This window comes from Coturnix japonica, chromosome 4, assembly GCF_054131305.1.
Source record: "Coturnix japonica strain WE chromosome 4, WE-NBRP24, whole genome shotgun sequence".
NCBI classification, from domain to species: Eukaryota; Metazoa; Chordata; class Aves; order Galliformes; family Phasianidae; genus Coturnix; species Coturnix japonica.
Window position 1 is genome coordinate 76998095 of NC_140666.1, and position 243793 is coordinate 77241887.

The 243793-nt window shown below is 38.0% G+C and overlaps 7 protein-coding genes and 3 long non-coding RNA genes across 21 annotated transcripts; 4 read left to right on the forward strand and 6 right to left on the reverse strand.

Annotated features, from left to right (window-relative positions):
* Nucleotides 1–54942: 54942 nt before the first annotated feature.
* On the reverse strand, nt 54943–59625 carry LOC146761136 (uncharacterized). Its single transcript, XR_014946134.1, has 3 exons — nt 59430–59625; nt 56176–56260; nt 54943–55860 (listed from the first exon to the last, which is right to left on the reverse strand). It is a non-coding gene; the product is annotated as an uncharacterized LOC146761136 (long non-coding RNA).
* Nucleotides 59626–82132: 22507 nt separating this feature from the next.
* On the forward strand, nt 82133–149601 carry LCORL (ligand dependent nuclear receptor corepressor like). Of its 4 annotated transcripts, XM_015862622.3 has the most exons (8): nt 82133–82288; nt 105090–105155; nt 111543–111622; nt 111860–111989; nt 115281–115535; nt 122466–122556; nt 131638–136505; nt 148462–149601. In XM_015862622.3, the coding sequence occupies exons 1-8, from the start codon at nt 82141–82143 to the stop codon at nt 148473–148475; spliced, it is 5652 nt and encodes a 1883-aa protein (XP_015718108.2). In that variant the 5' UTR covers nt 82133–82140; the 3' UTR covers nt 148476–149601. The 4 variants fall into 4 exon arrangements, with proteins under 4 accessions (XP_015718108.2, XP_015718111.2, XP_015718107.2 ...); XM_015862625.3 differs by lacking the exon at nt 131638–136505; XM_015862621.3 differs by lacking the exon at nt 148462–149601 and having other exon boundaries at nt 131638–139066.
* Nucleotides 149602–152612: 3011 nt separating this feature from the next.
* NCAPG (non-SMC condensin I complex subunit G) lies at nt 152613–174942 on the reverse strand. Its single transcript, XM_015862626.3, has 21 exons — nt 174696–174942; nt 174384–174593; nt 173020–173248; nt 172053–172198; nt 171358–171442; nt 169014–169206; nt 167186–167335; nt 165771–165911; nt 164782–164905; nt 163324–163413; nt 162978–163157; nt 162551–162661; nt 160799–160918; nt 159753–159989; nt 159336–159517; nt 157399–157573; nt 156842–157003; nt 156182–156353; nt 154297–154389; nt 153769–153847; nt 152613–152925 (listed from the first exon to the last, which is right to left on the reverse strand). The coding sequence occupies exons 1-21, from the start codon at nt 174804–174806 to the stop codon at nt 152799–152801; spliced, it is 3117 nt and encodes a 1038-aa protein (XP_015718112.2). The 5' UTR covers nt 174807–174942; the 3' UTR covers nt 152613–152798.
* Nucleotides 174943–174990: 48 nt separating this feature from the next.
* FAM184B (family with sequence similarity 184 member B) lies at nt 174991–217191 on the forward strand. Of its 6 annotated transcripts, none has more exons than XM_085545670.1 (16): nt 174991–175403; nt 175723–175802; nt 180627–180766; nt 181322–181460; nt 181810–182659; nt 193130–193891; nt 197960–198070; nt 204688–204900; nt 206138–206291; nt 207381–207493; nt 207908–208092; nt 212152–212269; nt 212418–212519; nt 213113–213318; nt 214306–214414; nt 216453–216615. In XM_085545670.1, exons 5-16 carry the CDS (start codon nt 182525–182527, stop codon nt 216465–216467), a joined length of 2223 nt encoding a protein of 740 aa, XP_085401796.1. In that variant the 5' UTR covers nt 174991–175403; nt 175723–175802; nt 180627–180766; nt 181322–181460; nt 181810–182524; the 3' UTR covers nt 216468–216615. The 6 variants fall into 6 exon arrangements, with proteins under 6 accessions (XP_085401796.1, XP_015718286.2, XP_015718287.2 ...); XM_015862800.3 differs by having other exon boundaries at nt 213116–213318; XM_015862801.3 differs by lacking the exon at nt 214306–214414 and having other exon boundaries at nt 216453–217191.
* Nucleotides 185178–188453, reverse strand: LOC146761137 (uncharacterized). The gene is made up of 2 exons (XR_014945488.1): nt 188278–188453; nt 185178–185598 (listed from the first exon to the last, which is right to left on the reverse strand). It is a non-coding gene; the product is annotated as an uncharacterized LOC146761137 (long non-coding RNA).
* Nucleotides 217192–217745: 554 nt separating the features above from the next.
* On the reverse strand, nt 217746–219132 carry MED28 (mediator complex subunit 28). Of its 2 annotated transcripts, none has more exons than XM_085545684.1 (4): nt 218954–219132; nt 218795–218861; nt 218332–218379; nt 217746–218074 (listed from the first exon to the last, which is right to left on the reverse strand). In XM_085545684.1, the coding sequence occupies exons 1-3, from the start codon at nt 219110–219112 to the stop codon at nt 218336–218338; spliced, it is 270 nt and encodes an 89-aa protein (XP_085401810.1). In that variant the 5' UTR covers nt 219113–219132; the 3' UTR covers nt 217746–218074; nt 218332–218335. The 2 variants fall into 2 exon arrangements, with proteins under 2 accessions (XP_085401810.1, XP_015718290.1); XM_015862804.3 differs by having other exon boundaries at nt 218332–218444.
* A 323-nt stretch (nt 219133–219455) lies between these two features.
* On the reverse strand, nt 219456–227962 carry LAP3 (leucine aminopeptidase 3). 3 transcript variants are annotated; one of them, XM_085545674.1, is made up of 14 exons: nt 227886–227962; nt 227753–227845; nt 227496–227611; nt 227122–227176; nt 226493–226598; nt 225675–225834; nt 224466–224630; nt 223667–223825; nt 223333–223457; nt 222403–222491; nt 222018–222120; nt 220449–220528; nt 219896–220008; nt 219456–219803 (listed from the first exon to the last, which is right to left on the reverse strand). In XM_085545674.1, the coding sequence occupies exons 2-14, from the start codon at nt 227843–227845 to the stop codon at nt 219605–219607; spliced, it is 1563 nt and encodes a 520-aa protein (XP_085401800.1). In that variant the 5' UTR covers nt 227886–227962; the 3' UTR covers nt 219456–219604. The 3 variants fall into 3 exon arrangements, with proteins under 3 accessions (XP_085401800.1, XP_085401799.1, XP_015718289.2); XM_085545673.1 differs by having other exon boundaries at nt 227881–227962; XM_015862803.2 differs by having other exon boundaries at nt 227753–227962.
* Nucleotides 227963–228003: 41 nt separating this feature from the next.
* On the forward strand, nt 228004–229002 carry LOC146761138 (uncharacterized). The gene is made up of 2 exons (XR_014945489.1): nt 228004–228181; nt 228860–229002. It is a non-coding gene; the product is annotated as an uncharacterized LOC146761138 (long non-coding RNA).
* A 1965-nt stretch (nt 229003–230967) lies between these two features.
* On the reverse strand, nt 230968–235000 carry CLRN2 (clarin 2). Its single transcript, XM_015862919.3, has 3 exons — nt 234213–235000; nt 232171–232350; nt 230968–231266 (listed from the first exon to the last, which is right to left on the reverse strand). Exons 1-3 carry the CDS (start codon nt 234463–234465, stop codon nt 231001–231003), a joined length of 699 nt encoding a protein of 232 aa, XP_015718405.2. The 5' UTR covers nt 234466–235000; the 3' UTR covers nt 230968–231000.
* A 628-nt stretch (nt 235001–235628) lies between these two features.
* Nucleotides 235629–243305, forward strand: QDPR (quinoid dihydropteridine reductase). Its single transcript, XM_015862918.3, has 7 exons — nt 235629–235809; nt 235923–236015; nt 236370–236466; nt 237569–237709; nt 240385–240493; nt 241806–241889; nt 242484–243305. The coding sequence occupies exons 1-7, from the start codon at nt 235723–235725 to the stop codon at nt 242587–242589; spliced, it is 717 nt and encodes a 238-aa protein (XP_015718404.1). The 5' UTR covers nt 235629–235722; the 3' UTR covers nt 242590–243305.
* The last annotated feature ends 488 nt before the right edge of the window (nt 243306–243793 follow it).

The following is a 243793-nucleotide window of genomic DNA, read 5'->3' on the forward strand; positions in this document are numbered from 1 at the left end:
ATCAGTGAAATTGAGACTGACTGCAGTAGATTTAGTTCTGAGGTTAAAACTGTTCATTCACCTAAATTCACTTAGAGGAGGAATTAGATTAGACTGAAAGATATGAGAGTTTTAAGTATATTTAACGTTTTAATGCTTTATTTATAAAACATGCAAGCAGGAATACAGTGCATAGTTTCAGGTTTCCATTAAAATACTCCACATGTATCCATTTGTGCTTATTAAAAAACAGATACAATTTAATCTGACCATCTCAAATAGACATAGGTGGAATGTCTTTAGTTTCCAGGTCACATCTAATTATTTTAATGAATTGATACCAGAAAGCTACAACAACATCCCAAAACAACACCAACCTTCACAAGCAATTAAAATTTGAGCTTGACTCACTCTGCTTATCACTGCTGATCTTAGCAGTCATTGTATGTATTATTCCTTAATCCCTCTTTCTAGTAACGCCTTTAGGTTTGACTGCAGAATGTGGACAAAGTCATTTAAAAACATGAGACACTAAATGAATATCTACAGGTAAAATGTCTTATAGCAATGAAATGTCCATTTATTTTAAAAGCAGCGAGGTTTAATGGAACATTACTGAAGCTTTTAATCTTTTCTCAAGATATTTCATGCAGGCCTTTTCTCCTGGGAGCTCTGTCTGCAGGGATCCTAGAGCTAAACTGCAGTCAAGCTGCTATTTGACCAAGGGTTGAAGTAGTTCACTCTTAAATTGCAGAAACCTCACAGCAGAAAAATACAGTCACACACACACACACACACACAAAAAAACCCTTCACATAAAAGCCTTTGTTTTTAATCTCCTCCTTTAGAAGATTAGAGGCTTAATTACAATGACTTGCAGCAGGGCCAAACCCTACTTCCACTGGAGTTAAAATGGCTTCACAGGGACCAAAATTTTGCCATCAGCATCAGCCCATTCATTGCAATAATGCTCTTAACCTCAGTCTCTACAATGTAAAGGCTTTTTTCCTCATAAGCAGAATGTCTTAGTTCTCATCCACAGACGCAGTAAGTATAGTCTCATTGCTTTGGAATCAGAAGTGAATCACATTCACAGAAAGCAACCCCATGAAAGACACTGTTTGCAAGAGCTTAATTAAACATACCCAAGATCTACTGTATATTTGAGATACAGGTACACAAAATGAGCAAAGTTACTTCCTTTGCGTACTTACCATCTTTTAGGAACACAGCACTTTTGCTTTGAAACTAAGTTGTGCCTATGTTAGTGGGGTCAACTAAGCATCATATTCTCTCCTTTGAAACATTTCTGTCACCCTGACCCTCTTCCTTCTATTGCAAAAGAGCTTCTAATTCCAGAGTTTCCAGTTAACTCAGTATGTCTGTGAGACAGTAAACTCACCAAACAATTAAAACCAAACAACAGTTGGTTTTCCATAAAGAAGACCATACTTTGAAAGGGAGTTGTAGGGCAATTTACCACATTCAGAGTATTCTATATTTAAATAACTATTCTCCTTACTAGTTTGATAATATTTTTCAAAATACTATTTAAAAAAATACTGCAGTGGATGCCTCTTCAGAAAGTGTATTGTGGCAAAGAGTTTGTATGCAAAAAGCTCAGTATTCTATCAGTGGTTTCAAGTAAGGGTTATTTCTCCTGTGATACAAGTGACTAATCACCTGAAGTCAACACATCTAGAATATTTACTTAGCTCAATGAAAAGTATTTTTATTTTTATTTTTATTTTTAGGAACTACATTTTAATCACTAGTTCAATCCAAATACAATTTGCTACAAAGCCAGCAAATACAATTACACAAGTAATTCCGATGTGAATTAATACACTATACTATTCACAAATGTAATTTAGATTTGAAAACTACAATATAACTCAGACACAATGGGAAGTTACCTACACTAAGAAAATTGCTGTATTTTTGAAGCCTCATTTTTGCTTCAGTCTCTATTCCCACACAAAAACTTTACAATTTCAAAATGCACATTATGATTAGAACACAGCATATCACAGCTATTTCTGGTCAAAACAACATTTCCAACTACCCTTGTAATTATTTAATTTAAATAAGATGCTTAGCAACCTCATGTTTTGTTCTGTGTAAGATAAGTACAAAATTGTTCAAAATCCCAAAGCATTTAAGAAACCAATGAAAAGCTTCTTCTGCTCGTGAGGGTGTAAATGTATGTATATGTGTAATATTCAGTACATATTCATCCAAGACATTCTTTTTAGTTTGCAAAATACGTGAGCTTTCATGTAAAAGTGAGCAAGCAGAAATTATGATCATAAGGTCTCAGGGTGTTGAAGATAGTGCTTGCTCAGCTCCAGGGGTGTCAGGATGCCTCACTCAGATGTAACCCACCACATTCTTCAAGGTGCCTGCTCTCAACAGATCCGAAGGACATCAGCAGCCCTGGAGCTACACCAGTGCCCTTTTAGACCTCCTACCTCTCCCAAGGTTACCAACTTCAGTATACTCGAGTGATACAAGTTATGCATTTTCCAAAGACGAAGAGGTCTCAGTGGTGGCAGAGCTGAAGCACAGGACAAGTACACACATTAGAGTAATATAGATTAACCTAAACTAAGGAGTTCACTCTAGTCTCTGCATGAGTACATGCACTTAAAGCCACACCTCAGGAGCTATCTAGACAGCATAGATAAACTTCTTTTTAAAGGTTGAATTCATCCAGAGACCTATTTAATTTACCCTTATTTATTTACCCTTTATGTATTCATCCCACGAGCATTCATTCTTTGAATTTGTTACTCTTTTTTTTCAACTTTGCTTACCCAGTAAATAAGAGTCACTAAAAATAATTAAAGGAATAGAGCATTCTTCACCCAAAAGAATTTTTACTTTCATACAGAGAATTTAATTAAATCAGATTGTAATCCATTTAATTAGTGTTCAGACTGTACTCAGACAGCCCTAAAATGTATTTGTTCCATCATCCACCTATCCATTTAAAAGCATATAATAAATCTTTTCATTCTCGTATCTTCTAGCAGTAATAATTATAAAACCAGAGTGCATTTTTCTAACAACCATTCATATTTCTCAGGAAAAGTGAGATTATCCTCATTTTAAAGGTGGGAAACCTATTTTCCATTTCATTAATGATACCTCTTTCTTTGCACTTCATTAAGTCATTCACAACAGCACAAAGGGATTATAGAATAGTGCCATGATAGTATTTGTTGCGCACACATTTCTTCATCATTTTGCTCTAGAATAACTTGCTTCAGTGCAGTCTTGAACAAGCTTTGGGAAAAAATACAGAGGTTTATTAATGATATTTAAATCTACATGTGACTAAATACAACTCAAGTAGAAACCCTTTATCACATATAGCCAAACTGCAAAATCCTTAATAAATGAAATTTCATGAATGTCAAGGAGTGACAGATAAGCTTTTTAATTCACAAGATTTCAGAAAGTGAACGAAAGACAAAACCAACTCATTTTATTCTTATAATAATCTACATTTTAAAATTTACCTCTTGAAAAAATTTCCACCTCTTAATTTGGTGTAAACAATAGCTGATCAGACAAAAGTGTAATGCTTAGCTGTTTGCCCTCTTACAAAAAACACAATTTTTCTCTTGTATTCAGCCCAAATATAGGTATGCATCAATTCCAGGAAAAGTTACCTTCAGAAGATGCCTGAGTCACAAGATAAATAGGCTGTTGACCAATTGAATTCTGTTTATTTGCACTCTTTTGAACAACTGAAATTGTTACTGTGGCCACCATATCCACAGCATTTCTGCATTATTTCTTTGAGTGGCAGCTGTAAAAATGCTATAGTGACCTTGAAAACAGAACTGGTATGGAAGCAGTACAGTAGAGAAAAGACAGTGAAGCAAGACAATAGTTTTGAGTAGCTCTGTGGAAATTCAGCTTTCAGAAAAAACCTCATGAGTACTGACAGTTTAAATTTATCTGTTATAGAGAATATTTACTTTGTAGAGCACTTCTCTGAATGCATTTATAATCTATTATAATCTTAATTATAACATTAATATTTGTTCTCTCATTCCATCTCCTAAAGCTGTTATTTCATCATCTCTTAGAAGCTGGTATGATTAATGTTTTCCAGAAGTGAAATAATGCATGTACTTGACAGCATTTTACTACTCTTCTGCATCGCTGGTGAAGATTTTATTGCTTCTCCAAGTAACATGAGAAAAGACTCCCTATATTTCCACTCAGGAATTCATAAATGGAATTGAGAAATCTCACATACATCTGCCATCTGCTCTGCAAGTAGAAATATTCTCAGAAGACTTGAAATACTGCTGTTTCCTTAATCCATAAGTATCTCTCTGTATCAAGTTAGCCTGCCTGGAAACCTCAGTCTCTAAGGTTCAGTCGATCTTACTAGGCATTACTACTACCATGCCAGGTAAGAAAAACTAGGTGTCAAAGAGAAATATTTTGGTAAGAATTTGGGAGGAAAAAAGAAGTTTATAAGGGGAGTAAGATGAGCATGGGTTATGTGTGTGTGTGTGTAATATATATATGTATCTGGGAGAATAAAAATGGATCAATATCGCAACAGGCAAAATAAGAGGAGGCAATACACTGAAAAGGAGGAGAAAGAGTATGTAGGGGGGAAGAAAAAGATTTACATTAGGAAAAGACTATTTACAATAAGATTGGAAAACTGCATGAAAAGTGAAATAAACAAGAGGAGAAGATGTATTTTATGACATGATCCATCTGTTCATATTCTCATCTGCTATTAGTCAAGCATAATAGCCAAAATTCAAGTTGCTGGAAAAAAACAAACAAACAAGCATTGCCTTCCAGTTTGTTGATTGAGATTTTTATTTTTTAATACTTGTTTAAATTTTCATCTTTAAATTGGAAGTCAGATTTTTTAAAAAAACAACAACAACAATAAGAGGCATATATTCTGCTTTGGAAGAATTTCCTCAAGATCATAATCATTTTTATTCAATAGACTTGGAAAATATTCAGCAAAAATATTTAAATTAGTAAAGAAAGGAGCGCAGTTCTTAATCTGAGCATTCAGTGCTTCTGTATTTTCAAAGGAATTAAAATCTCAGAGGATGGGTGACATGGGCCATAAATAAAAAAGTATTGCTAGCCTCTTTCTGTATTTGTTTTTGGGGATCACCCTCTTCTCACTTCATTCTTCAGCTCTCACCCCCATTTGTATTTGAAAATCAAACTAAATTAAGTATTTTCTTATCTTCCACAACTTTTCCCACCAGATATTACAAAACTTCCTTTTTTCCCTCTGATACTGTTGAAGAATTATCATTCAAAAGATGATCTCAAATGTTTTTAGAATATAGTGACTCTCCAAGTCACTTCATCTTCTACCCAGCTGCAAACCTTCTGGTGTACAAGGTGTAAGAAGCTCCTATCAATAGAGATGTTTATTAACTATAAGGCTTGAAGGATATCCACATTTTTAAAACAAGGTATTGTAGTTCCTATTTATTCATATCCTAATCTTGACTGAAATGTAATGAACAAAATGTCTTAATAAAGAATTGTGATAATCCTGTCCTCCAACTAATTTTATACCATATAAATAACTTTATATCAGACCTATTTTTATAGTCTTCATTTCCACTGAGAAATACTTTTTATCTTAATCTATAATAATGTTAAGTTCTGTGTTAATACTCCTCTACACTGTTTAGTTGCATGAATCCAGTTACTTACAGTCTCTAATTTGGATATTTAAATAACTATGGATATTTTCATACAGAAGTGTTTTACCATATTAATATATTTTCTGCTACAATCCTGTAAGTGTTACATGTTCATTACCTTCATTTGCAAAGGAGAACCAAGACACTGAGATAACAGCTACACCATGTCAATCTGTGTTAGGAAATTGAATGCATGTTCCACCAGCACTGGAGATGTAGAGAGTAGAAGAGTTTGTGTCTGTATTTTTAAACAGGGTTCTCACAGAAACTTTCAGAAATGGTCCTCTGCCAGCACTCACTCCTAGAGTAACCCCAGAAGTACTTTATAAATATGCTAATTAGAACAGATCAAAAACAGGACAGAGAAATTCAAACATGGCTGTGGGTTCAATGACCCTACTCCAATAACCAGACACAGTTTCTGGCTACATTCAAAGGTAGCTGGTACAGCTTTAGCTGAAAAACCAAACAGCTGAAAAGAATGCGTCTGGTCTTTACTATGAGCAGAAGAACAGAATTTTATCCAGGACTGCCAACATAAGTAAGCTAACTTGAGAGATGATAGGAAGAAAAACAGTCTGTCTCTGTTTCTATGAAAATTCTGGTTTTCCCTTGTGATGAGGAGAATGAGCCCTGTAAGAACTCTCAAGGGTAGCTACATCTAATTGCTAATATGTGTGCAAGCAAGAAAATTGGCTGGGAAATTAGGAGAAAAGGAAGGTGTTATTCCATTCCTCCTTGTTTAAAAGCCTCCCTGTAAAGCAAGGGTGCAGTTGTTGAAATGGAAACAGCTGCTTCCTTCAGAAGGAGCTACAGTGCTTTAGCTGGAGCCACATCAAGTTCCTCACTTTTGCTGTTTAACACAGCAGAATTGAGTTACTCTTTTCTCCTTACTTGCTGTAAAGAGACTTTGGAATTATAAATCACAAAATCTTCATTATTTGGTGAGCTGTTATCAGGGGGGAAAAAAAAGACTAGCCTACAGATTTTCTAACTTTTATAAAATTACAAGCTGTCTTGTGTTTATTTAGATCTTGACTTAGATTAGATTCAAGTTACAAAAGTCAGTTAAAGTAAACCTGTAACTGAGCTAAAAATTGGATGTAGGACCCTAGCAATTAGACTATTGATCCTTTGTCAATAACTATATATTATATTCTCAAATAAATGATTCTAATCGATTTCTGTCTGATGAGTAAGAGCTTCTTTCTTTTCTCTGAGTGCATTTTGGTATGTTACATGGGACAAACAGGGTACATTTTAACATACTAAATCAGCATGTGAAATAATATCAGTAAGACCTGGAGTGGGCCCAACAAAACCAGACTTGTTAAAGTTAATCTTAAGAGAATGTTGACAACCTCAATACAGTATGGCTCTTCGGCTGTCAAGGAACAGCCATATCACAATCACAGGACTACTCTAGGTAGAAGGATAAAGTCAAAGCTACTAGGTAAATGGAAAGAATTATATAAACTGCAGCCATTTTCAGACCACAGCTGTAAGATGGACCAGGAAGTCAAGAAGTTGATTCTAAGACTTTGTACCTCATTATAAAATGTCACAACTCCTCTTAAATGTAACACATTGTAAACAGGGAATTTAGACCAATCTTCTACGCAGAGGCAAATTAACCACAGCAACACCAAACAATAAAAATAGATATTTCTCTTTTGTAGAGAAGCAAGGAGCAGTAGGATAGGTATGGATTTCATCTAAGAAAGAGAAAAATAGAAGAGTGTTCTCAAAGGATTAATCTAGACATGAGTCATATTAATTCCCATTCAGCTACTGAGTTTTACCCTGAAACTAGAAATTAAAAGAAATAAGCTCAAGTGACTTGTCTCAGACATACACGTAATTCCAATAAGCTAATCTCTGATGAAAGAAAAAAAAAAAGATGCTTCTACCCTGGGGGTATATGAGCACCATATAGTCATGCACAGTCACAAACAAGATACAGTTCTACTACTTTTTCTAACAGTCAGTTCATTCAAAGTATTTCATCTGGACTCTTACCTCTAATAATATTGTATACCCAGTGCTGCCCAACCAGGACTTGGCAATGTGCTATATTGCCATCTGGTTTTGTTTACCATGGATCTTAAACTATTAAACATTTATTAAAGACCTTATTAGTTAAACCATTCTTCAATAATGGTCATTATTATTTATTAATCATAATACATCTACATAATTACTTAGTGCCTCCTTCTGGTACCCTTACTCAAACCAAGTAATAGGCTAGGCCATGATATATTCCAACAAAACAAACCACAGATTTGGCTATCACTCAGCAGAGATTTGGGAAGCCAAACTTGTTTCTCTGTAGCATTTGCACATCGTGTAGTCAGTAAAATGGTTATGTGCACATAGATGTGCATGTTTCAGTTTTCCTACAAGTTCTCTAAAATTCCAGTTAGTAATTTTAGTTAGAGATTTATATATTGCTAACTTTTCTGAGATGATGAATTGGCAGGAAGGGCACATCAAGAGTTATCTCTGCTGTCATTAAATCAGTGCCATTAATCCAAACTGTAAAAGGTTTTTTTTGGTGCATTATTCAATGCCTACTGTTATCTTTTGCCAGTTTATTACACAGATCAAGATTCACAGCATTTCTTCAGACAGAAGCATCCAATTTTTTGTAACTTGGAGAACTGAGCATCAGAAGGTTTATTTGTCTAAATTATCCCAAGATGAAGACTGCAACCTGCCATAAAATGTATCTTCACTGTTACAAGGAAATTGTGGGTGGGCCATTCCGAAAGGAAATCTCACAAATATATATCTATATTTGTATATATTTGTATATATATACAAATGTATATATAAATGTATATATGTGTGTGTGTATATATATATTTGTATATTTGTATGTGTACATATATATATATATATATATATATACACACACCAAAAAACTTGACTTAGTATAATCAGAAGATAAAAAGCTCTAAGAAACATTTTTTTCCACAATAAACATAATCCAGGGAAAGTAAAGATGTATGTATTTAAGAGGAAGGAATCCTGACATTGTACAGACAATTGAGGAAGATATGTTGAGAAAACAGCATGTAACACAATTAAGAGTCCTTGAGAAACAAGACATCAGGTCTCTGCTAGCCATTTGTGAATGAGGAAGACACTCTGCAGTCCTAATGAGTCTGATCCAGACAAGAAATTAAATAACTCATTCTCTAACCTCAGGCTGGGAAAACTGTAAAGGCCAGAACATTTCAACATGTTTATGGCACTTTGGTTTTGTGCTGTCACAAACAGATGAGAACTTGAGGCACCGGGGGGAGGGGGGGGGGGTCAAGTAAAAAAAAAAAAAAGTTTTATCACTCTCATTCAGTTGTTAACAATTATTGTTAAAGGTCTTTTATTGTTTTAATAAATTCTTCTGCTATCTTTAGCACTGGCTCAGCAATTCCCTTACCAACAAAATCCACTAACAGTACATTTTAGAAAGGTAAATTTGTAATTGAGGTAGAGTCAATTGATGTTTACGTATCATTAACATTCATATGAGCACAGACATAGGAAAGGGTATGAGCAAGTACTTTCACTTAGAGAGAGGATTTTGGTATTCTCCAGGAAGTGAAGTAGATGGAATTTTTTTCTATCTGTAGAAGAACAGTGACCTTTGAGCAGAGGATTTTCTTAGGTGGAAGTGAACTTAGCAGAAGCATTCTGTAATTAGAACAAGTAGATGCTGAGAATAATAGCTTGAACTTTAAAATGCACTTTTATTCTAGAGACAAAATTAGTCAGGCTTTCTTTTTTCATACTTCACCTGGTTATTATTCAAAACATGCTGCATTAAGATTAAAACCAGGCTTCTGTTGCAATTAACATGAATGACAAAAGTGAAAATAACAATTCAGGAATTGCATGCATTCTTACAACATATTTTAATTCATTTTCACCAAACTAAGAAATCTTACTTTCAGTCACAAAAATAAATAATAAAAATTATGATAAAATAAATGCCTGAAGAGACATAACATTCAGAACTCAAATGTAATCAGTTTATGGCAGCAGACGAAAAGCGTACTTTTAAATATTGTAACACAACAGAATCTCAACAACCTTTCACTGATTTTGCCAATTCTGATACATTTATTCTGTAATTTTGTAACAATCCAAAAGATTAACAAGATGGAAAGGAGATACAAGAGATGTAATGACATAGAGACTAACAGAATAGAAAGGTGTTATAAAGGAAGGAAAAAGGACTGCTCACCTGTCTCCAAAGATCTAGGCTCACAGGAGAAAATCCCACAAAGGATGGATTTTCAGAAAGACGTCCTCCCCCAGTTGCAGTCAGCCCTTAAATTCGAGTCATACCACTGAATTGCTTTGCCTGTGCTCCCAGGGCTGACTGGGTCCTTTGCCTAGGTGCTCAATTAGGGGTTCAGACCAAGACTCAAAATTTTCAGTACAGATATGCTATGCACTAATTGAACAAGTTTTTTCTGCTCAGTAAACCATTTAACCATCTAAATATTACCTATCTGACTGAATGAAAAATAGGAATTTTGGAACGCAAAATTCTGCAGCTACTTTATTTACAGCTTTATACAGCTTTTTCAAGCTTTACCTAAACATCCTTTACTTTGAATCTTATATTTAATTTCTACTAACCGTAACAATAGAACATTTATTTACAGGACAGTTAACAAGAAATTCAGCTTTGAAATTCCATTGTAGCCCCTGAAATATGATCCCATCTTTTAAGAACTAAGAGAAAGCTTAGTATTTGCTGAGCATCTCTTTGGGAAAGATTTATGTACACCCATCTTCTCAAAAATCTCTCAGGCTTGGACAATGGACTATAACTTGCAGTCAAGCGTGCTGTCTAGAATTATTGGTAGTGCACTTGGGATTCAATAAATCATATTTTATTTAGCTGAAAAGACTATAAGAACTGAACAGATTCTAGTTCATGGAATTTCTAGGAAGCCACAGGAGATGAAGATGTTTCTTTAGCTTTTATTGCCTCCTGCGTTTCAGTTTTATAGCCCATGCTAGGAGGGTTTCCCACTACTAAAAATAATAGTCTGGATTAGACAGTCCTTGATTTGCAACCTGATCAGCTGTAGACTTGCAACATGACTTTGACCAAGACTCTTTGAACCAGGCTGATCTCAATTAACTTCATGCTTCTTTCTCCACTAGCAGTGTCCACTCTGTCTAATTTTCAACTTCAACATGTATATGTTACCCTGACCCCAGGCTGTGCCAGCGACAGCAGTCCAGAGGGCAGTATGAATTCTAAAACAACTTAGGAAACCACACTTCATGCTTTAAACCTTCACCTGACAAAACCAGAGAGTAGAAATCCCATCTTTTCTAAATACATAATCTGAAAACAAAAATGTAAGTAACTTAGAGATTAGGAGGTACAGTAATTAAAGCAATAACACAGCAGTGATAATACTTACAAAAGCTACCTTTTATTACATTTTTATAGAGAGACATTTCTTGACTGCTGAATCAAGTTAGAAATAAAGATTTTTGTCCTGTTCCTAAATGTGTTTGTCAAAGATTGGATAGAAGTCATCAAAAATATAAACAAGCAAAAGTGCATTAACTCTGGAAAATATATTTGCACATCTGTTATTTGCTTTGAATATTCATTTTCATTGTGGTTGTTTTCCAGCAGTGAAGTGTTTCTAACATATTATTTAGAGAGTATGCTCCAAAATATCATGACCATTTAATTTGTAGAGTAGCAGGGAAAAAAAAAAAAAACAACAAAAAAACCCAACCTATTATGAGTTTCATGTTTGCAGCTGAAATTCCTAGCTGTAGTACATCTTTACACTCGGTTAAATGGAAAATGTGGAAATCAAGTAACTAAAAAATATATTGTAATACACATACACCAGGGGGCAGAGTAAAGGCCACTTTTGAAGTTTCCTGGCTTTGAGTTCACCATGCAGCGGCACAGCTGAACAGTGAGCATAATGTTTTTTTGTATTTAATAGAGTATTTATAATTCAAGTCAGCAGCAGCATCTTCCTAATCGTCTTATTGCCAGGTGTCATCAGATGTTAAGCTAAAGACAAAACAAAGTGTAACAGAAATGCTGCTGTGGTAAGAAAGAGCATAAAACATCGTTTGCAACGAGTTAATAAGTCAAGAGCCAACCATAAAGAACTCGCTTGTACACTGCTCTATCCAGACCTGTCTCACCAGAGATTGCAGGAGTCTCAAAAACAACAATGCTTATTTTATGGGAGAGAGAAAGAGACAGGTTTTTATGAATCACCTCAGAGTGGTTCATATTACTTGGAGTGCTGGACAAAGCATCGCACCTGATAGGGGTCAATAATCTGGTGTGATTGCAGCTATCAAGAGTAATAATTTTATATGAACATTTCTAAATAGGCTTATAATATCCTCATGTTTTAATCAATGCACTTTTTGGTAATTAGTTTTGAAATTTTGAAAAGCAGGTGTGAATCAGAATCAAAAGAAGTAGCTGAAAGCAAAGGAAAAGACTCCAAAGGTATGAAATAAAAATTTTTGTAAATTCTTGGCACATGAATTTTGAAATAATACTTAGAAATTACTAATTCTACTAATATAAATCACTTTGTCAAGAGCAACTGGTTTAAGAACTCAAGGAATAGGAGAGGATCTGCTTTTCAGAAGATGCAGATGGGAATTCCAGATCACAGCTTAGTTTATCTTCTCTACTTGTGTTTTTACAGCCAAATATTAAACCTGAATGCGCTTCATTTTGTGTCTAGCAACTTAGTACCCATTGCTTTGTCCAGATATTATCATATGCTCTTCTATTCTTCTCCTGCATAATTTAAAATTAAACCTGAATAATTAAAAGTATTTCTTAGAGATGAAGTGTTAGTTTTATCCTCATCACATTTTATCAGTTACCCCAGTAGTTTCTCAGCTTTTCTGACTGCAAGCCAAGTGTTATTGAAATGACATTTTCCTTAACATACACCTGCTTACTAGAGACTACTGGTCAGTTATGTAATTGACATAAACTGTATTATATCTAACATGAAAGATTGTCTCTGCTGACTACTGCCATGTTATATCCATCATCATGGGAGAGAATTGGGAGGTTCTGCAAACATTTCCATTCTCCATTGAAGAGAAGTCTCCTCAGACTTGTGACTGTTTTGTCACACTTCAGTCTCATATGAAATGTGTTATAAATCCTATTGGCAGCAGTAAAAAGACGAGAAATATTTTGTGATGTTGTATATGCTTGCACAAATACATGCACATACATAGACTTAGTTCAAATTTGAAACACTAAGTTGAAGTTGAAGTCCAGTAAAATTAATGGCAGTTTATCTGTCTTTTTTATAACCACTCCAGCTAACTTATTCCATTAGAAAATGGATCAATTCACTGAGTGAGCTTTGGTTTCTCTCTTGACACACTACGTAAGAGTGGTAAATTCGACTACAAAGCTTACAGAATCACAGAATCACATAATTGACTACAAAGCTTAGAAGTTGTTATATCCAAATCTCCCAATACATGATTATCCCGATGTTCAAATTGTATAATAAATACTTCAGGATGTCCACTGAGAGCACAGGCTTAGCAGAAAAAGGTCACCATGGAGCACAATTTAGAACAGTAAGGATGTCTGACTTGTTAAATGTTGATTGTTCTAATGAAAGAGTGCATGAGATCAGAATGACAAATTAATTTGTCCTAGGTAAAATATCATACTCTTTGAAAATTAAGATTTTGCTTACATGTAATTCCATGGGAAACACACACTGCAACAGGGAACAGGAAGAAAACTTTTCAGTCCCAAAGACTATTGCTTCATTCTAGCAAACATTTTCCTGGTAGTTTTTTTAAGCAAATATGGAATTTCAACATCTTTTATATCTTCAAGCAAAAACTGTTTTGACACTGGAACCAGATATATTTTCTTCTCCCTAATTCCCCTCCAAAAAGAAGGTCCTGTGTCAAAGGAGATTCAACATAAGATAATTGTTTTCTTCCCTTATCTGGAAAATTCCAGAAAATTTTTTGTTTCTTTGCAGTTAAATATATAATGCATGCTTGTGGGTTTTATTTAAACACAAACACTGCACACATCATTTTCTTACATCCTACATAGACTACAGGTTGAAAAAGAGGTCTTAGACAAATCAACAGTGAGAAATACTGTGGTATGAAGTTCAATAGGCAGCTTTACCACTTTAGATAAAACTGCAAACTGAATGTAGATACCAGAAAAAAGAAAACAAAGTGAATACCACTCACAGAACAAAGGAAAAAATAAATAAATAAATTTTAAAAAGCTTGGGCTGCATTTTATCAATACATCTCAGTACATGGAAAGTGACACAGCTATTTATAGCAAGCAGTCCTTTCCTGCTTTTCTCTGAGTTTTAAATCCAATGGTTATAGCACATAATCAAGTGTTGAATTCTTGCAAAGCACAAGTCTTGACCTCAGAAACAAAGTACTCTGCTGGCTTAAGGGTATTTTCAAAATGGGACTTAACTCAGAGTATCTTTATAGGCTTTCTCCAAAATACTGAGATAAGAATCAAAACATTCTCATCAGAATCTCACTGTGTCTTCAGACCATTCCTACGTGTCTCTGCTATTCCTTTATATTTTCCTGGAGCATCCAAGGAACACCTAAGAATAAATAGATAGATAGATAGATAGATAGATAGATAGATAGATAGATAGATAGATAGATAGATAGATAGATAAGCAGCAGTAGCACCACCTCCCTAGATATGCCTTAGCACCTCCTTCTGTAGTGTATTTAAGAGAGCCCTCTCCAGCTGCAACCCATTCCCCAGTCATTTAAGGAATACAGAATAGAAACAATGATAAGGGAAAATATATTTCAAGCTCTGAGCTAAAATCCTTAACATATTTTTGGGATGCTGGGCTCTATCATTTTCTTCCCTGTCAAATACTTCAGGGTCAGAAGGACTCAGAGAAGGAATGTTAAAAAGCAGAGGAAACTCAAATAGCAATTTCAGTACTGATATCTCCATAATATCCCACCACTGAAAAGTGAAAACCAGTGGAATGCTGCATGGTTCTGTTACAATGCACATTACCTTCTCTGAAATGGTAATTCACAGTCAGCCACTATGAGACAGCAAAGAGGGCATAAATAAAATGCTCAGTGCTTCATCCTTTTCATGAAATTCTCTGAGATCCAGCTAAACCATAAAGGGCCTGGAGTCTCAGATGTGTGCCACTTAGAGACAGGTGAACTAAGTCTCCCAATGAAAAAATAATCAAGTCAATCTGTAAACACTCATAGAGCTAAGAACTATGATTTTTTTTTTTTTGTTCAAAAAAGCTTGTGGAATAACATCCATATCTTTCTCAGCCATTAGGACCCCCTGCTTTACTCACTAAGAAACATAAGATAAGAAAAACTACATTTTTGTGAAAAAAGCCAGTTATTCTTGGCAATTAGAGTAGAAGTAGATTTATTTCAAGTGCACAATGTAATTACATGATTTAAGTGAAGATGTCTCATTTCAGTCTTACCATATTTTTGTCTTTAATGTATGATCGGTTTATATTTAGCAATTGGTAGGGAGAACATGCAAGTTTTTTCAATGTCAATTAATTACATTCATTGAAAAGCAAATTCTGGCAGATTTTGGCAGCCCTCTTAAAGATCAGTAGAGTTTTTAACCACCAGAACATTTACTATTTGCACCACCAAACTGTCCTTCTCACTACTCATTACCTCCAATAATTCCTCCCTTAAGGAGAAAAGAGTTGGGCTTTGCTCATTCCTAAAAGATAAGTGAGTGGGGTTGGATCTGACACTTTGTTATCCAGTACAGTAGGCTTCCAAGATAAAACCACGTCCCTCTGCTGAATCAGGTTGGACAGTCCAAATGGATGTAGTAAGATCCCACAGGATATTTCTCTGGACAAAATGTTTCAAATGTAGATTTCAAAGCTCTTTACAGATAATTGCCATTATCTTCATTTTACACACAGGGAGGGAAAAAAAAAAGGGGGGTGGGGTGGGGAAAGGGATGTTTTCTAAGAACAAGAACACGAGAAGAAACATTTACTCCTTACTTATCATCTAATACAGCTTCTGCTAGGCTAGAAACTTGAAAGCTTTTGGAAGCTGCCTCTCTTCCACCTCCAAAAAAGAGAAAACAAAACAAAACAAAAAAAGAAAAAACAAACAAAAACGCACACATCCTTTTACCAAACAGGCAGTTTCCAGCACATTCCAGTGCTGCAGGAGAATGAAATGTACTGCATCTTATATTCAGAACAAAGATGAAGGACCAGTTGAGGCATCGATTCAGTGGCTTTAGTGTTTCACTCACTTATACCAGGGGATTTAACTGCTTGATTTCTACCACAGACAACATACTGATGGCTATATGTTTCTTTATGTGAAGTTTCTATATGAAGTGGAGAAAATCTCCCCCAGAATTTACCTGTTCCAAAGTGGAAGTAGAAAATCCTCCTTATGTATATCCAGAGTGAACCTTAAATTTGCAGAAACTGTGTAAAACTTGTAAAAAAAATAAAAATAAAAAATAATCTGTAAAAATTTTATGGAAACAAAATCATTTCTGAGGATAACTACAGAGCTAAACCAGGGGAGAAAGCTAACAGTGAATATGACTTTCTCTTGAAAAAAACAGAAGACTTTGTGCTGGCAAAGTAACACTTTAGGTGACCTCACAAGTCTTTTCCACACCCAGCATCTGTGCTTATGTTAACTTCCAATATAATCAGTACTTCGAATAGGCCATAGGAGCCAAGAGGAAGTGGAGTATTATCTTAAGTGATTTTTCGTAGCTTTCTTTTTTTGGGGGGAGGGTCTAGAGTAAGCAAGATGTCTCATTCCTCCCTAACATTTCTGTATTTTAAATCAATTTAATTGTTTTTACATAGAGAACAGTTTTAAGTTCTATTGACAATGTTAAGCCAAACTTAATATGTGATGTATTTCACTGCACATCCCTTAACACTACAGTATGTGAACAACCATGCTTTTGGTTTCATTCCCTTCATTGTCTCTGTTCTGCCTGCAAAGTGGAAGCAGGTTTGTGACATTAAAGCTACCATAATGAAATATGACAGCATAGGGGCAGGAATGTCATTGTAGTACTATGGCAATAGATAGTGTTTATTACTAGCAGTTTTAGGCTTTCACTCAAGCATTGGAAGCACTTTTTATTTCTTCCTTCTTATGCAAACATATTTTAGTGATTTTTGGCTGGCTTCATCCTGGCTGGCTCAATGAGGCACAAATTAAACAGCATTTCTGTGGGCCAGGAAGATCTCTTGCTTCACCAAGAAATAAATCACCCAGCGATGACAGATTGCATTTCCAATGCCACCATTTCCCTCAGCCATGGCAGGGCATTTAACGTATTGTATAATCATATATCATATTGTATTCAGTCCAGGGAGCTCAATCATGCACTCATGGTCTTCCAGTACTGAATCAGTCAGGTTTATAAAAGCCTAAGACAGACATCAGTTTAGTCCCTCTACTTAGCATGTCTGACAGAAGCTGTAAAACCAACACTAACTTTTACTAATACTTGGGCTAAGCTTCAATTGGCATACTGTTCAAATCAAGATAGATGTTTATTTAACATACTGGCATCTTAAGTAATTACTTGAATCTCCCAGTTGCCTATACTTATATTGATCCCACTTAAATGATTTTCTTAAGTGAAATGTAAATTATCCTATAATTACAATTGTCAGGATTTATCACAAGCTCCAGCATAGATGGAAGAGCCTTGGGAAAAAATGATCCTACTGTAAGGCGATCAAATTAACTAGAAAGCTAAACAGAACTTGTGATTCAGCTTCATTTCTGCAGCTAATACTCTATTAATGTTAATTTCTCTTTTACAAATGTTCCTGTTTATTTTCACTAAAGCCAGTCAGGTTAATTATTGAGCATCTAACACCTATAAAGCAAGTTCTTGCTTTAAATGTTAACTGGAATAAATTGATACTTTCAGTATAATCTTTGACCTAAAAATAATATTTGAATTAAAATAGACACTGAATACAAAAGCAGCATTCCTACATTGTCTTTGTTCTTCTGGGTCTTAAGGAAAAAATTCTCTGTATGTAAGCAACCCCAAAGAAAGGAATGCTGAAACAACACTTACGACAGGAAAGTGTAATCAAAGGGCTGAAGGAAAATTCATACATTTAGAAAGTGCCTATTATCCCAGACAGAATCACTTCTATAGTGTGCCTGACCAGTTTGTCCAGCCTTCCCTAAAAGTCTACTGGAGGTGAAGATCTGTACAATTTCCTGGGCAAACCATGCAAGTCCTTCACAGCCCTTAGCAAGACATTTCTGTCACCCCATCTGACTGCTTAAGATTCATCTTGTTTCACCAAGGATACAGAACATGGAAAAATGCTTTCTCTGTAACAGCCCATACATACAGAAGATGATTACCACATCAAACGATGTTTTCTTTTGTCAATGGGATAAACACCTGCACATCATTCACAGCTCTCCTACAGCATCATAGGGAGTTTGAACTCACTGCTGACTTTTGGGCTCTTTCAGATATCTTGTCTCTTAGAATAAAAAGAGTAGGCACAGCACAAGGTAACATCTGAAAATTCATCATTGTTTCAGTATGTGTAAGCTGTGAACTAACATGGAGAACTGTTCAGACTGAAAATTATAAGATATGCCTACAGAAGTTTGACCTACCTGAACATAGATGGGAAATTATGGGATAAAGAATGAACTATATTTAGGAACAAGAGTAGTAAACTCAGTTGACTAAGCTCAAGTATCAAAGATGAAACCAAGTTTTGTGCAAAATAGGAACTGTGGATGCATTCTCAGCATGACTGGTAACCCCCTAGAAACCTATTTTCCTACAGATGAAGCTAGAAAGCTTGAAAAAACAACCCTTTAAAAGTAATGATCCTAAAATTAAGTAATCAAAACAAGGAATTAGTATGAATGTCTCTATAGCAAAAAGATAACTTTAATTTAGGAAAGCAGTAGCTTTAAGGAGCTGGATATCAACACTCCCTACCAGTGGTTGATATTTACCAAGACTGGTTCATTTTTCCACAGTGAAGTCTTTAAATAACACACACACCTGTTGGTCATTTCCTATTTCTTCTGTTTTGCTGAAATAAATATTTGCTGACTTGGCTTCATTTTGAAAAAGAAAAATAAAACAACTCTTATTTTCACTATAAGTTTCAAGAAAGTTATTTCTACCAGTGCAAGTCAGATTCCTCCATCCCACAGCAGCAGTCTGAAAGCTAAACTATGCAGACAAGTATAGGTTCAGTTCCAATAAATCACTTAATAATCTAAGTAACAAACAAAGTATCAATTACCTTCTGACATAATGTTCAGAAGAGTCTACATTGAAAAACAACAGCTTTAAGTACATTACAGCCTCTTAAGATTGCAACACATTGCATACACTCAAAAGTAACAGCAGGTATTCCTTTGCTGAGAGTTTGGAGATTTTTCACTGTTCTGTTATTCCTAATTATAGTTGTCTTTCACACACTTTGGGAAAGCCTGCAATACAATCACCTTCACTGTTTACTAATCCAAGAGAGGTACCCTTACTTTTAATTTCAAATCCTACCTGGGGTATGTTATTACTTTGAAAGTATTCCCCTCTAGAATTATTTTCAGGCAGGTGTTAAAATAAGCTCTGCTTTTCATCAGCTGCTAACAGGCTTCCATTCTATCCTCTGCAACCTATCTACTTCTATAAAAAGCACTCACCAAAGTTAGTGTTAAGGTTTTATCATGACTCCAAAAATGGAGCTGAGCAACAATACAGAATGGTGAGGATCTTTTAGAGTCCCCCTTCCAAAGAGTGCAGCCAAACTGACTTCGAAACTGACTTCAGACTGGATACAGCTCTGAGTGACCTGATCCATCTGTAGATGCCACTGTTTATTGCAGGTGGGTTGAACTAGGTAACCTTTAAAGATCCCTTCCAATTCTAGCAGTTCTAAGATTTTATAACTTAATTAGAGTTGTTCTCCTTTTTTCTTGAAATTTGCACCCCTGGGTTTGAGAAGTATGCCAGTTTCATCTATAAGAGCAAAAGATTTTATTTAGCCAGAGAAAGCTAACCAAGTTCATAGATAACTAGCTCTACTGGTAATCTATGGGTCATCCTTAGTGGAAGTATCAGAAAAAGGTTAAAGAGTGAATTAGGGATTGGAAAGGTACCACAGAGTTTTAAAAAACATATTTATTACTTATTTACAGCTGATTTTCTTGTGGGCAGGGAGCGTGAAAAGCCTCCATAATTGCCAGCTACAAATGTTTACATTATCCAGGGAATTGCAAATTCCCTTTAATTGCTTATGTCAGTTCAGCTGCTTGAGAAGTAAAACACAGAGGGAGTAGGATCAGTGGTTTCTGCCTGCTCTTACTCCTTCATCCTAAGGGAAAAAAAGCTGCTGTGAACATGGGCAGGACAGTATAAGGATAGTCATCAAAAAGCTAAAAAATAACAAGAAGTTTGAAATATGCTGCGGTACCAAGTTCACTTGAAAAATTATGCTATAGCACCACTGATTTCTATAGATCAGATTGTAGTTTACTTACATATAACCAAGTGTTTTGACTCATAGAAGAAGCATATAATCTGAGGCAAATTTTCATGTATGCGGTGAATTTACCTTCCTTGCATGCCTGCTTTGCACACCCATATGGGACAAATTGCTGTCATTTGCTTACTTCTTCTTGTAAACATCTTAGCAGACAAAGTTTTAGCTATTGAGAAGTCTGAGAGGTGATCTCACACCTGTTTGTAAGCAAAAGACTGCGAACCAAACATAGGGGGCCAGGCCCTCTTCAGTGTTATGCAGTGACAGGAGAAGTTGTAATGAGCACAAACTGGAACACAGGAAATTTCATTCAGGCAGACTGGGAGTGTTGGAGCATTGAAACAGGCTGCCAAGAGAGGTTGTAGAATCTCCTTCTCTGGAGGTATTCGAGATCCACTTGGATACTTTCCTGTGCAACCTAATGTAGACAACCTGCTTTATAGCAGGATGATTGGACTAGATGATCTTCAGATGTGCCCTGCAACCCTTGCTAATCTGAGAATCTATGAACCAAAAGCATGTCTTGAAAGCCTTTACAAACCAAAAAAAAATTGTAAATACTGAAAAAAACATTCTTCCTCTGAAAGGTATCTCACTCTGTGAAAAGAAAATTACAGTTTACACAGCAAAACTCTACTGTAGATCAACCTCTGAGCTGTTTTGTAGGGAAGCTAGGAGTTGATATTGGTCACCTAGTGCAGGATATACATGTAGTTATGCTTGCTGCCAATACTGGGAATTTTATTATAATATTCATTAACTACTGTGTTTATTGGATAATTTACACCCACTTAACTCACTGGTAAGATTTCCAGAGGCTAATTAAAACCTGAAATCTCAGAAGGATTTTCATCAGCAAATGCCATCCCCCTACATCTAAGGAATAGGTTTGGGGATTCGTAGATATCCTTAACATAGTCATTAGTGATTTAAGCTGGTAGTTTCATGTACTAATGAGGATGGTTAGTAAAACCTGCCAAACTGAACAAACACAAAGTGCATAAGGAACAAAGTGCATGAGGAAAGTGGTCAGAGCAGATAGTGAAGTGTATGACCTTACAGCTTTGTTTTCCTTCTCAAATGGTTTAGCTTTCTCCTGTTGTCCAGTCACTGCCCAGGTCATTAAGGTAAGTTTTAGAGTGTCTCCCTTGTTCTTGGATGGTTTTCTTATCCTTTCACTCACACGCATCCAGATTCAGATACAGAGACAAGGAACGTGTGAGAAAATTCCAGATAGCAGTAAAAAAAATGTGACAGATTTTAAGAGAAGGCGGGAATTAAGGAAGATTCCATTGTAGGAATGTAGTAAGAGTCAGAAAAGGTAGGGAGGCCTTCTGAGCTAGCAAAACAGGAAACCATATCTAGGATATATACACTTTTTCCCCACACACACACTTAAAAGAATTATCTACCAATCATAATTTTTTCAGTGGTGCCAGCTATTGGTATGGGGTGGACACCTTGCAGTGTAGTAGGAGAATGTTTCTACAGGCAGAGAAAGTCACGGAATGTCATTTTTAATTTCTAGTCCCACAAAATTACCCATCAACCAGAACTACCTGTGTTAAATTCATGGGTTTATGGAGATACCAAAACAGTATTCTGGAGAGAAATTTCACAGACTGAAAAATATCAGTTCTTTCAGGTGTTTTTTTTCTTTCTTAAGGCAGATGTGTCAGAGCCCTAAATATTCTCTAGCTTATCCATAATATTTCTCAAGCAAGACTGGGAGAAGACAAAACACCATCATATATTCTCAATCATCAATGATTATGACAATCATACAAAGGAATAAAATAAATATATATATAAATCTAAAGAATCTTCCATGAAATAAATGGGATATTCACCCAGTGGAGCATAAATCTTGATGTGTTTTCTTTTATATACCTAATTTTATTAAAGCTTTCACAGGTGCTACAGTTATCAGACTAGAAAGTAAATTTTACTATATTAACAAATTGTTCAGAATTGTAAGACCTGTCTGAAAAACAAACAAACAACTTCTGTTACAATTTGCACATTTCATATGTGCCAGGATGCTTGGGTTATAGGTCAGAATACAAGGCACAAACACAAACCATGCTGGGCAGGAGCTTGGTCAGATGTTACTTTAGGAGAAGTTGTAGGTGGGTTTGCTCAGCCTGAAGAAGAAATTCAAGACCTTATAGCCTGTATCTTATAGTGATTACAGAGAGAACGGAACCAAACTTGCCACAAAGGGACACAGTATAAAGATGTGAGGCAACTAAAACAAGTCACAGGAAGGAAAGTTTTAATTAAATATAAGGGGGGAAAAAACAAATGTCAGAATGAGAAATGTTCAGCTTTGAAATAGATTGTCCAAAGAGATGGTCATTTTCCTTGGATACCAATAAAACTCTCCTAAGTATGGTCACAGGCAACCTGGCCTAGCTATAAGACAGACCTGCTTTGAGCATGGCATAGGACCAGATGACCAAATACCTCTGGGGCTACATTATTCTACTATGCAATCTAGAGATGTGCAGAGCCATTTGTATGAAAGCAGTGATATATTAGAGATAAATGGTTGAATTTAAAAGACACTAAGAAATATCCGTATTCATACCTCTTTAAAAAAAAGGGGTGGGGGGGGGAGGGGATTCTGAAATTTTGATTTATAAAAATTCAGATTTCTGAAGAGTACAGAAAGTAAGAAAATAGTTCAAACACAAGTTACCTCTGATTTCTCTGGAACATTCAGTACAAACAGAATTTCCAGCTGGTTAAAGTAGCAAACATGAGGGTTGAGAGAAACAGTAATTACACATTAGCTCGATTAAACTGATTCACATGGGACTACATCGCAAGAACTGATGAACTAAATTGAAGCGTATTAAATGATGGAGGAGCCAGAAAACATGTAACCACTGTAAACCCACCTTTGTGATCCTTAGCCTGAATATGTAAATGTTACAGAAAAAATGAAGAGACTTCAAAACAGATTAGATCTGTCCAATCTGTGCATACAATTATTTTTCAATTGTGATTAAACTGACAGTAAAATCAGTGGACAGTGTGTACAAGAAAGTTGCTGCTTTCAGAGTTTTTGAGAAAAATTTCTGTCTCTGATCATAGATTCAATGTTTGGTTGCATAATCTATGGTTTCATTATATCGTGTCATTTTAAAAAACTTCATGTACTAATTTTTGAATGTTGTGTAAAGGAGAATGCTTCTATGTTTTTTAAATGGCTCAACAGTATGCTATCCTTATGGCTTTGGTATAACAAATCTATGTTTAAATAGGAATTGAATTTCAGCCTTTGAGGTGAATCACACCATGCTGTGGGCTTCTTTTTCCACCTGCAGTATTTGGTTCATTTAGCCCAGGCTGAAACCTGTCACCTGCAAGAATAGCTCATCACAAGTGATTCTTCCATCTCATTATAATGACTTTATTTCCTGAGAAAATGATTCTTTTTCCTTGGGTATGTCAAGTGGAAACCAAGCTGCTACCTCATCCACAGGCAATGCAGAGGGGCAAACTTTGCTCACACAGGAATTAGTGAGAGTGGCTACCATATCCCAGGGGTGGGGAAGAGCATTCCAGCTTACTTGCTTCTACCCTCCTGTCTTGCAAGACAACATCAGTATTTTCACTTTTTTTGTGGCACCGTTCCATGCTTGTTATTACATTTCTTCTCAGAGCTTACTGTAATTGAAATTCCTACTCAGTGTATTCTCTGCCAAAGTCTAACATGTTTACTTAAAGAAAAACATTGCATCCATGGGTAGGTACCCTCCCACTCTTAGCACAACAATTTCAATGATTTATTTTTCTAATAAGGTCTTTTTCCCTTTATTACTCAGATAAATGCCAAGCAGCAGTCCTGGCCTGCATACAGCAAATAATGCATGTTGACTCTGCTTATATTAATGATATATCTTTGGTGAGAAACCCTTTTCTCAAAGGACTGGATTCTTTCTTCTGACTTCTTTGTTTTCATCCACAAACTATTGTAATAATCTAAATGTGACATCCTGAATCAAGGGTTTGCCTGATTCTAACAGAGTTCTGGCAATGCTCGATTGTATGGAGAAAAAAAAAAAAAAAAAACTCAGGGAGATAACATGATATGAAATAACATTTGAGATGTTAAATTAGGACCTTAACATGGCTGTTTCCAATGGATGAAACATATATGTAACTATAGAAAGAAATGTAGGAAGAAGGGAGAACTTACAAGTGCTAATTAACTTAATGAACAATATAGCAAATAGGACTAATTTTGTAACAGATCTGAAGTGGAGAAAAAGGTAAAATCTTCTCAACAAGCATTTTAACACATAGAGTTCCAATGGAAGAACAGCTTCAACAAGGGCAAGTCTCACTGAGTAAAATTTTATTGGTATGTGCTACCTCCTAAGTTTAGATGAGAAGCTGTATGTTCCAGGGAGAATGGCAAGCCATGAACTGAAAAAACTGTGGAAATGTTCTGTGATATGAGTAAGCTATCTACTTCTAATATCTGCTGCTGAATGTCTCTGCCATACAACCCTTGGACTTACACAGCCCGCACTGCCTGCTCAGATGCTGTGCTTGATGCTGCTAATACCTGTGGTTTTCAGGATTTTATTGTATCTCAAGTATCTCTTACGAGGGTCGCTCTGAAAGTAACATTTCCTTAATTATGCTGGTCCACAATACCAAAGGTGAGTTGCTGCAACTTTCTATGATCTTTGTGTCTCTTATTTCTGGAGTCCCCAGAGCTGGATGCAGTGGAAGGGTCTCCCAAGAGAAAAGTACAGGGGGAGAATCACTTTGACAAGCTGCTGGCTATCCCTCACTGCTGGTTTTCAAGACTGAAACTGCACACTGCCAGCTCGTGTCAAGATTTTCATCCACTGGTATAGCCAAGTCCTTCTTTGGAGGGCTGCTTTTAGTATACTTCTCACTCAGCTTTTATTCATATTTGGGATTGTGCCAGTCCAGATACAGCACTTTACTTGTCTTTGCTGAATTTCAGGTTGTTCACATGGAACAACCTCTGAAACTTGTCAAGGTCCCTTCCCTCTGCTGTATTCACAGCAGTCTTAATCCTGCAAATTTTCCTGTAGCATATCACACCAGCTGTGCTCCATGGTAATTTCAATTGGAAATTCCATCTGGGCAAAGATGAAGCCGAATCTCCTTCACAGAATGAACCTAAAAAGTTTGTGCCCATTCTCCAGGCATTGCCACTGCAAATTCCTGTCGACTAATGTAAGGAAAATTTGGTAAAGCATTTTAAATTGAAACAGGGAATTACACCCATCAGTTACTGCAACACTGATTCTAACTGCCACAAGGATTTAGTATTACCGTGAAAGAATGAATCTTTATCTTTAAACATTATCATGTTGGCTGCTCGTAACCATAGTTATTTATGAAAACAAACCATCAAAAGTAAATAGCTGAGCTCTTTATTTTTTAAAATCCTTTTCAGAAACAATTTATGATTTTGATTTTTACTTTATATCCTTTGACTACTCATTATGAAAAGAAACAGCACAGCAGGGTACTCACACAGTATGTTGATTACAATTCTATAGCATTTATTTAAGACTAAGAGAAATTTCCCTGGCATAATTCCAGCATATTTCACCACTGCCTACATTCAGCACAATCTACAGTACTGCAGAGATTGAAAAGTCTGAATTTGGGGTACATTTAACTGCTTCTTTAATTATTAAGGAGAAAACAGTTGGTCACGAGAGGCTGATAACATTCCTACTGTTAAAGGCCTTTTTATCTCCCACGGTAATGAGATATTTTACTTTTTATATGAATAATTATCCCTGTATAATGCTAGGGCTTTATGTACGCCAAACTTTGTATTAATTTTAATTAAAAAAACAAGTAATTACAATACCAATACAGTGTGACTTTTCAAATATGATAAATTAAAAAATGTTAATAATTAAATATTACATGTGATGCATTTGACGGTATTCAAATTTATAATTAAAAATAATCAGAAATAAAAAGAAGCAAATGAAAATCCAGACATATTAATGCACAATGTTTGTCTTCTTATAAAGTCCAGATTTCTCTTATGAAATTATTCATATAAAAGCTTGTAATTGAATATTACAATTTTAAAGTACATGATCAGAAAATTACAGGCTTTATTCCTGGTACCTTCTTATATCCTTTTTTGTTCTGGCTGATGCACTACATGCCTTGCAGAAAGCAACTGATTTTTTTCAGCAGTGTGATTTACAGCTCTCTGTTCTGTTGGTAATCTGGTAATTGAATAGTTTGTGCATGGCTAAGCTGTTATGGCAGTTCATCACTGCTGCTTTTTTGTGGGGGAGCTGTGTTTTGTCTTTTAGTGCTTTCTAATATGTAAAGATTTGTAGAGTTCTACTGCAAAATTTAATTTAGATATTTTTGTATCTGTTTTTGTACGGAAAGTAGATTTTGATAACATTTTTGCTTTTAATATACATCATATAATCTCTGAGATTACTTGAGTGAAGTTTAAAGAGAGATCCCAGATTTCAGAACATCATGCTATAAATTTAAAGCATAATGAATTTTGCTACATTGATGTCCAACTGATTTTCAGAAATGCTAAATCTCAAATTTTACTAGTTTATGTTAAAAGCAAATAAGCCTTTTCTTCCCTCACACAAAATCAATAAGTTATGCAGATGCATGTTTTTAAACAAACATTCATAAATATCCCATGAAAGTTTGAGAATAAAAATAAATTCAAGAAATTGAACTAATTCTTTTAGCCAGTGCGCAATCTGTACTTGCAGTGGTGCTAACACCATAAGAAAAATGTTAGCATCAAAGAGCACCAGGTCTTTTTCTTATTTCAGATAACACGTTGTTAATAGCTGTAATGTCATAAGTGAAATGAGTTAAAGTATACATGTGCATCTATGTAAAAATGTGTAGTAATAAAGATGGAATAACTCTGTATATACTCACATACACAAAGCAAATCTCACTGTCTTTGCTTGAAAGGCTTTGTGACTCTGAATATTTTTGGTTTTGAAGCCTCACAGACCTTTTCCCTTTCTTCATTTCTCTCTCTCCCTAGAGTGAAGGACACGAGGGCATGTATATTGCTGACAAGAAAAATATTGGTTAATGAAAATAAGCTGAGTAAAAGATTCTAGAAGTATACCTCAACACTGAAATGATATGTATTCGCTTTCTGTGCATTTTAGCACCAAATGGATGAAACACTGGTGCCAGCAACTGGAGTGTAGATAAGGAACAGATCAAGAGCTTTTCGTGTGGAAAGATTACATTAGCCTAGGGAACAATAGTCTCCAGATACTGCTGAGCCACAGTGCAAAGAGGAAATATAATTTAAACAAGTGAGAGCGGGTGTATATTACCCACTGACCTACTGCCACAGTTCTCATTTCTTAACCTTTAAAGAGAAACATCTATTTACTGGAGAACAAAGGAATGGTCCTAATACAGAAAAGAATGTGACTTATCTCAACCAACAATAACATATGGCTTGTATTTAGAGAGCATTTTTGACATGAATTAATACATACGTATATGAAGTCTGTCATTATTAATTTGTTTCCTTCCGTGAAAATCATAAAAATCAAAACAAAGCCCCAGTGCTAGTGCATTAAATTAATGCTTCACACAAGCGAAGCAATTTTTCCACTGTTGCAATCATATTACACAGGGACTCTTTATTCAGTATCATATTTTATCATCAGTGTGAATTTTGTTTTTCACTGTAGTACTCGTCTCATCATGTTTCCAAGCTGACCCAAAGGCGTGCATCTATGTTCAAGGTCCAGTCCTATACTTCTGCAGACATGTGCCATTACAGGCTAGCAACCAGCAGGGACAGTCTGTTTTCAGGTAGGGGAATCCCTAAGAATTTTTCACATTGCAGCTCAGATCTCTTTAAGTACATTCTAGGATTATTTTTACGTATTTACATATACATGGGGAATGGTTGTGGAGGTGGCAAGCTTTTACATATGGAAACCCCATGAGCGGATTTAGCTGATAGAGGAGGTTTTCCCCAACAAAAGCCTTCAGTCTTACCACAGACTGGGCAGAACTGCATACCCTCAAGTCAGGTGGATCTGCTAAGCTTGATTTCAAAGCAAACAAAAGCATCTCCAACTAACTAAAAGAAGATTTTAGCAAGTTGGGAATTGGCCTCTTCTCCCAGATAACAGAGATAGCACTAGAGGTAACGGCTTTAGGCTGCCTGGGGTGGTTCATGTTGAATATTAGAAAAAAAATTTCTCAGGAACAGCCTGGAACAAGCTGCCAGGCTCCAGGGGTGGAGTCAGCATCTGTGGACATGTTCAATAAATGAGAAGTTGTGTCACTGGCATGGCAATGGTAACGGGATGATGGTTGGACCAGATGATTTTTTGTTTTTTCCAGTCTCTCTGTTCCTATGGAAGAAGCCCCACTAACCCTCCCACCACCACCCCCCCCTTCCCCCCCCAAAAAAAAGCTTCTGCCTGTTAACTTTACTGAGTTTTTATAGATAACACCTCATGTATATTTCTGTTGAAAATGGGTGATTGTGCCTTATTTCTGCCTTTTCAATTATATTCAGTGTTAACACTAGTACCTCTTGTGAATAGATTTTATGTAACAATAATTATAAAAACAGAGAACATAAACCTGGAAATATTGACATCAACAGGCTTACATACATGACTAAGTATTGGGTATCACAGTAATAATTTTTCAGATAATATTTAAACTATCAGCAACGTATCACCTTAAAACAAGAGTCTGTGTTACTGAATATCATTTATCTTATTCAAGTCAAATTTTAGTGTTTATTCTCCACATTATCCTCTAATCACCCCTTTGAGATGATATTTAAAATTTCATATGAGGCTAATATTTTATTTTGGGAAAGTAAGAGTCTGCAGATAGAATTGGCCATGCTCAAAGGGGAGAAAACCTGTAACTCCATGAACTTAATATTTCATATTCAAATATTGGTTTCTAGTAAATTAACAACAACTTAATGTGTTTTATGCAATAATTAAGAAAAGCAATTTAACAATTCAGTATTCTAAAATCCAGGAAACTATACACACCCTCCTAAGGCTATAAAACCCTTCTTGTCCTCCTATGACTGGAAGTATCTTGTAAACAGTATTTTTCTGTACCATTCTTTCCTCTACCTACTTATTTTGCTACCTCTAAAATTACTAGTTTCAATGTATGAAAATGACTGACTTCCCAAAGGGAGGTATTATTCTGCAAAAGAAAAGATAGGAGAATGTGACCTGAGGAACACACATATCTGAAAGTTGATCTAATTTGTACTGAACAACTTAATAAAGTGTCAGGGAAGTGGGATGACCTAGTTGCCATTAATTTCTCCTTTCCAAGGTGAGACCAAGATGAGAAAAAACCTAGTAATTTCTTGCAGGTATATCCGCTTCTGTAAACCGGCTTTTTGTTTCAGTGTGTATCACAGCAATTTTGTGTGCAACAGAAATCAGAGATTCTCTACCAGAATTAAATACTTTAAAGAACAAAAGCTATTTTCATACTGCCATATTTTAAAAGGAATACTTACAGTGCAATTAATAGAGCTTTGACTTTATTTTCTCCCTCTTCTGATCAAATGATAGCTTGAGATAACAATATGTTCTTTGCGTATATCTTTTTGTCTTTGCTCCTTACAAAATCTAGAGATGAGTTTTAGTAGAGCAGCTATGTCTTGTATCTTTCATGATACATGACTAAAGAGCTTGGAGAAGAAACTACAACATGTATTGTTCTCAGTGGACCAGGACCAAGTCAGATGCATTTCAGGAAGCTAGGTTGTTTGCTGACATGGATAGCTAAGGTAGAAAAAGACATTCAGGGGGGGGAAGATGTAAAAAGAAATGACGATGTAGTGAGAACCCAAAAAGCCTTGTTAACCCTGATCTTCCTCTGCAGTGAAGAAGTAAACAATCCAAATCTTCCTGCTTCCTATACCAGTCATTGATCTTGGCCATAATGTTTATCACACCCTTTAATATTCCACAAACTCTTCTTCTGGTCCTATGGTACAAACATGTAATCAGACATAGAAAAGAATCTCTTCTTCCTCCATTCATGGTCCAGAACAAGGAAAGGAACAGTACATGCCATTCCATGCCTCTGCTCCCTTGGGGAAGCTCAGTGAGATGGTGTAACATAAGCATGTGACTTCCTTTCTGCCACTCATTTTGTGCTGAGATGACTGCATCACCTGGATCTTTTGGAGCAGAAAATGGAGGGTAGGGAGCAAATCAAGTATGTTTTCCTGTCACCAGACACACATCAAAGACAATTTAACCTGCACTGCATATAGAATTAGCTTATCCGCTAATTTTGCTGCTATAATTATCTATTTTTCCTTTTGTCTCTGATCATCCTCCTCCACATCAGATCAAGTATACAGCCTTGTACCGTTTGAAATTACGTCCCATCTTTTTAGCACGAGTGATGGTGACATACTTCAGCTGATATCAAGAACATCAACAGATTGTATTACAATCTGTCACACATTCTCAGGAGGGAGAAATTGGCACCTTACTACACTAACAGTAATCAAGCATCTGGAATATTACAGTACAAGTAGATTTTATATGATCTGACCAGTTGAAACAATTTATAATAATGACTTCTTAAAAATTAGCTTGCCAACAAGAGGTCTCTATAACAAGCTCTGTAATATTCCTAGTGACACCAGCATACTCAATGCATGTATTTCTCTGATCAATAATATTTCTTATCTACTTCACTAACGGCAGTAGTTATTATTTGCACCCAAAATTAATGCACATAAAAGTCATTTAAAAAAAAATCTCTTGGTGCTAATCAAAGAGATGCCCTATTTTTCTATGAGTCCAGTGGGAAGAACCTTAAGACCGCTCAACAAGCAAAACATTTTCTGCACCACTGGCAAGTAAGACATAATAACTGCTTTCTCTCATGTGGAGAAAATGATATATTGAACAACCTGACAAAAATATAAAGGCTGTCAACAAGTAACCCAAAGTGGAATAAAGGTCCTCTGGTATCTATCACTCTCAACTGGACCATCAGAACAGTTCCTTTTGTTCAAAGAAAACCAATAAGAAAAGAATTAAAGAAAATGTGAAAACATTTAATTCCTGAAAGCACAAGTTATTAATGTTCTAGCTGGAGTGAAATGCTCAATATAGGACACTATGCTGACAGGGATCCCGGGAAAATACAATTGTTAAGCTTTTTCTGATATTTTAACTTTCAATCAACAACACACAAAAAAGAAAGCTAAAGAAAATGCTATGGTATTCCTTCAAAATACAGAAAGGAGGTGAAATCAAATTCAAAATTATTCAAGATTATTTTAAAATAAATTTATGCCTAATTACAGTTATTCACAGAAGCTTTAAACAATTCCCCTCTTTCAGTTCCAAAAATATGCATGTAAGATAGAGGCCAGAATCAAATTTTACATCAATCTTAATACATCAATAATAATCATCATAATAATCATCAACAATATATCAATCTTAATCATTTATAATTAAGATCTATCATTAAGAACTAAGGTCAAGGACACTTCAAACCTGAAAATATATGAAGTATATATCAAGAGGTATGAAAGAAATAGTTCTAAATAGACCTAAAGCCAGCAAATCTAAACACAGACATGCAAAGCCTTAGAGCCATGGTCTGACCCAGTTCTCAGAACCAGCAACACCTGTGCAGCCAGAGGACTAGGTGCAACAGAGAATGGGAACAGGTGAGTTTCCTTCCTAAATGAAGGAGTCAAAATACAGGCCTCAGGAATAGGAATGAGGCTTTAGAGTCCTGGCAGGGAGTGACAGCTTTAGCATCAAAATACTGAATGTTACAGTAGCTCATTGCTTTGCTTTTACAGACTGGAATGCTCCATAGGGATAATTCTATCTGTGTTCCCTTGCCAAGGAGGAAGTCCAGCAGAGATGACCATCTGATGTATGGCTCTCCCACACAGTTAGGGAAATGCAGAAGAGTGCCTGTCAAGCTGGGACATTCTCAGGGGCAAATCCTGTGAAAACATAAAGGAGATCAGCAATGCCTCAAAATAATTAACATGGCAGAAGCCTGATTATCTGCTTGAAGAGCAGAAAGTCAGAGTATACATCAAGATGCAGCTTCTCTGTTGAACAGTTTAAGTATGACCAATAGGACTGTTGTCAAAAAGAGCATATACTGGAAAAACTCCTGTTAATTTCCACTGTTCTGCTTTTGAACATAAGGATCAATAATTGGCTATTTACATTTATTCCAAGAGACAAAAAAGCAAGTACAAAAATGAGAGATCACTCGAGGGCTAAAAAATGAGGGCAAAACTTGGGCTAAGAGGCAACATAGCAAGGTGTTGAACTCATTCAATACTGAGGGCAGTCATAGTGGAGTTTGATCAGAGCTCTTGTCTTGAGTCTGGGTGTATGGGAAACTGGTAACCACAGCCTGAACCTCCAATTAATAAGCTAAGGCAAGTGTCAGGTCAGCTGTGGGATCACAGGTGAGAGTAATTTAGCTGTGCTCCCGGAAGGGGTGGAGCTTGACTCCACCTCCAATAGACCTCATTTAGGATGTTGACATTGGGTTTCCCATGGACTTGAACAGACTTTAGTGAACTGAAATACTGATACTGATTCTGTAAAGCAGTAACTTCCTAATGAGTGTTTTGGATGTCAATAGATGTTGGATCACTAAAATTTACCAGTTCTAGAAAACAGGTGTTTGCATACATTTATATAAGCTTCATGGCATTTTTTCTTACAAGCAAGTGAATCTTAAGGCTGTTGTTATTTATTTGGAGACTTCACTGCTCTTAATGACATTTTGTTACTTAGGGTACTGGAACCAATTTTAAATTTCCTGTCTCAAAATTTACATAAATATCCCAAACAACTTCATTAGAGTTTGGAGTAAAATAAAAACACAATACATAAACATAAATCCGTTTAATTTTATGGTTAATTCTGGCAGAATATCTTTTAAGTAAACAGCCAAAGTCTTCTATCTTTCCTCATTTTATATTATTTGATGCAGCAGCAAACCAAAATGAGATAGGTTAACATCTGAAATATTTTCAAAAATACTTTAGAAATGTGAGCCAGAAGTTGGATATTGTAGCAATTTTTCCATTATGTTTGAGGGTAAAGTAAGCCAGTAATAAAAGCTGAATGTTTACACAATATCTCAACAGTCCTGCTTGTAGAAGAAGTTTTCATCCTATTCCATTTTTAACAGTTGCAAACATTTTGTAGCTGATATATCAAAGGCAAGCCAACATTGTATCAGCTAGCTTTAATTTAAAATCATTGAGAGTAGGGTGTAAGTTTGAATGTATGATGCGACTGTTACCAGAACTTGAACTTTTCTACATTGGCTATAAAACCATACCCAGCTCAGTCAGCTAACTTGATTATTAACACCCAGTCTCAAGAAACTTTTTTTTTTAACCCAGGCAGGACTTCCTCTATAAGGATGACTTGATAATTTTCAAAAATTAAGCATATTCTCACTTTCCATAAAGAAATTTCAGGTATAACAAGAAACCACCACAAATCCTACAGATGTGATTTTGTGATATTTTCACTTAAATTAATTCTTTCACTTTGCAACATTAATTCCTTGTATTAACTGAGAATCAGTTAGTACTTTACTGCTATATTTTATTGCCAGTTCTTCCCTCTCCCCTGCCCATGTGTTTCTACTAATGTAGCTGAATGTGGAATGGGTCTATCAGATACGTTCTCATGATACACAAGTCCTTATGGCCTTTAACATTTGGAATCATAGAATCATCCAAGACCTCCTGAATCATCTAGTCCAACCATCAACCCATCACCACCATACCGCTAACCATGTCCCTCAGTGCCACATCTCTCATTTCTGAAACAGCTCCAGGGTCAGTGACTCTACCACCTCCCTGGGCGGCCTGTGCCACTGCCTCACTGAGAAGCAATTTTTCATAATATCCAACCCAAACTCCTTTGATTATAGGTAGCCAGAGGCCAACCTCTGTACTTCACCATAACCTTCTTTCAGTGTCAGGAGTTTGAGCCTAAATCTATTCTTGGAAACAATGTGTAAACCTGAAGCCATGGAGCTGTGAATACACACAGTTGCTGCTCCCTTTCACCCCAACCCAGGTGGGCATCACCCTCACAGCAGCCAGGATGAGGGCATTCAGACAAGAACTGATGGTGACCTTCAAGGACAGCTGCTCACTAGCAGCACACCAAGATAAATTCATTAATACCTTTGTATGTCATAGCAGAGCAGCTTCAGGATGCCGGAATGGCAGTGGGACCCATTTAGCTGCTCTAATGGCTAAAACATTTAAAGAACTGAATGGTTTGTCCTTGGTCTTCCTGAAACTAAGCCATGGCTCCTTGCTGCAAGTCAGCAAGTATCCTGAGCAGAAACTCCCTAACACTGTAGAAACAGATCACTGGCTAAAAATTAAGGACTTTCACACACACTTCTCCTATACTATACTGCAAGTGGAGACAGTAAGAAAGCAATAGACAGGGGCTGTGTCTGCCTGAAGAGAACGCTGACAGTCCCTACTAAATTTTACTGGAAATACAGTAACAAAAGAAAGCTTATCAAGAAACAAAGCATATTTGTTGCAAGGTCCCCAAATTAAGCTGCTAATGAAAACAGCCTGCATTAATTACAGGTCCTAGAATAAATGTAATATAAATATCAAATAGTAATAGCTTCTGACCTTGTTGTAATAGAAGCCTTTAGAAATACTGTTGGAAGTCTTTCAGTTATACATATTTAATCAGAAAATGTCTATTCATTTGAATAAGGAAAGAAATGACCTTCATAAATCTGATGGGAGAACAACATGGGGAAAAAAAAAGTTCAGAAACCATCAAAACATTTGATCCTGATGCTTTGAAATTTTAAAATGACATTTCCTGACCAAAAAAAAAAAAGAGAGAGAGAGAGAGAGAGAGAGAAACAAACAAAAAAACCCAGTCAAGTGGAAGAGAAACATTTAAAGTTTTTAAGTAAAGCATTTCAATTGAGTGGAACTATTTTTATGATTTTGGGCTGTGGAGGTTTTGGGTTTTTTTTAGGACTTTGATATTGTGTTCCTTTCTTAAACGGGACATTTTCCAGGCTGCAAAAATTGCATAGGAAACAAGCAAATAAACAAAATATTCTTCCTACTCAGTACTAATTAAAATTAATACCTCAGGGAGAAATCTTATAGCTTAGTCTCCTTGGCCTGGTGAGGGACTACTGAAATGCTGTGTAGACCTCCATTGTACGGTTGTGTTCATTACAGGCCTTCTATCCCCAACACGTGTTGTCCTGCCTTCACTGTACAAACCTCTCCAGTTTCTTTGTTTAAGACTCTTTTATAAATGCAATTATAAGTAAAACTATTCCTGTGCTCTGAGTATTCTTCAGTCAATGAAGGTTACAATAATATTTTTCTTTTTAACACGGAAGCTGAGCAAAAGGCCTAATGCTGCTTCAGTGCTCTGGGAACAATTGTATCTGCTAGATCCTTCTAGAGCATAAAGCTGGCTGAAAGAAGTGTAGAGGTCATGTAGTACAATGGTCTAGCACATGCACTGACTATGTGAGCACCTTTGTGATCCCCAGCCTAGTGATGCTTAACATACGTGGTGAACATCCTCCTGAAGATGACAAAGAATAAGAAACAGAAGGAGAAGATGCTAAAGGACAGGCTGACAGAGATAAGAATGCAGATGAGCATTTAAGAAGACTTCAGAAAGAAGGATTTCCTAATCTCATTTTCTTCAAAGGAAAGTAGGTGCCAAATATTCTTGTCTGCAAGTAGCTAGATGCACAGAAGATTGGATGCAGTGCAAATACCCAGCTCCAATGTCTTTCAACAGGAATTATAGATTGTATAAACCATTCTAAGCCACAGATTTTCAGTAGATGCTTAAACAGGCCTGAGCAATTTGCTCAAGATCCACGGCCAAGTGCACCCTTAATTCCATAAGGCCCACGCCGGGGTTTCCAGAACTGGATGACCCCATACCAGCTCCTTAATAACAGAATGCTCTGGGGACTGTCAAGCTAACCTAAAGTATTTGAAAATGTTCACAACATTGTCCTTACACATCACTTTATTTCATACAAGGCTGTCTAACTGCTCTATATAAAAGAAAAAAGAAAAACAAAACTAAACAAACAAAACTAAACAAAAAAAATAAATAAATAAAAAAAACTTTTGCAGGCCAAAGCAGCATTTGCAACAAAAATTAGTCTAATATGACATAAAATCTTGGATGACATACCTGCAGCATACACTATCTGCTGCAATTAGCATTATAAGATTGCATGGCTGATATTCTACAGAGAATTTATCTTTTTATGTGGTTTGATTCTCCATGACTCACTGAGAGATCAATCTTTCTTATTAAAGAAAAGGTGCAACCTGGATTTAATTCTAGATATAACAAATTCTAGCTGAGTCTCATTTAAGGCAGACATTATATTAGTTACATTTTCTTGAATTTTCCACATTCATCAATACGTGCATAAAACTGGAAGTTATCATGTATTAAATTTGTGAATTTGATCCAAAATAATAATACTGCACTTACTGTAATTATCTCCCTTTAAAAAGACCTCTAGAACTGGAAGTGAGAAGAAACTCTCCTTTATCAGAATCAATAGTTATTTGAATATTAAGTGGTTTTTTTTTCTTTGTTTGTTTGCTTCTAGTACCATCTGGAAGTGTTATTTAATAAACATTCTACTAGTGCAGGAACTATATAGACTGACAATGTCCACAGACTCTTCAGATCTCCCCTATGGAACATCCTGGTTAAGTTTCTTCTTTAATTTCAAAGCTTGTGTTTGTAATTGGATGAAGAACTGCTTTATTGTATATGAGATGTATGGGGCAGGTAGTGTGCACCACTGATGATACTGTGAACACTTAAAAGTTGTACTTTCTCTGACAATTACAGTGTATTAAATATGAATATTTAGGCTTCCGTTTCCATGCCTATGGTCCTATGCACTTATTTTATGTTTGACGTGTACTTTCTCTCATCTCATACTTCTGTGGAAGAGATGGCTCCTCAAACAGCAGTTTGCACAATTTTGCTTGCTTTGCACTCATCCATGAAGATCTTTATTACAGCTGGTAGAGCTGCTTTTTGCAAATGTTTGCTGCTTTTTTTCTTTTCCTCTTCGCAGGGACAGATCTCACAGCCACAGAAATCGAATCAGTAGCAATTGATTCAGACATTTGAATCTGATTCTCTAAAATGCTGAACAGACTGGTCCTGTTTCAGCAATTCACATATATATGTATAGTTTACCCCAAACATATTTATATTCACAGTGAATATATACTAATATTTTTATTTATTTTAGTATGAGTTGAATATTCTTGTTAGTACACCCTCAACATGATAAAAGACTGTCATTCTCCTAAGAATATATCTACACATTTTTTAGTGATCATTCTAAGCTAATCACTAATCTGGCAGTTAAAAAAAGAAAAAGAAAAAAAATCACTTACTTAAACCACCAGTGAATATTGATTTTGGAGCCCAAGATCAAATTGGTTTCCCAAATCCTGAACATTATTAAAATATTTAGTGTGTATTTTTCAATTTTACTGCCTTCTGGGAATGAAAAAATCACATTCAATTTTAAATAGTGTGTATATAAAATACATTTAACCTCTCAATGTGTAAGCCACATTTACCTGCTCTCTCTGCAGCTGTTCTACCTCATTCTTGGCAAAACTGAAAAGTAATTCAAATACTGATTTTATCCTGAAAAGCGTTTGATTCTGTAACATATCTTCCTTAAATACAGATGAAAATTAATAGCACACTGATTAGCAGCATACAACTTAGTAAGGTCTTTGTATAGTACACAAGTACGAGGAAAAATATGCTGACGTTCCAGAGAAGCCTTTGGTGATATTTCTCCCAGGGCACACATAATCTCTTCCATCCATCAGCTTAAAAAATATGTGCTAGCTATACACAAAGAAAGCTCCCTCTGCATCCTAGAAAGAAAGCTCTGCCAGAGAGGCTTTTTGGGTTTTGACCATTTAACAACAAAATTTGTGTGAAATTTGTGCTTCACAGGCTGTATGAAAGTGTATGAAGTATGTTAGTGGTGATCAGAGAATAATAAAAGATATATATGTATACTTAGAGAAAATCCAACCAGAGTTGTGCAGGATTTGTTTTGTTTGGTATGTTCCCTAAGATTTGTATCATCACATTAATTTTCTGCTCTAAACTGTACTATTAGCCTGTTAACTATGAAATATCTTTGCAAATAATTCACATGTCATCCTCAAGGGAACTACTTTAGATAGAAGCATGTGAAATGTTTAACTGCAAGTTTCACGTTTGGCTCAATTATAACATAAAACATCTAAGGTAAAAATAAGTGTAAGCATGCTTCATAAAAATTAAAATGCTTTTAAAGAGGAAAGTTCTCCACAAAAATATATGTAACCCTTGAGAATAAAGCAATCCACTCCTTCTAGATGTAATGACAGAAATAACCGTATAGCTCTAAAAATCTCCATTTGTGAATGATTTCTGGTGTGGAAAAGAAGATGGTTTATAATACAGGTATTTGGTTCAATAAAATGTAAATAGCAAACAATCAAACATAATAAATTTATTTGTGCATTTTTCAATTCATATGTCAAATCTTTCAAAAGCATTATAATCAATATCTTAAAAGTCCTATACACAAACACTTTAGAAGTTTATGGATCCAATTTCCACATTCATAGACAAGGGTGCTTCTTTGCACACAACTGCAAAGTAACAAATAAACATAATCAACCATCCTGTGTCAGGTGGAAAATTACTTTCTGCAGTTATTTTTACACAAGAATAAAACAAGGAACAAACTCACGAACCTCGAAAAACAGCACTCTGATGATATTCTCTCAGTTTCTCTGTTAAGCTTTGTAGAAAAATCTTTCTCATTCTCCTCCTACTTGTCTTTTACAGAAATGACACAACTCTTCACAACTTTGCCTTAAAAAAGCATTCTCTCATCCTCTAAAATAAATAAATAAATAAATAAAAATAATAATAATTAAAAAAAAAAACAACAAAAAACTAGTCATTAGTTTCATATTACAGATACAGACCCAGAAAAATCATCAGCAGTATTGTTCATCAAGTGTCAGCATATGCTGGTCTTAGAATCACAGAAAAAAAACATTAAGACCATCTTGTCTAATTGCCTACCCATCACCACCATGCCCACTAAACCACAAAACCCTCAGTGCCATGTTTACCCTTTTCTTGAACACCTCCAGGGACAGTGACTCTCCCTGAGTAACCTGTGCCAGTACCTGACCACTATTACTGACTGAGAGAGTGATAGCTGGTATAGAGGATGCAGCCAATTAAAATGAAGCAAGGGTGTATCTTCCATTATATCTACTAAGGTAGCAGGAAAAAAGAACAAGAAGCTTCCAAGCACACAATTGCTTTTCAATTAAAATTGAGATTCTGTGTTTATTAGAAATTCATGCTAACAGTTTGCAGTAGCCTGATAACGAGCTTGACTTTCCGAAGATAGTTGTCATGAATTTTCTCTAAACATTCAACACAATTAAAAAATGGAATCACTCCCATTTCAACATTTTACCTTGTATTTTTTTAAATTCTGCTGCACCTGAACATACAGGATCCTTCTAAAAATAAAAGCTATAGTTATCTTGCTGTAGCTTATATTTTCTTCTACAAAATTCTAAAGCATTATCCCCAATTACTTTCTGAGTGTACCTGAAGTTAGAATTGTGAGTTTGTTCCTAAGTCTTCCCATAACATTATACAGCTGCCAGCTTGGAGGAAGAACCAGCTTGATTGAAAAAATAATTCTAATGGACTTGAGCTTCTGCTGAAGTATCAAAACCTAATTGAGACAGGGGTTATAAAGTCTGGGGAATGAGAATTAATTCTAAAATAATAATTAGAATTTCCCAAGTAAAGTTACTCAAATGAGTGAGGTTTATATGCAGACTAGATGATCTTCTGGTGCTGTGGATACCACGAGGAACACAAAATACTGTTAGAAATGAGCCTGGAAGCAGACAAGCAGGCGTACTTCATCTGAGACTTCAAGATCAGCTCTAAAGCTGCTTGGTCAAACAATACAAACCAATTATTATCCAGTATTTGAGAGAAGATATGTACTTATGTGCTGGTAGCTGCATTTCCAAAAATGCTGTGTACATCTGTGTATGTCCAATTTACCTCTAGGTGACTTGCACTGCTATTTATATTGCCTTTCACAAGCAGCATGCTGAATTTTCAAGAGGAGCACATGTATATTTGTTGTATCATGCAGATGATACTAAGGTCCTAGCAAGAAACATTCTTGTGCAAGATTATCATAGGTACAAGTTTTGAACTTCTTCAAAGAGGACTAGAACTGCTATGTTTATAAATGCAACGATATAGACTCTTTGTTCATGAAAAAACACACAGCAAAAGACACAGGTAAGACAGAAACTATCATCTGTACACACAGGCTGAACTCCCCTTTTTTTTCTGAAGTTTTAGTTCTCTGATAAACGCTTTTACAAAAATTGCTGTTAAAACACTCATTTTATCAAATTGGTCCAACTAATTTTTCTGAAAAATTGCCAAATCTTGCATGTTATTTACATCTGTGTCAGTCTTCATGTCGTCTGCAAACTGTATCATCACTGATTTTGTATTTGCTTCCTCAGATCATTGCTGAAAAGTAATACCAATCTGAGTAATACTTCACTTCGGAATCTATTTGACAATGATTCACCACTGGCAAGCTCCTGAAATCTGTCATATATTCCATCTTTTGTTCATTTGTCAAGTGCTTTTTGGCAATGCAGTAAAGCTAATTTTTCACAAGAACATTATTCACTGTACTTACTGGGAAAAAAAAACACACACACAAAAAAAAAAAAAAAACCAAAAAAAAAAAACCAAACAAGCATACAAAAAACAAGCCTGTATCTCTACAGAATACATAATGCATCAAACTTCACATTCAATCCGTGAAAAAATCATTTGCTTAAAGTCACATTAACTATCAATTGTATTCTTATTCTTTAATCAGATAACACTTTTCACATTATTTCTCTTGGATTAATTTCAGGATAGCCAGAATAAATTTACATAGCTATCTCTTTCGACCTTTTGAATTCCTGGCACAGATGGAGTTGTTCTTCAACTGTATGGAAGTTCCTGGTATTCAAATGTATATTAAAATTAACAGTAGCAGACTAGATATCTTAGCCAACTCTTTTCAAACTCTTGTCTCCAATTACTGAAGTCAACAATGGTATCAGCTCAGCTCCCGCAAACAGGCCAGAAAACTCTTCCTTGTTCTCATGTGACTCCTGCACATCAACTTTTCCAAATAGGGTGTAGGAACTGATGTTGAATATTACCTGAGTAACTATTCTCACTTTAGTTATGTTCAATTTCATAATGGTCTAACTCATAAGTAGGATACCCTTTGTTCTCAAACCACTTGAAAAAAAAAATGTTTTATCCTTTTCACTGGAAGCCATGACATATATATAATATATATATATATATTGCAACATTTAGCTTACTATCAGTTTTCTTTACTTTAGATTGAAAGTACTTCTCTCTCTCTTTTGAATTTCTTTTGTTTTTCTGTTTCTGTTATCTCTACTGCATCACTGAAGCTGGGTGAATTTTAGGAAAATTAATCTCTTTTCTGATATGAAATCATGACTTTGATGATTTCCTGATAAATTTCTGTATATCAGAATGCCTATTGTCTAAAACCAACTTCTAAAGGAGCCATACCTTTCTTCAACATCTGGTTCAATCAAACATTTTTTTCTATAATGAGGTTCAAAATATTGCTGCTTCACAATGTATTCATGTGCTCATTTAATTTCAAAAGCAAAAATAGTAGTTAGAAATCCTTGCTCCCTAAGCTCTATGCTTGCTTATAAAATTAATTATATTTCCCTCACTTTACAGTCAGATGTATTCTGTTTCTTTTAAATGGATTTTAACAGATTACCTTTGGCTGGCTGTACCTGTTAGCCATTCTATGGAGTCCTCAGTACTGCGCTAGAGGACACATCAAAGTGTTCCTGTTTGAATTCTAATAATAATTCAAGTAGAAAGTGGAGAAAGAGGGGCTGCACTTAAACTCAACATAAAACAAAACAGTAACAGAAATCTGCAAGAGTAACTCTGATATTCAATTTTCAGGCACATGTATTTAAAGTCAGAGAGTATGAGAAGAGAGATAGTCCAAGAGATGTGACTTTCTTGGAGGCATGAATGTGTAACGAGGGGTTCTTATTTGTTCAGATGCCTAAATATGGATTTCAATGCTAATTTTTTCTTTTCTTTCTGAATGTGAGACTAAAAATTGTAAGCAATTGTTTATATATTGTTCATCCCTTTGAGACTGAAATTTGACAAGAGCTTGTAAATATGGCATGTTATTTCCCATGGGAATACGAAAACTCACGATGTCAGTGAACTGGTAATCCCATATCATCCTGAATGTTGGGCTGTTCTTTCTCAAAAGTTTTTGTCAGATTTTGACCTCTGCTCTGGCAGTAGATATCTGAGGCACTCTCTAGACTATAAGAAATCCTTAGTGTTCATCTCTGGTCTTTTCTGTACTTACCCTGAGAGCTGCATGTAGCAATCAGGATTTTCAGAATAAGAGTGATAGCTCATTCTAAGGTAAGAGATTGCTCATCATTTGCATGGGAGCACAGACTACCTATTGTTTCTTCACCTCTTGGCCTCTGCCATGAATAATGATATAATGGAAGACCACAACCTCAATTTGTTTCTAAATAAAAGTGAATATTGTGCCCAGTTTTATTCATACTTCTTCATTAAAGACTGAGTTCCTTGATAAAGAATACCAGAGAGCCTCCATGCATACTCTTATTCACCTACCCGATTTCAGCTCTAAATTTGATCTCAGTGAAACAGCATGACTTTGGCAAGTAAAACACACAATTAATCCATCTTCTTTGGTTCTAAGTGTTCTTGCATACTCACATTTTATTTCAGTTAGTTATTTAGATTTGTAAATAAATGGCATGTCTTCTCCTCTCACCCCAGGCAATCAGATAAACAAAATTTAAGTCTAATTATGCCATGCTTTCCTCCCTCTACAAAGTATTTTATTTGTTCCTGTGCCAAACCCTAGTAATATGAGCTTTTGAGTCATAAGAATAAATATTTTTTATCACATTTTCTGCTCTGTTTTTCACTTGGACATTTCATCAGCTTCTGAGTGGAAAAGGATTTTTGCTAAGGATTTAAAACTTTCTGAATTTGACAGCATTTGCTGGCTCCATCACAGAAATTATAAAACATATACATTAAGCCCAGGAAAGCTTCTGCCCAGAAACAGTTCAACTTCTTTCATATTATATGAAGGCTGGAGATGTGAATACAACAATTTAGTTTTGCTCCTGAAGAATCATCTTGGTTTCTTAGGATTGACCTTCTCACAACTCCAACTCCAGAAGAGCTTCCTGAATGAGCACAGCAGCATGGGCATGGCAGGAGACCAGAGCTCACACTGCCCAGAGATATGATCAAAAGATACTCAATCCATAAACCCGCCATATTCCTAGGAAACAGTTTTGACCTGGAGCTAAATGAGCTCTACTGAACCCAAAGTAACTACAAAAACATTGTGTTTTTCAGCCAAATCCATGACAAAACATCCAGGTTTTTTGCTAGCATAGATCTCCCTAGTCAACTTTTCCAGTACAATACTGAGTTGTCTATGGCCAAAACACAAAAAATAAATAAAACAGAGTTCATTACTATGTCTGTTGTTAGATGTAGATGATAAAATTACTACTAATTACACATGTTTGGCATAACTATTATTTCAGTGTTTGTTTCTATTCCATATCTGTAGTGAAGCAGAAGGACAAGTTGCATCCCATATGATGTTACGGATGCAATGGAAGGTTTACCATCTGTTGACAAAGAAAGATGTGAAAGAGCATTTACTAAAATTAATTATTTCAGTAAAAATTGAACGTCTCACATTCCAAGGACCCCATGCCAACTAGCTGGGAAGCTTTCTGGAACAGTCTGGTGTATTTCTCAAGGATCGGGAGAATCCCAGTGTGGTTTCAGGGTCAGATATGGTCAACCTGAAGGTGAATCAGGAACAGCAGGCAATCCCCCTATGGCATAGAAGTTCTCCCACATAAAATGAGGTTTAAGCAGGGTTTTGAGGTTCCCAAGAGCAGTGCAGGTGCCTGTTAGGGCAAGGTGCTCCAGCTTCTCACTGGCTTCAGGAGCTCCTTCCTGTGAGGGAGCAGCAGTAGGCACAGCTCTGCACAACGCTGTGGTCCTGGGAGTAGGGAGAAAGCTGAAGCAGTATGCGGTGATATGTGGTGGGGAAACAAATAGGCAGGAAAGCTATCCAAATAAGAGCCTAGTGTCATTTTAGTCCCTGGAAGATCCACAACTGTCATGTACAAAATGAACTGGAGAACAGTAATGATGGTCTGGCTTTCACATAGTGTTTTATTTATGAAAACTCACACCTCAGGGATTCAGTCAGTCCCTTAATGACATTAGGAAGATTTCCCTTCCTTTCCCCTGTAGCTTTTTTTTTTTTTTTTTTTTTTAAAGACTGATGATACTGATACACATTAGAGATGAGACACAGGAGAAGTCAGTCTGTACTTTTTGCTACTGTGCAGTGCACTATCTTAGCATGTTTGACTAAGGTATTCAGCTCATGGGATGTGGAAGGTGTGAACTTCCTCTGCTGCTTGCAACAGATCATTGAGGACCACGATGTTTGGAATTATTTTCTCTAATTGAAGTTTTTGGATCAGAGGGAGATGAATGTGCAATGTAACAGCCTCTGAGATACAGAAAGTCACATTCAGTGATTAAATGATATCCTCTGGCAAGCAGATCTGCTGAAAATTCTCACTTGAATATTCCCTACTCAAAGGAACAGATGTGAACACAGAGGAATAAAAGAGAAACACGGACCCAGCTGTGCTGGAGTCATGGGCTCGGGGACAGAAGCAGTGTTCCATAGAATGAATATCGTAGTCCAAGTGATCACTAACAGCAGATATCCTATGGAAAAGTTAATACACCTGACAAGCTTTATTTGTATGGGTGGCTGAACAGAAAGAACTCGTCTGCCTAAGCACAGGGGAAGTTTTCAGATTATCAGTATTTTCTTTAACACCTCTGTTTCTCATCTCTCTCCTCTTTCTATGGATTTTCTGAGCTCCATGGCAAAGCAGATTTCCTCCATGTGTAGAACCTTGGAATGAGACTTTCCTTCTACACTGGTACACTTGAATTCAGCCTGAGATAAAGGCTCCCACCTTTAATTTGCTCTCTCCTCTTTTTGCTTTTTGCTCCCACTGAGCTACCTGCGGAACAGGAGTCTGTGGCATTTCCTCATTGTTTCCAGCACAGACACTGAGCAGCATCACCTTTGTAGGCCATGCCCCTCGGTTGCATAACCAGGAGCTTTTACCTGTAAAATACATTCAGGGAGGGACATTGTTGATTCAAATGCTCTGTATTAATGTAACATTAGTAAAAATGAACCTAGCATAAAATCATTTGTCCTGCCCAATATACGCACTAATTTCCTTTTTTCTTTTCTCTAAAGTATTTATCAAAGCAAGAAAAACATTTAGCTGAATTGTGACTATGGGAAATTGTTCCCCACAAGATATGGTAAATCCTCCCACTAAAATATTAATTAGTAAATGATAGCAGTAAAATTTCAGGTAAGTTTTTAGTGCCCAATTCACATCCTCCAAGCCAGAGTTTACTTTGTAAATATTTTCTAATTCAACAAAACATGTACTGCCAGCCTTAGGTCATAATTCACGCAGATAGCAAAAGGACTTTGTGCCTTTTTATAATGTGACTTCCCCATTTAATTAACTCCTTTAATATGTTAACATCAGACAGTTATTTTCCCCAGCACTTGTGTCTTTGCTTGTGTGACTAAAAAGCTCTGTGTACTATTCAAAACAGGTCAGCTTCCTTACTCTCTCATAGCAACAAAATCCTGGCTACCTCTGAAGTGGATATGCAAAATGGGAGGGACTTCATATCAACTCTCATCTCTTCAGTTTACGTGCAGAAAATGCCATCGTTCTTTCTAGAATATTTTTTTCAGCATTAACCGTTTTGTGTGTGATGCCAATCAGTTTGCTATTGCTGATCACGTCCACTCATTAATAGACATATATAGGTAATATAGCCTGTTTCACGTTCTTTCTAATTCAGTCACGTACGGTATATACAGGCATAATTTTATTTGCCTTTTTTCATATTTTCCAGATGACACACTGAAAGACTACAAACTTTTTAAAAACTTTTCTGTTCTCTTTTAAATATGGCAGCCACATTATTCACTTAGAAAGACTGCCTTGATACAAACAATTTCTTGCCCAGATACATCAAAGATCATGTTTACCACTATCACCATTTTTTTCTGCTAAAGCTTACACTTTTGCTAACAGTAGGTCTGGCTCTATAACTGCAATTCAAGCAGTGACCTTGTTGGAATACTTTCACTTATTTCAGGAGTCTATTTGTATTGGTGATGTTCAATATTCTACCCTGGGTCACTGAATCAGACCATTAGCAAAGACATAAAAATGTATGCCATTCAGCCATAGGCAACTTGAATCTCCTTATTTCTAAATTAATGAGCTTATCCTGCAGCATAAACAACTCTTATATTCCACAAAGCCATAAAAGAATGAACATGGTCAAGATTAAGAGCTTCCTCTATTATGATATCTGTTATTTTTTCATTATTTAAATTCTGTTGGGTATCCTGCAATCAGAGAATGTTTTGTTCAAAGCAATATCTCCTGACAAGTTTGCTGAGTTTCTGAGCTCCTCTCACTTCTAACCATTGCTAACTTACTTAGCAATGGTAGTGTATTTCACCAGCTCTTCATAGACTTTTTATCACAGCAGAACTGAGAGCAATTGCAAACGTGCAGGTTGAGGGTTCTAGAAAGAGGTTCTGAGAAGAGCACTTAGGGCAAAGAAAGGCACTGTGGTGCATAGGTGACCAAGCTGCAATGATAATGTTTGAAAAATAATACAATTTAGCATTATTTTTACTTGATGATAAAAGGAAAATGTTAAATCATTTACAAATTTGGTGTAGTAATATTGCCCAAATCCATTTACCTGTATTTACATTCGCTTATATGAATAGTGATGTTTCTAAAAGGCATAATGTCTGCTGAGAAACAGAAGATCTGCTGCATCTAAAAGGAAAGATCAAGACCTTCAGTGTGACTGCAGTATGCATTGCCTGAATTATTCTTTCCCTCTCCTTGGATAAATAAGAGTGCTTCTAGTCTAGGTTACCATAGTTTCTGGTTTCCTTAGTAACCTCTTTAAGAGAATTCATGTGTTTGTGTCAGTAGGAAAGGGGGTGGGGGGACTATAAAGTGAGATAAAAACCTCTCAAACTTGGAGTGAAAAAAATCCAGATTTTCTCCTTAATGAACAACCAAACCTGAAACAGGTGAAGTCTCGCTGGAGATTAACTGAAATAATTATTACTGTGTAAGGACTGAATCATGTTCAAAAACCGTCTTGATGTGGTGCTCAGGGACATGATTTACTGGAGGGTTGTTAGTTAGGGTTACATAATTAGGTTGTGGTTGGACTCAATGATCTTTAAGTTCTTTTCCAACCTAAGTGATTCTATGATTCTATGATGTGACCAAGGGACAGGTTTGTTTTCAAGTCAGAACCATTGAGGATCTTCAGGGCTAACCTGGAACTTGAACAGAAGAAAATCATATTTCTTGTTCTCAGGATGGGAATTTGGAGTTATTAACTTAGACTTGAAGTGATGCATCCTTTCTAGAGTATCGCTGTTTGGTATTTACAAAGATAGTGGTTACACACTTGATATGTAGTACTAGTAAGTGAAAACAAGAACAGTAAGAATTATCTGTTTCCTATTAACTTTGTGTAAGGATAATGGAATGTCATAATAACAGACCTAGCAACATTTTACCTTCTCCCTTTACCCAGTTGATACTAAATACCAAAACAATACGCTGTATGAGTTAACAGGTTGATCTGGCTTTCATAATCAGAGATAATGGATGTACTCTTTAAATATTTGAGAATTGAAATGTGTGTTTAAACTTAGAAACTGAGTTATGTTTTAAGACTTTTATTGTTAGCCTTTGCTGACCTTATTGCTGCGGAAGTCATCCATCCTGCCCTGTAAAGAAACTTTTCATTAGAGTTGCTCTGTTGCTTCTGTTGTACAAGAGCCCTTTTGTGTTCGGTGGCTGTGTAAACACTTGCTGAAGTGGGTCTTAGCTAACAGGATAAAATTTGAATCTAAAAGAATATATCTTTCCTGTGAGGGTTTATGAGAACTGGAACAAAGTGCTCAGATAGGCTGCAGACTTTTCATCCTTGTCAGTACTCAAAACCCAACTGGAAGTTGTGTTAAGCAACATGCTCTGAGCACAAGAATGAGATTAGACATCTCTAGAGCTCCTTTCCATACTCAGGTCTTTTGTAAATAGTATTGTGAAGTGTGTAATAGGCAGGAAAATGGCTAGATGCATATTACCGAGAGAACTTGAATAAGTCTAATATTCATGAAAGGAGACACCAGCAGCTATAAAAATTGTGTTTTGCAAATTGGGAGCTTAAACTACAAATAAACCTGAGAATTATATTTCTACATCAAAAATAGAGAAGAGTAACTATTGCACTGATATTGAATGGGCCTATTCTCCAAACAACAACTAGTAATTACTGTATTTTGAATTACAGATACTCATCAAAGTTAAAAGAATTAGAAATGACAGTTGAAAGAACTGGCAAAAGTGATTGCCCAGCTGCTCTCTGCCATATCTGAAAGGTTGTGTAGAATGGGAGAGGTGACTGAGAACTGGAGAAAAGCCAATGTCACTTCCATAACTTTAGAAAGTGTGGGTTAGACAAGTGAGATGGTCTGAGAACTGTCTAACTGGCAGAACTCAGAGGGCTGTGATCAGTGGTGCAGAGTCTAGCTGGAGGCCTGTAGCTAGCAGTGTTCCACCGAGGTCACTGCTGAGTCCAAGATTGTTCAGCATTTTCATCAATGACTTGGATGAAGGGATAGAATGCACCCTCATATAGTTTGCTGATGACACAGAGCTGGGAGGAGTGGCTGACACATGAGAAGCTCTTCAGCAAAACCAGGACAGGCAGGAGAGTCAGGAAGAGAGGAATCTGGCAATGTTCAATAAGGGCATATGCAGCAGAGCGCTACACCTGGGGAATAATAACTGCATGCATCATTACAGGTTAGGAGCTGACCTGATGGATAAGAGCTCTGTAAAGAAGGAGCTGGGTGTCCTGGTAGACAACAGTTCACCGTGATCCATCAGTGTGCCTCTGAGACCTAGCAGACAAGTGGATACATTAAAAAGAACGTGGCCAGCAGGACAAGGGAGGTGATTCTCCCCTTCTACTCTGCTCTAGCGAGGCCACATCCAGAGTACTGTGTTCAGTACTGGGCTCTCCAGTTCAAGAAAGACAGGGAACTATTGGAGAGAGTCCAGAAGAGGATAATGAAGATGATGAGAGGCCCAGACCATCTCCAATGTGAGGAAAGGCTGAGTAACCTGGGACTGTTCAGCCAGGAGAAGACTGAGAGGGGATCTTATCAATGTTTACAAACATCTAATAGGCAGGAGCCAAGTGGATGGGTCCGGGCTCTTTTCAGTGATGTCCAGTGACAGAACAGGTAATGAGCAAACACAGGATGCTGCATATGACCATGAAAAAACTTCTTTACTTTGAGGATGGCAGAGTAATGGAATAGGATGCCCTCAGAGCGTGTGAAGTCTTCTCTGGAGATACTCAAAACCTTCCTGAACACTTTCCTGTATACTTACTGTAGGGAATTTGCTATAGCAGTGGGCTGGACTGGGTGATTTCCAGGTATTTCATCTGATCTCTACAGTTTTGTGATTCTGTGATATTTATTTTGTAATAGGTAGAGATCTTGAGAGAACTGTGAAAGATGAGTGGATAGACAAGTTGAGAGTAATATGAAGGATTAAATGCTGTTAGAAAGCAACATAAACATGAATAGGGTTTTTTGTTCATACGGTGTTTTTATCCCTAAGCTGTCATTTTCCTGAACTGCTAATGGCTTGCTGTGTTTTTGAAGGGAGAAATAACAATGCTGTTGATAAAATCTATCTAATTTTTCCTACTGTGCCAATGTTTTTCAAGGTACAGTAACAGATGGTAAAATGTATTTTTTAGTCTTTATATATCTGATTTTCCAAAACAAAAATAAAAAGGGATAGCATATGTTAGCAATGACTGGTTTTGTTTCCTTCTATGATCCTCTCCTCAGAAGTGATTTGAAGAGAAACTGAAGTTTTCAGTTACACTGCATGTGAATGGAGCATTAGCATGGCCTTCTTCCATTCACAACACATTACATATATATGTCTAATAAGATGAGCAGTTTCAGGAGGTGTCTAAATTAGCTATTTGCCATATTTCAGAGGTGATTTATTGATTGGGTTTTCCTTAATTATCAGTAGGTGCTCTGCCTGTCAGTACAGATAACTCCACTGACCACATTACTGTCCTTAAAATATTCTCTGATCCTAACTTTTTCTGATGCTTCACTGCCACAAATCTTGCAGAATATTTACTTGAGCACAAGGAGAAGAAGCAGAACAATAACATTTTGCATTTGCTTTGCTGAGATGAAAGTAGCTACATATTGTTCATGTAAAAAGAAAAAAAAAACCAAAAACCGGTCTTTTTCTTTCATATAAATTCTGACAAAAAAACAAAAGATCACAGTGCACTACTGAAACTCTGACTCAGACCTCAATAAAATCAGTGGGAATCTCTCTTTTTAATTGAATAAACTTCAGATGGAATGCTGAATAGTCATGGTATGCATTAAAGTCAAAGAAATCTTTTTCCTCTAAGAAGCATAAGTGACTCCTGAGGGACTTCTAACACTGTTTATGAAGAGTTGCAAACTCTAAAGATGAGATTGCAAAATAACACAGAAATAACTGAAAGTACTTTTACCACAGTTCACGTCTTAGTTGCTGGCCACTAAATTCAAGATTCAGCTGAACTGAATTAAAGAGGAAAAAAAAAAAAAAAAAGGCAGAAAAAAATAAATAATTACAGACAAAACAAGGAAAATCCTGTATGGAGTATGTTTTATCTGTGTCCAGACAACTGGGAGAATTTCTCTCCTCTCACATAAACATTCTGGTCTGTAATCTCTGTTTATAATTTGAACACTGTTCTTGGGTTACAAACTGAAAGCACTCTTGCATTAAGTAGATTATTTTCAAATTAAAATATTAGTATAGCACATTCATGGTATAGCTAAAACTAGTTTTGGAAAGATATATATTACTGCATAATAAATTTTCTTCCAACTAAAAGTGATTTTGGGGGAACTTGACCTTGATATTTGCTATTCAGTAAAGTGAATCAAACATGTGTTATTATTTTGTTTCACCTTTTCACTCTTTTATTACTCTCTTTCAGGCTGCATGTTTAAAAGAAAGGTGAGTATTCTCAGAAAGAGAAATTACTGCATCTCGATTGATTGATTAGCAGCTGGCTCATAGTAAAAATAAATATTTTCTAACACAGAAATATGCACTAACATGATAGTAAAGACTTGTGCATTAGATATTATACATATTATGGTACCGTGTATCACACAAAAAGCCAAAGAACCATATATAAAGTATCCAGTACAGTATGTTATTAGAATGCTTTTCTCTTACACATAATATTTCAAACATTTGCCTTAAAATGCATTTTCCTGAAATCTCAGGTCTCAGGGGGTTAGTATATCGAGGTCTCTACTTTCAGTTTCAGGCATATCATTCAAGCATCTGTTGTTATTGGAACCTGTTACCATCTGACAGTATTTAATAGATCATATAATACAGATCATATTTCATTATCTTTCAGCAAGGAATGTTAACCCGCCCCCCAACACAGAAATATACTAACTGGCAGACTTGACACATTTATGTAAAGGGCCTCAAAGTAATGAAGGTTTCAATGACATCTCAACTTTCAGGATGTTACCCAAGCCAGAGCTTGGGCAAAATAAATTGGGGAAATCTTCAACACTGTCCAGAACTGAAACTTCATCACAAAATGATTGTATAACCACAAAAAGGAGCCCACGGGATGGTCTTATTTTGTATATCATGGCTATATTTAACAGTTCCTGCTCCTGAGTGCCGGGAACCAGTACAGGGAATCTCTACAAATCTTCAGCTATGAAATCAAGCCGTCATTGCTTTATGATACTAAATGCAGCATAAGCTGAAACAACTGTAAAGTTGTTGGAGAACCAGTCTGAAAGCTGTCTCATCCTGTTCAGACTAACTGTTCCTAATTATCTTGTGGTTTGTTCAGGTTCAGAAGCAAAGAAAGAAATTCATGTTCCTTATTTTGATCCCCAGCAACCCACTAGCTCTGTTTATTTTTCTTTTTGAACAAGAAACACTGAATTTCCAAGGTAATATCAAAACGATGCATTGTCAGTAACACTTAGAAAAATCCCTGCTCTTATACAGTTAATTAGTCTTGTTACATTAATTGAAAACCATTCAGAACTCAGATTCAAATGGAAGGCAATCTGGGCAAGCTGCCAAGTGGGGTATTAGGGAGTAATGCACAATGCGCCCAGCCGCAGCACACTGGAGGCAGCCCCCTGTGTTTCCCCCACAGCAGCTCAGGCCACACTCCTATTCAGAAGTACTGCTGAGAAGCCACGTATTTGTTTTAAGTAATCACATTTAGTAGCAGTTATAATAATGAATAAGGTGGAAAGCTTTTTAAAAGGTTTTCTGCAATAAAGAAGCAAGGTCTCTTCCAGAGACCGTAACGGTGTACAGAGAGAAGACTGTAATGACTAAATGCTCTTAGGAAATAGGCTTGCCTTCTTGTATGTGATTGCAATGCTCAGAACATATTTTTTCCCTTTTTTTTTTTTTATTGTTCCAAGTTTGATTCTTGGAATAACAGAATGCCCAAAAATAATTATTTATCACAAATAAAAAAGTAGAATTCATTTCAAAAATAGAAGACAATAGGATCAGATATTCTGTTTACATGCAGAAAAAAATCTCTGTGGAGTCCAAAATAAGGAAAATAGGGCAAGAGTGAAAACATTTTTAAGAACTGGATCACTGAATGTGAAGACAGATTTGCTCAGCTCTTTCAGAGTTCCCACTCTAGAAGATAAAATAAAATAAGTACTGTTTGATGGCTTTCTCTTACTAAGAGGCAGAACTATACAAACAGAGAAAAACAGAAATTAGACATGCATTTGGATTTCAGTTTATGGAAAACTGCATTACAAGCTCTTGCATTAAATAAAATGAACACGTATATAGGTGTAAGGATAATATTCCCAGTGAGCTGCTCACTCACTCACTTGCTTCTACAGAACAGGGGTGGAAAATATGATGGAAAAATGCACAGTTTGGGATAAGGGCAGGAAGATCACTAACAAAGGCAAAATAGAGTTTACGTAGGAAAAATTAATACAATTTGTTTCCAATGAAAATAGGTTTAAGAATTGAGAAGTAAGGATTGAAACACCTTTCCCCACTTTCTTAGGCTCAGTTTCATTCCTTCTTTCCCTATTCATAGGGAAATATCATAACAATGTTTAAAAGGCACTGCCTTTTTAGGGCACAAGATAGCACAGAGTTCATTCCAATGTTCCAAAAACACATCAGGTTTAAAATATGATTTAGTAATTAACACTGTCATTAAATGCTGTTGTTCACTGCTATAGTGCACTTGTTCTATTTTCTTCTCCTTTTTTTTTTTTTTTTTTCCACCATTACCTATTTTACAAACTACTCTAAGTCCAGATATCTTATTATAGGTATGATTGTTCATCTTTGACTTTTTGCTACTCTGACTTTTCTTCTTTTTTAACTACAGCTCATTCTGTGACCTGAGCTCTTTTGTAATGGAAAAGACTGAGTTCAGGGCACGTATTTTGCAAAAACTGATGTTTGAATTATTAAATACGACTCCATTCCCGTGTGTAATGAGAGACAAGTAGAAAATGGAAGCTGTCTATTATTTAATTATAGTACATACAATAATAATCAGTTGCCATTAGGACCCTGATTTTCACTGTTATGTGCAAATAGAAAAATACTCACTTCACAATACTGAGATATTATATGGCTTGCAGAGAAGGACTGGATCCTCCTTGTTTGTGCAAAACCAGAGTTTTTATTTATTTATAGTACTTAGTGCTGGTGATAGTATGTCACTCAGAACTTTTAATTACATGGCATTAATAGGTATTCCAATTTAAAGAATTCCTAATTTATAAATCATTTATTTTCAATGCAAATCAGAAAAGGAATCAGAAACAGCACTCTCATTGCTAAGTGATGGCTGTTTAGACTGTGAGACAGTGCTGCAATTTTGAAATTAAATGCCATAGTCTCAGCTCTCTAATGGTAGAAATTTTTTTATTATTACAGATCTTTAAACAGCACTCAGGCAAATACTGAAACAGATCGATCTTGCCAAGCTCACATAAACTAGAAGTGTTAAATTCTGTTACCAGTTTCAGATGCTTTGAAATAGTAAAAGAGCAGAGCTTCAGTGCCTCCGATTGAGGACTGCACTAAGCATTATACATCCATGCAATGAAATGTCCCAATCTCAGCCTGCTTACATCCCAAGCATAAAAGCTTCCTGTTGACCAAATGAGTGCTCAAAAGAAACTGCAAGGGCCATTAGTGCTAAAAAGATGCAAAAATTACAAAGTTTAATTACTGTGGCTGGATCTGAAGTAGGAAAAAGAAAGATACTTGGAAAGAAAGATACATATACTCCATTGAAAGACAAGTGATAGTCTGCTTGTGGTGGTGTGTGGAGAAAGACATTCAACTTTCAAAATAGCTCTGAAATAGCTTTCAAACATATATAGCTTGTACTGAGCATGTGGTGCTAGTTCTCGTGTACATGCTTTGCATACAAATAAAGCAATTAACCAATTAAAAAGGCAGATGATGGAAATTTTAATCTATAGGATTTTGTCTAAGGAACTGATTAGATATATATGAAAGAGAGGTGTAAATCTGATTCAAGTTGCTGGACAGTCAATGCAATAGTGCTGCTGAGGAAGCAGCAGTAAGGCTTTTTAGTTGCCTTAGAGATTTCATAAAAAAAAAAAAACACGAGAGGTAGACCAGACCAGTTCAGTCAGTTTTAGTGTCAAGTGGCAAGACACAACTCTGGTCACTCTAAGCAACAGGATGGGAATGGTAGGCCAGAGCCTGTGAGGCCTGCAGCACTGGCAGGTGATGGCAGCCATCAGTGCTGGCTGTTTTAATAGTAGAAGTAGACAAACACGGTCTTTCCTTACCATCCACAACCAAACACAAAGTATTTCTAAAAGAAACATCTTCATGTCCCATTCAGCAGAAGAAACCTATTCAAGGCCACCTGAAAAATATAGAAAAAACAAACTCTGGATTCAAGACTATACCCCACTGCTAACAGATAGAAATCACAACATGCTGCTTGCACCAGTGTTTGATTGCTGATGATTTCATGGCTGCTTTTGACACAAGCCATAGAACATACAAAAACAGGGAAGTTTAAGGCTTTAACTCTCAAATTGATATCATGAAATGAGACTATCAGTCTTCATGTAATTGAAACAATAATTTCAGGCTGCCATAGTTAAATTCACATTTGAAAGTCTGACAGGTGTATGATTTGAGTGAACAGGAATTAAAATATAGAGCAGTTACTTACAGTTCTTCTCCACAACTGTAGACAGTGCTTGGGACTGCATATCCTGTGCCAGTGTAACATCCCTAGATGTTATAGTCCTTTATTCCTATATTGTAAACAGGATCATGTGCAGAAATTAGAATTTCTCTTATGAGGAAGGAAATAGTCAGTAGCCAAAAGACAAATCTACAAGCATTTCATTTATGGAAAAATACACATTGCAGAAAATGATATCAGAGAAAAGCCATTTCTCTTTTATCTAAGCATTTGTGTTTACACCTGTCATACAGGACTAAACATAGCTTTTTTCTGTGCTTCAACGCCATATGTTGCCAGTTTCAGAGCGTAGCAAAAAAGGTTTTAAATTTAAAAGGTTCTATGCAAATTCCAGCTGCTAATAGCGCTAATGTTTATGTTCTAAAGGGATAGGTTTTTAATTTGTGCTTGCAGTTACTTAAGGTATATTCAGACATCTGATGACACTTGTCCAAATTTGATATGGTATATTCATCCTTCACACCTGTGGAAGGCTCTTGAGAAGAATGAAGCCAGCTACACATAGGGAATGTTAGCTCATATCAATCAGCACACTGCAAAAATATGTGAGCTGTTGCTTAAATGCACAGTCTCTATATAGCCAGTGCTTACAAATTACATCTCCTCAAACAGAATTAGAATTATGTCCTTGTTATTACACAGTTCCACAAGTAAAATGGGGTATTTTGTAAGCAAATTTGAGCCTCCCAACTCTTGGGACATAACTCTTGTTTTTAACCTGTACAAAAAAATGCCCTTTTAGGTCAGGCATGAAGTATACCCAGGAGCAGACACCAGTAGGTACATATAGCAACAAACCTACAGCAGAAAAGGCCTCCACTGAGTCCCACAGAGCAGCAGCCCCAGAAAAGATCATCTATGGACAACTAAACGTGTCCAATCCTAGCAACTATGCACACAGGTGTTTCAGGCTCTCATCTCCCAGTTCTCTGCAGGAAAAGAATCAGCCCTTTCATGCCTTTACTCTTATCAGTGATGTTACAAAATCACAAAAGCGTTTTATCTGCACTGCAGTCACCTGAATTGCTTATCTTCATCCCAGATGTTTCCTGGGTGAAGCATTTTCACTGAAGCTCTCACTTCAGTCCAGATATTACCTAATCACAGCCTTTCAGATCTGACCTGCATCAGGTTGCAGACCTTTCTCAGTAACAATTCTGTCTTTTCTCCAAGAAAGTTCACCCCAGTTAGAAAATCCTGGCTGTTTTCTTCATAGGAGAAAAAATAAAAATTTAATAATAAAGTGGTAGAAGAAATATTGTCATTACTACATCCTACAATAAATACTTCAGTTTTTGGCTTCTGTTTGTCTCTGCACACATTTCACACCTTAATGATCTTAATGAAGATCTTAATGACACCATAATGTCTTAATGAGTTCCCAGGGAATTATTGTTTTTAACTCTCTAGTTCCTGAACCAGGAAGTTTTTACATGCAACCCGAGTTCATGCTTATTTTAAAGAATGTCTTTGCACCTTCCTGGAGCTCAGGGTTTTCTCCAAGAGTCATCACAGCAGGAAAAAGGATTTGGAAAACTAATATTACCACCTCACAGCTTATAAGCTGTACTCTATAAACTGATGAGCAACAGCTGAAATATACAGCAATTCAAAGTCAAAATGTTGCTTGATATTCCAAAATACCAATAGTCCTTGTCAGCAATGAGGAAGACCCATATTGCAAATATGACACGTGTGGAACCTTCCTAGGAGGTAATGGGAAATGACAGGGGAAAAAGAAGAAAAGATGAGGAGTGTCCTCCAGCTTCAGGTGCACAACTTGAAATATTTTGAGGAATTTTTGAAGGAAATTATTTTTAGGAAGCCCTAAAAAAAATCCCCTTCTGAAGACCAGCTCCTGCTGGGCAGGTTGCGTTCACTGTCCATTTAAAGTCCTTTCAAAACTACTGGCCAAAGCTGGCTTGTATTTTCTCAGCTCTTCAGCTGAACTGCTGGTTTAGCAGTTGCTCTTCTGAAGAGATACGTTACAGAATGCTTTGGGGTTGCTTTTCCTTGAAACTCAGACCAGGCACCAGCAATGAATTATATAAAATTGTTAATCCAAAGCTTGTATAACGAGTGTGTAACTATTAACTTGTGTAATTTGTAGAACAGTTACATCATCCTATTTTGCATCTGCCTTTTTCTATTTTATGTAACAAAAGTGACATGAAAAGACCATCAAATAGGTACAGGACACATAATGATAAAAGGTTTTATCATCATGATTCTGGGAAGACTATGTTCCTCACAAAGAAGTTACACAACTCACTCTTAGAAGTGCCAATAAAATCTTTATGCTTCTCCTTCCCCACCCTTTCCCATCCACGCACATGCTATCATGAATTGTTTAGCAGTGTTTTGGATAGCTGTATCTTATTACATTTTCATAACCCACGCTTGTTTGTCATTCACCTCATTTAACCACTATTCCATATACGTGTGAGACTTTTAGCAGCTTCATGTACATACACATATATTTATATTTATCTAAATTTCTTCTTTAAGTATTGGATCCTTCATTAGGTATTGGACTTTAAAATACTTCAAGTCAGGTCTGGAAATGTTCTCTGCTAAGTCATCCTGTTCTGATCATTTTGTCTTGTAAAAGAGCTTATCTGGAAGCATGTAGATTACTGCAGTGAACTACTGGGGTTCTGGGGCTCTAGTTTCCCCCAAAACTTTTATATCATTTGCAATAAAATTCCAATCTTATGTACGTTTTAAGAGATAATCTCTTTAATCCAGTTTGAAGTTTTGCATCTTACAGCAGAGCATAGGCTGATCTAGTAAGGCAGAACAAAAACAGCCAAGCTGTACTAAAGATTTGTCGAGGAACTTCTTGGGATAGAAGACTGCCCAGCACACAACATTTCTTCCTCTGCAGTCATGAATCCTGTTTTTTTGCTTGTACTTCAAGTGTACATGTTAAGTGCTTTTTATCTAATTTTTCTTCAAAGAAGAAGTAAAAGCCACAAAGCAAAGGTGTTTCTTGGATAGAAAAATGACAAAACTAAAACTGACAAAAGACAATCATACAATTCTGTGCAGCTTACTTCAACAGCAAGAACAAGCTCCACAAAATCCAAGAAAGGATTAGCTGTCTGCAATGGTAGTAATTAAAGCAATACTAGGACTTTAAATGAAAGATCTAGGAAAAAAACTGAAGCTGTTTTAGTCAATCATTCTGCAGCACTTGTTAAGATAGTATTTAACACCTGGTAATAATTTTCTGCAGATGATTTTCGAAGGTGTTTCCATACCATCTTCTTCAATCTGTGCTGCTGGTCACTGGGTACTGGAGAAGTCTGGCTACAGATGTGACCCACCATGTCAACTCCAGTATACACGTGTTGTTGTTTTTCACATTGCTATTGTAGCATAGTTTCTCATACTGAAAGTCAAAAGTACTAAATAAACAAATTAGCAACGCTGGAACAAAAAACACCTTAAACAGTATTTCTTAGTTACATGATAAGATTATGTGCAGGTGAATTCCTCTGAGCTGTCTCATAAGTTTGCCTCCAAAAGACTTTGCCTCCTATAAACTCTGAAACGTGTAGGTGCCGCCTTCTGTAAATATTAATAGTGGCACAGGAGCAATGCCACAACGAAAGGGCACTCAGCCACATCAGGCACTCCCAGCAAAACTCTATGTCACGCAGCCTCTGTATTGCTTCTTCTTGAAGCTTCTTATAATTTGGCAGACATAAAGTATCTTTGATATATATACCACAACAGTGTGGAGAGGATTGGCTGTTGTTACGCCTTTTTTGCTACTTGCATTCTGAACACAGCATTTAAATACTTTTTGCAGCAATCAGGAAAGCCTCACTGTACTTTCAAGCACTCATGAAGACCAACCTAATACAACCTGCATCCCCTCAGCCAGCCTTCTCCCTCTGCATTACACAATGCACTCTTCAGTCACAAACTACTTGAAAGCAGATGACTTCAAGCTCTAGATTTAAATAAATAAAATAAAATAAAATATTCGGTTTCAGAACTTCCAAGCATTTAAAAGACACAACCCCAAATTCTGCCAGCTACCTGGCAGCCTGAGCGGGTGGTGCTTGTGCCTTGGTTCCCTGGGTAACGAGGACACAAGCTCAACAACAGAGCACAAACCTCCCAGGAATAAAGCACGAGCCATTCCAGTTTTTTCAATGTCATTTTAAAATATCTCACTGCCTAAAAAGATGGTTTAAAACAGATAGAAATAGCTTTGTGTGTGTTCTTCTTTTGAATCCAGGGCAGAACAACAATTGTATATTTATCCTGAGCAAAGCCAGTGATCATCTTTGTCCAAATCCAAGCAGACAACATCACTGGAACCAGTATGACACGTGTCAGTAATTCACGGGACTGGAACAGGTTAGAAACTGGCTGCCTTGGTCACACAGAGAGCACGATTACTTAATGATAGCAATTTCCCAGTTTTACAGTTTGCAGCACCAAGGAAATATCACTCACAACAGTGGAAACAAGTCAAGCCGGAGGTGGTTACTTAGCACAGAGCATCAGAGCTGCTTCTTCTAACATCGAAAATCACCAAATTTATTTCAGTGCTTAACTGCTGCACTGGATACTCAATCCTAAATGGATTTGTAAGAAAGTTGGGGACACCAATCCTTTCACATAACTAGAAGTTATGGGTAAAACTGTATTTGCTTTTGTTTCCGCTGTTATCTTGACTCTTGATTTTTTTTCTTTTAATGATTGCTCACCGTATGCCATTACTCTTCCAGCTGTGAGAGTTATTTATTTGTGCATTTTTCCTAAGTAGCTCTGCTAATTCCCTGGTGAAAGACCATGCATAAGAAGAGGGCTGCAGAAGCCAGCTGAACACTTTCAGATCATAAGGAGAGGGCATTAGGGAAGAAAAGAGATATTGAAACCTCTCAAGGTTAGATTAAAAACTTCACCTTTCCTCATTAAATGAGTGCTTTTCAAAATTGTATCAGCTGTAATAGGAATCCATAGGCAGAAATGTCATGATTATTTTTACATCCAAGATTGCATGGATAGAAAAGATAGAAAGGCAATTGGTTTAGCAGGTTATGAGCTATCAATATGGTATCTCAAGAATAACATCATTAGTGCACAGGAGGGGAAATTCTATCTGTATGTAGTTTACCCTGCTGTTTATGTACAACTGTAGTGATGATTTCATAGATTTATGGGAAACGAATGAGGGGAAAAAAAAAAAAAAAGAAAAAAAAAAGTGAAAGAATCAGTAATCAAAAGTGGGAAATGATTTTTAACTAAAAAAAATCTTTAGCCTAAAAACTAACACACAAAGATTTTTTTTACAGCTGAATAGCTTTCAGGCAGAAAAACACTATAAATCTATCACTGCTTTCTGACCTACTTTTCCATGGTCATGGCTAATTCGATCTTCTTGCCTTTCGTATCTCTCTGTCTCTGCCAACAGACAGATGAGCAGTGGAAGAACAGACAAGGCAGGTTGGGTTAAGAGGCCAGATCAAGGCAAATCATCACAAATGGGACAGAAAGATTTCAGAGATCTAGTCGCTAGATAAGCAGAAAACTACTCTTTTTAGACGAAGTCAAAGGGTATTATTAATACAAGCATACTACATCTCAAATTGTCAAAATGTGTCCAAGCAAATGAACTGACAGAAAATAATTCCATAAAAAGCTAATCACTTTCCACGTTGTTTTTTTGTTGTTTTTTTTTTTCCCAGGATAAACTTTTCATGTTCCAATCTCTATTATATGCCCTACTAGAGCAGTTTTATTCTGATTTGGTAAGTAAATGAGGTTTATGTAACAGCGCTGACAGTTGTCATCTGACCCCTGTGTTTTCTGATAACTTTTCATTCAGTTGACCACTTTCAAATAGATGAAAATACAAATTTATGTGAATGCATTTGAGAACTAACAGCTGTTTGGAGAAGATAGGCTCCAGGTCATACCCCTCTTTAAAGCAAGACGTTGCAACTCCATATATTTCCTGATAGCCAGAAAGCGTTCTCATGGACAAAGCCATTCTTTGTATGAGCTGCTGTATGCCCAGCCAGAAGGGAAGAAAGGGGAGGAGAAGGCATGGGAAGGGGGAGGGAAAAGGAGTCCAGAATTCCATTAATTAAGAGAGTCCAAAAGAGAGGTACTTGACATGTAATTGCACTGCCTTGATTCTGAGGACCTCCATTCTCTGACCTTGGCCCAAATGCACAAGAAGCCACCACCTACACCAGTTCACACCACATGTAAAGGACAAACACAGTAGTACTGCCTGCTTACAGACCTAACTAACTCCTAAACCCCTTCCATAAACCTGCCAATTTGGCTGGGCACAGAGCAGCTCATGCAGAGGCTGGCACATAGTCCACGTGTATGCTGTCTGGTTAGCAGGAAACTGCCAGGGTTGCATTGTCTAGCTTGTAGGTGGGACATGGCTTTAGGTCTACCTGCCTGCAGAGTTTCTGTCCAGCTCCATTTTCCCCCAATTTATCCTACCAGGAATATAATTCCAAAAAGTAACTACCATATCTTTCTGCATCTACTTATAGTATAGACAAAAAACATTGCTTCTAGAGATTAATTACCTTTCTGAGATGAACACTTTATTCCTCATTGAAAACTGTAGCTGGACTAAGATAGATGTAGAACTGGCAGGAAATGAGGCCCATCAAACAACATGCAGACATATTCACAGTCCCACAGTGTGCACGCACCCATGTAATCTTCCTTTAAGGCATGTTTGGATGTTTTTCTTTCCCCAGGGCTAAATGAGCTGAAAGGATTTAGTGATTTCAGTTAAAACCACAAGAACCTACAGGACATGTTTCAGCCAATAGTCCCAAGCCATACACTGTGATTTCTAGGGGATCTGTATGCATTTTACACATCACCAGGAAACATTAGCACCTCTACTATTGTTTTTTGTAGCTTTACAGAAAATAATTTTGGTTTGCTTGTTCTTGGCAGCATATTTACATTTTAGAAAGCTGCCAATATTGGAAATAATAACTATTCCCCAAGTGCTATTTTGCCTTTTTTTACACTACCTTAGCAATCCCATAGCAACAACAAAAAACCCTTAATAACTACAAAGTTCTTACTTCCCCAGGAAGCTGTGGGGGAAAAAGAAAAAAAAAGAAAAAGAAGAAAGGAAAAGAAAGGAAAAGAAAAGAAAAGAAAAGAAAAGAAAAGAAAAGAAAAGAAAAGAAAAGAAAAGAAAAGAAAAGAAAAGAAAAGAAAAGAAAAGAAAAGAAAAGAAAAGAAAAGAAAGGAAAAGAAAAGAAAGGAAAAGAAAAGAAAAGAAAAGAAAAGAAAAGAAAAGAAAAGAAAAGACTAATTTCCATGAAAGATTTTCTTTTATTAGAAAATGATGATGAATTTTCAGCCAGTTCCAGATGGCAAAAGAATAGAAATACAGAGGTATTGTGCAGCTCTATAGTTAGTGTTGTATGGAAGGTTCAAGCAGATCTTCAAGCAGATTAAACACACTCAGTCTCACAATTTAATATTCACATAGTTGAAAAAACATGATTCTTCAGAAGATGACAGAACAAGATAGACAATTTTTTATTCAAACTATAATTGTGAATCATAGGTATTTTGTTCTGCACTTTTCTGACCATGAAGTGAAAAGGCAGAGTTAATTTCACTGCAACTGTCAGTTCAAGATTGCTAAGAAAATGGATTTCTTTGAATTAAAATCTGGAGCTGTTGTTTGCATAAATTTTCTTTTTATCACATATTTTAGCAGGAAACAAAGTTATAAACAAAACAAACAAACAAACAAACAAAAAAGCCAAAGGAATTTCAGGAACTTAACTTTAACAAAATAGCAGGAAATGAACATTTTCCTGTAAAAGCCTTTAGACGCTTAATTTTCAAAAAAAAATTATTTTAAAAAAATATATAAAATATAAATAAATATAATATATAATAAATATATAATATATAAATAATATAAAATATATAAATATATAAATATATATATATATAATATATAAAAATTTTATTTGTACAATGTAAGACTAATGATACACCTAAGCAGGTCACACTACCTGTTTCTTCTGCCAATCTATCAAGCAGCTATCATTTAGGTTTGGAATCACATAAATCTAATGTCTTTGGATGTATTTTTTTCCACTTGATACCTAACTCAGTTGAGAGGCAAAAATATGTAGGACATTGATTAGATATTATTACAGTTGGATGTCTATAAATTTAACTGTATTGAGTAGCCCACGTGATAGTAAAAGGGTTTAACTGCTGTGAGTACAGCTTCTAGCGTGCAGTTCCAGGATACCAGATATAGCATAGCAATTTTAAATCTGTACCTAAAAGAGCAGATTCTGCTAAGGAAATTATGGATACAACAGACAAAAAAAGAAAGTTTTGAAAACTGAAATTATCACAAAAATAAAATAAAATGAAAATGAAATAAAATAGGCACTTACTGATATTAAGAAAAAGTAATCTTATCACAGTTTTCTGCTTCTGTAGCATTTTCTCAGTAAAACAGGAAAAAATATTGCTTCTCTGCCAAAATATCATAAAACTGCAATAGATATCCATATTTTGCCTTCTACCCTGTTTAAAATATCCTAAAATATCCTCAGAAATCATGTCATCTTTTTAAACAATCACAATTGTTCATATATCTTTATATTGCTTGAATGGTTTTCTAAAAAATATTTTATAACTTCTCTTACAAATGGTATGTGTCATTTTAGACTATATGGACATCATAAAACATTTAGTGTAAAATTCTATACTTCTCCACCAAAAGGTATTATAAATACCTTTTCTATTGCCTTTGTGTCTGAAAAGAGCTTTGTAATAACGAGTGTAATCTTTGTCTGTCCAGATTCTCTTTCTCAAGGAAATCACAAATTGGTAATTTCTTCCTGTTAAATTGATTCCTTTAACTCTTTTTTGCAGGTACTCTGCAAGATTCACTCTTTCATAGCAAGAGAGAAAAAATAAATAAATGTGTAGAAAAAATAAATAAATAGCTGGTATCATTGCAAAGTAGACTGAAAGATTATCTCTAGGAAACAAAACAAAACAAAACAAAGCAAAAAAAAAAAAGGCTTTAGGAAGACAGACTTTAGGGGGAAAAAAAACCAAACATTTCTGCTTCAGCATTTGAAACAAAGTGAAACATTACTGGCTCAATATAGAGAAACCAGAGAAAAGCAGATAAACAGGTAAGATTGCTGTATTCATTGTTTCTTTAGATGGACATCACCCAGATGCAAATCAAGTCCTGAAGGCCAAAAGCAACTATGAGTAAATCTTAGGAAATCGCAGCCTGCAGATGTTTTTTCATGAGATCTGTAATAATATGAAAAGGTAGTGAAGATATTACAGAGCTCTCTTGAAAGCCCATCTTGCCTGCCATTTTAGGAGATGCCATGGAGCTTATTCTGTTTACTTAGTGCTCTCCTTAATGCAGAAAGCCAAACATGTCACAGAAACAAGGAGCTGAGCAAATAAGTGTAAGGTAAGAGAGTATAAGTGAATTCCTAGCATCTACAGTTTAGGGTTATTTGGATGAGAGGTTATTTTTTAAAAATCCCTCTCCATTTCAAGCACTAAAATGTTAATTTTTTGTTATGTGTTTTTTATGGCAACAACTGGAGAGAAAAACATGCTGACCTTTGTGGAATGAAAAGCTGTGCTGGGATGGACTTAACCATTAGCTTTAGTGACTGTCTTAGAGCATATTGGCTTTCCTGTGTAGGAAAAATTCCTTGAGATATAAACATATCCATCTCTATGCTTTTTCTATATGTCCCACATACATACATGAAAGATCCTCAAGATAACTATCTCCAGTAGATGAACTACTGAGACTTTTCTTGATGACTCAAAAAGAACACTCCTGAAAAGTGTTTATAATTAAAAGGGACCTCCACAGATAATGGCAGAAATAAGACTCTCATTTTTATCTGAGCAGACATGCTGAAAACCATTCATTTAAGTCTGCATGTGAAGACATGAAAGAACATCATAGTTTTTTATGGCTCAACAACTTAGCCTTCCAAAACCCAGGGATGGATTCTGTCTCTCTGAGGCCACCAGGGTGGTTCTCAATGAGAAGAGGAATCACTTTTCAGGTTGATGTGGGGTGTACACTTATCAACAGCTACTCAGTGAGGAGAAATAGGATTTAAATCTCTTCTTTTCAGCGTGAGACAAAACCAGTCAGAAAAGACAGAAAAGTAAGTGAGGCTTTTTTTTTCTTTTTTTTTTCTTTTTTTTTCTTTTTTTTTTCTTTTTTTTTTTTCCCCCATGGAAATTGTAGCAAATCTCATCAGTTGTTCCACAAACTTGCTTTAATGATCTGCCAGTAAGAAGAGGTGTTCAAAGGCTGAGTAATGAGCCAGATGCAAGCTTTCAATAGCCTGCCCAAGGAATTGTGTTTTGCAGCTAGAAGCAAACAACACACGAAAATAACACACAAGAGCTAGTGCTGTAAGAGCTGAGCAATACCTGACCAGCATATGATTACAAATCGAAAGAAGGAAACTCACTTTACAAATAGATCGTCCCCAACCAGAGCTGGGCATGTGGATGCAACCAAGAAAGTGCAGAATAGTGCTGAAGTGTCTCTACACAAGCAGTGGGGGTTGAAATAAACAAACAAACAGATTAACTACTGTTACTGTTTTGTACTGAGATGGTTTTGAAGCATTCAGTGCATGCAGCTCTGTTACAGAAATCTGAACATTATTTCATATCAAGCCATACAAGGGTTCTAATTTTTAAAAGAGTACTAAATATTGATGTTTCCACTGCTCAAGTTGATGCAGCAATAATTTATTTTGTCTGTACTGTTGCAGTCAGGAATGCACTACAGAGCTTTATTTCATGATCCTCCAGACAGTTTAATTCAGCATGGAGCCATACTACTGCTGAAGAGGTTGAGCTACTCTCTTTCCCCCCTTTCCAGTCCCTGTCCCTGCTGCTCTTCCAGCATTAACATTCAGGGTAATGTGGTGAGCCAGAGAGAGGTCTTCTCTGCAAGAAGACGACACAAGCATTAACGCCTGCACAAGGGAAGGGGCAAGAATAAGCATGCAAGAATGTGCCTTTCAGTTGTGCCCATTAAACTGCTGTGGGATCTGGGTTCCCCAGGTAATGGTTGCCACAGAAAACTTCACGATGGCATGTGCAGAGAGATGCCTGCTGATGCTTTTCGTGGGGTTGGTGACAGTTTTCTCAGCCACCTCTGGCTTCTTCCATTTCTGCCTGATGCTTCATACATTTTTCTGTTATTTAAGCTATTCAGCTGCACTAATCATAGTTATTCCAGCCTCATTACCTAATTGCCCATTGTCATCCTCATTAAATCCATCTCTTTTTTTTTTTTTTTTTTTTTTTTTTTTTTTTAAACAGTCATGCTTCTTACTGTACTTCTTTCCTGAAAGTTGAATAGGATGAGTTGATCCCATTGTGTCTGCCAGAATGGGATGTGGACTTAACAATAATGGATGAAATCCCTCTCCAAATTAAATCAAAAGCATAACCCTCTGATTGCACTGCTGTTCTGATTAACCCATTGTCATTCAAATCCAAGGATTTTGCTAAGAGAACTGCAAGCCTCTATTGTTTTCTGTGTATCAGTGCTGTTATTTGCATCATGGTGTCCCCTTGTCAGCTTGGGTCCTGCAGCGCCTCTGCCCCACTGCGATCTTCCCTGGCTGCCCTTAACGCTAATTTGAAGACATGGAGAATCAGGCAGAGGCCATTACGGCGCAGTGAATAGGACCACTGTGGTTAGTAAGTGTTTCATGAGCAAGCCCGCATTACAGTGTCATAATACAAACATATAGCTAATTAACTAAATAATGAAGAGAAGACATAAAAAAGTTTCTTATGAATGAAGAATTGCAGAGCCTAAGGCTCAAACAGAAGCTTTAAATAACTATTCCTTTGTTTTCACTAAGATAGACTGCTTTATTCTAATATACATTTTATATTAAAATTAATTATAACTTATATTGGATTCTGTGGTTATCATTAGTATTTTCTGCTTTATGTGTCACTCACTCATTAGTTTCCTAAATAACAGAGAACACACTTAGTCAGTTGGCATTTTCCAGTGTTTTAATTGCCTGCTGTGATATAATTATTGTGACATTTTGGGATGTTTTTAACATCCTGAATTAAATATTCTGACATCCCACAGAGCACTTCATGAAAACAGTCAAACCGTATTCAAGTCAACAGGAGTCTACAGTTGTCATTTAATATTAAAACTATTTTTGACATAAAAAATGTAGGTAAAATTGAAGTATTTAGCAATGTACATCTTGTCTCAGTTTTTGTTTTTTGTTTTTTAAATTGCAAAATGTTTTTAGAACATAATGAATATCTGCAGATCTAAAAGTACTGTATTAATTTGCATTTTAGTTTCATTTTATTTTCCTTAGGTAGCCATGAAATAATGTTACCTGTGAAATTCTGCCTGTGAAGTTCAACTTTCAGGGAATTCCCACTGTAAAATATGCTACATTTATCTAAAAATAATTTTAAAACTCAGATTCACAACAGTTACAAGCTATATTATATATTTTAAAATAACTGCACTTTCACACACACACATTTTTTTACAATGATTGAGATAAAATGTGTTGACTTCTGGATTAAAATTCATTTCTGCAAACAGTAATTGTTTAATGGATTACATGAAAAGAGTGACAGATGTCAAATAAAATGTTGTGAATTAGCTCCTGAAAGGTGTAAGTATAAATAAGGATGAGGTGAATGAGATATATTTAGATAATAAACAAGCATTTCCCTGTCCTGGTCTTAACAGCCCCATTTTGCAGCTAGATAGAAGATTTCCCACTATATGCTAGGAAAGCAAGGAGAAGGTTTTGGGAACCATGTGAGGCAATGAGGGCAGCTCTATTCAGCCTTCAGCCCAGCCTTCTGCCTCTGCCACACTGTTTCAGAGATGCACAGACCTTGCCAGGGACAGACAGAGAAGTCAGGAGAGTAATGGAGGGGGATATTGAAATGCTGCAGTCTCCAATTAATATCTGGCCTCTAAGGAGTTGGGCACTGACATATACACAGCACTGTATTAAATTGTGCTATGGCTGAGGAAACAAAAAACACAGGTAGAACTTGACCCCTCCCTTCCCCATGTGAGTCCAGCACAAACTAGTGTCATTGTGAATATGGCACTAAACCAGAAGCTATGTCTGGTTATTATATGTAATCTTAAAGTGAAAGTTGATTCTTTAACATACACCAAGTGTTCTATTTATATTCAACACTGGCACCCAAAACACTCAAAAATAAAATTCTCAGAGTGTATTCTGACATTTTAAGTTCTGAATAAAGACTTTGCTACCTTAACTGCAAATATAGTTATCATATAATATTTACCAAGCTTCAAAACTTTGTCTGAAACATTCTATTATAAAAATTTGAAATGCAACACTATAATGCTGAAGTAAAGATCCACAAATCTTAAATACAAAAATGTACATATATATACATATAAAACATTATACATATTTTACAAAAAGTATATTGGCCTGTTAAGTGAACAAGATACAGTCAGTGCAAGAGGAGCAACAGAGTTAAGACCCTACCATTTATGTGGAAAACCAGTAGTTGCTAGTTTTCAGAACTGAATGTGAGGAAGGAACAATAAATAGGCCTATACCACATTGACATTGTCTTGATAGGAAGAATACAGAAAGCAAAGATCTTCCAGCTTCTTAAATACAAGCCAGCAAAATTTTCTAAATCAAATCAAGTGAAAAGATAAAAGTATTGCTCAGTGTGCTGTGTGCAAAATTATTATCCCTTGTAGCTTCAGTAGGAATCCAGAGAGATAATGGAGTTATGACTTGGGGACAAACATGTAGCAAGGATGTTACTCCTATGCATACATCTATATCTTCTATGAGTTACAGCCTTATTTCTATGACTAATTATTTACTTCATATCTTTCTGAGAGTAGACTGTTGTTGATTCATATTGACTTGGCCATGCCCTGGTGTATTTACTGCAATAAAATGTGCTGGAATAATCCCAGTGATATGATCAAAGCACTCAATTACCCAGCTGACATTTAGTGCTGACACTCTATCCTCATGTCAGACTTCCCTGCAGACTTGAGTCTTTTTTTGTTGAAATCACATCTCCACTTTTATTTCTTTAAAACAATTTAAATGAGTTAATTACAATTCCAAACAGCAGATGTGTGTTTAGCAGCCACAGGATTTGCACTAATAAGATATTTGCTCAAATATTCTGTTAAGAGGAACTTGTGCTGTTGCAGAGCAGCAAGAATAAAGAGCTAAGAAATAAGAGATTAAAAATAACCTTTAAACTCACATAAACAGTCTGCACTTATAGCCACTAGCAGACTGGCACTGACCTTATTTTATCCCAATTCTGGGTCATATCTGAATATGTTAAAAGATCAATTGAAGTGTCCTCAGCCATATCAGTCTCACTGAGATGTTCTACTAACACACTGTGGCTCCTGTTTGCCTATGTACCTGAACTGTCTATGTTAAGTGCTTCCCCGCTTAACTGAGCCCTGAAGTACTGCTTCGTGCAGCTGAGCCCAAGGGATACTGAAGCACCCACTTGTAAGGTGCATGGTAAGACTAGTCCCTGTCTTACTTTTCTCTTCTTACCATGCTCCTTACAAGTGATATATGAGGCCATGAGTAAAGTATCTCTCATATTTCAACATTTTCAGACAAGGTGCTTCACTGTTAATAAACTGGAATTGGATCATTATCTTTACTGAAGGAAAATGACACTGGTAGCACACACATCAGCATTTTAGTCCAATCAAAAATTAGTGTTCTCAAGCATATATTTCACTCACCCACGTACTATGCTCTGCTTCACATCACAGAGGTGTTTTTAAGTGCAAGGGGCAGAACCTTTTCAGATAAATGTATTCTGGAAGCTATGCTCCAAAGGTACACCTAATGTTGTCTGGCCAGGAAAGCCTCAAAAAGCATGAATAATGAAGATATAAGTCCTGAAGACTCTGCAGGAGCAAAGTGCAAATCCACGTCCTGATGTGATCATCATTCTAACCAGAAAAGTGCCATGGGCGCCTTGATACTGAAATATACAAATCACTGAAAACCAAGACTTCCTTCTTGTCAGAGCACCTCCACCTCCCAGCTAACAAACCCAGCAGGATGACACTGACTTCACTCCTACCTCCATCTGCAGGGATGTAAATCTCTCTCTGGAAACATCTATGGCCATTAACCTGGGAGTAACCTGGGGGACTAACTAGTCTCCGTTCATCCTGTTGACATGGTGGCATCATGCAGAAAGGAATTTATGATAAATTGGATGGGAAAGAGAGAGCTCAACCCTAACTTATACGTTAGGACATTTCTGTTAAAGATGGGAATGCTTGGTGACAGCCTGTGGGTAAATAGTTGTAGCTGCCATCAAAGAAAAAAGGGATCCCTTGCACTGCTTTTGGAAAAAACATTACAGTCTCATTTTGCCAGGGCCTAATCCCATAGTAAGTATTAAGTGTGCTCGGAGGATGCCTCCCAGATCAAGCTGCTTAGAGGATTTGGTAGAGAAACCATTCCCAGACTGCTGCCAGTTTACAAGACAACATAGGCAAGCTCTAAGCAGCCTTGGGCACACAAAAACAAAATTCTGGATACACTTGGACCTTTATAGTTAAATAAAGAAATTCAAGTGCAACTGAAATGAAACAGCTGCTGAGCAAGGTCTTCTTGGATCATATATTAAGTTTCGTGATCAGAAAACCTTTATTCAAGCTAGTATCTAATCCCTGTGATTTTGAAGTATCTTAGTACTGCCCTTCTAAAAGAAACAGCAGGATCTTGAGAATATAAAGAAATTATGGAGCAAGACGGGATGGAGCAAGAGCAGACTGACAGAAGGTGGTGTGGGCTGCAGACCTGAGCAGCCACACCAAGGCAGCCTGCAGCACTACAGCCAGTAGGCAGAACCAGGAAAGAACTTTTGGTATAAGCTTAAGTTTATTTCTAATTAGGAAAGTGGGTAAGTGGATGCTTGAAGTTAATCACCTACTTAAGTGCTTTCCTGAATTACAACCATGCACTGCTATCTTTATGTAGGCTCCATTTTATTACTCTACACAGAAGCAGAGAAGGAAAGAACCCAGGTTAAGAGAAAGGGATGAAGCTGGGTAAATTCTACCCATGCTATTTTTGTTGGCTTTCTTATAATGCTGCCAAACCACCTTGACCTTTTTTTAGAAATCTGCTTGTTTTTTGTCGTTTGGGATCTAGATGTGCCTAAACAATAGACTATTTCTGGAGGGTAAAACATTTTTTCCTTTCTCCTTTGCTTTTTGTTTTTCTTAACATAACTTCTACAATTTCTTACTTCAGTCACTAAATAGATACAGTTGTTAGGATTGCATTAATTCCAACTACAGCAGTGCAGTGTGTATGGAAGAGAGCTGTTTCCTGTCCCTCATCCTGGTGAAGCAGATTTCTGAGTAAATATTTACAAAGAAATAATAGAAGAGCACTGTAATTAAAATCCTAATTTTAAAAGAATGAGAAATAAAGATGATGTGATTAAATTACATGAAAAATATCAAAGCAAATAAGAAAACATGAGGTAGAGTTAGTACAATCCTATTGATCATTATTAAAAACAAACAGAAAAGATCATTTCTGCTTGAAAATGATCATTCAACAGGATATTTCACGTTCCCTGCATTCACTCAGAAACCCTTCCTCACCTTTGTGTTTACTAAACATTCCTCATTACCACATAAGAAGTAGAAACGATTATTGTCACCTATTCTGAAAAGAATGACAACAGAAACAACTACTTTGCAGCTGAAGATCTGAGTGAAAAAAACAGGGACACTTTTTTTGATATATCTATGTCCATTTATTTGCAGCCAGGTAAGCTAGTTTGGAACCTCTGGAATGTTTTTACAAGAGCAAACACTTGTCCATATAAATCCTTTTGTAGGATCAAGGCCTGAAGCTATTCAAAAATAACCCAAATTCAGAACAAGACAGCAACTTGAAATTAGATCATTTTAACCTCTTTTGAAGCTCACTCTGAGACACTATAGATTTAAAACCCCCAGAAGGAAGTTCCATTGGACAAATAATAATGAAGTAGAACAAGCTAATCCTGTACCAAGAGCAAACTTGGAAATACTAGGACATATTTTTTAAAAAGGGCTTGGGAACAAGTATGTTCCCCGCCTGCAGATCCTACAGGGACTGAGACTTTTCTTGGAGTCCATGTTTCTTACCCAGAAATTTCACAAATTGAATAAACTGAATGAGCTCCTCAAGAAAGCCAACTTGTCTCCATTTCCTCTGAGAGTCAGTAATTTGCATGAGAGCGATATTGGAAGTTAGCCCTAACTCTCACAAATCTGTTTCCAGTCTCAGATTCACAGTACCCTCTTCTTCAGACCAATCTCCCCTTTCTAAGAGGAGACTGACTCAGGGGAGGCAAGACTTTTTTTCATCACTTAGTTAAAAAAACACCTACTGTACTGATCCCTTTCCCATGGCCTTCCTCAGTGGCCTCTTCCCTGCTGGCCAAGGTGCAACAGCAGCTCAGCGCTAAGGCAGTTGCTCCCATTGTGCTTGGTCAGACTAACAACACATAGCACAGAAGAAAGAATGAACAAAAGATGTTTTCATTACTGATCTGAAAGTAAACAGAAAATCCCATGGATGAAAATATCAGATGCAAGGATTGTTGGATTTGTCACTGATAGTAACAAATTGTGCCTAGATCATTTTAAAGAGGGCCAAGCGGAAGACTTTTTAAGAGAAAAGGTGCTTAATACAAAATGGAGAACCGTACTTTAGGCAATGATGATCAAAAATATCCAAGGACAGAATAAGTGAGTTTCTCTAGAAAAATTAGTTTAATGAAACACTGATGTTCTTGCAAGTAGTGCAAGTCTTATACCAGAAGTAATTTTACTTCTTGTATCTCACTTTTGAGGTTTTAAAAATTCTGTTCTTATGCACCCTTTTTAAAGCACATTGAGAAGCTAGAATACAGCTCAGCAAAGATCACAATAGATAAATAAATAGGAATTGAAGCATATGGCTTAGTTTGTGACAGTAATGAAGAAACACCTCTTTGCTACCTCTCCCATGTGTGAGAGGCTTATTTTTGTGCCTAAATATTCTGAAGACACCATACTGAACCTGAATTTTTTTCTTTCAACCACTTTATGAATTTGACACCAGAATGTAACAGAATGTATTTGTGTGGTGAAGTATGTCTCTTAAAATAAATTTGATATTGTTAGTTTGATTAACATATGATTACTAGGACTATGTGAAAACCCTCACAAATGTTGATTGTTTTTAACAAAGGCAGAAGGGAAAAGAGAGGCTCTGCCTGGTCATCACATTTTCTTCCCCAAATAGTCTGATGTTCACCTAAATCATAGGAAATTCAGAACGTGCTATCTTCTTCCTTAGGAGATTAGCATACACTTCTCCAAGTACTGAAAAGAGACTGATGATTATTATACTATAGAGGGCTTAGGGCAATGCTTGCTTGTCTGTGGACTCGGATGCCCTCTCATTTTACAGCTGTCCTCTTTGTATGGATTAGCCAAATATTTGCATTGCCTATTTGGTGATTAGCTGTATGTCCACACAGGACCTTATTCTGAGGGTTTGTCTTAGTTCAGGCTTCTACTTGATTTGTTCCTCTAGCTTGTTTTTGTCCTATATCTTCCCCTTAGCTTTTTGACATCTACACATACATATGATTATCACCTTATTGGGAGCATGGGTTTTGTATCATTAAACTAACAGTGCTATTCAATTAGGAAACTCAAAGGTTTCATTTCTGAGAAACAAAATGATTTCCAAATCATAAATTCTGTATAAATCAGTGATATGTGTGATAAAATAATAATTACAGTTAATGTTCAACTCTTTTCATTTCAAGATGTCCTTGATTGTCCATTGACTTCTCACTAGGTCATGTGCTATATAAGACTCTGGTCATGATAATTTTGGTCAGAAGTGTACTCAGTTACTCAAATTTAACAATCAGGCCACAGATGGCTGTTAATCTAGTCTTTGACTAAATTAATTGCTTTCATAATTGAGTACACATGGTGCTGTTTAAACACTAAGCTTGCTGTTCTTAGGTATCTTTAATAGGAGATAGTCTGGCTGTTTTAACTGAAGCTTTGAACAGCTGGGAGCAGCAGGAGAGTGTGTCAAAGGAAAAAGCAGTGTGGGGATTTCTTTTCTCTGCGGAGATAAATGAAACTGTAAGTTTAAAATGGGCATGTTTGGTTACATCCAAGAAATGTTTCATAATCAAGTGGAGGTAGGAAACGTTTCACTGTTCTTCCCTTACTGGGCCCAGAATTAGCTTAAATTTTTTGAGATGTCTTGTTAGTTTCACCTGTTGTTAACCAGCATGTTGCCCATATGAGAAAATAAAGGGAAAGGTTTAATTACTACTAGTAAAAGCTTTCTAGTTTTTGGGAATGCAAACCTCATTAAGGCTTTGGCGAGTCTGGCCAGGACCCTGTTGTGGGAAGGGCTCTGATCAGTGAGAATGTGATGGCTGTTATAAAGGGAAGTTTGATTACCAGTGGAATAGAAGAGCGTGCAGATTCTGTACTGGAATTCATATGCTTACAATGCATTTTACAAAAGTTACCTGTGTATCCATAACAAGCTGTGCTGACGTTGGCTGGTTTCTATCTGACAGGCCAGCTCTGTCTTAGATGACCTTAGTTTTGGAGAGGTCAGTTTTCATGTATACATGAGCTCACACTAGCACCTTAGGCCCACACAGCAATGCAGAGGAATTTCCCAGTACCACTCTAAGCTCCTGTCTTGCAAGTGACATCTGGATAGGCTACACCAAATAGAAAGTCTTTCCACTGAAATTCCTCACATCTCTGAAAGCGTAGTAAAATTCTGTCACTCAGACTCTATTTATATTCTAATACATTTTCCTATGCTTCTCTAGTCTACAAAGAAAGTGCAAGATATTTTAAAATATTGTTTTCACTGATAAGAAATATTGATCCCGATAAGAAATATAGGTCTTAGTAGTAAAAAGATGTTACTTCTAATAATTTGTTGCCAACAATAATGCAAAAATGTTGTACAAGGTCAGTATGGAAAAGGAGCTGAGATTTATTTTAGAAGTTATGCTCTACATATAAAAAAAGAAAAAAAGGAGCATTCATGGGGGACCAGGCCACTGCTGAGGAACTTAACGAGTTCTTTGTTGGAGATGGTAGAAGCTATGGAGATCCTTATGCTGTACCCTTATTTCTGGGAAGAGAGAACTTGGCAGAGAAGCTGTCTGAAATAGAAGTAGCTGTGAAAAATCTATAGAACGAGTTGCAAAAATAAACACTAAAAATAAATCACTAAGACCTGAGTATTCACAATGAGTTCTAAATGAATTGTACAATGAAATAGTTGAGTTGCTATTGGAAGTGATTTCTCGTACTTCTTCTAACCTATGGACTGGAGGTTGCATCGCCATAGAATAGCTATTTTCAAAGCACATTTTAAAAAAGAAATAGATCAAGATCAAAATTACTTTGGATTTTGCAAGCTAAGTAACTAACTCTGTTCCAACTTAACAGCTCTGTAGACAAAACCAGAAAATGTTGGAACCCATTTTAACCAGCAGTAATAAATACCATTTCTTTATTTATTAGATATTTATTTTATTAGATATTTATAGTACCTCCTTTGGCTTTTCAGCCTGAACAACGAATAGAATCACACTGGAATCTATTTTGTGGCAGTAACACCCAGCTGATAAATGTTGAGAGAAGCTGACTGTGAGAATGCCTAAGAGAATTAACTTAAAGAGGGGTTACTTGTCACAAGGGGAGGCAAGTATTGTGAAACCTCATCAATCAAGTCTGATGACGTGGTGGTATGCTCTTGGTTTGTAACACTATTTACTCATTTAATGCAAAAAGATGATGTTATTTTATTTATTTATTTATTAGCATAGTAAAGCACAACAGTTACAGCAGTCTCTACCTTAAAGAACAATTTATTGCTAGCCTTTACTTTCAGATCACAAATTCTGTTATGTTCTTAGGCCCATGACAGTGAAATCAGGTGAGGACTGGAGACTCTTGACTTCCATTTCAAAGTAATTCTGGCTATGATGGTGTAGAAGAGGTTTAAAACCTACCCTGATTCAATGATAAGCTGAAAGTCAAGAAAAAAAATACACCATAGAACGTAATACAATAGAGAGGCTAGATGGAGAAGCAATATATCTGAATCTCTGAGGTACAGTGCCCAAACTAGAATGAGAAGGATCCCAGCCTTGCTCTGATGTGGCCATAGCACTTTCAGAATCACACCAGCTTCCAAACCACATTTACCTAGTGCTATGGGCAAGGCACTGCTGGGGAATATAGATACTTAGTTCTAAAAGTGTCCTCCAAGGCAAATGATGAAAGCCCACATGCTTGAATTTTAAACAAGAGGTGGAAAGGGAAGAAAATTACAGGCATACCTCCTCATTTCAGAGTCACACATACATCTCCTGGAGAGATGCTGGAGACTTCTGAGATGGTACCCTTTGCTCTGCTCCCTGGGCAATGGCTGTTGAAACAGCCATTTGCAAACTGAGTTTGCCACCACATGTGAAATACTCTACCTCCCTATTTATGTTGCAGCCCTTTCAGAAGGCTCCACCATCTCTCTCTGATACTCCAAGGGCTACATGTCTTGTCCTGTACACCAGTAGCATTGCTGTCACACAGGGAAACCCCACCAATGTGGTCTTTCATGTAAGGAGGAAAAGTGATGTCAGTGCTCTCCTTAGCTTAAAAGGTAGCTAATCTGATATATGCAGCAGAACTAGCAGCCCTTTCAGTGTTTAGATTTAGTGAATACTTAGCTAGCATAATAGTAAAAGTCATTCATGAGGACAGTAAACAGTCCTTTGTCTTTTCGGTAATGGCATAACTTTGAATCATCAGCACATGCTCTGATGGCTGGCTCAGTATTTCACATCTATTGCTAATATTAAGCTGCAATTAGCGATCTATTCTCTCTGGGTTTAATGGCAGTATATTTTCAGCTGCAGAGTTGCTCTGGTGATGGCATACTTAAATTACTTAGCCACTTGGGAAACTTTAGAGTGAGTGAGTGACATTACTCAGCTGTGAGAAACATGGGATAACAGTTTAAATGAAAGGAAAATACAGCAATATTTGATTGATAGTTCTATAGAGACATCACTTAGGAGTATATATAAGATTTTACCTTCCCTCTAAATTTAATTTTAATAGTCAAATAATGACATGTTAAAACAGCAGCTTAATCTATAGAAGACTAATTTCTCTCTCTTTCTTTCTCTCTCTCTTTTTTTTTTTTTTTCAGGGGGTGCATTTCAGGTTGGCTCCCTCCAGTTATGCACCTTATTCTGACAGGCTAGTGATGAAACACAGGATTTATCATCCTCAGAAGAACACTTAATAAATGTCTTAGATCAGTACTGAATATAAGTTGTTACATTTCTAGTTGCTAAGTACTCTACTTGGTTTTTATAGAATAAAAACCCCAAATCTTTATTGCAGTTTGCATAGTAGCAGTTAATGTCAACTTGCAAGAATGTATTGTTTAAAGCTCCATTTCCTCTACCTTAATGTCCACTGAATTTATGCTCTGCTTTGAGAAGTAACTCTGTAAAGTAAAATTTGGAATACCAGTCTGATCCAGATATTTTCCTGTGCAACCTACCACCATAGGGAACCTGTTTTAGCAGGGGAGTTGGATTTGATGATCCCAGAGGTCCCTTTCAACATGTAGGATTCTGTGATTGCTTACGTGAGTTGGTTTGGAAGAAACCCTTCTCTTTAGCACTGTAAGTGAACATTCTGTATTAAATTAGATGAATTTCCTGCATAGCACTTTAGTAGAATATTACCCTTAGCCTCTAAACAGTAGCGATAAACTAAGACCTAAAAACAACCTTTGAAAATTTCACTCTCTATTCTAATGTGGAATAAACTGAAAGCCCTGTTCATGTCTTAAATAATCATGTACAACTGGGCACGTCTATCATAAATACTTAATGTAGAGCTTTATTCTAAATCTTGTTTGCTCTGAACAATGTTAGTTTGGTATATGGGGTCACATTTCCATTGAATCAGCTAGTATTGATAATTTGTTTATATTCTTAAAAGCCTGGCTGCTTTTTGCCAGGTTAAATGGTCTGATAAGAGATCATCCTCTCATGCACATTTGGGCCCTCACAACTGCAGGAGCACTATGGCAAGAATGTACAACCAGAAGAATTTTTTATCTTCCTTTATGAGGGACAAAGATGTTTGTGTAAAAAACTCATCTGTCTGCAATAATCATGTTTCATGTGCTTAGAATTAGATCAATAGCATGGGCTCAAGTACAGCAGTGACTTGATTGGCTTACTGCTGCCTTTCTACTTAAGGTAAGCTTCACTTTGTGGATTTCTCAGTTGTTTTCCCTAGCCAGAGATTCAATAATAAGTTTTTGGCTAAAAATGTTATTGTACATTTTGAAATTCACCTTGGCTGTCCTTCTGTTAACCTGTGCAAAGACAGAGCTGTGCACGTATGTTGGGAGACAGCAATATTAACCAATACTGATGAGATTCCCAAAGACAGACTCTGAAATTAAGACATAGCAGTACTTTTCATTTTACACACTGCTGAAAAAAATGCAGCCACTGAATACCAGGGAACTGTGCAAGGACAGTATTTTTTGTTTAAAGATTTAATCTTCAAGCCATAGAGAGCCTCTACCCAGATGTCCACAACTAATCATACAGAATTTCAACCTTTATAAAAAGAATTCAGTTCTTAAAGCTGTTTTTTGATCAAGGTTGTTATGAATTCTGAACCATAAGATCAGACATAACCTTTTCACCTGTGCTGGTTGCTACCTTGAGAAGGTTTCTAAGTATTAATAGTTCTCTGCAGTACTTGGTCATAAAGCTATCATACAGTTCCTTATTTAACCCTTTTGGTTTACCAGAAACACTTTCAGTTTCCAAATTGTGCTCATGTAAGGGCTCACCACCCCAGGCTGTATCTGACAGTATCTGAAAAGGCTTTGACTGTTCACATTAGTCTGTTTCAATTATGCTTCATCCTCACCCCCAGTTTCCACAAGGCAGTACTTTGCAATGCTGTCTGTACAGGAGACAATTTCACCTTTAGGGATTAATTATAAAGAGGTTTTGGTGATGAACAGTTTTGCAACACATCAATAAGATAGTTAAATCTCTCCAATATATATTCAAGAAAATTAATTTAGACTGTCAGATTATGATAGAGTTCTAGTACCAAATCATACGCCACTTTGACTACATTGGTATATGGCAGATGAAACATGTATAATGATAATTCCTGTAGCTTTAAACTAAGTTAGCTGACTTGCTGATCCCTTACAAATTAGGGAGGGCAATCAGCTAAACTGAACTAAATCAAAATTCTCCCTTGCTGCCTCTGCCCTCAGTCAGTCTTGGAGTTTCCCTGCTCAGACAAGCAGGATCAAGTCCATACAAGCAATAATCTCTTGGCTGGGAAGTCATCTTTGCAGAGAAGGAAAAGCAATTAATTTAAAAATAACACCCCTGATGGTTTGACTAAGCAGGACCTTTTGGTCGTCTGGTTTAGTTTTAGACTTGGAAGAACAAAATATCTCAAAGGGAGGGAGCTGTTCAAAACCCAGCCTCTGGCACGTCTGCATGGAGGCAGTATTTTCAGAGGGCCATGCAATAGAGAATCCAGGCAGCTAGGAAAAAAATCAGCTTGGAATTCTTTCCTCTTTCTTCCTCCTCCCTGAAACCTGCCCACCAACTTTATTATCGTGTTCACTTCCTTTTGCGATTACAACAAAGAACGTGTTAGATGAACAAAACGAGGGGTGTCTTCTCTGCTCCTTCTTTAATCACAGGCATCTCAGGAAAGAATCTTCAGATGCAGGATGTTTGTGTCCCTGTGGAACCACGATCACCTGAGTGATTCCACTAAATGGATGCGTGATTTGATGGCTGGATTCATTAAGCTCAATTAGCTGTTCTACACAAGCGATCAAAGTTCACTTCTATGAAAACTGGTCGTCCATACGGTCTGTTTTTTGGGTGGTGCTGTGTGGAGCCAGACCCGGGGCGGAGCTGACAGCTTCCCACACCCCCCCCAAGGCAGCCCCGGGGCAGAGCGGCGACCAACAGCCGCTCTATAGTTGAGGAAACTTTGAGATCTGCCCTGTCAGCCTCCAGGAGGCTCCTTAGGGAGGCGTAGCGCTGTGGGTTATTCACACAGTATCACAGTCTCGTGCGGGTTGGAACGGACCTTAGAGATCATCGAATCCAACCCCCGGGATTCGAGCCTCCTGTGTAGCAGGGCGGCACTTCTACCACTTGCGCCGCAGGGGGGATTCGAACCCGGGCCTTCCCCACGCCTTAAAGGAGCCCCGAAGTGCCGCGGGGTACGCATCATATCCCGCTCCCCCACGCCACCCTCCTAAGCGGACTACAACTCCCGGCGTGCATTGCGGCCGGCCCGCCCCGGCCGGGCTGCGGCAGGTGGGCGCGCTGCCTCACGGGATTTGTAGGCGGAGGGACAGCGACGTGAAACGGAGCGGGTCGGAGTGAAGTTACCGCTGTTCCCGGCTACCGGACAGCGCTGCGCTGCGGCGGGGAGGGGTCGGGCCCGGAAGGCGGGAAGATGCGGGAGGGCGTCGTGACGTCGCGAGGACACGTGTCAATCACCCGCCAGGCGGCGCGCGCGCTCCCCGCCCCGGATGCTGAGTTGGGGGGGGGGCCGCGGGCGCGCGCTCGCTGAGTCGGCGGGGGGGAGTCGGGGGAGCGCGCGGCTGTTCTGGGTGGCGCGCGCGCTCGTATGTAAATGAGCGGGCGTGAGGTCAGAGGCAGATGGAAAAGGGAACAGACAGAATGGCCGCCGCGGCTCCCGCTCCTCCCGCCGCCGCCTCCCAGTGCCGGAGCCCCCGCTGCACGGCGGAGCGGAGAGGAGTCCGCCGCGAACTCGACTCCTGGCGGCACCGGCTCATGCACTGTGTGGGTAAGCGAGGGGGCGGCGGGAGGGTTCGCCCGGCCGCGGTACGAGGGGCGGGGGCGGGAGAGAAGCGAGCGGGATCCGTGCGGGAGAGGCGGGCGGTGGGAGAACCCGAGCCGGAGCCGGAGCCCACTGTGGGAAGCGGAGGGAGAACGGGGTGGGGGGGGCGGCTCCGTGGTGGCGCTGAGCCGCCCCCGGGTTCGATGGGGCCGCTCGGTGCCTCCCTCGGCCGCCGGCCCGGACCCCGCTCCCCGCTGGGCTCCTTTTGTCTCGGCTCCGCGCCGTTTGCGCGGCGGTGCCGCCGGCCGCCCCCCTCCTCTTCTCCTCCATCGCCACGGCGCCCGGGGGGAAAGGGAGGGAAAGGGAGGGAGCAGCCCGCGAGTGGCGGCGCCTTTAAGAGGGAGCCGCTCTGCACTGACGGTTGGGATTTGAAGTTTTCCCTCCCCCTTGGAAGTTGTCATGGCGACGGCACTTCTACCCTCGCTTTTCCCCCTCCACACCCCGGGGCTGCCCCGGTGCCGCGAGGTCCCCCCTGCCGGTGGGAGCGGGGCCCTGGTAGCAGCCCGCTTCCCTCTCGGCACGGCCCGGCTCGGGGCCCGGCGGGGCGGCCGCCCGGTACCTGCGGGCAGCGCTCGTTGCGCGGCATCCGGTGCCGTCGTCTCCTTTCTGGTCGCGTTGTGGTGTGGGGCTTTTGTTTGTTTTTTTGTGTGTGTGTGTGTATTTTGTTGCTTTTTTTGGCATTTGGGGTTTTTTTGTGCTTTTTTTTTTTTGGTACGTAAACGTTTGGATGTTTGGAGCCGCGCGTTTATGTCGATTCGACTGAGCTCGCGTACTTAAGGAAACAGAAATCACTGATTTTAAGATAGTGTGTCCAGCTCAGTGATGTGCGCTGACGGCTGAACCCAGCAGCGCATCTCGTTGTAACCGAGTGGATGAGCAGCGCCCGGTGCGGCCCCGTGTGCTTTGGACATGGCCCGTGTATTCAGACAGGCAGGTACCTGCCGGGGATCAGCCTTGCCCTCTTTCTTTCCTTGGTAACCTGCTGGCTGCTCCGTGTGTCCTTTGGAGTGCTGCTAAGCACCTGTTATGGCACCTGGGGGTGTTAGGGCACCTGTGTGTGCTTGCGCTCCTTCAGGTGGAATGTGGTATTCCTTAGGAAAAGAAACCCGTTTCCATATACATATATTAGGAAAACCTGTAGGAAGAACGTGGTTTAATTACATTATCACTGAGGAAGCTCTTCCTACTTAATGTTAATTGAAATGTGGTGAGCTGATCTCTCACAAGTTACACGTGAAGCAGCCGTTCCTCTGCTTCCATCTCACTCGATGACATTTCAGTTTTCAATCTAAACTGGAATCCCGAAAGGCTGCTCGATAACCAGGGGACTTTGAGCCAGTGAAGAGCATTGCAGCTGGGTGTGCTCAGGGAACATGCAGTCGCACCTGACCAGTGCACACAAGGGCTGCAAGGAAATGCAGTGAGTGCTCTGTGACATGGAGCATCGCTGTAGGTTGGGACCTCTGCTGGGCAGATGTGTTGTGTTGGAGGAACTTCTTCCAACTCATTTTGGGTGGCTCTTTCGTTGAGATCTGTTAAGTGTAAAACCAGAACGTAATTGCTTACACTTCTCATAGATTCCTTTATGTTATCACTTCATGCTCTTTTATCCCGACCAAAAGGAGATGGCTTTTTAGAATATAATTTCATTGTATAATCGTTATGCAAAATTCAGTTAATAGGAAGGAGCCCTGTATTATGTGATTAGCGGGTGCTAAGGAGGAGGGACGTGGGCTATGGTTTTATAGTGAGGAGCTCTTCAGTAAGAGCTTTTACTTGCTGTGCCTATGGAACAAACTGTGGCTGAGAGCCTAAATGAGGTGGTGGGAAAGTGAGTAGTCGGGGTAATGGAGGTAGAACACATGCTTAGAAATTCTGTAGTATTAACTTCTAGATTAGCTTTAATTAACTTTAAAAACATAAATTAGTCTCACTCAGCAAAGTATTCTTAAAGATTTGAAGAGTCTTGCCAAAATTAGTGTTGTCTGGAAGGTCTAAAGGAGAGGGAAGTGGTGGATGAGGTTGTTGATGTGACTTATTTGGCATAATGTGGGAGCTTTGAGAGTTGTACCTATATAGCAAAGCAGTGTAAATGATACGGTAAATCAGAGTCCAAGCTCTTGTGCTACCTTCATGTCAAGGAGAGGGGAATCTTGCAAGTTATTCTACCCTCATTGATTCTTTTCTGCAGAAATTGATGAATATAGTGATAGAGCTTTGTGGTTTATAACTTGTCAAGCATTGTTAAGAAGTGAAACAAGAAAGTAGTACATATCATCTGCTGTTAGCCCTTTGAATGAGCAACTTTGTTTTGATGTCTTGAGTCATCTACTGAATTGATATAAATCTGATGATTGCATTTCTGCAGTATAGTGTTACTTGAACACCTTGAAATCCTTTGTATGTGAAGGGTGCATCATCCACTTACTTTATGGAAATAGTAAACTGAGCCAGCAATAATCCTTCCAAGACACTGATTGCCCAGCTTGAGACTAATAGTCAACAGATTGTTTGTATCCCCAACAGCAAGATAGAAATAACTCAGTTGTCTGCAATGCACTGTTTGCTTGAGGGTCAGTATTGGTTCGAGACCTCTGCTCCAAGGGCTCTGTTATTGAATACTGGTTTTTTTGTTCATCAGACCCTTCTTGCTGACGTGAATGTTTGCATGGGTTTAAGAATTAAAAGCTTGTTTCTTGCCAGCCTATTATGTTAATTAGTGACTTGTAGAATATTACTTTATGTCCCAGGTTAATATGTTGAAGCACTTTAAGTCTTGAAGAGAAAAACATTGATGAAAATTTACTGAAATTAGCATGAATTCTGTTACTTGATGTGTAATGTATTTGAAGGTACAAAAAAAAACCCTAACCTCTTTGTGTAGTAATCGAGTGGGATGTATTTCCGTAACTCCCAAATAGGTATGAAACGGCTGTTCAGATCTGAGCTTAGTGCATGTTGTGCTGAGCAGAAAGCATTCCTAAGATGCCAAGGCTTCTCCTTATGGATGTGCTCCGTAGTACCTTGCTCTTGCATGACTCAGAGCTTAAAACCAGATGCTGTTCCAAGTCATCTGTGGATCTTGATTCTGTAGGTCTTGTGTGCAATGCATGCTAACAAGTACTCTTTATAGACTTTATAGTGGTTACAGGTATGTTTTGTCCTAGGTATGGGGTTGTATTGATTTAATGTAAGTAGCAAACAGAATACCCTGACTTCAGGTTTGTGTGCTTGTGGCAGCACAACCAAATTCCACAATGATTCATATTGAAAAAGAACTTGAGATGTGAAACAGAATGGCTCAAAATTCTGTTTCAGTTCTCTGTGGGTAAAACGTTGCAAACGTGAACTGATTAAATTCATTCCATTTGATTGAGAGGCCTTGGTGTGGAGCTATAAAACTTGCTTCAGACTGTAGTCAGCCTTAAGAAATAGAATTTATGCAGTTCTCCTAAACATTCACTGACCCCACTGATCAATTGTACTGGAACTTTACAGGTGAAGAGTTGGTGGGTGTGTTGAGGCCACATAACTTGGATGGGGACACACAGAGCAGACCTGGTAACAGCTGGGCTGCACAAAGATACTACAGCATAAACTGGTGCTTTTTTGTTACATTACCACGTATCTTAAGCTCAAAGCACAGTGTTGTAACTTGAGGCTTCTTAATGAAGAGTGACAGGTAGCTCTAGGTGGGGAAGCTGAAGTTTTCTTGTTGGGTTCTTGTGTTGTGAAAATGAGAAAGACAGCAAATAACCTTTCATTGTGGAAATTAAAGATCTTAATATTAACAACTACTTCATAACAAATGCACCTTTATTTAGGAGGAGGATAGAAGTTCTACTTTGATTTAGCTCACATCTGACAGCAGCCTTGCTATTGTTGCTTCCTTAGGAAAGCTGAAAGCTGATGAACAGTTTTTTGGGTCTGATTGTGAAATCATCATCTCCCTTGCTTTCACTGTCACTTTCTAAACTAGGATACGTCAGTGTATCTAATTCTGTTTTTTTCTGATTATAAACATTCAGAGGTGGTGGTTTGTTTTGACAGTATTTGAATTTCTGCTTCAGCTTGTTCTTTTTGAGCGAGTTCATGTGCACTTTACAGGAAAACAAATTCCTTTAAATAAGAGATTTGTAGCACTGTGCTTGGTGTTATCTGCACACTCGCAACGCTCCTGCATGAACTGTTTGTATCTTTGTTCCCACGATGTGGACAAATGATCTCGCTTTCCCTGTGGCTATAAGTACTCTGCAGCATGCTACTGGCTCTTGTAGTTTTATAATGCCAGTGTAGTACCAGGTCTAATGATTCCACTGTATTTCTGCTGTGTTGTGTCTGTCTGCATGTGGTTGCTTTGGTCCAGTGCTCTTCACGTGTCAAGCCACTAAGATCGTATACAAGAATGGCCTTGAAGTGATACCTGCTTTGGAACTTTTGCTTACATGGCATTCTAGATTCTCTAAACAGCAAACAAGCTTACTATAGCTATATAGTCATTATCCACTATGAGCATTGATACTGGTAAGATTTTTGTGGGCTTCTTTTGTGCTTTGAGCAGCGATGTGAAATTCCTAGCGCAACTCCAGTGTAAAACAGGTAAGAGAGGTAACGTGTTATTTAAATGATAGAAGAAGACTAGAGATGCAGGATATTGAAGGCTGGAAGGGATCTCTGGATGTCACTTGGTTGGAGCCAGCTTCTTAAGCAGGGATATCCAGAGCAGGTGCCAGGCTTATATTCAGGCAGCTTTTGGGGATCCCCAAGGAGGAGACTCCTTTGCCTCTTGGCAACCTGTGCTAATGCTCTGTCACCCACACAAACAGCTGCTCCAATCCCATCATCTTGGTAGCCTTTCTTTGAACTCTTTCCAGCACATCTGGGCTTCTCTTGCACCAAGGGGCTTCAAACTGGACCCAGCATCCCAGGTACAGTCTCACTAGTGCTAAATAGAGGGAAAGGATCATCTCTCTAGACCTCCTGGTGATACTTTGCCTAATGCAACAGGATTTAAGTTTAGACTGGGATCTCAGCACAGGTTCACAAGCAGTTCTAGATGTTCTAGATGCTGCTTGGGGGATGGTGTCATGCAGGGAGTAGCTCAAACTGATATTGCAGAGTTGGAGTCAGAATTATTGAATGTACTGCATTATAAAATCATAATCTAAAAGTATAGTGAAGTGCTGTCTTGCATCATCAAGTCTCATGAAACTGTTACCAGAGCAGAGAAACCGTAATCCTGACTGCACGCTCCTGCTGCATGTGTGTTTGTATCAGCATTCAGCAGACCCCTGACTGATCTGCTTTAACTCAGTGCTCAATTCTCAACTTGAGAGAAGCTACTGGCTTGTGAAAAAGAGAAAAATCTGAATGTTGGTGGTAGCATGAGGAGGGGTGTGGGACTGAGAGAAGCAGGGTGAATAACAGCAGAAATAAATCGTCGGGTCAGCATAGCTGCCTATGGCACTATGAGCTGATTGGGATGTGAGAGGGTCCTGGATGTACCATCCTTATTTCCCATTAAAGATGGGAAATAGATTAAGAAAATATGTTTAGGCCCAATTAGTGTATGTGTGTCATTGAGTACTGGTGCAGTGTATCATGTGAGCTATCTTTAGACTAAAATGTGAGAAAACACATGGGACTTATTTTGCTTTTGTTGGAATATCTTTGTTTCAAATATATGGTGTTAAATGAGCTTCTCTCTCACAAGCCTTTTCAACTCATCAGCTCCTCTCTAAGTCATTGCCTCCTGCTGTGGTTATGTGCTTATAAATATCTTTTTTTTTTTTTTCCTGGGGGTGCAATATAAGAAAAGTTAAGAATAATGACGTCCAGAGGCTTAGTTTAAAAAGCAGATGGGGACAGAAATGCTCTGTATATCCAGCAGTCGATTTGAGGTTATTTCACTGATCCGTTGTGGATTTGCAATTGTAAGAATATATGGAGCTTTTATGAAAGGCAAAACTCTACCTGCTACACAGAGCATGCAGAGTGGGAGCAATGCGTTGTCTGAACTGTTTGCTCTCAGGATAGAAGTGTGTTGCAAAGCGTATAAGTAAATGTACTTGTCTTGAGTAGTGTGGATAGAATCTGTGGTTGTTTTTCATGCTGCTTGTATCTGGATGGTAGTATATGGAAGCTATTCAAATTTGAAGTGTTCCTAGGAAGTGCAGTAATCTTTGTCTATGGTTTTACACATAGCTTGAACTTGTGTATTGTATGTTCTTATATGGTAGCTGTTTTTTGTGTGCTTGATGGAGAGCTGAGCAATTCAAACTCTGGTCTTTCTGCTTTGTACAAACTAAGACAGTAAGAGTTTCTTAAACTGTGACTTCTGTAAACAACAAAAAGATGTTTGTAATTACAGTTCTGCTCTGGGTTTTTGCTGAGCTGTCATTCAGTAATGCTGTATTAACTGAAACTACAAACTTCTGTTGTTCTGTTGGTGCACAATAAAATTTTGCTGTTATTTCTTCCTGAACTTATTGTACTTCCATGATTTATGTAGACTGGCATAAGGATTTATTCATTAAACTACTCAATGAGCTATACTGTGAAATTAATCTAGGTTGCAGCTAACCTGGCAAACAAAGGGGAAATATGTCAGGAGAAAGAAAAGGAGGGAAAGGTCAGAATTAGTTTAACTCGGTGCGGGTTTGCTGTGTACCTGCTGTTTCTCCTGAGTCAAATATAAGCGGCTTCCCAGGAGAGAACAAGATTGTGATTTCTTTTATCTCTTTTTATAACTGCTTCATTTAGCAACAGTTTTTTGAAGAGAGTTTAAAATGAGCTGGAAAGTAAATTGACTGAACAGCATCCTGATCAACAAGATTACAGCACTGCTAACAGTAACACTGTTCTGCTTATCCCCTTTTGCAGTGGAACTGGAATAATCTAATAACCAACTGCCCTTCTGTTATAAGTTGTTTTGGGGGACCTACAATGGTTTTTGTGGCTCTCATAAGTTTTATGTTGAGTCTCCTGAACTGGTTTGCTACGGTAATAAGCACTAATAGTTGTGTAAGGGGAAAGAACAGGAGTTTGTCACGCTGATTGATTTATCAGATCAGCTCATGTTGTTGAGGAGCTGTATTCCAGTTACTGGCAAGTGGCCAGGACTCATACTGCCTACAGCTGCAATGGGGAAAATTAGTACCTCTCCCCCTTATCCACCCTTGTCTTTTTTAATTTCTCATCTGTGTTAGAGGGGTGTTTTGTGTAGGTAGCAACAATGGATCCCTTCTTGAATATGATTCAAGTGTCAAGGCTTCAAACAAGGTTGTTATTCTAACCTTTAGAGTTCAGTGTGTTTATGTGCAGTTTGGGGATCAGCCAGAGCTTTATAGACTTCGCTAACTTAAACTTCTTTGTCCTAGTTGGGACCTTGTCTTTCATGTTATCTGTGTACTCAGAGGAAGCTTTGATAGGTTGGGACACTGATAGAGAACTGAATTTGAGTTTCATGTGTCACTATCAAACTCCTGAAGAATAGGATGGCATTAAATTTAGTTACCATATATTCTGGAGGAGACTGAAAAGCTTCTTTGAGGGTGTGAAGTTATTATGTGATATATCTTTCTGTCACTACCAATCTCACACTTTATCCTTCCATCTGCTAAAGGCATGGAGAAGCCAGGAAGAAGGGAGGAGAGAATAAGATGGATGTAGTGGCTCATCTATTTAATACTGTGAGGGAGTATATGATGTATTACAAAGAATATGGGATTCTGAATCTGCAGAAGTGTACTGAGTAGTAAAGGTTGAATCTCCTTTTTATTGGTTGTGATCAGCTGCACGTGACTTCTGAGGTCAAAAATGCATGTGACAAGTCATCATGTTTTTGTTTCGACTTCTGCCACAAACCTGATTCCTGTATAATGCCTTGAAGCTGGATTAAGCCCTTCCTAGATACCTGCTTTATTTCTCCCGGAATGCTTCTGAGGTTTGCTTTGTTACTTTTAATTGCTTGATTCTCAGCATCCATCTAGACTTGCATCTCTGTATCACTGTGTTATACTGTAGGTGTGAGAGTTGGGTAAATGTCACCAGATGTAAATTTGTAATCTATTTATAAGACCTGTTGGTAAGTGGAAGGTTGCAGGATGTGTAACCTCTCTGGTTCTCAACTCAGATTCTGTGCAACTCAGTAGCGTCCTACTCTTGTAATATCCTGGCTTTTGTAGCAACTAGAGATCACTTGCACTTAAAGGGTGTCTCTTTGGAAACAGTTGCTGCTTTGCTGTGTTGTATTCAGAAGTGCTACATGCTAATCTTAAAAATGCCCAGTTTTCAGATGGTAGTACTTACCTTCTGCACTCCACAAGTCTCAGCTTTTTCAAACCATCTGAGTTAGTCTAGTTAAAGTATTTTATGTAAAGGGTAGTAATTGCCACTATCCTAATTCTACTGCTTTATAAACTAGATTCCTAATCAGAGGGCGGTGTAAATAATCCAAGGTTGAATATTCTGCTGCTTTTCAGAACTTCTGTTGAAAAAGCTTTGGAGATCTTATTTGTTATTTTTCATGCTAAAATGTGCTACACCATTAAACGCCAGATTAAAATACTACTGATACAGAACTGCTGAGTATCCTTGATTAATAACATTGCTGCCATATATTGTGCAGATTGTAGAGAGCTTCTCTTTTGCGATTGGTAGATTGGGTGCAGGTCATCTGCTGGGGGAGAGAAAAATAAGATTTACTTGAGGTACACAGCTGCCTTAAACTGCTTTGTACAAGGTGCCAGCTGTACCAAATTTGGTATCAAAAGTTTGTTGTGCTACCAGCTGAGCAATGCAGACACTGGACTTCCTCACATTCTGGTTTGTGTGCCTTCAATCTTACTCTTGGGCCTCCTGATCTTTTAATCCTTTTGTGAGCAGTTATTTCCTCTCTTCGACTTATTAAATTTACTTATTGTTATCTTTCAATCCTTTGTGGGGTTTTTTTTTTGTTGTTGTTGTTTAGAAATAATATTGGCAATTGTCTGAACGAAAAGTTCGCTTAGCTTTTGATTTCCTTTTTTATATATGCTTTTGTAGGGAGTATCCATATAATTTATTTGCTTCATGCTAAAAATGTTCCTACCAAGGTAATTTATGCCTTCCATCAGGAAGATTCTGCAGTGTCTTCTTCTTAAGTGTCTTGTCCACTCAGTTTCTTCATTCAGGTATTGCTGCTAAATTCTGCTTTGTATGGTACTTGAGAGCAAGGATTCCTCACCACCTTCCTCAGGAAATGTCAGTCTCTGGTGATCATGCTGTGTCAAGAAGTGCTCTATCTTCTTATTATGGACTTCTGCATACTTGTAATTATGCGAAAGGGCTTAACTGTTCTCTCCTAGAAATTGATTCCAAGCTCATTCTGGCTATAAACACCCTTAATTTTAATTTCAATGTATCCCCCATGTGTATGTATTGTAGGAGTGTTTTTATTTGGAGTTTTTCCTTATGCTTCCTACCCTTCCTGTCTTCTCCCCTTTTGTCTTCAATATTTATTTTTATTTGGGTATTCTAACTTACTCAGCATGGTAATAGCTGGTATTGGTGGACAGTGAGTGTAATGACTCGAGTCACTGTAGTGGATTTGAGTTTAAAACAAGTAATTCAAGAAAGGGGGGGGGGAATGTAGGTACAAATGTACATGCTAGGGCAGGGTGTTAGTAGCAAATACTGCTCAAAGTTTACCACCTGCAGTGTGGTACTAGCCCATTTGCAGTGTAGAGGCCATAATAAGCTCACCTGTTTGTGTGGCCTTTCCTTCTGTTGCACTTTGAGTTCTACGGAGTCTTTTCAAATGGTATTTCAAACAAAGGATAGTCAGGTCCATGTTCAGTTGCAGTTACAATAATGTCTGTGTTATTAGAACACAACAACTCAGTGTCTCATCATGATCTATTGAAAGTTTTTCTTCATTTTGATAACTGATTTACTAGGTTATTCTGCTATAAGTTGTTCTTACTTTGTGGGTGTGGGATTTCTCAAGCAACATGAAACTTTAGTGTTAATCTCTGTTGTCCTCTTGTTATGAGAATAGAATGTTAATATGTTAGAGAGGCTTTCTATACCTGGTGTACAGTAGCACTGAGTCAGGTAGACCCATAGAGGAGCAGGAGAGGCTGTTCCTTCCTGCACGGCAGTTGACTTTGTAATCAGTCAGAATTTCAGATATGCTTGTGTACTTCTTGTAATGGTTGATGAAGTACATTTAACAAGTCATATGGTAGAATTTGCTCTCAATGAATCCTTCTAATAACCCACCTGTGTTATTATAACCTGGCTGCATTACTTGTCTTCCTCCATTTTTGTTAGTTCCATGTTAATTTTGTGGTACACAAATGCCCTTCATACTTGACACAATTTTGCCTTGAAAATGCCATCCATTTATCTGTCCTATCCCTAGAGATGGATGCGCTACCAGTCATATCTGATTTGTTGGCATAATCTCCAGCAAAAGATCTTTGTCACATAGACAATTCAACAGAATGAGGATTTCTTGTTTATCTAGCTAACATTTTCCACACTGACTCTGTAGGCAAAAAAGCTCTGAGAGACACTCTGTGTGCACATGTGTCCATAAAGAGTCTTACTTGGTATGATGATTTTTTGCTACTGAAACTTGCGGTCTTACTTGCTAAATATGCTTCTTAATTGATGACTCTAGAAATACTTGCCCAAGGTTCGAAGGAGGAATTGTCCAAGCCCAGTTTTATGTGAGAACTTTAACTTACTGCCTATCGTAACACTTTGAGAGCTGATGCTTGAAGCAGAAGTGAAGTCTTTTTTGATTCTTTAATGTTCTTGGAAGAGGTTATAGAGTCCTTAGGGTTGGAAGGGACATTTAAGGGGCTGACTCCCCTGCAATAAACATGGACATCAGGCTGGATCAGGTCAGGTTGCTCAGAGCCTCGCCCTGCCTGGCCTTGAACAGCTCCAGGTACTGGAGACATTGGCATCTTCTCAGAATCTCTCTGCTGAGGAATCAAATTACTTTTGTTTTTTTTTTTGAGGAAACTGATGTTAACTGTGCTTCTTAATTGTAGTAGAAAATCTACTTTGAGGGGTTTTGTTTATTGTTTTTTCAAGAGTTTTTATCAATATCCTAGGTAGGAACAACAGGTTGTGCATCTGCTCACTCTGTCTTCTTCATTAGTCCACCAAAGCATCACAAGCATCATAAACTCAGAAGCACCTGAGCAGCCTTTTATGCTCATGTCTGCAAGAATAGCCACTTGGTGATGATTTGGATGGTGCATTTGCAGTTTTCCTTTTTTGTGCATTATACTTCTCCCCTTACCCTCAAGAAACAACGGAGCTGATCATGTGGCATACAGAACAATTATGAACTAGATACTGAATTGCTTTGTCAGTGGTAAATCTATAATTGTCTATTAGCCTCCTTCTTTCTTGACCTTGTAGATCAGTAATAAATGCTATTTTGCTCTGGGGGATTATGAATGACCCTGACCTATCAGACTTAAGTTTGGTACCAGGTAAGTAAATTCATATGGCATATTCCAGAATACTGGAACTGAGACGTATATGTTTCCTGTTGTAGTTTCCTTCTTGCTGGGAATACATACTATAATAATAATTTATTTTTTACTAGAAACCCTAATCCTGTATTCTTGACCTTGAAGATCAAACTGGGCTTCTTAAGTAGTTCCTATTTCCTAAATTGTTTCATTAACTGGGAAAATTAGCCTACCAATCAGTTCTAAATGATGAAGTTTACTGTTCCACATTGCTTGAGTCTTGCTGGGAGCAATAGGGTAAAGCTATATTGGGTAAGAGAAACTTGCTGGATTTTGAATGGAGTAGTGAAACTTGGTGAAGGTTCTGTCTTTTATGATTCATGATCTTCCAGGAGAAAAACTAGTCACTGTTTTGCTTAATGCTTCTGATTCAGATACGCTACTTCTCAGGTACTTAAACAGAGTACAGAATTTCATGAGGCTTTGTTCATTTTAGGGAAGAAAATAGCTATGCAACCCCCACTCTTTTTGACATAATATGAAATGAAGGGGTATCATTTCAGGTTTTTTAAAGTAGGCTAATGAACTTGGATTGGTTTTTCACTTCTCAAAATGCGTGTTTTGTTCTATTAAGGAGGAATGAGTGCTGCAGTACAGAAGGAATGAAGCATTTCTCTGCAGTATTTAAATCTATTTATTCTCTTGTCTGCACTCCCCATTATTAAAGTATTAAAAATCCTCCCATTGTGTACTTGAAATATGTCTGCTTTTCCTTGATCTCCCTCTTGCCCAGTCAGTTGTTAATAATCTGAGTTTTATAAAATGTAGGAATTATTTACAGCTCTGTCAGCTTTCATCATCAAATGTTAAATAATTGAAAGCCTGTATGTATGTTCTTTTTAGTTCTAATACACAGGTTCAGCAGAAGTAACTGTACTCCCTTCTAACTCAAAGGATTCTATGACAAAATGTAGATTGCATATCGGATGTACAGAATCACAGAATTATCAAGGTTGGAAAAGACCTAGGAGATCGTCTAGTCCAACCATTACCAATACTTCCCAGCTAAATCATATTCCTCAACACAACATCCAAACGTTTCTTGAACACTCCCATGGTCAGTGACTCCACCACCTCCCAATGTGTGGAGTACATGATGTGTGAATTGAGATACACTATCTGTTTGCTTGGAATGATGTTATTGTCCCCATCCAAGAAAGACTGGGAGCTGTTAAGGTTCAGAGGAGGTCAACAAAGACACAGGGGGCTGGAGCACCTCCCCTACAAAGACAGGCTGAGTGATCTGGGCTTGTTCAGACTGGAGAAGAAAAGGCTGTGGGGTGACCTCATTGCAACCTTCCTAAAGGGGGTGTGCAAAAAAGAGGGGAGCCTACTCTTTATTGTGGTAGCTGGTGGCAGGACAAGGGGAAATGGTTTTAAGTTGAAGGAGGGGAGGTTTGGGTTGGGTATTAGGCAAGATCTTTACCAAGAGAGAGTGGTGAGGTGCTGGAACAGGCTGCCCAGAGAGGCTGTGGGTGCCCTGTTCTTGGGGGTGTTCAAGGCCAGGTTGTATGGGGCCCTGGGCAGCCTGGTCTAGTGTTAGACAGGGAGGTTGGCGGTCTTTCCTGCAGCAGGGTGGTTGAAGCTTCGTGATCTTTTGAGGTCCCTTCCAGCCCAGGCCATTCTATGATGCGTATCTGTGATCACTTATGTGCACTGGGTGTGTTCAAGACCAAATCTGAATTGGCAATTCAAACTAATTTAGATTCCTTGTAGTCCAGCTGAAACGTATGAGACACTTTCAGTTTCATCGGTAAATTCTAGAAAGTCTTGCAAAAAAGGGACATAGTTAATACTTTAATACTTTGTATTTCAATTGAAGTTTTTACATATGTTAGTGCTTAGTTCTTATTGACCTAGTTGACGCGTTGCCAATTCCAAACTGTATCTAATTTACCAAACCTGATTTTGTTTTGATGCAAAAATGACGGTTATGTGTGGAATTTTTGGGGGAGGTGTTAACCAGATCTTTGAAAGAATAAAGTTAAAGGTGCAAATATATGTCATAAATATCATTAAAGTGTTGATGTGTAAACTTATGACTAACGTACCAAATTAACTGGTTGCTTAAAGGCACATTGTGCTCACTGATAAAAATTACTGTATGTCCAAGATTATTAAAAATCTTTAAACCTTGAACAAATTTATTACAAATGGCATCGTGTCTCGAAATAAAAACTTGCTAGAATTTCTAGGGCTGATGTGTTTACTGTGTGATAATTTGTCACCTAGATAAGATGTACCTCTCATTGTGCAACTTCAGCAGATAGTAACTAATTTATATGAGTTGATTTCAGGGAACCACGGAAGGATTTCACACAACTGCAAACTGTTCTTAATAGTAGAAATGATATTTCTGATTATGAAGGAGTTTGATCTACTAGGAGAAAAGAATGTTGTTTTTTTTTTACTCATCATTTCAATTATAAAGAAACATGAAAATTCCGTGAATTAGAAACTCGGAATCCCTTAGTAAAGTCCACCTGCTTAATTTGCTGCCAGGCACCTGTTTCATGGATTGCTCCTGGAAGTGTGCAAGTTTGTGAGCTTGCAGTAGAGCCATAGTGTAGTACAGGATGTTAAGCTTCAGTTTCTCAGGAGTTCATCAGGCTTTGAATGTTTTCAATTAAGTACTTTTTTAGCTTAGCAAACTTGTGTTTTCTGATAACTGTGCTTTTTCCAACAGCTTTTCACAAGATCTGTTTTTAGCTTTGGGTTTTTGATTCTGATAATCCCAGGAAGTGTACCAGACCTGTTCATTCATTTGTAGACTGCTAGACTTTCTCCTAGTTGCAGGTTAGGTGTGTGGCACTGCACAGTAGTAAAGCAGTGTTGTGACCTGTTCATCATTACCTGCTTGCTGTGGGCTTCTCTTCTCTGGGGTGATTAAGTAAGTATCTGAATAGGCTTTTGTGTAGGAATGAAGTGTTTATCTAATAATCCTGAGCATAGGGGGATGAAAAGCCATCCTTTTTTCAGTTCTCTTGCCCATCCTCAAATCATTATTAAAAAGCAAAAGCACACTTCAAACACATGGTCTTCTAAAGTTGATGGTTGTTTCTCTTTTAGTCTTGAGTAAAACTCTCCTCGTGCTTAGAACAGTTAAATTGATACCAACCGCATAAGGAAGTTGCAAGTGCTCATTCCAAGCTGGACAGTATTTATTTCTTTATTTGCAGTGTTATATTTGGTTTAAGTTTTCTTCTCTAAATATATAAGCTACAGACTTGTAACTACCCTGAATTATCATAGAGTCATAGTGTGGTTTGGGTTGGAAGGATCCTTTAAGACCATCTAGTTCCAACCCCCTGCTATAGGCAGGAATACATCCCACCAGACCAGGTTGCTTGAAGCCCCATCCAGCTTGTCCTTGAGTGCCTCCATAATGGTGGCATCCACAATGTCCTTGGGCAACCTGTTTCAGTCTCACCATCCTTGCAGTAAAGAATGTCTTCCTAATATCTAGTCTTAATCCACTCTTTTCCAGTTTAGAGCCACTTTCCCTCCTCCTGTCACTAGATGCCCTTACAAAGAGAACTTAAGTATGTTTTTAATAATGTGTGTCCTGTGTCCTGTTGCAGGGCTGACTAGCTTAACGAGGTCCAACAAGTGGTGAAAGTAGAAAAATAAATTGCAATACAGGTCAGCCAGTTGGTGGAGCCCACATTCTGAGGTAGCTGATGTGTCCTGCGCTGCCATTACTGGGTCTTGTATTTGTTCACCTGTGATAATGTCAAGCAGTGAAGCCTGAGGTCATGGAAACTATTTTCTGTTATGTGACATAGAAGTTTGTCTGCTGCCTAAATGCTGATCACTATAAGTAGTAACAGATCTGTGGTTTTTTTCATTGGCTTGCAAATATGTAAAGTTCAGATTGATCTTGATGTCTGGTGAGTTTCACACCAATTCCAGACCTAAATGTCTCTGCTTGACAGCTAGGATTGCACCATTGTTCCGAGAAATAAGAATTTTTAATGTAAACAAATGAAACTGTAGTGCCTTTAAGAAGCAATTTTCTTTCCTCCTACCCACAGACCAGCTCAGTCACTTCCAAAGTGTTGCCCTTTTGCTTTTCAAATTAGAAATAACGCTGAAAGTATCTTCTTGCTGCTTCAGAGATTAAATGTCTCTTTAATTTTGACAATATAAATGACTTATTAAAATAAGTACTTGAAAATTAGACCTTATCTCAAACACAGTGTTAATTTTTGTCTTTGCTTAAACTGCAAATCTGATTTTATTTATTTATTTTCCATTGGCTGCCACCCTTTTATTTAAAACTGCTGAACAATTGGGGAGGGGGGTGGGGAATGCATCCGGTCTTTGTTTTGCTCCTGAGATATTGCCAGTGTCTGCCTCTAGCACTGGAATTCTCCCTCTTTGCATTCTGATGAACTACTCAGAGACTTAACTCGCTCTTCAGATACTTACGTTCCTCTTGTAATCACCTTAGAAAGCTCACTGTAGAAACTCAACACAAGGATTTTTAGCTGAACTGAAGGGAAACTTGTTAGAACTAAAACTATTCTATAGTTTACGTTTCACTGGCAAGTGTGTGCAGTGTGTGCTTCACCTGATTTCTCTGACAGCAGCAGTGTCCTCAACTACACTGATTTTTTTTTTTTGAGTCAAGTTTTTCTCTAGTAGAATATCTTTTTAACTTTGGTTCAGAATTTGTATTGGAGTCTAAATAGAGGATTTCCTCCCTTTCACATTGGAATCTCTGGTATGTTGGTTCCTGTTTGCTCAGGGATCTGAATCCATATAGTTAAGAAAATGAACTTAAGTTAAATGTTTTGAAAATTTCTATTTTATAAATACCTGAGTGCAGTAAGCAAAAACTGGATTTGAGCTGGGCACAGTATTGTAAAGCTGCCTCTTCCCCATCCTACTCTGCCCATGTGAAATCTGTCCTTAATTGTGTCCCAAGAATGTTTCCAAAAGAAAATGGGACAGCTTTTTCACCTGAGAACGTTGCCAGCATTTTGTTGAATAGTGAGTTTATTAGATAGCCTTCCTATAGTGACATTTCAAAGGGTGTGTTTAGGGGTGGAGAAATAACCTCTTTCAGTTTTATGTATTACTCATTTTTGCTTCCATAGTCGTGATCTGGATCTGGAGTGTTTTGCCAGTAGTCGTTGCTTTTTTTTTTCTTACAATTTGTATAAATAGCAAAAATGGTGGTGCTTTTTTCTTTTTTAACATGAAACTTCAGTGGTTTTATAACCTGGTGGATTCTTTGCAAGTTCATGTTACAACAGAATGAGTGATAATAAAAAGAAAAAAGTAATGTCTATATGTGAAGAGTAAATGCATGAATTTTTCTGTAGTTTGGGAGTGTGGGAGCAGCTGCTGACCTATAGAAGACAGAAGAAACTGGCAGGTGTTAATGTCAAATTTAAGTTACTCTCTTAAATTCCTTGCTTGCTCTTATAAAATATGAAAGTCACTCTATAGAATACTCTCCTTGTAACAAGTTGTAAGAGAATTGCTGCTGGTGTCTTAATGGGCTTAAGGTAACTACATGTCATAGAGAAAGAGACTAACAACTACTTGATGCTTTTCAAAAACTTAAATTAGTGCTACAAGTAACTCAAAATGCTTTCTAAATCAATCAGGTGTTTTGATGTATGACAGGAACTTGTTGATGCACCCATGGATGGATGATGATGGAGCACACATTTTTAAGGGTTTTAAGTTTTTCATACAGTTATTTTTTTTCTGATATTTAGAAATAGAAGGCTATTCCTTTATTTGGAGACATGCATATAAAAACAAATCCAGATCTAATGTAAGTAACCATTTTTCAGAGGAACTGGTGACACTGTGTTATCAAATATGTTGGAATATGAAGTGCAGGCATTTGCTTAGAAAGCTATAACTTTATACAATTAGAAATAAAAAGATGAGTGAATATGAGCTCTAAGAGCCTTACTTATCAAAGAGATAACTTGTTAAAAAAAAAGGTGGATGACTTCTTTGCCTTTAAATAAACCAAAATTGCATTTATTTCTATTCTTGCATCTGTATTTTTATGTATTGAAGATAGAACTTGTAGAGACCTGGAAACGAGTCATTCAGAGACTGAGAAAGTTGGTGCTCTGTCTGCCCAGGTTACTTTACAAAAACAAACAAAAACTCTTTTAATTCTTGACAACACTAAAGATGCTGATTCTGTCTGTGCTTATACTTGGTTAAATCCAAGATATATTAATGTAAACCACAAAATATCATTCAGATACACCTCTAAATTATACACAGTTGTGAAACTGTAGAATGGGGTCAAGTATAACTGCAATTTGATGCTGTAGCTTATGTATTAATAACCAGAAGGGATCGCTTACAGCTGAACAGAAAAACAAATTGCAAAGGGGGAAATGTGGAGTCACTGATCTCATAGTACAAAAACCAAGCTTCGTGACTTCAATTGCATAAATATTTCTATACCAGAAGATTTTGGTTTATTATTATTGATGGTAACATCAGTGTTGACTAGTGAAAGTTTTTGCTTGAACTGTATGGCACAGTACTATACAAACACAGAGTTACTGCTGTTGAAATAAAAGTGGGTGGGAGGAAGGAGGCTAAAGAGTTCAGGAGGTTATTGGGTCACACAGTAGTCTGGAGTATGCAGGGCCTGTCTTTTGATACTTACTTGTCCATAATTTCTTCCCAATGTGATTTTGGATTGTGAGACTCCTTGAGCAGCCATCAAAGGTGGAGAAACACCACAAAACACAGATGTGTTGTACAACTTCAACATGAGAACAGAACTTTCATGAAAGCAATATTCCCAGGCTCAAAGGAAGGTCATTCAGAAGCAGGAATCTTAGTCGTAATCAAGTCAGTTTAACATATAGGTGAAGTAATGCTGCTATTACATACAGAACTTTAAAAAATAAATAAAGAGAAGGTATTTTCAGTGTGAGTTTGTTGGCATTTTACACTTTGTGCAATCTCATTACATGTAATCCTATTCTTTGGATTTTCCTAATTACACTTTAAAGACCATTTGTTTATTTTTAGCCCACTAGCAGTTGAAATCAGTTTTGAATTAATTTTAACATATTTTTCTTTTCAAAGCAGCTTTAATGTACTAAACCTCATACTAGAAAGTGCTTTTGTTTTTCCTTTAAAGTTTCCTTTGGTTACTTCAGAATGTTAAATAAAAGAACTCAGAGTTATCTACAACAGTGTTCCTTGTCTGAAGTATGTTACTTAACAGCACATTTCTTTTTAAGCTGTAAGAGTGGTGAGGTCTTATTTTAATTAAGAAGCTAAGTAAAGTAGGAATTTAGATTTCAGTGGAACCATAATTCAGGTATGATTTCTAGTACTGTAAGCAACAAAGTGGAGGAAGGTGGAAGTTTGGTCATAGTTCTTAGATGCATTAAAGTTGTGAAGATAACCAAGCAAATAGAATTATATGTTGCAAGGCAGGTTAACAAAAGTGTGTTTTAAAGGAAGTTGAGATCCTGTAGTGTCTCCAGAGGCTGTAGTGCTTTAAGCTAAGTCTTGTTTCATTGTAGTAAATGAAAACATGCATGAATGCTCCTGTCCTTCAAATCAACATGCAGCAATCTTGCTCATTCTGTACCTAAATGACAATATATTGGTGCAGAAGGGAATAAGCAGAATTTAAGCGCACCCAGCATTTTCTACGTGCCTGCTGCATAGTTAAAAAACGTGGCCTTTTTAATAGATAACTCTTCAACATTAAGGTGAAAAATAGAGCAGTATGTATGAATCCGATGAGCAAAATGGTCAAACCCGTCTCACTTCAGTTTAATTTTTTTCTAAGTGATTTATGTTCATCTATGACTACTATGATGTGTCTAGGGATAAGAGTTAAATAGCCTTTGGGTGGGAAAGGATATCAAAAGTGAATGTATTTAGAAATATTTTCACTGAAGGCTTTTTATCGGTTTATCTACTTAGGTTTTCCTAAACTTGAAAAAGCTGCAGCAGACTGGGGAGGTTGGGGGGAAAGTGGGGTGGGGAACAAATATCAAGGAAGGATTTTTCTGATAATTTAATGTAAGATAATTGGTGTAGGTGTAACTTGGATTATAGATGTTTCCTTTACTGTTCCCTTCTCTCCTCAGTGGCTATAGTGGTGTAGCTACTTACTTGGGTTACCGGTGACTGTTAAGAATGACTGTGGATAAACATTACAATAAAGCCTTGTATCAACTGTAGGTTGACTAGGCCTTTTAAGACCCTTTATTGATGTTTAGTAGTAATATCTGCTAGCATAAAGTAAAAGAGCAAGGAAAAAGACTAAAATTTGTTACCACAATTTAATCTGTTGTTCAAATGTCTTAAATAAAGTTATATCACCACTATTACCACCCCCAGAAAACCACCCTTGCAGCTGAAGACAGAATTGAATTACTGCCGAAGCGGGAACATACAAATGGAGAGGGGAAAAAAAGGAAATATGACCTGTGAGGGAACGAGCATCAAGGACTAAAAGGATGAATGGAAATATCTGCTGTTATAAAATGGGCTCTGTCTTGAAACGATCAAAATACTGGAGTTAATATGATAATAAGTAAGACTAGGGTAATCCAGAAATGAATTTGATGTAGAGAATACCAAACCTATTGGAAACATTTTAATACAGTAATGTACCCTGTGCGTATACTGCTGTTCTTCCCATCTGTGTAGTAATTCTCTCTCCAATGTCAGACCTGCCAAGCAGTGTGTTTGAAAATGGTGCTTAAATGTCCTTTTCATTTTATCACATATAATGTTCTTGGATGTTCTCCTCAGACTGAGTCATTCAAATACATTTCTTGAAAATATGCTTCCAGTCTCAGTTGTGAGATGCTACTTATTGGTGTCCCTGCTTCTGCACTTCATGTTGTTCGGTGCCTTTACCCTCTCTGCTGTTCTCCTACTTCCTGGGAGCCCTCCTTTTAAGCCAAGCCTGTTGGCAGTGATGATTTGCTTTACCAAATGAATCCTGTCTCAAGCACTTTCTTTCTCAGAGACGATTTTACTGTCATGAAAGCTGAGGTCCTGCCTGCAGCAAGATGGTCACGTTTTCATTTTCTGAATGTTTCCCCTGTCAAAGCCTTTAGCCTTGGTCAACACCTGGGCTCCAGTGTCCTTTGCTATTGTACCAGGACCCTTGCAGTTAACTTTGATCTAAAGATCTCCCTTGGTGATACTGTGGGTGGTTGTGCAGATGAGCAATAGATAATATTGCAGTAGACAAGTGAGCTGTAAAATCTTTTAGCAGCATCCTTTGGTCTGTGCCCTGGACAAGTGGCAGGCCTTTGGGGATGGTATGGTGTATGGAAGTCCTCATCCCACATACAAAGAAGTCTGCAACCTCTACCATGTACTGCTTCCTTTTATTGGCATTGGTTGTAGACAGGAATGCAGCCGATTCAGTAGAGGGTAATTATAAGCAGGGATTGGGGGGGGGACGGACGGACACACGACTGCTTGAAAAGGAAGTTTAAACTTTGTTTAGGAAAGTAAAGTATGAAAATGTTCCTGCATAGAAAGTTTCATCTTGTGAAAACTGGTGAGGTGACCCAGCTTACATCATGAAGGGTGTCAAATAGCGAATAGAACTGATACAGAGCACAGCCCTGCCAAAAAAAAAAAGACTTGGGGTACTGGTGGATGGCAAACTAGACATGTGTCAGCACTGTGCACTTGCAGCCTAGAAAGCCAGCTGTATTCTGGGCAGCATTGAAAGAAGCGTGGCCAGCAGGGCAAGGGGGGTGATCCTGCATATCTGCTCTGTGCTGATGAGACCTTGCCTGGAAGTACTGCAACCAGGTGTGGAGTCCTCAGTATATGAGACTAAACAGCCTCAGTTCTTTCAGTTGCTCCTTATAAGGCATGTTCTCTAATCCCTAATATGGTTTGAATTTATATTGCGTTGAATCACAGATTCAGTGGACAATATTTCAGTAAAACTTCAGTGTTCATTTGTGCCTTGGATTTTTGCTTTCTAATTTTTGTGGGCTATATTAATAAAAAAAAAATTATTGAGGCATGTATTTATTGAAAAAAAAAAAAAAAAGTGGAAACCTAAGATAGAAATAAATACTTATATCTCAAATCATGGAATTATTGAAAGTGTAATTGAATTCTGTTGAATTTAATAATATTTAATAATATTTAAGACTACTTAAGGTATGGTGCGTATTTATTCCTCATACCAATGTGCGTTCAACCTAAAGCAGTGTGAATGTTCCTTGTGATAGAGGATATCGCAAATGTTGAGCAGATTTATAAATAATAAAAGTATTCTCTGCTGATAGGCAGTTTTTTTTTCTCAAGGATATTGATATCTTTTCTGTAGTAGGATAATAAAATACTCTTGTAAAGTGCTACAATGCAGCTCTGTCTTTGGTATGGGCAGCCTCCAGGTCTCAAGTATGGAGAACTTGAACCTTCAAATGCTGCTTTGAATTATCCTCTTAGCTGAAAATAGGCTTATTATATACAAGTCTATAAGGGGAGGCACTTGAAAACCATTTACGTATTGAGTTATGCTTAGGTTGTTAATGATACAATTCTCATCATATTTCATCAATTGTCCTTTTCTGTTGTGTGTGTGTTGGGTTTGTTTATTAGTTGATGTGCTCTTCTCCACTGCTGCAGGATGTGATTTGACAAAGTACCTAGAACAGACTAGCTGGTCAATCTGGAATAAAGTGGATTTATTTAATCCTCAATTTTAAAAAGGTTTTTGTACAGATACTTAGGACTACAGAGAACTTCTGTAACGTCAGAAGCAGAAGTAGTTTTTTAATACATTTTTAGGAATACTTACCTTCTGAGATAACATTAGTGAGTCTGAGCAAGATGTTTCTAATTTTTGCAGTCCTATCTCTTCCCACTCTCCCAGTTTCTAATTCACATGGTAAGAAAAGGCTTCACTTATGTAGAGCTATGAGGTTAATCTTCCCACCTTTGAGATTCTGTGGCAGTTATTTTAAGTCTAATGAGGCTGTTGGGGCATGGCTTAATAGGCTGACTGCGTGCAGATGGCAGTCGCCTTGTCTCGTGTTTACCTTCTAATTCTGTTGAATGGTCCTATAGCAGCAGGAATATTTATATGATAAATGTAATAATTTTTGAAATTGTTCTGAGGATTTGAGAATATTTGATGCTTGTTTTCTCAAATTTGCTTTACTTCTGAAATAAACCTTTGATTCACTGTTCTAAATGTTTGTTTCCAGGTTTTGAAAGTATTTTAGAAGGGCTTTATGGACCAAGGCTACGAAGAGACCTCAGTTTATTTGAAGGTAAATGAGCCAGTTTTTAGTTCAATGATCTTTATTTGCAAGTTTTTCTTTTAGCTAGGAGTACTCTAAAATATGTATTTAATTCTTCTATTTTAAAAAAAAAAAGAAAAAAGAAAAAACAAGAAATCTCCAGTTGTTTTTCTTTCTAATGTATTTTTCTTCACATTTGTGTCAGTACTGTGCAGAGGAAAAATGCAGTTTGAAATAATACTCGGGTCATGATATGTAGTTAAATTTTGGATTAGTTAAGCTCTTCTGAGTAGCTCTCATGAGAGTTTTACTTTTCTGGAGTATTTCATCTTTGGTTTCATTCTCTGGACAGTTTTTAGGACAGCTTGTCTTCCCTACCAACATTTATTGGAAAAGGGAAGATGATAAATGCTAGCTTGCTTTTTCTATTACACAAAGTTTAATCTTTTATGTTAAAAAATAAATAAATAATATATATGTATATATTTGTATTTATTTTCTACTCTTTTTGTGCAAGACCTCTCTTTATTCCGTGTGTCTTGGTGTTGTTGAATTAAGTGTTAATAACATCTAGGTGTTTATCTAAGTATTCATCAGTTTTTAACAAAAGCCAAGGATGATATTTTGAAATAAATGTATTGTCAAAATAATTTCAATGGTTTTAAAAAAAAAAAATTTCCTTTGTTACCAAGCTTTCAAAATGTTCAATTTAATTTCCTTACAGTTTTATTGTTTGATAACGTAATTTAGGAAGTTTTTAATTTATATGCTGGTAGCACATGAGATGGAGTGTCACATGCTGTGTGTGTTTGCTTAGAGCAGGGTTGGAACAATCACTTTAACATGGCTATGGTTTTGTCATCTTTGTACTGCATAAGTGCCATGGTCTGTATCGTATGCATAACCCTGTTATAAAGGAAGGGAGAGAACCTGAAATATGATTTCACTGCTATTTTAAGAATGATCTTCTGTCATTTTTAAAGCTAGGCGTGCCACTAGTCAGACTCTTAAAAACACTTACATGTATAGAATTGGACTAAAACTTATTTTCTGGATTAGTACTTCCATCTACTGTGTTAAAAACAAGTACATTACACCAGGAAGTAAAGAGGGCAATGTTAGTGTGCATTATCTTTTAACTGGTTCTAATTCTAATGTGTTTTTATGTGTTAGGCATCATATTGATCAGCTTTATTATTTTCTTGCATTAAAGGATTTACAATTTGAAAGAAAATTCAGGGTATCTTGGGATTTTGCGTAAGAAGACAAAGTATCAAATGAGCGACCAGAATATTTAAGAGCTAAAAGAGCCCAGCAGTCAACTGTAAAGTGTTACATTACTGCTTTAGAGTTGCTTCATGTCTGTTGCTTCACTTCTTATGGGAAATGCTATAGCTTATTTATCTCATGCAGTTGAAGATTTCTTGTAACCTTCTACTTAAGGTGATTTGTGGTGTCCATTGTTTACGTAGGATCTTTGGTTTACTTTTTTTTTTGTCCTGCAGATAAATTTTATGTTCATCTAAAGTATAATCTGCTGAAAGTTATTCCCCCAGTTCCCCTCATTTGTCAGTAATATTTTTGGTGGTTTTTTTTGGACAGTTAAAGCCTTTTTCGATATGTCTGATGCACCTGTAAAGCTGTTTTCAGTTCTGAAGCAACTGCAGAAGGGATGGATGACGATAGGGTGCCCTCCTTATTCATTTTTATTAATTTTTCACATATATGAATACTATAACAGACTGAAAGAGATTGCTGTGCTCTATAAATATGGTAGACGTTGACCTTATACAATGCTGGTCTGTTTCTAAATTGTCATCAGAACTGCATTGTAAAGACCAGTGCAGCATTCTTGTGTAAGATTGACAATAGATCTTCCCCTTTTATTATTCAAATGTAGTTTTTCCATTTTGTAACTAAAGAAACTGAGACAAACTAAATTTCCCTTAGTTTAAAAATATGGTTGGTATAAAGAACAGAATGCATGTTTTTGGGCTCTCGGCAACATTCCTAAGTCACTACATCCTATAAGTTGTCCATTTTGTTTGTCATGAGCACTGTACCAGTACTGTATACATGCAGAATTATGCATCACTGCCAGGAGTGTATGTTTCTTTGAATGAAGCTTAAGAAATCAAATGTCTTTCTAACCTGAAAATATATGAGAATCTGTTGAAATATTGCAGCTGAGCAGCGTATAGGTTTTTCTCTACATTGCTATTTTTATGTGTTTTTGTAACAGTAATATGCATCAAATGTAATGTGAGTGTATTAGCTTATGTAACTCCTCCTTAGATGCATCTTGAAATAGTATTTGATATACAGATTAAATTATTGTAATCAAAGCTTCTTGAGGGTTAAATAAATAAATTACAATGGCAAATTCGGATGTAGATTTCAGTTTTACTCGTCTGTTTTTCTTACTTTTTTAAGAAAATACCATGTAAACCTTAGAAACTAAGCATCGAGGCTAATTAAGTAGCCACTTGTGATAACAGGCATCTACCTGAAGAGGGAAAGATTTTCTTGATTATCCTAAAAACCTTTCACATTATACATGTAGGACTTGTATTTGCATGAATTATTAATATTCATATCTTGGCATTAGGTCTTCCTTCCTGTTTGCTTATACCTATCTTCTGCTAATTACATTCACATGTAATCTGTTATTGTTTTTTCCTCTTGGAAAATCACTGGTCTGAGGTGAGGAATAAGACATTTTTGAGGGTATCTTTCAAAGGGCATTTGCAATATATGAAGTCAGTTGCCTTGAGCGTAGGTCTGTAACTGATGTATCGTTAACCACAGACTACACGTAAAGGAAAACATGAGTAGTATTTTGGTTTGTTTTTTGTTTTCTTCATTTTACTGAGCCAGAAGAGGCAACGTGAGTGCGCATGAGCTTATTTTACATTGCTTTGCCACTGCTGAAAAACCCTGCAATAAGATGAAGATCTGAAGGAAGACATCTAGGAAGACAGTTTGTAATAATTTTGTTACTGCAAAGAGCCTCTTTCTTCCCTTTATTTCTCACATTATTTTTTTTTTTAATATATAGTTTGAGGTTTTGGGACAGTCCCTAACGGAGCTTTTAGCCTTTCTCTTTTCATCAGTACTATGGTTTTTAACCACTCTTTAAAAGTTATAAGAGATGTTCTCATCTTTTTTACTCAATTTCAGAATATTTGTATTAGAAGAGCTCAGTATTGATCCATTACCTATATATTTTTTACTTTTTATTATGTTGGCATTTTTATTTAGCTCACTGGATTCCTGATACATTTGAGTTAGTCTTTTTTTTTTTTTTTTGCATAAATTTAGTGTCTTGCAGAGCTGATGCTTCTCAGGTCTTGCTTGTTTGCTGATACACAGGGATTGTTCTCTAGTTAGACTTTTAACAGTGAAACTTTAAAATATCCTGTCTGATAAATATGAAGCCTTACCTGGAGTTACACTTACCATCTCAGTGTTCATAAGTCATTCTGTTGTGGTTTCAAGTATGACTTTGAAAAGATGAATTTGTTAATGAAAGTGTAGCGTGCATTAGTTTTATATATGTAGATGTACTGAATGAATGGCTCTACCTGTCAGGAGTGCTGAGGTTAATGTTGTTCCTACTGTACAGTCAGAAATATTCTGTCTTTTTTTATTAATGATGATCAATTCTCCAACCTGTCAACCTAGGAGCCTCATTTTCTTTCGGGTTAATTTTATTTCTGCTGGTGCCTCTGTGATAAGGTATTTGGGAGAGTTAACAGAAGAAAATGAAAACAAAACCACCACCAACAAAGCTGCACAACATTCATGAGAGGAATGTGAGTGGGGAGAAGGAGCATGAGAAATGGTCTTGTCAGAGAAGGAGAAAGAGGAGGTGCTCCAGGTATTGGGGCAGAGATTCCCCTGCAGTAGTCTATGGAGGGTATCACCTGGAGCACTTGGAAAACCATGCCAGAGAAGATGATATCTGTGCTTTAGTCCAAGGAAGGCCTTACGCTACAGCAGAGGGATGTGCCCTGGAAGAAACTACAGGCCTTGGAGAGCCCACCCAGGAGCCGTTTTTCTGGAAGAGACTTTGGCCCATGGGGAACCCATGCTGGAGCAGTCTTATTCTGAAGGACTGAGCCCCTGTGCTGAGGCCCTAAACTAGAGCGTTTCTTGAGCTGCCATCGTTAAGAACAGTCCACACTGGAAGATGAAGGCTTGTAGCCTGTGGGAATGATGCTGAAAACAGGGAAAATGGGAGGAGGAAGAAGGAGCAGAGAGTTCTTATGAATGGATAGTGACTTCAAGATCCAATATCTTCCTGACCTGTTTGTAGCTGGGGAGGAGATAAAAGTCAGGAATGAAGGACTGACTGTAAAGATGGTGGGGGAAGGTGTTTGGTTTTGCCTTTTTTTTTTTGTATTATGGAAATCTGTTTGGAATGGCAAAAAATTAAATTTACTTTCTCCAAGTTGAGTCTTTTGCCTGTGACAGTACTTGGTAAGTGATCTCCCTGCATTAATGTAGACCCATGAGTTTTTTAATCGTGATCCAGGAATTCTTCCGTCTTGGTCTACCCTGCTGAGGAGGGGAGATGAGAGTGATGGCTTAGGGGTTCTGGCAGCCAGCCTGGGTCAATCCACCACAACATTTCACATGGAAAGTAGATATCTCAAGAACCGCCCTAAGTGGACTGTGGTTGTAATTCAGTGATGTATTAAAAAAAAATTTAAAAAAATTTAAAAAAAGGAAAGGAAAGGAAGTAGTTCATAAGGAAAGCAAGTATATTTTTAAGCTGTAAGCACATAAAGTGGAAATGACTGGCATGGGTGGAAGACCTTGTTCTAGTTAAATTAATATATTCACCTTTCAAAATGATGTAGCTATGATCAAGATTTATGCGCATCCAGGATGCTGTAAAAAAGGCTGTTGTAAATGTAAAGAAAAAGCATTATCTTGAGAACTTGGTCACCCACCTGTGCTCAGGAAACAGGAGACCAAGTAGCAACGATGCAGAGAAAATGGGGCTGAGTCCCTTGAGCGAAGACCAAAGTAGATTGGATTAGCCTAGCAAAATGAAGTGTAAGGGGGGGGGGGGGGATGATGGTATTATGTGTAAGTATGTTAAGATGCTAAATACTCATGAGAGATAACTGTTTGAATATAAGAACAATGTTGCCACAAAATCATACTGGAAGAAATTGCTATGAGTAAATTTAAACAAGAAATTGGAAGATTTGTAGAAGAGTCGATTTTGGAAAATCATTAGTGCTTGGTGATTTGTGATGGAAAGCTAACTTGAAATGGAGTTTAGTAACACAATTAAAGAAAATAGGTGGTGCGTTTCCATTCAGCTCTGTTTAAGTCCTGTATTTGCTCAAGAGCAGGGTAAGTCTTCTGATAAGATATGTTATTTATGTTTGTATCAGAATAAACAAAGCATTTCAAATGAGTGTAGGGTTTTGATTTATTTGTAGTGGTGACACAGGATAAAGTATATTTCAATACAGTACACACTGCTCAAATGGTGATGGATCTATCCTAATTTCTACCGTAGTTTGACAAAGATTTGCAGGCTTTCATTAAAAATAATTAGACTGGGATTCAGAGCTTAATTGACTGTACTCAAGTACCTGTATAACTGCAGTACAACTGAAATATGAATTCATGAAGGGTGTTCTGAAAGTAATGCCTCCTATTTTACTATGTTGCCCCACTGTGTCAGGTGCATGGTGGCAGAAATACATGGCTTTGTAGAAATTGTGTGTTCCTTCCAATATTCCATTAAATGTTGTTGCTGTGCAACAGATAACAGCAGCGAGGCAGTCTGACAGAATGGTATCTGACACAGAAGTGTCCATGAAGCAAAGGTGTGTAATTGAATTCATCTGTGTGGAAAAAATGGCACCCATTGACATCCATCAATGCTTGCTGAACATCGATGGAGACCAAACAGTGGATATGAGTACAGTGAGGTGATGGGTGGTGCGTTTCAGCAGTGGTGACAATGGGTCACCTTCACTGGTGCAAACTTTTATGAGTGTGCCATGAAGGTTCTTGATCATCACTGGTAAAAATGCATAGCTAATGGTGGTGACTATTTTGAAAACTGGGGGCTGAGAATATGCTCTATCAAATATTGTTATTGTGCTCTTTGTATCTGTTGTAGTTTCCATGCAAGTAAATAGGAGGCATTACTTTCAGAGCAACCTTATGTACCTTTCATTTTAAGAGATGTGATTTGAATAATAGACCATGTAAGCTAGGCTAGACTTCAAAAATATCCAAAGAACTGAGTACTATTAACTACATTTTACCAATGAACGTGCACTTGGTCACAAAGAAACTTAAGACAATTGTTGGATGTGTATTTTGTTCTCTGAATCCATTTTTACTTGTTTAAAACATCTAGTTGTTTTTTTTCCTTCTTTTAAGACTGTGAGCCAGAAGAGCTAACTGACTGGTCTATGGATGAGAAATGTTCCTTTTGTAATTTACACAAAGAAACAGTCAGTGTAAGTATGAACATACTAAGTATGACTCCCCACCTAACTTTCAATATAAGAATAGGAATCAGAGAACTGAATTTTGCAAATAACTTAATGCATTTTGACTCAAGATAGTTTAGCTGTGCTGGGAAATAAAATTATTTTTAGTGGTTTCTTATTTCATAAGCTCAGTAACTTAATTATATGTTGTACTATCAATAGACCAACTTCTGGAAGACTTCATAATTTTCATCTGCCTTCTAGGATCGTGCATCTGTTATCGGTTCTTCACAGTCAACGCCTACAGAGGAACTTTCATCTCAGGGCCAGTCCAACACTGATAAGATTGAATGCCAAGCAGAAAACTATCTAAATGCACTCTTTCGAAAGAAAGGTAATGAAAGCATGTATTTTCTATTTAGATATAACTTGAATCTAGAAAAATTGAGTAATTATGTTTGACTTTGATTCTGAAGTACTTTTTTTTTTTAATGTACTGAGCACTGTTTCTCTTTGTTCTTTATTTTCCCCTAGTCTTTACTTAATGTCAGCAAATCAAGCACTACTTCTCTTCCAGCTTGCCATTGTTTTTAGTCTTGCTGCATCTGTTTTTCTCCTGGATCTGTGTTCATTATCTTTCTTCTCTATGAACTAATTATTTCTTTCCATGCTAACTCTGATGCTCTTCTCCAGAATTCTTATGTACTAAAACATTTTCTATGCCTAAATTGCTTTCGCTTCACAGCAGGAAAACTCTTTTAAGTGAGGAAATGTGTTCTATGAATTACAAAATAGTACTTGGGTTCTTCTTCTGAGTTGCAGCTTTCAATACGTTCAATTTTGTGTTTGAAATTTAATGCTGAAACAATGTTTAGAAACTCTTTAGTTCCTTATCTGCTCTCATCCTTTGGCAGCTGGAAAGTGAGCAACTAAAAGCTGTTTCATGTAGATTACTTTCCAGTAAGCTAGTCACTATTGAGAGAAGTAGAAATACTCATTTTCTTCCCAAATCTTCTGTGTAAGAAATGTGACTGCAGGTTTACTCATCATGCACTTTACATGGTTTTATTGGGGGTATAGTAGGTGTACTTGAATGCCAAAATAGGTGAGTATTAAAAGTATTAGAAGACCTCTAAAATCATCTAGTCCAAATGCTCACCCATCACTACTCCACCCACTAAACTCATCCTTAAGTGCCACATATCCCCTTTTCTTGAAAACCTCCTGGCGCTGTGACTCTACCACTTCCTTGGGCATCGTTTTCCAATGAAATTTTTCCTAATATCCAACTTGAGCCAGCCTAGCTTAGCTTAAGGCTGTTACCTCTTATCCTGTCTCTAGCTACCTGGGAGACCAACCCCCACTTCACTACAGCCTCCTATCAGGTTGTTGTAGACAGCAGTAAAAGTCTCCCTTAAACCTTCTCTTCTTCAGGCTAAACAGTACCAGTTCCCTCAGCTGCTCCTCATAAGACCTCTCACCAGCTTTGTTGCCCTTCTCTGGATGTGCTGCAGGGTATCAATGCCTTTCTTGTACTGAGTAGCCCAAAACTGAAGACAGTACTTGAGGTGTAGCCTTATCAGAGATGAGTACAGAGAGATGATCACATCTAGTCTACAAGTTATTTAAAGAACATTAACTGAGGAAGCTTTAATCCTAAATGTGAGCTTTGAATCAAAATCACTACAATTAGTCATAACTGCATATCATCTTTGTTACTGCCTTCACTTGTATTCTGGCTAGAATCTTGACAAAATCAAAAACAAATTACTAGTCTATAACACAAATGTGTTACTTAGTCTTCCCCTGTATTTTATTTTGGGAAGGTCTATGAAGTTCTGATGGGAGCTAGATAGGATATCAGAGCTACCTTTTACTCCAGCTTCTTAGAAACTCTTCTGCTGCGTATTTGTATGTGCACATGCAATCAGTGGAATTTCTGTCTGAAAAACGGAAGCTTAAGCAAATGTAGAATCATAGAATGGCTTAGCTTGGAAGAGCCCTTAGATATCATCTGCCTCCAACCTCCTTGCTGTGGGCAAGGTTGCCACCCATTATGCATGCACAGGGCCCCATCCATCTTGACCTTGAATGCCTTTAAGGACAAGGTATCCACAGCTACCCTGGACAGCATGTTCCAGTGCCTTGTGATCCTCTGAGTAAAAAATTTTTTCCTAACATCTAGCCTGAAGTTCACATCTTTTAGTGTAAAGCCATTCCCCTTTGTCCTACCCATTTGTCTTATCAGAAGGTATAGACACATATAGATTTAAAACTTCAAAGTAGCTATAATCATGACTCCTGTTAAAAACATCTTAAAATAAAACTTTTTGTTCATAAAAAGTATATCTGGTGCCATCTGCTGATAAAAATTAAAAAATATTTGCTAGTGAGACTTAAGCTCAGAGGTCTACTTCTCCCAAAATACATTAAATTGCATTTTCAAATATTGTATGATTAATTAAAAGATTGTAGCGAAGTGAAGCATAGTGAAGCTTTAACACTGCAAACTTAAAATTGCAGGTCTTTACCTGCTTTCAGTTTGTACTTTTTGGGGGTTTTTTTGTGTGTTTATTTTAAGCTGTTGATCAGTAATATTCTCCACTTGACAGTGGAATTACGGCGTTAGGCAGTTGCTCTTGTTCCCAGATAATGATTAATTCTCATGAAAACCAAATGCCACTTGAACATTTAGTGGATTCATTATGCAGGAATCAGGAAAATACCAATAAATAAAGAACACCTGTGTCTAGGTGTTATGATTGGGAAAGATTTCTTGTACATGTTCTCCAGCACTTAGAATTTCCTGAAACTCCTGTTAAGTTTTATAAATTTTGGTAGAGTTTTGGATGAAGGAGTGTCAGAATATAGGCCTTCAACCAAAAGCAGACTTTTGTGATTCATATCTGGCATATGGTCTCTTGAAAATGAATTGTCTAACATATACTCGGTCTTTGAAAATGGAGGAGCTCCACCTTACCTTGTGAAAGCAGACCAAAAGCCATTGGCAGGACTCATCTTGGAACAATTTTCTGTGTCAGGCAGACCAAATACATGTATTTGTAATGCTTTGCAATACTTTCCTGGTGTTTAGAATAAATCTGAATCACTTTTCTTTCTGTGGGACTGCTACGTGAATACATTTGCACACAGTTTATATATGGTTTAGAGTAGAAAAAAATGTTTTTCTCTCCCAAGTTATTTGTTAGCACTTGGAAAATGATGTAGGAAGGTTATTTTAAAACTCAATTGCTTGTAATATTACAACTTATATGAGAACTTTCAAGTTGCATTATATCAGTTTTGACATTGCAACCTTGAATCTACAATAGGGATGTTATCTAATAAGGACATGAAATAACTCTTTATGATCAGCATCTGAAAAGTTCTGTGTGATATAAAAACTAATTTGTAGAATTGCATTTTTTAAATACATATATTTTTAGTTGTTCTTTGAAAGTAACTTCTCAGTATAATCATACTGTGTTACTGATGCCTGCCAGACATGCTATTCCAAGTGACCAGTAAGGAATACTTCTAAGAAGAACTTGTTAGGCTTCTTAGTTGCATATGTGAACTCATTGCATGTATTCATTGTGCTTATGTGAATTGCTATTTTCAAGGAAAGTATTTTCATTTTTCTTAATACATCTATTGCTTGTGTTGTTGTTCTTTTCTCTCCTAGATCTTCCTCAGAACTGTGATCCTAACATTCCCCTAGTTGCTCAGGAATTAATGAAAAAAATGATCCGCCAGTTTGCAATTGAGTACATTTCAAAAAGTAGCAAAATTCAAGAGAACAGAAATGGTTCATCATTTGAACCGAGTCTGATATGTAAAAGTATCCAAATGAACCAAACGGAAAACTCCCTTCAGGAAGAGCAGGATAGCCCTCTAGACCTCACTGTGAATCGAACTCAAGAACAGAATACTCAGCAAGGTAAATCTCTTGTCTGTCTATCTGTATTTTCATGTCATTTACTACTTCCTTATATCCTTCTACTTCAAAAATAAAGTTTTTTTTAAAGAAGTATTGGCACATTTAGTGCCAAACAAAGTTTTCACTTTCCAGATTAGTGATGAGCACATAAGAAAGAAAATATTTTAATTGATTAAATAAAAAGTCATTATAGAAGTGTTTTTTCATACTGTGTATTTGGTGGTAAATATCCTAGTTTTGGAGTGTGTGCCTTTAAGTGTGGCATAGGAATTTCTCAGCCTTAGAGCACTTAGTCGTCTCACTTGTGGCTGTCACAGCTAACAGTAGCTTAAGATTTTGTTTGAAGAATTTTCTGAGAAAAGAGAGAATATGCTAGAATTTCAAGAACAGAGTTCATTCTGACCATTTAAAGCTTGGACACCAATTAAGCAGACAGGTTAGAATGATGGAAAGGAATTTTCTGTAACAGATCAGTACAACATTGTTGATGGTAAAGAAAGAAAAATAAGGCTTCTCGTTATCGTTTACAAATAGGAAGCAATCTCTTCTCTTGCCTTGAGTAATATTGTCATCCAAAATGGATAATGAAATCACAGAAATGCTTTGGACTTTGAACTTGATTTGGAGTAGCAGTATTTTCTGGGGCCGGGGGGGGGGGGTTGCGACTGTCACGTGCAACTGAGAATACTGGCAAAGTCAGCTAGTCTCTGACGAATACAAGGCTCCATGTTAATCCAGTTATACTTCTGACCACAGAGTAAAGTGAACCCATGTGTCATATAATATACTGTAAGTTAAGTGAGGATAGAATTGCAGAATTAAGGTTTTGCGTGTGTGTACAGTCTTCAATTAGATGGAATATTGTTTAAAGAAATAAAAGTTTTTGACATGGACATTGCTGAATGTGCCTAGTCTGGATGAAATTTAAGCATCCTTTCTCTTTGACTGTAGAACCTTTAAAAAATGGCAGAATTCCTGCATTGATTCTGTGTGGTTAGCAGAGGCTAGCTCACCTTTGGATTTAGACACTAATTTCCCTTGTGCAGATGAATCCAGAAAAAATGTATCTTCAGAGTGTTTAGAATGATGTATCTTCAAGCAGAACATCTGAGGCTGAAGGAAATAGTTGCTTGGCAGACAATGTGCTTGGAGAACTTTATAGATGTTGATCTTGCTATGAAGTTTAAAGCTACTGGAACAAGAAGAAATGTGAAAATGAAACTAGAAATGTTTTAAGCCATCTAATCTACCATCGAAGCTGCATTGCACTTCCATTTTTCTATAAGCATGTTAGTTTGGAACTGTCTTACCTTATTGGTACTCTTGGTACTCTTGGTACTCTTGTTTGCTTATTGTAATTTCCGAAGGAAATGACAGTAACAGAATGGGAAGGCACTTTTAGTAATGGGAGAACTTTAGGGATTGCCTCTGAGATGATGCCAGGTGTTGCCCCATCCCAGCTACTTCAGCAGCAGACCCTCTATAGGCCAAAGGGGAGTGCAACAGCAGAGTTTGTAGCATCTCTGAAAACACATCTAAGAGACTGGACAGGCAGAGGTATGAGAAACAACTCTACAAACAGCAGGGTCAGAGAAGAAGGGGTGAGGTGGAGATCCAGATGCTGCTGCAGGTATTTCCCCGCAGCATGTGGACAGAACCATAATGGAGCAGCTGTCAACCCATCACACTCCTGGCTCTGAAGCTCAGTACTGCGTGTTTTTAAGCACTGACATCCACGTACCTCTAAGCTATTTTGTAGTGGAGTTATTCTCTGCTTTCTTCAATATGTGGAAGTGTGATAATTTAACAGGATGCTTTAATTGCCTTTCAGTCTAGATGGTAACTAACCAGGCAGACTTGCTTATAACTGACAGACAGTAAAGTAACCGTCTACAGATGTGCATATGTCTTACTCTTTGTTATAATCTGTGTAATTCTAAGGATGCCCAGGACTCAAAAAGAATACCCTGTATCACAAAAGAAAATTTATTTTGCCTGTATTGTACCTAATGAAAATAGGGTATTTGTGTGTTTTTGTTTTATTCCTTGTCCTCTGAATGAAGCCTGTGATAAAAGTAAATAAATAAATAAAATGTGTAATGAGGAGCAGTCTTGAAATATATTGCAGCAACTTAATATTTCCTTGTGCAGTCACGGTGCTGAGCTTTTTAGGGAGTATGTTCCAGCAGCAGCCATATTAATACAGAAATTTCTTTCCCTTGATAGATAAGGGAGAGTTGATCACCCTCAAGCTGCTAAGTAACTCTACTGTGACTTACAAGAGGCAAAAATATAAGCTATACAAGTATGTTGAAAAATTTGTGTTAAAAGGAACCTCAAAGATCATCTAGTTCCAACCCCCCTGCTACAGGCAGGTTTTCTGACTGCTAGATGAAGCACTGTACCAGATTGCCCAGGGCCCATCCAGCCTGGCCTTGAACACCTCCAGGAATGGGGCATTCACAGCCTATCTGTGCAACCTATTACAGCACCTCACAACCCTCAAAATGCACATAATCTAAGAAGCCAGATTGTTTAATGATTGTATGTCAGAATGACAACAAATAATATAAGTACAATTTGCATTAACTTCCTCATATAATTCATCCATTATAGGTTAAAATTGCCACTAAATAATATAGATTGTCTTCTCTTTACTACTAATTCTAGGAGAAGGTAGCTGGCAATGAGTGACATTTTGCTTGACTGAAGTGTTTAAAGCTATCCCATAATTGTATCATTCTTGCTATTTTTTATTATTATATAATATAATATATAATAATTATAATAATAATAATATATAATTATTATATTTAACAGCTTTTTTATTATCCAGGTTACCACTGTGTGTGTGAAATGACCAAAATTTATAGCAAAACAATATTTTTGAAAAGCAACCCAGAATTTGGAAATAATTCTTAATTTTTGAGAAGTATTTAATTTCAAATCTCTTGGAAGCCTGCATTCAACTCAGCATGGTAGCTGGGGTCACACAATGGCTCCTTGATTGCTACATTCAATCTTATTGCAGCAATTCCAAACACTTAAGAAGATGATGGTGTTATCTTTATTATTTTAATGCACTGTTCAAAAAACAGGGAATGGGATTCATGATCAGTACATAGGGGTTTCTCTATGTAGTTTCTCCTTTCTCATTTTTTCCTCTGCAGATGAGGCTCCCTTTACTGTTTCTAATCCTCCTTGTTCCCTCTTTCTTTTTCTCTCATGTTTTTTGTCCTTTCTTAAATTTGTTTTGCCATGGGGAGTCACCAGCTACATTGGGCTCTGCTGTGCCCTGCAGTGAATTAGTTGGAGCTGACTGCAATCAGCAGTGTCTGAACGTAGCCCCTGATCTCTCCTCACAGTGGTTACCCCTGCAATTCAGCCCCACTGCTACCACCACTTTGCCATATACACAACATATGTAGTCGTATACTTTCCACATACCAGTGTTTTGCTTTATAAAATCATGTATCAAGTTGGTAAAAGTTGGCTAGTCAAAGTAGTTGTTAAAAATTAATAAAAGTTGTTTGGTATCTTACAGTTTTCTGAAGCTTATTAGTAGGAAAGAAAAACAAACAACAACAACAACAGCAAAAAATACAAGGGGGTTCAATTGCACAGTAACGGGGAACTGGAGTGACAAAAGGTTTTAGAGATAGGCAGTATCAGTGCATACAAAAAAAGGTCTTACACAGCTTCCCAGCAAGCAGAACCAAGGCCAGGTTATGAAGACAGTAGTCAGAACGAGAGCTCTCTGAGGTCTGGCAGCTGCTGGAACAGTAAGAGAAGCATGCAGTGCAGGTGGTGGCCAGGCTGATATGTTCTCCTGTGCTAGAAGTAGAGTTATGTGTATGGATTTAGAGGACTGAGTACATTAGATCATCTTGACTTTAGGTAGATAACCAGTGAGAGATTTCCTGAAACCCAGAATATCAGATATTTGCTGGAATGAGTACTGAAATATGTATGGTAGAATATCAAGGGTATCCAATGCAGGCCTATTTTTTTGTTTTTCTTAACTTCACTAGTTTGGAAGAGGCTCAAGTTATTGTGGTCCTGTTTGTTTTGAAGAAGCCTACGATACCTTAGTATTTATGTACCTGGTGTTGTGGTGCTGAGACAACAAGGCAGTGCTAAAGCCATTTCTTTGAAGTTCAAAATCATTTGATTTACATCATGAAGAATTTCATTGGAATGCCATGAGGATCAGACCTGAAAAACTTGTAACAATTTGTCTGTATTATCTATTTCTTCACTATATTTGTTTATGAGGACTGTCTTTGTAATTGTCATGTTTTTAGCTAAAGAGTGGAAGTAATTCTATAGATCTTATTTGAATCACCTTATATAGTTTTTTCTGGTTCTGATGTCATTCTCTTCCTGTCCAGAATTCTTGTCTAAATTGTCTGGTTTGAGCGATTCAATAGAAATAATAGAAAATGCAGAAATCATAGAAAAAGCTGTTTTGGTTTAAAAGGCACTGTTCCTACCTTGTGAGTAATTTAGGTTTTCAGGGTTCACTGTTCACCTGTACAATATAGTTTTTGTTCTTTAATACTAGAAAATTGTGATTTGGGCTTTATATTAGTGTGATAGCTGAAGGGTGAGTTGCGTCTTTTTTGTGTTTGCAGTAACGTACTAGGAAAGAAGCATAATCTCAAGGGGCACTGCTTTTCGAACAGATTCCTGTTTGTCATGCAGGAGATAATGTGCATAAAATCACTAGAGTATGTGTGAACATAACATCACAAAAAATTTTGTTAAGCTGAGAGAATAATCTTGCTGAACTCAATCAGTTTGTGTGTATATGAAACCTTTATTTCTCTTTCACTCTTCTTGCTGAGGATCACCTTTCGATAGACCATCGTGTTTAGAGAATTACCATACATGGATTTAATTACAGCATTTTCTGTGTTGGACATTCAGCTGTCTTGAACCCAAAATGATTATTCAGTTCTGCTTACCTTTTAGAGGCCCAAAATGTATCTAATTTTTTTTTTTTTTTTCTATAGCAGTATATTTTCAGTAACTGTGCTCATTTTAGTCATTTCCACAGCTTACTGAGGGCTTCCGTTGTCAGTGGCACTTAGGAAAAGCAGGAGATAACAATGATATGATCTGTTCAGATTTTGTCATGAAATCTTTCCAGAACCTTTGATGTTTTTCCCTAAGAATCTTGTTAACTTCAGTTCCTCTGTGTGTTGATTAGATAGAGCCATCCAGATTTGTTATCTTGATATTCTGAAGTCTGTAGCAAAAGATTCTATTTCAGTTACAAGTTCATTTGTTTTTTTCAGCAGTGTATCTCAGAACATGTTTTCATTTTGCTGTTTGTTTTGATTTTAATCTATACTTGGTGCTCTTTTATTCTTAGTAGTCAGGTGATAGTGATCTAATGATTAGCTCTTTCCAACCTGGTGAGTTGTGAACTTTGAGGTAGCTTTCTGTTGTATTTTTTCTAGTGACTTTGTCCAGTGATCTCTTAAGCATTTTATGTTGTGGTGCCTGTTACTATCAATTAACTGCAGGTAGAAATTGTGAAAGCAAACCTACAAACAAAGGCTGACATAGTTTGTGTCACTAACAGTGCATGACAGATGAGATCTCTCTGTTGCACAGGACTTGGGAATATTTTTCAGCTGGGTAGGCTGGATAGTCCCTGCAGAATATTTCTGTTGTGATTTTAATTGGCTTTTCCTTCTGAAATATTTCTGCTTCAGAAAGCTTGATTTAGCATTAACTAGTGCTTCCTTAACCATCCTTAGGGTTTAAGGAAGACTTTGAAGAGCACCAGTTTAGGAGAAAAGGGACATCTTGAAAAGTAGCATATTTATAAATATTCTTTCCCCTCTTCTACAATGCTAATTTTTCTCTTAACTGTTTTTTCCAACATAAGATTGTTTGGCAAGAACAGTCAAAATCTGTTTTAGGTGGACTAAAATAAGGTATTTACTTCCTTCACAAAACTCATTTCTCAGCAGTATGGGTAATAAAGCAGAGTTAACCTAGGAATTTTTCTGAATTCTCATTGGAGTGCTGGCATTTGGGAAATTCAGAGTGTTTCATGTTGTACATCCTAGGCTATGGGAAAGCATATGCAATTGGTTAATATTTTAGAAATAACACATAATAACATAAAAATGATACTACTGTATAAAGGACCAGCAATGAGATTGCTTGTGAGCATTGAAACTCAAAATTAGATTCATAGAGCTCAGAGTCACAACCAGTCTGAGTTTGAAACATTTGCCAGCGTCTTGACAGAGTTAATTCTGTCAAGTTAAACACCAGTTTAGGTCTTCTGGTTCTGATGTCACATTATTACATCTGTGTGGGTGCAGCAAGGTTGTATGTGTAAACAAACTGTTAGAACCTTTAATGACCTAGGTCCCATATACTGAAAACATGGCTTGAGCTCTCTTTCTTCCCATTTATTGGGATACTGCTACTCATCCAGTAGCCTGGTCTGGTGTCAGAACAGGAGATTGGTCTGGAGATCTCCTGAGGACCATTCTAGCCTGAGTGATTCTGTAAGTCTATGATTTAATTAGGTCCATTTTAATATCATTATCAGATTTGTTTACAGTATGTGTATACAAAATAATGTGAAGCTCATTGCCTTGGAAGTAAACAGCGTAGTGTCCTTGCATACATGGTTTTTAGGAAAAGTCACATGTTTCTGCTTATAACTGATTCTTCTTTCAAATTTTATTTCTTCGTGTTTTTTCTTTTCTTTCTTTATTCTAGACAGTTTTACTGTAAATCATCCAAAACCATTTACAGACAGATGATATTATGAAAAAAACTAAGGCATCAGAAATTTTACGAGATAAACTGCTTAAAAATTTTTCCATAGGTACAAACGATTCATAACAAAATTTCTGAGATTATCCTTAAACTGCTATCATCACTACTCATTCTTTGCAGGGGATGGAGTGCTAGATCTCTCTACAAAGAAAAGCGCAAGGTTGGAAGAGCCAAAATACGATCCCTTGTGTTCTGAAAACTCGGTGTCTGGGTAAGCAACTTTTAGGACTCTCTTTGGCTGTTGTAAAAGAAAATTGAGTTTTCTCTTTCTTCTCTGAAGTCAGGTTTTATGTTCATAACATATTAGTATATACTGACACACACGCGTGGTTTGGTTTATATTTTGCTTTCAAAAGAATTTGTGTCATTCATAAGTGTGTGTCTATGTATATATCATATGTTTCATTTGTCTTTTTTATTTCTTTCTGTTTAAAGAAAAGTTATCAGAACAATCACCAAACTTTAGTTCATGTTACTAAAAATGAACTGAAAATTGATTACGTAGACGCAATTAAAATAGTAGGATGGTAGAAGAGAATGCAAATTTATTCTTTCAGTATTCACTTAGGAAACTGCAGTTTTTGACCAAAAAAATACCACATTAATATTAGATTTAAAATTCTTCAACTAACATGAACAAGTTAAATGACTATTATTTATAATACTCCTTAATATGAGCAAGAGAATGCGCGCGCGCGAGAGAGAGAGCTCTTAATCAACATACTTGTACTTACATCATGGTTCTGGCTATGGTGTGTTGTGGCAAATAGTTAAATTTCTTTATCCAGCAAGAAAAATGTTGCCTCTGCTGCAAGCTGCCACAAATCTAGAGAAATGCATTGTTTTGTTGGATTTTGTTATAGTTTTGACATCCTCCCATCCACTAGCCATAGCAGGACCCTTTTTGTCACCTGTACATCTTACAAAGTAACTTATTACAAATAGGAATACAATAGCAGTACTTGTTGGATGGTGTAAAAATGCATTTTATTAATTTGCTGATACAAAGAAGTTTTAAAAATCGATACGACTTTGTAATTAGCTGTAAGTAGTGGCTAGAAGTTCTTAAAACCGTGTTTCATTTTGCCAAAATGGACTTGATTGTTAACTACGACACTTTACCTTACGGTTGTAGAAAGCCTAGTTTGTGTAAGTCTGGGATGTTTGTGTGTAGTTATGTACTTATTGCTGCAAATTTTCTATGAGGGGGTTGACTCTTTTATTACTTGTTTAGCGGTAACGTCACGTTTCTACTAACAAAAACTTCAGGATTTGGGTATTTAATGGAACGTTAATTGTATAATTAAAATTATAACATTGTTGCTCTGCAAGCATGTGAACAAGGGAATATAGCAAGCACATGAGAATATTACCAAATACTGAGATAGGATATAAAGTTCTTGGAAGGGCTGCTATAGAAACCACCGTATGATTTTTGTTGCACTGTCCTACCAGAACTGTAACATTTTGCTAGGATAATCATTTAACTACCACATCTCAAAGGCTTAAAAGTATCAGAAGCAGTGATGTTACCGAAGCAAGGAGTATAATAAAGGAGTGGACCCTTCCCTTCCATAGCTGTGTGAGAGTCTCTCATACATCAGTTTACCATCGTTTCATTCCATCCATCCAGGAGACTACACAGACACAGAGAGGACTATGTGGAAAGAAGTGCTGAGTTTGCAGATGGTTTGCTCTCAAAAGCTTTGAAAGACATTCAGTCTGGAGCACTGGACATAAATAAAGCAGGCATACTTTATGGCATACCTCAAAAAACTTTACTTCTCCACTTAGAAGCCTTACCAGCAGGAAAGCCTGCACCTTTTAAAAACAAAACTCGAGATTTCAATGATAGTTATTCATTTAAAGACAGTAAAGAAACTTGTGCAGTCCTACAAAAAGTAGCCTTGTGGGCAAGAGCTCAAGCAGAGCGCACAGAAAAAAGTAAACTCAGTCTACTTGAAACCTCAGAATTAAAATTCCCAACAGCTTCCAGTTACCTCCACCAATTAACTCTGCAGAGAATGGTCACACAATTTAAAGAAAAAAATGAAAATCTCCAATATGAAACTACGAATCCTACTGTACAATTAAAAATTCCTCAGCTAAGAATAAGTTCTGTGTCCAAACCACAGTCTGATACTGCTGGTCTTCTGGATGTTATGTACCACGTTTCTAAAACCTCCTCAGTCTTAGAAGGATCAGCTCTTCAAAAATTGAAAAATATACTCCCTAAACAGAACAAAATTGAATGTTCTGGACCTGTAACTCACTCAAGTGTTGATTCCTACTTTCTGCATGGGGACCTCTCTCCTTTGTGTCTTAATGCTAAGAATGGGACGGTAGATGGAACCTCAGAAAATACAGAAGATAGTTTGGATCGTAAAGATAATAAGCAGCCAAGAAAAAAACGTGGCCGCTATCGGCAGTATGATCATGAAATAATGGAAGAAGCAATTGCAATGGTAATGAGTGGGAAAATGAGTGTTTCCAAAGCACAAGGAATTTATGGGGTACCTCACAGCACTTTAGAATATAAAGTAAAAGAAAGATCTGGAACATTGAAGACTCCGCCGAAGAAGAAACTCCGTTTACCAGACACTGGCTTATTTAATATGACAGATTCAGGGACTGGCAGCTGCAAAACTAGTAGCAAGCCTGTGTAGAATAATTGTTAGCAAATTGTTTTGTGTGTGTGTGTGTGTGTATGTATGTCTGTATACACACACAGTGTGAGAAATACATATGTTCACTCTGACAGGAGACGTGAAATGATACAGTTCAAAAACCACATACATGCCTTTTGAAAAATAGTTTTATTCAGGGTTTTCACTGTGGACAGAATTATAGAGTTCCTCACTTAATTCTGATAGTGTGTATTTAATATAATCCTTGTATAAATAGGTGAAAAGATTCAGGTTTTATTTAGTAGTCAATAGCATAAAGATGTTTTGGGAGAACGAGTATTTGTCATGTGAAGCATAATTTTTAATTGATGAAAAACCACTTTACCCATTCAACAAACCATCTTATTACAGAGATACACGATCTATGGTTAGCAAACTTACAAACTTCACAGAATACTTGCAGTAAGTTGTAAGTAACTCAGATGATACAAATCAAGGGATTTTTTAAAAAAGCTAGTTCCTTACCAGGAAGTGAATTTGTGAAGTATTAGTAGGATATAGTACATTCTGTGAAAGAAAAAGAAAAGTTAATTGTGACTTAAATATCCAATACAAGTAAGAAAGAAACATTTCTTTACTAAAAATGTGTGTTAGCAGGCATAAACTGCATCTTTTATCATTTTAAGAAAATTTTGTTGGTGGTTTAGAAAGAAATTGGTGTTTACAAAGTGTACACTTACGAAACCCGAGAAATTACTGTAGTTATAGAATTATTAAATAAGAAATAAGATGGAATACTTAAGAGCATAACATAATTTAATCCTTATCATAATTTTCTTTTAGTTTGAAAAATAAGGTGACCTATAAGGTTTCAAAAGGAAGTTGAAATGCGACTTAGAGCATGTTCATAAGGTGCACAGAATGAGCTTGAGAATGGTTTTTTGTTTTGTTTTGTTTTCTTTAAATGTGCTGGTTAGTTGATGTTATGACTACTTAAAATTTATTTCAGGATTGTGTCACACTCCTACTGAAAAACCTCACTGTAACTGTAATGTATTTGCTGCTGTGACATTTCAAAACCTTTTCAGTTTATCAAGATGAATACCAAGTTACATTATCATTTTGCTAATAACCAAATTTGCAGTTCAGGGTCTTGATAGAAATACAAATATTAAACAGTGAAGCTGTTTTAAACTTTCAATAATATAAATTCTTTATAAATTTGGTAGTTAGAAGTTAGGCAGTTCACTTTAAATACATAACTTTTAATAGACTATAAGGGAGACCAATTACTTTCATATTACTGTTTTTAAATGGATTTCAAAGTATTCACACTGGACTTTATATCAATTTTTTCATGGACTATCACAAAGTATGTGTCTGCATATGAAGAGCAGGGACTTGCTTCATATATTCGACACAGAACATAAATGCCCTTTTCCTCTCAAAATGTAATTATGTCTGTATGCATATAATTTGAGATAGAAAAAGACTATTCTTCAGCTTTTATACATTTGGTGCACATTCGTACATATTGTCAATTTTTTCTTTCGCACTTAAATTTTCACCTGTGTAGGTTAATGATAAAAGAAAGGGGACATTAGATACATACGTGCTACATCAGGTAACTTGATTTTTAAACGAATTTGCCATTAAAGTCACTGGATAGCTTACTTGCAACATTAGTGGCAAAACCTCGTCCATATTTATTAACCTTAAATAAGAGTTTAAACTTTAAAATAGAGTAATCCATAAGAATTCAAGTGAAACTGCACAGACAGTGTATCACTTTTTTGGTCTCTCAGATCTATACTGAATCTTCAGTGGTTAAGGTTTACTTGCATATTTCAAAATGAATCCTTTTTTAAGCAGAACTGTACCTGATAACAAGGTCAAAAACAGCAGGTGTCAGGGTCATCTTTCTTTTTAAAAGAATTAAGCCATATTTTGTGAGGGCCAGAGGAATTAAATTGTCAATGCATCCCCACTGGAAAGTGAAGTTGAAAAAAACGTTAAACGTTAAAGTTCTGTTTTACTTGCAAAACTTTGGGATTTCAATACATTGCCTAACGTTTGTACCATACTGATGTTTTTTACTCCTCAGACAGCATTATAAATTTGAGTCCGAAGTTTTTATTGAAGGCAAGTGACAGTACTCTTTTTATATTGTTTAGAAGATGACCTGACCAAAAATTTAACAGGATTCATAAAATCAGGGATCATTTTACTATTGACTTAACAGTGCTCAGTAGTTTTGTAATGTAATATTATAATTAATTTTCAACATTTTAGTACTTGTATTTATTTTTTGGTCAGAAATAGTATATTAAAATATTTTTTGATAGTTTATAGATGATACTCAACCTGTAAGTGTTTAAAGGAACAGAATTATTTGTTTCTAATTATTAGGCTAACCTTTGATTACACAACTAAGGAAAGGCAGGGAAACGTGTAGATTCTCCTTCCCCAACCCCTATGACTCCACTAAATGTCACTTAAATTACACACTTTGAACTGTTTTATAAATTCTGTTATCAGTCACTACTTAGTAATTGACAATTTCTGAAAATCCGTGTTTCAGCAGAATTTTAAATGAAGGTGAAAGCAAGCCCTACATGCTTTCTACTTATTTGAATGTTTCTCAAGTATTTTATATTAAAAAACAGTGCCTCTGTTTTTAGAACTACTGCTCAGTAAAGCTGTTTAAACCATTTCTGGTAGCTAATGACAATTTTATATTAAATTGTATATTAACTTTAGTGAGACTGATTTTTTTAGTTGTTTACAGTACAAATACTTGTATTTGTTTTTTAATTGCAGTATTTCCATTGTCGCAGTAATTTAGTAAAACTCTGTGGCTGCCTTGATTTTTGACAGATTTTTGTTAACTGATTTTTAGGCAATTAGTTATATTTATGCATAAATCAATTGCACTATAATTCATGAATTATTTATTACAATATTTTCTAATGAATTCCATGTATTTGTCTTGTGTTGTAAATGTACTGTAATTCTGTTTCTTCTTTGTGTTGTTATATTCCTAAATCTAATTGTATGAATTTAATTGTTTAGTTAACGTGTTTCTACGTTGTAATTTGTAGTAAAGCACTTCAATGCTTTTGCACATAAATTTACAACACTGATGTGTGATTGATTTGCTCATTCAGTAAAAAAAGAAAAAAAGAAAAAAAAGAAAAAGAAATGAAATCCTGTACGCTGACTCATTTGACTTACTCCCGAGGCATTCGTTTATTAGCAGTGGCATAAGAGCAAGACCTGTACAAATTAAGCATTTAATGGCTAGTTTACTCTGAGAATTCTGTATAGCAGAGATAATAGCTTTCAGGTACGATGACTGCTTAGAATTGATGTATTATTCATTAATGAGAAGAATTTCAGAAAGCCAAAGAATCTGAATATAAAGTCAGTTTGCAGATACAAATGATCAAAAACTGCATAGACTTTAATGGAACTGAATTTTACTAATAGTGTAGTTAAGACATAGCTTTTTTTAGATGAACATGTTTACAAAGTCAGGAAACAAACGTTTCAGTAAGTACACATTTGTTTCTGTAGGAGTTCTGTGGTCCATATGAGTACTTGCAGTTGTGTTCTGTTCCTGTTCTGTTCCTCTTCTCAGTCTTCCAAGATGTTGCTAGATTGAAGGACGTCTTCCGGGAGTCCTCTAACAACACTTTAACCTGAGAGTTTATAAGGAGAAATAGTTGCATCTAAAATAATAGAAAGAAAGTCTAGTTCTTAGCCCTGTAACATCTCTGCCTTTAAGCCAGTTTTGGACTCCAGTCAGACATTAATCTATGGTAATAAGTGACCCTACCCTCAGCGGGGAGATAGCATAATTCCGTGCCTCACATTTTTCTTCAGGGATTTTGGGCACAAAAGGGAGCAGGAGAGCAGCAGGTATTAATCCCTTCCCTTCTAAGTGCCTCCATTTCCTACCTACTCTTGCCTTTTCTTCTTGTTGGTTTTGTTTTTTTTTGTTGCTTATTTGTAGGATGCGTTAGGCAGTTCTGTAAAGGAAGCATACAGTTGCAAAATAGTTCATTCTTCCTTCTATGGAATAAATGTTGAGCTGCTGTATGACAATGCAGAATTAATGGGCTTTATGGAAGAATTAAAGGAATTACAAAAATCTGAAATACAGTTCCACTGAAAAGCTATTCAAATTAGTTTGTTTGAATATGTAGACATCTCTACAGACACTCTTTTCAAACAAATGTGTTGCTTTAAAGCAGAATGAGCTCTTCTCCCAAATGCTGAGTAAGGCAGGGGTTGCTGTGTTCCCAGAAACAGGTCATTAAGAGCATGGTAGCATTTCACAATAGGTGAACTTGTCTGTCAGAAACTAACACGCATGAAGGGAAAGTGTTGTGTAGTTGTTTCATGCAAGGGCAGGTAACCAGGAGAGAAATATTATGAGAGTGTGCAGCATGTTACTTTGTAATAGATTGATCACAACATGGCAAATTCAGAGCTGTTTTAAGGCTTTTGGAATATGTGATTATTGACGTTGAGGAGGTTCTGGTTTTAGGGTTCTGGAAGTTTCTTCCACCGGTGAAATATCTGAAAGACGTATTACATTATGAATACAAGCAATCTCCATTAAAAGATCTCTAGTGAAACTTGATTAGGCTGAACTTGCAAGCCTGAAAAGGCAGAGATTTAGACTATAAAAGACTGTGCTGCACCCATCAGTTTGCAAATTAGTATGCAACCAATCTACTGTGATTTTTTTTTTTTTTTTTTCTTTTTTGTAGCTTTTTGATACGTTATTTCCTTGAAGTTATGTTGATGGGTAGGGCAATTTTTTATCTGTAACACTATTATTAGAATATGCTTTATTTTCACAAGTATAGTGATATATTTCAACACCTTGTGACTCCTGAATTTGTAGAATGATCTCTAATAAGATGGAACTAGAAGTAATGTTCTAATTCCTCAGCGCAGAGGTGTTTTAGAATCAGTTAAATCCTGACATAAAGTGTCCTCAAATGTTTTCATTTTAGATCACATGTGCAAAGAGGGTTTAATATTTTTATGCCTCCAATTTAAACATAATTGCAATTAGAATTAGTAGTACAACTACTATCTTAGACTTTGAGTTACCAATAATTACCTATTGATTTTTCAATATATTCTGTTTCATACTAAATATTTCAAGACAAGGAGAGAACATAAGGAATTATTATGCATAGTTGGCTGCTTTCAAGCTCTGGACTAGAAAATCTATATGGGACAATAAAACTACAAATTTGCATGTATAATTTCTATTAAAAAAAACCTGAAGCTGAAAGTTATTATTGATGTTAATTACATTGAGTATGAGCTAATTAAAAAATAGGTAACTTTTATATAAACATAGTACATTTAAATAATGTCTGTTATTCAAAACAGTTGTAATACCAAACAAAATTTAGTTATTCCAGAGTTCAGGCTTAAAAGGAAAAAGTTAAGCGAGGTAGTATTAGGTCAAAAGTTAGTGTCATGTTCAGAGTTTGGTGATATGTTTAAACAATACATACTTTTCTAAAACAGAATTCTTCTATGATTTTCTGGTCATGCAATTGGTTTCCGTAAAACATTTGAATTAGGTGTTAACTATCTGGTGATAGTTGCTATCCAATTTGTATTTAAATGAAGAAACACTTGTAATAATTTCTACCATGGAAATTTTTCAGCTTTTCAATATAAATGATTGATTAGGTAAGTAGTGACATTAGTTTTAATAAATGATTTTAAAAAATGAATTAAATAGTTAAGGTAGTGTCATAAGTGATTTTGAGTTAATATATTGAGAACAACTGCTCAGAAGTCTTTCTTAGAAATAGACCTACCCTGTATTTGAGATTTAATGGATATTCACTTTTGTCGGAACAGTTCTTTATTCCAGCGGTGATTCTCTCTCTCTCTGTATAGGGAAGGAATCTGTGTGTGTGCATATATGTGTATGCAATGTGCTGAAGAGCCCTTGATGCACCACTACAGTTTATTTAAATACTAGAAAGAAAATTTTTATCTGAAAATAGTAACAGTAGCAAAGTGGTTACTTTAAATTTTTCTGTGCACTTATTAATTGTTCTAGAAAGATGGAAAAAAACAAGTCATTAAAAGAATATTTAATGACTGTCCTAAGAGCATTCAATATGTTTTGGTACGTGAATATCTTAGAAGGTGTCTCAGGAGAGATGGATCCATTCTTGCCTCAGCCACAGTCTTGAATTGTGACCTTAGGCAAGTCATTTATCATCTCTCTCTGTACTTCAGCTGCTCAGTTTGTGAAGTGGCAGTAACACTGAACCCCCAGGTTCATGATGAGGTTTTACTTCATTAACAGCTAAGACAGTCTCAAATGTCAGGAAGTTAACGCTGCTTAATTACATTTAAATACAAGAAGTTGTGTTTTGAGCTATTGTTTATGTTCCATACCTCGGATTGTTTTTCTTCTTCTGGTAGGATTACTACAGCTACATCTAAGATGCACATCTTTTCTAGTGAAACTTGCAAGTTTGAGAGAGTTGTGAAAATAAAACAGAACTGTTTTGCAAACTTCACGTTTTTAGTCTCAAGCTTAGCCATTGTAACAAACAGTAGATATGGTGTTTTACTGTAATTTATGTTTTGTTTTGATTTGTTTTCATTTTCAGTTCAAGCTCAACAGCTGATGCAAATTCAGAGGAAACTACTAGTTTGGAAAAAGAAAAATCAGCATTAAACAAAGTTTTGGAGTCTTTTTGTTCATATCACTGGCAACAGACTTTGGCCATGTTAAAATTTTTAATGCAAGATGAAAATATTCCTCTAGTTTGCAGTTGCAAACAGACACATTCAGTCCACTCTGAATCTCCCAGTTTCCTTACTGAAGAAGATGTTCATGTTTCATTTTGCAATTGCAAAGGACATATGATAACAAAAAGGTGCTGTTTACAAAATCAAATCCCAAACACTTATTTACCACCTCTGCCTATTTGTATTAAAGATTTCCATTCTTTGTCATGCCAAGCTGTAGCAATTGGATGTTTTAAGACCATGGTGAACAAAGCATGTAGTTCTCATAAGTATTGTGCTGAACAATTGCAAAATTCTACCAAGCATTCTGTGAAAGCAGTAGCATGTGCATCTTCATTTAAGGACTGTGATCTGTTAAACAGCATTAAAAATTCAAATAGATCTCGCAGCCCGTCACCGCCACCACTGTCACCTGTGCAGGATAAAGAATTTGAGACAGTGGAAGGATCAATCATGGATTTTCCAGTTTTAGACAATAACAAGCCTGAAATATCGATCAACCAGCCTCCATACCTCTTGCCAGCTGAAGGAAGCAGTGGAGAATTTGAATATGAAAACCAAACTTGTGGAGGAAAAGTAACTGAATATTCAGTTGGAACATCGCAATCAACAGATGAAGACAACAATTATACAAATTCTGAGAAGGCTGAGAAAGGTGAACATGCCATTTTCCAAGACTTAATGGATCGTATTAATGAAAAGTTAAAGTCAATAGACACCACAGATATAGCAGCAATTCCTGTAAAATATTCTAGCAGTGACAGGGCACCAGAAAACGATGTAAAATTTGGAGACTTTATAGCCTCCCTTTTGCATAACGCAAAGGCAAGCGATTATAGTTTTATGGAATTACTTCACCAACACGATAAGCAAATGGAAAATAAAATAATCCAAACAAGATTTCGGAAGCGTCAGGAAACTTTATTTGCAATGTATAATTCTCCTGATTCACCATATATTCGACGACAGTCTTTGCAAATTAAGAGGCAGCTTGCAAGCCTTGATGAAACTCTTGTAAAAAGAAAGTCAATTTCTGAAAGAAATGCAAAGAAATCTGCAAAGAATTTTGATAAGTTATACCCAAACAAAAGGCACAGGTTAACCGTGATAGAAGATAAAGCTTTGCAATGTCTTGAAAGTAATCCGTATATGAATTGCCATACCAAACAAGTATGTTTTCCAGTACGCCAAACAGAGTCTTTCAAACTACCTCTTGCTAATTTTCAAACCAGCTCTGACTTTCTAGTTCTTTCAGAAGATAGTGCTTTTGCAGCCAACCAGGCTAAATGTGCAAAAACTCAAGGAGATTTTGCAACTCTAAAAGAGACTGATCAGATTCCTCTGCATGGGGAAAGTAACAGAACCCCGGGCAGAACTAAACGCAACGTTGTGCCTCCTGGATGGTACTCTGTGTATGTAACAAACAATATTGTATTCAGAAAATCATCTGATGCAAAAAAGTCTTTGGAATGTTTGGAAAAAATGCAGATGAATGAAGATGTCCATGCTGAAAGCTGCTGCAACATAAATATAAGCAAAATTGTGAGAGACACAAATCTGCAAGTTGTTGTGGAGCGTTTAGAAGATACAATTAACTTAGCTAAAAAGGCTAACAGCTCATGGTTGAATAGTTACAAAATAAGCCAAAAAGTAAAAGATAATGATTATGAACAGGTTATGAGCCCACTTGCTAGAAGAGACTTCCCTTTCAGTGTGGGTGAAATGGGATGCACAGGACAAAGCTTTCTTCCACATTCACATTTGTCAAACAGCAATAAAGGCAAAACTGTGTGTGTGACAACAAGCAAGCAAGAAATGGTTATAGATCAAGAAATTAATGGCAGCCTTTTGAAGTCTCTGAGCATTGATTCATCTAGTTCTACGTCCAGCAGTGAGGCCTTGCATACAACTTCTGAAGCTAGGGAAATACCGTCTTCCTTAAGCTACTCAAGTCCTGTTAAGCTTATGTTTGTCTCAGAGGTTAATAGCAGTGAAGGCGTCAAATATACTTTGACATCTGCAACTACATCTTGTAAAGGAAGTGCAGATATTTGTTCATTTCAGGGGTACACAAGCACTGTGTTAGAGAAACAGACCACAGAGAATCTTTCTCATGCAATTTGTGTCAATGATTTTGAAAACAGTGCCAAGGAGGAATCAAGCTGTGCTTGTGCAGAAGCAATTACAGACTCCTGTGCAGTTGGTCAAACTAACTTAAATGACTCAAAACAAAATGAAGTTGCAGAGAAATTAAGCAATAGTGGTGAATCTGTTTTAAAAAGAAAGCCTGGTAGACCAAAGAAAATAGGTCCTCAAGTTGTTAAGCAGGTTAAGAGACCTATTGGGCGGCCTCCAAAACCAAAAGTAGATATAACTGAAAGGAGAGAATGTAGAGCTGAACTCAACAGCGATGGTAAAAGTACCAAATCTGATGCGTCAGTAATAGAAGAAGTTAACAGCAACAAAAATATTACTGTGACAGTTGTCTTTGGCAGGTCAAGAAGAACTAAAAGACATGTTTCTGAGAGTAATCTAAATGTAATCAGCACTCAGCCCAGAGAACAGGTTGACTTCATTTTTGCCAATGACCACAGCAAAGTGAGGCATAGCACAGAAACTGAAAATGCTTTGACTGAAATAGTGAAAGCCTTACAGAATTCTTCTACTGAAAGCGTGGTCTCTGGTTATGACTACGTTAGACCTATCAAGAGCAACTTCACATCACCACATCCTTGCAGCAACAGTATACGGCCAGTTAAGAAACCATTAACTACCATTCGAAAACCTGGCCGGCCAGCAAAAGTAAAGATCTCTGGCATATCTGTGACTGTTAATAGAGTTTCACCTCAGGAAAGAAAAGTGAGCATTAGCAACTGTTTGCCTCCTTTACAACAGCAGAGCTTGTTAGAAAAAAACATATCGCAGGAGAGAAACAATCAGCTGTGCAGTAATATGAGTCAAGTAAAGAGCGTGCAGAAAGATTCTAGAGAAGATGGATCGAACAGTGTTACTACAACGGTGCCAAGAAAACGTGAGATTCCATTGAGACACTCTGTTAGAGACAGAAAGCCCTCATTGCATTTCTTACATTCATTAGCATCCTCTAGTGCATTTACTTGTAGAAGTGCCTTGCTGCATAAATCTTACAAACTCCATTTGAGAAAAGCTAAAGATCAAAAGGAAAAACGTAGGCAATCAAGTCAGAGCGTGACATCTACGGATACCTCAGAAATGAGAAATTCAGGAAATTCAGAAAAGAATTCTGAGGACGGTGATTTTGGGCCCATTAATGATGTGTCATCGGATCCCATTTTTTCATCAAAGCCTTCTCTCAGGTGGTGGGCTACTTCCGCTTCAAGTGACACTTTAATGGAAGAACTAAATAATAGATTTGAACAGATAACTAATACCTGGTTGCGAGTGGGGGGAAATGAGTTTGATAAATGTGTATGTGAAAACAGGGATCCCACTGAACAAGACTGTAACAGTGAAATGTCAAACCCTTTAGACTCCTGCCTTGTAGATATCGAAACATCACCTATAAAAATGCTTTTTCAGAAAAAGTGTAACATGAATGAGCTCTGCACCTGGTTTATGCAAACTACAGAAACACAGTCTCTCTCACTAGTGAGAAAGGCAAATGCTCGCAATCCTTTAGAAGTAGTTAGTACTAGGGACATAAAGATGGAAACTAAGCAATCTGATCTTAGTACTTGCCTTTTCAGAAAGCACTTTAAAAAGTTTGCACTATCCTCTCCTTCAAAACCAGCAGGGAAGCTACAAATATTACATAATATGGTGAGGTCTCCAGTTTTAAGCGTGAAAAATAATTTCACGTTAGCCAGATTAAAAAGAAATGAATTTAAAAAGTTACAGCATGATACGTGGGGACAAACCAAAAAAAAGCTGTATTGCCAGGCTCCTGGAGGCTGGAAATCAAAAAAGAAAAATTTACAGCTTTTTTGCCAAAGCCAGTTGTTTAAAAGTACAAGTGGGGAAAGCGGTGATGGAATGCCTGTGCTCCAGGAAAAAAATACAGTAGAAATCCAGCCCACTCAAGCTTTGGTAGAATCTCAGAGTAGCCTCTTGCCAACTGAGAATGAAGCCAGAGATGCATTTGTTCAACAGATGATGGGACCTTCTGACTTTAACCCACATCCCGGTTTAGCAAACATACTTAAGTCACACGCAGAGACAAATGGAACAATTCATTGCCAACAGAATGTTAGAAAAGGACAAAGCCAAGATAAACTGTTTCCAAATACATGGAAAGCCAAAACCTTTAAAGATTGTAGAATATTTCTGAGAAAAATCAACCATATTGAGCAACGCAATTCATTTAAGTTAAATAATGTCATTTATTCTCCTGAAGCTGTTGAAAGTAAAAGCCATCAGGCCTATTTGGAAGAAAAAAGACATCCTCTTTTGAGGTCCCACTCTACTAAGCAAAACGCATTAAAGAAACAAGAGAACGAAATGGAAGCACCTAAAGGATCTAATTCTTCTAAAGTGACTGAAAGACTGGATGACCAGTTTCACAGCAGAGAATTAAGTAATGGTGTAAACCATGATGATAATCCTGCTGGTAGTTCTGAAGTTCTTATCAGAATAAACAAAAGAAAAAGTCCACAATGGGAGACCACTGATACAAATGTAAGAAAAAGGCATAAGAGACAATCATACAGTAGTGGACAAATGGCAGCTTATTACCCAAAGTGCCAAGTAGGTAAGTTCCTGTTCCCCCCCTCACCTTAAACTGCAATCTTAAATAATTAGAGAGGTCAAACAATGAAGCACTTTGGAGTTTTTAAATGATATTCATATTAATTTCTGAGTAGTAATGAAATTAAACATAGCAGATTAATTCAGAAATGCAAATTCAACACATATAAAATATTTTACGCTACTTTACAGTCATAATAGGTTTGTTACAGTCTTTTATGGCTATAGCATGGCAAGATGAAAGGAAAAAGCTAAGTAATACAGTCCACAGAGACAACAAATCGGTTCTGACATAATGAAGTCGGTGGCAGCTGGTTATTAATTTCAACACGAAGAATTTCATTCCATGGTGTAGCTTCTCATGTCCTGAGGAAGGGTAAATTATAAAACAAAACAGAAATTGAGTTTATTAACCAACAGAGTTGTTTCAAAACAAAACTTTTTTTTTTTTTTTTTTTCCCCACTTAATTATTTCTAATGTAAATCTGTAACGGTTTTGTAATTAAGTGGTAAAAAATAGTGCTATGTACTTCTGAGAAGTATTTGTTCAGAGATCCGTTTTAGTATCCGTTCAATGCCAAATGAAATATGCTGACTCTAAAGGGTTTGTGCATTGAATCCTTACAGAACGATTTCATATACAAAGTTATTCTAGTTGAGTACAGTATGCAGTTATCATGCTGAATGCATTTGTTTGGAATGTTTTTAGGCTAGTATAAATTCAATCTATTCTTAAAAGTAGGTATTTATAATACATTGTTATACAACTGTGATCTCAGAAAGGCTGGTATGTACTTACAAAGAGGGTACATGTGTGAAATTATTTCTTGTATGTAGCGAAAAGATCTCCTTAAACAGAAGTCTCAACTAATTCCAATAAAATAACTAAGATTTCAGTTATCCACGTAAGCAGCAAAAGAGTTCTGCGGAAGGAATTCAATTACTGCAGAAATACTTGTTTTTAGAAACAACCCTGTGTGAGCTGATCTGACTTTATTACCCAAAGAAAAAAGGAAAGATTTGGAACATCAGAACAAAATCTTATGTCCCCCTTTGTATTCTATACTGTAGAAAACAATCCCAGATAATAAACTGAGGTATGAATTTAAGTTGTAATATAAACAGTATTATGGCTCTTTGTATACTTTATTTCTTTTGTGCTTTATGTAATATTAATCTCATTCAGTGTAATCATACAGTGCCTTTCTGAGGTACAGAGTTTTTTACATTTATGCTATTATTTTTAACTTACTGATTTGGGGCCAGATAACGTAAAAAGAAAAAAAATTAAAAAAAATAAATATTATTTTTAAGAAGTCCAGAGTTTGACAGAAAGTTGCTATAGAAAATGCTAGAACTAGAAAAGGAAAGAGTAGCATCTGTCTGTTTCTTTTTACCGATGAAGAAAGAGCTCTCTCTTCTTTTTATTTTGTAATTTTGACTGTAGTCAAGAAAATTTTGCATTCAATTTATATTTAATTTTTTTCTTGCTATAGCAATGTAAGACCTATTACTGTGATATGGTCTCATGTTAGTTTTAATTGGGACTCTATTTTATTCACCTGATAACTTTCCTCTCATAGTTTTGGATCTTTGGAAAAATCTGATAACTATTTTACATTTCTTCATTTACGATTTTTGTTTATTTTTCCTCTTACTCATAGTTAATCATATCAATTGTTGTCTTTAGAGTGGATGTAACAGAAAGTTCCTTGATAAAGGAAATGTTAAAAGACAAAGAATTATGATTCTGGAGCTTTCTCCATGCTTGTAGATCTGTCTTTTTTCAGGGTACTGTTTTGGTATAGAAGTTGTCTTGTTTTGGCATGTTGATTCAACATTGTGTACTGTCTGCACTAGCTAAGGAAATCATAACAATATTTTTAGTCTAGCAAATAGTTACTGGCTAAAAAGAAGGAACATGATTTCTAGCTGTGCATGCATGCATTTTCAAACATAGTTCCTTCATCTGGAAGTTTAATGCACATGAAAGCGTCATTACTTGTTCATATGTTCTTTGGACTGTATTATTGTTGATGTGGTATCATAATTTATACCATCATTCTGTTGTCATGCTTGAAATGTTCTTGTGGTGATGCGGTCAATATTTAAAGTTTTTCTTCAAGTTTTACTGATCTTGGTGTGTTCTTAAAAGATGGAGCTATTGTGATGCTGGTTTATTATGAAGCATTGTGGCAAGCAGGCAGAATGTTGTCAGATTTTTGTGTATACTTATTCTTGTTGAAACCTACAAGTGGAATTGTCAATGAGTTCCTACGGTTCAAGGTAGTACCAAGAAACAAGAACTAGCCATGCACTCAGTACAACAAGAGAAGAGAATGAATCATCTTTTATTTTTTACACTGCCAGTTTTATTCAAAGTAAGGTTTAATGAGTGATAAACAACAACTCGATTTCTCAGCTGTTGCTTCAACAATGCATTTATGTGTCAAGGGCAATTCCTTTATACTGTAGATGTATGTTGTGATCGTTTAAATTACTTTTTGTAAGAACACTGAAACGTGATTTCTTTGCCACCACAACAGTAAATTGTGTTAAAAATCATCTTGGAGAGCATTTATGTTTCTTTCCATGAGGATGGTTCAGACCACGCTCCTGTGCTTTGGAGTCAGCCAGGCTTAATCCTAAAAGCTTCAGTAGAGCCAAGCTAAAATGAGAGAAATAATTATCCTTCAATAAAATGGAATGCAATAAAAGACAATGAGAATATCATTGATATATTTTTAAAATATATGTGAATTTATCAGAGCTGGAAAGATAATCATAGACCTACTGCAGCAGTGGGCAGTATTGCATGCTGTGATGACGTGACATACCTGCCCACTTAGCCTTTGTATTGGGCTGGGATCTCACACAGAAGAGATTAAAAAGTGTGTTCTGATAATAATTTGTCTTTTCTGCAAATAGTCGGGAGTTTCAGAGTGAAATTTGAACATATTTCATTGGCAGAGAATATAAATTTTCAATTTCAATTTTTCACTATATTTGAATGATGTTTTAATATATCTTACTGAGTTCCGGTTAGCTTGACACTTAAAATGAGAGTTTGCTAATCTTTGTAGTCATTTCAAAGTTGACTTCAGGAGTCATGAATCAAACTGAAACCTGGATATTTTAAGGAGTCTTACTAACTATTCTCTTGACTCTGTGTGTGTAAGGTAACCTCTTTATTATTGTGACAACAAACAAAATTTTCCTCAAACGATGCTTCCCTTGACAGACTTGTATTTTTTTCAAATTGGGAGGCAATTCTGTGTGAACCTTTTGTATACGTGAGTATAAGTATGGCATTAACACTGCAGTGTTATTACTTATTTGACTTACAGTGGTCCAGTCCAGCAGAAAAGGCTATACAATATGAATAACTTCTACTACTGTAGAAGATATTGCAATGACCTAGTAACAAAAACGAGGTTTTTATGAAGTCTCCCCAGCTCTCTCTTTCACAAGGGAGAATGTTCCTGATACAAATGTAAAATATTACATGAGGTAAAGTGCAAGAGAGAAACCGAAACTGCTGACTTCAAGAAACACTTTTTAACAGCTGTATCTTAGCTCTTTTCTCAAAGACTTTTCATAAGAAGTACTTAGCTTCAGGATGGTTCGTCTATGGCACAGATGGAAATTTTCATAACTGTAATTGCAAGACAGTAAGTTACTTTTTCACACAGACATGAAACAAAGTAAGAAAACTGAAAGCATAGAAAAAGTAGTGAGAAGAATGACTACTCATTAAGTGAACTGTTCTTAATGCAGAAGTATTAAAGCAGAAATGTAGACTTGATTTATAATTGACTACACGTGTAATAAATCCTGCCTCATATTTAACTTAATGATCTGTGCCTCATTCCCCTGAACACAGTGCAGTGGCTGTAATACCACAGTCTGATACTTCAGCTTCTTTTACACCACGAATCTCCATAAGCCATGAGCAGTTATGTAGTCCTTGAAAGGCTTCCTCCTTCCCTCTGCTTCCTCTCCCATCACAGGACCTAGTGAACAGAACCACTGACAAGCTGAGAGGGGTATAAATGTTGGGTGCTGTTTTCAGTTGTGATCATTTACATACCACCTTGGGATATGCTGTCTGTCATGCTTTTTGGAAGGTTCTGAGCTTATTTGAATGGAAGACTTATTTCAAAGAACACAACTCAAGTCTTCCATTTCTTCCACCTGGCAGGAAATTTCAGTATATGCTTTTATGTAGGATTTATGTACTCGGTTTTACTAAGATATTTTTCATTACATTCTGTATTGTTACATCATTTTAATTCAGTTTCCTCCAAAACTGAGAATTTTATGCATTCTTATTTCTTCTCAATTCAGAGAAAAGTGATAGATTTTTAGCTTTGTGTAGGGTATTGATTTCACCATCTAAATGTGTCTTTTTGTTCTTGCTTAATCCATTCTCAGCAAAAGAAATTGGTAGTCTTACAAGGCCTGCCCAGCAGTTTTGAAGATGAGTACTCAGTGGTCTTTAATTACACTCAAAAAAGATACATTTTGAATTTATAAAGCAGGGGGAAGACTTAGAGTACCGATAAGACTGAGCTATTATTTGCATGTCTTCTTGGGTAGATTTTCCCTCCTCTTTCCCCCAGTCAACAGACTCTCCTTGGATGATCAGAATCCTTCAGATTCTCAGGCCTAATAGGCTGCTGCATTAATTAACAGTTCACCCTTTAAAAAGCACTCTCCTTTCGTTTTGCTATAACTGTGGAATTACGCTTTACAAACATTGTTTAAACAAAAGTTGGGAGCAATAGAAGTTCTTTTTTTTTAGTGTTTCATTAGCAGCACTCTAAGCACTGTTTGCAGTGCTGTGCAGAGCTGTGATGGATCCTATGAACTTATCTAAAATTTTGTTTCAGTTTAGGTAAACAGATGCTATTAGAAATTACATTTCTGGTTTTTTCACGTTCCTTCTTAATGGAATTTATTCTGTTTCACGTTCCTTCTTAATGGAATTTATTCTGTAACTAGGTACTAATTTAACATAAATAGATTCCGGGCGTATTCTAAGGATGGCATTTTCTTTAAGGCAACAGCTCTTATTTCCAAGCTGTATGTTTGTGAATGCCAAAACAGTTTTGCAGAAGCTGCAGAATTATCAGTGCAGTTTCATTCTATTTTTAACTTCTTATTTTTCATTGTGTACTTCAGCTGTTTTCTGATTTACACCTGATAGGTTTGTAATATCTATCAACAGGAGTTCAGTCAGCCTTCATCATAGATTTCTTCAAATCCAAGTATGGAAAATCTCTTCTGAGTAGTCACGACTAATTTTTAATCCACCTTTTCTTAAGAACAGGTAACTCTAATTTTTTTCCCTGCAGAAGAAAGATGTCTTTTCCAAGGCAGGCACATATGTAGGCTTTGTCTTCCTGGCTCCTTGCTTTTGGGCCAACAGCTCTGGACTCCTCGGAATGCTAGAATAGTTTCTGTTGGTGCTCTTGTGGAACAAGCCTGGCAATTTCTGTCTCTCTTTACATTTTTTCTTAACTGAACAAAGGGTGCCTTTTTCTAATGATTTCTTGCATGTTGTAGATGTGTCAAGTTCTAAATTGTTCTTCAGTGTTCTCTGGTATAACGGTATCTGTTGCTCTATTAAGTATAAATCTATATCTAGTAAGACATTTGTATTTTCTGGGACCTAAGTTTGTTTTCTGTATGCTGTTCTTGTCAGTCTGGCAGGTTTCACTTTCCTCTTTCAGTAATCAAACTTGACTTCTGTCTGCATTCATCTTTATCTGTTCCTTACCAAAAATGAAACGCACACAAACATTTCACAGATATTTCTTTCAGTGGCTCTGCCAGCTCAGCCGCTCTCTGTCTTCTTACTTCACTCTCCTTTCAGTCATACAGGTGAAGAACCTGTTCTTTTACTTTTTGTCACAGTCTATCCATAAGAGGGGCAAGAAGCTTGATTTATTTCTTGCTTTTTCTTCAGTGATGACCAAGGTTAGGCTTGTCAGTAGAAATTGTCTTAATGTAACACTTCTCTTAACATCCTTTCAAGAACATAAGCCTATTCATTTCTGCTTGGTTTTCAGTGTTTTAGATCAGTTGCACATTTTTAAGCCATTGGTGAGTAGCATTCTTCATATTTTCTAAGCAGTTCGTAGGTAAGTACTCTTAATTTTTTATTTTATTTTGTGGTCCTGCTGGGAATTAGGCTGAAAGTTCCACATTTCATATTAGAATACACTCATACGTAAAGACTTAGGGGCACTTAGTGAAGTCAGTCTTTTAGAGTGGGTGTTGTCACAGGTTCCTCTTACCATCATATAATCACGAGATTATATTTGGCATTTTACTGATACAGTATGTGTCAGTCAGATACTTGTGCATTTCCAACCATCAAAATCATGATTATTTACTTAAAATAATGCATTCTTCTCCTGTATATGAAATGTAAGCCTAGCAAAAATTCTAGCAGCTGCAATACGACATTTTTCTTACTTGGAAATCCAAAGCAGTCTGACTCTATGCTATGCTGAGCTATGGGTAAGGCATCCATCGTTTCAGTTGGGGTGGGGTTGGTTACCTCTGCTTCTCATTACGGAGATCTTATTCCCCCAGAATTTCTTCTTTGGTACATTTGCTCCTGAGTGCCTGTCCATCAGCTCACTGTATGCAGCTGCTTTAAAATTATATTTAAATAGTAGAAATCTCAGAAAAGGAAATTACTGATTTGTAAATTATTGTCTGACCTTCCTTAATTCAGAAGCCTGGTGCCTTGTAAGCCGCGCAGGGACTGTCTCATGTTTCTGAGATGATCTCCCTCCATTAATGTAACATAACTGTGTTTGTAATGCCAAAGAAGTATTTTGAATTAAAGGTCGGTGATTAATCCAGTTTAAATAACAGGACAGACATAGCTGTATTCATCGTATTTCAGAGGCGGTGGTGCTCTGTTTCTGTGGACAACAACAGCCCAAACCAACATCCTCGGTTCTGAACCTCCAAACCCGCGCCTTTTTAGTTTTGCATTCTCAGTTGTGAATAAGTACAATTAGAACGGCAAACATGCTGCAAGCTTCCAGTAGTGCATAGAAATTGTTTTGTTTTCTTCTGTGGAACAGAGGCAAACTTGTTTCACAGCAGTGCCCACATAGATTCTAGAAGTTAATGGTGTTCCTCATGAAAGGAGTGATGCTTCCTTCCAGCTGTCAGGTTATTAGCCAGTTTTGCTTCCAAGGTTTTTCAACTGCAGTAACCTATGAAAGACTTGGGACAGGGCTATTTTTTCTTTAGAAAGGTTTGATAGTAAAACTAATAAAATATGCTTGGGAATTCTATCACTTCTTCATACAATTTCATGCCATTTTGGTGACAGTTTACCCTAATATTTTGCTTACTTTAAGTATTCTGTGGTCTGTGCCAAATGATCTGTATAACCACAAAGCATGGTGGTTCTTCTAAAAAAAAAAAGCTAAAACCCACAGCACTAGATAATAACTTTCTAAGTCAGGCTGCTTTGAACAAACTCTATTTTTCACATGTACCTCATATGTATTTACTTTGTGTTTTCTTTGGTTTTATGCACCCATCCTGGTTCTGACTTCTCACACTGTAGTTTGGCCTCAGTTCACTTCCAGTCTTGCTTATGTTTTGTTTACTGTTTTATTTTTCTTGGAGCTCCAGCTGTGTTAAATACATCTCACATTTCATCTGTAAAACACTCCATACTGGCTGCTTCCCCAACTTCCAGTGATCCAGTTGGGTGTTCCATCTGTTTTCAGGGCACTTCTCTCTCACGCGTTAGCAAACACAATTCCATTCATTCACCTGAAAAGTATTTATTTCTTACTAAGATGTGAGTCCATTTGATAAATGGAAATGAGGCATAAAGATCTTTCTGTGTAGGTTTCTTTGACGTTGCATTTTGGCATTGTGCAAAGTTTAAATTTCAGATACAATCTGACAGTGCATGCTTGGTTTGCCTTTCTTTCAATGTATGTAGTATTAGCAAATCAGCCTCTGCTGGAATGTGTGTCAAGGTTACTGTAGTCACTGTGCATTTAACCCGTATGGATTCTACTGCTTCATTTTCTGGGAAATCATGGAGTGGTTTGTCCATGTGTAACTTAAACAACATAAAATATTTTCTATTCCCATTGCTTTTTTTGAATTCTCTGGATAAAAGCCTCATAGCTTTGTATCAGGTGCAGCGTTGCTTTTATGCTTCCTAAGGAATGGATGTGGGCATCATTAATAGTGTTTTGTTTAACAAGTCTGGTTTGCAGAACTTGTGTCAGATAGGAGAATTCAGAACCAGGCTGACGTAGCTCTCAGCTGGTCAGGGATTCTGCTGTGAAACTAGTATTGCTAATGATTAGAGAAGCATAACCCTGCAGCAACACTTGCACAGTCATTTTACAGCATACAGGTGCACAAGATCTGAAGGTTCTCTCTTTGACAGTAAATGCTGAAAAGTCACCTAACAGATAACAGTTATCCCAGTGCCTACTTCTTCTGTGTGGCCTTTGCATGTAGTAGGTAGAGGTTAATGATACAAATACATGCACTTCAGCTGGCCAGACTATTTTAACTTTGTCATTTTCATACAGTAGGTGTCATTTTTCTCTGTTTTTCTGCAGGAACGCAGTTCCAAACTGCAAAGAGAATAAAAAAGCTCAAAGAATATTATTCTCTTTTTGTGCTTGGCAGCCTGTCATTATACAGAATTGCTCTGAAGTGCCAGCAATAAGAATCAGCATTTCTGTAACTGGATGGTTTGGGTAAAATTGAAGTAACAAAAGAAAACTTTGGAAAGAAATACTTATGTATTTAATAGAAACATAAATTCAATAACTTTTCTATTTAATTACTTTTTCCTTAATGATAGGAGGGAATTGTAGTGGGGAAAGAGATTCCTTGTAGGTCTGTGCAGGCCTGGATACTTGGCCACAGATAGGTTTTTTCTGCTTAGATAAGGCAGAGTAGACAGATAGGACTTCAGAGTCCATCAGCATTAATTTAAATGGCTTTGATGATTTGTTAGAATAACAGGCAGTTGCTCCTTCATAAAAGAAAAATCTTGTGGTGCCATCAGTGACAACTTACTAGAACTCCGTGCTTCCTATGTGCTTCATGCACCACTGCTGCCAAAGAAAGGCAGCGGGTCGTGAGGGCATCGCCACCCATCAGTGATGAGGCAGAGCACATCCATAGTGACTTGCAGCACCCAGCTTCTCCTTCCTCTACTCTGCTTCACATGCACTCACTTCCTATATTCAGAGTCACAGAACTTCTTAAGACTGGGTGTGCTCCTTGCACAGTGGTGCTATAGCACTCCGTGTAAAGAAGCACCTGTAGTCAACCTGCAAAACTTGCGTGCATGGAAACCGAGCGGCTGAGTCACTCTCACGTGGACTAAAAGAAAATAGATGATAATTGCTGTAATAGAAAACAGATGGCTTCAGAATTGGGAAACCTTAACCTTTTCAGAGACTGACATTTAAGATCAGTAAAAATGTCTGTTTTTGTCAAGGCATTTCACCTAATAAAGTTAGAGGGAGCTCCATCTTCCACCCAATGCACGCCTTGGAAGTGGAGAGCACCAAAAGGATGTAGAAAGGAGATAATGACCTACAGCCCAATTCCAAGCTCTACTAAAATAGGCTTTGTGGCTTCTGGTAGCATCAGACTGTATCCCACAGGTCTTCCTTGCAGAAGCATCGCTGTACAAAGCATCTTTCTGATCAGGAATGTGTTATACACACCAACCTTTCATAAGCAGAACAGGATAAAATTTAGAGTAGAATGTACTGATGGATCTGACTGGAGAAATCCGACTGCTTCTATTTCATTTTAGAGCATAATTCCAGTATCTACTTTGAAAATGCTATTGACACACACAATTGTCACACCTCCTATTACATCAACAGCCAGAAAATAAGGCAGAAGAACCAAAAGTGAGATGAAAGGTTCATGTTGCTTAGAAAATAAATATATGAATGCAACTCTCTAACTTTATGCTTTCCACTTTGCTTATATTAAGGTCCAATTCCTGCATCCGCACAAGACCACCCAAAAGTCGAACCACACTTTCAAGGGCACTGTCCAAATGCTGCTCAAAGACCAGCATCTTGGGGCTTTGCCCACTGCCCTGTTCCACACCCCCGTCTGTTCCTCCCCTCAGTTCCTCTGCTCTGGACTGAATGAACCAAGGGCATTCAGACACTGCTCATGCATCTCACCCTCTAGACCCTTCCCCATCTTTGTAGCTCTCCTTTGGACACTCAACAATTTTATATCCTTATATTGTAGCACCCAACCATGCACACAGTGCTCCATGTGAGGCCTCACAGCACAGAGCAGAGGACAATCCCATCCCTGTCCCAGCTGGCAGTGCTGGTCCTGATGCTCCCCAGGGGATGGTTGCCCTTTGGGCTGTCAGGGCACACTGCTGGCTTAGATTTAACTTGCTGTCATCCAGAAGCCTCAGCTCCCTTCCCAGCCTCTCGCTCCCCACTCCGTACAGGATTGCCCCATTGCAGGTACAGATTCTACCACTTGCCACTGTTGAACTTCATGCAGTTGGTGATTGCCCAGCCCTTGAGTTTTGCAATTTCTAGACTCCCGGTGCATTTATGTTCCTTTCAGCCAGCCAGAACAAAACAAATAAAACCAAAAAACTCCTGCACTATCACTTCAATGAGCTGTTGGGTGTTTCAGTTGATTGCTCAGAGGTCAAGTTTTAATACCTGGCCATGCCTGGAAGGCGGCAATACTTCAGAAGTCAGCCCAAGTTCCTTCTCATATGCACTTAATCCTGAGGCTTTAATTTTCCTGACGGCAAGAGGGCAAAGGCTCTAATCTGGAGAGGCTGTAAATGCAAAAAGTTAACCATAGTGACTGAAGTCTTCCTCTGTCACCTCCACCTGTATGCTCTGTTTCCTATGAGGAAGAAATAATCAGAGTAACAAAAGCACGTGCAAACCAGAAGAGCCATGAAGGACAAAGGTGCAAAGGCATAAACAATACAAAGGATCACTCTGAAGAGTAAGGGCAAATAAAATACTGTCTGGAGAGCAGCGCCCCATTTATGGAGGGTTAGGAACAAGGATTAGTAAAGTAGGAGTGCTCTGCATGTTCTTTGCATTGCATGCATACACAGAATTTCATTTTTAGTATCTCAGCAATTAGGAATATTTCCCACTTTGTACCACTCGCACTTTGGAAAGGATGGTGATGAACACTGTGTTGCATAAGGGACAGAGATCTCTGCAGTGAAACAGAGTAGGGATGGAGAGGTTTGAAAGTCATTCCTTGGCATTTCTTGTTGTTTTCTTTGATGTTGTTGGGGTTTTTTTGCATTAAGATGTGGGATGACATTCCAGACTCTGCCTCTTTTTTTTCCCCACCTGAGTGTGAACCAGTGTAGTGCTTTATCTGGCAACATGGTTCAATCCACATTTATGTCCTGCTTTGCTTAGTGATCCGCGTTTCTTTTCCTTCTTCTATTACTTCCTTTCCTAGATTTGTCTCCATATTAGTCCTTTTGTGGCTGTACAACCATAATGTCATTAAAGACAAAATCATTTCCACCCATTTCCTGTTCTGTGGTTTTACAGTGGATTTGAATTAAGGAAGGCCAGACTGCAGACTGCTGCTCCTGTGCAAAGGAATGTTGGTGGCAGGAGACTCACCTAACATGGTCTCAGCAAATGAACAAAATCAGCTGCTCCTACTCAAACCAGCCCCATCCAGCTGTGCAACATGGAGAGCCCAGCACAGTCATGTTCTGGTCTGTTGGTTCTGGTCTGTTTCTGGAACATAGTGCAATAAAACAAAGAATCGTAAAGCAGCACAGGCAGCCTGCCACCACCTCGCCTTTATCAGTTTGCTTGTTTGCAGGGCACAGAGGAAAGCATACTAAACTGTCTCTCATTTCTTTCTCCCCTCTCCGACCCCCACTTCTTTTCTCACAGCACGCTACAAGTGAAAGTCTCTGAGCCGCAGAATTCAATAGATGTGAACACAGAAAATGAACATTTGAAGTCCATAAAGATGTGCCTTAATCAGCCCACTGAGTGGAATCTGAGTTTTTCAACAGCATCTCTTGCCAGCTGTAAAGTTTTTAACCAAAATCTCAAAGCTGAGGAGAACAAATAGATTGCAGCTGTTCTTGCACTATTATTTTGTACATTGTTCTTGAGGTTGGTTTTTTTTTTCTGCTGAATAATAAGCTTTTATTACATTGATCATGAAATGATCTGCTGTGATTTGGCTTCATATTACTATTAGCATTATTCATTTTGATGTACTATTTTATTATTTTTTATTTTTTTTTCAAATATGATATTTCACATCTTGCTCTCATGGAACTCTTGCAGTACAAATTTATATCAGAATCAGATGTTCCCCTTCAATAGTATTGTGATTTTTCTATGTTAAGTTTAATTATTGTTTCCCGGTTTTATTTTTGTGCACGAAAGTAAGTTAATATATGACGTACTTGTGGCATCAGTCACCATGTATCAGTTGATGGTAAGAACAATCCAGACAGATCTGTACCAGGCGGAGACTGACTACCTCGAAGCAAAGCTGTAACGCGAAGGTAAAGTATCCGAGATCTCCTTCATAAACGGATTGAAACGTACGGAACAGCCGGTTTGTTTCTGCAGAACGCTTTCGTCTTCATTCATCTTGAGAACTTTTGTGTGACAGTGTTTGATGGCCGTAATGTCTCAAAGAAAGGCCAACCGTGCAGGAGAATCTCCCGAACGATTGTCATTCAGCAAACCCGTACCCGCACTTTCTGAGGTTTCTGCTGAGCGGTCTTTCTTCCCCTTTTGTTTTAATGAATTTATGCCTGACACCAATTAAAATGGATGTAAATGCTCTTCCTATTTCTTTTTATTTTTTATTTTTAACTAACTTGTACTTTTGGAAATTCAATGTAATCATCAAAAAGCTCTACTCAAAGAAGTAGTGAATGGTTGTAGCTGACGACATTGTAGACATTCCATGCCTAAGTAAGCTTTAGCAAGGTTTATGTACTTTATTCATCCAAACTTGGTTATCAATAGAGCTATAACAAAAGTGTTAGAATAAAACCATACAATACACTTCTCTTTGCTGGAGTCATACATTCAATAGCCAGGGTAGAGGTTTTTTTAATTCACTGCATTGCCTTTACCTGCACAGATCCAACCCAGAAGGAAATTTCTCCTTGGAAGACTGTATTTTATCTAACAAACCTTTTGAGTATTCACTTAAAAATATTACATTACATTACTTAAAAAGACGCAACTCTTCTTTACTGAATTTTGTTTAATTACTGGATTGCATTTGTAAGTAAGGTAAAAATATGGTTGTGAATCACCGTGACTCTCCAGTTCCCTCAAGGTCTCTGAGTCCCCAAGACATCAGAGCAGGACAAGGTACAGAGTGAACATTGTTGGCCACACCTTCATCATCATAAAGATCATCATAAAGATGGTCTTTATGTATCTCAAACAATCAATACATTTGGATTCTGTGGGGGCAAAAAGACAAGAATAAAACATCCTGAGAGAAACACTGAAGTTCAGTGGAGCCCCAGCAAGGTACAGTGAGCTAAAAGGAATCTATTTCTAGTGAACGTGTAATAATTCAGATCCATCACTTTCTGTTAAATTTTCACTTCACTGATGGGTTCGGAAGCTCTCAGGTGAAATATCAAATATACAAGTAACGGAACTAGAAACATTCTTGGTACAGCACTCATTCTTCACCTTGAGAAACCAATTGGCCAGAAGAAACTCTCACCAGGAGAAAATGTTTAGTTTTCAGAGATGACTTTGTAGAGATTTTGATTCACAAGTAAACAAAGGTAATCAACCTCCATCATTGCGAATGGTTCGCTTTGAAAAATACATCTAACCATAACCATACTGCCCTTGCAATTCAGGAAACATCTTTCTCAGAAGATGAGTTGGTTTTTTGAGGCCACCCCATATACTGTATTGCACTGCAAACCCTTCTCTTGGCAGGGAAATAATAACCCAGAAAGGAGCTAGAAGTTCCCTGCTGGTTCCTGATGAAGTTTTCAGCCTGAAAGAGCATTGTGAGGTAATTCAGGCAGAGATGAAGCTGCAGAGCTCCATAGCACAACCACGTGCCCAAAGCCAGGGCAACTGTGAGGTCAGACCAGGTTACTCAGGACTGACCCTGCACAACCACCTCGTGCACCTTGTCCAGTTGCCCATTCCTCCCTATATCTGGTCTGAGTTTTGACTTGGTCCCATTGTTTCTTGTCCTCCCCTGATGTGCAGCAACAAAGAGCCAAGCTCTGCACCCCTGCAGCTCACTGGGGCCCAGAGCAAGGCAAGTTCTCCAGCCCCAACCAGGCTGAGGCCCTCCCCCAAACCTGGTCCGGTTTGTCGATGCCTTTGTTAGCACACAGCAGTGAAAGCCCATCCACAGCTGAGATCCACTGACTGAGACTTCAGAGAAACCTGATCTTTCAGTGCAGCATTCCTAAAGAGACATCAGGGATGGGACCCGCGTATGTGGCAAGGCAGGACAAGGGGAAAAGGCACAACTGAAGACCTTCAATTTATTCAGGAAAGCATTCATGGAGGCTTTTAAACATTTCTATTGTTGTTTTTATCTAGAAACTCGTTTTAACCAAAATAAGAAAGGGAGGAGCAGCAGTTGCCGATAACATAGTAGTAGCAGAAGCATGAACCACTCATTCTCAGAGAGCCCATTTATGTGAAATACACACATATTGAATAACACAATAGTGCTTAAAGTGTGGGGGAAGCTCTGACTGACAATCACCCGGATAAATGGAAAAGATCACCCTATGAACTGTGTTCAGGTAGCATTGAAGGCCACAACTTTGATCATGGCATGCAAACTCTCACTGGGAACACCATTTGATAGAGAACTATTAGAGAAAACTCATTCAAAACTTCAAAATTCAGCTTTGAAATGAATAAAAATAATTCATAGCTACACCAGCCTCTGAGTAGGAAATATCGCAGCACAAAAATGTGCCGTGGCATGTCGTGGTCTGAAGGATTTCCAACGAAAACTGAAGGGGATGAAAAGGAACACCGTGCCGTCTCTTTTCTGTACGCAGACTCATAAACAGCACCTTAGTTAGAGCATCACGCTCTGAGAATGCTACTTGTCACTTGCTTTGTCCTTAAGCCATTCAGAGAAATACCAAAGATCACAGCAACGTCTAAACCTCTGCTAAAGGATTTCCTTCGATAGCTGCATTGACACGCGCTCACTGAACAGTCAGCCCAAGTCTTAACTGAGTGCCCTGGAAATTAAATTGTAACACAGAAGGATACGATGGATGGAGCTTTTCCAAACCAAACCCCCAACGTTTCCAGAATGAATTGGCTCAACCAGCAGAGAATATTTGGCATGCTTTAAAGTTAATTTTCTATTGTCTTCATAGAACTTTTGGCTATTCCTAAATATGTCATTAGAAAAACCTCTGTGATCTTCAGTCATAGAAATCACATTTGTCTGCCACTTTAAGCAGATGGCATGCAGAAGCTTAAAGAGTACTTTTCACCCTTCCTGTACCTTACCTAATTGGATACTTATTAGATGCTTCTTTTATGCTTTTCTAAAAACACATTAGCAATTTTATATAACAAGGGCAGTGTCACGGAATCACAGAATGGTTTGGTTTGGAAACAACCTGGAAGCCCACTCAGTTCCAAGCCCCTTCCACGAGCTGCCCAGGGCCCCATCCAGCCTGGCCTTAACACTTCCAGGGAGGGAAATGCTCCTCCTTTCCTGCCCCCCTTAGGGTGGTAGCAGGCTTTGATTTGTAGTTAATTATGGCTTTGCCATTTTTATATCACTGAAAATAAAGCAGACATTTATTTCTCTCCAAGAAGCAGAATTCCCAATTAACACGAACCATAAAAGCCTCCAGAGAGACAGCAGATGTGCAGGCTCAGAAGGAAGGGCAGTCGGTGTGTCAGCAGTGCAGCCAGACACGCTGCCGTCACGCAACCTCTCCAGGTCAAGCATTCGCTCCAAATAACATGAACTATAACGTTAGTGTAAAATAAGTCTAAAAATTTCTACTTGTAAGTTAAAAAACGACTTTTTTCTTCAGGTGATATTTTAATATGTTTTTATTACATGAATGATGTTCATATGGGGAAACTAATCAAAAGTTCCTAGAAAATCATGGAGTTATAAATGATCAAATACTGAAAAAATTAAATGACACAAGAGAAACTTAACTCTTCAAGCCTGCTGTTAACAAGTAGCGTCAGCAGGGGCATTTCCAACCAGTTTGTCTTCATTCATCTTCTTCCATTTGCAAAAGGTTTGAAAGATTCATTCTTGTTTTTTCAAGTGCTGCAGTTTTTGCTCGTCTCGAAGGCCTCGAACTCGGCACTGCGACTGATTGGGGCACTTCGTCCTCACTGAAATATACAGCAGTTCAAAATTAAGGCCCAAAAGAGTGAGCAAATTCAAGGGTTTGTTAATAGAAAACTTGAAATCGCTGTACAGTAAATCCTTACAGAACAAAAAAATAAGTATAGAAAGTTTGTAAATTAGGAACAAGAATATACCAACGTTTTCCAGCTGATTCAGCAGCATCAGGAAAAGTAACCAAGGATCAGAGTTACAAAATAAGTCAAACCCCCAAAGACCAGGTGGTATCAAAGCAAGCACCGAACAGGCAAACTGGAACGGCTGATCCTGATCATCCTCAGTGTGGGGGTTACTTGCTTAAAACAAAATGAACACAACTGATAATTATAGAGGTAATTTAATGTTTCTCTCCTACAAGATCTGAAGGGAAGGAACGCTGTGTGTATATTCACACATCGCTCACTTCAGATGTTTTTCAAGTGTTGAAAGACAGGAAACAGAAATAGAAGCCAGAAATGTGTAGGGGGAAAAAAAAAAAACCACATTGAAAACTCAGAATCCTCCACAGAACTGTTATTAAAACAAAGAGCAGGAGAAGCAATCAGAAGAAAAGAAATGCAACCAAACAACAGAACTTTTGACAGACAGAACGTATATAAATTCTACACATCAAGTATCTCAAACCAAGGACCGGCTCTGAGGCAGTAACAGCGCTTGAAATACAGCGTTAGGTTTGAAAACTTCCAAAGTATCAGCAGAAAAATATTTTCCTTAAACATTTACTTCTGCATTAGGTTCGGGGAAAGAAAAATATTCCTTTCTAGGAATGAATTAAGTTTCTTTCTAGAACTGACATCGTGCTTTTGAAGGCAGAGGGAAAAAGCATTTACCTTTCACTACCAGATCTCACGGCTGTGCCAGTTTTTCTTCTGCTCACAGACCTTGTTCCCACCGCTGCTTTTCGTTGCCCTAAGTATAAGCAAAAACCTCTTCACATCACATTATTTCCTTCGTTAAACCAGTTTTGCACCTTTCAATTAGTGATCAACACTGTATTAAAATGCATATAACGTGAAGTCACAACAATGAACGGAATGTTTTATTTAATACAAAACACTGACAACTAAAAACCCCCAGGATGCTACTTCTCACAGTCACTGGGTGTTACTGCCAATGTCTGCGACCTCCTTGAAACCTTGTAGGTAGAGAAGTTCTTTGGTTTCTTGTTGTTGTTGTTTTATTTCTGATTGGAAAAGGTGAATAGCAGAAACGTTTTGGGAAAACAGTCTATTTTCATCTTTTAACACATCTTTTAGAAGCATATGATGAAGACTGAATTGTTTACATGAAAAAAGAGGTTTGCAAAGTGTTAATTTAGTTATCAGCCAGTATTACAGCCAGGAAAACCCAGCACGTACCTCTGCCAGTTTTGTTTCTCGTGGATTTTGGTTTTGCAGTTTCTTTACTTTTCACTTCAGTAACTGGAGTATGAAGAACATCCCTCGTATTTTCTGTGAAACACAAGAGTACATGCAGAACTCAGATAATCAACCTGCAGTTCACTGTAAGTATCAGTCCCTGAGCCAGTACCTAAAAACACTTAATCTATCATTCCTTTAATTTTAAAATAATTTTATTATTCCTTAATCCTTATTATCTTAGATAATAAGGCCAGAAGGAAGTTTAAAGTGTCACTCAGCTGTAACACTGCCCCACCACAGCTATAAAATACCCCTATAAACTACTCCTGAGAACTGTTTTCCCTCCACCCCTAAAATCACTGATACCTTCAGGAAATCCCTTTCTTAGCCACTTATGCCACTGCTAGGAAGTTTTTTTTCTTAATGCCAATTTTGTATCTCCTTTGCAGCAATCGAGGGACAAAAAAGTACCTAATTTTGCTCTTGATTATCATTTCTATATTCAAAGAACACCTCTTGACTTTTAATGATCCAGACATATTTTGAAAGGAAACAAACAATGCTTTTCTATTACAGCCTCTTTGAAGTGCTCAAAATTCCTCTTTTGAGAGAGATTCATCCCCAAATACTATTTGCTGTTAGCAGAACATTTTATAAATAGACATACGAAGCTGCTTTAGAGTTCCAGCTTCGAATCCAATAAATAAGTATAGAAGATGGTAACACAGAAGGTACTTGATGCTTTCAGAAGCAGATTCAAGTCTTGAAGTAATCTAGTAGGATATAAACAATGTTTATTTTAAAATTAGGATTATTTTTCTAGAAGTGATGTTCTGCTTAAAATAGGTGTGTGCCAGTCTTTGTGGAGGAAGCCAAGGAAGTCAAAGCACATTTCATCCAATTGCTTTTCAACTGAAACAGATCAGATTTCCTGTGCCACCAACACAACGTGCACTGCTAACATGTGCACAGCTGCATAAGCTGTGCTGACTGTGGAAAGTCTTCCAGCTTCTTCCACTCTAAGCTCAAATCGCAATGAAAACAAACTGGGCTCCAAATATGAGTTATAAGAGACCAACGTAAACAGTTCAGTGCACTGACTGCACGTTGCTAGAGTACAGTCTGCCAGAATTGCACAGTCACTCCATTGGAGTCCAAGTCCATTGGAGTCTTTGTGAACTGCACTGTAAAGATGCGAGGAGCTACTTGTCACTTTTTGCCAGACAACACAAGGTATTTAGCAGGCAGAGGAATGCCAGGCAGCTTAAAAAGAAGACGACAGAAGTTAGTTCTGTCTTTTTTAAAAAGAAAGAACTATCAGGCCGATCTTAAAACTCAAAATACAGCACTGCGTACATTAATATAATGATAATGTTAACGATATATTTGTTTGGAGTTATTTTCAACAGTAGGTATATGGGAAACTGTTGATCACAGCCTGAACCTCTGATTAACAATTTGAGGCAAGTGATGAGTCAGCTGTGAGAACACAGGTGAAGGTAATTCAGCTGTAATTCCAGAAGGGGTGGAGCTTGACTCCACCTCTCCTAGATCACATTTAAGTGCTGACCACCACTAAGATCTCTTTCTGGAGATTGCTCCTGTATGGAGTTTTGCAGCAAGCCTTGGCATCAGCATCTATCCTTACCGCGAGCTTCAACATCAGTGAGCATTTGTTGTTTATCTTCCTTTCTGTATAACCTCTTGTTATTTGTCAGCTTTACAATTGTACACTTACAACTGTACAGTAGGAATATTTACTGTTCCACTTTTTTTCCCAACAGTAGATTTACTTACTAGAGGAAGAACTAAGACTTCTTTTCATACAAATCCATGCAGGTCATTCAATTGCACACCTACTATCTTACACCTCCTGAATTACCTTCTTCATTTTGTACAGTATTTGCAGATGTTGTCTTGTCATTTTCCTGTGTCTTCTCAGAGACTCCTGTTTCCTCTGTGCCTTCCAAGTGATCTTTGCTTACATTTGTACTTTTGGTCAAACTCTTCTTCACCTTCTCAATAGCTCTTTGACACAATTTATCTTTCACTTTCTGGGAAGAGACACTAAATGTTAACAGCTACTTAATTTTACCTTTAGCTTATTAAGTATACAGATTAAAAGGATTAGTTAAATTTACTGTTAAGAATAACGAAAAGTGTCACATAAAGCTGATTACTCTGGATGAAAGGAGAATGAATTGAAAGGAGAATTCTCCATCAACACCAGGCCCTGCAACCCCAAAAGTATTATTCTTAAAGAGACAACCTGAAGAAATTAAAGTTACAGGACCTTTCAAGGTGGGATGGAACACTGCTACCTCTTGATGGTATCTCTGCAGGGGAGCAGAACTCTTCAACATTTCACACAGCTTTGTCTTTTTTGGTCAGATTTTTGCAAATACCTCTTTAACCAATTTTTGAGAAATTCATTTTTAAAGGAAATTTTCAGTCAGGTTGTCATATTAAACAATAGGCACTTCATTTTTAAGCACATCAGGATATTAGACTGCTACAAAGAGCCATGTTATTTATATACTACCTCTAGAATCTCATCAAGCAGAAGCAGAAGATTCTCTGTGGAAGAACTACTGATTTCCAGCAGACTTAACGCTCTTGCATAAATGCGAACATCAGGTGCAGTTGGGTCCATCAGGATCTCATTGCAAATTTTTGATGCTAAATTATCATGCACTGTTAAGTCCTGTGAAAGAAAGAAATTGGATACATGGTATTTCTTGGAAAATTGCTTACAAATTACAATGACTAGATTACTCTCTAACATAGGCAGCTAATGATTAAATTAAATAGCAAATTTCTTCTTCTAAACGAAGAATTTGGGGTTCATTCACTAACTGATTTTTTTGAAACTGCTTTTCCCAATATGGATCACTAAAGAAATTCCCTCTAGCAAATTCCTTGTAGTATTACTGCAGTGTGTAAGAGTGAAAGAGAAATATTTAGTAGCATGAACAGTCAGTTGCTGAATCAGTGCTCTGAATCTAGGAATCCCTGACAAAACAACCAGCAGTAACTGAAGAGGTCAGTTTTTCATCTCTAAGTACGAGTAATGTTTTCTTACAGCTTAACCCACTGTACCTGATACTCTTGAGATTTTTTGGCCTGAGGTCTCAGTCCACTCGGTCTGGTCAGATCCACCAACAGCTCAGACACATTACTGATATCTATTTCAGCCAGAGGTGAAGTTGCAGGAGCATTTAACAGCGTTCTCAGTGTTGGAAGATAAGCTTCCTCAAAGCATTCCTGGTTAGATCTGTTTCAGTTGAATCAAGCATTAGTAGCATAATGAGAATTACATCCTTTTTTCTACAAAGAAAGTTTACAGACCTGTTGCAATATATTTTAGCTGTCAGAGGAGAGGCCAGTCTTACTAGAGATGGGGCAGCAGGATTAAAACCACAAAACCTGCCTCATAGAACCAACTCCTTTTATGCTTTAGTTCACTGGGACTTCTTCCCAGGAACACTACAGTGTTATGTAACACTCCCTACTTCTGCACCTAACCACTGATCAGAAAGCCTAACTCATATATACAGACAGAATCTCTCTCAAGGGACAGAAATGCACATCCCTGTATCTTCATTTTTCTTCTGCTCATTCCTCCTTTCTGCTAGTAATTCTCTTTGGGGATACATCTCATTGTAAGAAAGCAATGAAGCCTGGCAATAAAATCAAAAAACATGGTGATTAACAGCATTTTGGAAGAAATATTTGTGTTTCCTTGAACTCAGAGTTCAGGACTCCCGCCAAGGAAGCCTACAGCCCAAACAGTTGCACAGGGTTTTGTGGCACGTTGTCTAAAGGTGTAGTTCCACAACACAGGTCAAAACAATTTAAGAGGTGCCAATATATATAAAGTACTTGGTCAGTGAAGCAAAACCTTTTTGGTTTGTTTGGTGTTTTTTTTTTATTTGCTTTTTTTCATCTCAGATACTTGTTCACCTTCTATTTGAACCCAATTAACTGGGGAACAAAACTAATAAGGTAAATAATTTAATACTAGATTGTTTGCTTCTGGAACATTGACTCAAGCTCACCTAAAGACCTTTTGTGCGCTGTAAGTGGGGCGAGAGGTATCCCATTTAGCAACCTTATGTTTTAAATTGGGTGAAACACAACTGACATCATTCAGATTACTTCCTACAAGTTAGAAAAGCAACATTTTAAGATATATAATAGTGCATATGCACAAGGCTGCAGGGAAACTATCCCTCTTTAACAAACATTTCAGAAATAAGAATTGTCACTGATTACAGGACTCTGTCCCTGTCATTAATGCACCACACTATTCTAATGATGTAACAATATTACATATAAAAGCCAGTATCTACATTCACATAAACATTTAATGTCAAAATTTAAGCCCCTTGACTATACCTGCGATCAAATGGGAACATCTGACCCACATGCAGAAAACATACTGAACTTAAATTTCAGTGATAGATCAGTACCAAAATTAGGCACAAAACTCTGCCAGAACTCCTGCATTTACTTCAGTTTTCTTTTCCTGAGTGGCAACTTTGCAGACTGCTCTGAATCAGCTGCTATAGAGGATAATTAATATCTGTCCACTACCAAAAGACTTTGAATCTGTTATGCCTTTAGTTTGGCATATACTTCAGTTAATAAAACTAAAATATCTTGTTTCTCTGATAGAATGAACAGCTCCCCATACCTATTTTGAACAATTCCTGATAGCAAGTATTAAGTGACACTCCAAAGTAGTGTTCAACAGCATAAAGGATATCCCTTAAATTACTTTCCAATTCAGTATACAGAAAAATGCTTTCAGAGAGTCTTAGGAAATTAAAAAATGAATTGGTCACAGAGGAGGGAATTAATGGAAAGTTTTCAGAATGGTCACAGGCTGAGTTGGTGTTCAATCAAAAGAAATATGCATGGGAGGTTGAACTAAAGAGGTCCAACAAGCATTTAGGCCATTTTGAAAAGGGCTGTTAAAGCAGCTTGGTCAATATACATTATCACATACTATTCAATATGAAATGAAGACATACCTGTTTGCATAAGCATATAAAGGGAAGAAAACTCCCAGACAATGCCTAAGGTGAGTGTCCTCTTCAGTCACAGGATTATACCACAACAAGACAAGACGTGAAAGAAGTTTGGCACTTGTCAGCCTCCCAGCAAACATCAGTTTGGCTATGCCTTCTGCAGCTTCTGTTCTGAGTTCTGAAAACTGAAGACAAAACACCAACCACATTCATGTTCAGTAATACTTCATTGCATTCTATAGTCTACATCTAATTTTGAAAATCAGTTCTCTAATTTAGTTTCCAGGGCAATTGAGTATTTTAACATGAGACTACTCAATGCACATCCTGTAAAGTTCAAATGCCGCCTAACATAATGGTAAGCCTTCTACAAAAATTATTTCAGAACCAGAACAAGGCAAGATTTATAGTATTTCTTACCTCGCTGTCTAAGAAACCATAAAGAAGCTGCAGGAAGCTGTGAATTGTAGCACTGTCTTCTTTCTTCTCTGTTGTTTCACTTTCTTCCTCACAACTTTCAGTTCTAACATGTACTTCTTCACTTTGAGGCTCACTGTCTCTTCTAGCTTTAAATGGCTCAATCCCAAACAGCATCAACTGATCAAAGACTGCCTTTAAAGCACTAAGCTTTATCTGTATATTATCTATTTGTAAAACCTAGGTTTAATAAAGAAAATACGTAATGTTATAGCAGACCACCACAGCTTAATATTAGCAAAAGTGGATATTAGCTTTTTTTCTTTAGTAAGATCACTCCAGAATCTATGTATCTGTATGTGAAGTCTTGTATAAATCTTCTCAAGTTAAACAAACTTCAGCCAGAAGGTGTGATATGGGTTGAAGCTTAAACAACTTGAAATTACAATATTATGAGAAATAATCTATCACATTTTCTATGCAATCTCCATTACTAAGAAAAAATTCTAGCTTCACTCAGATTATGCATGTGTGAGACACAACCTTACCTATCAGCCTCTAAACATTTATCAGACAAAAGATATTTATCTGCATTAAGTCCATATTACTGGGCACTACAGAAAAAACAGCTAATACAATCCTTGCTCTGAAAGACCATATAGCTTAATTAAAATAAGCATTATGGAAAATACATCAAGGAACTGCATGGTAAGCTCACGAAGGTCCATATGTATTATGCTTTAACATTCCAATTAACATTCAAATAAAAATAAAAAGACACAGTGAGTTATAGCCTCAAATGTGAGCCTTCATCAGTTCAGCCCAACACTACTTCTGACAGCAACCTACATAAAGAACATGGGTTTTAATTGCTCACAGATATCAGAAATATCTACTTAAAAATAAAAATATACTCTCCTGCTGTTCAGGAAATCAGGAATTGCTGGTACTTAAGCACCAGAACTATGTAGGATACTTTCTTATAGCTACAAGTTGGTTTTATTTATTGTCCCATGGACCACCACTCTATCTTCCAATAGAAATTTTACCTGCATCAACAATGCAAGATGTTGTCGAGCAAATTCTTTGCTCTGAAGGGCACAGCAACCCAAGCACAGAACTGCCATGTTTCTCACAGCTGGATGGACATTGGTTACACCCGGAAGTATCTGGAAAAAACACAGTTTGTCACTGAAATATGCAAGTCAAAAATAGAGAATTGACTGCATTGTTTAACATTTGCTTATTCCAAAACTAGAAATAACAAAGCATGATACAACTAACTACCACAAGCTCCATTTATCTAGATATAAACAGAATCAGATTTTGTATAAATAAAACAATGGGAGAATCACCAGCATTTTGCTTCATATTTGTTTTAATAGACCTTTGTTTTCCAATAAAATAGTTGACTACTGAAATAAAAAAGAAACCCACATAGTTCTTCCCAAAATACATTAACATTCTTGCAAAGAAATGGTACGCAGTTCTAAACTGTAAAATACAAATGCAATTTCCTTTACTTAGAATAGTTTTAAGAAGTCCCTATAGAATTCACCTGAAAGAAAAGCCAGGTTGCATACAGGATACATACTACCATGATATCGATCTATATCTTTGTGTTCAACGAGGAAGGGAAGTTTAAAAAACAACCAGATTGCTCTAATGTATGAGAACCCAGCAGGAATAGCAATATAAAAGCAGGAAGTTGAAGACAGAGAAGGGAAATAAACAACAAACATGGAAATTAATAAACTAATTGAAGAAATATGATGGACACATCAAAACTAATTATGGTTTCTTAAAACACTGTTATACATCTGAAAGAAATCAGGTATGGTTCCACAACATAGAAGCTACTCTAAACTGGTGTTAGAATTCAAACTGGAAAGAAAGTTGCAAGAACGCTCATATTGAGTCACATATTCCAGATCATTGCCCTATTAACAATAAGGACCAAAAACAAATTCCTAAAGCATTACAGAAGCAGGCAGGTAGACACCTGCCATGAATTATTGTCAACATCCCAGCAATTTGTATCTGAGATGCTCTAGAAATGTGAGACTGTTCCTAGCTAACTAATTATTGCATAATATTTCTTTTTCATGAACTTACACAGTTTTCCTTGAGTTTTATGCACGTGCTCAGCATGCACACCTCCTCTGACAAAGAATTCCATAGATTATGTATTAGAAGAATCAATTCATTTCATTAATTTTAATCTTGGTGTTTGCCAGTTTCACCTTATGATTATACAATCCTTACTCACGTTCTCCATGATACCCATAACTCTTGACCTCTCTCAAACCCTCTCCCAGGTAAAACACAAAGTTCACTCATTCAGCCATTCTTCACACAGAAGCTGTCCCATACTTTTCCCTTCTGCCCTTCTCTTGACCACTTCTAATTCAAATATAACCTTTCTAAATAGGTTGGATAAAAAACACACATAGTATTTTGTTGGGAGTGTATCAAATGTTCATACGGTAGCATACTCTGTGATTTATTTCTCCTTTTTTCCACCCTTGTCCACAGAGAAGACCATTAAAATGCTTTTTGAAGCAGCACCCTCAGTTACAGGGAGAGACTCAATTGATTTTAGTAACTCCCTGCTGCATTCAGTTCTGGTGTAGATTCTGAGTTCACAGCTGGACTGCTCTTGCAGGTTTTGGAAAGGCTTACAAGCACAAGTCACACTACTGAAGATATAGCAGGATGATTCTGAAACAATCACAATCCATCCTGCCTGTGAACTAAAATACCTGTTTTTACTGTAGTCCAAAACAGTGTTTATTACATACCAGAGATTCTATTATTTCATTGATGGTTGGATCAATTCCTTTAGAAAAGGCCATCATCTTGAGAAGCTCGTGACACATCAATAGACACTTCAACAGTGTTTCAGGATCATTCTTCAAAGTGAGACGGGGAAAAAAAGAAATTCTATTACTAAAAATGGTGGTTGTGATAGTGAGAGAATAATAGTTATTTCATACCCAAGTAAACATTTTTACTCACTATACATTTGATATGCAAGAAAATGAATCAGTCTTATACAATGAAAAGCAATTCAGCTTCATGTTTTCAGTTAAGAGTAAATACAGCATAACTAAGCTCCTTTTAGTATTCTTCAGTTACTTAAGAACAAAAGAGCAGTTTATTGTAATCTATTTTGAATAAAAAACAATTAACATTTGAAAAAATAAAAAAAAAGGGAAAAATAGAAACCTTCTCCACACGCATTTCTTTAATTTCACACTGCTCTGTTTCTTTTATCAGATCATTTTTTGAGTGTTCCAACTCATTTATTTTCTCTTTTAATACTGATGCTTTATTGAAATCCTGCAGGGTAATGCACTCTTCCAAAGCTGATTTTGCTTCAAAAAGTTTCACTTTTATTTCAGCCAACTGAAATGTAAAACAGAAAGAAAATAATTATCATTATACAGCATTATAACCTACATGGTATTAGCCAACAACGCACTACTGACATTACTTATTAATATACAACTACATAAAACTCTTACTTGATGGACCAGGAATATTCTTTTCCAGTTAACTAAAATTTCCTTACCTTAACCTGTTGCTTTCTTATTTCAGCAGCATCAACAGGCTTCTCAACAGAAACAATTGGCTCACGAACCTCTGAGACGATTTCTGCAATCTAGTGTTACAAACAAAATATTAGTGACGGTGATTTCAGCTTAGACATCAGATACCATTTGGATACCAAATTAACTCACCCAAACCTAAAACACCATCCTTCTGAAACTTCTCTGCAGCTTTCCTTAACTACTATGTCACTACACTAAGTCCTCAAGGAGGACTCACTTGACAATGAGAAACCTATTCATGAAAGTCCAGTCCTTTCTACAGTTAGCCAGTTAAACAAGAGAACAGAAAACCGCAGATCCTCCAGTAAGTTGAACAGTTTCTATGACTTCACAGGCACTGTCTCCTCTAGGTTTGAATGCATGCTTTAATAAGACAGATTGGTAACAACAGTGCAGTTTTTCATCTGTTACTACTTCAGTCAAAATATACCAACACTCTCATTTCCAACTCTATAAGCTACACATATAATACAGAGAGCCACATAAGTAATTTAATTCCAAGCCAAATGCATGCACTGAACTGGAAGCAGAATTAGTCTGAGGGTGTTTCAGTTGGTTAAGGGAGTTCTTTAAGGACTGACCTGTTAAGTTAATAAGAAATGAGATAAGACACAAGGAAAACTAAAGACCAATTGAGACAGGGATAGTTTCAGTTTGATTTATCTTGCATCACATTTCCACAGTTAACTTCCTCTTAGCCTCCACCCAAACAGCAGAATATACTGAATCAGTGCATTTCTCTAGTATACTAGAACATCACACATTCTGTTAGTGTTGTACTACGACAGTGCCAGGGTTACTATAGTTATTCCAAAATAATCATGTAGCAAACCTATATCCCAGCCTTACCTACTGGGCTGAGGCTTTCCAGAACTACTCTCTGTCCATAAAGTACAGAAATAACTTAAATTATTTCAGCTAAACCAAGGATCCATTTTCCATTAGACAAGTTGAAATAATCATTCCTCATATAGGCACATTATAAGAAAAGTATTCTCTTTATAGTAAACATTTTAGATCTTTTCTCAATAGAAAGGAGAGAAAGAAAAGCTGCAATCTGGTAGTGAAATGCTTTAGCATTCTCATTTTAATGTTCTACTCAAAACCGGTTTGTCTAATAAGACAAACAATTTTGAGACAGGCAGTTGAAGTGTAGTAGTTTTCTACTTTGAGGGTTACATTTACAAAATCAGCAATCTGTTCTGAAAAAACAGCTTGTCATATAAGCACAAAATGCAGCCACTCTGAAGGGGAAAAAAAAAAAACAAAGGCAAGAGTTGCGTAGCAAAGAACATAAATACTTTTCCAAAGTAAAAACATTTTAATTCCTGATATTTCTGTTACAGTGCTTTCTAAACACTGTTTGTCATGCAGAGAAAGCAAAACCCAGAAAGCAGCAAGTCTTTTGTATTACTTACTATTTGAATCCTTCTGCCATCATCCTTAATGATCTTAAGTAATCTTTCCACAAGTGGAGATACAAGAGCTGTTGAAGTTGCAGGCAGAATGAGAATCTTTTTTAAAAGAACTAACAGATGCTTCCTGCATTAAGGATGGGGAAAAAAACAACAATACCACAATTTTTATTGTTAAGCATTAAATTACTTTACCCACACTGAGTTCATGTCATGAATACATTACAGAATAAGCTTCTCTGTAACTATTTTGTTCCATAGTAGAATTAATCTTCTCCTTATTTTACCCCATTTCTCTCAATCAGAAAATACTGTTTTTATTTTTTTAAATCAGTTTTGACTATTGCTTAAAAGTCATTCCACCAAAAAATATCCTGACAGTCATATTAGGCTTGTAGGGCATGAAAATGACACCGTGTTAGAACTACCATGACCATCCTTTTTCAGAAAATGCCAATGATGGCATAAAGCTTCCAAATTTATTATTACTACTTCACAGGAAAAGGTTGTTCAAACTATAGGATTGCTTGAATGACTTAATTAACACATCCCGATTCAGTTTGAAATCTAAAACATCTCTACCTTCTTAGCAAACTGGGCTTCAAACTCAGGATACCCACAAGCTACCTACCTACCACAAGTCATCTGTGAAGAAATCAACCACTTATCTCCTTAATTTTTGGTATACTGAGTTCCAAATAAACACTCTAACTTCCTCATCTCAAGGAAGTATTATAACAACAACAAAATTTGCTCGCCATACCGTTGTATATGCATAAAACTTTTTTCCATAAAAGCAGGCAGGCAGTATTTCATGCACTCTTGTGCACAATGCCATTAAAGAGATGATGTTGTTGGTTTTGTTTTGTTTTTTCCTTCCAAACAGATGAAATATGCTAAACGATCGGGTCATTTTCCCAACAAAGACCTTATGCCTATCCACACATTAATTAAGCCATATGCTTAATAACAGATTTTCTACCCAAGTTTACCTTCCTCCCTCTTCAGCTATGTCCATGCAGTCTATAATAAGAATCAGTTGCTGGCCTATAAATTCTTTTGTCATCAGGTTTTCAAAACAAGCGAAATCTTCTCTTTGTTCTTCACCAAGAACTGGCATATTTTGTATGTAACTGAATCCAAATAGAACAGATCGTAATTCAGAATCATGGTTGGAATGAAATAAACATAAAAAACAAAGCAACAACAACAAAACAAAAACACATCCCTGTCATATATAAGCAAGCAGTTACCTGGCCTACACCAGACTTGTAAATCTTAACTGAAAGAACTGATGGGAGGACTCACCAATGAACAGCTTAACAGTTGATATTACAATCAAGTACAAGCAGACCTAATGGGTTAATTTTACTCAGTCTCTTCCTTAAGGTGAGGATTACTGAAGGCCTGTTGAGTAAGATTGGATGGAACAGCTTTTTCATTTTTTTTCTGAGACCAAATGTGGTATGAACTGTTAAACCAATTACAGATTCATAGTTACACTCACTAGACTGGACCGATATTTCTATATTAAGTGTCTATGATTTTTATTTGTTTATGAAACACCTTAGCACACTGAACACAGGATAGTAGCAATATTTGTATGACTAATATTAGTATGATACTCCACTAAAGAGGAAAAAAAGAATATGCATATGTTTAATTGAAAATATCTCTAAAAATAATATTTTCTTCAGCAGATCTGATTTATCTGTATCTTAGCAATCTTCACCATACAGTGTACAAGTGTAATACATCAATTAAGATTTCCCAGTATTCCTCGTGCTCACAGAATTTGCACAGAACGTACATTAATGTGAGGACTGAAAGCTTTTCTCTCTGAGTATCTCACCAAGAAAAAAAAACCAAAAATATAAATTCCTTTTCTTCACTTATATAGAAGATTGACTTTACAAAACATACACTGTTTCACCTTTGTTAAAGTGGCCAGTAACTGGCCTTGTGACCAGAGGGAAAGACAGGGACAGCAGCCAAATTTTACTTCATTTTCACGAGTCCCCAGAATGAAAAACGCACCAGTTTTTTCAGGCTCTTTGCCAAACAAACAGCAACCTGTGTACTAACAGACAGGCAGAAGAGCTGCACATTACAGAACAATCATTCTAGCAGGTTTAATGGCACAGAATTATATACGGTTAATCTTCAAGACCATCTTGCTCATAATTAATGAGTAATGTGAAAACATTCTGAAATATTCTCTTAGCTTTTTGGGTTTTTGATTTAAAAAAAAAAAAAAAGTTCCTTCATTCTAGAGAAGAAAACCATTGTTCAAACAGATCTTTGGCTTTGAATCAAATCTGAATAGCTGAAACACGTAAATATGATCTACCTTTTAAAAAAGAATTACTTTTTTGTTTTCCACCAAAGTATTTTAAATGCAATGTACCTTAATAAATAATCTGCATATATGGCTGGTTCTGGCAATATCTGTTCTAGCAAATCTTCACCTTCTTCACCTTTTGACTTTAGATGTTCACAAAGACACCTCCAGTGTAACACATTCTCGGCTGTTAAGTTTTCCAGTGGAATCAGTTTTCTTAAAGACAACAAATAAACAGAAATGAAGAAAAGACACAGAACAAATGCACAGAAAAAGATTATTACCTAAGAAGAGAAATCCCATCAAAGATGTTCTGCACAGCTTTATATGTGCAGGAAAGAATCTGCTCAGCCTTTCAGATCTCCAAGAGTAAACATCCACGCTAAACTTGCACTCTATGAAACACTGCTATAATTACAATTGGGAAAGACTGAACTCCACTAATCTGAAGAAATAACTGCATTATTTTTCAGCTTCTGTTCATAAACTATTTGTTCTCTTCTTGACTGCAGTCTTTGCTCTCCCCAAACAAAACCAAAACACATCCACAACCTAATAACACGTAAATGAAACCTCAAGATGCAATCAGAAGTGTCACGAAAGAAAAGCCAAGTGCTTTGCATAAATCAAATAACCTCATTACAAGCTGAATCATTTCACTTGCTTCTCAGGGTACCATTAGTCCAACAGATCCGCTTCTCCAAAACATTACTTATAATTCTCAGTAAATCCAATCTTTTAGAAAGGAGCCTTTGTTTTGTGCAGGATCAAAGTCAGATCGACAAGCCTATAACTATTTCTCCTTTGAACTTTACAACTGGCACATTTCCTAAAGCTGTGAGAATGTTATTTCCCCCTTTTAGAGCCAAACAGGCCTGCACCTGTAACTTAGGAGTACAGTATATCATCTACTGGTTTCAAGACATAAGTTATAAACTGCTACTAGAATGCAAAATGTTTCACCCCATGGCATTACACTGTTTTCCTCCAAAATACAGAATAACCTTGTTAGTATTTTGTAATCAGTGACTACTTGTCATTTAAGTTTATCATGTGAGATGAGACTTAGATAATCATTCCACTCTGGTTTCTTTGATTAACTCAAGACACTTCTTGCCACGTGTTTTTTGCCTCCCTTAGCAATCTCCTATAGTTTCTACTTTTTCCCTTCCACCTCTCATTTTATTGCTATGAAATTTAATATTATATTTGTATCACATTCTGTTCATCATTAGCTTAGAATTCACTTAAGTTATACCAAAAATTAATGCAGGAAAAGAAGCCTCTAAGCTCCATCAAACTTCCATTAACAACTAAAATAGACTGAAACAAAGCTGAAAAACAAGCTCAGTGATTCTATTCTGACAGACTGCCTAAACAGTGCACAAATAACTGAAACTCCAATTGTGCTGCCCCTAAGCCAGCAAAATGGATTGAGAGAAGCCAAAGCAAAGAGAAAAAACAAACAGAAAGAAAAAAAGCAATACTGAGGGGGAGAAGAGACAAAAGGTGATATCCAGAATCTGAAAAGGTGGTACAGAATCTGTGATATTGACTCTTTTAATTAGTTAACACAGATTAAAAGAAGAGACTGCAGCTTTGCAGGTTGTAAACTAAAGCACTGCCTTTATTGTGAAGAGACAGCACAGGGCAATGAAAGAAATTAAGAATTCTTCAGTCCTGTTACTCATAGCAGAGCTTGCTTTATTGATGCATTTACTCTCCCTTGTGATTTTCACAATCATTTTCAGTTACTGAACACATTAGAAATACAAACAAACAGAACGTAACCAAAACACTTCAGGAAACAAACACCAGGGATACATCACAACTTACACGAAAATATCGGTTTTGTCATAAGCAACGGAAAAGAAAGCTGATCTCCATACCATACCTGTTGTCAAGGTATTTGCAGTTCTGAATGGAGTCATTAAGTGGGGACAATGAAAACACAGCATTCAGTACTGGGACAGCCACTTCTGGGCAGTTTTCTACATCCAGTCGATGAAGCAATTCTAAAACATCCCCTTCAGTAAATCGTAACCAGGCTTGAAGCAATTTCTTCTTCATGACCTCCTTAACAGCATCTAATAATACATGAGTTTAAATAGTTGGTAATGTTAGAGCATGTAAAAAAAATTAAAATAAATAAATAAATTTCAATATACATTCACAAATCATTGTTATATAAAGTTATTATATAGTTGAACTTGGCCTTTTTCTTTTTGAAAGCAGCACAACAGTTAACTAAGAACTACGTAAGGAAAACTACCACTCGTATGAGGGAACATCATTTTTCCCCTATAAGGAATAAAAACTCTTTAAACAAAATCAGCAACATCCACAATCAACACGTCACCCCAGCCAATACATTAGTCGTGGCCTCTTTTAAAGCCATGAAACATTCTAGGGAAGAATGGCTATACACTTGTTCTCTTTTAAGCATTTTATGCTGCTGCTGAGGCAGGAGACTAATACACAGACTTTTATTCTGATTCACCACACAGAGTTCTTGTATTAATTCAATTATCAAATTGAATTGTGAGACACACTAAGTAAATCCCTCCAGTACCTCCTCCCCATTGAGGCAACAAACAAATAATTTCAGGATCAGGGGAGTAGGCTTTATCAAGGAAGAAGGTACTTATGGAAACATCGAGTATACACCTAGATTTAGGCGAGGAAGAAAGGCCAGTAGTCTGGCGGTAGGAAAAGGATAATTACAGATTGACTGAATTATGCTCTTTGGATGCTTTAGAACACAAGAGCCAATATAAGGGAAATGGTAACAAAATTCATCTTTCTATTCTATACAGCCCATGACAGCACTTCCTGAATTCTAAAAGACTGTTGAAGATCTGTTTAAAACAAACGAACAAAAAAACCCACTAAATTAAGCTTCTAAGAATGAGAAGCATCTCTGAGAATTGAAAGGCTTAAGCTATCAGAACGTAGCAGCATGAAAAAAAAGCATGTGGAGAACTGACGGCTGAATTGATAAAAGCACCCTGAAAAGCAGAATTAGGCAAAATCTGGATTGTCTTCTAGGTCTGCTTTAATTATAAACCATGCCTCTGAAGTCAATAAGATATCCAAAATTCCAGCCTAGCAACCTTTAATGCACAAGTTTCTCTTTGTTAGCTTGGGAGTATGTTCACATGAGCAAATTCAATAAAGATACCCATATTCAAGGTTATAGTTTGCAACACAGACCAAAATGAGAGAATTCTAGAGGATGTATATATGAATGCATACTTCATGGAACATAAACCTCTTTTGCCTAGCAAAGAGCATACAACCCCACTGAAGCTGCATACCCTGGCAGATATATATAGGTTAAAAAAAAACCAAGTCCTCAATAGTTGGGATGAAGAATCATCCTAAGGAAAAGAGACACAACAGAGGAAGTATCTTCCCTGGATAAGAAGGCAGCTCTATCCCAAACACTGCAAGGTCACAAAAATAAGCCAAATAAGACTTCACAAAGTACGTGAATAACACAGTTACACTTAAACTGGCAGTTTCTTATAGTGGAATTCCATGTAATTGCTATTGTTGGAAAGAAAAGTCACTTTCTGTGTAGGTAAACCTCTCTTAGATGCACATGACCTTGAGATGCTTTGATGACAGCAGTGCACATAAATACCAGCTATGTTCTGAACATCTCCTCATTAAAACAATACAGCAAGATTCCAAAAAAATAAAGCTACTTCACAGTGAAACAAATGAGAGTCAATCAAAAATTCATTAAGTAACATTCATGCCAGTTATATGACAAACAAGCAGAAAAGTTCCTGCAGGACATACATGGGAAACATTTTAAAACAGTTTTCAACCTGATACTATTCTTCGATGTGTGCAATGGTCACAAAGATACTTGGAATGAAGCAAAAAATACATGTAATTAAATAACTACAATTTTCCTACTTCTGTGTTTAATTACATTATCTTTGAGAGGGTTTTTTTGTTGTTCTAAATATAATTTTAATGGCATTCATTCTTACTTTAGAGCTCAGTGGCTTTCATGTATTTTTCAAAATGCAATCCTATTCTGGTTTATTGACTAGCAGATGTGTGGAAGAACAGAAGCAGTAAGCAGAATTTCTTGTGATCAAACATCTAACTCCCTTTGAGCTCCTTATTATTGCCATCATGGCTTCCACATCAGTAATCTCCCCTACATTAGAAGGTATTCTCTCAAACACTGGTATCAAGATATTAAAATAAACATCACTTACCAGATCTGTCATTTAGTCCTTGTTGCAGCAGTTTTACTCTCTGTGCTATTGACAGAGCTCTCAAGTGAACTTTCTCTGCCAAAACCTTACGAAAATAGACGACATTAAAATACATTTCTACACATTTCAGCAAGTGAATTTGTGAGTTACCTGTGAGTCTAAACTCTCAGCTTTATGCAATCCCCAGAAACTTTAAGTCGGTAAAAGCCTATAATACCTGTATCATCAGCACTGTATTAGTACATTAGTAATGTGATTAATAAGCAGATTTTGTCCTGTGATTCTTAAGGTGTTTGAACAAGAAACACACATGGTAGCAAATCTCTTTCCTCTTAACTCTACATGTAAAAACAGACAGCAATTCATGCTTCACAAAAGTGGAATATGAAAACTATGCATAATTTTCCACATTTAGTATGGCTGTAATCCTAATAGTAGTTAATTATTTGTAGTATAAAACAGAAGAAAAATTGCTTCATTAACCTCACAAAATGCACATAGACGATTACAGACTGTATATATAACCTTGAAGAACTGAATTATGTTAGAAATGCAATTTCTATCAGGCAATTTCTTGCATACGTGAAAACTCCCCAGCAAAGTTCTGGTAAGTGAAAAATCTTACAGTTTAACCAATGAAATATGATAGAAGATTTAAAGCCTGTTTGAAATTAATGAGAAATGGTGCACTGTACCTCATACGCGAGCTTCCTGACAGCTTCCTTTACATCCATAGTACGTCCTACAATTTTTGGCAAAGTCCTTTTTGATGGAGCAATACACGACAGCACAGCACGCCTCACTTCTGAATTTGAATCATTTTCAAGCAGCGTGTTGTAAACTGAAAGTAAAATAGTCAGAAGCTTTTGTAAGTCTCAGGCATTCACATTATAGAAAAAAAGGAAAATACTCAAGAATATGAGCAGGTATTATTGAAACCTCTCCCCTTTTGCACAGCACTAATATAAACACAGGGATCAGGTTAGGGTCACAGCCCCAAGATTTTAAGGCAACCATAAACTGAACTAAAGTCAAATGCAAGAATAGCATTTGTTATTATTAGTCTTCAGTTAATAAAACTGTTACTGGATTCTTCCTATAAATAATCACTTTGTCATTAACTGAACAAAAATGTTTCCAAACGTTGGTGTCTTGGACCTCTGTTCAGTGGAAACATTTTTACCACCTTTGAGGAGAATCCTCAATTTTTCCCAACAACTGAAGATTGACAACTGCATTAAACCTACCAAAATATATTCATCAATATTATCACTCACGTAATTGTTATATTCCTGCCTCTTTTTCAAAGTTAAAAGCAGCAACATAAGATTTGATCAGAGAATACTTGACTTCTCCTTTCTGATCCGTGACTACCTTGATTCACTATGAAATTTCTGTTCCAAATAAGAAACACAAAAACTTTCAATCATCTAATTCCCAGCAGATCTCTCATTCAACAAGTTGTTTATTCTCCCCCTCCCCAACATATGCCACCCTTACCTAAACAAGCTCCATCGGCAAAGAGCTCCACCACTGTTTTAACAATTGCCTGAAGAACACCCTCAAAGAACATGTTATTTGAAGCTTCAAATAAAAAGTTTCAAAGCAAACTAACCTACGTCAACAAACCCTTTTAAACAAAAGAGAATAAGTGCTACTTACTGTTAACAACCGGACAGTTTTCATCCTTAGGATCTTGAAGCCTCGACAGGGCCAAGACAGCTTGAATTCTCACATTTGAAAACTTATCTTTAAGTCTGATGAGCATAGCTTCGTTAATTTTATCAAATAATTCATCATCAATCTGAGCATCCTCTGGCATGTTTCCCAATATCTTATTAACAAGCTGGCATGTTCGAAACCGAACTGCATGGCTGTTTGCATTGTGAGACTGCAGGGAAGTGGAGCGGGGTGGGAAGGGAGAGGAAAGAAAAAGAAGAAAGAAGTATTTTTTTCTTATTTCCATTGTAAGATTATCAATAAGCACATATAAGTAGTTAAAGCTCCATACAGGAGATAAAATACGCACTTTCATAATCTCAAAGGCTCTTTCTATTCTTTAGTAAGATTAAAAACTCACACTTATAGCTCGTCATTTATATCAGCAGCACACTGTACACAATTAGCAATGCCCTCACAAAGGAAGAAAACTATATTGCTAATCGGAAGACAACAACATGAGCTACATTCCTCCTGTCCCCATAAAACATTAAAAGAAAATAGGGATGATGCCTAGTGCTCTTGACATTACTGATAACTTTTCATTGGCAATACAGTAATTTAAAATAATATAATTTTATTTGTGATCTCACGCTATCAGAATTGATAGTCTTCTTTCTATATATCAACTCCTGAAACAAGCAGGAATTAATAACACAAATGCCAATTGCATGTGTCAGAAACACTGTACTATTTCTTCTTGTCAAAGAAGCAGTATAAATTAATATCACATAGAGAAATGCACCCCAGTGAAACATGTCATGACAGACCTGATAGTCAAGTAAGAAAACAATTTATATTTTCCTGACAGATCTAAGCTTTAAAATCCATTTTGCTGAGGGTTTTTGTGGTTTTTATAATCATAAAAATCATAAAAGCATTAAGGTTGGGAAAGTCCTCTATGATATTTTACTCCAACCATTCACCTACCACCAGCTGTCCACTAATTTGTTCTGCATGCATGTTTTCTGTACGCATTGTTTTGGCTCTAGTTTTTTAAATTATAAAGCGTTATCCTTGCCTTGCTTTCACTTTTAAGCTTCCAGTTTGTAGATAATGCGAGAAAGTTTTCCACACTGAGTATAAAAAGAATCACAGACTGGTTTGCATTGATAGGGACCTTAAAGCCTATCCCAACCCCCTGCCATGGGCAGGGCTGCTACCCACCAGCTCAGGCTGCCCAGGACCCATCCAGCCTGGCCTGAATACCAAGGCCAAGGCATCCACAGCTTCGCTATGCAGCCTGTGTCAGTAAGTAAAGTTTTCACTTCGTATGTTAAAAGATTTCATAGCAAGTATTACTGTACCTCAAGCAGGAAGTTAAACACATAATTCAGAAGCAAACTGTCTTCTTCTCCTTCCTCACTACCGTCCTCTTTCTCTGTTTGATAAAACGAAGTCACAAATTTAGCCACAAAATCGACCAGCTGCTCCACGGCCGGCTCCCGTTTGTAGATGATCATGGCATACTTCATGAAATGAACGAACTTTTCATGGAAGTCTCCCTTGTCTTTTAACTGAAAGAAGCACCAAACCACAATAAATAATTAGCACGGTCACCTTTCAGCAGCAGTACCACAGTTTTTCCCCTCAGCCTCCGTAGCTCGGCGGGTCGGTACCTGGTTGTAGGTGCTTTTCAAAGCCACAAGGAGCTTCGCGCGGTTCTGGTGGGGCTTCTGAGCCAGCTGGAAAGCCTCTTTGATCTGCAGCGGCTCCTTGGCCGGACACATGGCTGCGAGCAGGGCGCTCACACAGCCACCACAGCTCCTGCCCGTAGGAGGCGGCGAGTCGCCCTTCCCTCACAGCGCCCTACGGAGCGCAGCCAGGCAAAGCGCAGCCAGCCCCAGTGCAACGGCCCAGAGCTTCAAAATAGGCGCCAGCGCCGCCCACAAGTGTCGCGAGAAAAGGCGGCAGCGGGCAGGATGGGAAATGGCGGGCGGGTGGGATGTGGAGGGATGGTGGGGGGAGGCGCCATCTTTCAGTGAGGAATGCGGATTTGTACGAAGAATAAGTTGGAATTAAAATGATATGCCACGTTTTAATAGTCTGAACGCACGCTAACTGTTGAGAAAAGTGCGTAATGGCACGCGAGGCTGAGTACGTGCTGAGTTTTCATTCTGCCTAGAGCCCTCTCAGTACTTCTGCCTCCTGGATTACATCTTCTACCCATTTTTAAGCATTTGTTGTAAGCCTAATGTTTTCAAAGAAATCATTTCATTAAACATGAGAATAAATTCTGTACTTTATTCAGCTTCCTCTCTAGTCTGGAGGACTCTCAAGGGAGATCTCATCACTCTCTACAACTCTCTGAACAAGGTTGTGGTGAGGTGGGTATCCAACTCTTCACCCAGGTAACAGCTATTGGATGAGAAGGAAGTAATGCCCTTACAAGGGAGGTTCTGGTTGAATATTAGGAAACGTTTCTTCTCAAAAAGAGCAGTAAGGCATTGGAATGGGCTGCCCAGGGGGTGATGAAATCACTGTCCTCAGATGCATTCAAGGACTGTGGAGATGTAGCACTGAGGGGTACAGGTAGGTGAGCATGGTAAGGATGGACTGATGGTTGGACTAGGTGATCTTAGTGGGTTTTTTCCAACCTTAATGATTCTACGTTTCTTACTGAAACATCTTTCTGTTTTGTTTCAGCTGTAATGGGGCAAAAAAGGGGCTTACCTGCCTTGTTGGAAGGAATATTTCTGCTCTCCTGATTGTGTCTTTTTACTAGTGTGAGTAAAATACTTTTTCCACTGAATTTTTGAGCATTTGTTGTGAACCTGATGTTTTCACAGAAGTTATTTAACAGGAGAATAAATTCTATATCTCATTAAAAAGTGTAGAGTTAACTAAGCTGGAGTTAACTAAGCTGAAACTTCAGACTTGTTGTTTACAGGACAGGAAATTATGTTTTACAAGCATCAAAGTGGTAGATGATCAATTGAGAGGAAACATTCTCAATGCTTATGAATTTCAATCAGAAAACATTTAAAAGTGTAAATCTAAGTAGAGAACTGTGGACACGAGGAGCTTGGGGTCGCTGACATCTACTTGTGTCTGGGCTTGAGAAACATGTCTGATTAAACTCAAGTGACAGCAGTTATTTAGTATTTAGTTATTTGTATTTATAGTATTTAGCAGTTATGAAGTTATTTAGTAGGGATGGATGACGTACCATCATGAATAAAAAACACATGAAATAGGCAGAACCCATCCTAAAGAAAAGTCGCTTTTTGTTTAAGATCCAAGAAATACAACAGGCAAGCACTAGGGGTCAGTATTGTTTCATATATGGATTGTCGCAGTGTTTCTTTAAATAGTAGCTTTTTGTCAACAAAATAATGGAATGATTTTGCATTTACAAATGTGTCAAGTATTATTGAGTATATGAGCTATGTGTGGAGAATGAAGGACAGCACAGGGAAAAATATATATAAAAATAAATTTTAAAATGATTTATACATGTGGCATGTATAAATGTACTGCTGTATGTTTATGTATATTTAAGACAAATACCTACTTTATACAATGAGTCACTTGTAGTTTGTATTAACTTGTCAAACCTACTGATCTGGACTCATCTTCTGCTCCTAGGGAGAAGGAAATAAGATTCTATATGTTCAAGTATAATGGTAACATAGTATCATATGTTAAAGAAAACTTTTTCGTTTTTTTTCATGTCAGAGAAATAGTTGCACTATAAAAACATGATAATCAACAGCAAATCCTCACTGAGGGCTTTTTATTTCTCTTTGGATTGCGTATGTTTGTTTTGTTTACAAGTTCAGGTTTTCTAGGACAATATCAGTGTAATCATCTTTCCATTTAAGATATTTATACCAGAAAATTAAATGTATCCAGCTTTTTCTCATTAAAGAAGTCTAGTTATGGGGAATAAGATTGAAAATGGAAGAAAGGAGCAGGTAAAATTGTGTGATTCTGGTGCAAATGGAATTACTTTGAGATGCAGGCAGATATCATGAATCCAGATGAACAAATGGAGATTTTCTCTTGCTGTTCCTTATGATCGGTTTCACCCAAGATGTGAGATTTATTTCTTAGGTCAGCTTTAAATATTTCTACAAGGCTTTTCATTTCAAGATTGAAATGGAAGTCGGGCTTCTGTTGTGACAAACTGAAGTCTAGTCAGGTTAGACGTAGTATCTTTCAGGGTGAATATGCCACAGGAATCCAGATTCCCATAAGCGTAACTGTGTCCTTGTGATACTAACTCCTTTGTTTAATTGATGGAGAGATTTGGTGTCGGAGTTTTTGCAGGTTGTGGTTCTGATCCCCAGGTGCACTAATATGGCCCTGGGGCACTAGCCTCCCTGGGGCCTTTAGCCACATCCTGCCCATGGGCCCTTGTCCCCCACTTCAGCTTACCCATCAGGATTCACTCCCACCTGAGCTCAGTCAAACCTCAGTGAGAGCCAGCTGCTTCCTGAGGGAGGAGGAGCTGAGGGAGGGGGATAAAACAGGTATGGAGGTAATGACCACAGCAGCTTGAGCCCAGTCCTGCAGTGCCTGAGTGAGGTGGGCAAAGCAAACCAAGAGGTCATGTAGAGGAAAGATGAAAATTAGAACCTTGTGTGCTGCACCAGCCTTTGAAGGGAAGAGTGATGAAGGCTTTCTCCTTGTTGCACTAAATAGTCACCTAATCTGTTATGTTGTCTCTTTCTGGCTGTCTCTCTCTCATCTGATGGCACTGTTTTAGATCCTTTCCTTTGTTAGTCGTGTGTGAATAAATGCAGAATGACACAGGGTGAGCCAGACTCGCTGCGTGCCATTCACTTTTTAGTAATTTCTATTGTAGGTCACTGGGTAAAGAACAGCTCAAAAAAAGGAAAGTTGATGCTATCCTATTCTTCTGTGTGCCAGGGTTTTTATAACTGATGCATCTGGCCGATTCCTGTTTCAATTTCCATATTAAGAAATACGCACAGTAATATTTCATCCATAATAGGGCCATCATTATGCAGTAGTAATTAGAGATCCTGTTCCTCCGTAACTCGTGTTTGTCAGCTATAAAACTGTATCCACATTTTCAAATAGCTACTATTTTTAGTCAGTGAGGAAATCAGTACCACTTCTGGTGTGTTTTGAATTGGGCTCTCAAATGCTGTTTGCTTTATGAGGGGGGAGAAAAGAAAAAAAATGTAGAATCGTTATATAATCCCATCATTGACATTACCAGTGGCTGAACCACTTGTCCTTTTTCTGACATTCAACCTCTGAACAAGCTTTATAGGAAACAGGATAGTGAATTAAATGGGGAAGGATGGCTGCTATTACGGGTCTTCTGGACACGTTTATCCTTCTTTACAGAGTTTAGTTGTTGTTTTTCCTTGATAAAAGGGAAAAAAACATACCTGAAATCTTTATTAAGGTCAAGATGAACTTAAATAGAGACTGATAATGAGGATAGTGAGTTATGCATTAAATTGGAATCTACTTAGGGATGCATCTTCCTCTGCTGACACACTGACTTGAGAAGCTGTAAATCTGTTTTACTGATACTGTCATTTGTAATATATCATGACAGTTAATGACTGGTATTGTTGTACCATTTTCAAATGAAAATTTTATGGAGCTGGAAAACAACAATGCAGTCTAACCTAAGGTAGCAATTTAATTTTGCCATCACGTATTAAAAAAAATAATAATAATAAAAAATCCTTCTGACTTCAGTGAGACTTGTATAGTGGCAGAATAGGGCTCTGTATAATGGTGGTTTGTGAAAGCTACTTGTAATACACTAAACAAAGGACCAAGCTTATCCATTAAACATTTGCAGCAGGGCTATCTTCTACATGTCTTAGCATTTAGGATTTGTGGATCTTACCTTGCATATGACACACAGATTTTTATGTGCAGGCAATAAATAATGATGAATTGATGGACTTTGGTTTCAATTGAGATAGTGAGATAAAATGGATGAGTCTGATTACCTTGTTTTAATTTTACCAATGTTTAAATCACACAAGGTGTTAAGAATTAGATATATTACAAAAGCCTTCCTGATGTTTGATTCAGCTGCGTGAGCAAAAAGCTAATATGCTTGGTGGCAAGGATCTTATAAAAATATGTATATTATGTATGTGTATAAATATTTGCTAACTCTGATCAGAGAATCAGAGAATGGCTTGTGTTGGAAGGGACCTCAAGGTCCCATCATCTATGTCACTGATAAAGTTGTTAAAGACTGTCTGTCCCAAGACAGACCCCAGGGAGAAGCTACTTTTCACTGGCCTCCACTTGGACATTGAGCCATTGACCATAATACTCTGGCTGCAACTTTCCAACCAATTCCTTGTCCACCAAATAGTCCACCTCTCCAACCTAGACATCAGGAAGTGGTGGGGGACCATGTCAAAGGCCTCACGATTTCCTTGCCTTTATCCACTGATGCCATTACGCCATCATAGAAGGCCACTAGGTTGGTCAGGCACAACCTTCCCTTAGTGAAGCTGTGCTGGCTGTCTCTGATCATCTGCTTGACCCTCATGTGCCATAACGTGTCTTCCAGGAGGATACATACCTCGGTCTTCCCAGGCACAGAGGTGAATCTTGCTGGTCTGTAGTTCCCTGAGTCCTCCTTTATCCCTTTCTTATAAATGGGAGTGTCAATTCACTTTTTCCAATTACTGCGGTCTTTGCCTGACAGCCATGATGTCTCAGATATGATGGAGAGTGACTTGGTGGCCACATCAGCCAGCTCTCTTAGGACCCTGTGGAGCCCCATAGACATTCAGTCTCATGAAGTGACCTCAGTCTTGCTCTGCCCTTACAGTGGGGGTGGGTTTGCTCCCTCTGTTCCCACCAAGAGTTCAGGAAAGTGAGAAATATGAGAATCCTGGCTGCCAGGGAAGACTGAGGCAAAGAACTCACCGAGTATTTCATCCTTCTCCACGTCTATAGTAGACAGTTTTCCTTTCTCATTTTTCAAAGGAGGTGAGCTCTCTTTGCCCTGTCTCTTCTGACCAGTGTACCTATAGAACCACTTGTGGCAACCTCAGATTGCTTTGGTACCACAGCAAAAAGATGAGAACTCAAAAGTTACTTACTTTGCATTTGGGTTTTGTTCTAAATTTTTTATTGTTTTGTTTTTGGTTTGGTTTGTTTTTGTTTTTCCTTTGGATAGATGAAGAAATACATAACAATATAATAGAAGGAGAATATTTGTTTGGTTTGTTTCCTATACCTGCTTTTTAAAACAAGAAGGAATTTGATTTTAAGTCAGAGCTCATCAGAAAGTCCTATTGATTTCCATGCTGAATGAAGACAGTAAATATTATCTTAGTGTTACATTATGGGAAATTTATCTTCTCTCATAATGAATGTAAAACTGGTGTAACAACAATAATTCAAGAAGAAGTATGTTTTCTGTTTAAACTGCTCTAATATTTATTCTATACTGTGTCTTTGCCATATACAGCTCTAAGTTCAAGAAAAAATATCACATTCATTTATGTGTTCCGCAGGGTTCACATAAGGTCCACCTTTGCATAGCACACACTTGAATGACACATCATGGCACCTTTGCTTTGTCTCAGGTCTCCATCCAGGCATGCATTCAGGTCCAGCCATATATTCTGTTGTTCATCAGAAAAAGAGAAAGAAAGAAAGAAAAAGAACAACAACAAAAACCAACAACCACAAAAGTTGTTATTTCTGTGTTAGAGCAATAACACAGGTAAGTTATTGTCAGTACTTTTAAAACCCTGTGCATTATTCTTCTTCCTTCAAGCTGATGAGGTTTGTGGAGGAGGTTTACCTGAGTTAAACTTCAGTGCTGAGTACACACTGTATGAGACAGTAGGTGACTGACAGTGGGGTGTCCTTATGCCACATGCATAGAGAAAGTTCTATTCTCAAGCATCAGCATGTTGGTCTCTGTTGCCAGTGAGTGTCATTACTGTATGCAAAGATCATGTGTTTCTTGCCTTTCTTGTGAATGTTCTCTTCCCAGTTTAGTGTCTCCCAATAACTGTGATGATCTTCATTCTCCTTGGCCTTTAGCTCCTATAAGTTTCTCATTCAGCCTTCATTTAAGGTCCCTTTTTCTCCCAGCAATTAAAGGGTTTGGTTTCTGTGTCCCAAGTCCCCACTTCTTACATCTTCTCACTCCTCCCTCCCTGCCCTGCTGCCTTCAGGCGTTCTTCTACCCAATCTGTCTCCTCTTGGAGTGCTTATGCTTAGCAGTGCCTTATCTCTTTTTGCCCTCATTGAGGATTTCTCTTTTTCACAGATTCCCTTTGCCGTGCTCTTAGCTGACACTGGATAATCCTCTTTTCCAATCCTGTGCATCCTGAGGAAGCTCTTTTCCAAGCCCAGCCATAGCCAAGCACAAGCTTCTACCCCAGGAGGAAGAAAGGCACCGCCAGGAGGTGAGTCGTGGGGGCAGGAGCAGCCTCTGTCCCCTCGAGTGGCTGCAGGGCCAGACCCGTTCAGGCAGAGGCGGCCCCTCACCTTGCTCTGTGGGCTCTGTACTGTGGGCTGCAGCGATAATCACAAGATGCTGAGCAATGCTCAGCATCCCTTACCTGCTCTTTCTCCTTTTTCATCTTCACCTCTTTATTTTCGCCCTACTTTGCCTTCTTCTCCTTTTCTAGACTTGTTTAAACATGTTCACTAACTGTTTTCTTCTTTTAAAAAATGACGTTATTTTAATATGTTGCTTGTTTCTGCTGTTTGCCTGCTTTTACAGTGTTTTTTCTTATTTATTTTTACATGTAGAATTATTGTCCTTCTGAAGAGAGGGAATGGCTGCAGATGAAGACAAGTGAGCAGTGTCAGTTTTCTTCCTGCCCGTTTCCCATGTGAGCGCAGGGCAGCCGAGAGGAGCTGGCAGCCCCTGTGGCTGAGGCCGGCCCAGCAGGGCTCAGCTGCGGGGCGGAGGTGGAAGCACCGCTTCATTCTGCTTTCAGCAGAGCAGCAAAAATTGAACGGGATTTTCTATGCCGCTGTATTGGTCCATCTGGACTTGCAAAGGGTTGTCAAACTAACAGAGCTGATGAAAGGTTCCCGAATCGTCCTCTCAGATCATCCCTGCAGCAGCCCAAGAAGGCAACACGATTTAATCTGCAGGCGGTCTCTGTATTAGATCCCCAGCGACATCTCTGCCACTGCTCGAGGTGTCCAGTGGGGAACGCGTAGCATCCAGCCGCTGGCATCTCCTCCTGGCGGAAGCACCATTCGAAGAGGAGAAAGAGGAAAAAGAACTCCCACTCGGGAGGCTCGCACGTGCTGCTCGCTGCCTCGGCCGGGCGCTCTGCTGAACGAGTGGGACATCTGCGCGGAGAGGAGAAGCAGCTGCTCCAGCTCGGGGCTGGGGCTGAACTTCCTGCAGCGCTTCGGGCTTTGAGCGAGCTCTGGGGGAGGAGAGCGGCAGGACGGGAACGAGCAGCCCAGAGCGAACACGGGCGGACTCGGTTAGAATATTTCAAGCCTAATGGCCTCCGGCATAAACAAGAGCCGGCAGCCCGGGACTTGCAATGGATCTAAAGCTCCTCGCGGCAGTTCGGCAGAAGGTTACAATAAGGAAATTCACATGCAGATGTGCAAGAAGATCGCCCAGCTCACCAAGGTAAGTCGCTTCCTGGGAAGGTGAGGCTGCCCCACGCTCGGGGCTCAGCCGGGGCATTGGTAGGGCAGGGAGGGCCGGCAGCCGCCCCGACGGTGCCGCTGCGCTCTGACTTCGTTCCGGGAGGTTCTCCCCGGCCGGTGCTGCTGTGCAGCTTATACCTGGCCGCTCTGGTGAGCTTGGGACGGGAGTGAGGAGAGCTCACTGCTTAACCGCCGTACTGTGCGGCGCTACAACTTCTAGTTAATACCAGGCTGTGCCACGAAGTATTTTGAATGCTTCCCACCCTACATTAAGAAGCAAGAGGAAATCGGTAGCAGGTGGCTGTTACATTTTAAGCTGTTTTTGTGCTACACCGTTGTCAGTGAGGAAAAGCCATTTCCTAGTCAGGTTGGTTAATCCAGCTTTGCATGTTCTGTAATTGATATTGCATATTGTATGTCACTGCAATTGATAAAGACGTTTTTGCAGTGAAAGAGCACTGACTGCAAATGCAGATCAAATGATAGGAAATCATTGAATTGTTACATTGAATAGTTACAGTGTGGTTGTTCTCTCCTAACAGTGACCATATGTGATAATGTATATTGTGTATGAATGCATACACAAGAGCTACCTGTACTTACATGTATGCTTAGCTGTATTTTCAGTCTACCGTGATATGCTAATGCTTACTTACTGGTGCTTTGATTGTGCGTTTTAATTTTATCTCTACTTTTTGCCTGTGAATGTACGTTATGCTTTGAAGTACAATTTGATTCTGCAGTGATGGTGAGCTGTCTTTCCAAATAAGTGAGCATTCCTTCATTACTCATAGAGAGGAGCAGAGAAGCACTTTCTGTTTATTAACACTGTTACTGATTCTTCAACTGCAGTCAAGTGTGTGTGAAAGTTGACTGTAATTTGGATTAAGTTTTCCTCAGTTTCCTTGTTTTCTGTCCAGAACTCAGTTGCACATTACATAAAATTTGTCTGTAACAATCACTCTACATAAGTAAATAAATAATCACTTTATCCCCTTTTTTCAACAGATAAGCAACACCCATGTTTCGATTAAATGGTAGCTCCTGGTGGGATGCCCAGGGAGGTAATGGAGTCACAACCCTGGAGGTGTTTTGGGAACATTTAGACATTGCGTTGAGGGATGTGGTTTAGTGAGAACTATTGGTGAGGGGTGCATAGTTGCACTGGATGATCTTGTGGGTCTTTTCCAACCTTGGTGATTCTATGATTCCATAATGATACTTCACAGTAGAAGAGTTGACCAGTCACCATCTTACTCTTTCTGAGTGTTGCATTTCCCAACAGCAGACTGAGGGCATAACAATGAGATCTGAGCAGTGAAACCCTTGTTCAACTTTCCAAAGCTGCGCTCATTCTCCGCAGGGAGTTCTATGCCTTCCTTTTTATATAACACGATTCTTTTTGAAGTTTCTGCAATCTCAACTGTATTTTTGAGAGGGAAAAAAAAATACATTATTCCTTTCTAAGGCCTGTAATGCTACTTTATAGTCTTTGACTTGGGAGGAAAAGAAAGTAGACAGCTATTTTAGCAGCAAAAAGACAAAAAATTCACCTCAGTGCGCGGCATCCTGGCATAACATTAGGAAAATCTTCATCAAATTGTATGTTCCTGCTGAATTTTTACTGTTAAAAAGTGAACGAGACAATTTATTCTTTTCACTGAATTCCCCATCTGAGCTTTATACTTGAAGCTCAAGAAGTTCTTCTGAAAAGCCAACTATTCTGTTTGAGAGTGTACCTTTTAACAATCAACTTTCTCTGCTCCAACACCACGTTTACAGAGAACTTGGGGAACAGCTGGAGTTCTAATAGTATGCTTTTCCTTCTATTCTGAGTTAATTGTCATATAGTAATAGTCTAAGAAGCAAGATCTGAAGCTGCATTAGCTGCAAAAGTAGCTTTATAGCATGTTTGGTATATTCATTTTTGGCCATGAAACTTTGAGAGCTCCCTTTTGAATCGCTCTCATTTACTGTCGGTATTACAGTCAGGATATATCATCATCATAAATTCCCATTTGATTTTGATTTGTTTGTAGTACTCTCCTGTTTCTAATGTAGCATGAAATACTGCTGTCTCTTGATACACAGCTGCAACTTTCTGTCCCAATTATGAAAGGATTTCACTGATGGGGAAATAAAATCTCATTACTCCTCCACTGTGCATTGTGCCAAGAAGAGAAATAAATACAGCATGTTTAAATCAGGTGTGTGGTACAGAGGCAGCTTTGTGTTCCACTTCTGTGTTGTACACTCAGTGGTGACTGTCTCCTGCTCAGGGGCAGAGGAGTAGTGAGCTGTCATCAGCAGCAGAACTGAACTGGTTGAGGTGATAGTTTCTGTCCCTTTATGAAGTGCTGATCATGTTTTAAGAACTGTGTTGGTGCTGGGACCTTCTGTAAGTAATCCAAACACAGATCTTGAAAGCAGCTCTCATTGTACTGCCTTGCTATTCTACTTTTGGAGAGGTCAAGGTCAGTAAGTTTTTATACTTTCAGTCATGTTCCGATTTTTTTATTTTTTTTTATTTTTTTGTTCTGCAGCTTTTTGACTGTAGCAGTAAAGATACAAAGTTAGACAGGTTTTACTTCAGACAGCAAACCACTGCATTTTGTAACCCATAAAGGGGACATTCAGCAGTATTTTTAGATGCTTGACTTTTTCCACTATTGACATTTCACTAAGCACATTTATTGTGTTGCATGTCCAAGGTGTTCAACATATTCAGCATTGCACTGACTCTGTTCTGCCAGGCCCTCACTAGGCGCTCCTTATAGAGGGACTTAGTGCTTGGGAGTCTGAAATGAAACGTGCAGGTCTCAGATAGTGATAGCAGTGGTTGTAGCAATGAGAACATACCAGCATTTTATAGTTCATTGTACACTTGAGTTTCTTCTTGTAAAGCATCAGCTCGCAGTTCTAAAGGAATAAGAACAAAAGAAATTTTTAATATATACACAGATATATTAAAGAAGAAATTAAGAGGTAAAACCTGAAGTTTTTTTTATTCTTATGGGTGCGAGTAAAAAAAATTAAAAGACCTGGTAATATTAGTGAGTTTGAATGAGAACTGCCTGTGTCTTCTGGATTTTGACATTAAAACCAGGTTGCATTGCATCTAGGTCCAGTGAGCTATGCTTTGGGTCTCCAGAAAGAAAGCTCATGAGATTTAGAAACAAAAACAGTCAGACAATAAAAGTTCTGCTTCCAGATGGGAACGTGCACCTGTAGTGGTCATTCATATATACAGGTCACACGCTTATTTGGTGGATACCTCTCTGCAGCACTTGTGCATTTGAATTACTACTTAAAGGTGGTGCATTTTCATGGTTGTAGTTGAATGCACAACTTCATACCAGTAATTAAGTTTAGTCTCTTCCATTGGACACCTCACCCTTTTCTATGTACACCAGTTTTTTTGTATTTCTGGTACGTTTAGCAATAATAGTGTTTAAAATGTGTGGCGACTTTATAAGAAGCTCCCTGCTGTCTCATCACTGTCTGTTCCAGGATTTTCATGTGTTTACAGATTCTCAGGACAGTCCCAGTCACTTGAGATGGGATGAGGAATGCAAATAAACTCATGGAGAAGAGTGCTGAGGAGAGATCAACTTTCACTGAAAAGGCAGAGAACTGGATAATGGACAGATATCCATGTTATTCAGGCTTCTTTTCAAACCTCTGCCAGAGGAGCTCAAATAAACGTGGTGTTCTGAACTGTACTTCTGGCACTAAGCCTAGCATAAAGAGGAAGGATGGTGATCTTACCTGGTTAGCAGAGCTACTTGTGTCATGAAACACTTCTTTTTCTTTTTAAGAAACAATTTCCTGGACACTCATGGTGGAATGTTTTTAATAAGCAGAGATAGTTACTCACTTTCCCCAGAGGTTCATGTGACTCTGTATTGGGAAGTTGGGAGCCTTGATGCAAGAAACATTTTAAATTTCAATATTTCTGGTTAAACAGATTGTTATTTAAAGCCAGGTAAGTGGTCTGGCAAGAATTGTGTGTGTGCTGAATGCCATCGACCTAAATGGAGGAACAGAGTGCCAATGCAGGGAAAAGTTAATTGCTGGTAAATTACAATAAGAACTCTTATTTTTTTTTACCTGCAGGGGAAAGAAATGTCGGGTGGGAGAAATTGTATTCCTTTTCTACAAGAAGCAGCATAGGCAGATGTTCTTTAATGGCTCTATGTGGAGCAGTTGAAAATGCAGTGTACTGTGGCTGCTTATCACCACCAGTCGCCAGGGGGTTGTTGCCCCTCAGCTCAGTCAGCAGAGTAGAAAATGCAAACATTATTTAATAAACTTAAGTGGGAAATCAGCCAGATACATGAAATCCATTTCCATTAGTTATTTAAGGAAAAACGTCTAAGTTGTGCGCAGAAGTGCATGAAATTCACTCTTCTGTTGTCTAGCTCTGTGGAGAAGGATTGCAGAGGTACTCATGGACAAAAAGCTACGTGAGCCAGCAGCGTACACTTGGAGCTTGGAAGGCCACGTGGTATGGGCCGTTTGGAGGTGGTTGTCCTGGTGGTAGATGTATCAAAACTGTTTCCATTAAAAATCCAAATCATGGCATCACACAGGTGTCTGAGAAGATAATTAGCAGTATCCCATGACAATCTGTTTCATTCTAGAGGTGTAAGATTCTGGAGATAATTATCAAGATGTCTGGGGTGTATGTGTAAGCCCATCAGCTGTTTACACCACTCCAGTGTTTTGCAGCATATCAGATCATTTAATCTTTCCTGGTTTATATATCATGAAAAGCGACTGGTTCGTTTAGGTTGGAAATACAATCAAACCCCAGTCATTTACTCTGGAAGCATTTATCAGCTGAGCAGCTGTAGCTGTCTGAGCATTCCTTCTGTCTGCCTGTGTTTCCAGTTGAAATATGTTGCTTCAGAAATTTTGGCTATGTTCGTTGACCTTATTTATTATGATGTATTGATGATACCAGTGCTTTGGGTGGCTCAACTGATGTGCATTTAGTCGGTGTGCTACCAGAGCTCTGCTGTGTGCTTGAGGCTTTTTGATGCCGGTACTCTAGAGAGGTATTCAGTGCTCTACAGAAATGATGCAAAATGGAACAGCATAAAAATTAGGATCCTGCTTTTGGAGCAGCAGTTCTTCTGGGGCAAAGAATATAAACACTGATTTCCATGTAGGTAAAGAAAGAAAGAAGGAAAGAAAGAATCATTTTACAAAGCTACTTAACGATATCTCCTAAAAAGATCAAGTCAGCTGTCAATATCCCCATGTACTTTACTTGATGATTTATTAGTTTTAATTATTTTTATGTACAGTTTTTTATCAGGATTTCACAGATACCATTATTTTTGCCTATCAGCTGATGAAAATGTATGAACTAAGATTTCTTTACCTGTCAGAACTATTATTTCTTTATAGATCTGGATGGGAGCTCCCAGCTCATTCAGTCTATGTACAATATCATGTAATTGTGTTAACTACTCAAAAGCAGTACTAAAACCACCATTTCTATTAGGAAATTACTCAGAATCTTCTTATTTAGATGGATAGACATTGTCACTTAAATTGATTAAAGGTATAAGAGTGATGTACTGGGATTACCTTCTGTAGTAGAAATGCAAAGTCGCAGCCTGGACCAGTGATTGAGCACTGGGTGGGAAGGCAGGGCCAACTCAGGTACATGCAATGCATCTGAGTGACTAGAAGGGGTGGAGCCAAGATGCAGAAACATCAGAAGTACCACTGCTTGAGCTTGCTTTATTTCACATATTAATTATCTGGAGGTAAAAACAAACAACACACTAAATGTGTGATAGTAATTCAAGGAGAGTCATAAACACCAAAACCATTGAGAGAATGACCATTGAAAGAAAAAAAATAATAGAGATGGAAAGTGAAAGGAAGCTGCAAAAGGCTTGCTTTTCCAAGATCCTGAATCAAAGCAGACTTGTACAGTATCTGCATGCTAAATGTTTTAGTTTGTAATGCGGCATGAAGTGGATGTATAGACATAAAAACAGCATGAAGTGAATTCATTTCAATTACATTACCTATTCTAGACAACTGCACTGGAAAAGGGAACGTTGCTCTTTGGAGACACCTCTCTTTCTCCATTGATTAACCTGGGTCAGATGTGTAATGATGGAATGAGAGATGTTAGGGGAGGTTAATCCCATCTCTTGTATAGGAAACTTCCTTCTTATTTTCTAGCAGTAATTATCGGCGGCTGCCTTGGACATTCTGTGATAGCTGTGCTTTAAGATAGTTGTCCGTTTCTTAGGGTTTCCATGTCTAAATGGAAGAACAGTAATAAATGGATGCCACATCCCTAGAGGCATTCAAGAACAGGTTAGATGGACTTCGTGATTCTATAGTACCTTGTTGCCATTGTTGGGTCATGACATTGGTGCCATTTAGAGAAGCTGACCTGTTTGTGGAAACATTCTTGCAATATAGTTTTACTTTCCTCCTTCTGAAGTGGTTCAGCAATTACTCTGTTTATCTTTTAGAAATTACAGAATATGAATGAGGGACAGCTGGATGTCACTTCAGGAAGATTTAGAAGAGGCTAATTTTATATTCAACTGCAGATAGATCAAGTGCAATACATAGGCTGCTAAACTAAGGTCTTCTATATTTGATATTTCACTGTGCAGAATATCAAATATAGAGGTTAGCACCATGAGCAGGACTCCCAGCTCTGAACTTGAGCTCATAAATCCCACTGAAGGCTTTTTTTCCCCTCTTGAACATGGTGACAGTAAGCTACATAATCTGGAAACTTAATAAAGACTTTTTTTTTGCATTTCTCCCTGCAACTCCACTTTCAGGAGGAAAAAAAAGAAAAAAAGGTATTTCAGTTGGGGCTGAGCTGTCACTTCAGAGCAAAATATGTTTCTTTAGCTTGTGTTCGTCTGAAGTTCTGAAGTCACACTTAAAAGACTGAAAAATCTCAAGGAAATTACAGCAAAACCTGTAAACAAAAATTCCTTGTGATTTTTGAAATGAATCTTACAGTTTTAAGCTCTGAAGTGCTTGGTGCCAATATTTTTAAGACTTCTTTCATATGAACACACAAATGGATAATCTTATCAATAGTTGCTGTCAAATATTTAGGTGCATAAAATGATTCTTGTGCTTTCAGGACACCACAGAGAATGGAGGAAGTGATTTGAGGTCCCTAGAGATGTTACAACAGTGTCATTCTGCTGAAATCAGCTCAGGTGTGCTGGTGTAAAATCAGATCAGCAATGCTGTGGCTAATCATGGCCTTGGTCTGTGCCTTAATTAAGGAACAGTGTCCATTCTTCAGTGTTAGAATGAGCAAAAATATAATTTCCTGTAATAATTTCTGTCCTTTGTTTTAAAAGAGACCCTTTCAAGGCTGAAATGTTTATATACCACATAATGCTGTAATCTGCTTGGGGAATACACAAAATAAGAGTTCAATGAAACAGTATTCTTTGCTAGTGAAAAGAAAAAAAGATGCTACTAGTGAAAAGGAGATGATGCCTCATTGAGGTTAACAAGATGGTTAGTGACTGAAACTTGTCTCCTTCCCAGCTTTGTTTGAGGTGCTGACAGGTGTTCCCTGCCTAGCATCCCCTCTGGGGCCTTTCTCATTAGTTAACTTATGGCATTGGGGTCCAGACTCCTTCTGTTTCCTTTTTTTTTCCTGGCTGTCAGTCAGGAAAGGTTTGTCTACTAGCTTAGACCCAAAAAGCGACCTTCTACAGTCTTTCATTTGCTGCTTCTTATCATCATCTTCTATACCAAACTATCTCAATTCTTATTCAGCTAGTAAGGGAACCTCCTAAAACCAGCTTTTTAAAATTATGGTAGTTAAGCTATTGTAATAATAGTGTTTGTTAATGCTACTGTAGGAATACAGAAGTCTTTTTGAGTTTGAATGCTTTACCTTTGTCTTCAATAATGAGATAGAGCTAATTATTTTATCTTTTGTTATTTTACTAAAGAAAAGCAGAAGGGAAATGCCATTTAGATTTTACATCATTAGGAGAATAAAATAGGGCTAATTAGACATATTCACTGTGCTGATAATGCTCTGGTGGTGTATACTGAGCAATAGTGTTTTTACCAACCTGTCATATAGCTCAGTTGTTGTAAAATCAGTACAATACCTAAACGCCTTTGGAGAACTGTGAGGAAGTGGCTGCCATTGCTATTAAGCTAGTTACGCATGGAGTGAACTAGTGCTGCTTTCATCTGAAGACAATTCTCTGTGCTGTCTAACCAATCCATTTTAGAGATCCTTTTAAAGAACTGTTTATTGATGCAAATGTTGAGAGTCTCGTACCATTGTAGCCAGCAGTGTGGACACTCTGCAATGTGCAGGTGCTGAAATACTTTTTCAGTATTTTTCCTTACAGCAGAATGCACAAAAACTCCCAGATTCATCTGCACATAACTCTAGTCTCTTAAATGAGGTGTCTGGAATAGGAATACAGTTGCTATATTCAGTAGGGAGTGAAACGCATTTGTGAGGGGCTTAAATTTCAGAAAGTACATGCCAGCAGCCCTCTGAAAATTAAATCTTTTAAGAAGGTTAAGGTGCTGAAGAATTGGTTTCAGCAGTCATGCCTGAATATTAAATTGAAAGGCATGCATTTTCAAGTCAGAATTCTTCATTGTGATTCTAGCTGCTATCGAACAGGTGGATAGGAATAACTGATAAAGCAGGGAGATCGGATCAGATCATTTAAGATGCTGGTGATAGCCATTAATGTAGAATGTCTCCAATTTGTTCTAATGCTCAGTAGAATTTGAAGAAGTTTGGCAATTGAATCAGACTTCAGAGGAACCCAAATTCCACTGTCAGACCACATATGACATAAAACGAGACAGGTGGATTTACTAGATAAATACGTGGCTAAGGATTTAAATCACAAAGGCTGGGTGTTCTGATGCTTATCTTTGTTTTGCTGTTGGAATAACATATAGAGATGTGAGCGCTAATTTCTGACCTCATTAGCTAAAGAGTTGCCTGAGATAATTACTGGGCATTCTAAAGCCACAGGCAAAATTAGCATTCTCTTTGTAGTGATAAGTCTATCTTTTTTTTTTTTATTTAAAAAAAAAAAAAAAAAAAAAAAAAAAAGGTTTGTAGTGTGATTTCAGTTACCATTTGTGGAGAGAAGGATTCTGCTCAGTATCCTGCAACTATTTCTGTTTCATAGAAAAAATGATCAAAAATAACAGAGAAATATTAAGAACATGTAATTTAAGGTCCAACGATGCATATATCTAAGTGTAGACTACAACTTCTTGTCTGCTTGTATTCTGGAATATGATGTCATTACTGTCTTTTGCCACTTATTTATCCAGGAATGTATCCAGACCATGTTTTGCATTTGAGATTCTTCACAGTTTCTATATTTGTGTCCAGTTCTGGGCTCCCCAGTTCAAAAATAGACAGGGGTCTCCTAGGATTCCAGTGGAGGGCCACAAAGATGTTAAAGGGCCTTTCATCCCACATGAGGAAAGGCTGAGTAATCTGGGGAAAAGAAGACTGAGAGGGGTCTGACTAGTGTTTACAGGTATCTGAAGGGAGGTTGGAGGCAAATGGGTGAGCCAAGTCCTTCTTGGTGGTGCGTAATGATAGGACAAGGAGTAGTGGCCTGACACCTGAACGAAGAAAATTCTGTACGAACATGCAGAAGTACTTCTTTATGGTAAGTGTGACAGCACTGGAAGAGGTTTCCCTGAGAGGTTGCGAAGTCTCCTTCTATTCAAGACCTGTGCAACCTATTGCAAGGTGCCTTCGTTAGCAGGGGGTTTGGACTCAGTGGTCCCTTGATCTCTTCCAACCCCTGCAATTCCGTGATTCTGTGATTTATTTCATTATTGCCAAAGAGAAAGTTAACTTTGCACAAGATGTATTTATGTTTGCTTTAATTTATGGATGACTGAAATGGAATAAGTTATTTGGTGTACAGATAGCATAAAAAATGATTAAACACATCCAAGCAAGTTCAGTAATCCTGGAAAAATGTTCAGGCTTTATACAATGTAGACTCCAGACTTTGGCTGCTGTAGGTCCTCAGCCCTTTTTCATGCTAAGGGCAGTGTGGCAGAAGATGCTGCTGGAATGAAGATGAGATGAATTGAACTACGAATGTGGAGTCAGTCAGCTTGAGGAGGGGCTCTGTGTGAATGATTAAACCTTATGTATGAGGTTTGCCAAGAACAAAAAAAAGCATTCTCTTAAAAAAAAAAAAAATCTGAAAAAAAACTATTTCTCACAGTATTGTCTTTCCCTGTATTGATTTTCAATTTGTAATTATCCCTTCTGTTGCTAGTGGGGAAAAAAAAAAAAAAAAAGGCAAAAAATATTTAATAGTATTCTAATTCTGTTGATAAATATAGCAACTGAAATCACAATGCTGTTGTTGACTAGATTCTGTTATCTCCTATTGCTTTTCTTCATGTATAGGTGATATATGCCCTGAACACTAAGAATGATGAACATGAAGACAGTATACAGGCTCTGAGAGAAGCTCATGAAGAAGAAGTTCAGCGCATTCTTGCTGAGATGAGGGAAACAATTCTTCAGTACAAAAGCAAAGCTGAAGAAGAACAGTTGCTGAGAAAACGTATTCAAGTCCTTGAAACTGCAGTAGAACAACACAGGAGAGTAAAGGAAGAAGCCTTGGCAGAGTTAACATTGTTCAAGAAGCAGGTGGAAGAGAGGGAACCAAGAGCAGAAGCAAAACTGATGCAGATGGCCCTTTCCACAGACACAGTAGATTTCAATGGAGATTTTGAAAACAAACTTCTTCATTTAAATGAGGAGACTGATGGACTACTAAATGAATGCCAACTGTCTAGGAGAGAAAATTTAGGTGAAGATATTTTGGCTGAAAAATTCAGCATGGAAGGACAAGTTCTAGTAAAGGAAATGGAAAACCTGAGGAGTGAGAACCAAGGAGCAATTAAAGAATATACTCAGAAAACAAACCAACTGCGAACCTCCTGTGAGAGAGGAAGAGTGTCTTTGAAAAAGTCAACACAGCCATCTATGACAGAAACAAAGAATCTTCAGCAGCAAGGAGAAATGGAGCAAAGGAATTGCACAGAGGCTGACAAAGGCTTTTGGATGCAGCAGGTAAAGAAACTGGAGGCAGACCTAGAGGAGAAAAACCAGAAGATAAATGAGAGGAAGAAACATTCCCAGAGGCTGAAAGAAAGAATACAGGTAAGGCAGAAGACTGTGATCCTTGCGCTGCCTGTGAAAGTGCAATTGGTAATTCTTTAAAATATGGGGAAGGGAGGAATCTTTTAAGTTTCATTTTGAGTCAAATGCTTTGTAAGTATAGAGCAGTGCTTGAGACTCAAGACAGAAATGGAAGGTTATAGTGCCATAGTTTTTAAGAGTGACTTAAGGTGATTTGTAGGTAACATTCAGGAGAAGTGAACAATGGAGACAAAAATTTATGCATGTGAATGCATGTAATGCATTGCATTACAATGTCAAAAACACAGCGTTTTAGAAATAAGAACTGGAAATTAGAGGATGGTGTCTTTGGCAATTAGGTTTTTAATTCAGTATCAGCTAGATAAAACTGAAATCTTTTCTGATAGACATGTACTCAGCTGATGTACACTTCAGATCTGATAAGACTGTGAAATGAGGCTAAATTATGACCATTGCCTCGTGCAGGTGTATCCAACCCATGTCTACGTGTGGCTTGCCCCTTACCATCATAGGGGTGGCCAGTGGCTGGCAAACACCCATCTCAGCAGCAACCAAACATCATCATGCTATTAACCCTATCTGGGCTCAAATCAGGACATGGAGTGGGAACAGTGCAGTGTTAATTCATGAGATGAATCTCATTAGTTAGCTTTTAGTACAGATTGTTGGGAAATTAAAGGAATTATGTCCTGTTCCAAGTTTAGGGTAATTATAGACATTTTAAATGTGAACACCCATCAATGAGTTACCTTTACAATGATCCTTGCTGAGGGAATGGCTGCATGTTACAAATGTTCTGGCAGCAGCGTCAATTTAAGTGCATGGAAGAGAAAAAGATTCTTTTGAATGAGCTCTTTTGGTGAAAGATCATTATAATGGAACTGCAGCAAAAGAGAAAATGATTATTTTGGATGACAAAAAAATGAACTTATATAATAAAGCACAATACATGTTTTAGAATTTTGAAGTGTAGCTTAAGGGAATATAGCAAGAAATTCTGGGATCAAAAAAATGTGGGGGAAGATCTAAGTGTAGTCAAAGAGATGAATATGCTCCAGCAGAAGGAAATTCTGCTAAAAGCAGGTAAAATGCTCATTAATGTCGTTCTGAATTATTTCCCTTGTTAGTCACTCACATTGGAAATTCCACGAGTTAGTTATGCTATTTGAAATGTAAATGTTGCTTCTGCAGAAGGTTGGGAAGCTGTATTGAATTCCCAGAGCAAAGCTGCAGATGAAGTAGATGAAGTAAAGCATCAAATAATACAACTGCAGCAAATGACTTCTACCTAAACAAGAGTGGCTCTGAACATATGTGAGAGCTTAGTCAGGTGGTTTGCTCTTAAACATTCAAAGGCACAGCATGAAAAATATACTGAAATCAAGGTCATTTTTCTTGCAATGTTTTTTCTGCTTTTGTGTTATTCTAGAGAAATCAGTCTGGTGGGATTCCTAGGCCTCAGGCCTTATCCAATGAAACATTGACTCATGTTCATAACTTCAAGAGTTGCTCAGAGATAGCAAAAACCTGATGATATCCTTAATGTGAAATTGATCTAGACCAGGGTAACATTCAACTTCTGTATCTAAAAAGTGGAAGGAAACAAGTCTGACTTTCTCTGTTGAGGCTTAATTGAAACATAAACTTTTAAAATTATATTTTGGGAGAGAACAGAGAATGTTCTTCTGAAAATCTAAACAGAAATAATACCAGAAATAGAGTCAGTATGGTTAGGACTGTTTGTATCCTTAGAGTTCCCTCTGTACAATGTCTTCTCCTGTCATTTGGCCAGATACAAATCTTTTCTTGTGTCTATATGTGGATAGATACAGAAGTATGATTCCTGGAAATCTGTTAGTGGTAGCATTCTGTAAAATTAGAGTTGCTATTGAAATCATAAGAAAAAAACCAAATCATCCTCTGTACTTTTCTGAAGAACTGAAGTTGTTCTCGAGGAAGCTTCCATACTCGAAAATGAGTCACACACACAAAACCAAAATAGCAAAAAAACCTGAGACCAACCAGACCTGGACTGAAGATGAGGCATAGAACCCTGAAGGTTATAGTTCAATATCATTTACTAAAATGCTGTGCTTTTCAACAGAGAATGCCCACTGAAATAGAATATTCCCTACCCCAGAATTCTATCTTGGTTTTGTCAAGTTATATAGCTAACGTGATTTATAAATTATGGAAGCTGTAGCTAGTTAAAAAGAAGGTATGAATTCAAGACACAACCTGCTTTATAAAGGCAACTATCAGCTCCATAAGGAAAAGACTTGTCTGAAGGAATGGCTGTTGGGTTGGAAGATTTGTTGTGAAGCATATAAAGGAAATCAAGTTAATCTAAAACTTCAAGCAAGCTGAAAAAAATGCAGAAGGTGGAAGTGTTCTATTTATAGATGCTCTAATTCATCTGTTTTTAATCTTATTGGTCACAGTGACATCATTTGATTTATCCTCACTGGAGGCACTTTGAATCTTATAGTGCAAGGATTCTCTTGCTCTGGTCTTAATGAGAGGAAAAGAAAAAAGGGGTTGAAAAAAAAGTCAAGCTGGTGTATTTCTGCAAAAAGCTCCAGAGGCAGGAAGGTGACTTTATCCTTGATGTGACAAACTGCCTTCTTAGCAACACTTAGAACTACATGCTTTACATGTGACAGCTGGAGCGATTAATGTGGGTTCCCTCCTGAAGAAATACGTATTGTGGGTGTGTTCCAATTTCTGGCTGCAATTTCCATGGATCTCTGCTGTGAAACATTCAGATACTTTGATTTAATTAAAATTTGGCATTGTTTAGGCTGAAGAACTAATTTTATAAAGTGTTAGTAAATGGATTTGGTAGGTGTTCTTAGTGACATGGCCACAAGAGAAAACAGAGGTGTATACGCATGTCCTTATTTAAGTGTAGACACAAAGAATGATTGTCTTTTTGTGGATTCAGACAAGTATTCTGATCAGTGCCCTCTCTCAATGTGTTTTAAGTGGCTGAATTTTTCTTGTTGGGACACATTAGCAATAAATGGCTTAAGATATTCTTCAAAGAAATCTACTTTCATAGGAAGTGCTCACTGTGGTAAATTCTGTTATCTCTTACCTAGTGGTGTGAGTCCTTTGGCTTCAGTAGATTTGCAGTCTGTAGTGTTTCTGTGCAGTAGGAGCACAAATGCATTCAAATGTAGGAAAATGTGTTTAGTTTTAAGCACATGCTTTAATGTGCAGTGATGCTCACACCTCACTGCATGTCTAAGCAGTTTGCCAAACTGGAGTGTACACTAAGGCCAAATCTATTCTCTGTCTCCTGTATTTTGTGTAATGTATTTCTCAGGGGTCTTACTGGACAAAAGAAGTAAATGAGTATTAGAGCAGATTGTAGAACTGGACAATCAGACTGGCCAAGTGTTCTATAGACCTCTGTTGTTGCTTTTCATTTTTCTTTGTTTTAATGCTGCTGAACCTTATCAAGTTCAACATCTCTTTGAGAGTAATCAAAACTCTCACAGACGAGTTCTGAAGTCATAAAAAATGTGTTGCTCCTGTTGCTTAATGCTATGTTTTGTAGTCCCAGATTCTGGAGACTAAGAATTGTGTTAAGTGCTCTTCAGGAGAGTTCATTTCTGTTTATGAAACTGCTGTAGTCCATGCATTTATGCAGTGCCCCTTCTCATAAAGGAATCTATGAGAGTAAATTGTTTTATCTGTCTGTGAAAGTGTTTACATGTGATCAGTATGAGAAGAGAGTGTTTCAAGTGTAAGCCTTACTAAATGGACTCTGTTACATGAGGTATTGTTTTATGAGACTGGGTTTTTACAAGGTATGCTTAGAATGATGTTAGGCTGAAGCTCTTCACACAAGTCAGATCAAACTTAAATGCTGATAATTTCATAATACAGTTTGGGAAAAAAAAAAGAAAAAAAGTATACCAGTAGTTGTTTATTACTTCTAGGCAATAAATCTCATTGCTTATAATCATCTCATGATTCTATGATTTCCTCTTAGAGTGTCACAGAAAGTTACTAAGGAAATCTTGAGTAAGTTGTATACTCTCTTTTTGGTTTGGACTTTAGGAACTCCAGACACAGCTAGAGGAATTTAAAAGAAAATCTGAGTGTGAAATGAAGCAACTGGAGAACGAAAAAGAAGCCCTAACTGGGAAACTTCAAAACTCTTCACTTGAGGTAAGATAGTCATAAATGTAAATTAGTAATAAAAGGGCTTTTCATTTTTTTTTTCTTCTGAAAGGTTCTTGATTACATATGTAACAGGTTGCCCAGAGATGTGATGGGTGCCCCATCCTTGAAGATATTCAAGGTCAGGCTGAACCAGGTTCTGAGGAACCTGATCTAGCTGTAGATGTCCCTGTTCACTGCAGGGAAGCTGGTCTAGATGACTTTTACGGGTCCCTTCCAACTCAAATAATTCTATAATTCTATATAATCACATTTGTTGCCATTGTCATTCAAGAAAATATGAAAGATAGAAATAAGAAAAAATACTGCTCCTCAGTGTCTATGAAGATTTTGGCATGCCTGTTTATTTTGATGAATCTCATACTATACCGCTCTTTGGTGTTATACTGAGGCTTTATGCAAAGGAATTTGACTCTGTGTTGGATGGTGACTTTGACTTTCTGCATATGGGGCTACGTGGATTTGGAATTTTCTCTATTGATGTGTGTGTGTGTTGAGATTGACTGACTGTAATTTCCACCACTTTTTATCTTCACTGCTTCTAAGCAATTTCACTTCCAGCAAGTTCAGTAGGATCTTGTATAGGAAGAGATGAAACTCTAGATTTTTCTCAGCTGGCTTTTGTAATTTCTGAGTGGCTATAATAAGACCTCCTTCAGTGTTCATTGACAGAGAAAGGACAGAGAGACCCATCAAGGTTCTAAGTAAGACGTTCTGTCTCCCACCTGCTTTCACTTTCCCCTTCCCTTTATACTGCTTGGTGCGTAGTATATTTCAGCAGTCGCAGCATGTGATGTGGCCATTTACTATATAACATCTGCTTTTCCCCCCTTGCAGCTGTGATAGTGTAATCCTTTTTTATTTCACTTGTAATGCAGATCTAAGTGTTCTGGTATCAAAGAGTTGCATTCCGTTGTTCTATCCATTATTCTGTGTTACAAATGCAGAATGGAAATGTAGTTCTTAATGTTCGAAACTTCAGGCTAAGTCCTGGTTTTAGGTTTTATTACACATCTGCATGTCACTGTTTTCTACAGTGTTCTTCATTGGGAGAATTTCAGGTCAATCCAACTTGTGTTGGCCTATCCAGGCCTTGATACAGGTGACTTCCTTGTATCCAATACAACATGTAGGTTCTTAGAAATCAGTCATCTTTATTCATTTCTAAACTTCCCTTAAGGGAAAAAAAAATCATAGTCTATTCAAAGCTGAAAACTTATTGTGATATGCTGGCATACGTAATGCCTGAAAGTTGTTTGAGGTGTAGGGGAAAGTGGTGGATACTGTCCAACCTGATAATATTGCATACACTTATGCATGTATATTCCATTGGAAGGTCTCAAAGAAGTCAAAAGAATTATTTTTTGAAGTAATTATTGTTCAGGTTTTGCAGATACAAAAAGTAAAGCAGTGAGCCTTCAAATTCCTTTTCTTGAAGTCATGCATTCAGACCAGAACAACAAGAGAGGAAGCCTGTTTCCTATCTGCTAGTCCTGTGATACTGTGAGTTCATAGTTGATGCAAGGGGTACTGAGAAAATACTATTGCTAAATACATAAAGCAAGTAATATAGTGTACATCATACTGTGTGGTACATTCACAACATCATGTAAGTATAAACAGGTGCACTAAAAAAATTCTCAGTGTATCTTGCAATCTAACAGTGGGGTGAAAATGGAAATGACTCCTCTGAAGCAAAAGTTTGCATTGTTGTTGGTATTTCTTATGTTACTTTCTGAATCAGTTACTTAGAGATATTGCCTCTAAGCAATTGAAATTACTCCACCAGAGAAGTGAAGTGGTTTCAACTTACAGTATTTTCCTTCTAAGGATATTTGACTATTCGCAGCCAACAAACAACCATTTACTCTACTCACATTGTTTCACTGAGGGCATGATTCCCAGCTGGGAACTTTGCAGTGGCTCAGCCCAGAGTTTCCGCCTCAGAGACTAGGCAATGTGCTGTTACTAATCCAGTTCTAACCTGGATGATATTTCACTTCTAAAAATAGCTTTCTTAGCAGCATAAGGCATATTTTTGGTTGGGCTGACATAGCTAGAGCACAGTGCAGAGTAGACAGAATCATGATAATTAGTTTTCTCTGGGGACACACTTCAAAACTGCAGTATTTCTATATTACTGCATTTTTTTTTCTTGATAAATATGCCAGATTTGCACCTATTTGGTGCCTTGGAAGTAAAGATATGAAGTCCTGTGTGAACTGAATGCTAATTAACTGGAGTCCTCCAGTCCCTTACTTTTGCACTGCAGGATCTGTTTAGCATCTGTAATGAGAGTATTCTGGAATTACAAGGTACATAAAATAGAAGGGTGGGATACACCAGAATCGTGTTGGCAGGCTTGTGAGTACCATCAAATAATCATAGCAGCTGTGGATGTGTGCCGTGCCTGCTGTGCTTGTTCCTGTCCATCCAGTCAGGACTTGCTATAAATGTTGGAAAGCAGTTAACTGAGGTAAATGTGAAATAAACCTTAAGACAGCAATAAAATAGCATTTCGTTGTTACTATTTCTACTGTGTTACTGTTTTGATGTAAAAGCACCATAGTATGAGTAAAACTAAGTAGCATTTGGATGCTTTATTTTGACTGTCTGGACACACTCTGAAATGTGTTGACTCTTCTATAATACATCAAAAGACAGTTCATATAAGAATATTAAGTATGAATTCATACTGTCTCAATATATTGAGATGTTTCTACTTAAGATAGACAGTAAGTCAAAATACTCTCTCTGATTCCAACTTTAGATCTTGTCTTTGAGAGTTCATGCTTAGGTACAACAAATACAAGAAGGAGTAAGTTGATAGGGGTGAGGCTTCAAATATTCATAGAATCTGGGAGCACAGAAATGAAATAAGCAAAGAAGTCAGAGGGCAAGCATTCTGTGGCATGCACAGCCTGGTATTTTTGCCCATTGGCTATTTAGACTCTGAGATGTGCTTCAAGAGAATCAAGAAGCACAGTAATTATCTCTATAAAATAATTAAAACTGAAAGACATTTGAAATACTTCAAAATTTATGTCTTTTACTGATCGTTGATGACTTTTCCTTTGCTTGGAAGACATTGGGAGGCAAAGTGAGTTGCCATTCGGTTAAATCTCGTAATTTATAGTTTACTTTGTGGAAAATCATAAACAAAAGTTGCAGCAGCTCTGGAAATGAAGGTAAAGTTGGCAAGTGACTCTGGCATCTGCTTGTTCTTGGTGTACACAGATCTCATTATACAGACACATTAAAGTCAATATTTTTCATTAAGAGTCATGTTAATCAATTATTCTTCTCTAGTGTGTTCAGACAGCTAGTAGAATGGCACAAAGGAAAAAGCCAACAAACAAATGTCAGACTAGTTATCTTAAACTCACAGTCAGGGACAGAAAAATTCTTTTCAAATTTGCCAATTCAGAACTGTTTCATAGGAAATTAAAAATGCCAAGTGGGTTTGAATCTGTTTGGGAGATGGAAAAACTTTTATTTTTTGGCATTTAAAAAAGAACAAGAAAAAAGACGTGATTCACGTAACACTTGGTGAAGGAATGTTTGTTTTCTTGTCTATCAAACTAGCATTCCCCTGAAGTGTGGGGGAGCTGGGCATCATGGTTTTTTTTCCCCTTCTGCCAGCTTTCTCTCCGTTTAAAGAGTTCCCTTGTCACTGGGTAATAAGATACTACTGTCTCATTGCCACTTCTTCATTTGTGTGTTAAGTTGTCATTGGACAACCTAGGCCTCCATCATTTGGGTAAGTATCCCACTTGCTTTCAGTGTACAAGCACGTGCTTTCCTGCCCTCATTTTTTTCTGTGCCTCCATACTTGCTTTCTCTCTTACACATACGTGTACAGCAATACCAACACTACTGTCTCTTATTCCCTTGTGTGCTATGAGTAAAGGCATTTGTCTCCATGTAAGTGGTGAAATAATTTAAGCTTGTGATATGTTGAATTCAGTCTGAAGGGAATGTGTTTTAACTTTTCATTTTGTCTTGCACATTGAAAAACACTTCCTCTGGCCTGATTCAACTAGAAATTTTACTCGTTGCTTGTTTTTTCCACCAACAAGAAAAAAGCTTCCCAGGTTTGTTAAAGAGTTTGGTTTTTTTTAACAAGATTCATGTCTGCTTGCAGACTTCTGTCATATCTAAATTACTGATACTGCTGAAGATCTCAGAATACATGAAATATCAGTGATAAGCTAAGGAACTTTGACGTTCAAATATAGTGCACTGCCTCATCTGGTAAAAGATATCCATGTTAACCACAATACTGGCATGGCTCTTTGTGAGCAGAATGTTGGAGGCAGTTCAGAGGGAAGAAGTTCAAGATCGGTGATGATCGGTAATGGCCACCACCAATTAACTGGAGAAAGAAATATGACTTTGATTTGAAGGAAAGGGCAAATTTATTTAAATAGAAGTAGTACAGTAAACTGACCTGTGTACAGAACTGCAGTTGTACAGCCATAACCATACTCAAAATATGGAACAGTGGCTCTCTTATAGCTATTTTGCAGCGTTTTGAGCCTTCCCAGCTCTGTTCTGTAGATCTCATTGTTCTGTGCTGGGAACCTGTGTGAAAAGTACAGGCTTTGAGAGTATGTGAATAGGGGCTGCAGTCCATCTGGGAATGGAGAAGAGCCTCAAGAGAGGGAAAGAGAATATATCCTTTGGAGAAAAAAAGTCAGCATGCTCAACTAACTTTAGAAAGAAAAGAGCCATAAAGTGGGGGGAATACATTTAGCTATCATGAGAAGGTATTCCTAGCATTTGGGGAAGTATGGCATAGCTTGTTCTTGTCTCCCTTTGGATGGTGCAATGCTCCCTGTGCCCAAAAAGTTAGTGAGAAGTAAAGGCTTTTTGTGTAGCACGTCTCCTGTTCTTGTGTGTAACACAAAATACACTGGAAAATACTGTAAGAATGAAATGTGAATGATGTAGGTGCTTTAACCCACTTAGTAAATCTTCATCCAGCTTTTGTGATGCTGCATCAGAAAAGATCATGACTATGTAGCTGGAGTTACAAACAACTGTTTAACTAGCTTGAGTGCTTCCTCAATTAACAGTCTGTTTGCAGTTTATGTGGGGCAAAAAAATAAATCAAGGCAATACTCATGAAGTAGAGAAAAAGAGCAAGTATTAATATAAAAGCAAGAATATGGAGGAGCCACAGATTATAATCTATATCCAACTTGTAGATGAGTGTTATGTAATTTGTACCATTAAAGTAATATGAGCATTGTGTGATTTATCATTTGAATCATATGAAATTATAAGGAAGCAAGCCTCCATTTCACAGTTTGATTTCAGTTGCTCTAAGTTTGGAAAGTACAAGTACATAAAACATGAAAGACAGACATATACTCTTTCACATCTTTGAAAAGGAAAGAGAGGTAAAGGTTTTGTAAGAGGCATGGCAAAGTGAGAAAGCAGACTTGGAATTTTAAGATACAGCAGCAGAAATGCTAATTGACCTTACTTGGTTTGCATTTTCCTTTCATGCAAAAGAACTTTGAAGTTCTGAAAATGTTCAAGATGTTCACAAAATTAGGAAGAATGGCAAATACAAATTGGTGCTGAATGTTTAAAAACCTACTGAAAAGAAAAGACAAAAGACTCATCCCTTTCTCCCCACTGAAAAAAATATGAAATCCACAATGTTATTCTTATAATGAGAACTCTGCTTTTGTGAGTGCTGCTATAGATGTCTACTGTGTTTCGTAAGTAAGCTAAGAAAGGAAGGAAAATAAAACAGCTGGTGTAAAGTACAGAATTCCTGTTTCCATTAGTTCTAGTCTATCTACTACGTTAGAAATGGGCTCTGAAAGGTTGCTTCTCAGTGCTGACAATAAGCTCAGCCTGCCTCCGGATTTGTGCCCCAGTTGGACTATGGACTCTGCATACAAGATGAAGATCATCTGAAAAAGAAATAATTTAAGAAAAGTACTTGATGGGCAAAAGACAGTGTGTGCAAAAGTGCATGCATGTCATTGTTTCACCAGGTTCTCTTTGAAGGGGTATCTGCCTCCCAAAAGAACTTTAAGAAGTGTTGTGTTTTTCTTGCTTCTAATGCTTTGAGATGTTCTTCAGAAGGAGTGATTTCAGTTGTTTGGGGTTGTTGTTTTTTAGGTACTCATTAAAGCTGCACAAATCATTTGTTTCCTGTTTGTTGATCAAATTAAAAAGCAGGGAAAGGTTGAAGGAAAATTCAAGAGTGTCTTTAAGTTTTAATTAATGTTTTATTTGAAGTGTTGTTTTCATTTTAAATAGAGAAAATAAGTTTCTAAATTAAATGTTTCAAACGAAGAATTCAAAGTTTCCTACTTAAAATTGCTATGAAGGAAGAAAAAAAGCTTTTAAAATTAATCTTTGAATGTTTTCAGTTGAGTAAAACCATTCTGAATTAGTATAGTAGCTATCTGGAAAACGCACTTATTAGCTCTTTTTTTCACTGAAGCAAAGGGCTCACTGCATGAAACAAGCATCTTGCTATTTTTCACGAAGCATCACAAGATCATAGAATTTACTCAGATTTACAGAATTCTTCTCCATTGTTAGTGTAGCCATTAATCCTTTCCTGCTTTTTCTGGTAGGTGGCTCAGCTGAAGCAGATATTAGACCAGCAAGCAGATAATTTCAAGGAGTCGCTGAAGAAACACAACCTACAGTCCAGCAAAGAAAAGGAGAAGCTTTTGCAGGATCTTCAAAACACCATTAAAGAAAACCAGAATGTTAAACTGCAGCTGGAGGCGTCACATCAAAAAGTCTTAAAAATGATGGAGAAGAACAAAAAACAGGAACTCAAGGTCAGTTTATGATCTACTTGCTAAAAAATAGGTGGTATGGCTAAACAATGTTAGTAACCCCTGAATATCAGCTCATTTGGTACCTGCTGTCTTAACTGTGTGCTGCCATTGCGGCACATAATGAGCTATTCTGTGATTTTGAAACCTTGTTATTTTAAGGGTTGGGTTTTTTGTTGGGTGGTGGTGGCGGTGTTTTTATTTTAACTTTTTTACTGAGATCACAGTATGAATGAAATTATTTCTATAAAATACTGTATCCTAGTCTAGTTAGGCTAGGATGAATGCAGACTCTTCTAGCTGTGCTCTGCTTCACAAATACAAGGGAATTCCTAAGTGTTTTATTAACAGGACTCGCTTTTTATTATTTTTCATCCATTATTCATTTATACATAAATAGTTTAAAGGAAGTACATTATGTATGTGTAATGATGCGTATTGGCTTAGATACTTTCAAGAAATGAATTTTATATGTAGATAATGAAAGCTTCTAAAGGTTCAAGGGGATATATTTCAATGACAAAATGTTAATGCAATATAATGAGGTACTGAAGGAAGTAGCTGTTCAAGTGGAAAAAAAAGCTTAAACTCTACATGCAATTGTAGCATGGAGTTAGTATGTCTCTTTTTTGTATTGCACACATTAGGAAAAGTCTTTTAAAATGTATTTGGTATAACCACCATAAAAATGATTTAATGTCTTGTTTACATATTCAGAATCAAATCCCAGCTTTATCAAAGTAAGCTGAAGACAGTAGCTGGTACAAATGAAACTGGTAATAGGAGCTTGCTCTCAGAGCCACTACACAGCAGCTACTCCAGCAATATATCAGCAGCACTTCCAGTGATGATGGGAAGTTCTGTCCAAGAAAGGCTAATTGAAAAATAGAAGCCTTTGTCTTGCACAGTGTGATAAGAAAAGGTATTCAGGTCCAACCTGGGACTTTCTGTGGTGAATGGTAAAATATCTTTTTAGTGCCAAATAAGTACGTCAATGGTATTGTTTCATTTTGCACAACAAATCTAATAGAGGATATTGTGATGATTTATCTATTAAGTTTTCTTTTTCATCTTCTGGTCATTTTTATTCTTATGTTGGTGAAGTGTCATGTAAAAAGATGATGAAAATAATAAAAGTTCTGTAACGAAAGACTAGATTCATCCAGATATTACAAGTAAGCCAACAAGGTGTTACATAGGCTCCAACTACTTTGTTTTTTGGGGGGGTATTTGCTTACAGGAGGCAGAAGAGCGTTTGAAAAAGGAATTTAATGAGACTTTCAAGATCCAACATCAGTCCCATAGGCTGGAAATGCAAACCTTGGAAGAGAGAGCAAAGAAAGAATTACAGGATGAACTCGAGCAGATACAGAAGCAGCAAACTCTGTTGCTAGGTATAATGTCTTATGCATACACAGCTCCTGCTGCTTGATGATATGCTGAGAAGTGCTGGCATTCATCCCATTCATTTTTCTTCCCGTTTTCTGGATCATCTCCTTTCCTGTACCCTTCAATTCCAGCAATACATACTTAGCCTGTTTGTAAACTGTACTCTGCTGTCAGCAGCTTGCATACAGCACACAGATATGCATAAACAGATGTACTGAATAGAAAAATTGTAATCAGTATATATTTCCTCTTTATTTTTTTTTAATGTGGAGAATTATTCTGTGTGATTCAAGTCTTTCTGTCAAGTTCAGCGGTAGAAATCTGTGGCTCCATACATATTGTTTATTCGGTTTACAAAGTTCCCTGAATAGTTCAGATCTAAACAGAACACTGCAATATGAGAACGTGTAATGTCTCCAGGCCTAAACTCAGGTTATTAAAGCTCATTTGTAAAATGTTTTTTAACTAAAGAAAGAATAATTTAAAAGTACTACCATTCTTGCTTTTTTTTCAGTCATTCAAATTTATTAAAAAGATTCGTTGCTCTCTGAAGTTAATACATTCAATAGATAATTTATGTTCAGCTTCTTCAAGGCAAATTTTAAGGATGAGAGAAGAAATGGTCCTTACACAGTCTACAAAATAGCAGCCCATGACAGATCTGCTTAAATCAGTGTTGCATTTCAATAACACAAACAGAGCTCTCAGCTTGCATTATGGCCTTGTGTAAAACAGCAGTGGGTTTTTCAATGAAGCTCAGGAGTGCTGCAGTTAAGTACAAGGTTAGAAGAAGCAATTATAGATGTACTCTGAAAAACAGCTGGCGCAGACCTTACTTCTCTGATTCTGATGTTGATCTGTTGCACTTATAGCTCTGCAGCTTTGTACTGTTGCTTAGACGAGTTGTCTACTAATAGGTTTCCGGAGAGAGTGTGTTCCTTTTTCATACTATTACTGTTCACTAATGGCAAAGGCACCCAAGGACAAAGCAAAATGTAATGTATTAATGTTTTGCATCAACGTTGTCTTTATCTACTTCCCCTGCCCACCTGGCTTCTGACTGCCCTAATTATTATCTCTCTGGTTGTTGTTAGGATCTCTAAGAGTGGAAATTTCTGAGCAGCAGATGTCATGCACTAATCTCAAAAAACAAATAGAAGAGCTCCAAATGGAGCTGAGGAGTGTGAGGACATTGAAGAAGCAACAGGCAAGAATCCAGTTCCTACTTCATTATCTTATTGTGTTTTCTGAAAGCAGTAATATCACTTTTCTCTCTCTAAGCATAAGAAAAGTCTCTTGAAGAAATAGTCTGTTTCCTTTCTTCATGTCACACTTAAAATGTTAACCTTGCTTATCGGCTTTTCCCTACAGGCAGACTTTTTTCCATTTAAAGATCTGAGTCTTCAACACAAGTAAATAAATGAATGTTACTGAAAATGTGTATTTTATGGAGAATATAATGCATGTTTGGGAAAATGTGATCATGGATTTTGTCATGCACATAGAATTTCACATAAATTTGATAAATTGGTTGACCCAAAATCAATGCATGCAAGTCCAGTGATGTCTTTGGGTTAAATAATAAGAGGCTATGAATAAATAATTTTTGTATTTTTCTTAGGAAGGAAGCAGCCAGAGCCAGATCAGATCTCTTCATGATGAGCTAGAAAAATGCCAGGGTGAAATTTCTGAGCTCAAGAAGGAGAACTTGCTTTTGAAGGACACAATGGAATTACTCAGCACTGAGTTGGAGACACAGAAGCAAGAAGCTGCACAGCTTCAGGATAAGGAGAGACAACACAAAAGGTTTGCCTTAAATTCACTTCACAACACTATCTAGAGAGTCTGTTGCTGAAGCCAGCATTAGAGATGTTCCAACTGTGATGTCAGAATTTCTCAAGTACTAATTTTACTTATAGATGCTGGGAGTTCTGCAAAAGCAGTAGTATCGTATTCTTTTTTCCAACCATACTGAAAGGCACTTGAAATAATTGTTCAGTTCTGCATTACTGTGGCCTCACGGGGGTGACCTGAGAAAATCTGCGTGACGTTGACTGAATTTGAAAAGGATTGGAAACATTAAATCCCGAAGTCATTCAAGACCTATTAAAAAAATGTAGAAGTCTCTGAAAATAAATGCTAGATTTTCAAGCCCATTCACTGTATCTGAAACCAATGGGTTGCTAACTCTAAAAGGGACACCTGAGAATGCTGTATGTACTCTGTGTGACTCTGCTATGGCTGTAGCAGCGAGCTTTGCCCTGCAGGGTGAGGGCAGTCAGCAGAAACTGACAGAGCCTCTGTGCTCGTGGAAATCTGGATCTGTAATATGCTGTTGGGGCACAGAAAGGCAAGTTCATAGTCTTGCTTGTCTTTGTAGAAGGTGGGCTGCATCCTATTAGTATCCTGCACCAGAGCATGCATTGCATTGCAGCAGTAGCAGTGTCTCCATGTCCTCACAAGAAACTGGAGTACTTACTTTTTACATAGGAAACAAAATTGTAGTTGTCCAGTGCATTTCTATAGCAATTGAATCCTTTGAGTTTTCTGGGTCGTGATATTTAACACATTCTCTTTGCAAAGGGATTGAGGAATCTGGCACAGGAATGCTTTTCAGTTCATTTCTGCACTTGTGTGGAATGTGTGCTCCTCACTACTCCAGCTATACATGTAAAAGGAGCTTTCAAATTATGTGCTTCATAGTCTAGGGAAACGCGCTCAAGGGATAAGATGTCTCTCTGCAGGCTGTCAGAGTGGCTGGAGTAATTGCTGTCAGTGGATATTTAAAGAATGAGAGAGAAAGTTTTTTTCCTTTGTACTCTTTGGAGAAATACTTGAAAGTGTCTTTCATTTTAAGCTTTTGAAACAAAATCAATAGAAAGAATTGCAACCAGAGTTTCAGCAGTGCCCTCCAGCTGCCTTGGAGGAGTTGAGAGCTTCTGTTCATGAAGAGAAGAATTAGTCACATGTCAGTGATGAGGTCTAAAAGGCCTCAAATGGTAAAGCTGCTGGGCTGGAGGATAATCTTTACAGGGGATAGATGGTGTATCTCTACTGTAGTAAACAGAAGCAGCATTAATGGAAATTATGTAAGGAGAAATCCTTCAAATAAGGGGAGAAAATCAAAGAGCTCAAATGGTTGTAAGCATCTGATACAGGCTGCTCTGAGATTAACCCATAGAAAATGTGGAACCTTAACCTGCAGGTCCTGTTTTGCTTCTGCAGGGCCAGTAATTTAGGTAAGGCAATAGTTGAATTGGTGAGTGCATAGAAATAACAGCTTTTTACTGTACCCTTAACAACACTGACCTTGTCTTCTGTTATATAGTTGTTTCTGCTCTTAAATTTAATTGCTGTCTCTACTAATTGTGACATTTTATCTGCACGTGCCAAATTTGCATAATCGATTATTTAAAATTAACATTGCTACTCTTGTCAAGTAAGTGTAGCCAGTCATGTGCTTGAAGTAATCTTTTCTGTTCTCCTCAGTTGTGAGAATTCCACCTCAGGGGCAGAAACATTCCATAAGGATTAGGACCAGAACAGTCAAAGTTTGTTTGTTTGGTTGGTTGGTTTTTAATGGGAAAACAAATCATAGAATCATAGAATTACCCAGGTTGGAAAAGACCTTGAAGGTCATCAAGTCCAACCGCAGCCTAACCAGTACCCTAACACTAAATCCCCAGACAGCAGTTTCTGTAGGGCATGACAGAACAGTAGCGAACAAAAGGCAGTAAGATAATATGATTCTTCAATAAATGTATTTCGTTTGGGGTTTGGCATCAAAAAGCAGTGTTACGAGTGGGCTTGAAAAAGTATTGGGCATTTTTTAGTTTTCAGTGGATGGAGCTAATGAAATAACAGTGTATTTCAAAATATATCGTCTGTTAAAGACAAGCACTGTGATGGCATTTCTATGTTTCTTGCTATGTTCAGAATGGTGGTAGACATTATTAACTATTCCAGATTGGGTGCTATGATGGGGTGAAGCACAGCATCAAAGCCTCATCTTAAAATCTCGGAGATTCCAAAATAATTTTACTTAATGTGTATTCCTATACTTTATTGTTACATTTGACCATTAGGATTGATGTATAGGTTAACCATAGACAGAATGCCACTACTATCACATAAAAAAACCTCTTACTTCCTGAAGGTTGAAGAACAAGGGCTTCTTCTCCAAATAACTTGTCTCTTTCTTACTGTTAGTGAGGTTCAGCCTCAGACTGATGGTGATGTGATGAAGTCAGATCAGCCAGTGGAGGCCCTCGAGCTGTGCTGTTAGCTGCCTTTCTAGTCACTAAAATACCTGAAAACTGCATGCTTTCATCAATAGCAATGAACTGGTATTAAAACACAAGAATTCAGACATATTTCAATACTAATGGAAGGCTACTGGTTGTAGACCTCAAAACAAAACATGAAAAAGAACTGGATGTACTAAAACAAGATCACCAGAAGGAAATCAACACTGTTATCTGATTTCAAAAATGCTCAGGCACATCTCTAAGCAAAGAGTTTCTCCTTAGAAGCTGGGTGTGTCATTTAAATCAGCTGTGACCCATATTGACAATGAGTTCTGCTTTTAATTATTATTCCTACCATATATTCCTACCGTACATATATATATATAGATATATATTTATATATATTTAAATTACTTATGGGTAGAATATGATGAGCACTGAAATAGAAGTGTATGGATTTTTCCTTTGCAAACACAAAAATACAGATACATTGTAATAAACTGATTACTGTTCAAAGGAAACCACTGTACTGTTTTACAGTATTAAAGTAAACCATGCACTTAGCATCTTAGAACTTTATGATGCATAAAATCATCTTTGTTACAGATGCTACCAGGGTCCTTGATCCATCGTCTTGCCCTTAATTTTGCTCAGCACAGCAGCACCCTTGAAATTAAGCTCTTGCTCCCTTGCAAATTTCTCAGGATATTCTCAAACTGCAACCCCCACTTTACCATATAAATAGATGGCATTTTGTAGCCTTCTTTGGATGTAAGTAGTCCTGTGGTTCTTCGGACTGTACATCAGAGGTCTCCCACAAATAGTCTTTGTTTTTGTCATTGTCATCTGCTTGCAAGTAGGCAGATCTTTGAGCCTATATATGCTATATAGATATGCTCATATCTAAACTGTGAGGTACACTAAATGTAAAAAAAAAAAAAAAAAAAAAAAAAAGGATGTGGTTTATATTATGTAATTAACTTCATTGTATGGCAGATGAACTGAGCAGCAGAATTCATAAACCTGGATGATGAAATAATTAGTTGTTTTTTAATGGGTTAATCAAACGTTTCCACACCATCTTTAAGAAGGTGTGAAGTCTAATTTGAATCTCTTTTCTTGACTGAGACATTTAAAGAGCAGAAATTACACTACAAGCTTTGCCTTAGAGGGTTCACTAAAGCAGCAGACTAGCCAAAGCTCTTTTTAACATAAAAGTTAATAGGAAGTTTGTAATTCTGAGACCTCAGTCAAATATGGTTGGAATTAGCCTGTAAATTCTAAAATTATTGGGTCAGAAAGAGAACAAGTAGGTAGATATAGATATGAATAGGTAGAGTGATGCACATCTGTCTCATTAGTAAACTAGACAGGCGATATGATGTGCAAGTTTAATTAGCATTTTACTGGGGCTGGATTTTACACTGGGTAGGCAATTTGGTTTGGAACTCCACATTAAATATGATCTACATACAGATGCCCATTTATAAAAGTACTGTTCCATTGTTCTAATTATGTCCCTATGTTTTAGTCTTAGAATTTAAACCACAGCTCAGGCATTTCCTGAACCTGACCTAAGGTCCTATTTTTGTTGGTCTGCATTCTTTCTTTGGCACAGACTTAAAAAATTAGAAGAAAACACAAGAAAACCAGAGTCCAGACCAGAAGATATACACCTTATAAGCTGCCTGCAAGATAAACTAAGTGAGAGAGAAGAAATTATTAAGCAGCTGGTGGTAAGATATCCTTGTATTATGTACATACATATTTTGGCATCTGTTTGAAGGCACTGGTCAGTGTTTCACTCAGGTTGATACTTTCTCTGTGCTTTTCAGTTCTTTGCCATAAATACGTTTACACACATATAAATTTCTTTTCCATCAGGAAGGAAGAAAATTTCAGCATTCACTTTTAGCCAGCACTGAATCTTACAGAAATCGATCTTTTTCTTTTACCCCTAATCCAGGATGTTTGACTCCTATGAAGGTAAGAGGTAATTCAATTAAAGTTACAGATCATGATGTTTTGCCCCTATTTGAGTCATACAAATAACCAGAACAGTAAAGGTCCTGTTAATTTTCTATGGTAATGTTATTCAGTAGAGTTCTTTGCAGTGGGTTCACCTGTAAACAGGTTCTGAGTAAAACTTGTACCCATGCACTTTTGCTGAGTTGTAGTTTTTAACAACACAGTAGATCCCCAGGCAGTTCAGTCTTCCACTGGGTTAAGCACAGCTGTCGACTGCAGGTAACTGGAGGTTACTTTGTTGTTGTATGAATTGAGAAGGATTATGAATTTTGGTTTGTGCTACTTGCAGTTTGTCCCTGGTCAGCACCTAACTGAGCTCTGGCTACATCTAAAACCTCAAAGTCAAATATACAGTTTGTTTTAATGAGACTACCTAACCCCATGGATGCTTACAGCATACCTTGAAAAGAGAACATGTTCTAAATTAGTGAAAGGTGGGAAACTTCATTTTTTTGCATGCTCCTCCCACACTGTCTAGGAATGAAGCAGTTTTTGTACCATTAAGTGTAAAAATGTGTGTGTGTGATACAGTTTTCTTTTATGATAAAAAGCAGCAGAAGAGACCAGTTGAGGTGCCCAGTCGTGTTGTCAGTGTACCAAATTTAGCTTCCTATGCAAAGAGCTTTTTGAGTGGCGACTTGAGATCAAAAAGAAGTGCTCCTCAAATAACAAAATCGACAAGCTTAGACCAGAGTCCTGGATGCCTCAGAGCGGGCTCCCCAACAGCACAGACCTCAGACAGCAGCGCTGCCACAAGGTATTTGTTTCTTTTGTTGTGATTTCAAAGAATTTCAGTGAGTTTGTATTCTGAGTCCTGTAGGCATTCAAGCACATTACACGTCTGGAAATAAACAGCGATGCAAGATTCCTGTCTCTTAGTGAATTCCATGTGATCAATTTTCTCTTAATAGACCCTAACTGCAAATGTAGACTGTAACACCTGCCCAGCAGAGCTTATCATTGCAGGCCTGCCAGATACAAATGGAGAAGTACCGCAAACATTGGAGTGTTGTTAATAATGAACGTGGCTGTTTAAAGCTTTGAGTACCTACCAATAATTCTGTTAAAGATGTTTCTTTTGTCTCCTTGTTTTGCACCTGGTTGATGTAGCTGAACTTTTATATTAGGAGACATTTGAATGACCATATAGGCTAATCATTTGGCAAAAGGTTTAGAGACTTAAAAACTAACTAGCAGATACTTAGTGATATTCCACTGTCATGTCAAGATCTCTTGCTATTCTTGATTTCAAACAACTTCTTAGTGTGTTTGCACTGAAAAGCTTTTTGTTTTTCTTCAAATTTACAAGCTATTATTTAAAAAATGTTTAGGATTTTCCAAACATAAATTAATTCTAAGAAAGAGTTAAAAATATACGTAGTTAATACTGTATATAGTTACAATTCTACATACATATAAAAGATTACCACTATATTTCAGGACAAAAGCCAGCCTTCCCACCTATGTCCTAGTGGACAGTAATTGCTCTGTACGTTGAATGCTATGGGGTTCTTTCCTGGAAGGCAGATGGTACTGACTCCTGCCAAAGGCAGTAATGCTGGGCCCTGGCATGGATCCAGCTTGGCAATTCCTATATCTTAGAGATGAAAGCATTCTGTGTAATGCCAGATGACTGCCACAGCAAATCAGATTTGTATTTTAAAGGGTAATACATGGGGACATTAAGAGTAGCTTGGCTGCTTCTTACTCTTTTAAATCAATCAGTTATAAATTGGCTTGGCAGGATGACATGGGATAAAGCCCTGGAAGAAAGAGGGGCCCTAGAAAGCTGGTCAGTATTCAAGGATCATCCCCTGCAAGCCCAGAAGCAGTACATCCTGAGAAAGAGGAAGGTAGGCAAGAATGCCACGAGGCCTCCATGGATCAACAAGGAGTTCCTGGACTTACTTCATCATAGAAAGGAAGTCTGTAGGCAGTGGAAGCAGGAACAGGTTACTTAGGGGGACTACAAAGAAGTTGTCTGAGCAACCAGAGATCAGATTAGTAAAGCTAAAACCCAGATAGAATTAGATCTAGCCAGGGACACAAAGGGGAGCAAGAAAATATTCTACAGATATACCAGTGATAAAAGGAAGGCCAGAGAAGATGTGGACCCTTTCTGGATCGAAACTGGAGATGTGGAGAAAGCTGATGTACTCAATGACTTTGCCTCAGTCTTCACCATCAAGGGCTCTATTGACACTGCCCAAGTTGCAGAAAGCAAAAGTAAAAGCTGGGAAAGATCTGCCCATTGTAAATGAAAATATGTTTGAGACCATCTAAAGAACCTGGAGGTGCACAAGTCCATGGGACATGACAAGATCCATCCACAGATTCTGAGGGAAAACTGGCAGATGAAGTTGCCTAACCGCTGTCCATCGTATTTGAAAGGTCATTGCAGTCTGGTAAAGTTCCCACTAACTGGAGAAGAGGAAACACAACCCCCAAGGGAAAAAAAGAAGATCCAGGGAACTACAGGCCAGTCAGTCTCACTTCTGTGCCTGGCAAGATCATGGAGCAGATCCTTCGGAAGGCCCTACTGAGGCACATGGAAAATAAAGATGATGTGATTAGTGGTAACCAATATGACTTCGACAAGGGTAGATCATTCCAGACAAACCTGGTGGCCTTTTATGATGGAGTTGCAGTGTCAGTAGATAAAGGAAGAGCAACTGGCATCATCTAGGACTTCTGCAAAGTGTTTGACACTATCCTGCGCAACATTCTGGTTGCCAAGTTGGAGAAAATTGGATATGATGGATGGACCAGTCTCTGGATAAGGAATTGGCTGAACAGTCACACTCAGAAAGTTGTGGTCAATGGCTCAGTGTCCAAGTGGAGACTGGTGATGAGTAGCATTCCACAGCTGCAACTGGAGCTATTCAGCATCTTTATAGGTGACATGGGCAGTGAGATTGAATGCACCTTCAGCCAGTTTGCAGATGGTACCAAGCTGAGTGGTGCAGCTGATGTGCTAAAGAGAAGGAATGCCGTGCAAGGGTACCTGGATAGGCTTGAGAGGTGGGCCCTTCCCAACCTTATGAAGTTCAGTATGGCCAAGTGCAAGGTCTTGCACCTGTGTTGGGGTAATCCTGAACACAGATACAGGTTGGGCAGAGAATGGCTTGAGAGCAGCCAGCCTTGAGGAGAATGATTTGGGGGCCCTATAGGAAAGCTGGGGAGAGACTTTCTAGAAGGGCATGGACAAGGAAATGGCTTCATACTGGAAGAGAGTAGATTTAAGACTAGATATTAGGAAGAAATTCTTTACTGTGAGGGTGGTGGGACACTGAAAGAGGTTGCCCAGCAAGGTTGTGGATGCCCCCTCCCCAGAGATGTTCAAAACCAGGCTGGATGGGGCTTTGAGCAACCTGGTCTAATGGGAGGTGAACATGATATGAACTCACACTACTGTTAAGCTGAGTGAAATTAACACAAATGTTAAAAAAAGCATCTTGAATACTGTAAAACCAGGGATTATGTAATAGGATCAATTATAGAGACCAAGTTAACATTATGATAAATTCTTCAGTTCCAAATAAAACTTGTCTGATCTTTTTTCATGCATCAACTATGCAGCTGCCTTTTTGTTTTTCAAAAATTCCTACTATTTAATTTCTGAGCTGTCAGAACTACATTCAGACATTCCCCCATCGCTGCTCAGCTCCTTTTCACTTTCGTTTGTCTCAATTCCAGTGCTATTAGCCCAGTCTGTGTCTAGTTAGTACAGATCCCACTAGAAACTGTAGCTGGCTCTTTTTGGACTCACACAGCTCACGAGAGCACATTTCCATTTATCGGATTTTAATGTTTTTCTGAGGAAAAAAATAAATAAATTAATTAAATATTGGTAAGATTGTAAGCAATTCTACTGTTTATTTGTTTGCACAGGACACATGGCAATGAAGCGCCACAAACCAAAGATGACCAAATACAAGACCCTGAGCATCAAGAATGGTTTACTAAATACTTTTCATTTTAAAGCATATAGTTTACATACTCCTCAGATTTACCTGTTTGTTTTCTGTTAGGGAATGTTGATCTAATAAGTTTTACAACAAAAAGTACTGAAGTAATTTCTAAGGAAATTATTAGGTTAGTTAGGAACAACAGCACTTTCTTACATCTAATTATAATGGAATTAGAGGCATGGATTTCAGCAAAATGCATTTTTTTTAATAATCTCTGTAAAAAAAAAAATGAAGAAAAAGCAAAATTCTTAATACTGCTATGTGAAATGGCTTTTTACTCAAGAGAACGTACCATTCCACTATCACATTAAATATGCAGTTTGTCCTCTAATGTCCTGTTACTGGCTCCAGCTGAAGGTATTACTTACTAGTAAGTGATTTCTCTAGGTTTATATGCCTGCTTCATCAGCTGTTTTTCTGCATACTAATGTGATTGTTTTAAACTGGTTTTTTGTTGAAGTTGTTTTATGCTGAGCAGCATGTGACACACAGCTAAGAATAGCAAGCTAAAATCTTTTCTGCTTTGCTTAATGAACTGTTTTGTATAGTATTGTCATGTAATGTTCCTGGTGCACTTCAACACGTGTAACAATCCATCAGCCTGATGAATCAGGGTGGTATGTAAGTATGAACATTAAAACTTGCTTGTTAGTGACCAACTTTCATGGCTTGCTAAGTAGTGCTGTTATGCTGAACTGTGAGTTGAACTGATGCACTTGAGTTCCAGATTGATGGGAACTGCATCCACTGTCCCCATATTGTTCTGACGCCCACCAAAATGCCCAGTGGGTGAATGAGTGAATTTATCAAACCATACTAAGCAACTTATTGCTGGGAGAAAATGGTGCTATTCACAAAAAAAAGCACCTGTAAATAAAATAACATTCAGGTAATTCCTCAACAAACAGGGGGAGGGAATTGTCCAACTAGCAACCTAGTGTTGTAGATTGGACAGCTCATCTCCAAGTGCTGAAGGATTTGAATCCCAGTTTACTCATCAGCTGCAGAGGATTTTGCACTTGCAGAGAGGCATCCATCCATCCTAATAAGAACCTTTGTGTGTATTTGCACCATAGTAGCAAGATACAATCGGGAAAGCTAGGGCCATGCTTTCCAGAAGGAACAGGATATATTGTAGAAAGCACACTTCTACCAGAAATCTATTCTGAACAGGAGCTCCATATACTTTCAATGTAAATATAAAACCAAAGTGTTTTTTTCCTCCAAAAAAGAGTATTTATTTAACTTAATTCTATCTTAACTCTTTATACCTGTAGTACAAATTACATTATACAAAAAGCACATGAAGTAAAAAGACGATGCCTTAGATTTAGCTGTGTAAATTCACGTTTGCTTCATTGGAGCAGGAATATTAGCAGACGCCTGTTCCAGGTACGCTAATGGACCCTGGGGCATTTCTGCAGGCTTTTTGTGTTGTACACTGATATCTTCCAGGACTTGCTGCCAGTGTCGCAGTTTACTCAAATGCTTCTGAATTAATGCTTCTTTTCTTTGTAATTCATTTCTTAACTCTGAAACATCCTGAGGGTGAAAAAAATAGTTATTAGTAAATAGACAGTAATGCTAGGAATAACAAAGAACCTCACTTGACATGCGTGTAACTTTTAAGCCTGGCTTTTCAAGCTGATCTTGAAGGGATTCTTAAGAGTGCTTAAGTGAGAAGGTCCTGTGCAAAAGGCACAGCGAGAAACCCAAAATCAGTGCAAATGAGGCAACTTAGCTGCATTGCTGCACATTGTATCTGGTCTAACACACACGGGTAAGCCAATGTAGCATACCTCCTTAATTACTTGTTCTGGTTTCTGGACCGACAGCTGCAGTCTCTTCTGTAGAAAGAAGCATTCCGTTTGCCTTGCGACATCCAGAAACTTCTGGATGCACTGATCGACACCTGCAGGTACAACAGCAACAGGGAAAGACACAAAGGGTTCTCAGACAGTCACCACAGCAGCATTTGTGTGCATGCTGCTAAAACACCTTCTGTTGTACCACACAGAATAAATTGAAGGTTCTCTAGGAGGGATTTCTGGTACGTGTTGATCGTACGAGGCCGTGTTTGAACTCTCCACATCAAACACTGCTTTGCAGATTTTCAAAGCTTATGTTAAAGGTGCAAGAAAACATTTGTTTACGCCCCTACCAACGCTCCCGAGCGCACAGCCATAAAGCAGAGCTCTCCAAGCAGCTCCAAGCAGCGCCCCGCCGCCCCCAGGCCCGGCCCGGCCGCTCCGCAGCGCTCACCGGTGCGGATCTCCTCCTGGTCGGTGCCGTTCACGTAGTCCTGGCTGACCAGCGATGCGAAGCAGGCCTGAGGGTAGAGAGGGAAGGAAGCAAGGAGGTGAGGGCGCGGCGCTAATCAGGCCCCCGCTCGGCCGCAGGCTCCCCCGCCCCTCCCGGCACCTCGAAGGACGCTTCCAGCTCGTCCACCAGCGTGTTGTTGGGATTGCGGGGCCCCGTGGGAGGCGGGATGAGGCCGGCCGGGCCGGGCCCGCCGGGGGGTCCTGGTGGCGGCGGTCCCGGCGGTTGATTAGCGAACATCCCACCCAGCGCGCCCGCCATGGCGCACGGCTGATGGCTGCGGGGCTGCGCATGCGCGCAGTGCCTGGAGGAGGAGGCGGGCGGCTCCTCAGGGGCGTTACCTCAGCCCCGGCGGACAGGAGAAAGCGAAGGGTTCAGTTCACCCCTGAGCGGACCTCTCCTGTTAAAGAAACCAAATCCGCTGTCCTGCATCGTGTCCTGCAGGCATTGCAGAACCAGCACAGCTCCGCTCCCCCATGCTGTCAGTTCTCTCTCAATTAAAGCACAGCATGGTTCATTTGTTCAGTCATTGGTTACACGAACTGTGCTTACTTCATACATGAAGTAGTTCCCTTGATCCCGGTCTGGTATTAAATACCTCAAGTAGGTCCAAACAGTGTTCTGTTTATTTAAAGCTGCATAACAGAGTCTCAAAGTTGAGATGTTCTTGATTTATAAAACGCGCAGAAAATACCTTTTCAGTCTGCATCCTTAAGGCACAGCAGATGATGTTAGAATAAACATCTAGGCATTTTATTTGGGATTGTGACTGTCTTGGCTTAACCGAGCTGCAAACTCCACCAACGTCCTGGTGGGGCGCCCAGCCATGCCCTTCCGCAGGTACGGCACCTCGTCCTTGTTGGCCATCACACCAGCGATGTCCAGGTGAGCCCAGTGAGGGGCCGTCACAAACTCCTTCAGGAAGGCAGCAGCTGTGCACGCTCCTCCAGCTCTGCAGGAAGCAGAAAGAGGGATCGTTTCTAAAGCAACACCACCAGCCCAAACACAGCTGCAGACTGCAAGGACAGCGCAGGACAACGTTACCTGCTGTACTTCCCGATGTTACTCAGGTCTGCCAGAGCGCAGTCTGTGACTTGTTTTGTGTAATGTTCAAAGAGAGGCATTCTCCATACTCGGTCTCCTGTCACGATGCTGGCCTGAAAAAGAACAGGTGACTCACTGGTTGTTTTTGTGTGTTTGTTTGGTTGGTTCTTCCTCCCACTCCTTTTTCAAACTGCATTTATAAGCACTAGCATTGCACGTGTTTATCCTTGTCAAGCTTTGATCGCTGTCTAAAACTTCCTACAGTCCAAAAATAATGTCAGCTATTTGGAAATACACTGAAAACAAAACCGAATCCTACTTTTGGTAGTGGTTGTAAAAAAGAATACAAAGAGTTCTTCTCTCCCCCATAATGCTTTTTCCTGGTAACAAACACTTTCACAGATCTTTCAGAGACTCCCCATGTCCATCACACCTATGAGATTCCAAAATGCAGTCACATATTAGATTTGTATAAGTAAGACTTCCTTTAAAAAGTCACTAATTTTTTAGTAACAGCGGCTGTTATCATTTGATAATAATGTTGAAGGCCAACCTCATAAAGGTGATTCCAAAGCCAAGATGAATTTGTGAACACTCCTGTTGCAGCAGACCCCAACGCAACATCCATGGCACCTACAAAAAGACAACCCTGAAGGTTATACCTTCATTGTGCAGCATATAAAAATTTAATTTAAGTAAAAATAATCACCATCAAAATAGTAAACCACGCCTAAAGCAGAGAGATCACATCCACAGTTACTTTTTGGCTGCCACAGATCTGCTTCTCTAACGCTGGTGCTGTTTCAGGCATTCAATCCGAGGGAGATTTAAAAAATCACAATTTTTAACAATGTCAGAAATCTTCACACAGAGGGAGGTGATGCACTGGAACAGCTTGCCCAAGGAGGCTGTGGATGCCCCATCCCTGGAGGCATTCAAGGCCAGGTTGGATGTGGCTCTGGGCAGCCTGGTCTGGTGGTTGGTGACCCTGCACATAGCAGGGGGTTGAAACCAGATGATCACTGTGGTCCTTTTCAATCCAGGCCATTCTTTGATTGTAAGAAATCTATGCAGGAGCTTTCTCCTTCCTGCCATCCCAAACAATAGCCTGGAGTGAGAGTAACCCATTTCTCCTATCATGGAAATAATTTTACACAAAGCCAACTATCTTAAAATCAACATTGCTTCTCTCTGTAAAAATTTTCCAAGCATGTGAACAGGTTAAGCTTGAGGAACATTATTTAAAGGAAAGGAAAGTAATTTTTCTTAGCTTGTTTATTAAGCAACACAGTGGATTCCTGTCTGATCTGTTTGTCCATGTTGGCTCACATTTCAGCTACAATCACTTCTGCTCCAATGGATTGTTGCTGCAGTTCGTGAGATGCACACACAGTGCTATTTATGCCGGTTTATAATATATAACTATAGAGAAGAAAATATTTTATGCTTTCAAGTATGCAAAATGCACATGAGATAAGAGATGTTTCACTGAAAATGACTTCCTGGGAAGCTGGTATTGACTCTCCTATGAGGTAGGATCGTGGAGATTGGGATAGCTCGGCAAATGGAAGAAGTGGTGCTGGGTAGGACAGAACTCAGGCACCCAAGAGGCTGTTCACAAAGAAACTATTCTGACTTCAGCATGGCTACTGCCATATGGAACTGCCAAAATTATCCACATCAGTATCTCTGAACCACATAGCCATCCCTGGGGGTTGGATGTGCTTAGGCAAGATGCTGAGTGACATAACTGCCTGGAATCTACTATTAAGCTCAGTCAGAAACAGAAGCATAGGGAAGTATTGTGCAGAAACAACCGAGTCTGCATAGGTTCTCCTGGGCTTATCCTTTCCAGCTCAGCTGGGCCAGGCCCAGCTTCATCTATATTGCTTACTGTGCTCCATGCACGCCAATGCCCCCAGTCTTGGAGACATGCTGCAGCTGTACCAAGTTGTTAGAGCAGAATTTGTGCAAGCTCTTATCCTGCAACATGCACAGTTATCTCACCTGCTTTCAGCTTCAGGTTGTCATCATGTACATAGTACAACAACTCCACGGACCATTTAACGAGAGTAACAAAAAACTGACTTCCAAAATGAAGCAGGGAAGAGAGACTGCTTACCTGTTAATGTTGCAGCATTCACAATAGCCCTTGCATTAAAATTGTGGGCATAACAGAGAGCATCAGCTAATAGCAGCCTTCCTTCTGCATCTGTGTTATCAACCTTCAGGTGGAAAATCAACAAAGAGATTACTGAAAATATCCCACATTAACTGACTTATTCCTCACATATTCCTCTTAAACAGCTGTCACACTGTGACTACACTGTCACAAGCCCAAGGAAATTAATTTGCTTAGAGAAATACAGCTCATAGAAACTGCAAAGGAGTTTAGAACATGTCTAACCTCTTCAATACATATTTGAAAAAATCCTGTGATTGCAATTCCTACTTAATAACACACATCTGTAAATAACTTATGTTTGCATCCAAGTTTCATAGGATACCTGTATTGTTTTCCCATTCTTGGCTGTAACTACATCCCCAGGCTTGTTTGCCTTCCCGCTGGGCATGTTTTCACAGAGGGGTGCCAAACCTGAAAGAGGAAAAACAAATAGTCCATTACTAGCATCCATCTCTCAACAGATATTAAAAAAAAAACCAGAAAACAAACAACAAACTTAAGAAAACTTAAGAAATTTTCACCTTTAATTGTTCAGTGTCTGAGTTTTCCTGGTCACTGAAAGTCACATGGCCTAATTTTTTCAATCAGTGGGATTTCTCTCATGTTGCACCACAGCATTTTTCCCCTACACCATTTTACCATTAGCATTTACTTCTACTTTGTACACTCAGGCAAGTGAAAGCAGAGGAGCTTTGAAATTCACTGATGCTTCTGTCAACAGATACTATCTTATGTCTTCCATATATGAACAATTAGTCATATGTAAACAGAGTTATTTCTTTCTGAAAATCAGACTTCTGAACAACGAGCTGTTCAAGCTCTCCTCGTTGTGTTATGTCGAGGGGTCCGAGGAATCACCACAGAATGTCGACCATAAGAAGGGCAAACAGACGAGCTTCTAGTCAGCGTGAAAACAGTGAATAGGACAGTGGGATGAAAGACAGCCCCTGTTCCAGCCTGTTCCTGTGGTCTGCCCAAAGCATGAAGGATGAGAGAACTGTAAACCGCTGCTCTTCAGTGAGATTATATACGCAGATTTCTGCTCCGCTGATTTTTGCTTAGTACTTCCCTTGGGATACATCTGAGCACGAATCTTGCGAGGATGTGTGGTTCGCTGCCCTCTGCTGGTTGAAGCATGTCAGCAACGAAAATGTCAACTGGAAGCTACGGTTTTCAAACATAAAACTTAACCAAGAATGGACTTTGTCTGCAGAGAATCTTGTAAAAATCAGGCACTCAAACAAGCACTTACCAATTATGTTAAGAGGCAGATTTAAGGCTGCTGCTGTCACAATGGCTGAACAGACCGTTGCAGCTCCTCCCATATCTGCTCTCATCGCGTCCATACCCGATGATGGCTTCAATGAAATGCCACCGCTGAAATAAGCAGAATAAATATCATCCAGCATGGAGGTGTTACATGTTACATACATTAATACTCTGCCCATCACTATGTTTCAGCATTAAAAAATAATTTAAAAAACCCCGAATCAGCAAATACTAGACTCAGTGGTTTCAGATCTTCTTTAACAACAAAACCACAGCTTGCCCTTGTCCCCAAACCATTAAAATATCACCATACATACCTGTCAAATGTAACTCCTTTTCCTACAAATACCAAGGGAGAGTCATTTGGATTAACACCTCCTGAATAGTGGATCTCCAGAAAGATGGGAGGTTCAGCCGAACCCTTGGCTACACTCAGGAACGCTCCCATCTGCTGTGCTGCTATCCAAGACTCTGGTCTGGAACAGAAATTTTATATATATATATATATATATATATATGTATGTATGTATATGTATATGTATATATATGTGTGTGAGTATATATATGAAGCAGAAAAGTACTGCCTCAAAGTTACTGTTTGGCTTTTGCTTTCATAGAAGAATGTACTTTCTGCATGAGAAACATTAAACTTCAACTTGTGTATGAGACAGTATAGTCTTTGATGGCACATGGAATAACAATGTTGCATCCCCTTATTTTTTTGCTGTTCTCCATCAGATACTACGTGTACAGTTGATTGCCATCAGCCTTTTGCTTTTCACCAGGTCACCCTCCAGCACCTACTTACACAACCAGCAAACTCATTTCTGCTGAATGGCAGTAACTAGAAATTCAGGGACAAGAAGCTTTAGCTGTGCAAATTCAATTGCAAAGGCTTTTAGGGCTCTCTCTCAACATTTTAAAAACTAAAAAAGAAATAGCAATAAAGGATATTTAATTACCCAAAGTCCAAATAAACAACAAGGAAAGGTATATATAATAATTGGGAATGAAAGAAGAGATATTAGAAAGAAAAAAGCAAAAGGTATCTGCTGCTGATTTCAGTGTCATGGAAGGTTTTTTTACTTGATAGAAAAGTAGTTTCAAGGATTTTACCTTATATGGACCTTCACATTGCTAGCAAAATTTGCAAGCTTCTGTTCAATATATTCAGCAAATTTGATTGGAGTTATATAATTAGCTGGAGCCTCCATAAGGTACCGAGCCAGGTTCTGACCCTCTGCATAGATAACACCTTTCTGCCAGGCTTCACTTCCAGCACTAGAGAAACAAAACAACACGTAACAATTATGATCGCCAGCCTTTAAAAAGAGATGTCAGCATTCATTGGCTCTATATTTTTTGAAAGTACGGCAGCATTAATTTGAAGTAGTTAAGAATGTTTCATTACCACTACTAGAGGAATTCTGGGTGAGATCCACAGTGTATGTAGTCTAGTTCTCATCCCTGCTTCAAGTGCTTCAGAAAAAGCTAGAAGAATCCTGGAGCAGGCAGATGTGAAACTACCTAAAACATCTGGTCTTGTCCTAATCCTTACTATTCTGAAATTCACTTAATTCCTTAAATGTAAGGTTTAGATACCTTCCAAAACTGGTTAACTGCAACACCTCTGAACGTTTTCATTTAGCACATAAAGCCCTCGATTCTCTTTTTCACTTTGCTGACGTACAGCTACATGATAAAGAACAGAATTTGGATCTCATCTCACAGCGCACTGAAGAACTTCACTAGCAAAAGACATAGCAAGCATTTAAAGAGCTGACTGTTCTTTAATGGGGATGCCTGCTTTCTCCTCTCAGGTAACAGTGAGGACTACTTAGAAGCCAAGCTTTTCTTCTCACACATTATTCTGTGAATGCAAATATAATGAGAACTATGTAGAACATATCCATGTTCTGGTCTCAGTCAGCATTTCTTAATCCTCAGAAGGATTTGTTCATTTACAGAGTTTAAGATACCTCTGCTCTGCAATTTTGGCATGCAATCCCAAAATCCTTTTACATCAGAACTATGTTTCAAGTAATTTTTGCTTTTATTTTTATCTTTGGCCTTCTTTTCTATGAAGCAGCATTTACTTACCCTTAGCCTCAGAACGTGGCATACTAACAAAATATATGGAGCAAACACCATGAATATACCCAGGGTGTGAAATAATAAAGGAAATTCAAAGGATTAGGAGGAGTTAAGAGAGAGATTGCTGCTAGCCCTGTTCTTTCAGTGTCATTTTTCTCATGGACAAGCACGCGTAATTTAAGAAATAGCCAAATGGATAAACACACGGGCAACTTCTCCTTTTGCCATCACCTTCCATGAAGCTGAGGAGTAACTAAAGGTTTCTTTTTTTGCTTCAGCTCATTGTACTCATGCAGTCCAAGGACAGCACCTTCTGCTGCTGCTTGAGCATCTCCGCAAGGGTCCACTTCAACACAGGGGATTTCCAGGTCTTGGATCTGTCTACAACCAGCTGAAAAACACAGTACGGAATGAGTAGGACATATTGAACAGAAAAGCAAAACAGGTATGATCCATATAGAACCTCAAGGGAAAAAAACAAACAAACATAGATATCTTAAGCTCATAAATAAATTAAGAATAGAATTAAGAACAGTAGAATAATTTTAGATGCTGATTATCATACACTGACAAATTGTGATGAAAAATGTCACTTGATAAATTCCTACAATTAGGCCATTTCTCAGGAATAAAGACTAAGCTCCACAGTTGCTCTGATTCCTTTAAGCTTGGCTTTTTCCATTAAAGAAAGTCTGCATCGTTCTGGAGCGTTAAGGATTATGAGCACAGGTATCAGATATTTGCTGTGATTGAATTTTTGTTAAGACACTCTAACTGCTCTTTTCTCACAAAGTAGTTTATCCATGCTTTTATGAACACTAAATAAACAATAACCAAAACATATTCCATATTCTTTTTTCATACACAAAGAATGTAAGTGTTTTGGCAGCTGGAGAGACAGGCTGGTCTAGCTCTCAGGACTAAGAGCTGCCATATATGTGTGACTGACCCCTTGTCTCAGCTTATAACTCCTGTAGTTATAATGGAATATGCTGCACCATTAGAAGACTTCTCCACATGAAAGGGTTAAGAAAATTAAAGAAGTTAACCTGCAACAGCAGCACGGATGTTTTCTTTGCCTTCATTCCAGTTTTCTTGGTCATTTACTCCGGCATTCTTCTTACCCAAGCCAACTACAACGACGCTTGGAAAGTCCTACACAAAGCCAACACACAAATGGACTCACTTTCCTCGTTGTTACAGGCACAGCACAGAGTTATTACAAAGACTGTGCTTCCCAAATCAAGCCAAACAGCATTAAAATACATTCTCTATGTTACACAGATTTCTCTTAAAAAGCATCAGTACGGTGCCACTGCCTTCCACTCTCAGTCTCAAAGTCTTTCTTGTAGTGAGGAGCCCAAAACTGAACACAGTACTCAAGATGCAGATTCACCAGAGCTGAGTACAGGGGGATGATCATCTTTCTGCTGCTGCTGGCCACACTATTTCTTATACAGGTCAGGATGCTGTTGGCCTTCTTGGTCACCTGGGCACACTGTTGGCTCATGTTCAGCCGAGCATCAACCAACACCCCAGGTCCTTTTCCTCTTCACAGTTATGTGAAGTCATTGTGATACATCACATCCATGATGCACAGCAATGAAGCAGGCTTAAAGTGAGCCACAAGGGAAAATCTCATGTGAGAAATACACACATGAAAACGCACTGTCCGTACCTGATGCAAACCATGGAATACACGTGCTTTGCCTTTCTTCAGAGGGGGCCCGCATCTGGAACACAAGAGGCTTCTTTCAGTGAACGGGTCTATATGATAACAAAGTTATGGTGCTGCATAACACAGCCACACAGTGCTGTGCTGGCTCATCCCGATGCAGAGCAGCCTCCACAGATGCTGGCTCACATCTTTCCCCAGCGCTTGGTGCATCCCCTATAGCAGCTTCCCTCCAAGCCAAGCGGCCTTTGGGAAAGCAAACACCGGCCCGGGAAGGGTTACGGGTTTAAACTCCACAACGACCGAGCCGATGGGCCTCGTTCTTGCTGACGTTTCCAGGCGCTTCCACCCGCTTCCCCGCGGATCGCAGCACTCACGCGGCCAGCAGCTCCCGCAGCCTCCCGGACACGCGGCCGTCGAACGCGTCCCCCGCCGCGCTGAGCTGGGCAGCACCGCCCTCCTGCTCGCTCGCGTAGGCTCCGAGCAGCAGCCCCTGCGGAACGGCACGTGTTAGAGCTGACAAGGGACTCGGGCAGACCGGAGCACGGAGCGACGCTGGATAAAGCACTATAGATGAGATACAGCGTAACTAAAGGAGCGATCTTTTGCGTCCCGACTAAAACACGCCCCTCACCTTCCTGCCCGCCTCACGGCTGTATCCCCGCGAGCAGCTGCTCGGCAGGGGCACAGCCCGGGCCAGGCGCACCCACGGCTGCAGCGGTAGCATGGCACGGCACGGCACAGCACGGCACGGCACGGCACGGCACGGCACGGCACGGCACGGCACGGCACGGCACGGCACGCAGCCACAGCGCCGGGCCGGCACCTGACCCCGGCGCGATGTGCGCCTCATCAGAGCGCGACGAGAGGGGCCGGGCAGGAGGCGGGGCCGTGGGTGAGAGCGAGGTGATGCTGTCCCCATATTCTGCTGGTAGCACATCACCTGCAGTGCTGCGTCCAGATGTGGAGTCTTCAGTACAGGAGAGACATGGAGCTGTTGGTGCGTGTCCAGAGGGACACAAAAATGCACCAGGGGATGGAGCACCTCTCCTATGAAGGCAGGGTGAGAGATGGGGCTGGTCAGCCTGCAGAATGAAAGGCTCTGGGGAGACCTGAGAGCAACCTGTCAGTGCCTGAAGGCGGGCTGTAAGAAGTGGACAAGCTTTTTAGCAGGGTATGTTGTGACAGGACGAGGAGAAATGGTTTCAAGCTAAAAGAGGTGAGATTTAGGTTGGATATAAGGAAGAAGTGTCTTATCATAAGAGTGGTGAGGCACTGGCACAGGTCACCCGGAGAGGTGGTGGCTGCCCCATCCCTGGACACACTCAAGGTCAGGCTGGACCTCCAAGCAACCTGATCCAGCTGTAGGTGTTCCTGTTCAGTGCAGGATTAGATGGCCTGAAAGGTTCCCTTCCAATTCAAATGATTCTCTGATAACATCTTGGCATGAGTTCATTAGGTTCTGAGAGAAAGCAGTTACAATTCCTGCATCAAATTTAAACAACAATATGTAACCCCAACCCTTGTTTTCTCACAAGCAGTAACTGGACGGTAATGTTATTTCATCATTCAGCTCAGGCAGCTACAACATCCCACAGTAAGATTCAGAAATGTTTAAGACATCTTTTGGACTATTGCTGCAGTGTGCTCTATTGCTGAGAAGATTCAAAGCAAGATTCATGAGCTGGTCAGCTCAGCTGTCCCTCATGACTTACACAGTGCTCTCTTATGGTTCTTTCAGAGCTACTGCAACCTACCAAGGAATCCAGTCCAGCAGTCCTGCCATTACTGTATGTATGTATGTATGTGGCTAACATTGCACTGAATAAAATAGATCATTAATACCTGTTGCAACAGCAGGTGCACAAAGTTCCACTTAGCTCATTATCCTGCTGACCTTATAGGGCCAAAACCAGCGATGGTATAGCACACAGTAACAGAGAGACTGCTTAGTACAACTATAGATTGACTTTGGCTTATGACATTTCCTTTGCAACTGTGATATTGCCTTTCCAAATGCCTGCTGGTCATGCTGAGTGTGTGCTGGAGACGAGTTGAATCGTTTTAATTTCTTACCTCACACAGAGCATGCACATAAACTGCTGCAGCATTCAGTGGCTTGAGACTGCTGTGTACAACAGCAAAACATAATTTATAAAAATACCAACTGAAAGTAGAATTATCTTCATAAGATAACTGTTTTCATTGGTCTTTAGTCATAAACAGTAAAAGGAGAGAGGAAAATAAGTATCTGGGTCAAAGATGTTAAGCTCATTGACTTAAGCTGAGTTATCCTCATTTAAATATCTACATAAGCAGCTTAGTCAGCAAAAATGTTGAATATCAGCTTATTCTGGTAACTTGCTTTACTGAAGTGCTCTGCACACTTCAGTGATAAAACAACTTATTTGGGTACATGAAATACAGAGTCGGGCACTACTGAAAGTGACCCTTACAATACTGCTTTTGTGAAGAGATGTTTTCAAAGGAAAAAATAATTTGATTTGATTTTTTTAATATATCTTGAGATGTTTTATAAACACTTTGAATCCTACAAATGTTACTGTTTTTCACAAAGAACTCGTCACAAGAATGGACTCACACAGCCTGCTGGGCCAACAAAGTGCAACTGACTACAGAATAATTCATTGCCATTGACTTAGGTAGTATCTTCTTTCATTTGTTCGAAGAAATTCATAAGTTATCCGCAGTTCCTATTGCTTCTTTTTAGTGAAATATTAACTATTTGTGGTGCAAGAACAGCTTAAATGCTTGTCAGAACCAGGATACCTTCCTGGTACCTTCCATTCATGTAACCATTTTACTCATTTTGGTCCTCTTTCATCATTTATTTATTTGTCTTGATTTCAGACAGAAGCAGGAATGTCCATTCCTAGGAGGTTGAAGATCACTAATGTTACCCTTTTCAGATTATCTAAGAGCACTGTTACTTAGATTCTATTTACTTTACTTCCAGAACTTGCAATGAAACCTTCATCATGCAGCTCTTCATTTACTCATAGCCTCCTCTCTCTCACTTCTTTACTTTGTGGAGTTTGATAATTTCTATTCTTAAACACTATCACACACCCTTAGCTGGTGCTTCCCCCTAAGGGTAGCCCCACTGATAGGTAGCGAGGTCTCCTTCTTCAGTGCAGTTTGCCATCATCAAACATGTCCTAGATGGCTTTCTAAAACATTTCCAGATAATCCTGAGAAGGTAATTGGCAAACATCCATTCTTTTTGTTCTATGATAATCCTATGTTATCAAAAGTTTGTGATTATGTATTTACTTTCTAAAGAAAAAAAAAGACATTTGGTTTTGGTGAAATTATTCTTCATGTCATTTTTCTTAAGTATTTAAAATGTACATTTTATCAAAAGTGTCAGCAGCATATATTGCACATACAGCTCGTTTTTTTAAATAATATTTGTAGTATTTGTTCATCCGACTTTCCCACGTGTGTTAATTGCTGGTGCTGTAGACTGACCTTAAAATGTTGGACATTAGGAAACACTTCTTTACAGAAAGGGTAGTTAAGTACTGGAATAGGCTCCTCAGGGAGGTGGTTGAGTTGCCATCCCTGGATGTGTTTAAGAGCTGTTTGGACGTGGTGCTCAGGGATATTACTTAGCAGAGGGTTGTTAGAGTTAGGGTACTATGGTTAGGCTGCGGTTGGACTTCATGATCTTCGAGGTCTTTTCCAACCTGGGTAATTCTATGATTCTATGATATGATTAAAAAATACTGCCGAATTTCACACTTGGCATCTTTACTCACATCTAAACCGAAGTTCTCCATCCAAGCCAGAAGCCAAAAAGCCAAGAAGCCATTTCTAACATGACAGTTCTCTTCACCAAAGGAATCTTATATAGATTTATTAGTACATGATATCTTCGGCTGTAACATTTGCCTCTTCCGTTTTAGTCTTAATTGTAGGGAAATTAATACAACTAATGGCTATTAGCAGCAAATTCAGTGCATGTGCTGTGGCACTCGCCACACAAACCCACAAACAATCTTCAAACTGCTCCTCTAAGACAACAAACTGAAAGACGTTCTCCTGAAAATTGGCAATTCTTTCTGTGAGGCGGTGAAGTTTCACAGCAGCCATGAAGCCGGTGAGTGCAAGAGCTATGAATCCACCTGCAACAAAACAAAAGGAGCATTCACCATTTGGTTGTGCTTCAGACTTACTAAAATACAAGTGAGTGGAATGAGATGCACTTGGGAACCGCTTAAACATCTTCAAAATGCTTAGCCTTTATTGTACAGCCAAACATTTTACCAGTGTTTGCAACTTGGTCCCTTTATCAGTGATTGTAAAGACCAAAATTTGCAGCTCCTCTTAAAAGGTGACAAGATACAATAAGCTGAAATGCCATCTAACAATTCTGCAGCCTTATTTAATTGGGGAGTCCAGAGGAGGGCCACAAAAATGATGAGGGGGCTGAAGCACTTCCCCTCTGAGGACAGGCTGAGGGAGCTGGGCTTGTTCAGCCTGGAGAAAAGAAGGCTGTGGGGTGACCTCACTGCAGCCTTCTGTACCTAAAGGGAACCTATAAACAGGAGGGGAGTCAACTCTTTGCAAGGGTAGATAATAGCAGGACAAAGCGAAATGGTTTGAAGTTGAGGGAGGGAAGATTTAGCTTGGATGTTGGGGAGAAGTTCTTTACAATGAGAATGGTGAGGAGCTGAAACAGGCTGCCCAGAGAGGTTGTGGATGCCCCATCCCTGGAGGTGTTAAAGGCCAGGTTGGATGGGGTCCTGGGCAACCTCGTCTGGTATTAAATGGGGAGGTTGGTGGCCCTGCCTGTGGCAGGAGGGTTGGAGATTCATAATCCTAGAGGTCCCTTCCAACCTGGGCCATTCTGTGATTCTGTGGTTTATTTCTACGTACTTAAATCAAGGAGATATTTAGTAAGGCAAGAGTAGTTTTTCTTTTAACATCTATTATTATTATTATTATTATTATTATTATTATTTTTATTATTATTATTATTATTATTACGAACGTGACCTGATGAAAAATACTGCTAAGTTATTTTACCTGCAAGGAAATTCCAAAGGCATATTCCTGCTGGACCCTTAATAGCCCGGTAAGGAACTTTAATTGCGTTAAGAATGCAGAATCCAAAACTGACCAGAGAAAAGGAAATGGCCACACAAAGGAACATTATTATCATCACATGTAGGCCTGTGTTCAGTTTCTTCACCATATGTGGGAAAACTGGCAAGAAAAAAAAAATCATCTATTCAGTGTGTGATTTTTCTCGACAACAATAAAAGCAGCACACTATGCTCATACAGCAAACAAATTATACCTAAACAAGGCTATTGTTAAAGAAGCAATCAGTTCAGTGTATCAGACAAACAGGATACATTCTACCATGGGAAAAGTCCTTCTCAGAGGACCTGTGAGTAAGGATTCAGGGTTAAGTACTGTTCTATTTATCTCATTTTGTTTTCCAATCCAGACTCCTGTTTTTCAGTTTCCCAATGCTGTCCCATGCTTTTAATTTCATCCCTTTGAAGTCCAGAAGTCCCAGTTTCCTCATCCAGGCCTTTGCTGCCTGAAAAGGAGTTGCTCCTGACTGATTTCTTGTTTCTCATGATTCTTCTTTCTCTCTCTTCCTGCTGGCTCCAGTGAGATCTACTCTGAATTTGTATTTCCTTTGCCTCTTCTCCAAAGCCATGAGCAGTAAGCCTGGCTTAACAAAGAAGAAAGAATCTTGAGGAAGAACATTGCTGTAGGGGCTGCTGACACGTTCCAGCTGTGCCTGTTGTGCACACAGACAAACGTCTGCTTCCCCGGCGGGCTCCCAGGGCTCAATTCAGATGTCAAAACATAAGCATCTAATTTATGTGCCTTAGGACTTCCAGAAAAACCACATGGGTCTCATATAGATGACACAGTGCGAGTGGAACACCTCCAGGAGGAGGTGAGTCTAACAGCTCTGCGGTACTACCATGATTTTGATGCCAGCGCTGCAAAGTTTTCAACCTTTATAGAGTTATTAAAGTATTTAAAAGGGAAAATCTCTTGCATGCTTGTTCACCTAGCCACACAGTCATGTCCACTGCCATTAATGACCCCATTTTATAGTTCTAACAGGGAAAAGTCTTATTAGCATAAGTGAGAGCTTTGCTTGTCCAAGGAGGATAGGATCACATCCTTCAGATATGTATCAATACTCTCCATAGTGATGGTGGAATGCTAGGCCTTCCTCTCAGCTTACACTGGAATTAATCAGAACGTATACTAATGAGTCCAGAAAGTTGTAGGAAGATTGGAAAGGGTATTGGCTACCTTTTATTTTATCATTTTGTCTCACAGCTGTGGATAGAGTGACAGAACTGGGGCTGTATTTCTCTATATCTTGCAAAGAAACAGTAGCTGAGCAGAGCAAGAAGAACTTTGCCCTGCTTTCCTACTTGCCAACTTCTTTGGATACTGAAATGTGACTATCCCACACTCAACAATATTGTTTTGCCTTCAGAGTTACCAGAAAAGAAGTTACAAACACGTTAACAAAGCTAGGAGGATCTGCAATGGCAAACATCTGCGCTGGGACAGACGGGGAAATGCATCAATGTGGACAGCTAAATACATCTCTGCTTCTTGAAAGAAAAACACTCACACATACACAAAGAAAGCGAGGAGCTCAACAAAGAAGGCAACAACTGAGGCACAGAAATACTGCAGAGCAACACTCTGAGAGAGGAAAGCTTCAGTTAAGGGGATAGAATGACTTACAGGGTCACCTCGAACATAACTCCTCCTATAGCCTGGGATGCAAGCAGTGACTTTCACTCACTTTACAAGACTAAAGGGAAACCCTCAATCGAGCTCTAGTGATTTTGTTTCCTGATCCCAGGATTACAGAACATAACCAGTGAAAAAAAAAAACTAGTGTAAAATAATAGAGAGTTTACATTCCCACCCAAATCCCAAACCATACAGACCACAAGCAAGCCACAAATATAAGTTTAATAACAGTTCTGCATTCTACAAGTTCTGCAAACAAAACAGAGCGCCTTTAGAGTCGAACAAGACATTCACGTTAGGGATTCAACCACATCTGTGCTTACCTGAGAATTTGGAGCGGCGCCCGCCCAGCCCACACTGACGTATTTTGCCACCTCGGAAGAGTCCATAGTAAATATCTCCAATGAACTTGACCAGCTCTGGGTCTGTAGCGTTGACTAATTCAGCTCCTGTTTTGCACAGGATCTTCCCAGTCATCCATTTTGGGGTCCCCATTGCCACAACAATCAAGACAAAAGATGCAAAACTTACTGCAGAAGCCAAAGCGAATAAAGTTGTTTTAAAGCAGCCGGGCATCCTAGTGGTCTCAGGGACTCATCTCCAAGGCCTCTCTGCAGCAATTAGGCACATTCCCGGTTTTTCCTGATGCTCCAAAATCCACAACTGAACAGCAGGTATTTCAGAAAACATTTCATTACATTTTGAAGCTCCAAAAATTAAGCTGTATGGTTAAAGATCAAGTCCAAAAATACATCTTGCTGCCACAACATCCTGAAATGGTTGCAAACATCGGCTTCATTACCCTGCAGCGCCGTGGTGCTTCTTTCTGCAGAAAGTAATCCTATATCTGCTGCAAAGCTAATGTTTCACCAGAGGTTTAATTGTCTTGCTCAAATGACATCGGGTTCTATACCTTAACCACATAGGAACAAAACAAGGAGTAGAATTGTATTTACTGAAGATTATTAAAGGCATAATTAGCTACGAAGCATTGCAAGCATGGAAATTAGCAGCTGAATTTTGCTGACATCTCTGCTGTGTGCTCCTCCTGGTGCTCGCTCTGTGCCAGCCTAAATGTCACGGCTGCCAGAGCTCACGGGGCTGCTAATGTGGCAGAACACAACACAGGTCTTATGAGGAGCAGCCGAGGGAGACGAGATTGTTCTGTCTGGAGAAGGGGAGGCTCAGAGGAGTATGTATGGCGGCAGAGGGGCCCTGGGGTCCCAGTGCGTGCAATACTTCAATACTTATTGCTCTACAGCACCCGGCCGTGCACAGGTGGACTGAGGCCTCTTCTCTCAGGTAACAGATGAGACGGAATGGCCTGAAGTTGTGTCAGGGTAGATTCAGGTTGGAAATTAATGAACAGTTGTCCTCAGAAGAGCGGTGATATATTGGTACAGGCTGCACAGGGAGGTGGGGAGTCACTGACCCTGAAGGTGTTTGAGAAACATGGAGCTGTGGGACTGAGGGATGGTGTCAGGCTGATGGTTGGACTATGTGATCTTAGAGGTCTTTTCCAGCCGTAATGACTCTGTGATTCTGCGTGCCCCACCTGCACACAGCCACGGCCGGGACGGCTTCTACGGTTACTGCTACTCAAGCCCTAATGAATTAATTAATTAATACGTCCCCGAGGGCAGTAACACAACCCTCCGCTGGGGCATACAAGCCTGGGTACCGCCTCCGAGCCCTCGGGGGCGGGCGGAGCTCTTTGACAGGACCTGGCTCCGCTCCGCATGCGCAGCCGGCGCTGTGTGGCGGGGAGGGCCGAGCTGCTGGGTTAAAGGACGGGATCGAGCGGGGCAGGAGAGCGGGAGACGAGCTGGGAGCATGGCAGCGGCGGGCAGGGTGCTGGTGTATGGCGGCAGAGGGGCCCTGGGGTCCCAGTGCGTGCAATACTTCAAGTCCAGGAACTGGGTGCGAGCCGGGATGGGGCGAGACGGAGCGGGACGGGGTGCGGGGAGGCGGCGGCTGGGCAGCGCGGAGCTCCGTGCCTCGGGGTCGGCGCTGACTGATCTCTTACCGCACAGTGGGTCGCCAGCATCGACCTGGCCGAGAACGAGGAGGCCAGCGCCAGCGTGGTGGTGAGAGCCACGGAGTCCTTCACCGAGCAGGCCGAGCAGGTGGGAGTGCGGGGACGGTGGATATTCAGTCATTTGTTCCTTGTGCTGTCATCAGATTTGTTGTGGAAGCAGCTCTGTGCAGATCTGGAGCTTTTTTTTGGCTTAAATGGCACAGTATGTAAAGAGGTACCTTCAAAAAGAATCACTAGTAGTGATTCTAAAAGGTAGTTTATGATACAGGTAAGGGCTGGATCTCTCATTGCTTTTTTCTTCTAGTTACATAGCTGTGTAACTTTAAAGCAATATTATAAATAAATAAATTAATATTTATTTCTTTACATTGGTATTTACTCCTTTATCTAACAGTCTGACCTTAAGCGTGGCTTCAGAATGTTTTTATTCTGTGTTTCGAAGGTGACAGCAGAGGTTGGAAAGCTGCTTGGTGAAGAAAAGGTGGATGCGATCTTATGTGTAGCAGGAGGATGGGCTGGAGGCAGTGCCAAAGCTAAATGTAAGCCTGTGCATGTTATAAGAATGAGATCTTAGAGGAATTGTTAAAAATCACAGAATCACAGAATTATCAAGGTTGGAAAAGACCTAGAAGATCATCTAGTCCAACCATTACCAATACTTCCTGGCTAAATCGTATTCCTCAGCACCAAATCATCACAGAACGACCCGGGTTGGAAGGGACCTCAATGATCATGGGGCTCCAACCCCAAAATCATGATCATAAAAGTCTTTGGGATCATCTTTCTTCTGGAGTCTGGAAGAGGACGTTGGCCTGATAGTTCAGGATTGCTCAGCACAGTGAATCTTAGCACCTTTCTGAGTTATTGGTGCCCGTTACGTTTTCACTGTTCTCAGATGAGTTTTTTAACACACCATTTTCTACTGGTAAATCTTGTAGGTAAATCAAGTGCTTGATTTTACTTTCTTGTGAAGTTTTGGGTATTCTGGTCCTAATGGGCTGCTATAGTAGAATTTGCTCTCTGGTATATTGAGGCAGTAGGATGCATGCTTGGTATAGTGCAGATTAATAGATTAGTACGTCTATACCAACAGATTAATTTCAGATGTGTTATTCTAGATCTGTGATATAATCTGTTGATAAGAATATTTTTAACTCTCTTACCTCTTGGAGTCTTCTTTCTGCATTCTGGTGGAGTGTAACTGTATGCATCCAGCAGGGAAGTTATGGAAAGAGAGATCATGCTGCTACAGTGTGGGAAGAAGCTAATATGTGAATTTTCAGATCCTTGACATAGATTAAAGCAGTCCTTATAGAAGCTTGAGGAATTTGGAAGTCTTTGAACTGTGTATAAGCATTAATGGGGAGCTAATGGACCTATCTGATGTTTATATATTGTATTTTTATTTTTGATAGAAAGCAGATGATTTCCTAGAATAGATGCTGTAGAGTTGGAGTTTGGCACCCAGAGATGGAAAAGATATAACTCAATATTTTACCCAGTGTGGAAGTAGAAAATAATTGAAAGCATATTGCTATAGTACTTTGTGTAGTACTGTTGCACTATGTGTGATAGAAAGGCAACCAGGATTAGAGATCTTTTTTTCTTCTAGTTACTGTAACTAATTATCTTTTTAATCAGCTTTGTACAAAAACTGTGATCTGATGTGGAAACAAAGTGTTTGGACATCCACTATTTCCAGCCACCTGGCCACAAAACATCTGAAAGAAGGAGGTCTCTTGACTTTGACAGGAGCTCAAGCTGCTTTATCTGGAACTCCAGGTAAAATGCTGTCATGCATGGTAACTGCTGAGACATGAGCAGTTATACCTCTGTGTTAATCTGAGCAGTGTTGTTCATGAAGAATAGTTTCACTTGCCAGTTTCTTGACCTCCATTACAAATGTAAAATGGCTGCTGAAATGCTTAAGGTAAGTGTAATTTTACAGGTGGCAACACTGAGTTTCCTTGAAGCTGGAGCACAAACAGAATCATTATTTAATTAATAGTGGATATGCACTGGTGAAATGGACTTGGCTAATATAGAATATATTAAAAAATAATTTGGAAAATAGTGAAGAATTAAGGTACACAGCAAACTGTAAGTATAGTGCTCAAATACAGTTAAATCTCTTCTTTGTTTTCTAAAAAGTGAAGTCCCCAACTACCCCATTTTTCAACTCGTGATGACTCAGCTGTTTCTGTTAAATGTGCTTGTCCTGTTCATGTTCTGATTCCAGGCCACCTTCACTTCAGGCATAGATAAGCTTGTTGATCTTTAGCTTCGCCCTCCAACCTGTTTAGAACAAACTTTTCTCATCTCACTCCCAGTTGGGAGCAATTTAAAAGAGAGGCAAGGAAAGTTTTCTAAGACAAATATTTTCCCAGTTTACTAGTGTGACATAGCAGTACTTTAATGAGATGTAGCTACTAACACTTTAATACATGTTACAAAATTAATGAATATTCCTGAAAGCTGCATCTAAAGTGGCTCAGGAGGAATACACTGTATTTTCTAGTTAATGATTTACCTTTAGAATCCTAGAATCATAAGGTTGGAAAGGACCTACAAGATCAAGTAGTCCAGCCATCCTCCCATTACTGTAGCTTCAGCAAACCACTGAACTGTGTCTTGTAGCTCCTCATCCTCATTCTAAGTTTACAGCTGTGTCTGGCATGGTCTGAAGATAAAAGGTTTATTTGATGTGAATAATCAGATGCATAATTTACTGTCTACTACTGACCGACCATCTACAAATGAAATAATGTGAACTTTGGCCGACTAAACTTTCACAGTGTCTTTTGTTTGGGGAGGTAGGGACCACAGCAGAAGAATCAGTGATTTGCTTTCATGTTTTCAGCTGGCAGTTTGCAATGAGTCTGGACTTTTTTAAAAGCACAGCAGTGCTTTGGGCAAACACATTGAGCTTATTAACTTCAGGAAGAGTTGGGAAAGAATTGTTACTCAACTTTTGCAAATATGACTTGCTGGCTTGTTATTTTCAGCCATTAAGGAAGGAATCCTCTTTTTCTTGTTTGATCTTCCTGTGATTTTTGTTCCTCTATGTGAAAATGTTGACTCATTCAATGCAAATTGAAGAAAACTGAAAATAATACAATAGCTACAGTAAGTAGTTCAACAGCAATGGCTAAGAAACATAGAAAAGGCTTAAGAAGACTTGGTGTCTGGTTTACAGAAGAGGGGAATGTGGTAGGAATGTAAATATTTAAATATTTTATCATAAAATAAAAGGAGGTAGCTAATGCTGACGGTGATCCCTCCTAATAACTGTGGATATTATATGGTTTATCTAATTGAATATAACAGAAACATTTATGTAATGCAAAATTACCTTTATACCTTCACTGCAGAATGCTTCCTTTGAAAAGGTACAGAGAGGTAGAAAGTCATCCAGTTGTAGTAGACAAAATACATTTAGAATCATAGAATTACCCAAGTTGGAAATGACCTTGAAGATCATCAAGTCCAGCCGCAGCCTAACCATAGTACCCTAACAACCCTCTGCTAAATCATATCCCTGAGCACCACATCCAAATGGCTCTTAAACACATCCAGGGATAGCGATTCAACCACCTCCCTGGGGAGCCTATTCCAGTACTTAACTACCCTTTCTGTAAAGAATTGTTTCCTAACATCCAACCTAAACTTACCTTGGCACAACTTGAGGCCATTTATCTTTTTTCCTATGTGCTTAACCATTGTCTGTGCTGCTTGGCAGATGTGTACCATGAGACAGCTGAGACCTGTAGCCCCTTGGTTGTCCAGCTCTTGTACTTGAGTACTATGTTGTGTGCTGTCATTCCCATACATCTTACGCTGCTGAGTACTGAATGTCTAAAAAGCAGCTGTGCTCCCAAAGATGCTGGATTTACATGCAGGTTGTTTAGTTGCTTTCTGCTTGGACTGGGTTTTCTCTTTGATAGGTTTTTTTGTAGCTTCCTCCAGAGGGCCTGTCAGAATTAGGATGCTGCTGCAGTGAGTGGAGCAGAAATGTTCTGTATCTGCTCAGGTCCAAACCTGTGAATACTTCAGACTTGTGCTCAAAGTTAACAGGTGATTACTTGATTAAAGTCACTGAGTCTCTTCACACTTAAAAAACAAAACCAGTGAGATTAACTCCCTTGGTCCTCCAGGGTGTGTTCTGAAGTGTTAAATAAACATGTAGAAAGCAGTAAGTTTGTCAGTTCTGTAACGCTCAAACCTTGTCCATTGTTCCTGTTTGTCTATTAGAAGGCTTTTGTTTGGGTTTGTTTTTCCTTGTAAATTCAAATTTAATTTTTTTTCTTGAATAGTATTTCTGTATGTTTTAAATCTGTTTCTGTTCTTGCTGTGGTAAGTGATACAAAGCCTATTATTAATTAAAGTAACGTGTGTTTGTGTCATATTACTGATGATATTGAGAACTGTGCTTTAGTTTGCCTGTTTTTTGTTGCTAGGGATGGTTGGCTATGGCATGGCTAAAGGAGCAGTGCACCAGCTGTGTCGGAGTTTGGCTGGTGCCAATAGCGGGTTGCCATCTGGCTCTGCTGCTGTTGCTATTTTACCGTAAGTGCTTGAATACTTACCTTTGCCTGCACTGTTTTGTTACTGCTGCAACCTAGAATTGCACTGGTGTGGTTGTGATGTCCTGTTCACGCTTCTCAAGTAACTTAGATTGTGAAAAGGAGTGTCTTGAACATATGAAAGTGGCAGTGGGCAAGTTGTCCTAACAGTGGATAAGTTTTTATTCACTTGCTGTGCAAAACAGTAGTGGGTGTTAGGGTTAAAAGTTGATTCAGCTTTAAACATTCTAACAGTAGCCAACTACTAATGTCACCTTTTCAGTACGGTCAGAAGATAAGGAGGACTTTTAGCACAATTTTAGACTTAGTTGTGTGATTATAGCAAAGAGAGGATTACTGGACAAGTCTTTGCTTAGAAAATCTTCATATCTTCATCCACAGAAGCAGCTGGGGTTGATAAGTAAAAATTAGTCACCTTGAGGTTCTGTAGAAAAACGAAATCTAGCTTGTATTTGCCTGTCATAGCCATCTTTTTGATGCTTTGAGAAAACTTAGTGTAAAATGAGCAAACTGGTAGGTCTTTGCTATATCAAAGTCCATTGGTATTGCTGCAAGAGTTATTGATCTTACCAGGTCCATACCTGGAGCCAAAACTTAAGATTTTAAACAGTTCTCTATGGGTATTTGGGATGTTGCCCAAAATCTAGCTGCATGTTTTCCTCGCATGCATGCTGTTATGCACACTCTGTCAGATAAGAAAGCAACAGCACTGAGAGCATTGGATCACTAACACAGTGTCTTACAGAGCTTTGCAGACAGGCAGACACCAAGAATGCTTTTGTACTTTTGGCCATTCTGGATTTGTGCAGGTCTCAGGAGTTCTTCAGAGTAATTATATACTGTATTGTCAACAGTATAGCAGTAAGACAGTTCTGAAAACTTCAGCCTTTAATATTATCAAAGTCCAAACATACTGGGCCTGCACACTTGAGCGAGCTATAAGTGCACATGTAGAGGGCAGTAGTAGTAGGGCATGTGCTATGTGATACATACAGGCAAGAATATTAATGCTACAGCCTGTCTGCATGAGAGAGGCTGGGAGGGAGCTGTGTGCTGGGTGATAGGCCTGGTGGGTTGGATGTCATCAGCAAGGCAGGGAGCTAAGGGCTTACAGGCTGTTGCCTTTGATGTACATTGAAACTGATAGTTATATGCTGTTAATGTGTAAAGAAAGCAAGGGAGATCTGTGCTGCATGGTATAAAATACAAACATATGTTACTGCAATGAAAAGAAGCAGGTGGCTCTTATCGGAAACACAATGAATAAATAAGGGTTTATCTTGTTTTAATCACAGAGTTACCTTGGATACACCAGCGAACAGGAAATCAATGCCTGATGCAGATTTCAGCTCTTGGACATCCTTAGAGTTCATTGCTGAGTGAGTATGCATGTGACAACTAAGCAATTCTTACTGTCATTTTTGCTGTTCAATCTTCCTGCCTGCTCTTTCTAAATGGGTGTCGTGGATTTGGGCATTTTTTCCCATAATTTCCCTGGTTATGTAGGTGTCCACATGTCATTAGGCCTATTGTGCAGGCTTCTTAAATGGAAAATTAGCTCAGCTTCATCAGCTTCAGCATCTCTATGTCAGTTACAATGATAAGATGGCCGTAAGCAGTTGAAATCCAGAGTAAAGGCTGTAGGCAAATTAAATTGCAAATGCAAGAGTCAGTAGTTTTAAGGTAAACCACAAATAAGCATCTAAACTTTGACGTTGTTTATTTGAAATATTTTACTGCCCAGTTTTTGGTGTATTAATCCACTTCTTAAATCTGGAAGAACTCCTGGTTTTGTTGAGTGTAATCCAGCCAAAGGTTGTTTTTTTCTGTTTTTCATCATAGGAATTGCTACAGAGGGGGTAAAAAAGAAGGAAAATAATCGGGTCTTTATTTTATACTTCCTGTCAATGTGCCTGATAGTATTTTTTATTTTTATCCTCCCCATCCTGTTTTATCTATTTATTTAAATACAGAACCTTTTATGACTGGATAACAGGAAAGAATCGACCAAACTCAGGGAGTCTAATCCAGGTGATAACTGCAGGAGGGAAGACCGAACTAGTTCCAGCACATCTTTGATGTCGGATGCTTAAGACGGTGGAACTTCAGCAAGGGGGAAGCTATGGAAAGTCCGTCTGCCAGCATAATTTGTGTGGTGATCTGTATCCAGTGATTGTAACCATGTCATTATTGGAATCAAATTTCAAGTAGTATTTCTGTGCTGTCTGTTGTGAGCTATCTGCGTTTATTTACCAGGAAGTATCATGCACTTGTCTCTAAATTGGAGCTGCAGGCTTTGGAGCCTGTAGATGTCCTAAATCCTGAGCATTATGTGGTGACGTGCTTGTTTTCTCTGAACTGGGAGTTGCATTACTGTTGTGTAATCCCACATGTAATGATTGGATACCTTTCTCAGTCAGTGTCTCTAGCAAGTTTCCAAGAATCTTTCAGCTGCCTTTTTTACTTCTTTCTCTGTCTGGGAATATAGCTCTACCCCCGTTATTATGTTGGTTGTTATTATAGGAAACACTGTGGTCATATGTCCTAGTCTTCTAACACTTCTCTTTGTGTATGTTCTGCTGGAGTTAGTGGAACTATGTAGGGACTGTTAATTTGAGGAGTTCCTAATTTGCCTTACAGTTTATAAACTGCTGTCAGGCCTACAGCTGTAGGATAAAACAGCGGTTTTGCCAAATGCCTTTGTGTTAATACATAAACACTAGGAAAAAGTGTGCACTTCTATTTGAACATGAATATTTTGTGCTAAATAAATGTATATTGTTTTACATATTGAACTGTCTCTGTCCCTGTAATCCAGACATTTATAATATTTTGATCAATTTGTTAACTGAATTTACAGCTTAGAAATAGCAAAGGAATGCACTGAATGGAACTTAAGACACAAACGGAGAATATTTTATTTGCTAGAGGCTACAGATCTTTAAAAGCATCTTTGAATTACAAACATGTATGTTGGCCTTAATGTTATTAACCTGGTGAAAAAAGGCACTGGTTTATTGCCATGTGGCAATAGAAGGTTCTAAATAACCAACCCTGAGATTACACAGGGGGAGAGATGGAAATTAAGTCTTGTTTTGCTAAAGAGATCAAAATATCAAAAAATAAAATGGTATGGGATCTATTGCATGAATTATGGCCTCAAGTTGCTCCAGGGCAAGTTTAGGCTGGATATTAGGAAGCATTTCTTTACAGAAGACACTGAATCAGCTATGTGTATGGCTTTCTTGCCTGGCTAATTAAATGAGAGGTTCCCAGTTACTGT

Coding starts and splice junctions, on each gene's coding strand:
- LCORL (XM_015862621.3), top strand. CDS start 82,141: ATGGAAAAGGGAACAGACAGAATGGCCGCCGCGGCTCCCGCTCCTCCC. Junction 105,156..111,542: donor AGACCTCAGTTTATTTGAAG/GTAAATGAGCCA, acceptor CCTTCTTTTAAG/ACTGTGAGCCAGAAGAGCTA. Junction 122,557..131,637: donor TCTGAAAACTCGGTGTCTGG/GTAAGCAACTTT, acceptor TTTCATTTTCAG/TTCAAGCTCAACAGCTGATG.
- NCAPG (XM_015862626.3), bottom strand. CDS start 174,806: ATGTGTCCGGCCAAGGAGCCGCTGCAGATCAAAGAGGCTTTCCAGCTG. Junction 163,158..163,323: donor TAAGAAAGCAACAGGTTAAG/GTAAGGAAATTT, acceptor TTTACATTTCAG/TTGGCTGAAATAAAAGTGAA. Junction 154,390..156,181: donor TACTGTACAAAATGAAGAAG/GTAATTCAGGAG, acceptor TGTGTTTCACAG/AAAATACGAGGGATGTTCTT.
- FAM184B (XM_085545670.1), top strand. CDS start 182,525: ATGGCCTCCGGCATAAACAAGAGCCGGCAGCCCGGGACTTGCAATGGA. Junction 204,901..206,137: donor ACAAAAAACAGGAACTCAAG/GTCAGTTTATGA, acceptor ATTTGCTTACAG/GAGGCAGAAGAGCGTTTGAA. Junction 206,292..207,380: donor GCAGCAAACTCTGTTGCTAG/GTATAATGTCTT, acceptor GGTTGTTGTTAG/GATCTCTAAGAGTGGAAATT.
- MED28 (XM_015862804.3), bottom strand. CDS start 219,112: ATGGCGGGCGCGCTGGGTGGGATGTTCGCTAATCAACCGCCGGGACCG. Junction 218,445..218,794: donor CCAGGAGGAGATCCGCACCG/GTGAGCGCTGCG, acceptor TTGTACCTGCAG/GTGTCGATCAGTGCATCCAG. Junction 218,075..218,331: donor CAGAACAAGTAATTAAGGAG/GTATGCTACATT, acceptor TTTCACCCTCAG/GATGTTTCAGAGTTAAGAAA.
- LAP3 (XM_085545674.1), bottom strand. CDS start 227,845: ATGCTACCGCTGCAGCCGTGGGTGCGCCTGGCCCGGGCTGTGCCCCTG. Junction 225,835..226,492: donor CATCCGTGCTGCTGTTGCAG/GTTAACTTCTTT, acceptor TGTGTTTTTCAG/CTGGTTGTAGACAGATCCAA. Junction 223,458..223,666: donor AAAGGAGTTACATTTGACAG/GTATGTATGGTG, acceptor TGCTTATTTCAG/CGGTGGCATTTCATTGAAGC.
- CLRN2 (XM_015862919.3), bottom strand. CDS start 234,465: ATGCCCGGCTGCTTTAAAACAACTTTATTCGCTTTGGCTTCTGCAGTA. Junction 232,351..234,212: donor GCGCCGCTCCAAATTCTCAG/GTAAGCACAGAT, acceptor TTTTCTTGCCAG/TTTTCCCACATATGGTGAAG. Junction 231,267..232,170: donor CCTTTGGAATTTCCTTGCAG/GTAAAATAACTT, acceptor GTTTTGTTGCAG/GTGGATTCATAGCTCTTGCA.
- QDPR (XM_015862918.3), top strand. CDS start 235,723: ATGGCAGCGGCGGGCAGGGTGCTGGTGTATGGCGGCAGAGGGGCCCTG. Junction 235,810..235,922: donor ACTTCAAGTCCAGGAACTGG/GTGCGAGCCGGG, acceptor CTTACCGCACAG/TGGGTCGCCAGCATCGACCT. Junction 241,890..242,483: donor TCCTTAGAGTTCATTGCTGA/GTGAGTATGCAT, acceptor ATTTAAATACAG/AACCTTTTATGACTGGATAA.